Below are 288,358 nucleotides of genomic sequence, written 5' to 3' on the forward strand. Positions count from 1 at the left end.
CTAAAGTAAGTCAAACCACTCCCATGTGTTGACCACAACACCCACCCTAATGTCCAAAAAGGGAAGACTCAATATCGGTGCCACTTCCACCATTTGTATGTCCAGTAGGATGTGCATGTTAATTGTATATGTTACATTGGAATAATTTTCTATAATGCCAGTTAGTAGGGTTTGCGACCCAAGTGTATGCATGCACATAGTTCCTTGGGGACATACCTGACATGGTAACAAGTTAAAAAAAGCTGTGTTCTCAGAAAGCATCTTCAGTACCTTATGTTTATGATTAAAAACCACAGTGCCAGAAAATTAGCTTCTTGAGCAGTGTCTTTTTACAGCGTTTTGATTCTTGGTTTGAAACTTGTTTCATCTGCCTACAAACATCATCTAGAACTATCGATTTGGTGATTAAAAGCAGTTCTGTTTACAGTCCTAGCCTGGCCCTCACTGCTTCTGTCTTTGCCCTTAAGACGTTTACTCTGCCTCACTTGCTTAATTAAAACAATTAATACAATTCTTGCTTTTTGGAGAGATTTAATACATATTTGAACTGAATACAGTACAATGAAAATCATCATTGCCCTTAAGAGAACCAAACCTACACCTCAAGGGCTGATAAAAATCTTATTAGTATAATGACTTGTCTACAGTAGGTAGTCAGCTATTATTTGACCATTTCATGATGTTTTTCTCCTTTAGACTTCGGTATCTCAGGGTGTCTTCTCTTCTCCAGTTACAAAGGGTTAGCAGCAGACAGACTCGCCTGCACCTGCTAAATTCATTGTGTAAGAAGAAACACTTTTCATTTTGTTGGCTTGCCTGCAGTAATGTCTGATAAAAGTCTCTGAGTGTGATGTTTAAGAGAAGGGCTGGGCCATCCGATGTCTGCCTGTTATTGAGTGCCAGTTGCGATTTCCTGCATGGTCTCTGATTCCCAGCCAGAGGGCCAGAGCTGCTCAAAGGAGTTACAATGAGGTAGTACAATAAACTAATGAGACAAGAGCAGCAGGGGCTGGGTGATCGCTAATTAGATGAGGACAGCACGCTATTGTTTGTAAATGGCATGACTTTATTCATACATATGATGCTTGGCATTTAGATTTTTTTGTATTATTTTCTTTCCTATTTCAGGTGCAACAAATGCGGCTGACCTTTGAAGCGATTAATTTTCAGTTACAAACAAGCTAATTCTGAACACAGTGCTTCTCATCAATTTGTGTAAATGAAAATGATGATCGGCACTTACCATAATCCTTTCATTCACAACAATAATGACAAGTCTGGTAGTGATGGGGTGAGGAAAGGAGGCAGCCAGGGCAACTCATCAAATGACAATGCCAAGAAAGGGTACTGTACATGCAGGTGTCCAGTACTCTGTCCCTTCATCTGTTTTGTGGACTCTAGTCCATATCCACATTGAGTGCAAGACAGTAATCAGTCCTGGGTAGGACATCAATCCATTGCAGGGCATGTTCACCACCCTGAACAGTATACATTGCTTAATAACACAGAAAAAGAGGTGACATGAAATAAGTAACTAGCAACAGCTGAAATGCACTAAACTCTCCTGCTTAACTAAACTGAAATGTGGAGTGCATCTCAGTTCATTACTTTACTATTGAAGACTGGTGTGACAAGGTCATCTTAGTGTGTTATCAAGTAAAATAAAATCAAGACCACGGTGGCCTATTACAATTTAGTTTTCAGGAGACTTTAGACTAAAGGAAGAACTGATTTCCTTTCATTAATTTGGCAATTATTAAAAAAAAAAATATATATATATTTCTTTGTAAGCAATCTCTTCAGTTTACATTTATGTGAAGGTAAACATACTACAGTATACCCTACCATTTTCCAAGCCTGAACTGGGTTGCAGGGGGGCTGGAATCTATCCCAGCAATCACAGGGCACAATGAAGGAACAATCTGTGGACAGGGCACTAGTAGGGGATTAGGTAAACATGTCATGTCATTTTCTAACCTGCTTAATCACAGACCAGGGTCATGGGGGCAGCAGGAGCCTATCCCTTCAAAGACTGTGTGCAAGGAAGGAACAAACTATGCACAGGGTGCCGGTTCATCGCAGAGCAAACACACACACACACACACACACAAGGGCTAGCTTAGCATCAGCAATTCAACTAAGCTGCATGATTTAAGAGGAAACCCACCCTGAGAGAACATGCAAATTCCATGCAGGGAGGATGTGGGACACTAACTCTGGGACACTAACTGCTCCACCATGACACCTGGTAGGTAAACACATTGGACTAAATATACCAAAAAAAGCAATATAATAGAAAAGCACAGCAAAATGTAATCCTTTCATCCATCCACCCATTGATTGATTATCTTGACCCACTATGTCCAAATCCGAGTTATGTGGATGCTACTCTATGTTGTGGCCTACTGGAAAGTAACACCAGCTTAGGAGTTTTCAAATTATCTGAATTAACAGATCAGGAAGACATGTCACATTAGATGACTTTTTCTAATGATTTCTCTGTCGCAGCCTTCATTTACATAATCTTAGCAAGTTGGAGGCAATCAATACCACAGTCCTGTGAAACTGGTCATGTTGTGTGACATGCCTGAAGATTACCTCCAACACAATCAAACAAGTTTGGTTTGGTCTTTAGCCAGAGAGGTGTGCATGAGTGGAATAAGGAACACCATTGTTTTTGACCTCACAGAAAAGGAGCTCACCTGTATCATGTTTTATGTACCATGACAGAATGGGAAAAAAGTAAAAATAGGTCCTACTAACCCTTTACACAGAAACGACCCTGTCAGGCAGCACTCCATTGGCTGTCAGAAAAAGGGTTGCGCGTGTCTGCACTAGAGAATCATTGGGCAGTTGGTAAAGTAGAGATGCTTGTCAATTTTCAGTCATTTAAAATGAGATGGTCTGGCGGTGAGATCAGCAACTGCAGTGTGACGTACCCAACAACTACAAGTCATAAACAGTGACAATGGCTTTAAGGACTGCCCCTTTCATTGGAGCAAAAAAGATGATGAAGGCCAAATTAGAGCTCTCCATGACTAATGCAGCCCATCCTTCCACAGCATGTTGACCTAGAGCACCTTTAGCCAGCAGCTGATTCAGCCACTGCATTTTAAGAGACACTACTGGGAGCCCAGCCATCACACTCTATAACACCTCCTGCCGGTCATTATTAAATGTGCTTTATTAACTTTTCTTTTAACAATAATATGACAGCACTAATATTAATAATATAATAGCTGCTTATAGCAGATACCTAAGCTAAAGTGTGACCAATATTTCTTTATTGTACTATATCATTATTATTAGGTTGTGTGCGTAGTTCAGGGTCTTGCACTTAAATAATGGAATAGTTTACATTTTGTTGTTTTTTTACTGTTTTGCAGTATTTGTTATGTGGTGTATGCCGGAGCAAATGAATTTCTTTTTTGGTATCTATCTATCTATCTATCTATCTATCTATCTATCTATCTATCTATCTATCTATCTATCTATCTATCTATCTATCTATGTCAAACCTTTTCTAGTTACAAAATGCAATTTTAGAAAGTGATTTTGCTTCCTCGATGTCAGCCTTTTCAAATGCTACAGATTCATTTTTCCATTTTCCTCCACACACATTGTTATCTTCTTGCGTCTGAAGCACTATTAAATGCGCTCCTGCTGAATTATGAAGTGCATCCTTACAGTAAATTCACTGCTAGTGCAATAGTCCTTCAGTGACTCAGTGGCACACCCTGACAGACTTTGAACGAAGATAGGTGTCTGAAACTACTGCAAATCAGTATGTCCTTGAAAGTTAATTATGGATTCTCAGCTATACCTTAAGAATCAGGACTCAAGGAAATCCTTCACTTTTAAACAACTCATTTTCCTGCTCTTCATGTATGGAGGAAGTTCATTACATTTTTCTCATAAAATTAATTTCCTGATTTATTTTAAATGGTTTCTTATCTTTAGTTATCTTTTAAATATTGCACCATATTTGCATAGCATGGTGGTGCAATGCCTACTTCTGCAGCTGGACTCTAGTCCTGGCCTGGCCAATGTCTGTGTTTGCACATTCTAGCCATGTTTGTGCAGTTATGTGCTCACACATCTGAAAGAATGAATGTTAGGTTAACTGTCAGCACTTACCTGGTCATGTATAAGTGAGTATGTGGGTATTTATGGATGTGCCCTCTGATGGACTGACACTATTCCCAGGGTTTGTTCCTGTTTTCCTCCAATGGGATGAGGATAAGCTCCACCTATCTTTGGATCAGCCTGATCTGAAAAAATGTTTTATATGAGAGTGTAAGGCAAGAATGCTGACCATCCCACTTGAAGTAAGTAATATTGGTGACTCTGCACTAAGAGCACGTGGAGCATGCTCTCTCCACCTCCAGCAGATGGCATTGTTGTACAAAAATTAAATCAGCAGTGAACTCACCTTAATAATTTAATGTATTGTTAATATGGATACTGCAAATTCAACTTAGTCAATTTTTTTCAGTTTTCTATTACATGCTAAATCCATTTTTAATCTAGAAAAATATATCTTTGTGGATTATGTGAAATCTTGTTTGTACCTGGTGCCACTAATCTGCTTCTGGATTACTGGGGCAGGCCCGTAGAGCATACCATGTTTTGGCATACTTTTGCTGTGTAGCCCAAAGGCTAGACCCCTTTAAAATGACCCATGCATTGATTTTTTGTAATTCAATTTAAAGGTGTGTGATCTTGCATGTCTTGCAATTTTGAGGCAGTCACCATGAATCACATCAATAATTATAATATTCAGCTCTTTGTCCATTGAACAAAAACATGAAATTTGTTAATATGTTTTTTGCATTTCTGCTTTAAGTATTGATCATTTGATGTTGAGATATCTTTTAATAATATCTTTTGGTGGTTATAACATATGACAAACAAATGTGTCAAAAGACAAAAAAGACCTATAAAAATGTAAAATAATGGGTTCACCTTAGAATACAATATGATCAAAAATCATTCTCATCAACAACAAAAAGAGAGAACTCACTAAAATATGTAATTACACTTTATAAGATTGGAGAGAAAGTGAAATATCAGCAGTCAGAGATTGGGTTACAATTATATTATATTATATTATATTATATTATATTATATTATATTATATTATATTATATTATAGCTACAAAGCAAAAAAAAAAACTGGAGACAAATGTGTGGAAATTGTGTGACAAATACTGGTTGATAAGCAGAACTCCTGAGGACTTTGTTAGATCTGCAAACACCATTTAAAGGAGGCTGCAGCAGCAAGGCAAGAATTGCATGCACACTGGAAATGATAAAACTGCCTAAAAATAATATAACAAATTAACAAAACATCACAAAAAATATAAAGAAATGCAATTAAGTAGTTCCCAAGTTTTATCCTGCAGGACTCCTGCGACTGTGGGTTTTAATTCCAAACAAATTTCTAATCAGTCAGTCATTCTTGCTTTTAATTAATGTTATTATTTAATAAGCTGTTCTTTTTAAGTTCTGTTATTCCAAAAAATTCTTAAATATTTGTAAACTTTACTTAAATTCCTTTTGCCATTTTCTCTTTTATTTAATCTTTGTTACAGAGTTTGCTCATTTAATTCTATCCAAATGCTGTCAACACTGAATTCTGCAGGGGAGCAATGACTTCAGCGCCATATTCACTTGTCTGCCTGTTTTAATTTGGCATCCCATGCAGGGGAGAGGGTCATGTAGGCTCACCTCATCAGGCTTCAGATGCCTGCCATGCTGAAATAAAAAAGAAAATACATGGATGGAAAAATGTATCAACTCAAAATTTTCTATGATGAAATTCATCTAATTGTATTTGTGTTTCAATTTATTCTCATTTTTTAAACTCATTTTGTAAATTGAAGCCTTTTTTGACTGACTCTCCTAAAATATCAGCAAACATGTATTTTGCAAATTATTGTAGTAAGAAATGGTTAAAAAATATTGAAGGATAATTTCAGGATATATACTTTGGGGATAAAAATCTTAGAAAAGCAACAGAATCGTGAAAGATTAAGCATATCCATCACCCTGAGCTTTTCTAAGGGCATCATTTTCATGTAATTATGTATGTTTCCCAGCAGCCTTTCACACTAAACCATCATTATATTTATCAATGGTTTTACTCCATGAAAATGTGAAATAGAAGAGAAAACATTTTCCTATCATGCATGTCTGACCCTGATGTGGATGCTCACTACCGCAATAATACACCTTCATCTTCATTACACTGAGAAAATTCCAATCCACGTAATGTGCTGTGGAATAAATAAATAAATAAGGTAAAAATATCCAGCAATTACTGTTGTTTCCATTGGCATGAATGGAGTCTTTTCATTCTTCCCAGTGTGTGAGGTGCATTGTTTGATAGCATTACACCTCTACCACCTCCAGTCTTCAGTTTCAAATATATTTCTTACATGCAGTAGTAGCAGAACATAAACACTGAATATTGCAAACATGTTGATTTCCATTGTGCACAGGAGTGTATTTTAAGAAGCCAAGACCACATAATGCTCAACATATTTCACATTCATGGCCAGCAAAAATACTGAAGTCAGATGAATCAGTCCATAGAGTCTTTTACAGGAGATCTGGTTCCTAGTAAAGTGCAAAAGTCTCATTGAATCTTTTTTGGCTTATTCATTATGTTTAGCATGAATCTTTAAGCTCTCCCTCAAGAGACTCAAGAGAACTGAGTCTATGAATCCTCCACACTCTCTTTATCCCTTGCCAGGGTCAGCTGACCAGACATGAAGTCCTCTATTAGAGGGATCTTACTGGGTGGGGTTCTTAGTTGTTTATCTTTATTGACTTTCTTGAAAGTCAATTCTGTTGGCGGTGTTCATGTCTTTCCCTGCAAGAAAACAGAGCCATCTTCTTATGTAGACATCTACATGTTCTCTCTGTGAACTTGCATTGTGTCTGTTGAGCAGTTGGAGCGAACCATGACACATTTAACTTAAGTATTTTTAATATCTGTGAAAGACTACATTGTAAGTATCCTGAATGAGCATCTACTATATAATAAAATGCTTAGGTCTGTGTGTGCATCCGGTCCATTAGAGCAATCTGATTGGTCAGTTTGGCTTTGATGTGATTGGTCAGTTTGGCTTTTATGATGTGATCAAAAGAGGTAGTGTAAGTGAGACAACACATAATGAGGGGTAAAGGCGTAGGAGGCATGGTGAGAGTCACCTTCAAAGATGGGAAATATAAAAACAGTCAGGAGACAAGCAAGGCACCTCAAAATGACAGAATCTGAGAAGCAGGCTTGACAGAGGGAGAGCCACTCAAGAAGTGTTCAGATACAAAAGGAAAGGCGCTGAAGGTACACATAGGGCAAGAGATATAAAATATTTTAAAATGTATTCTCTTAGGGCGGCACGGTGGCGCAGTGGTAGTGCTGCTGCCTCGCAGTTAGGAGACCCGGGTTCGCTTCCCGGGTCCTCCCTGCGTGGAGTTTGCATGTTCTCCCGTGTCTGCATGGGTTTCCTCCGGCGCTCGGTTTCCTCCCACAATCCAAAGACATGCAGGTTAGGTGGATTGGCGATTCTGAATTGGCCCTAGTGTGTGCTTGGTGTGTTTGTGTGTGTCCTGCGGTGGGTTGGCACCCTGCCCAGGATTGGTTCCTGCCTTGTGCCCTGTATTGGCTGGGATTGGCTCCAGCAGACCCCCGTGACCCTGTATTTGGATTCAGCGGGTTAGAAAATGGATGGATGGATGTATTCTCTTACCTCTTCGACAGGTGATGTGGCTAGTATATTATAATACACAGAGCTGTTAAAAATGTTAATTTGAACATGTTTTAAATTATTCATTGTTTTAAGCTTTTTTGAACGTTTGGCCCCGATGAAGAAAGTGGATTTCAAAACACACTGGCCTCTGAAACATCACTAAATATCTTTAAATATTGTAAATTGGTAATGTTTCATAGATTTTACAATTGTTTGATACCAAATATAAAGAGAAGCCAGATAGACTCAGATTAGAAGATAATGTAACTCGTCTCTGCATTGGTCCAAACTATGGAGTAAGTGTACTTAGTTATAAATGGATGTTCTGATAGGATCTGTATGATGGATTCCTGCTGGACATGGATGGTTATTTATTTATTATTTTTTACTTATGAGCCTTCTGTTCAGGATGAAAGAGCTTGCGTGTGACATTTAAAACTTTCAGTCTTATGTATCTACAATACATAAATAAATAACTACATTCAAATTGCTTCGGTAACTCTTTATTTTTGACAGGTAGAGTATACCCTATATTGATATCTGGATTGTCTTTTAATAGATTTTTGGAGTCAGACTTTCTGACATGTTCCGCAAATTAAAATAATGAGATGACCTCCCCAGTAAGCCCTGTTACAACATTTAATTACTTCAGAATGGACAAATGCAGGGATGGCACACAACAAGGGTACATCTCCTGTCAAGAGTTTTAAAATTCTATCAGTCCATCAGTATAATATCATCCTGTCAACGAAGAACCAAAGCAACCCTTTTTCAGCAGCAGATTATTCACTTTTGACAGCTATTGTATTAAACATTTACCCACCTCCCATATAATTCTACTAATCAATGTTCTTACCAAAGGTAAACTGAAGCAAATCCAGTTAAACGTGAATTATTGCCCAATATCTCTTGGCCAGGAATCTGCTTGTAGACGCAGGTTGTTCTTTTAAATCCAGACCATAAACCACAGTTGCAGTGGCTTTGTGCTCTGTTACACTGCTTCCCGGTATCAGGGTTATTGTCTGACAGTATTATTATTTATCCTTTTCATCAAACATCTTTTTATGGAAAGTGGTAACATTTCAGTGATTAATCACAAAAACCCATGAACTCTCAAGGATAAAGAAAAAAAGAAAGAAATACCCTGGCAGAAACAGCAAGTAGATACTTTGCAGTAGCAAAGTAGGCAAGGGAACAGTGGGGTAATAGAAAGGCAAAGATATAATAATTGGGAACATAGCAGGCTGACTTAAATATGAAAAGCCCTATATCCATGGCTCGGCTCAGAGCTCAAAGATGGGGTTTACTTGTGAGTCCCTGGTGGTCAAGTGGCTCATAAAGTACAATCATGCAGAAGTCAAGACCAATATAAGCTTATCGCATGTGAGGTGGAGGGTGTGGGTCAGGTTTAGGGCCTTTTGGGTAACAGACAGACAGACAGGCCTCAAGAACAGAAACTGATTCTTCAGACATGACATGTTACATTACTGGTGGGGAGAGGTCCAGAAGAGTTACAAAGGTGGAAAAGCACCAAACAGATAATCAGACTCCTCTTACTAAGCTTCCAAGAGATGCCATTTGTTTCAGTGAATGTAAGAGTGACCTCCCTATTGTTCTACCTGTTATGCGTAGGGTGAAAATCAGCACACCACAAGCACTGATATAAGGGATCAGGAGATAAGAGGAGTCATAACTGTGAATCAGTCAAAACCAAGCGCCAAAGCCTAAGCAAAAATCCTAATTCAAAGTCAAAGCAAACAGAAACTGGTCAAAGACTAATGTACCCTAAAAAACACACTTGAAAGTTGTATTTGCTGTTGTTAAATCCAAAAACTCAGACAATCCAGAAGATTCAGATTTATAGCTTTAGACCTAAATGTCATACATAAAGTAACGTGACTCCGGGTGTCATCTGAAACAATGCCAAAGTGCAAAAAATGCCAATTGTGATTTTAAAATGTTTTTTTTTTTTAATGTGTGTTTTGGTTTCTTTATGTGTTTATAGGATTCTGTTTCCAAGGTTTCATTTTAGTTTTGATTCCTTTTGACAAGTTTAATTTTTATTTTATTCTATCTTGTTATTTTATCATATTTCTTATTGTTAACACAACATGTTTTGAATGTGTTATATGATTGCAGTTGTCACAATCATTATGTCAAATAAGTGAAGCTATAAATGTGTCAGTAGTTTCAGTTTGTGTTATTCCTTAGTGGATAAACCGCATCTCAAAAACTGTTAGTGAGAAAGGAGAAAAATAATGATCCCATTCACCGTTTCTGGGTTCAGAAAATGGCTGCTTCTGTCTCCAGAAGATGACATCACTTCCGCCCAATGCACTCTGATGATGACACTTTCCGGCTTCCTTTGATGATGTCACTTCCGGTGACTTCACGTTGATGTCACTTCTGTTTCCTCTATGATAACATCACTTCCTGTTCCTCCATGATGATGTCACATCCAGTTCCTCCCTGATGATGTCACTTCCGTCCTACAGTTTTGACGTCATTTCCAGCCATATCACTTCTGGTCGCCATTTTGTATATATATCTCTAATGCACTACTGTTATTTGTCAGATGCTTTGATTTTTGATCCATTTTTCAATCGTTTTTCATCAAGTCCACCAGACATTATATGGGGCGATTCCCCAACTCTTTTTGACTTTTTTTGCGTCAATTCTTTTCATATTTCACTTTATTTTTCAGGAGACCCTAAGCACTAGGTTTGGTTTTAACTTTCCTTTTGTCTTACAACAACAACAACATTTATTTATATAGCACATTTTCATACAAAAAGTAGCTCAAAGTGCTTTACATAATGAAGAATAGAAAAATAAAAGACACAGTAAGAAAATAAAATAAGTCAACATTAATTAACATAGAATAAGAGTAAGGTCCAATGGCCAGGGTGGACAGAAAAAACAAAAAAATACTCCAGATGGCTGGAGAAAAAAATAAAATCTGTAGGGATTCCAGACCATTAGACTACCCAGTCCCCTCTGGGCAAAGTCTTAGCCTCCCAGTTCTCCTTTACCTCATTTGCCTCTGGTTACATGGTGATTTTGATCACCTGGTTTTGACATGAGACATTCCTAAATTCATTCAAACTGTGTTTTTCATCTTCTGTTCGTGTTTTTATCATACAATGGTCATCCGTTCCTCTTGGTCACAGTGACATCTGTAAGAAACAAAAATGGCACTGTGGTATGATGCAAAACATTTTTAGAATCTGAAATAATTGATAATACAATTGAGTTCAGGATCCCACAAAACACCAAAGTAAGTTAACAATCAAGAAATACTCTGGAGAATTACAGTTACAAAAAAGAAAAATAACAAAAGCCAATCACAACACTGCTAGTGTTGGAAAAGAAAATTGTGCATTTTTTAAAATAAAAAAATGAAATATCCCATTGTCGCAGGGATTCAGACCTTCTACTCAGTACTTCAGTGAAGCTCCTTTGGCAGTGATTACAGTCTGAAGTCTTCTTGGGTCTGATGCAACAAACTTCACACACTTGGATTTGGGAATTTTCTGTTACTCTTCTCTGCCGATCCTCTCTCACTTTGTAAGACTGGATGGAGGCCGCTGGTTTACGGTTGTTTCATTGTTTCAAAGGAGATGTTTGAATGAATTCAAGTCTAGGCTTTAGCTGGGCAGCACAAGGACATTCCCAGAGCTGTCTCTAAGCCACTCCTGGGTTGTTTTTGTGTTGTGCTTAGGGTCATTGCCCTATTGGTATGTGAACCTTTGGCCTAATCTGAGGGGCAGGTTTTCATTAAGTATAGCTCAGTACTTTGCTCAATTCAGCTGTCCCACAACCCTGTTTAGTCTCCCAGTCGCTGCCACTGAAAAACAACCCCACAATGCATTACCATTGGAACAGTTGTGGTTGTTCCAAACTTTTTCAATTTGTGCTCTTGGGAACCATCAATGCTCCAAGATTTTTTGTATCCTTTTCCATTTCTATGCCTTGACCTTATCCTGTCACTAAATTCTGCAGGCAATTCCTTTGACCTCATGGCTTGTTTTGTGTGCTGATACACATTGTCAAATGCCATAATCATGTTCAGTTAGTTGAGTTGACCAAAAATGGACACCAAACAAGGTGTAGAAACATCTTGAAACACCTCAATGATGACCAACAGAATGACATATACCTGAGACAAATTATAGAAAAGGGAATTAGTATTTGTGTCAAATGGGACATCTCAGTTTTTTATTTTGAATACATTTGCAAACAAATCCTCTTTTCCATTTGTCATCCTTTGGTGTTAAATGTTGTTTGATGAGGAGAAATAAATTAAAAGATTTTAGCACAGGGTGAGTCATAATTATGTTAAGATTTGAATGGTGGAAACAGTGTTTTCATAAAACATACTCCATATGTGCAAGATGATTTACAGGAATGTCTCAACCTGTTCGCCATCATGTTCAACACACAAAAACCAACGGGCAACAGTACCACTTAAAGCCTGGACACACATTTCACGGGAAATAGATGATACCATAGTCCGTATTCTGTCAGTCAGTTCACTGATATCACGAACTTTCCTGCTATACACATGCTCCTTCACCATATCCCTTAACCAGAAATCACAGGGTGTCAAATCAGGGGATTGTGGAGGCCATGGCAATGGTCCACCATGACCTATCCATCAACCTGGAAAGGTGCGGTCGAGAGAAAAATAATCCAGTAGTGTTAACATAATTTTGACTCACTCTGTTTAAGGTTGCAACATAATAAAATGTGAAAAAGTGAAGGGGTCTGAATACTTTCTGAATGCACTGTAAATCCTTAAAAATAAGCAAAAAATACAGTCAAAATGCATGGCAAGATTCCAATATTTAGTCAGAGGGAATATCTAATACCTAAACACAATACGCAAAAATAAACCTCAAAGTCGTTCCTTGGTCAGACATTCTTAAACAAAATAAATGAGTTGTCATCCACAATCATAGATAGCCGCAAAATTTATGACGGCAACCTATATACTGTCACCAAAATTATGTCACACATCACACACTTCCCTCTGTGACACGAGTGCAGCAACAGTAAGCAGATGGAAATGAAATTAAATTACAAAATTGAAAGTAAACAAATTTATAATAGAAATGGATTTTCTATAGACCAGATGTCCAAAACATGTTGTCATCTCATCATCTCTATTGCAAAAATAACCCTAAAATAAATACAAATATCACACAATTTTTAAAGCTTTTGCCCCTGTAAACTGTTTTAGGTAGATAGTTTCTTAGAGGGCTTGGGTCTTTTTCTCAAAATTGTACCATTCCTAGACACCAACACTCTGTTGGGGAAAGCTGGAGTTATCAGCAGAGACATGATTATGAGAAATGGCCTGTCCATTGTGAAAAATGGTCTTAATCCAAGTGGTGAATTGCTTGTGGATATCTACATCACTGATTGAACGTGGCAAAGTCACTTAAAGGTTTAGTTCAGGTAAAGTGGAGTGCTGAGGTGTCAAATGGTGACGAGTTAGTGACTTGTTGGGTCTGATGAATGGAGTATCACTCAACACAGGCTAAGGGGTTTCAAATGGTGTTAATGTCTAGGAAAAAACAGAAGATACTTCTCTCATCCACTAAAGAGTTGCTCTTCCATCTTAGGAAAGATTAGGGACATGGAGTCTGAATGGGTAATGCTCAAGTTCTCAGAAGTATAGATTTGACTCTGAAGTGGATGAAGCCTGCCATTACATTAAAACAAGGCCCCACTAGTGGACACCAATGATGATGGCAGCAGTTCATTTAAAGAATAATCTTTTTGAGAAATATAGGAAACTTTTCTAGATTTTACTGACGTATGCTAAACTAATCAAAGCCCAAGTGTGAGAGTAGTTTATTGATTCCTCTTACAATAACTTTTTGACAGCTTTCAAAGGGTAATGGGTAAGTAACTTCTACTAACATTGTGCAGGCTTTTCTTAAGCAAGGCTGAGGAAACATTGACCTTGAATGAAGGAGTTCAATGGAAAAGAGCTACTGTAAGTGAAAGGGTTTAAATTCACTGGGGTCATCCACACAAAGAAGAGTAGAAGGAAATGTGATATTAATCAGTGGTTGTTGTAGTAGTGGTTGTTGTGGTGAAATGAGAGATGTCTTTGTACAAAGTTCTCAAAGTAATGAATCAGACTGTGGATAAAGTAGATAAAATGAGGCTTTGTCAAACTGTTGTTCCCCTCTGTCTATATGGCAGCATAAGGATTTTCAAACGCTTAGAGAGGCCTTGAAGTAGAGATAAGAGGGATTGAACAGTATCCTGTAACTGGCCTTCAGAACACCTGGTGACCTTCAAAGAGGAGTTATGTTTTTTCCACTGTTGCTAATTCAGGTAATCAGCATCACACTTGTTACCACTGTGTGCTTTTAAAAATGTGCCAACCTGCAAGCTTTCTATACAAAGACACAGCATCATTGAGCACATTACTGTGTTTTCTTCACAATAAAAAACTACAAAGAACCCCCGCTCCCATTATCTAGCAAACACTCTATTCTGTTTTTTTTTTATGGCTCATGAAGATGAGAGTGAAGATCTGCACAGTCCTTATTTCATATCTGTCTCTGTCTCATCGTTAGGATTGCTGTCACCAAGATTGTTATGATAACTGGCAAAATGGTCACTGTACTATCAGAACAATCACAAAACATGCCTGACAGTGAAATGTCTACAGGACAGGAGTGTAGCAATTTGTTTTTTTTTCAGCAGAGATCTTTATTTAAATACCATGTGACAGGTAGATGCATTAATACATGAAAGGACAGAACCTAAACACCTTTCTTCTTGTGTCAAATGCACAAATTATACTGGAAGTGAAATGTCATTTATCTTGCAGATGTATTTGCACAAAGTTTCTGTTCGAATTGCTTTGCTCTTCACTACCCCTGACATTACAGATATATGGAAGGAACTCCGCACAAGTCAATGGTTATCATACAGATGGATTGAGTTCTTTTTTCATGCGCATGCTACCGTGTGATGAACTTTGTATTGATGCTGGTCTAGACCATTATTAGATTAGCCTTTAAAATAATAATATTCTTTAATAACATTCTCTAATAATAAAAAGAAAACAACAAAAAGTAGCTTTTCAAGAGTAATATAACAGGTGTTTTTCTTTAATTACTGTAAAATTCTTAATGGTATTGACAGTAAGACCAGGCTGATTTTTATTTGCCACCATGCATAAATCTATCAAAATAGCATAGACATTACACAATTTTCCAAATGGAATCACACATAGAGCACAATATGGAATCAGGAGCAGTTTGATGTTGTTCCAAATTATATAAAGAGTGTTGCAAAACTTAAAATGTTAACAAAAGAGCAGATAGGATTTTTCAGGACTACGCAGTATAGGTTGGATGTATGAGAAAAGACGGATGGAGTTATCGCCTTAGGCAAATGGAGATCATGAAGAAACCTGGCAGATGATCAAAGCATTTACAAATTATGAAGAAAATATGAAGGAAATAGAACTGACGCAGGTTGGATAATGGATGGATGTATTTTTCAACAAAACAATGTAAAACTAATTTAAGCTGTATATTAATTCTTTAACATTTTGTTCATACAAAACTGTATCTTAAGATGGAGGCCTTCATATACTGTATCAAGTTGATAGTTTTTGACAAGACAGACAAATAGGAATTAATTCAGTATACTGAGCTGAATATCTTCTTCTTATCCAAATTTTTCTTGCGTTCAGTTCTTAAAAACTTAGTGTTTATAAATAACCCAGCCAAGAAGGATTTATCTGAAAAAATTTCAACAGGTCTCACAGTATGTGCTCATAAAAATGCATTGAATATGAAATCTAAAAACTCTTTTTAAAGCTTGCCCGATATCTCTATTCAGTATACTGATGGGGTATGAAAGGCAAGCAATCTAAGGTAAGTAGGAAAATGATCACTGAGATGCTTTGTTTTAAAACCATCCCATGTCATACACTTCCTTCAAAAGGGTTCTTTGATGCTAATTTGTCACTCTACACTAATTAATATGCGTCGACTCAAAAAATAACACAGACAGTCACCCACATGCATACAAGCACTACATTAAACGCCCAGAAGTTACCGCTCGAGCTTCAATTAGATGAGCCTGTTAATTATCTCTGGCTGGAGGCTCTTAGCTTTATACTTATTTATCTAATGAGCTGTTAGCTGGTAATATAGATTAACATTTGTTATGTTTCCCAAGAGGTCTGCATCCCCAGGTCCTGGAACCAAACAGAGAAACATTAAGCTTCCTTGGCCAGATCCTAAACCTGCCATCCACAGAGACCTCTTGCTGACCACTAGAGTTAAGGAAAAAGGCCATTGGCTTAATTCAGGCTTTAATTTGAAAGTAACATTTAAACTAAATTAAAAACAAATCAACAAAAGCTAGAAAAATAAAGTATAAATTAGGATTTATGCCAGTTGGATGTTATTTATGTAATAGGCCACTTTGGGGTTGTTTGTGTGAATTTAAACATCTGAGTATTAAACATAACTTAAACCTAATTTATAAATCTATATATTGAGTAGGGTTGCCAATTTGGCAAGATAATTGCTAGAGAAAGTGCATCAAGATGACAAAGAATATATTAATCCATTCATCAACTCAATCCAGCTTTCTAATGGCTCCAACATTTTCAAGCAGCACTGAGTGCAAACCTGTGCCTACTATAGGAAACACAAACAAAAATAAAAGTGACCTAAACATTTTGAGCATGAACCAGAAAATATGTTGTTGATTTTGTACGTGGACTATGATTAGTTTCTTTATACTAAAATATGTAAATTGTAAGTTTATAGCATTTGTAGTTATTTTTTCCTGTTTCAGAAATAAGTCAACATAAATGAGGTACAGTATGTTGCTGTCACTGTAGTTTTAATGACTTGGATCGAAACACTTTTGATGATTCATTCTTCTTAGTCTATGTGTACAAGGATTATTCTGCATAAACAGGCAAGGAAATTCTCTCATGGCATAAAGTGTCTCTAAAATGACCAAAGATCAGAAGAAAATCAGTGTCATGATTTGGAGAATCAAAGAGTGATGGCATATAAGACAACAGATACTGTAAGAATTTGTTACCTGATGGTTAAATTCATTCTTCATGAAGAATTAAACATGAACAAGCTGTGTGTATGGTGGGTACCCATGATGTTGATTCCTAAAATGAGGCATCCCCTCATCCAATGTTTCATGGAGAAACTCAAGGCAATGAATTTAGACCTGGAGAAATGTAAGAAGTGTGGCATAACATACTATAAATCCTGAGCGCAACACTATGGCTTAGAGTCCAAACTAGTATTGATTCAAACTACTGGTAATTCTCTAACACCAAAGAAATTTAATGCATTTTTTTACAAAATCTTATGCATAATTATGTATGATATTGAGGCTGTTGTCCATATTGATTCCATGCCTCAAAAGTAGCCAATATCATACTGATTTGCTTTAGCATTTGTTGCAGACAATCAGAGGAAATGTTGTTGAAGAAATCTGTTGATCATCTCTCATCTGCTTCAAGTAAATGTTCTCACTAACAATACTGGAGATCTAAAGGCTGCCTTGCAAAATTGTGAATCTGAAGAGATGCCGGAGCCATCTTATTCTCCAGACCAATGTGACCACCACCTGTTTCTCAATTTGAAACACTGCCTTTGTGGGACATATGATGCTGATGATGAAGAATTCAAATGAGCTGCAGAAGTGTTTGCATTCCTGACACAAGAACTGACTATGGCACAAGCAAGACAAAATGTTTAATTGAAGTGGCACAGGAAAGCCTTGTGACCTTGTCCACGCTGCTTTTGTACTGTTGTATCCTGTGTTACACTCCCGCGCTTAGGAGGCAGTCAACAAGCCTGGATGTGAGTGAAATATCTTGAGACAAGGGGTCAATCCACAATAATAATGCCTCTCTATCTCTCTCTCTTCAGACAAAAAGAAGAAATATAAGATACCTTCAATACTTCTGGGTTCTCAAGATGGTAACCGATTGTCACATCCTTCTCTGATTCCCAAAGACAACGTCATTTCCAGCGCCCTCGTCAAAACGTCAATTCTGGTTCCACCCCGATGACATCACTTCCGACTCCACATCACTTCCAGCTTTCAAAGATGGCATCACTTCGGTCTGACAGCCATGACGTCATCTCCTGCTAACTCACTTCCGCCCGCCATATTTTTTTGTATAAAAACACCATTCTTGCATATGTAAAATTGTCAACTGCTATACAGTATTTTGATCACAAATTCTGGCCTTTTTTCCATTATTGACCTTTGGACATTATATGGGGACGGTCCCCAACTCTTTTTTGTTGTGTTGGAGTCTTCTAATTCATCACAACTGTTATATTTTACTCAACATGCTATAATATTCTAATGATTAATGGCAGAAAATATTGCCACTTTTTGCTTATTGACAAATACAAATAAGATTTGACAATACCAATCAAGACTCAGCATCACATGTTTTCTGTAGCATGGTTTGTGCACACAATAAGCAGACAAAAATTATATTGTAGCACTGCCACATAATGTATTATCTGGCTTGTTTTTTGTCTCTCTGTTTTGGTTTTAATGTAAACCCTGTCTCTACTCAAGCACATATATAAAAAGTGGAAGGAATAAAACAGGCATGTTGATCAGATAGCAATAGGGAAGACCTTTGTGAGGTACAGTGAGTTGCAACGATTTCTGGGAATTCGCCATAGTAATGGATGCTAATCTACAGTTACAGAGGACAATGAAAAGGCAGGAAAGGAAGAACCATACTGAACATAAGCTTTAGGATGGAGGATACAGGTGTGGACTATCCAAGGCCAGACAGGAGATTGCTTCACTTAGATTTTGAAGTCCTTCCCAGTTTTCAAGTCTAACAGCACAGTAGTTGTTGATTCAACTTGCTACAGAAAGGAACAGGTGGGATAGTGAAAAAGATTGAGATTGGGGGAGTAAGTAAGTAAGTAAGTAAGTAAGTAAGTACAACTTATTTATAAAGTATCTCTCACAGAAGTGACATCACACAGCACTATACAACAATAAAACACATAAATGTGCAAACCAAATATAACAAAACAAGAAAAAAATAATGAGAAACAATAAAACAGAATAACAAGAACAAAACTAAGAATAAACTAAAAGTATAAGCAGAGACTACACATCTGCGTTCAAAAGCCTGCCTAAATAAAAATGTCTTAAGTTGCTTACTAAAAGAAACAGCTGACTCAGCCGTGTGTAATGCTAATGGACGATCATTCCAAAGCTTTGGCACAACAGACTGAAACGCACAATTCCCATGTAGCTTGAGCCGGGTATGAGGGATGACTAAGAGGCCCTGTTGCCCAGACCTAAGTACCCGAAAGGCTGTATGGCAGTGCAGGAGGCCTGTGAAATACTCAAGGGCTCAATAAGTAAGCACCAAATTTTTAAAACAAATTTTAAAATAAATCAGAAGCCAGTGCAAAGCATTCAAGATGGGATTGATATGTTCACTCCGACTAGGGCTGCAACAAATGATTATTTTGGTAGTCGACTAATTGTTCAATTTATTTTTCGATTACTCGGTTAGTCGCGATTATTTATTGCATGTCTGTCAACCTGTGAATGTCACCCTGATGTCTCTGCATTAACACAATTAAAATTAATAATAAACAAATTAAAATAACCAGTGAAACATATGAATTTGAAAATAATCAGATGTTTTTATATTAGTGTGACCATCACAATAAAAAAGAAATACATTAAATAATACAAATTAAAGTACATGTAGTCTTTAAACAAAAAAAGTGCATTTTAACTTAACCAAAAAATACATTGTTAAAACTGAAACGTTTTTCATGTTTTAGTAATAAATGACAAAATGTAGACATAAACTATATAATGTGTAAAGCCTGAAGTACAAAGATCAATTAAACACTTTCACAAAAGATTCAAGGATGATACAATAGCTTCCATGGTGCAGAGGTAGGAATTGCTGACTTACCTCGTATATTTACCGTAGTGAGTTTCTCTTATTATTAATATTATACAATAAACACATACATTTGATTTGCGTCTCTAACAGCTACTGTATTAAATGTATAGTAATTGTAAAGGTTACCGTTTTTTTTTTTTTTTCACTTTTATTCTATCAGTCACAATCACAATACATACTAACGCCCCCCCCCAGAGATCGGACGCTGTTACTTTTTATCTGCTACTGGGAATAACTGTAGATGTGAGTGGAGTTTTGAGACAATTGAACTGGAAATTCTCTGATCTGGATGGATAAAAGCTGACACACAAACGCTGGCATATCTGCCTTATTCATATCTCATTGTCACTTGATTTTGTTTTATTCAATTTTATTGAGTGTTCCTGCTTACGCTGAATTAGTATCCGCCTTAAGGCCTGTGATGTAAAAGCCGCACTGACATAGGTATATATGATATTTGGAACTATTCATTTTATGACCTTATAGTACTGATTTCCGGCGCCGCATCCGAGTGGCAGCCTTTCCAGCAGCTCCGTATATGACTTTATCTTTTTACCTTTTTATCTCTATTTTTCTCTATTTCACTGATCGCTTCTATTCTTCTATTCTTATGTGGAATTGCTCCCTGGACACTTTTTACTATTTTACTACTTGACATGGATTTTTACACTCCGAGAATCGCCTATTCAAGTCAGCTTAAAGCACTGAGAAGAAATGCTTATGCCGGCGTGGTTCCTTATTTACCTGATGAGGTAAGAAGACGATATCGGGCCAGCCGCGCCGGCGCAAAGATAAAAGATAAGATTAAACCGAGACAACTTGAGAGAAAATGGCGTTATAAACCGTCGGTGCCTTCTGTGATCCTGGGAAATGTGAACTCACTACCAAATAAGATGTGAATTTCCCCTTGGGATTAATAAAGTATCTATCTATCTATCTATCTATCTATCTATCTATCTATCTATCTATCTATCTATCTATCTATCTATCTATCTATCTATCTATCTATCTATCTATCTACATTTCGGAAAACATTGTGGCAAGGATGCAACATTATTCATATTCATTCGCATACCTTCTTGCGGTTGTGGCCGCGTTTTTTTTTCCCCCAATCTTGCCCAGTCTGCACAGGACTCATGGACATGCAGAGAAAAGAATGTTCCTCTGCAAGGTGTGCCATGAACGCTCTTCTTTTCTCAGTACATGACTTGCACAGTACATGTGCTTTGATCGCCACCAGGTCAACTTGTTATAGCACAAGCAACCGGCCACCTGTGTGCTGCTGCTAGCACTGAATAAGCTCACGCCTTCTTGTGTCAGCGCACAGCACCAGGGGGAAAAAAAGAAAGAGACAAATATATGTGACATTTTGAAGAAATCATTGTATGACTTGAATGGTACCAATCAGAAAACATCATCGCACTAATGCAATATTATTTGAAAACGAACAGATCGGGTGTAAATTTTTTACTTGTAAAAGTTAGCTTTTTTTACTTTCATTTTCTCAGTCTCGTTCATGCTCTCCCTCCCCTCCTGATCTGACCCTAACCAACTAACTAACAGCACTACCATACATTCTCAAGAGATGGCGGCATCACTTCTCCAGAATGCTTTCGTTTCAGATGTTCATGCATCGCGGTGGTGCTGCCATGAAAACAAAGCGCCACTTTACATAATCTGCATTCAACTTTTTTTTTTTCTTTTCCAGTGAAGTGCTCCCACACTATAGAAAGTTTCCGTCTCAATTCTTTTTCATCTCCTTCCCCTTCCTCTATCCGACTCGCCATTGCAACCATGTTTATTTTCCTTTACATTCTTCTACTCCTCGGACGTTCTTCTTCATTTGTAGGACTGTGTGCAGTCTTGACGAACAATAAGAAATGATACTGCCCCCAGATGTTCATGTAGTAAACCAATGTAGAACCAATGTGGTTCTTTGTGACTGGAGCCTCTATTGGAGGTTCTGTTTATGACGCATCGACAATAAAAAAATCCGTGTCGACAATTTTCTGTAGTTGACGTTGTCGATTACGTCGACTAATTGTTGCAGCCCTACTGCCAACTAGATTGAGTTAAAAGCCTACCTGCTGCATTTTGAGCAATCTGTAGCCGAGAAATAGAGGATTTATTCAGACCAGCATAAAGGGCATTGCAGTAATCAAAACGCGAGGAGATAAAAGCATGCCCAATCATCTCCAATTCTGGTCTTGAAACTACAGTCCTCAATTTAGAAAGGTTTCCTAAATGAAAGAAACAAGAGCGGCTAATAGACCTTACATGTGAATCTAGGTTTAATGACTGATCAAAAATAAACCCCCAGATTACGTAAATTTGACTTGACAACTGGAGAGACAGAAGCTATCTTGAGATGAAATCCCAGAGTGAAGGCTAAGGGGAGCAAGAATTAGAACCCCAGTCTTTCCGGAGTTCAACAGCAAGTAGTTATTACAAAGCTAATTATTAACCTGTGATAAGCAGTCAACCAAAATATACAATTTTTTAATATGTTTGGGTTTAAATGAGATGTAAAGCTGTATATCAAAAGCATAAAGGTGATATGAAATGAACTTAAAAGAGTTTAGAATCTGAGACTAATTGAGGATGTATAAGGAAAACAATACCAGTCGACAAGTCAGGGGAGCAGTAACAGATGTAAAATGTGAAACACCAACTGAGAAACTCCTATTAGTTAGATATGAGGAGAACCAGTCAACAAGTGAGCTGTAAAAAATAGGATGTCTCGAATCTCTACAAAAAGAAAGAAAAAAAGACCACAATTTCATTTAAGAAGAGACAGAACTGTGCGGATGTTGTGTGTTGTTTGTTGACAAAGATTTTTGTTATTTGTATACTGTATGTGTTGGGGTAGTTACGGATCAGATTGAAGCCATTTATTTTGTGCGATTTTTATATAATTGATTTCTTAACTTTATTCTCCACTTTGTTATGCTTGGTCATTTTCCTTACCTTAATTTAATCATTTTATTTAATCTGCCATTATTGCAAGAAGGGGTCCAAGGTCAGTTAAGGGTTGACTTGCTATCTGAATTGAATACATCATCAAAAGCACGGTGACTTATAGCAGTATTGCCCAGGATAGGACGAAGTGTTTTAACACAATATGGCTAAGCCACATTGTAACGGAAGAAGTACCACCAACCATTTACTGAGTACCAAGGCACACTAAATGAGAAGTTTATTATTTCTGCTTATGATTTATAAGTTTTGGGCTTATTTCTTGTTAACTCATTTGTAGTGATGAATGAAACAGATACATTTTCATTTCAATACCACTTTATGAAGCTAACAATAAATTTTGTTTAGCAGGCAGTTTTGCAAATGTGAAATGTGGCGATCAAACAAAAAGATTTTTGTTGGGAGTTTAAAAGCTCATTTGTAGTGATAGACATTTTACTTTACTGTTTTGCTTCTTTCAAACTACCCATTTAAGTGAATCAATTCTTTTAAATCATTTGATTTGTTTGATTATTTTACAGTCTGGCGTATATGTGTTTGTGTGTGTACAATATCATTGATTATTAATTTATATATAATTAATTGCATATATATATATATATATCTATACTAATAAAAGGCAAAGCCCTCACTGACTGACTGACTGACTCACTGACTGACTCACTGACCGACTCATCACTAATTCTCCAACTTCCCGTGTAGGTAGAAGGCTGAAATTTGGCAGGCTCATTCCTTATAGCTTACTTGCAAAAGTTAAGCAGGTTTCATTTCGAAATTCTACACGCAACGGTCATAACGGTCGATAACAGTCGACAACGTCCGCCATGTTGAACTTTCTTATTTATGGCCCCATCTTCACGAAATTTGGTAGGCAGCTTCCCTGCGCTAACCGAAACTGATGTACTTACTTATTTCGATGGTATGACGCCACTGTCGGCCGCCATATTGAACTTTCTAATGTCACCAATTTTCCAACTTCCCATGTAGGTAGAAGGCTGACCCCATCTTCACGCAATTTGGTAGGCAGCTTCCCTGCGCTAACCAAAACCGATGTACATACTTATTTCGGTGGTATGAGGCCACTGTCGGCCGCCATATTGAATTTTCCAAACATCACTAATTCTCCATCTTCCCGTGTAGGTAAAAGGCTGAAATTTGGCAAGCCCATTCCTTACATCTTACTTACAAAAGTTAAGCAGGTTTCATTTCAAAATTCTACGCATAATGGTCATAACGGTCAACAACGTCCGCCATATTGAACTTTCTTATTCATGGCCCCATCTTCACGAAATTTGGTAGGTGGCTTCCCTACGCTAACCAAAACCAATGTACACACTTATTTCGGTGGTATGACGCCACTGTCAGCCGCCATATTGAACTTTCCAACGTCACTAATTCTCCAACTTCCCATGTAAGTAGAAGGCTGAAATTTTGGCAGGCTTATTCCTTACAGCTTACTTACAAAAGTTTAGCAGCTTTCATTTCGAAATTCTACGAGTAACGGTTATAACGGTCAACAACGTCTGCCATGTTGAACTTTCTTATTTACGGCCCCATCTTCACGAAATTTGGTAGGTGGCTTTCCTGAGCTAACCGAAACCAATGTATGTACTTATTTCGGTGGTATGACGCCACTGTCAGCCGCCATATTGAACTTTTCAACAGTCTTTGTTACTTATGGGCCCATCTTCAAGAAATTTGGTACGTGGGTTCCCAATGCCTCCCACGTTGTTGGCTGCCTGCCTATATAAGACCGTCCGTCGCTCTGATCTCTACATTCACTTCCTTGCTTCGCCACGGGATTCACGTCTCCCTACTGATAACTACAGCCTTTTTGTTTAATCCATGGCTTCTCCGCTATTTTATTGTTTGTTTATTACAATTATAGTTATTGTATAGGTATTTTAGACTTACTTTAAATTTCTTAGGTACCCATTTCCTTTATCATTCCAACCCCCATTACCATGTCTATCGAGGTGATCACCATCGATCAAAGAACTGTCGAGTGGTTTCCATACCCGGAGATGGCACCTACCTTTTCCATTCTCTTTGTTACATATTGCACGGCCATATCAGGCTCACTCTTAATATCCGGAGGAACATTCTGTCTTATGTATTGAATGACTGGGGCAGGTTCAAGGTGTGGACTGATGACGGCACAGGAGATAATTATACTACACAGGAGCACTAGAAGAGTGAAATGCTTAAGTCCTTCACCTATGGTTCTGCATGTGAGTTGATGGCTGCCGGTGAATTGTTTGGTTGTCGCTTTCAAGTGTACCAAAATGGCCAAATATTTTACACCTTTCGACAACCACCAATGCCTCTTAAACATCTTAGATTCACAGGTGACGATTTCAGTAGTGGACACTTTGATGTTTATGAATGTTTAAACTCTCAAAAGCTGGATGTGATTTTATCGATGAAAATGGTTGTGTGCTTACAACGCTGGACAGATGCCGAATGTCACTTCAACACAACAAATCCTGCAAATACTGTCGTAATTGAAACAAACCATGAAACTGAAACCAATTAAAGAGTAAGCTCAGGGCACAGCTTGGTCATGTTACAACCGGAGGGCCGAACTGACAACATGGTATACAAAGAGATCCTTAACAAATAATTATTGGCATATTTTCCCTCAGTTTGAAAAGATTTAATTTTCTTCGTAATAAAAATTTTAATGCAGTACTTTGCCGCTGTGAAGCGCGGGTATTTTGCTAGTATATATATATATTGTGGCAGGCGGCTGGGGGCCGGAGGGGCGGAGAAGGACTGGGAGAGGGACTATACCTCACCCAGACCACGAGAGGGCAGCCGCCCTGGTTTGTCTGAGGGCTACGGGAATTGAGCATGGAAGCTCAACCCTATAGGGGCCCGTGGCCACCACCAGGAGGGTGCACTGAAGACTTTACAGCCCTGGACATCAGCATTTCCGCCACACCAGGAAGTGTTGCAGGAAACTTGTCAGGAGGCACCTGGAGCACGTCCGGGTGAACATAAAAGGGGCCGCCTCCCTCCATTCGTCAGCTGGATTTGGGTGGAAGAGGACAGAGCTAGGAGAATAGGAGTGGAGGCGGTAAAGGAAGGCTGGACAGAGAAAGAGGCCCAGACTGAGGGTGTGTGGTGCCATGGGCACTGGGTTGTGCGCGGCATTGTAAGTAGTGTATATAATGAATAAACGTGTTGTGGTGATTAAACCATCAATGTCTGACTGTCTGTGTCGAGGCTGGCTTCCACAATATATATATAAACATACTGTATATAACTGATTTAATTTTCAGTGTGCTTTGACTTCTAGTATTGTCCTCTGCATTCAGATTAACACTTAGAGCTGTTAACCACTCATACCACAATATTTCTATGTTACATTTCCATTGTTTTACAATGTAGTGCAACTGCACAGTATGTTTATCAATCCTTTTGTGTTACAGTCTATCACAAAGCCTGGCCTATAATTGTAGTCAATCCCATTTGCTAACGTCTGGCCCTGAGTCTTTAATCTATTTAATCTGTTTAATCTATTGGAAAAGTAAGGCAGTCTGGAGTGGGGTAGTCATGCCAATCCTTTCCCTGAGGCCGTCTAAGATGGAAGAGTCTTTAAGTAGGCTATGAACATACCCGTTGCAGTCCTAGACTGTCATCTTCTCCCTCCTTAGCATGATGTGATTCCTGGCGACGTAAAGTACATTATTCACACAGCATATTTAGTGCCAATCCTCCTGGGTGTCCTTGAGCATGTGAGTATCAGGGGGTACTTTGAAGGGCACTACAAGGTGTGAGAGATTGTTCTTGTGTACACAGTTTCTTAGGTCATGCTCATAGGCATCCAGGTGGGCCTACACAACTGGACATTCTCAGAAAAGGGTCAGCAGTGGTGTTTCCTGCCACAAGATGCAACACGGGCAGTATCTACCTGCACAGTTTCCAAGCGTGCATGAGGGAATGGAGTGGAAATCCTCCCTGGATGGCCATCTTTTCTGGTACTTCTCCTTGAGGAGGCAATGGAAGCAGGGATGGCTCCAAAAGGTTCCATATGACTCATGGTTTTGATGAGCTTGTAGGTTATCATTTGGCTAGATTTACAACCCCCATGTGGTTTTCACTAGCAAGCTGGACAGAACCAGATAAGCACCCTTAAGTGCCCACGCTCCAAGTCACACCGTTCTGGCGAGCTTTATACTCAACTGTCCCAGCTGACTCTGCCCCTTCAGACAGCCAGCGGACACCCAAGTGTCTTGCTCCGGTCTGGCCTGTGGACATTACGATACTATCCAGAGGGTGGACCCAACTGCCCATTTCATACATTTTTGTGTTTTTTTCTTCTTCTAAATAAAAGTCAAAGCCATAAAAATAAAAGGAAAGTAAATGTTAATCATTTGCAAAGCAGCTACCTTTTGCTTTGAAAACATCCCACTTATCTGCTTCCTTCATCTGATGAGGTTAACCATGAGCACCACCAGTTTGTTTATTGGGAGCAGACGAAATGTAATCATTCAGATGCGTCACTCTTTTTTTTCGTTTTGTTTTAATCAAACTACCCAGATGTTCCGTTATTAAACATCTGTAGAGGCATTAAGTGCTAAAGTAGTCTTTGAAAGCCAATTTCATTAAAATGAATTTCACAATCTTTTCAAAGAGCAATAAGGTTATCTAGTATTAAGAATGAAAATGTAAGCCAGCTTATGATTTAACATCAACGTAAGTCCATAATGTGGTGGCGTGCAATAGTTTAAAGGCAAAAATGAAATTGCCTGTTAGTGCTTTCTGCAGCTGCAAGTCTGGACATTTGGGGAGCCCTTTACACATTTACCAGAGACTTGGAGGGTTCCATCCTATACAACGTGAGCCATTTCATGACTGGCACTAACACATAAGGATATTACTTTTTTTAAACGTGCTTATGTGAATTTCAGGATGTCAGGGAGCTATGACATATCCCCGCAATAATAGATGTAAACACTTAGGAGGGATGTAAACCCTGGGCTTGAACCATTATTTGGGTACCATCTAGGTGAGCTGAGAAAACCATGGAATAACTCAAATGTAATATTAAAGCTTAGGAGTCACGTAAATATAACTAGACACCACACAAGAGCAGCATGTAGTGAAAGAATTTTCAGAAGGTGCGTGGATAGCAGCAAAACCATAGAAACAGCAGCTGAGATTGACGGTCATAGAGAAAAAAAGGGACAGAGAGTATGCAATGATAAAAACTTTGAATTATACTTGATGGCCATGTGAGAACAGTACGCCATGTCAAACAGAAAAATCAAAAAGAGTCTGATGCTTCTGCTATTTAGAAAGAAAGACAGGAGGAAGAATGAAGTGAAAAATATTTTAAAACATGAATCTAGCAGGGCAGCACGGTGGTGCAGTGGGTAGTGCTGCAACCTTGCAGTTAGGAGACCTGGGTTCGCTTCCCGGGTCCTCCTGCATGGAGTTTGCATGTTGTCTGCGCGGGTTTCCTCTGGGTGCTCCAAAAGACATGCAGGTTAGGTGCATTGGCAATTCTAAAAAGGTGTGGGTGTGTGTGCCCTGTGGTGGGCTGGTGCCCTGTCTGGGGTTTGTTTCCTGCCTTGCACCCTGTGTTGGCTGGGATTGCTATTATTATTATTATCAACTACTAGTAAACTTTAGCTGTTGTTCAGTGGAGATGAAGAATTGTATGAGATACAGTAAGGTTTGCATCACACCATTGTCAAGTGACCTCACCAAACCATGGGATTTATCAACAACAACATTCTGCTCAGGTGTGTAAAATATATTTTAAAGAAAGATTTCTCACTAATCTAAGGTGTAGGAGGAACTCTCAGAATTGCCTTCAAAAGAAGTATTCTCAAGAATACAAATAATGTTTTCACAAATGGTAATGGGGGTCCATTTACCATTGGTGGTAGTCAAAAAGTGGACAGGAAGTGAGCAAAGCACCTTGAAATGAGAATTTGAGAAGCGGCTTGACTGGAGTGTGACCGAGACAAGAAGTGCCAGGCAAAAGAGGTTAAGACACACAAGGACACATGGGAACTCTCAGAACTGTCTGCAAAGACAGGAAGTATTCACAAGAATATACAGTACAACTGGTGTTTTCACAGTGGAGAATGGGGTCCCATTTACAATTAATGGTAGTCAAAAAGTGGACAGAAGGCAAGCAAGGTGTGTCAAAATGACAGGATCTGAAGATACATGTAAGGCAATAGCTATCAGATATCAAGGATTTTTAAATGTAGTCTATTATCTGTCTTTGATATAATGTAGCTAGTATAAAACAAGTGCAAAGAAAGCCAGTAGAGCATCATTAACTGACATTAGACCCCATGACAATTTTTTAAAAATTTCAGTAAGGGGTGCTGATTCAGTCTGCATATCTGTTAGGCTCAGTCACAATTACAGTTTATATGCCGACACATATGAACAATTCTATAAAGTATCAAACCTCTCTGCTAAAAAATACATTTTCTTTGTTTTTCAATGACATATTCCTGCCGATCCAGTCCTCTTTAACCCCTTTAAACACCTTTAACCTCCCCGACACACAAGGATGGGGGGCAACTGTTGGCCAGCATCTTGGGCAGCAGGAGAACTGAATACAGGCTGTCAGAATGGGTACGCCTGTGAAGAAAAAAACAATTTGTCCTGTTACAGTAGAGACAGCTCTTCAACAATAGCTAGAGACGCAGCATTATAAGATGCTAGCTGTAGAGATAGTGAAGCACCATGCTGTTGATTGTGACTCTGACACCACTTCTGAATGTGCGTGGTGTAACTGCAGATTTGGACAGATTTAATAGCTGCTGTTCACTGATCTCCAAGGCTGAGCCCCTGGAACCCATGCATAAGTCCAGCCAAGGGCTTAAAGCCGAAACCACTGTACCCTTAAACGCAGCTTATTGCTGACAAAAAAATACAAAGAAAAGGCAGGAGTATCCAGGCAAGGATTTGAACCCAGTTCCCTGCTCACATGAAGCAGCAGCACCATCCACTGCATAGTCTTCCTCTACTGTTTATAAGTGTTTCGTACTATCTGTATTTTTTGGGAGGTGATAGTCTCCACTTAACAGGAGTCAGCAATTCTAACAGGTGGTGCAGCATCATAGGCCCCAAGACAACATGTACTGTATAGGCATCACAAAGATCGTGGGGCCCCCACGCCACCCCCGGCCAGTGCTCACTGTGCCCATACCTTAAGCCAGCCCAGCTTAACAGCAATTCGTATCCTAAGTCTATTCAATACGATCTGTTAATCAGAAATGTTTGTGAACTGAGGAAAGGAAAAGGCTGTTCATATGTCAAGCCTGGCACAGCTTCTGAGCGCCGTCTTATTAGGAGAGTCTGTCAGTTTTTCCATTAGCATCGTGACAGCGGCGGCTCTTCCTTCAGAGACCGAGAGGCACGAAAGCAGCGATTAGCGCTCTGCCCACACACACACACACACACGATGGATTTTGACTCAGCGGAGTGAACCACATTAAAGTCTGTGTCACACACTTCTCGCCGAGAACACCGCCAGGACCTGAGCAGCCCACGCTGGCAATTCCCAGCCTCGCTCGGAAACCGTGCCGCACAAACAATGGAATCCCGGAACAAATGACAAAGATCAGCCGGTTGGATTTCTAACAGATGAGGCAGAGCTGCGCAGGCATGACGCGCGTCAAGTAGCTTGCTCACAGTTTGTGATGCCAGTTATTTTTCTTCCTTTTGCAGATGAGACAACATGCACGCTTCATCTTCAAGCCGAAATGCCACCCTTCCCCCGCCAGCACGCGCAAATATCAATTCTTCCTCCACCCCCAGGATATTTCAAAGCGATGACTTTGTTGTAATCGGGCGTGTGTAATCAATAGGTGGTGTTTGGAATTAATGCGCGTCCTTGTTTCAGAAAGCGTGAGCATTCATGTAATATGAACAAATTAGACCAGATATCTGCGTTACACATGCAAAGAGCGCATTTCTGTCGGCTAGCGGTTCAGAGTCCTGGACCAACCCCAATGTCCTGGAAGATGGAGCAGACGCTGGTAATGCTACACTTTCAAGAAGTTTATAAACGGACGATTAGCTCTTTTTTTAAATTGAAATGTAAATTAAGTATTTCAACATTACAATAAACAGTGCCGTAAGCAGCATGAGTCCATCAAAAGACGTTTGCGGATAGTATGCCTTCAGTCGTGTAATTCAATGTATTTTTTAAATTTATTCTCACCGACCTAATTAAAGGTTGTGGTTTTCACTGCTATGCATTACACAGCGGAGACCTGGATTCATACTCTGGTCCAGGGTATGTCTGCCCTCACCACTATATGCTTTTTCTCAGGGTTTTTCTGACATATCCAGAAGATGCGCAAATGAAGTTAGCTGGTGACTCCACTCTGACACCCAAAAGAGTGCATGAGTGTGAAATGCTACCCAAAGCTGTTTCCTGCCTCATGCCCAATGCTACTCGGATAGGCTGCCTCCCCCCACAACCCTCAACTGGGTTAATTCAGTAGGTCTGACAATGGATGGATCACTTTCTTTTAACACTTTTTGTTTGTACACAAGCCCATCAAGTGAAAATAAAACAGCAAGTGTAAAAGTAGGTTAAAAAAGACAAGTCCTTGAAGATCAGCTCTCACTTAATCAAAGTAGCACAGTGGCACAGTGTTTAGCAAGGCTGCCAAACAGCTCAGGTTTTCTGGGCTCAGACCCTGCCATGGTCACTGACTGTCTGTGTGGCCATTTCATGTTATCCCTATGAGTGTACATTTATTTCTAAATTATTATGATCAATACTAGGAAATTGTAAAGCTCAGCAGGAATGATTGTGTTTGAGTGGACCCCTTGTTTGAATGGCTCCCTTCCTAGCACTACTTTTTTGTTTTGTCCAAGATGCTGCTGGAAGAGGCTGTGCAGCCCACCATGTACTTTAAATCAGGGGTGTCAAACTCAGATCCAAGAGAGCCGCAGTGGCTGCAGGTTTTCATCCCTGCAACCTTCTTAGTAGCCAGTTACTGCTACTAAGTTATCATCATTCTTTCGCCTTAATTATGGTTGCTTTGCTTAATTATTTTCTGCTGTAACTGGCAGCCAAGCAGTAAAGAGATATAAAGCAAGCCAAAAGATAAGCAGCTAACTCCGGGGTCTCAAACAGTCCTTGAGGACCACCATTTTCACTCCAATCAATTTCCTATTTAAATGTTAATTGTACTTGTTATTTAATTCTACAGCTTGTTAGTTTTATCAGTCTGCCCTACCAGTAATCTCCAAAACAGATCTTGTTTTTTTGTCTGATATCACCATCCATATGTTTTGTGGACCAGTTTTGGGTATTTTTATTGGCTCGCTTTGTACCTTGTTGTTGTTTGGCAACTTATTAATAAAAATACTGAGACAAATAAAATCACGGAAGCATGGTATGTTCCATCAGTATTAGTAAAAGGTTGAAAATGGAAAAAGTGGCTGCAATGAAAGCCTGTAGTCACTGAGTGAGTTTTGACACCCCAGTCTAAATGATACCATTCATTTTCTAAACTTACCTAATCTAGTGCAATACTATTTGACACTGGAGTTTGCTGGCAGCATAAGAGAAAAAGCAGGAGCCATCGATAAGTGGGGGGCCAGTCAATCTAGGGTCCAATACAAATTGAACACTAAAGAATGAGCTTAGAATTTGAGCCCAGTATGTTGGATAATATAATATAATATAATATAATATAATATAATATAATATAATATAATATAATATAATATAATATAATATCCATCCATCCTCTTCCGCTTATCCGAGGTCGGGTCGGTATAATATAATATAATATAATACGCTACAATGGCTGTTCATTTGTCTGTCCAGGATTTTAAATCACCTGTAGCTCGCAAATCGTTTGACCTATTGACCTAAAATTTGATACACATATACTACGTGATGACTACTGTCCGCTTTCTGGGTGTTGATTTTTATTCCTCTTTTTTTATTTTTATTTTAGTTTATTGTAGAATCAACTCTCAGCAGTGGACAGCAGGGTGGCCATGTGACACATGCATACAGATGCTGTTCTCATCCCTACAATCTTCACTGTCACTTCCCCTACCTCTTCTTATCTTAAATCATTCTTGAGGCAGATTGAAGACTTAAGTGCCAGCTTACGTGAAAAATGAAAGAAAATGTACTAAGTAATTGCAACACAAACACTGACTTAATCAGTTTTAACGCAAAAAGATGCCAACGGAAGAAGAGAAGAAGCGGGCCGCTAGGATGGAGAAAAGAAGAGCTGCTTAGGAAGCAGCAAGTGCATCAACCTCTGTGCAAACGAATGCTAAACGTACAGAGAAAGAGGATGAAAACTATGAATGCTCAAGTCAAGTGTATTCACTGCACATTATCGTGCAGTGTGCCGTTATTGGTATAATATAATATAATATAATCTTCTATGATATGCTACCATGGTTGTTCGTTTGTCTGTCCAGAATTTTAAATCACCTGTAGCTCACAAACCGTTTGAACTATTGACCTAACATTTGGTACACATATACTACGTGATGTCTACTATCTGCTTTCAGGATGATGTTTGACCTCCAAGGTTATTCCTCTTTTTATTTTATTGTAGAATTGAATCTCAGCAGGGCAGCCATGTGTACGGGCACCGTTCTCATCCCTACCAACTTCACTGTCACTTCTTCATATGTTAAATCTTTCTTCAGGCAGATTGAAGACTTCAGTGCCAGCTTAAGTGAAAATTAAGAAAAACCTACTAAGTAACTGCAAAACAAAAACTGACTTAATCAGTTTTAACGCGAAAAGATGCCGACAAAAGAAGAGAAGAAGCGGGCCGCTAGGGTGGAGAAAAGAAGAGCTGTTCTGGAAGCAGCAAGCGCATCAACCTCTGAGCAAACAAATGCTAAACGTACAGGGAAAGAGGATGGAACCTATAAGTCAAGTGTATTCGCTGCACATTATCACCGTTAATGGTATAATATAATATAATATAATATAATATAATATAATATAATATAATATAATATAATATAATATAATATAATATAAACTCTATGAGTTCAATTCAGAACCACAGGTAAACAAGGATATAATCCACCTTAATAAAAGGATGAATGTCTGTGTGTCTTTCCGGTTGCTATGTCTCTGTCATTCCAAAAGATGGCGCTTCACAAAATTTGTAGTGATAATGAGGAGGAGAGGTTGCGAGCATGCACTGATACAGCATGTTGCACCACATGCCCAATCACCTCAGGACTCCAAATTAAGAAACAAGAGCAGTTGTGCAATGGATGACACCTCAGCAGTAGTTCGAATGGAGCGGAACAGTGTAGGGTTTTTTACAGTGGCTGGAGTACCAATCCTGCCACCAACCCCCAAGTTTTTCCTTCAAGTTGGAGGATATAACCCGTTCATGTTAAAGTCATACCCAGGAAGGAGCAATTGCAGGTTAAGGGCCTTGTGCAAGGGTCCAATGGAGTGGAATCACTTCTGATATATTATGGGATTCAAACCGACAACATCCTGATTGCTAGCGCAGATCCCTAGCCTCAGAGCCACTCTGCCTAAATGCATTGCATTTGCCATTCCAACAGATGGGGCATCACAAACATTTAAAGTAAAGTACTTCATCTGTTGGAGTGACAAATGCAATGTATTTTATTGCTACAAGTATTACAAAATACATTACTATAATGGTGCACTGTAAACATTACTGCTGAGATCTGCATTGATTATTTCGATTTAGAGTAGCACAGCTAGTATATTGTAATCTGGATGGTACAGTAGTGCAGGAATTACCAGTGTTGCTTCAACAGTTCAGCCTATTGTTGTTAATACAGGTATATGGTTTTTGCATGTTCTAACTGTGTCTAAATGGGTTTTCCTTCTACATACCCAAAAAACATATTAGGTTAATAGATGATTCCAAATTGGCCCCAATTTGAGTATAAGTGTGTATGACTATGTGATTGTGCACTATAATAGACTGGCATCCTTTCGAGCGCTAGTGTTTTGTGCCCAATGCTTTTGGGATACACCTCAGCTCCTCACAACCCTGAAGTAGATTATGCAGGTTTGTGAAAATGATGAATCAATGTAGTTAAATGCAATATCGTGTGTGTGTGTGTGTGAGAGAGAGAGTGTGTTAGTGGGTCCTGAGATAGACAAGTGTCTTTTTCAGTGTTCTACACATAATGCTGTGGTGACAGGCTCAAGCCTCCTGCAATTATGTAGTGGATTAAGTAGGGTTATGTTATAAGATACAATATCATGGCAGCACAATGCATTAACAGATATAGTATAAATAACAGAAGTGTGATTAGATGGGCTGAATATTACTTGGGTCATTTATAATTCAGTTGTCCAGCACAGACAGTGACTGTCGATCCTTAGCTGCTGAAGGCAAGTGTTTAAGTTGAAGAGCATTTCTAATAACTGGCTCCTCATTGCCTGTACTATCACATTTGAAGATACAGTTTGAATTGGATGCCTTAAGGCCGATTTAATTATTAATAAAATTTGTCTACTGTGTCCCTGCTAAAGTCACCTTAAGAATTACAAGCTTGTGTTATAAACACCAAGAGTGTGGACTAAAATTAACATTCATTTTGATGCACATATCTGTATTGAATAAATAAGAAATTAATTACTGCTCTTATATTCTTAGAAGGACTTTAGTGCAGAGGGTAGTCTAAGATTTTGATTAACTTTATATTATCTTACAGTACCATAATAAAGTCATGACCATAAGCACTTCTGTCTTTAACTAATGTTTTGATATTTTTTAGGTGGCAGGTTTTATTCCTGTCCAAATTACAGATGCAATTGTACCGACTGATCTTATAAGTACAGTACTGTAGTAATCATCATTTTAACTAATACACTCTAGATGGCAGCCTCACATATTAATGTGCAAACAAAACCACCCAAAAAATTAAAGGAAATAGAAGTAAAATAGCACAGGATTTGTTTAGGGATATTTTATTATTATTTAGGGAGGATGCTTGATTTCTGAACTCTTTGACATTTTCAAACACTTGCCATTCCCAGCTATCCTTATGTTCTATCCATTTATGGTGAGCATCTTCATAAGGTATATTACAAAATGACTAATGATTGCTACAAGGCAAAAAAAAAAAAAAAATAGCAGTTATATACAAATGTTGAATTACAAGATGAAATAAATCCAACAATGAAATGTGTCTGGCTAATGTTAGATAGTATATTCAACAATCAATGGGGTAGCATTTTAAAAGAGAAAAGAATAGCTTGCCACATGCAGAGAAAGAATACCAGATCTTGAATGCAACAAAGAATCCTATTTATTATTGGATACTCTAAATATCTGTATCATGAAAAAATGGCTGAAAAAACAGAGAATAGAATAGAAAAAAAATTAGGAACTTGAATTGAAACTTGTTGAATTTCTTCAATCTCAATAATTAATGTCAAATGCTTCAGATCACAAATGAATTTCTCCTGTATTTCAAAGTAAATGGGATAGTCACATCAAACCAGCCTCTCGTGTATATATATATATATATATACCGCACCAGGAAGTGCTGGGGGAAAGAAGAAAAGGGACACCCGAAGAGCTTCCGGGAGAGCAGCCGGCATTTCCGCCACACTGGGGCGTGTCCCGGGAGGAATGCTGGGAAACACCTGGAGCTCGTCCGGGGTAAAATAAAAGGGGCTGTCTTCCTTCATTCGAGGCTGGAGTCGAGTGGAAGCAGGACGAAGCAGAGGAGAGAGTGGAGGCGGCCTGAAGAAAGGCATTGTGTGGCCAGGACTGTGTGTTTGGGGTTCGTGTGTGCACTTTGAATTGTAAATAATAGTTGTATAATAAACGTGTGGTGGTGATGAACAACATGCTCGTCTGTCTGTGTCCGGGCTGTGTCCACAATATATATACGAGGTGTGGCAGAAAAGTAATGAGACTGATTTTTTATTTACCAAAGTTTTTATTTTTTTCAAACATCAATGTTATCCCCTTCAAAGTAGTTCCCTTGGGCAGCTACACACCGATGGAGACGTTGTTCCCACTGTTGGTAGCAGCGCTGGAAGTCTTCAACCGGTATGGTCTTCAGCATGTCCGTTACACTCTTTTGGATGTTTTCTAAAGTCCCAAAATGACGTCCTTTGAGGACATTTTTCAGTTTAGGAAAAAGGAAAAAGTCACACGGTTTTTCAGCACCATTTTGGCACAGACCTTTCACATGTGCAAATGTTCAGTCAAAATTTGATGAACGGTAAATCTGTTCAAATTTAATTGTTCACTCAACATTCTTAATGTTAAACGACGGTCTGATCTCACAAGAGTGTTCACACGTTCGATGTTTTCATTGGTTTTTGAAGTTGAAGGCCTCCCTGAAAAACTTGAGTTCGGGATAAAGAATGTTCCCCACAGGCCTGTTTAACTTTTCAAACGTCACACTTGCTGATTCTCCAAGCTTAACACAAAATTTAATGGCACAACGTTGCTTCAAATTCCGCTGTTCCATTTTGCGTGATGCACAACCAAAAACACAACTTCGCTAATAGCAGTCACAAAAATCACGTAGTTAATGGAAGGAGTTGAAACTCGCACTGAGCTATGGGAGGGTACTGATACACGTGCTCTATCAAGGACAACAGCGCAGCGTTGCCAGATCGCTTGCAGTGTTGCCAGTCTCATTACTTTTCTGCCACACCTCGTATATATATATATATATATATATATATATATAAAGAGAAAGAGAGAGAGAGTATTGCATATACACTTCCTCTATAATAAGCAGCAAATGTTTGAATGTTGCTTCAGGAGTATTTTTAAAACTTAGTGGCGCTGTTACCAACTAACTTTCATTCTGCTTTGTGACAACAATTCTACAAAGCTCTATCTTCTAGTGTTTGGTGATGCAAATCTTTTTTTGGATGCAACATTTGGATTCAAGATGAAGTCTTGCCCTTTCTCAACAGAAATGATCAAAATCAACCCTTGACAATTCAAATTTGCAGTAGTTGTTGCATAATAATAACACTATTTTCAAGATAATCCCTAACACAACAAAGAAATGCATGTTAATTAATTTACATATCTGCACTGCACAAAAATGCTAGGTTTCAAAAACCTGCCCTTAATAAAATAGATACTGGCTCTGTCCTTAAAGGTGTAGAGATTCAGCATGACTCATGTCATGTTATCCACAATAATCAAATTACAGAAATTACAGAAGATACTGTTGTAGGCTACATATCTGGAACCTTGGCTAACCTAAGCCAATTAGGCCTGCCGGCAAATAATGTTTCAGCAACTGCGATATTTCCGTGTTATTCTCACATGTAAGGTAGGCATTAAAAAGCGAAAAACAATCCACCAAAATCTACTGAATTAAACAAAATCTCATCTACACAGGGGACTCGATACAGGACCCACTCATTTGCCACCTGCAACACAGCTATACGTTCAAATTTCTTCCACCCACCTGCTTAGCTGACTTAGTATCTAATCATGTACTGAGTGCCTTCCACAAATAATCTCCATGAGCCCCTTTTAATGCTCCTTGATTTGAACATCTGCTTAGCTGTTTAACAGACTAAAATGTATTTATTGGTAAAATGAAGGTTGCACCTAGACGCAGAGGTACAAATTGATTACAGATCAGATCAAGTAAGGAACAATTCCTAAGCTTGACCAAAAGAATTATTTAGTCCAAAATTTTCTATGCATTTTGGTGGGGTGAAGCTGGGCACTACAGACCTCCTGGGTCAGTAGAAGATCTCAGATGATATTCCTATTGTTGGCAGCATTGACCTTGAAGTTGAGTAACACAAAGATGTGCAGAAGAGTTTAATCATGTGGTGTGAGGAAAAGAACCACCTACAGAACTGTACTAAGACAAAGGAGTTGATGTTGGATTGCAACATGCCTGGGAGCCCCTTAGCCAGACACCTTAACAAAGTAAAGGGTGGAGGTGGCACACTCTTATAAATAACTGGGGGTCCATCTGAACTGCTGACTGGATTTGGTGGACAGCACAAACCAGCTTTGCAAAAAGCTTTTCCTTTTGAGAATCCCCAGTTGCTTCAATGTGTCCACCAAGCTACTAGTAATGTACTACCATTCCAGTGGCCAGTGAAATGTTCTGTGCTATGATCTGATGAGCAACTTACACCAGTTCATGGGATGCCAATTGCTTGGATAAACTTTTTTTGTGCTCACCCATCCGGCTGTATAATCCACTCTGGCTGACTTAAAACTAGCCGTAAGAAAAATAAATCAAATAGTTGGATGCTAGGGCTGGGCACCATTGTGAAACCCTCTGACAGTGCCATCAGCTGACAAAACCGCATGCTGCAAATATAAATGTTAGTTAAACAGAATACCTCACGCCAACACCAAGTTTAGAATGGAACAACTTTGAGGATGAAAAAAGCTAAGCCATGATAACATGGACAGGAAATGTAGAGTATATATGCTACATGGCTTGAGGACCTAGTGCTGTTCATTAGCAGCATTAACCACCTTGTAACGAGGTGTTTGCTGGACAATACTGGGCTAGCAAACAGTTGAAAAAAAATTAAAAAATTAATTTATACCTACTTGCGCTTTCTGTTTAAGTGCTCTGTGCTTCTGCTGGCTTATTTCCCATGATGTTTAGGGAACGTACATAAGTCTTCCATGGTGGCTCTTTCAACTTTAGCTGATCCATGGTCCACCTTTGGTTCTATTCTTTTTGTACCTCCTTGCAGGCTTGTGCTGCACAGCCTTGACCATGAAAAAACTGAACCCATAAAAGCAAATACACCCACCCATCCTAAATGCAAATATATCCATCCATCCATTATCCAACCCGCTATATCCTGTTTATGTGCAAATACACAAGTATCAAAAAAGGTGATACTCATTTTAATACAAAGAATAAGGGCTTCTAGTCTCTAAGCCTTAGCTAAACTGGAAAGCTCAATCTGCACATGTGAAGGCATACCTAAGGGTAAACCTAGACACTGCAAGGCCAATAGAGCTAGCCCATTAAAACACCCTGGCAATACCTGGCACAAAGAGAACTGCATACACTGCAACATTTTTCAAGACAAGATCATCCATTTGATGGAAATTTGAAAAAAAAAATGTCATAAGATAAAGTTGGGGAATGTTTAAACATTTTAATTATCTATACTAATAAAAGGCAAAGCCCTCACTCACTCACTCACTCACTCACTCACTGACTCACTCACTCACTGACTCATCACTAATTCTCCAACTTCCCGTGTTGGTAGAAGGCTGAAATTTGGCAGGCTCATTCCTTACAGCTTACTTACAAAAGTTGGGCAGGTTTCATTTCGAAATTCTACGCCTAATGGTCATAACTGGAAGGTATTTTTCTCCATTAACTGTAATGGAGTTGAGCTGGAAGGGCGGAGTTTCGTGTGACATCATCACGCCTCCCACGTAATCACGTGAACTGATTGTCAACGCAGTGCGTAGAAAACCAGGAAGACCTGCAAAAAGCGCTTAAGAAAACATGCATTATATAATTGAGAAGGCAGCGAAACAATAAGAAGCGAGCGAGTGACATATACTACCATATTCATGAGTGCTGCTACTTCGGAAAGAAAGCAAGGTGTAAACCTAAACTTTAAATTAAGTTCATAGACAGGCTACCGCTGGCGTTTCACATGCCCACAGGTAATGCGGGATACAAGTTTAATGAGAGGACGCAGGATATAAACGAGAGTTTTGATCACTTTGTAACTAAGTTAAAATTGTAGGTGAAGGGGTGTGCTTATGCAAATTCCGAGAGACTGTGTTTGTGGGGGATTGACAGTTAAGGCGGGTGGGGGAGTCACGTCATCATCTCCCCTCCCATTCATCTAATTTCGGTCTGAGCTGAGCTCATGCTAATGCCGTCTTCCAAGCAACTTTGTCAGACTGCCACCAAATACTCACAGAAAAATCCACAAGTTAATACACACGCTGTCTCTATAGAGTTTCTCCACACTGAATCCTCCAGGCACTACTTACAAAAGGTCACATTGACAATCGTGTTACGTTATTTTAAAATCTTTCCTTTTCTTAGCACAAGCACAGCTGAGAAGCTTCGATGCATGTGCTCCATAACGCGTTAAAAAATAATGCATTTAATCACACTTTGCATTACAAGCAAAGGGAGCTTTTGTCAATGCATGATTTCCTGGTACATCGATTACATTGATCAGCGCATCCCGATTCATTTTACCCTCGCACCACCTTAGTTTGAGAAGAAGTATGAAAAAATATGAGGTTAACACAGAAAAACAGATCACCAATTCAAGCTTTATGAATAATCGATTCGCCATCAATAATTGTTTTGGTAAAGCCATCCTCCTTCCATTTTATAATTTTTCCGCCAATAGCCATGATTAAATGAACGGTAAATAAAGTAAGAGCAAAGCGAGGGTGACTTATTTAGGCAGGCATATATATGACAGCAACACTCATGACAATGTCAATCATGTTACGTTATTATTAAAATGTTTCCTTTTCTTTTCATTACTTCTTTAACACACTACTTCTCGCTGCGAGGCGGGATTTTGCTATATATATAATATATGAATGACCTCCAAAGAGCGCTGAGACTTTTGATATCATGAACGTGTCTGCAAAAACTGTGGTCTCCTGCCCAGCAAAAGTCAAGCAGCCAGCTGCGCGCATAGCTGTGCCGGCCTTTGAGACGCTGACTGCGCTTCTGCCTTAAGTCAAAGTGAGCACTTTTAATTTTTTCATCCTCCCCCGGCGCTATAGCCCAGACAAGTGCAAACACGGGACCCCTTTTCTACACCACGGCAAAATAATATTAAGGCGATTCACACTTTCTTTTGCACGTATACGATTATGAGGTCCTCACCTCGGATTATGAAAACACGCACACGAGTGGAGGACTGACAGTGCCATCACAGCCGATTAATGGCGGGACGTCTCACCAGTCTACACAAGGCGATCATAACGCCAGCGAACACATCTCTATACTATATAAAAGAAAAGGCAACTTTCCTTTCTTTACACCTTTTTCCTTTTATCCCAAACCAAAGCCTTTCTCTCTTAACACTGCAGAGGACACAAAACTAATTTTCTTTAAATGCCGGTAAGGCACATTACCACAGGCACAAATTTGAACGCTCACATAGAAAATGTAATTTCTATACCACAGCCGTCGTGTAGCGCCTTTCAAAAGGGATCAACTACCGAGAGATGATCCATATACATTTTAGCTGCTGTTAGTTACTTACCTGTTGTGTTACACAGTCTTTAAAATGTAGTTTACCTGAAACCACTCAGTAGTGCTCAATGTACCTGTACTTCTTAAAACGTTAATGTTTTACTGTTTAATAACTTATAGACTATATTTTATTATTTTTCCCTTGCACTCAGTGACCAAAGCTATACACCTAGATAGGTATGTATATATATATATATATATATATATATATATATGTGTATATGTAGATATGTATATAGATATGTAGATATGAAGATATGTATGTGTATATATATATATATATGTATGTATGTGTGTGTATATATATATATATGACAACAGCAATCCAAGCTGTGAGAAAACACTAAAAAGGAGGCGTGTCAGACGTCGTGGTACATTTTCTGATGCAGCTAGACGAAAAAAACTTTGTGACGCTGCCGCCAAATACACAAAACAATTACTTTGACAATCATGTTACATTATTTTTAAAATGTTTCCTTTTCTTTTCATAACTTCTTTAACACATGACATCGCTGCGAAGCGCGGGTATTTTGCTATATATATATATATCACAGCGACACTCATAACAGTGACAAAACAATTACATTGACAATCATGTTACGTTATTTTCAAAATGTTTCCTTTTCTTTCTCTTTCCTTCTTTAACACACTACTTCTCCGCTGCCGCTGGTATATATGGTATATATATATATATATATATATATATATATATATATATATATATATATATATATATATATATATATATATATATATATATATATATAGATAGATAGATAGATAGATAGATAGATAGATAGAGATATATATATAGATAGATATAAAAAAACATATATATATAGATATATATATATATATATATAGATAGAGATATATATATATATATATAGATAGATAGATATGAGAACAACACTCATATCAATGACAAAACAATTACATTAACAATCAAGTTACGTTGTTTTTCAAATTTTTCCTTTTCTTTTTCGAACCTTCTTTAACACACTACTTCTCCGCTGCGAAGCGAGGGTATTCTGCTAGTAAATGATATTGCTAAGTTAATCTGTTATTTATTTTCACAATGTCTGGTGGGTCTTTACTCCATTGATCCTAAATGCAGAAATGCCATTGAGATGGTAAATTTAAACTAACCATTCCACATTTCTACTTATTTAGTAAGCATGAGGCCCACAATTCATCAACCCTTATATTGACCACCAGCACAAAGCGTTATTAACCCTAATTGTTTACCATTACACTATAGAGTAGCATATTAAAAATAAATGAGCCAGCAATTTACACAAAAGTTAATGAGCAGCAAAAGTTAGAGTTTTCCTTTGCACTGGTGTTTCACAAAAGCAAAATTCATTCCATTGGCACATACTAAACACTCAAAATATGTTTAGTATATGCAGTTTAAAAATCTTGTGGTAGTTTGGACTGCAGTTCCAATGAGACAGTGTGTAGGCCCATGATGGGGCTGATGGGAAGATGCCTTGATCAGCATGCAGTTTAAGCTAGCAAAAGTATGAAGGATCTCACCCAAAAAAAATGGAAGCATTTTGTTTTTCTCAGCCACTGTAGATTACAACTGCATTGCCTCACTGGATTACAATTATTTTGTCTAAGAGTACATTGTTTGCTTCGTTGTGTTTAATTATGTCACATTTCCCAGAGTTACTTTATGTTTATCTAGATTAGGGGGCTTTGCCCCCTGCTCGCTTCGCTTGCCAACCCCTATGGCCAGGGCTATGCGCCATTGTGAAAAGGGCAGCTGAACGCATCCCAAGGAGATGTGGTCGCTCCTCCGAAACCCCTCTTAAATGGTGATACAATGGGAAACAAATAACAGTTGTTTTTTTTACCTCCTTTTTGCTCAATCAGTTGCTGGCTTGTTGCTGCTGCCGTGCCGCGTGATCTGCATCTCGTGCAGCATTTCGAACATTTAAAAGTCTGTACTGCAGCTGTCCTTTTGTCTCACTGCCTTGTCTCTCTTCTCCCCCAGACATCCTCAAACACTATGTAATCTCTTTTCTCTGTTCTGTTATTTTACCAAGTAATATTTTCCATTTGTTTGTGCTAATGTGATCTTTACAATCATTTTTTGGGACTTTCCAATTTTCCTACTTCCATTATCTCTAACCTACTCTGCATGTGTATCAAGCCAACATTTTTGAATTCTTTACGACATTCGACTTTATCTCTTTCCGGCACACCAGCGTTGTTAAATCTCTTGGCACCAAAAATTTTTAAGAGCTGAGAGCACAGGAAGTGTGGTTGCCAAAAGCATTACAACAACTGAGAGGTTAGACGACCATGGTCTTGTTTGAAAATGGTTGTAAGTAGGGCATGACTTGCAGAGGTCAGAGCCTAACCATGCTGAATTAGGCATAAGACAGAAACCAACCCCGGATGGTGCACCAGTCCATCGCATTTCTATATTTGATGTCTATATTAATGGAATTGTTACAACCGTCCTAATCTTGCAGGTATGCAATTAAACCAAATAATCTCAGTGGCTGGATTTTCATCTAAATACTATACATTTTATTAAAGTATTTATTTGGACTTTACTTCCTATTGCATGAGACCTAGAGTACAGATTCAAATTCAAATACAGATGTTAATCTAGCTAATTGTCTTCTGCTGAGATTGAGATAAGCAGTCTTTTCACTATTAGTGGAAGTTCATCTTTTCATGATATAAAAGCTGAAACCAAGGCAAGTCATGTCAGACCACTTTTAATGTTTAATAACATCTTATAACCAAAAAAAATTTAAGAGCAAAACAAATGGATCATGTACTTGAAAAATATTGTTAAGAACCTATCCACGATTATATAAGATAGATAGATAGATAGATAGATAGATAGATAGATAGATAGATAGATAGATAGATAGATAGATAGATAGATAGATAGAACACCTTATGTGAATGTGTCAGGGAACCCACAGTATTAAAAGACTGGTCTCTTTATCACTTATGAACAAGTAGCTCATCAGCGTAAAGCTTACTGTCTGAAATGAAAAATTGATTGATCTCTCTTCAGAGACCTTGTCAGGAGCTTTGAATTACTGCAGGATTGCTGGTGAGGTGGGTGACAGCCTATCTGGGGCTAATGGTAAAATTTAAAGTCAGTTTCTTGAGACCAACTCAATGCAGGGAAAGACAGGGAGAATAAGGAAAGTGGGCTATGTTATTATAACCAAACTTAGTGACTGACTCATAGGAAGATGTTAGGAGAAAAACCATAATCAGACTGCAGGTAGGCCTTAGTAGGAGCCCAAAGAATGCTTATTACCTGGAAATATTTTGAAAAAGTCCAGCTAAGTAAGGCATGCTTTTAGTTTTTATATTATTATATTAACTTTACACACTGAGGCTTTTAGAAAGAGAGAAATTCTGACAAAATCAAGACACTTCCAGACTGAAAATATGCCCTAGGTGGTTATCATTCTTTGACTGCCACCTGAGGGAAACTGTCATTTTTAAGAGAATTCAATTTTCATTATGAGACCTCTAAGAAGATATAGTATATATATATATATATATATATATATATATATATATATATATATATATATATATATATATATATATATACACACACACAGTATATATACAGTGCATCCGGAAAGTATTAACTTTTTGCACATTTTGCTATGTTACAGCCTTATTCCAAAATTAATTAAATTCATTTTTTTCCTCAGAATTCTACACACAACACCCCATAATGACAACGTGAAAAAACTTTACTTGAGGTTTTTGCAAATTTATTAAAAATAAAAAATTGAGAAAGCACATGTACATAAGTATTCACAGCCTTTGCCATGAAGCTCAAAATTGAGCTCAGGTGCATCCTGTTTCCCCTGATCATCCTTGAGATGTTTCTGCAGCTTAATTGGAGTCCACCTGTGGTAAATTCATTTGATTGGACATGATTTGGAAAGGCACACACCTGTTTATATAAGGTCCCACAGTTGACAGTTCATGTCAGAGCACAAACCAAGCATGAAGTCAAAGGAATTGTCTGTAGACCTCCGAGACAGGATTGTCTTGAGGCACAAATCTGGGGAAGGTTACAGAAAAATATCTGCTGCTTTGAAGGGCCCAATGAGCACAGTGGCCTCCATCATCGTAAGTGGAAGAAGTTTGAAACCACCAGGACCCTTCCTAGATCTGGCCAGCCATCTAAACTGAGTGATCGGGGGAGAAGGGCCTTAGTCAGGGAGGTGACCAAGAACCCGATGGTCCTCTGTGGAGAGAGGAGAACCTTCCACAAGGACAACCATCTCTGCAGCAATCCACCAATCAGGCCTGTATGGTAGAGTGGCCAGACAGAAGCCACTCCTTAGTAAAAGGCACATGGCAGCCCACCTGGAGTTTGCCGAAAGGCACCTGAAGGACTCTCAGACCATGAGAAACAAAATTCTCTGGTCTGATGAGACAAAGATTGAATTCTTTGGTGTGAATGCCAGGCATCACATTTGGAGGAAACCAGGCACCGCTCATCACCAGGCCAATAATATCCCTACAGTGAAGCATGGTGTTGGCAGCATCATACTGTGAGGTCGTTTTTTAGCGGCAGGAACTGTGAGACTAGTCAGGATGAAGGGAAAGATGACTGCAGCAATGTACAGAGACATCCTGGATGAAAAACCGGCTCCAGAGCACTCTTGACCTCAGACTGGGGCGATGGTTCATCTTTCAGCAGGACAACGACCCTAAGCATACAGCCAAGATATCAAAGGAGTGGCTTCAGGACAACTCTGTGAATGTCCTTGAGTGACCCAGCCAGAGCCCAGACTTGAATCCGATTGAACACCTCTGGAGAGATCTTAAAATGGCTGTGCACCGATGCTTCCCATCCAACCAGATGGAGCCTGAGAGGTGCTGCAAAGATGAATGGTCGAAACTGGCCAAGGATAGGTGTGCCAAGCTTGTGGCATCATATTCAAAAAGACTTGAGGCTGTAATTACTGCCAAAGGTGCATCGACAAAGTATTGAGCAAAGGCTGTGAATACTTATGTACATGTGATTTCTCAGTTTTTTTATTTTTAATAAATTTGCAAAAACCTCAAGTAAATTTTTTCATGTTGTCATTATGGGGTGTTGTGTGTAGAATTCTGAGGAAAAAATGAATTTAATCCATTTTGGAATAAGGCTGTAACATAACAAAATGTGGAAAAATTGATGCGCTGTGAATACTTTCTGGATAGACTGTATATATATATATATATATATATATATATATATATATATATATATATACGTATTATACTGCATTTATTTCCAGGCAATGCCTATGTAGGCCCTGACCCCTTACTGCTTCCTGGAGTTGTGGGCTGAGCTCCTTCTCGTGGTCTTCTCTGTCCCTACAACCTTGAAGGGTCATGAAGCTGTACTGCTGAGATCTAGATGGGCAATCATAAATTTGGAGTAATCTCCCTAATCAAAAAAAAAAAACAAACAAAAAAAAAAACATGCACACATAAGGAGACTATGCAAACCTATGATATAGATTTAAAGCAAGACCCTGAAATTGTGAGGCAGCAGCACAAGCTCAGAACCACCATGTCATTGTGACTGTTTATATGGAATCCATTTTAGTACTGATTATGCCTGCAGTTATACATTTTAAGATCGAAAACTGCAAATTTCTAACTCACCTATGGCATCAAAATAACTAATATCAGTAATGATAGAAATGGCAAGTCAAGTCAAGTCAAGTGGCTTTATTGTCATGCCATCCATACACTGTATTGCAACATACAGTGGCATGAAATAACGCATACACATGGGACAAGTGCAAGACAGGTAAAGAGCTATATGAAACTAGTGATTTGAAATATATAGTAATAAATAGAGGGCGGCACGGTGGCGCAGTGGTAGCGCTGCTGCCTTGCAGTTAGGAGACCCGGGTTCGCTTCCCGGGTCCTCCCTGCGTGGAGTTTGCATGTTCTCCCCGTGTCTGCGTGGGTTTCCTCCGGGCGCCCCGGTTTCCTCCCACAAAGACATGCAGGTTAGGTGGATTGGCGATTCTAAATTGGCCCTAGTGTGTGCTTGGTGTGTGGGTGTGTTTGTGTGTGTCCTGCGGTGGGTTGGCACCCTGCCCAGGATTGGTTCCTGCCTTGTGCCCTGTGTTGGCTGGGATTGGCTCCAGCAGACCCCCGTGACCCTGTATTCGGATTCAGCGGGTTAGGAAATGGATGGATGCATGGATAGTAATAAATAAATAAGAACAATGACAAATAACAAAAAACAACAGTAGAAGCAAATGTAACAAGTGAGCTGCACATAAATAAGCTACTAAGGGCAGATCTGAGGGCAGGAGGGCAACACAGAGACCATGGTCTAGACAGCCAAGTGATAGAAGCTGTTGTACTACCCAGCAGAAGCGGTTTGGGTGGACATGGGATGAAGAGACAGTGGGAGCAATCTTTTACAATGCTATACAGAAGCAGAAGGAGAATGTACAAACTCTGCTCAGACAGGAATTAGTTAAGGTTTTCTGAGCCATGGATAGCCACAGTAGCCAACGTGCCACATGTCACCATTAATCAGAAAAAGGATATTTTTAAATGTTCTAATCAATTCAGAGTCTGCTACATAAAGCAAAGCTACTGAATTAAGAGATCGGACAGAATGAATTTGATAAAGCACATTCAGCTCAAATAGCAGGTGTTCAAGACTTTTTTTATTACATTTTGCAAATATAAAAACAATAATAACAAAACCAACTATTATTCAACACGTACACTGTTCATCCACCTAATAGTCTTTAGAAAACATTTAGAGTGTCAGGGTAACTGGTCAGCACTGAGGACTGTTAAAACATAAAAATGCAAATAACTAAAGTATAAACAGCGAAAATTACAGAATGAAAGCAAGTCACTAGGCTATAAGGCTTGGAGGGTCCATCATTACCTACCCTTTTCTTGTTTGTACTGCAAATCTTTTCTGATGGCCAGAGCTGTTGATTTAAGCTCATGGTCAGCTTTTTCAATATCCGCACTTCCTGCATGCTGCTTAGTAAAGCATGTATTTTTAAAGATGCTCGGAAGGACAGTGGGACATTTCTTTGAAAGATACTGGCCTCTGTATCCTCTGAAGCTGTACAAGTGTAGGGGAGCTGGGGGGCTGAGGAAAGCCTTACAAATGAAGGTATTTGCAGTTTGATCTTAGAATGGTTGCACTTTCAGTAAATGACCTATCTGTGCAGAAAGAACAGTAAAAGGCAGATATATGAACCTTGCCGATCAACAATTCTTTACTTTTTTATCCACATATTTTTCATAAAAGCAGCTTGGAAATATTGTGTTATTGGGACAACAGACAGCATCTGGTAGCGTTGCTAATTTGTAAAAAGGTACAGGTACAATATTCTATATCGAATATTATGAAATTCTGCATAGGTGGATTTGTATACATTATATTTGTAGTCAGTCACCCAGCCACAGGGGATGCACAAACCAGTGTGTTTCCTTGTGCCAGTCCCAAGCCCGGATAAATGGGGAGGGTTACATCAGGAAGGGCATCCGGTGTAAAATTTTGGCAAATCAATATGCGGACAACAATACAAATTTCCATGGATTGGTCGAGCCCCAGGTTAACATAGACCGCCACCAGTACTGTTAGCCAACAGGGTGCTGGCGAAAATTGGGCTACTGTTGGCCGAAGAAGGAGAAGAAGTGGGGGGAGACGTGTCCGGAGGTAGGAGAAGAGGAGGAAAGTAAAGAGAGTGGAACTGAGGGTAGGAACTTTGAATGCTGGCAGTATGACTTGTAAGGGGAGAGAGTTAGCAGATATGATGGAGAGAAGGAAGGTTGATATATTGTGCATGCAAGAGACTAAATGGAAGGGGAGTAAGGCCAGGTGAATTGGAGATGGATTCAAATTGTTCTATCATGGTGTGGATGAGAAGAGAACAGTATGTCAAGAGTGTTTTGGAGGTGAAAAGAGTGTCAGGCAGAGTAATGATTATGAAGCTGGAAATTGGAGGTGTGATGATGAATGTTGTTAGTGCATATGCCCCGCAAGTTGGGTGTGTAATTTTTGTAGTGATTTTTGTATTGAGTTGGATGAAGTGATGAACAGTGTACCCAAGGGACAGAAAGTGGTGATTGGAGCAGATTTCAATGGACATGTTGGTGAAGGGAACAGTGGAGACAAGGAGGTGATGGTTTAGGTATGATGTCAAGGAGAGGAATGAAGAAGGTCAGAGGATAGTAGATTTTGCCAAAAGGATGGACGTGACTGTGGTGAATACGTATTTTAAGAAGAGGGAGAAACATAGGGCTATGTACAAAAGTGGAGGAAGATGCACACAGGTAGATTACATTCTATGCAGAAGAGTTGATCTGAAGGAAATTGAAGACTGCAAGACGGCAGGAGAAAGTGTAATTAAGCAGCATAGGATGGTGGACTGTAGGATGATGTTGGAGAAGAGGAATAAAGTGAGGGCAGAGCCAAGGATCAAATGGTGGAAGTTGAAAAAGGAAGACTGCAAGGTTCAGTTTAGGGAGGAGGTGAGACAGGCACTGGGTGGCAGTGAAGAGTTACCAAACGGCTGGGAAACCACAGCAGATGTAGTAAGGGTGACAGCAAGAAGGGTGCTTGGCATGACATCTGGAAAGAGGAAGGAGGAAAAGGAAACGAAGAAGTGGGATAGTCAGAGAGATGCAGAAAGTAGACAAGAGTACAAGGAGATAAGGCACAAGGTGAAGAGAGAGGTGGTGAAGGCTAAAGAAAAGGCATATGATGAGTTGCATGAGAGGTTGGACACTAAGAAGGATGAAAAGGACCTGCACTGATTGGCTAGACAGAGGGACCGAGCTGGGAAAGATGTGCAGCAGGTTAGGGTGATAAAGGATAAAGATGAAAACGTACTCACAAGCAAGGAGAGTGTGTTGAGCAGATGGAAACAGTACTTTGAGAGGCTGATGAATGAAGAGAACGAGAGAGAGAGAAGAGGTTGAATGATGTGGAGATAGTTAATCAGGAAGTGTAACGGATTAGCAAGGAGGAAATAAGGACAGCTATGAAGAGAATGAAAAATGGAAATTGGTCCAGATGACATACCTGTGGAAGCATGGAAGTGTTTAGGAGAGATGGCAGTGGAGTTTTTAACCAGATTGTTTAATGGAAACTTGGAAAGTGAGAGGATGCCTGAGGAGAAGAAGTGTACTGGTGCCGATATTTAAGAATTTGGGGGATGTGCAGGACTGCAGTAACTACAGGGGGATAAAATTGATGAGCCACAGCATAAAGTTATGGGAAAGAGTAGTGGAAGCTAGGTTAAGAAGTGAGGTGATGATTAGTGAGCAGCAGTATGGTTTCATGCCAAGAAAGTGCACCAGAGATGCAATGTTTTCTCTGAGGATGTTGATGGAGAGGTTTAGAGGAGGCCAGAAGGAGTTGCATTGCATCTTTGTGGACCTGGAGAAAGCATATGACAGGGTGCCTCGAGAGGAGCTGTAGTATTGTATGAGGAAGTCGGGAGTGGCAGAGAAATACGTAACAGTTGTACAGGATATGTACGAGGGAAGTGTGACAGTGGTGAGGTCTGCGGTAGGAGTGACGGATGCATTCAAGTTGGAGGTGGGATTACAATAGGGATTGGCTCTGAATCCCTACTTATTTGCAATGGTGTTAGACAGGTTGACAGACAAGATTAGACAGGAGTCCCCGTGGACTATGATGTTTACTGATAACATTGTGATCTGTAGCAATAGTAGGGAGCAGGTTGAGAATACCCTGGAGAGGTGGAGATATGCTCTAGAGAGGAGAGGAATGAAGGTCAGTAGGAACGAGACAGAATACATGTGTGTAAATGAGAGGGAGGTCAGTGGAATGGTGAGGATGCAGGGAGTAGAGTTGGCAAAGTTGGATGAGTTTAAATACTTGAGATCAACAGTACAGAGTAATGGGGATTGTGGAACAGAGGTGAAAAAAAGAGTGCAGGCAGGGTGGAATGAGTGGAGAAGAGTGTCAGGAGTAATTTGTGACAGACGGGTATCAGCAAGAGTGAAAGGGAAAGTCTACAGGATGGTAGTGAGACCAGCTATGTTATATGGGTTGGAGACGGTGGCACTGACCAGAAAGCAGGAGAGAGAGCTGGAGGTGGCAGAGTTAAAGATGCTATGATTTGCATGGGGTGTGACGAGGATGGATAGGATTAGAAATGAGTACATTAGAGGGTCAGCTCAAGTTGGATGGTTTGGAGACAGAAGTCAGAAAGGCGAGATTGCGTTGGTTTGGACATGTGGAGAGAAGAGATGCTGGGTATATTGGGAGAAGGATGTTAAGGATAGAGCTGCCAGGGAAGAGGAAAAGAGCAAGGGCTAAGCGAAAGTTTATGGATGTGGTGAGAGAGGATATGCAGGTGATGGGTGTAACAGAACAAGATGCAGATGAAAGAAAGATATGGAAGAAGATGATCCACTGTGGTGACCCCTAACGGGAGCAGCCGAAATTAGGGTTAGGGGTTAGGGGTTAGGGGTATTTGTAATCTAGAAATTTCTTAGCTATTTTCATTACAAGAAAATACTTAAAACGGCCAGAGGCTCATATGATGTTTTTATAAGTGAAAAGTAGTTAAGTATTTCATAACACACAGGATTACATAGAAAACTATGGAAATGATGGTATAGGGATTGATATCTGAAATGTATTTACTTGAAACTGAGTGACTGAATTTGATGGCTCTGGTATTTTTTTTTTAGAATTACCCCAAATCTTTTTTTTTTTTATTAATTTTATTACAATCCATACAACCCATACAAGCAATCAAGTTTTTACAAAAAGAAAAATTAAGTTAAGAACAGATCGATCCACACCCCTGAGAGAAAGAGCAAGCCAAACGGCTTTAAATTTAAGGCTTGTAAACATACCTAAATTAATAAATTCTCTGTGCTTTATGAACTTATTTTAAAATATTACTGATTAGATCTTGCCATATTTTGAAAAAAGTCTGTACGGATCCTCTAACTGAGTATTTGATTTTTCCAATTTCAAATAATATAACACATCGGTTTCCCACTGACTTAAAAGAGGAGAGTTTGGGTTCTTCCAGTTTATCAGAATGAGTCTGCATGCCAAAAGTGTAGTGAATGCAATCACAATTTGTTTGTCTTTCTCCACTTTAAGCCCCTCTGGAAGAACCCCAAACACAGCTGTTAATGGGTTAGGAGGGATTGTGAGTCCAAGGCTGTCTGAAAGGTAATTAAAATTTTTGTCCAGAATAATGTTAATTTGGTGCAGGCCCAGAACATGTGACCTAGTGAGGCTGGGACTTGGTTGCAACGTTCGCAGGTTGGATCATGCCCTGGAAACATTTTGGAGAGTTTTAGTCGAGACAGATGTGCTTGATATATAATTTTGAGTTGTATAATTGTATGCTTTGCGCATATGGAGCTCGAGTGAATTCTCTGCACTCCTTTTCTGATATATTAATTGAGAGATCTTTTTCCCAGTGTCCTCTTGGATCTTTGAAAGGGAGAGATTGTAAAATGATTTTATATATTGTAGAGATGGAGTCTAAATCCTTGAGATTGAGCAATATTTTTCCAGCATGGATGAGGGTGCAAGATGAGGAAAATCTGGAAGGTTCTGTTTAACAAAGTTTCTGATTTGAAGATAGTGAAAGAAATGTGTAGCTGGAATGTTAAATTTGGAATGTAATTGTTCATAGGATGCAAAGACGTTGTCTATATAAAGATCTCTAAGCAAGTTAATTCCAAATTTTTCCAGATATTAAAACTGCATATGTTTGTGAAGGTTGAAAGAGGTGGTTCTCTTGCAGAGGTGCCACAGATAGAAGCTTCTCCGTCTTAAAATGCTTTCTACATTGGTTCCAGATTCTAAGTGAGTGGAGCACAATTGGGTTATTAGTGTATTGCCGATAACGTGTGTTTATTGGAGCGCAGAGCAGGGAATACAAAGAAGTACTGCAGGATTTTACTTCTATTGCGGTCCATGCCTGTATATGTTCTTCTATTTGTGTCCAGGTTCTTATCGCCTGTATATTTGCTGCCCAGTAATAAAACTGGAAGTTAGGTAGAGCCATGCCACCTTCTGCCTTTTGTCTTTGTAAGGTCGCTCTTTTGATGCGTGGATGTTTTGAATTCCAAATAAATGAGGTTATTGTTGAATCTAATTGCCTAAAGAATGATTTATTAATGTATATTGGGATGTTTTGAAATAAAAAAAGGAGTTTAGGAAGAATATTCATCTTAACAGTGTTAATTCTTCCAGCTAGTGTGAGATGAAGGGTTGACCATCTATGCAAGTCTTGTTTAATTTTTTCCATACAGATGGCAAAATTTTGCTGATATAGAGCTTTATGTTTACTTGTGATGTTTACCCCTAGGTATTTAAACTGTTCTGCAATGATAAAAGGTAGGGTATCTAATCTAATATTATATGCTTGAGAGTTCACTGGAAAGAGTACACTTTTATTCAGATTAATTCTGAGACCAGAGATCTTTTGAAATTCTGTGAGTGCTGCTAAGACTGCAGGCACAGAATTTTCTGGGTCTGATATATACAGTACCATATCATCTGCATATAATGAGATTTTCTGTTCCAGTCCTTCTCTGCTAATCCCCTTTATCTGATCAGTATTTCGACAATGTATTGCCAGTGGTTCAATGGCAATCGCAAACAGCAGCGGTGACAAAGGGCATCCTTGTCTTGTGCCACGTTCTAGTTTAAAGTAGTCTGAGCAAATGTTGTTGATGCAAACTGACGCTTCTGGGTTAGTATACAGTAATTTAATCCATGCACAAATGTTTGGGCCAGAATTACCCCAAATCTAACATGAAGTATCCCGGATCAGACAAAAATGCTCCCAGCTTTTTGTATCCCAACAGGGAATGAAAAATAGTGATAAGAAAAACAGGCACTTAGTGAGCAGACAGACAGAGGGTTCTTGATGCCGGTAAAGATGGCATCACATTACACAACTTTTAGTTCGAGGGGACATCAAATTTGACAATTGCAGCTGCTGATCTCATCACCTGAGGATGTCAGATTCCACAACTTACACTTGCAGAAAAAGACAAATCAGATTATTCTGTGATGACTCATTCTGTTATGGTACATAAAACATGAGACATCAGACAGACAAGCTTGTCCATTGATTGATAGGTTCAAAGCACCCACATCCTTTTTTCCTCATCGCAGCATTATATGCACTTTACTGTAAATGGAGTGCTCATTGGCTGTCAGCTGTCATGCACACAGAGCCCACCCCATGATTAAAGAGAAAACTAAATCTGTTTGACCCTTCTGGGATGAGACACAGACTAGTTGGTGGGAGGCTCTGGGGATTTCAAACCTCATTACTGGTGGACGTGGGAGTGCATTATAACTCCTTCCAACTCGCTAAGGTTATTCAAAAGAACTCTGAGACTCAAAAGTCATGTAATGTGACAGGGATTTAAGTCAGTCAGATACTACAATACTGAATACAGAATTATGTGCAGTGCCTTTTAACTTTCACTGATACTAATGAAAAGATATATATGAGATATGAGATGCGAGAATCCAAAGCTTTGACACATAAACCGGAGAAAATGTAATCCCACCGTCAATTAATGTCTCATGTGTATGTCCATTTTCTGAATCTGCTTAGTCCATTGCAGGATTGACGGAAGAGGAGCTGAAATTCAGGATGCGACTTCCACAGGATGGCATGCCAGTTCATCAGAATTCACATTTGCACGAAATCCCCAAATTCATGCTTAACCAGACTATAATACAAGATGACAACTTTAACACACTGATGAAATCAGAGGACATCTCTTGGGTCCTACAATAAGCCTTCAAATTTAAGAGAGAGAGAGAAAGACCTTATCAGTTAGAAAAATCCTGAACATGTCATTGTGGAAATTCAGGGGAGTTTAAGGAGATGCTTTGCTCTGTGTGTGGGCTGTGTCACCCAAAATGGAATTAGACAAGGGCACCATTATAAGAAAAAGAGACAGTTGAGGCCAGGATGGGAGTATATGATGCTACCCCTGACTCTGACTGGCAGGCTACTCATCGCATGTCTGGTTCATATGACCTTATTCTTGAACAGTGAATGAGACAAATGAAGCGGCTGTACATCCTGGCCACTCACCTTTGCTCACTCACATAAATCTCCAGGTCCCGTTCAGCTTTAAAACTTATTCTGATGAAACCCATCTGGCATTAAAATAGCATCAGAAATGGGAGGTTTATGACAGTTCCCTAAATGTCACAGTACCTGAACTCACCGTAACTCACTGTGAGATGTAACAGTTCATGCAACACATATGTAAAAGCAATCAAACATTTCTTATTATATGGGGTCAGGCCAGGCCTGAGTCCTTTCCATCTTACTTTTCTCCTCACTCTACATTTTTGCCTCTTCCATCCCCAGATCAGCTTGTAACTTTTATTCTCTCAATATCGGCCTTCCAATCTTTGGACAAGCAGATCCTCTGACAGGATGTATCAGAGCACCTTAGGTGGCAGTTTAACATGTTTCACTTTATATTCCTCTGAGTCTCTTACACTCTAAGATGTTACAAATGCAAGTAGCCATCACATCCTTTACACTCATCCTGTGACATCTCTCAAGTTCTCAGCCTGTCTGAAAGACAGTTGAGATATGCTGACATTTGGGTTTGCATTGACAGCAGTGTCTCTTCAATTTAATTTAAAAATTCATTCTGCAATTAATAGTAATAAGCCATTGGCCGAATATTAATTCATAAAATTAACAGCAGAAGAGGATGTATGGAGCCATTTTCCACAAAGGACATATAAAGAGCTACTTTGAGAAGGGCAATAGATGGCTGAGAAGGGCACAGTGCAGACACAAGGTGGTACCCCCTACTGCCGAAAGGAATTCTAGGCTTTGGCTGTTTAGGGACATTTGTGACACATGTATTTTGAACCCTTGTTTGGAGTTCATATTTTTGTTACAGGTCTGGTAGTAGTCTCAATTTTGTTAAACTATTTAACAGATGTTGACTGTATCTCACACACAATATGGACAGCAAATATATTTAATATTCTACTATTCACCTTTGCTAGATCACACTTATCAATGAAGTGCTATTCATTTCTTGTGATAAAATGTTACTTTGTATAGAAATCAATAATAATCAAAACACAGGTGGAATATATCATATTAATCTTGAACAAATACAAATGAGAGAAGGTTACCATAGCTATTGGCATTTATTCTTCTGAAATGAACAAACTGAAATGGCAAAGTTTACATATAATATTGTGTTGAAATGATATAATGAACACACATCCATAGCATCTACACACCACATGAACGACACAGTTTACTGCTTGTACATGTAAATGTACTTGATGCATGTAAACTGTATCTTAATGTCTTCTTAGAGCCACACACATTGCAGTGTTTCCTCTTACTACTACTGGCAGCTGCCTAAAACGATGAAAACTCTGGTTAGTTCTAAAAGTCCACTAACATATCTCTAGGTGTCTCTATTCTTCACACAAATACATACATACCTATATATCGTCAAACACAACCAAGGTAAGCAGTACCACTCCAAGGAGAGAGGGGGTGCTGTTGCAGTCTTATTTCTCCACAGCCCAAATAAGACACTCACTGAGGGTGCACACTGTCGACTGTGACATCACTAACAAGTCTTGTCCCTCGTCCAAGTCGTTCCACTATTAAAAGTGACAAGCTAGAAAGGTGGTAGCTTTGAAAAACGAATTTGCTGAATCTTTCTCTTTTTGTAAGAATTGAAAATAGATTTTATAGACACGAGTACCACATAGGGATTAAATGCTCTGAATGACTGTGTCTCACTGCTTTAAAAATATTGCCATTTATATCATCAAAAACTAGATCGATGTAGGGGAGCCGGAGTGCTGCTTTATGGCTGCCTCAAAACTTAGGGGCACCTTAAGTCCAGAGTTGGGGTGAGAGAGGATAAAAACTCAACTGATGGCAAAAAGAGGGAGCAACGTATAAAAACTATGACAGAAAGTATCAGGGCGTGAAGACATCAAGACACGTTTAGCAGTTTAGGCAGGCCTAAAGGAGCAGCAGAGTTTTGTTTCATTTCTGTTCTGTACTTTGTGCTGTCACCATTTCTATCCTGGGTTGAGATTATTTTTGTTAGTAAACAATACACTTTTCCATTTTAGGGTGCAGTGGGATTAAACAATGTCCCTCTTCCTATCACATGCACACCTTTATGACACCTTTTATGTAGAGAAAGTGCAAAAGTGTATAACTGGTGCATCTCAAATATTTACAATATTGTGAAAAAGGTCATTTGTTTTTGTTATTTACTTCAAAAAGGTAAACCTTCGGTATGCTATAACAAAAGAATTGTTTGGAATTAAACCCTCTGAAGCCGTGAGACAACCTAACCCAGGAGACTTGCCATCCTTATACTTTAAAATAATAAAGTACTGAAAAATACTGTTCCTCAATTAACTCATCCATGCCCTGCATGACAGTTGATTTATATAACATTCAAATGTATTTTATTGTACTTGGCACCATAAGCACAATTACAGAGAGCACTTGCGGTTATTTGGCCTTTAATCACATTAGTTCTCCTGTCTACCAGGTATGGAACACACTGACATTACAAAGAGTTTTTTTTTTTGCATTGAGTTTTTGACATGCCAGAATTTGACTCTGAGAACACTGAGAGAATGCTAACACTGTGATTTTGAAGAAGCAAATGGAAAACAAGTAAAAATAAATAAATAAATAAATAAGCTAACTCTCCAGGAGATTCTGCTTCTCCATGACTCTCCATGAACTGAATTAGGCAAAATGTGCATGGCTGGAAGGAGGGAAATAAATGTGTTATTAATATTACTGTATATGCCAACATGAGATGAGTAAACAGAATTAAAGAGAGGTGGGCCAGGGTAAAAGAATTCTTTATCATGCGATAGGGTCCATTTAAATGAAAATCAGCACAAGTTTGACTTTATTAGGATGACTACAAACGGCTGGATTTAATTTTATTTATACATGAAATGTATATGAAGGTTAAGTTCAGTCTGTCAGACTCGTTTAACCTTTAAGTAGCAATGCTGTAAAAGCCCCAAATTATGTCTATATCAATGGGACATACCCACCCCAAAATTAAAAATCATTTAATTTCTAGGTTTACTATACGACTTTTAACCTGATTACATTAAATCATTTTAGCCGTGTTCCCCCCATGCTACCGTAACCAGGTGTTAAATGTGAGATTCTGCCTCAACTCAGCATCTGCTCATCTAAACGTGCCAAGCAATCCCATCGCGACCTGCCCTGCTTCCTCCAGCAAACACACCCCGTGGCTCCAGCTAGTAAACAGCTTTCTATTAGCGACACTCTCGACTCATTTCATTCACACTTCTCATAACATAAACACAACTGGTGTGAACATGAGCAAAACAAATCACATCCTCTTTGCAGATGCATGATTTAATACATTTAACCCCTCAGCTTTCTTTCCAATTGATGTGAAAGCTCTAGATGCTCAGGAGTTAAATCTTTTGTAGACTTTTTGACCTTTCATGATATTATTTTAAGTTTTTAATGTTAAATTCACCTTTATTCAAAGCTCTGCCATCCTGTATTGGAATAAGCAAATAAAAGAGGAATGAATTAAAAAGAGGGACTTTCTTTATCATTATTTTTACCTATTGGCCTATACAGAATTAAAGCTAAACTTACATTTCTACCTATTTTTTTTCTAAATGAAATTGCCTTTGAAATTAGCCCATTTCCTTATCGGAATGTATTATTTTATAAATATATTTAAAATGTGGCATCGGGTTTGGTTTTGATAGCAGTGCAATCTCACACTCAGGCCTGTCTCATCTTGTGGGTGATATAGAAAAGTTGCCTGAGGTGTATGGATGTGGATGCAGCCGATGGTACTGGTGATTAATGTGATCTTCTAAGGGACAGAGGCACATAAATGGAGTGTTGGCCTGTGGCATATTAGGTCATTCAGGTAAGCAGTTATTTAAGGTGAGGAGTGGAGATGAATAGTAGATAGTATTCACCTGGTCTTTCTGTTGTAGGACAGTGTTGAGTTTCATGTGTAGGCCATTATACGTAAGCCAGGATTGTTGCCCTGGCTTAAGCTTATTTTGTTTTTGTTGTTGTTTATTTAGCCTTTCTGTTGCTTTTAAAAACTTTTTCTGAATATTGTTGTAATTGTGGTTTTGTTTAGCTTTGTTTGTGCTGCTTCTTGTAATGTTATTGACAAGGTGTTTAATCTTACTCTTTAGTTTTGTGTTAAGTTATATTTATTGTTTTTTGGATATTTGCCCTGCTTCCTGTATGTTGAGCCTAAGGAGGTCGTTATTTACTTATAGCACATAAGGAAAAGCTAGAGAGTGTTCAATGGCCTCAGCATTGATTTATTGTTGGTAGTTAGTTTGTTCTTTATTCTTGCTTCTGTTGTTCTGATTTGGATTTTCTGGTTTTTACCCCTCTTGGATAAGATACTGTCTTTCGATTTGGGCTGGATTTGTTCACATTATTTAAAGCCTATTTTTGCCCTGTTTTTCGTCTCTTGCCTTTTGAGTTCTCATTTTTGATTAATAGATCCTTTAGGTTTCAGCCAAGAGTTCTCTCTGCTTCCTTTTTTTACCTTTTTTTTATTAATGTTTAAAGTTTTTAATATTATTATGTTTATTAATTGTCTAGTTATGTATTATTGTCAGTTTGATTATCGTTTAGTTCCTATGTTTGAAAATATGTTCTGCCTTATTCCTTGTGCTTTGTGGGTGATTCCTGAAGAGGCGGGGCCACCTGTCTATCACAGCAGACTGATGGACATGTGGCATGTGCTTGTTGGTTGGTGAGTGTTTTTTTTCTGTTTTGTTCTGGCTATTTCTTTGTGTTACTGTTTTTGACACTTTCTGCCACTGTTTAAACTATTCTGAATTGTGGTTAACATATTAGGTTACATTGGATTGCATTTTTGGAACTAACTTTATTAAAAACACTTTAATGTTTTACATTTGAGTTTTCACTATTTTCCTCTTCTCCAATTGTTGTGATTTTCTGGTTATTTTTAAAGTTTTAACAGCTTCAGCACCATTTCTTGCCCTATGCACGCCAATGCCTGCCATTTGAATTGGGGCCTAATCTAGGGAGCCAGACCTAAATTAGCTGCAGGTCTGTCCTGTTGTGGAGGGTTTGGAGGACTACTCCTCATGTTTGTACTTAGTATGGCAGGAGTTCACAATGAAAGCCTATTCAACCATCCAGGCCTTTTTTGAATTTTTTGAGGATGTATGTGGGTCCCAAGATTACAACAAAACACAACATGGTATCATCAGCACAAGGAAAATAACAGAACCTAAACAATACTTAAAATTAATCTTTGAAGAAGCAAAAGAAGGTTGTTAAAGGATGAATATTAAAATTTCAACTGAAATAAAGCATCCCTAAAATCACAAAATGTTGTGCATAGGCATTTAGTTTTGAGCTGGGTAAATGACCATCTAAGCTCAAATCAGCAATTTTCAAAGAAAAACCTTTTGTAAGAAATCCTAAAAAGTGTATTTTCCCTGCAGAATGGCTGTGTCAGACAAGTGAATAACAGGATTTTTAAAGACTGAAATGGATCTTGAAAAGCCCTTTGTTATCTGTTGCCTTGGTCTCTTGTGTCTTTGAAAGAATGCTTTTTGATTCCATTGTGCAATTTAATTCTTGATTCAAACTTCAGATGCAGAAACTAGTAAGAGTCTGCAATGATATGCTTGTTTGTGAATTGCTACATTTCCTGTTTTTTCTTTTCTCAACAACAAGAAATACTGTACTCTACGCAGAATGCTTTTTTTTTTTTCTCAGAACCACATGTTAATGTTTCAAAGAATTTGTTTAATTTTAAAACAGTGGAATTTTTTCCAAAGTGCAGTCCTATAATAAAAAGTGGAGATGATATGTTTTTAGCAACAAACAATAGTGGACAAAATACTACATGAGTGGGAAAAGACAACTGGAGTGAGGCAATCAACACAAAGACACAACATTGGGTTGATGAGCTTGAAAAACCTCCAGGGGAGAATGTGGAAAAAACATAATTAATAGCAGAGCACCCACCAACCGGATTGTTATATGGCACTTAGTATGGAATAGATGAGATTGCTGTTACTAATACCCTCAAAGACAACAAGCATGAGGGAGACTAGCATGTGTGGCAAGACTGGAGAGTATCTTCTTCAAGACTTTTCTGGCATTTGGCAGACCAACATAAAGGTGCGTTACTGCCACCTACTGAGTTGGAGTGCGGGGCAGAGATTCTTGAAGCACACCTTAACTTTCAGGAAGGGTTACCTTAACTTTTAGAAAGACTGGGTCTTTATAAGTAATATGTAAGAATTATGTTTCTGCTGTAAGAATTATGTTTTTGGACTTCTCTAGCACCTTCAACACCATCCAACCTCTGCTCCTTAGAGACAAGCTGACTGAGATGGGAGTAGACTCACACTTGGTCGCTTGGATCCTGGACCATCTTACAGACAGACCTCAGTATGTGCGTCTTGGGAACTACAGGTCTGACATTGTGGTCAGCAACACAGGAGCAGCAATACAGGGGACTGTACTTTCTCTAATCCTGTTCAGCCTATATACAGCACATCAGAAAAGTTCGCTGATGACACTGCTATTGTGGGCTGCATCAGGAGTGGACAGGAGGAGTACAGGAAGCCAATCACTTTGTTAAATGGTGCGACTCAAACCACTTACACCTGAACACCAGCAAGACCAAGGAATTGGTGGTGGATTTTAGGAGGCCCAGGCCCCTCATGGCCCCTCTGATCATCAGAGGTGACTGTGTGCAGAGGGTGCAGACCTTTAAATATCTGGGAGTGCAGCTGGATGACAAATTGGACTGGAGTGCCAATACTGATGCTCTGTGCAAGAGAGTACAGAGCCGACTATACTTTCTGAGAAGGCTGGCGTTCTTCAACATCTGCAATAAGATGCTGCAGATGTTCTACCAGACGGTTGTGGCAAGAGCCCGCAGCATAAAGAAGAAAGACGTCTCACGCCTGGACAAACTTGTTAGGAAGGCAGGCTCTATTGCAGGAATAAAGCTGGACAGTTTAACATCTGTGGCAGAGCGACGGGCGCTGAGCAAACTCCTGTCAATCATGAAGAATCCACTGCATCCACTAAACAGTATCATCTAATAATAATAATCTCTAGGCAGAGGAGTAGCTTCAGTGACAGACTTTTGTCACTGTCCTGCTCCACTGACAGACTGAGGAGATCGTTCCTCCCCCACACTATGCGACTCTTCAATTCCACCCGGGGGAGTAAATGCTAACATTATTCAAAGCTATTGTCTGTTTTTACATGCATTTTTATTACTCTTTAATTTAATATTGTTTCTTTGTATCAGTATACTGCTGCTGGATTATGTGAATTTATCCTTGGGATTAATAAAGTATCTATCTATCTATCTATCTATCTATCTATCTATCTATCTATCTATCTATCTATCTATCTATCTATCTATCTAATACCAAAAATCCAAGGCAGTTTAAAAATTTAAATAAACATTTAGATACATTATACTACCAAAACTGTCCTAATATCAATTCTATGGTAATTACCTACTGTCCCAAAATTTTTACATTTTTCAAAACAAGATTTTCTTTGCACCTTATATGTAGTACATTCATATGTTTTATTGTTATAGTAAAGCAATCATTTTAAGAAAAATTAGGTTCATTTGCATAACTTGCCAATAAAGATATCACTGTGCTCAAGGTCTTAACAGCATCATAGCACTGAACTTTAGTTACTGGCAATTTGTGACCTTTGGTTTGTCTACAAAACAAGTTCCATTATAATTTATTTTGACAGGCGATAAGGAAAGATTAGCGAGTTTTCCTGACTGAAACAATAGGAATATTTTAATGCCATTTCACTGTTTTATTTCAACTCAATTGCATTACCGATATGCTGTCTACAGTCAGATAAGATTTAAAAGTAGTGTATATTTTTCGTTTGCATTTTCTTTTGCTGTTCATTGCAAATCTTAACACAGCATAGTAGTAAGAGGCACATTTTTACCATATCTGTCAGCTGAGGGGAAATTACTTGAGTTGTTGAGTTGAAACTGATCTCATGCGGTGTATTATGAAAGGATAAAGGATGTCATGGTGACCCTTCTTAGCAAAATAAAAGTATGAAGTTCCAATGTATGCCAAAAATGTCTTTACTGTGCAGACATCACAAGGGAGAAAAAAAAGGAGAAGGCAAAGTAAAAAATGAACAAAGAAAAGTCATTAAAAACTATGCTGTCTTACTGAATAGGTATTGAGCTCTGTCTATCCAAAGGGTTTGCTTGCCCACCTGATCCCCTCACCAGTACCACAATAAGCACTCATTTAAGTCTTTTTTTCTCTTCTTCACTCTATCATACCCAAGCTTCGACTGCTGTAGTCTCGTCAGTAACCCTATCTATTATGATCTGTGTTCATTTCAAATGAATTACTCATTTATTGGAATTCTATTTATGACATTATAGAATAAAATGTTGGCACCACATGCTTCCTGGTCATTCGAGTTTGCAGATAATTTGGAGGAGATCTCAGCATGTTGCATTTCAAGTTGTTATTTGGTGTTTCAGACTCTTTTCGTGGATCATCATCTAGGATTGATGAAGAAGAGGAAAGTTTTGTACAAAGTAGTATTGAACTTGTTAGTATTTTTGACGTTCCATCTTCTAATCACCTCCATCAATCTTCCCCTTGTCTCTACTGACATATCACAGTCCTAAATCAACTCCTCGGTCTATGCTCACGTTTATGGCTTGAGTGTTTTTTAAATACCCTGCTTGAGTCCACTTGTATTCATACACTCTTTAGGTCCCAAAGTCACAGTGTCTTATGATGGTTCATGAGTTTTCTGTTGTCCTTTAAATATCAGGTCCTTTAGGCAGCATCTGGACTGTCTTACAAAAGTGTTTTCCAATCATATTCTTTCCACATGGTGACCATGTGCTGCTACCTAAGAGAATGGAAGGTTAGAAACAGTCTGATATCATTTCTCTCAGATTCAAACCTTGAAAAGTCTCTATGGTTGGGCCCATGTACTGCCTTTTGTCAACCGGAACATGTCTTTAATTCTTTCTGTGCCTGATGTTTTTAATCTCCATCTCCATCTCTCTCCGTCTCTCTACATAGTGAGTCAGGCATCACCAGGACTTGCTAAGTTTCCTGCTTACAACCATCTTAGAGAAACAATGACTGTTTCCTCCCTCTTGTGGCACTGGTTTTACTGTATTTTACTATATCTCCATTATCAGAGTGGTATTTCCTCAGTCCCTGTTACATGTCAAACTTTACACCCTCATAACTCCTAGCCTACCAAATAAAAATGTAAAATTTTGAACACATGCTTGTAGCTATTTTATCACTTTCACAGTTTACTGTAATAGGTGTACATTTTATAGTTATCTTTGTAGTCAGGATTAATAAGCAAAAAGTAATCAAAACATTTGCACCTTTAATGCACAGGATTCTTTAACAATAACATGAATCTACTTGAGTGGACATGCGTTCTTGCAAGTACTCTGGATGAGTCTGTGAAGAGTGGCACGGGTCTATTATTTATTTAAGGGTATTTTCAGAAGGTTCAGCAGATTTACAGTAGGTCTGTACACCTAATAAAAAAAGATTGATAACGAAAATTCACATGGTAACACAAAGTTCTAAGTTGATAACAAAGCTAGTCAAAACCAGAATTCAAAGACTACTTTAATTTTGTCCAAGAACCAAGTCTTCCATTTTTTTAAAGAAAGTGTGGACACTGCTTTAACTGCAAGGTTTTCTTATATAATTAGGCCATCATGATGTCAGCGTCCATGTGGCAAGAACATGATATGCCTATTGAAAACATAGTATCATAATGGATAGGTACACAAAACAGTGGGGCATCCATGCAAACTAAATGTTCTCATATCTACCTTTTATTGCATCTCTTCTCAATAAATAGGGAAAGTTAATTTCTCTGGGCACAATTGCCCCCAAGCAGATGTTGTCCCCACACTAGTAGGTCCTTCTTTTTTTTCCCTTTGGAAAACATCTGAATTTGTGAGGCAGTAGCATGGATCTTTGGGTTTTCCAGCCCTATCATTGCTAAATGGCTGGTTATGTTGCAGTTAATCCTGGAAAAAAGAATCCTTGATCCTTGCCACCCCATTCCTTCTTGACATTTTCATGCATGGGACTTGCTGTTTGGGTTCTGTTCAACTTTTCAGTGCCAGCATAAATGTGATGCTGGAGTTGGATCTCCTTATTTTTATTGTTTTTTGTTTTACATTTGTTGACAGTTTGGATTTTATTATTAAATATTCTTTTTGTTTATTCCTACATTTTTGTCTTGCTAAAATTTATAAAAAGTTATCTCAAAAAACAAGTAAATTCACAAAATGGTGGTGCTCATGAACAATGTAAACTGCAAAATGGTTCAGACAATGACATAACCACCGCAAGAATAAAATTATAAACAAAACAGAAAAATAAAACATCATATGCACATCCCTGATGGATACCTTATAAAGACACTTTGATTGACTAACTGAAACTGTATATTTTCAGTTTTCTATCTATCTTTGGTCATTCTCAGCCCCATAATATCCAGCTTGCTAAAAGCCTGATGTATGATGTAACTTCTTCAAGGCTAACAATGATATTCAAAGACATTTTAGAAATAAATCACAAACAGGACAAAATACAGATATCGTGGATTTGCAAGCTGCAGCATTGCTGTTTCTCTTTCAAACTGCTCTTTCTTGTCACAGCAGCCTTCCAGAGTGCCCTGTGGAGTTAGTGGAAGAAGGAGAAGCACAAGGCAACAGGCTTTTAGTCATGCTTCAGCAGCACTGAAAAAGAAAACTCTTTGTTTCACAAGAAAGTTGGAACATTAAGAGCCTGTTGTTCACTTTTCATTTCCCTATCTATAGGCAGGAAGGCAGAAGGGTTTGGTCTGAAAGAAAGTAAATTTATGTTAAAAAGGCTTAAAGTGTGCTGTCTTTCATGGTCATAGAGCACAATATGCTGCATAAGTATGAAAAAGTTTGACTTAAACTTATTAATGTATTTAAAGGTTATTGATGTTATAACTGCGGTGGGTTGGCTCCCTGCCCAGGATTGGTTCCTGCCTTGTGCCCTGTGTTGGCTGGGATTGGCTGGGACCCCCGTGACCCTGTGTTTGGATTCAGCAGGTTGGAAAATGGATGGATGGATGGATGATGTTATAAACTAGAAGATGAGATTTATTGATTCATTTAAGCAGTAGCTGTAGTGATCACATCTCTCTCATTTTAATTGATAAAGAACGATAAAACTCTAAAGAACAAGAGATAAAAATGAATAACATTTTAGAACAATGCAAATAAGACAGAAATGAAATACTAACCTATTCCTGGCCTTGATGTTACTATAAAAACAAATGAAAACAATAACAAATGGGAAAATAATTAACTGAATTATCACAATTAAAGCTGGTATAAAAGGCATGAAGTTCATCACTGTTATGATTACAGCACAAAAATGGTAAAAAGTTAAGACCTTCAAAGAGATCACCAAAAACAAGCTAGAATCCTAATTGGCCTGCCTCAAAATAAGTCTTACTCCAGTGGAGCCTGACCTTAGGAAACTAGGGGGCTCCAGGCCTGTCTAAGCCTCAAAACAGATCAACAGCTTCAGTTCAAAATTCACAATAGAGTCTCAAAATATGTCAAAAGGTAGAACCATGAAACTCTTGGATGCACAAAGTTAGGTCCCAGTAGAATTTTTATAAAAAGACGATTTATTAGCAAAATTAACAAAAAAAATAACAAAATACTCAAAGAATATCAAAAGGAAGCAAAAAAAAATGCTTAAAAGACAATCCATAGAAACAAAGTCAAAATCAAATGACGGTAATACAAAGACAAATATCTGCTCCACCAAGTGAATTCCAATGAACCACAGAGCAACTGCAATTCCCACAAACCTTTGCAGGGCTGGCAGCAGTCCTTCAAAAGAAGTTGACTGGTGGTCCTACCTCAAGGGGAACTACACACAACACACAAGGGACAAATTTAAACATATTGAAACAAAACTGAGATAAAATACATAATTATCCAAATAATAAACAATAATAAACATTGGCTTACAAATAACAATAATTGGTTGAAAAGGTAGATGAGATTAGGTTTTTCTTTGTAGTCTGTAAATATCTCTAGATCCTGACAAAATTTGTATGAATTACCACTGCTATATTTGGTTTATTGTTTACCCCGCTACTGATGTTTAGCCACTATTTTTTTCAAGGAAATATGTGAATTATTTTTTTGTAGGCACACAGTCATCCATATATTTTTAGATAAATCTTTTTGATAGTTATCCAGAAATGATGAGAGATCTTTAAGTATCTTCCAGTTTACATAATCAAAGCAGTCCTGCACTTTTTCCTCTCCTTGTTAAGTCTAGCACTGAACTACTTTCTTTGTTGCCTCCTCACATCTCAGTCTCCATCTGTAGGAGGTCAGCAGGAGTACTGACAAGGTGATCAGACTGTACGAGATGGGGCGGTAAGCAATTTTTATCGAGATGGACCATTCATCCAGAGTATTAGCATCCCTAATGTAGCAGGTGAAATGCTATAGATATTGAAATTATACATTCCTTAAATTTGCTTTTTTGAAATCTCTAGCAGCAATGAACTATCCCCTATCATGTAAACTGTCATATTTTGTAACAATTCTGTGTACAGAATGTTCAGCACATTGCTTCGATTGGCTTACATTAAAAACAGAAAAGCAGTGGAAAACAAATAATACTTGAACAATAAATATTCCTTATCATGTAGGAACAATATTGACTTCCTCATCGCTACTAATGTCTTCAGAATACTCTTTCACACGTCTAAAGTGCTTTAAAATGAAACACCTCAGAAGGCTTACTTGCAACACTTGTCCAGTGTTTGTTTTATATCAACAAAGATCCTTTAAATCTAAGAAAGTCAGTATTTGGAAGTGTTGCCTCTTTTTATGCCTTTCAGAAGTGTCTTTTCAGTATCAACATTTTTATCTCAGACTCACTAGTAAATTTCTCCCTTTATGATAAACGTATCCTTTTTATGTATGGTTTATTTTTAAGTCACATCAAAGCATCAACTTTGCGTCCTTGGTTTTTCCATATCAGGGCCATGGAGAGCAGAATCTTATTTCAGTAGTACCAGGAAACAAGAATGTTACTACAAGGCACATTAATGTCCAAAACTGTAACTCCATCTTGCCGAGCCAATCTATTGTTGGCAATTAGGATAAGATGGCTATCTGAGGGTGCAGAGCACTAAGAAAACCCATGTGAATGGTGGGACAATACGGAAACTCCATGCATAAAAACACAAGGCTAGAAATTGAACTCAGGTGGCTGAAGTTGTGAGTCTGTAACACTAAGAACTGAGCTATAAATTGAGTTTTTTTTGTTTGCGTTATTTATGTTTCAAATCAGTGTTTCTCAGTCCCCTTCTGCATTTGTGCACTTGAAACATTAATTTTCAGTTGTGCCATGCGGCCGGGGGTGGAGCCCAGCCGGGACACCCAGGAGGACCAGAAGAGGGCTTGTGCCTCCTCCAGACCACGAGGGGATGACCGCCCTGGTTGTGTTGGGGGCCATGGGTAGAGGGCATGGAAGTGTGACGATGTGGGTTCTGGTTCCATGCTCCCATCTGATATTTGGAAGCCCTTGAACCCAACACTGTCGGTAATGCCACCGATGAGCTAGTCAGTGAAGGCAACAATTGAGCAAAGGGATGGTAAAAAGTGAAAAAGTGCTTTTATTAAAATGAAATCCAAACAAAACAGGTGTTATAAAGTGCAGTGCTTTCATAAAGTTCAATAAATAATCCATAAAAAGAATGTGGAGGTAAAATCAATAAATATAAAAAACAATCCTTTAAAACGAGGTTAAAACAACGCTGGAAGCAATCCTTTAAAAACACAAAGTCCGGTGTCTTTTTACCTGGCGTCTCCCCTGCTTCTCCCATTGGGCTTTGCAACAGGAGAGTTGCCATACTTGCAGCTGACCTTCTCCTACTCAACTGATCTGGTGGCCTTCCGATTCCTGGCTCCGGTTCAGCTCACCTAGACTGAGACTTGGGCTCCCCAGAAACCAGGACGCTCACACTGGGTCTTCTCTTCCCAATCTCTGACTCCCGCTGCCTGTCTTTGCTGCGGCGAGCCAACCTTCTCTCGGTCACTCCTGCTCCAAACAATCACTCAGCAGGAGCGACCACTACCCTCGGCCCTCAGGTGCCGGCCAAAAACCTCACTTGGGCTCGACTCTTCCAGCTGCTCGTATACAGAGTGAGCCTGCGCTTGCTCGATCTCCTTCTTTCTCTCAACCGGCTTTCTCACTCCTGCTTCCTGCCTTCCTCTCTGCAACCTCCGTCTTTCTTTTTCTTTTTTTTCTCCTCCCCCCCAACCGACTCGCACTTCTTTTATCTAGCGAGGGTCCATAGCAGCTGCAGCACATTAGCCACGGGAACAATCACGGATGTGGGCAGTCCCTCACCTGTGCACACTACAGATCGCCCCGTGGCTTGCTATGGCCCAACGCCCCCTCGCTAAGCCGCCGCGAGAGCGGTAATTATTAATTTAAATGGCCATTGCTAAATGAGCTGTGGACTCACAACACCACAGGAAGCCCAACCCTATAGGGGCCCGTGGCCACCACCAGGCAGTGCCCCGGTGCCTGAAGAACCCTGGACCTCAGCACTTCTGCCACACCAGGAAGTGCTGGGGGGAAGAAGACTGGGGACACCCGGAGGGCTTATGGGTGCGCAGACGGCACTTCTGCCACACGGGGGTGTGTCCGCGGGGGATTGCCGCGAAGCAGCTGAAGCCCAACCGGGTGGGGATAAAAGGGGCCGCCTCCGTTCTTTAGCAAGAGTCGGGTGGAAGAGAACGGAGTTCGGAGAGAGGAGTGAAGGCGGCCAGAAGGAAGGCATTTTGTGACTGTAAGGCCTGGACTTTGGGGTTCGGTGCTGGAGGCACTGGGTGTGAACTAAAATTCCTGTAAATATTAATGTATATAAATGAGTGTGTTGGGTGAACAAACGATGTCCGTCTGTCTGTGTCCAGCTCCAGTTCCAAACAGTATTAAATATGTTTATCACCATGCTTGTTACGTCACTAGGGGTACTTCTTCAATATACCGATGTGCTCAAAACTATGAGGGGATCTCTTGATCGCTCAATTGTGTGCTGCATTGTGAAGAGTACAAAAAAGCTGACAAATACAGAGAGTGCTGTACTTTATCAGTGAACACTAATATTAAGTATTTATGGGAAAGTGTTGCCTGGGTCATTGACAACCAAAAATAGATAAAACTGCACCCAGACACCAGAAAGATTGCGCACCACTATTTTCAAGTACTTTTTGACATAACTGCTTTAAAGAAGTGCCATAGTAAGTAAAGTTAAACCAACATGTATAAAGGAAACTTGAGAATTTGGTAAGGATGAAATGTGTGTTCTTTTTTGAAGTCTATAATATTATTTTTTATCTAGCAAATACCTTTAATTAAGGCTACTTGAAAAAACGATATGCATAAAACACACTGTCGAGTGTGGTAAGAAAGTACAAAATGTTAGTTATAAATGGAGAACACAATTTTATTCTGAGTACTAGAAGTAATAGTAATTATTCATTTTTTGAACATGCTTATTAGACAGTGGAGACAATACAAATTATAAAAATAATGTATTAATTGTTAAACAGACCACTGCAAAAATGATTCATCAATGTTCCTAATGTCTTTATTTCACTTTAAATTTACAGTCAGTTTGAACAATTTAAAGTACGTTTCTGGAAATGCCTGCCCTGTAAATCTGTTTTGAGGGTATCAGGCCATACAAAAAAGTGCAGTGAGCCTTTGTGCCTTTGGTATTTACCAATACAGAATATGTCATCTATTTGTATATTTAAAAACACTGTAAATACAGACTAATGAATTTATTAACTACTTACGAAAGTCTCTCTCAGTACCGTAACATTTCTAATTTTCTATGCACAGTGTACTCTTTTCTGTTCTCCACGTAAACATGTTGTAATAGGAGTATTGCCTGAAATAAAAGGACAAAACAAAGTTATTTATGAAAAATGTATAGGTTTATTATATAAAATAAACATCAGTAATGAGTAAATAATTGAAGAAGATAATGTGACAAAACAATAGGCTAAAAACAGAGCACTGCTGCTTTTGTGGGTCTCACTCTGTACTGTATACCAAGGAGAGTGACTGGTTTACTTGCCCCACCATTGGTAATCTAGTGGCACAGGCATCAAAAGAGTTCTTCCACTCACATGCTAAGCACTTCCACTTTCCCCTTTTCTTATGCATTCAGCTTTGGGCACACTGTCTTCTGCCATACTGCCGACGTTACGTGACTGTAAGCTCAGAAGGGTAATGTGTCTGAGGCAGCCAGGGTTATTTCTAGGAAGCACATGATTTGTCCAAGACAATGAAGTTAAAGGCCTGCCCACCAAACCTGCAGAAGCATCCCACATGTTCTGTATCAGAAATCACTACAACCACAAAAAAACTTTTGATAAAATCTTCCAGTTTCTTGCCCATCACCCTCTGGTTAGTCTAATGCTCGTAAATATAGTCATTTTTGGGAAACCTAAACTTTCTGGGTACTAAGACATCTGTCAACTGCCTGTCAACATAGTGTGGTTCTAGGAGGTGGGCAGTCCTCCAGAACATCCTAACCAAATTACCCCTGCTGTGGGTCCTGCTAATGAAATATGGGCCTTTCCTAGTTTTCTTTTTTGCATCTTGTTGCCCTTCTGATTCCTACCCCCTTATCATCATTTCCCTGCCAAGTCATCCCAAGCCCCAGTCACAATATCTATTGAAGTCCTTGCGAGTGTACCAAGGAGCTGATGACACATCATCACTCAGCAATAAACTCCAGCAGTTATTTTCATAATTCATTAGGTTTATTAACAGAGTTCATTTTAACATCAAATCTGTGAGATAATTAGTCAGCTGCGTCAATGTGCCCTAGATTCATCCTTTTTCTCAGACAGACACCATACTCAGCGTGTCATTTAGACAGTGTCCTGATCATGTCCTGACCTCAGCTGCATGAAATATGCAGAAAATAAAATACTATCCTAAAAAAAATGGATTTCGACCTTTCATTTTTTTCCATTAATTAGAATCTCATTCAGAAATTAAGGCTTTGCAAAACAATTTTTTTCCTATGGTGAGCTCTAACTGACTGGTCATTTTGTGTGCTTCAATTTAACATGACTTCTTCGGCAACATTTTCCATCCTAAGTGTTGTAGAAATTCTGCACTCATTCAGTACACTCAACGCGTTAATTCAAATCAAAACAAATTAAATTTCCTTTTCTTTTTTTAATTTAACATGTTACATACAATGTAAAATTTAACAATACCAATCAAGACTTAAATCTTTTCTATTTTTCTGTTCTTGTCCCTAATCTTTTAATATGTTGTGTTTAATTTATGTCTTAAATCAATTATCCAAAAATCACTTTTTTATAAATAAGCCTGCCTATTATTGTTATTTTTGTTGTTCTTGATTTTTTACTTTGCATGTGCTTTTTGTATTTATGTAAATTATGTTTATATTGCAATGTTTATTTGTTATCTATACTAATAAAAGGCAAAGCCCTCACTCACTCACTCACTCACTCACTCACTGACTCATCACTAATTCTCCAACTTCCCGTGTAGGTAGAAGGCTGAAATTTGGCAGGCTTATTCCTTACAGCTTACTTACAAAAGTTGGGCAGGTTTCATTTCGAAATTCTACGCGTAAGGGTCATAACTGGAACCTATTTTTCTACATATAATGTAATGGAGTTGAGTTGGAGATGGCCGTGGGGGGCGGGGTTTTGTGTGACATCATCACGCCTCCTACGTAAGTACGTAGAGAACAAGGAAGAACTCCAAACAGCGATGAGCACAAAACGCCATTTCACAATTGAGAAGGCAGAAAAACATTATGAAGCAAATGATGCATACAAGCATATTCATAAGTACAGCTACTGCGGAAACAAAGCACGGCGTGAACCGTAAGTTTATATTAAATTAAGTTCATAGACAGGCTGCCACTAGCGTTTGTAATTTAGTGCCTGCCCATATAAGGCCGTCCATCAGCGGCAATCCAATACAAACACTGCCGGTAAATATTCACGTGTGAAGGACTGTGCTTATGCAGAGGAAGATGAGATGGTCAGGGTGGTGTTTGGCACAAACTCATTGAAACTGCGAGAGAAACTTTTAAGTGCGGGTCTTAGCTGACATTACGAGATGGCACCAGCACAGCTGGGAACCTTCGATGCAAGAACACCAAGCGGCTCCGTGAACTGGACGCAGTGCACAGACAAAAAGCAACAGTTCCAAAGAGTGCTGAACAAAAACCGAATTACACAATTGAGAAGGCAGCAAAAAAATATGAAGTATCTGATACATAGAATCATATTCATAAGTGCAGCTACTGCGGAAACAAAGCACACGGTGGAAAAAGTGAATGTCCTGCTAAAGGAAGACAGTGTAAAAAAACCCGTGCATGCAGTTTGTCACATCTCAGATAAAGAGGAAGACGAGCTGTTTATTGATGCAGTAAGAAACTAATCGATGAATGAAACCTCTTATCTTTACAGCGATTGACAAACACGGAATGTAACTTGAACACAACACATCCTACAAATACGACCTGATTGAAAGAAATAATGATAATCAAATCCTTGATGACAGCAACATTCAATAACACTCACAAAACAATTACTGTATATTGACAATCATGTTACGTTATTTTTAAAATGTTCCCTTTTCTTTTTCATAACTTCTACTTCTCCACTGCGATACGCGGGTATATATATATATATAAATGTATATATATACCCCGATCTACAGTACATACTCTCGCATAGACAAGCCACACGCTGTGGCGAATTGTAGAGTCTTAAGCCTCTAATGCCGACATTCGAGGTTCGATTCGAGAGGGATGCACTGAGTATGTACGCGCTACCGATTCATTTTACCTTCATCTCCTTGGTTTGGGACGTATGAAAAATATTAGGTTAACAGAATCATGTTACGTTATTTTTAAAATGTTTCCCTTTATTAGCACAAGCACAGCTGAGAAGCTTCGATGCATGTACTCCATAACGCGTTAAAAAAATAACGCATTTAATCACACTTTCAATTCCAAGCAAACGGGAACTTTTGTCAATGCATGATTTCCTGGTACATCCATTACACTGATGCACACATCACAGCTACAAAAATGTTAGAGTCGGAATAAAGCGCGTTCCTACGACTGATCATTTCGACTACCCGAGAAGCCTTGATAAAAGCATGGTTTTGTGCACACTGAAAAGCAAGCAAAATTAGATGCATTACAGAAAGCGGACTTTGTGGCTCTTACTGGGGATCATTGGACTTCCGTGACCGTTAGTAATTCTAATTACATCTAATTACAAAATGTTCAATGATCACACTGTTTTAGCCTAATGTACAAAATAATTTTGGCTAATGTTACTCAGAGTTTAAAGATTAAGTTGGTCAAATTACCTTTTATGTTTCTGACTTATTTTTTAAGAAGAAAACTGCACTTTATGTTGAAATTTTGGTTATTATTATTTAAAGACAATACTATTCTGAAAATGTACTTAAAGTACTTAAACTACCACTTTATTTTTAAGTCTGCCCAATTTTAACCAGGGATGATATTTTTGTTTCTGTTTTGAATTCAAATGCAGTTTAAAAGCTTTTTTTCAGAAATTAAAACAGCTTCAGTTTACAATATTCATGTCCATGTCTATTATTTGATTCTGTCGCCCACTAAAACCGTTTTAAATTAAAAAAAAACATTTGCGATTTGGGGCAAATTTACGTGTGCGATTACATACGATTAATCAAGATTAATTCTTACACAGCCTCTAATTAATTGGATTAATTTTTTTAATCGAGTCCCACCCCTAATATATATATATATGTGGATATATATATGTAGATTTGTATATATATATATATGTGTATATACAGTATATATGTAGATATGTATATACAGTATGTATATATGTATGTGTGTATATGTATATATATAACTGTGTATATATATGTGTATAGATGTATATATATATATATATTTTTATATGTGTGTGTGTATATATATATATATATATATATATATATATATATATATATATATATATATATATATATATATGCCAGCAACACTCATGACAATGACAAAACAATTACATTGTCAATCATGTTACGTTATTATTAAAATGTTTCCTTTTCTTTTTACTTCTTCGCTGCCAAGCGCAGGTATTTTGCTATATACATATATATAGATATATATAGATATATACATATATACAGATATATATATATATAAATAGATAGATATGACAACAACACTCAATATCAATGACAAAACAATTACATTAACAATCATCTTACGTTATTTTTAAAATGTTTGCTTTTCTTTTTCATAACTTCTTTAACACACTACTTCTCCATGCGAAGCTTGGTATTTTGCTATATATATATATATATATATATAGATATAGATATAGATAGATCGATAGATATGAGAACAACACTCATATCGATGACAAAACAACTACATTAACAACCATATTACGTTATTTTTAAAATTTTTCCTTTTCTTTTTCGTACCTTCTTTAACACACTACTTCTCCGCTTCGAAGCGCGGGTATTCTGCTAGTTTAATATATATGTTTTGTGTATTTAAAATTATTCCTTGTGTTTTGCGGGTGGAACCTTAAGAGGCGGGGCCACTCTGATTTCACTGCTGATGTTGAATTTCCAAAACAGAGATTTCTCCCATTTATTATTATCTTGACACTTTTTAAAAAATGTACAGATCCCAAAGTTGCTTACAATATTGCCAAACCATAATGGAGTAACATTACTTTTTTTCAACAACTCAAAAAAGTTTTCATTACTTCAACATACCCTTTTTAGTGAGTTTAGGGTGTACTCACACTGGCAGTTCGTTCCATGCCCGAGCACGTTTGTCCTCCTGTAACCAAACAAAGTCTGGTTCATTTGACCAGTGTGATCACTCCATGCCAGGTTAACCGTACTGTGCCCAGGCCCACTTGGAAGAGGTTGGCCTGAACATGGTTCAGTTGCATTCGGGAACAGTGCGATGGCTAAATGTGCTTGTCAGTAAGACAGTGCAATTATCTTTTCATTCAATAGCTTTTGATTTAAAAACAGGTTTTTATTCGCACCTTCCAAATGAACGTGAAATGTAGTTGGCAAGAAAAGCGTCAAATTCTTCCGTTAACATTATTTATCATCGAAAAAATCTTCTTGTATGTGCAGCATGATTAACAGTAAAACACTGCACTGCACACTCAGCAAATCTGTAAAAGAGTAGAGCATTAGTCTGCCCTACACAACTCCAAAACAACCACAAAATAAGTAAAATCATTTTGACATGCATGCTGTCACTCAATGTTCGGAACCTGTTTTGGCTTTATACAAAGTCACATGGCTATGACGAAAGCGTATCTAAGCCCAGAATGTTAAGCGCAGTGTGAGTGCAGACTAGTGGAAGAGTAGGGAGGGGGACAATCACGCTTGGGCATGGTATGGAACAAACACGCCCAGTGTGAGTACATCCTTATTGTTGTTAAATCACAGATGAAGAAAAAATTTAGCATCAGTTTTGTAAAATAGTATGTGAAAGAAAACTTGGCTTCATTATTCCAACTTAGTAAGGAGTTAGTCAATTATGGAATCCAATCATACACCAAAAGGACAAACTCTGACTCATGAAAGCAGAGAAACTGATAGCCATCAGAGCAGTAGTGTGGAAGACAGATGGGACAGTAGCATTTCAGCCAACATGGTTAAGTATAGTGTTGGCCTTGGGAGGGATAGTAGATTCCTTTCTGTTATTTGTTGCACAAATCTTCATAATTGCTTAGATTAACCATCCATCTCCACCCTCGATACAATCCCACCACACTTTATTAAAGAAGTTACAGATTACTTAATTCACAACGCAGTAGAAATTGTAAGTCCTTAATAGAATCAGGTATTTTTATAAATGCCTTGAAAACTGCTGTAGTTAAACCCCCACTCCAGAATAAGAATGTTCATTGCTAAGCTTTAGACAATTTTTGTTCTTTTTGAATAATAAAGTAAAATTCTAAAAAGTTTTAGAGCTAACCATAGCACTCAAATGACTACAGTTAAAGTAGTAAATGACTTAAGGCCTAATGCTGAGGAAAATAATTTGTCTGAACTTATTCTTCTAGATATGATTATGGCTTTTCACATCATAGATCACAGCATTTATATTCACCATGTAAGAGTGGGTTGGAATCTCTGCTTTAAAACGAGTTCAGTCATTCTTTAAAAGAAGAGAGTCAATTGTCAATCAGAAATATATGATGAAGAATATTATTTGCCTTAATGAATTAGTCACTGTTTCTTGCTATTCTGGTTGCACATAATCCCTTTGAGTAAAATCATCAAAAATATAAAGAGAATTCACATAGCAATGCAGAGGAGCTATATCAGATGTAAATGTCAGTTGCACCAGATGACCCTGAAGCTCTTAACCTTGTGATTGAATGCCTACTTAGAATAATAGTGAGGATGAGTAGTAATTTACAGGCAAAGCCAGAAATGAAGAATTTAGGAATCATCAATGAATCAGAACTGAACTTTAAATCAGTCACTGCCCAGGTTACAAAGACTGCTTTATTACATTTGTGAAACATAGCATGAGACAAACTTTTTGTGTCACTGCAAGATACTGAAGAGGTAACACATGCTTTTGGTTTTGGTGACCTACTAAAGTTTCCAAAGGATTACAAAACAACATCAGGAGGTCAGGTTTCCAGATACAGAGCCCCAAAGCTGTGGAATAATCTTCCATCTTATATAAGAGATGTCCTTATGGTCTCAGCCTTTAAATCCAGGCTGAAGACACACTGCTTACGTCTAGCAAACCCTGATTAGAGCTGCTGATTAGCTGTGTATATTGCAGTTCTGTTTTCTAGACACTTGTACAAAAATTGAAGCATTACAATAGCTGTGAACCATTACTAATTCTCATCTTTTCTGCTTCTCTACTATCCTGCTCTACTTCAAAGCAATTTTTCCTTCCCTGGGAAAATTGTCTGAGATATTAGGAGCCTTAAAACCAAAGATCCTGTTATCATATTAATGTAGAATGCCCAGGAAGGGGTGGCAGCCAGTTGGCCAAGGTCTCTAGGACTGTGGGTGTATCTTTGTCTTTTGACTTTGTCTATTATAACTGACTGGGGTTTATTTTCTCCAGGGATGCTGCTGGCCCCCACCTCAAGAGACCATGACTATCCTTCCCAGGATAGCTTTCAGCACCTACATGTTTGCTTGGTCTCCCATCTGGTCAGTGAACCAGTTCAACTCCAGGATGGTGGGAAGCACATGCAGTACATTTCCATTCCCTTGAGGCCATTGCTAGAGTGTTATCATTGATTACTAACCTCTTCTCTTTCTCTTTTTCTTTACTGAACTCTTGTTGTTGTATTTTGTACCATTGTTGAAGTTTCTCAGCAAACTTGTGGAACAGGTCATCACTTGAAGATCAACACTGCTACAGTGACTCCAGCATCATTATGGCTCTACATCATTAATGAGAGCGACATGGATAGTGTTAATGTAGAATGTTCATGAGGGATCGGCTCATTATTTGGTCTGTCTTGGTAGACAAAACGTTTTATTAGTTAAACACGGAAGGCAGGCATTTACTTTCTTTATTATTTGCATTTCAGGAGTTAGTTAAGAAAATCACTAATTTGAATGAAAAATTGAGAACTGGTCTGGTCCATGAAATAAAGACAATTGGTGTCTGGCTTACAAACTGTTATGTTCATTACTTAGTTATCAGATAATTTAATAAGTGACAAAAATTGTAGCAATGAATTATCGTAGCACTATGTATTGATAGCGTTTATAGAAAAGCAGGGTGAATTATTAAATATATTAAATATTAAATGAAACACGCCGTGTTAGTGTCTGTTCTCCTGATCCTTTCAATGGTACTTGCTTTAATAAAATAAAAATTGTTGGTCAGTAAGTTGCTATGTATGAATAAATTTACTGTTTACACAGAACACATCTATTAGAACTGAAGTATACATTGAAACTAAAGATGGAACAATATACTCATACTTGATGTAGATCAAATTATGATATTTTAATCACAATTCAATTTTTTAATAAAAATAGCAAAACCTGTAACTGCAGTATGTTTACTCTCTAAACTGTGGCTGATTTAAGCAGCACCGGCGACCACAAACAAATAACTAATGTCCTTTCTCTGCATAACCAGACAAAAAAACACAAAGTTTTTAGTTGTCTATATACTTAAGAAAATGGCCTGAACTTTGAAAAAAAAAAACAAATTATAGTTTCTGAAAAGAAAAACTTTTTTGCAATGGAAATAATACATTTTACAAAGTAGGGCATATGAGGTTCAAAAAATTCTACTTAATTTACACTTCTGAAAAAAAGAACCTTCTATAATTTTCCAATACAAAATACAAGTTTGCAAAATATTGTGGCAAAAGGCATTTATCTTAACCCCACATTACTAAGACTACAATCACATAAAACTGATTAAGTACTTCATTGAGGTGCTCCAAAGTGCTGAGTTTCATTATGGTGACAGCCAGCGAGGTGCCTGTGACTGCACATGATCTGCAAGTGTTTTGTCGCCCAGAGTATAGTTTTTAACAGCAAGTCTATTGGATTTCTCTACCCATCGAAAAATCAGTTTGTGTGCTTTCTGGAGACTGCAGCGTGTTTGTGCACATCTGGTCCGTACCTTTGCTTTTGTTTGTAGCACCTTCTAAGAGTGGAATCTGAGACATTTATGCATACATTTGCATACTAATTCTCTATCATGATATGCTTCATGCATATCACTATTTTTAATGTTTCCAGTTCTTTATTTCCAGAGTTTACAAGTCATTTTGCTTTTGGTAGCAGCATTATTTGTTGTACTTTTACTCTTTTTTAATACTAGACTTTATAGAATTATTGATTTTTATTTTGCACATTTTTTATTTTATTGTGTTATTTGGTGTGAAATACTTCAAGTAGAAAAGACATTTAAATCACAGTCCCCAAACATAATTTTAAAATGTTTTTTATAGTTTTAATTCCAAACATACCCTTCAAGTAAGTTTTTCCTTAGTTTTTGTTTCAACGTCTTATCCCTTCATTCCCAATTAGTACCTGCAAAGGCAACTAAATTTGGTAGGAAGCGCAGTATTTCACATTTTACTCCCCTTGATTTAACGCCTACAGCAGCAAAATGTGACATGATAGAGAAAAAAAATGGAAGAACACAGGAGTCACACTATATGGCTTTTCAAAGGATCTTCAGTCATAGCTTTCTTTACATTCTTCTTTTTTTATAACTCATACTGTGAAATATTTTTTTTGTTTCTTTTTTTATAACTCATACTCTGAAATATTTTTTTTGCCGAGACTAGGAAAAATATCAGTTTAGGTAGAAGCATGTAGCATTACATTTTATTTATAGCAAAAGACCATTGACCCCTAGCAAGAGTACAGTGCATCCTTGAAACAGAGAATTCTATCGGTGTAGTCACAATCTCTTGCTCAGAAAGCCTGTTATTTCCTACATTTTCATATAAACACACAGATATTCATACTGTATATACATCTATATTTGTATAAAGCTATTATATGAAAACATAGTATCTGCACAACGTATTCCTCTCAAACTTTCTTCACCTGAAACCATTCTTTTCAAGTTTGTCTAGAAATTGAAACTTACTTTTCAACATCTTCATTTTTCCATTGTACTTCACTGCATCTCCTCACTTTTTTCTGCTCTTCGGAAGACAGGGTTTATACAGAATAATGGGCATTATGGATCACAAACTTTGAGACATTACTGAACGTAGGTCAGGTACTAAACCTGTTCCGATTGGCTGATTTATAATTCAAGCTTTATTAGTCTTACATGTATCGGTTTTTCTGGAATCTGTGTTTTGGAAATGTTTTTTCTTGCACTAGCATGTACATTTATTTGTATTTATGTTGTCACACATGTGCAATTAGGAGGCAGTCAAAAAGCCTAAAGGTGAGTGAAACAAGATGAAGGGTTGTCACATGGTACTTACCGGAATCTCTTCTCTCCACAAAAAATCTGAGGAAAATTAGTCACCAACATTTCCAGGTTCCAAAATGGCCACCACAACATCACTTCCGGTCACATGAACTGACATCACTTCCAACGCTCCAACAAGACACCACTTCCCGTTTCATCAAACAACGTTGTTTCCGCTTCCTGTTGCCACGTCACCTCCTGCCAGCCATTTCCTGTTCCCATAATTCATCTCTGTATATAAACGCCATTTTGCCTGATAAACTTTGTCAATTTTTCCCTCTTTGGTTTCGTTTTGATAATTTATTTTGCTACTTTGTCTGCAGGACAATATACGGGGACGGTCCCCAACACGTTTTGTGTGAAGCATTTTCTTTATTGGGAAATTCTCCACAATTGGCGTAGTTTGCAGGATTTGCTTTTTAAAAGATGTCTGAAGAGCAGGACTTCAACGCGATCCTCAACACGATCATGGACGATCTCAACACCCTAAAGATCCACATAGGCGAAACATGGACTCAATTAGCTGAGTCCACGGCTTGTGCAAACGCATCTTTACGGACGGAGACCGCTTGGTCATTACTTACTCAGTTAACAAACCTGACGGAGGACGATGATGTCGAAACCTATTTTTTAGTATTTGAGTGGAACGCATGGCCGAGGTCAGAGTGGGTGTACCTACTGGCCCCCTACTTGAATGGACCGGCACAGAGGGCCTATTACAATTTAACTGAGGAGCAGGCTGCTGATTATGATGTTCTCAAAAATGAGGTGTTCAAGCGCTACGACATATCTTCCGAGAAGCAGGCCAGGGAATGGAGGGAGTGGCAGTTCGATGGAACCTTTGTTCATGCCCTACCTGATAATATCACCCAGCAAGTCAGGAAACAACCATATGACAACATGGACACCTTAATCAAAATGGCAGAGTGTTATTGGGCAACTTGCAAATCAGGGCAATCGAAACGGTTCTCTCGCCGTAACCAACAGGTGCATTGGGGCAGCTCCTGAGCCCCCCTGACAAGCTCCCGAGCTTGCCGTCCGTAAGAGAGATAAACCGTTCCACCTTCCTCGCTGTTTCAAGTGTGGGGAGATGGGACATCTGACACCTAATTGCCCCTGTGAACCCATGGACTGCTCACTGGGGAAGGGAGAACGGTATTGTGCCACTGTGATTAAGCCTTTGTATTTTCCATATACAGGTGCAGTTATTATAAATGGCAGAAAGGTAAGGGTAATGTTCGATTCCGGGAGTAACATTTCTATTGTTGCTTCCCGTTTTGTTTTACCGCAACAATGGCTAAAAATAAAAACCAGCCTTAAATGTATACACGGAAATATCCGGTATTATAAAACAGCTAAGTGTGTGGTCGCGGTAGATTACAATATAACTACTGTAGAATGGCCATGGCTGTATTAATGGATCCTCTGTTTCCAGTCATACTAGGAAGAGATTGCAATGATATTGACAGCAGTAAAAACATAACTGCTCCTGAGAAAAGTTTAGGATTAATAATGGAGAATACGGCTCCGACTGCCTCCATGACGTGTATAACTGTTGCTAGGACCCATACAGGTACCCAATATGAGGAAGTCATTGTCCCATCGTCCTCTGCGGGAACTAGTACAGTTAACGTAGAGAACGTGGTGGCAGAAGCCCCTCCCATTGAGGTCAATAGAGACCCTATACAAGAATTGACAGCCCAATTTCTATTCACTCCCTCATCATTTAAAAGAGAACAATGAAACGATGATTCCTTAAAATTTGCAATATTATCCACCAACAGTTATACAACCTTAGATCCCATGCCACCGATGCCTTTCTTTGTAATACAAAATGAATTATTGTATAGAGTGGCAGAACATGGGGGAGAAGTGCGAGCATTATTGCTAATACCATGTACTTTTCAGCGACAAGTATGTGAATTAGCACATGCTCACCTTCTGGAAGCCCATTTAGGCTCAGAAAAAAACATTGGAGAGAATAAAGCTCCGATTCTATTGGCCAGGAAATAATGAGGAGGCCCCACGCTTTTGTGCTTTGTGTCCCAAATGCCAACTACGTCAGATTCCTAGAAGGGACCGAGCTCCTCTTCTTCCGTTACCCCTTATTGATATTCCCTTTGAACGAGTCGGTATTGATCTCGTAGGACTATTAGAGCCCTCGTTAAAAGGCTTTAAATATATTTTAGTCTTAGTAGATTATGCCACTCGATTTCCCGAAGCTGTTCCCTTGCACTCAACTACTTCAAAAAATATCACACCGGAATTAGTAGGGATATTAACTCATGAAGAGATCCCCAAAGAAGTTCTAACAGACCAAGGGACTCCTTTCACTTCGGAGATGTTCAGGGAAGTCACTAAATTACTCAAAATAAAACATCTAAAAACATTGGTCTATCATCCCCAAACGGATGGGTTGGTAGAATGATTCAATCAAAATTTAAAGCAGATGTTGCGCAAGGTAGTTAATGAGGATGGGAGAAACTGGGATCAGTTACTTCCTCTAGTCTTGTTTGCATATTGGGAAGTCCCTCAGGCCTCTACTGCGTTTTCCTTTTTGAACTTTTATATGGAAGACAGCCTCGTGGGTTGTTGGATATGTTAAAAGAAGGTTGGGAAGAAGAGGTCCTTCCTACCTCAAACATACTGGGATATATCGCACAATTACGTGATAGATTAGAAAAAAGTAGACCTGTTTTAAAAGGAAACTTGGAAAAAGTTAAAGCAGCGCAGTCCATATATTACAACAGAAACACCATCATTCAGGAATTTGTCCTGAGTGATCGTGTAATGGTTCTCGTTCCAACATTGCATTCTAAATTATTGGCCCATTGGCAAGGCCCGTATGAAGTTAATGAAAGAAAAGGATTTGTTGACTATTTGATTAAACAACCAAATCATCGACTGAGTGAACGAGTATATCATATAAATTTGCTGAAACCGTGGAAGGATAGGGAAATTGATCCCTCCTCCGGACAGCCTCGTTCCTTTTTCATGTCTCATTCACACCTTAATTTCAGAGATAATTTGACCCCCGAACAATGACAAGACCTAGAAATGCCAATCTTGTCTATACCAGAAGTGGTAAATGAGATACCAGGATGAACTGCCCTGATTGAGCATGATATCATTACGGACCCGGGGGTAATTGTCAGGGAAAGACCCTATAGGCTCCCGGAGGCAAAGAAGGCGGAAGTAGAGTTGGAAGTTAGACGAATACTAGAATTTGGGGTTATTGAAGAAAGTTATAGCCCCTGGTCTAGTCCAATTGTCTTATTTCCTAAACCTGATGGCTCATGGAGGTTTTGTAATGACTTTTGTAAGCTTAATCAAGTCTCTAAGTTTGACGCATACCCCATGCCATGTATAGACGATCTGCTCGACCGGCTTGGGAGCACACAGTTCCTAACTACTTTTGACATGACCAAAGGGTATTGGCAAATTCCCTTAACAGCCTCCCCTAAAGAAAAAAACGGATTTAGTACTCCCACTGGACATTGGCAACACATGGTTCTTCCATTTGGGTTGCACAGGGAACCAGCAACCTTCCAACATCTGGTCGATACACTGCTACGGCCCCACAATTCATATAGTGCATGGTGGATGGCCACGTCCGTTGCAGACACTGCATAGCTGCCTCGTGCTCATGACATAAGCTTTTTTTTTTTTTTGCAGAAATTTGTCGCTGCGTTTTTAGTTGTGTTGTTATTTTATCTTTCATGTTTTATATTCAATATATATTGGTGTAGCCGCCACTGCAGTCCTTGCTTTTCTTTCCCCAAATACCCAATCACCACACAATCAGCTCTGTAATAGAAGTTAAACCATCTGTAAGCTTAGAGCGCCGATTCTTCAAAACGTTTAAGGAACATTGAAATATCTTCGTAGTACATGTTTAATTATTCTATCCTTCACGACACTCCCAGTGAAGAATATAGATTATTTAAATGAAGTTAAAGTTTTATCTGTATAATTTAATAAACATATTTTGCTGCATTTCACCTTAAAAATGATATCGTCATCATATGTAAATATGCGCTTTATAAAGTGGCTCAGGTTGTGCGATATTATAACTGTAGTGCAAGTTTACAGTGAGGTGATTGTACTTATAAGTACAAACCGTTCTACAAGGAGCAATTGCTTGAGTGCATTTAAAGTTCTTGGGATTAAACTGTTTCTGAACCGCGAGGTCTGTACAGGAAAGGCTTTAAAATGTTTTGCAGTGGCTGAGACAGCGTGTCCTTAAAGCTGTATACCAATAATTCTCTTTCCGATCAGCTGCTGCTGTGATTCACACTCAGAAACAGTGATATAAATACTCCGAGTGGTGCAGTGAGAGTAATATGGAAAAACATGATCCGCTGTGGCAACTCCTAACAGGAGGAGCTGAAAGAAGAAGAAGAAGAAGGTGCAGTGAGAGTAGCAACGCTAAAGCAGTTATGGTATTTGGAATACTATGGCTATTCCCTGGACCATTATATTGTTACAAGTTAATTACAATCAGATGCGTTACACTAATAAACAATATACGGTTAGTTTCAGTGTATTTATAAAGCCGCGTCTGGAAAATAAGGAGTAACCACACAGGAACAGTAGCATTGCTTTGACGCTGGGTGCCGCCAGTCTGCAAAACCGAGCAGAGAACTTGCGTACGACAAGGTATGAGGTACCGTGGAAAAGTGCGTGGCTTTACGCCAAGTGTAGGTTTTATACATCGCGATTTGAACGTGGAAAAGTTCTTACGCAACATTTCTGTGCGTACGCACCGTTTATACATGAGGCCCCTGGTCTTTTTGGGTCATTAAGCAGTACACTTATTTTGAGGCCTGCACCCGCTTCACCAAAATTTTTCTGCGTGACAATACTTAAGTGAGGCTTACCTCACTCATGCCATGAAATGGCCCTGGCCTCAAGCGGCTGTTAAAATCAATAGCACACGTGAATGGTAATTGGAGACTCTTTCCCCTATGGGCTCAGTTCCCACTAAGATAACAGTAAAATAACTAACAAGTGAAGAAATGAGAAACAAAAAAGGTGATAAAAAGTATAGCTAAATACAAACTCTAGTTAAACCATGGTTAGAATTGATGAGGACATACTGACTTTGTAATGTAAGCCCCATAATGTTTATACTTGAGCTTTAGGACATTTGTACTGTCTTAGATTTGCATTTTATAGCAGAATTGTGCATTTTAAACACTTGCTTTTTTTAAAGAATATGTGACTATTTTTCCTCTGTTACTAGATGCATGTGATTCTCACTGTCTTGTGATATTTGTCATCTGTTGTGCTGCTGCCTTCCAGCTAGTTCTAGCAATTTGCTTGTATACATTGAAAACATATACATCATCTCATTGCCTACTGCTGGGCCTTGCAGTGCCAAATCAGTAGCAACTCATTCATCCTCAACTTCAAAATAGTTGACCACCTGTAAAATGTTTTTGGGAATTTCTCATGGATCATGTTAAAATATTGAAATATAATTTATTTCAAAATACCCATTCCTAAGTTTATACTTTTGGATCCTGTAGTAAAAACTGCACGCGTCAGTTTCACATCTGCAGGGCTCCCTGCAGTCTTTTACCTGTTGGGAATGGGTATGTCCTTACCCACACCCTTGGGCCTGTTGGCATCTCTGTTCCTGTAGATGCAGGAGTCCCTTAGATGCAAGTGGGCTACACCTATGACCACATATGACATGTCGCATCATGAGAGTTAAAGATAACTATCTATAACCTGTATATTTTTCTGGACAAAGAAAGAGGTATGGCAATGAGAAGAAGATTACAGTAGGTTGGCCTGGAGTGTGCACCTCGGGAGTCAGACAAGCAGCTGCCAGCTTGTGCTGTTTGGGTGCTGCGAATGAATGAAAGTTGCTTGGTTAGGTTGGAAGCCATAAATAAGAATTTGGAGATCCTAGGAAAAATTTAAGCATGCACATGACATTGTGGAAACTCATTGTAATAATTTTTGGAGGAGGAGACGTGGCAAGTAGCAAGCGTCATGTCCAGAACACCATTGCAAGGAAGGGGAGCGGCAATAGAGGAAACAGGCCTCAGTAATCTCCATGGATGTATAAATCAGAGGTGTTAGGTGTTGAGGGGTCTTTCTGTGTAAATCTGTTTGCATGGAACACCTGAAGATAACAAAGAACGTGGGTGAGAAAAGCCCTTAAATAAGAGAGTGGGTTAGCCTGGGCTAAGTAAATAGTATAGTCCTTGTTCTTTCTTCTTGATTTGTGTATCGAATTAAGAGGAAGAAGAGGGTTTGTCTTTTGTAAATATTTTTCCTTTTGATAGTTGGTTGGAATGTGTCATGAGGATGTTGTGTTTTGTTTAATTATTATTTTTGAAGACACAACACTGACTTGCTGTGTTGTCACTTTTATATTTTGACTCATTCCTCTCCACCACTGATCTCAGTAATGAACTACAAGATGCCCAGAGTTTAAGGTCTTGCCAGTGTTTAATAGGCATGAGGTATCACACCACAACAATGGAAACCTCTGTTGAACAAGGAAGGTGACATTGTATTTTGTTATTTGTCTTGTTCATGGACATGATGAAGGAGGAGAACAGAAAAGGTGAAATGTAGTGTTTGTCAACAGGATAAGCTTTTAGCTGGAGGACTCTTGCTGCTGTTGCGGTAGTAGCACTGAAGGTGCTGTTTTATTTTGGTGGATTTAATTATAGTTTATGGACACAAAGCTTAAATGTTTCAGTTTTCTTTATCTCCTGGAAACCTACACTACTTCTCTTCTGTCAAGTTCACCCTTGTACAAATAAAAGAAAAAAAAAACTGTAGAGTGATCTGAGTTTGATGTGATGCAAATTTTTAAAATATATTTTTAAATGGCTTATGTTGTATATGTCATATTGTATCAAATGAAAATCACATTTTCTTGATTTATCTTCATACAAATTTCATTCACATGCCAAGTTATAACAAAATTACACAAGAATGTGTCAAAATTGTCTCGGGGCATCATCACCATCACATACTACAAAGCACTGGTAGTCTCCTGGATAAAAAGGGCAGTGCATTAAGTAGCATGGTGTGAGTGCCAAAGCCAGTTAAAATATTAATTATATGTGTTTGTTATGTTGTTCTGCATTGCATATTTCTGATCATTTAAATCTCATTTTCAGGAGACATGCTTTGGGATTTAAATCACAATTAAGCAAAATGAGCTAGAAAAATTTTCTCCAATCTCATCATCCTCCATTGCATTCAGATTGGGAGGGTATTCACTTTAGATTTCCCATAGGAGCAACCTTATCTTATATATCTCAGGTAGTCACCACCCAGAGCTGCCAAATCATTTTTCTGATGTTTCAAACCTGACTTAAATTAACTCATTTAAGGAAGGTGCCAACAGAAAGGATAGAAAGCTGAAACTGTTCCTGACTGTCAAGAAAAGTAGTCTGCATACTGTTTGGTGTTATCAGCTATATGGCAGCAAAGACAGGCTTAAACGCCCCAGGAATCAGTTCATCTTAGAGAATGGCATCAAAAACTGTATATCAGGTAAGCTAACCGAACATCGTTTTCAGGTAATAATGAAAACAAGAAATACAAGCCAGACTATATATTGTAGTTTGCAACAACAGGCCAACAATAAAAACAAACAAACAAACAAAAAAGTGTCACAATAACAAGTAACAAGTGACTCAGAAAGTGAGTAGGGGTGCTCCATGTGATGGAACTTGTTACATTTGATTTCTTGAAACAAATTAGTGCCCATCTTTACTCCTTTACTACTGGGCCTTTCCTTTTTAATTTTATAGGAAATTTGGATGTATTTTCAGCAGCATTAAAATATTTACAAACCATGGGAAAAAGCTTTTGTCCATTATTAATAATTAGTTTTGATGATCAGAAAAAACACCACTCTCTTCTATTGAACATGAACTTTATTTTCATTCTATAATACATATTAAAAAGATGAAAAAGCAAATACCAGGAATAACACCTAAACAGTATAGCGCCACCCACACTATCCATCCATCCAGTATCCAACCCACTATATACAGTGTATCCGGAAAGTATTCACAGCGCATTACTTTTTGCATATTTTGTTATGTTACAGCCTTATTCCAAAATGGATTAAATTCATTTTTTTCCTTAGAATTCTACGCACAACACCCCATAATGACAACGTGAAAAAAGTTTACTTGAGGTTCTTGCAAATTTATTAAAAATAAAAAAACTGAGAAATCACATGTACATAAGTATTCATAGCCTTTGCTCAATATTTTGTCGCTGCACCTTTGGCAGCAATTACAGTTTCAAGTCTTTTTGAATATGATGCCACAAGCTTGGCACACCTATCCTTGGCCAGTTTCAACCTTTCCTCTTTGCAGCACCTCTCAAGCTCCATCAGGTTGGACACAGCCATTTTAAGATCTCTCCAGAGGTGTTCAATCGGATTCAAGTCTGGGCTCTGGCTGGTCCACTCAAGGACATTCACCGAGTTCTCCTGAAGCCACTCCTTTGATATCTTGGCTGTGTGCTTATGGTCGTTGTCGTGCTGAAAGATTAACCGTCGCCCCAGTCTGAGTCAAGAGCGCTCTAGAGCAGGTTTTCATCCAGGATGTGTCTGTACATTGCTGCAGTCATCTTTCCCTTTATCCTGACTAGTCTCCCAGTTCCTGCCGCTGAAAAACATCCCCAGGCATGATGCTGTCACCACCATGCTTCCTGGTGGTTTCAAACTTCTCTCATTGGGACCTTCAAAGCAGCAGAAATTTTTCTGTAACCTTCCCCAAATTTGTGCCTTGAGACAATCCTGTCTCAGAGGTCTACAGACAATTCCTTTGACTTCATGCTTGGTTTGTACTCTGACATGAACTGTCAACTGTGGGACCTTATATAGACAGGTGTGTGCCTTTCCAAATCATGTCCAATCAACTGAATTTACCACAGGTGGACTCCAATTAAGCTGCAGAAACATCTCAAGGATGATCAGGGGAAACAGGAGGCACCTGAGCTCAATTCTGAGCTTCATGGCAAAGTCCGTGAATACTTATTTACAGTACATGTGCTTTCTTAATTTTTTTTAATTTTAATTAATTTGCAAAAATCTCAAGTAAACTTTTTTCACTTTCTCATTATGGGAAAAATGAATTTAATCCATTTTGGAATAAGGCTGTAACATAACAAAATGTGGAAAAAGGGATGCGCTGTGAATACTTTCCAATTGCACTGTAACTAACTACAGAGTTATGGCCGTCTGCTGGAGCCAATCGCAGCCAACACAGGGAGCAAGGTAGGAAACAAACACCAGGCAGGTCGCCAGCCCACCGCAGGGCACACACACCCACACAAGCACACAATAGGGACAATTTAGGATTGCCAAGGTATCTAACCTGTATGTCTTTGGACTGTGGGAGAAAACTGGAGTACTCAGAGGAAACCCATGTAGACACTGGGAGAACATGCAAGCTCCACGCAGGGAGGACCCAGGAAGCGAACCCGGGTATACTGACTGCGAGGCAGCACCACTACCAACTGCACCACCATGCTGCCCCCACTCCCACTAGTATATTTTAATTTAAAAACACTTTTCATCCATACTACCCTGGCATTTTCAACTGACAAAGAACAAATACTTCTGAAAACGCACTCCAGGGCCATAGACGTTTAAAAATGCTGGTGCCGCATTTCAGTGTGGATGGTTGAATATGACGTTTTCTGAAAACACTCACTCCATTGTAATCTGATTGGTTCTTGCTTATCATATGGCTCTTCCCTGATTGGATCCTATTCATTAGAACATCTCATTCCCTGATTGGTAACCCTTTACAGTAGAAAAACTTATCCAACAGAGCAGGCATTCGTTCTGCTGCTTATTTGTCTGCATCTAAATTGTATTTTGTACAGCTGGAATGCTGCATACATGCACAACAATAATTTACTGTCCACTAGAGTTTTGTAATAAATCCTCTTGCCAGTGGCGTTAACATTGTAATGAAAATTCAGAGCCCTTTCAAATTTAGATTGTAAATAACTTAGTTGACAGCCTCTTATCAATATTTATTACTTAAACCTGATCTTTTCAGTAAAGAGGGACGTTTTCCACAACAAAATTAATAACAAGGCGCTTAATGAAGTAGTCAGATGTAGAATGCAGCCGAGCTCACAAGAATGCAGGTCAGAGATATGAAAGCACAATGCAGTAAAGCAAAAATATAGACACATGTGCACACACATTTATTTATTTATTGTTTCTATTGAGTTAGCTTTACAAATGTTGTTTAGTATGGGATGTGCCTTGATTGGTGTGGACTGATTATAATCCAGCTGCTCGTGAATGAACATGGAGGTGATCTCTTCTTTTTATTGAGTGTCGCTTTATCATGTGTGATGTTTTTATTTAATGACAAGACTACCGTTGACATTTCTGAAGATTTACTTTTAACTGTGATCAAAGCACAAATGGGAAATTTGAGTCAGTTCCTTAAAGAATGTGTTCCTTTCTTTATGCTTTTATGCTGTCAGAGTCCTGCATGTGCTGATACTTTAGAAAGCACATATTGTAAAGCACAAGTGAATCTGATTTTCACCGGGCTCTGAATTTTTCACTACACAGCCCCCTCAAGGAGTTTTATGGTTATGCTGCATGTTCAGTGTAGGCAAAAGTCTGCGTCATTTGCGTTTTCTGCTGTTTTAGTGCAAACAAAGATACTTTTATAAACAACACGAAAGCTCTAGTGTAGATGTAGGTTGTTGCCATTTTTAAATGAAAACGTAGTAGTCTAGATGTAGCCTAAGAGTTCCCATCATAGCATATTAAATCATTTTTTCATTTTCATTTTTTTTTTTACTCTATAAAGTGTCTATTGTGGGTCAGATATCAAGGAAGCCATTAGGATTAATCATTTGGTGTTGTACATCAATGTCATTTTTTGAGATCTTTAGACTTTTCAGCAACAAAACATAAACCTTCTATTTTCCAGAACTCAGAAGTACAATGTAAAATGATTTTGTATGTACGTACCACGCATATTAAGACCTCTTCATAACCAAAAATCAGTCCTGTACAGTTTTGAAGCGATGTAATACCTTTAGCCGCTTCTGTAAATTTATCTTCTTTCATTTTTTCTTTTTTTTCCCAACTGCATTGTCTTAGGCTCCTGGTCAATACAACAGAAGATAAGCACATCCGCTTTGAAATCAAATGGGAAACTGTCTTTTCTATTCAATTAACTACATTTTCTTTGTGAAATCCCACTTTGTAGGTGTAGAGGGTAAAGACATAAAACTGAAGTTGAAATTCGTATCTGACACCTTGACTACCTGAGCTTGAATGATACAGCCAAAGTGGTTTCCCTCAGAGCATGCAGATGCCCATGGTTATATGGTGCTCTGCTTGGTTGCAGTGAGTTTCAGTTGATTGCCAGACGATTCTGTGTGCTGTGACCAACTCTGGCAATAACCCTACAAGCCAGCTACAAAAACTGATGTTTGCAGTATAGTGGGATGAGTGATGAGGCAGGGCAAAGGCCAATTTCTTGGGGTGCCAACCAAGCAAAACCCTGTTTAATTCCAACAAAAGACAGCAAAAATAATGTAAAATGTGCACTTGCAGATGCTTTGTGTGGGGGCCAATTTCCTTTAGTTAGTGTTTGTTTTAATTAGTACTTTCTTAATCTACTCATTATTGTGTTCAGGTCTGTAATGAGACGCCACCTTTATACTGGGTGGACCGGAGGGGGCGGGGCTTCTTTGGCTTTGTTGCTTTCAAGGGGAAGGTTTTTGAGGCTGTGAGGGAAAAAGTAGACAAGACTGTTAATGACACTCTCATCCCAAGGTGGTACCACTTACTTTAGGTGAGCCTCGAAGATGACCCTCTGGTGGGGATGTGTGAATCAGTTTTATAGTCTCTGTCTAAGCTAGAGTAACTATATCACTATATAATTTGGAGCCATATCTGGGCATAGCCACTATTATACTATTACACTATTATAAAAATGGTATCAGTACATACTGATCATCAAGGCCTGCGAGCCTGGCATACTCTGTTCTATCATCTGTCTAGCACATCTCACGGGTTCTGAGCCCAAATATTATTGTAATGTTTATCACAAAAAAAGATCCACAAAAAATCCACAAATTAACATCTCTTAGTGGTTTGAGATTAAGAAACTTTTAAAAAACTTAATGTAAAACTATTTTCTAAAAATTTAAACTCTGCTCTCTGTAATTATAATTCATTTCCTGAAATTCGTCAACTCTCTATTCTCACTTTGTGAGAAGCTAGCCTAATAGACCTCCCTCTCCCAAATGACTGATCTTCATGATACGTAGCAAAGGAAGATCACCAGACTCTTACATCCTTCCTCCAGATCTATAAGGTGCCTTTTGGAATCAATTATTTGACCTATTCTATCAGAAGTTATGGTTTATGAAAATGAAAGGATGAATTAACCTGGCAATGATAAAAAAGGAAATGACCTTGATATGTTAAAACTTCATCCTGAATTTTCTGATAAACTCTGATGCCAAACTGCTTACAAAATATCTTACTTGGTATTTACAAACTGTCATCCACAAATTAATTTACCATACTGAAACTTTGATCCAGCCCTGTCAAGCTACAGATGCCATTTGCCACCTCTTCTATACTACTGGTGCAGCTCCAAATTTGTTGTTTTCAACAGAGCTTTTCTCATGATATGCCAAGAAGGTTTTTGACTCTATGAATTGGGATTTTTCTAAGTTAGTTTCCAGGTTGAGGGATTTTTGTACTGAATCTATTAATATGATCAACTCTTTAGCAACTTTATTTACCGATTTAGATGTCTTTAATCCTTTCTCATTTAACATGGTTGCAGATTAGGTTGTCCTGTTCAGCCCTTAGTGAGTTTCTTCAGCATCTTGCAACTACGTAAGCTGGATATAATCACCCCCATTCATATACATGAAATCCTTCAAAAAATCTCTTTGTTTACTAATGACACCAGCTTCTTCTTCGTCTGAAAGAAAGTTTGGAGTGAATTAATGCTGGAGTAGCACAGACCAGGGGTTTCATGTATAAACGGTACGTATGCACAAAAATGTTGCATACTCTCGTTTACACGCTCAAATCATGATGTATAAAACCTAATCTTGGCGTAAAGTCATGCACATTTCCACGGTAGCTCAAACCCTGGCGTACGCAAGATCCACACTCAGTTTTGCAAACTAGCAGCACCCAACATCAAAGCAGTGTTTTTGTTCCAGTGTAGTGACCCTTTCTTTTTTAAATCCACATCCGTGACGTGGCTTTATCATGTACACTGAAATTAACAACATATTGTTTATTAGTTTAAGGCATCTGATTGTAATTAACCTGTAACAATATAATGATCCGCGGAATGGCTGAACTATTCCAAATACCATAGCTGCTTTAGCGTTGTTGCTCTCACTGCAATATCTTCTTCTTCTTTCAGCTGCTCCCGTTAGGAGTTGCCACAGTGGATCATCTTTTTCCATATTACTCTCACTGTACCACTCTGACTGTTTATATCACTGTATCTGAGTGTGGAATCACAGCTCTACAGCAGCTGATCGGAAAGAGAATTATCGCTATACAGCATCAAACACATGCTGCCTCAGCCATGCTGCCTATTTAAACTGCTCTCATATGACAAACGCTTAAAAGCCTTTCCAGTACAGTTTCATCCCAAGAACTCTAAACGCATTCAATCAGTCCATCAAGTGCTACTTGTAGAACTGTTTGTATTTATAAGTACAATTACCTCACTGTAAACTTGCGATACAGTTATAATATTGCACAACCTAAGCCACTTTATAAAGCGCGTACTTACATATGATGAAGATATCAATTTTTCAGATGAAATGCATCAAAATATGTTTATTACATTATGCAGATAAAATGTTAACATTATTTAAATAATCTATATTGTTAATAATTAAACATGTGAGGACACAGTATCACAGCGCTAGCGATTAGCTGGCACCCATTCAGGGATTGTTCCTGCCTTGTGCTGTATTCTTTCTGGGACAGCTGCGACACTGGATGGATAGATGGATAAAATAATTAAACATGTACTATGAAGATATTTCAATGTTCCTTAAACGTTTTGAAGAATCGGCGTTCTAAGCCTACAGATGGCTTAACATCTATTACAGAGCTGATTGTGTAGCGATTAGTTACTTGGAGAAAGAAAAGCAATGACAGGAATTGGGGGTTAGTACATTTGAAAGAGACAGTACTGCTGGAATAAATTATTTCTTCAAAGGTCGCCCATGGCAGCAGCAAGCATCTTGCGGAAGGCAGGAACAAACTCTGGACTGGGCACCAGCTTGTCACTATCACTGCACCACTGTGTTCCCATGTTTAATAACATGCTTTAATTCCTATCATCATGAAAATTATATCAAGTATACATCACAGTATTTAAATTAATCAGAGAGCTCTAATATCACAAATGTAATGGATTCTGTGTCCTATTGGAGAAAGAGAAAGCTCGTTTAAGAAGCATGTAGTGATTCACACACAAAGAGCACACAGAAGAACACATACAATACAAAGAATTTAATAAGCTACTTTAGTTACAATGGTATTTGAGAAACTAGTAAATTAAATATTTTAAGATGAAGTTAATGATGTTCTACTTTAATGACAAAGTAAACTACGTGAGGGTGGCACGGTGGTACAGTGGGTAGTGCTGCTGCCTCGCAGTTAGGAGACTTGGGTTTGATTCCCGAGTCTTCCCTGCGTGGAGTTTGCCTGTGTCTGCGTGGGTTTCCTCCGGGTGGTCCGGTGTCCAAAGACATGCAGGTGAGGTGTATTGGCGATCCTAAATTGTCCCTGGTGTGTGTGTGTGTGCCCTGCAGTGGGCTGGTGCCTTGCCCAGGGTTTGTGTCCTGCCTTGCGCCCTGTGTTGGCTGGGATTGGCTCCAGCAGACCCCCGTGACCCTGTAGTTAGGATATAGCGGGTTGGATAATAGATGGATGGGACTACGTAATTAAAATGGAAATTTCGAGATTAAAGTTCTGTGCTTTTTTTCCCACTGTGTGCCTATTTTTTTTCTTTGTACCCTAATAAGCTTTCATATGACACTCGGACGCTGGGCTACGGCTCGCCTTTACATGGCAGCTTTGATATCTGACAACTTCTTTTTCATTTAGGGCACTGTGTGACTTTGTGAATTTCAGCTTTCGAGTTTCTCCGACATTCTATGTCACTCGATCAACTTCCTTTTGTTGCTTATATCACTGTTTAAGCCAACAAATAGTATGTTTTTCCTTGCCTCCACTTGGTATTCCCTGAAATTTTTCTATTTTCCCCCCCGTGCTTTTGCCATTGCCTTTTCAAAGAATGCTGAGCTTAAGGGCTATTTATTTTGATTTGCATATTCAAAGAGGCATAATTCTGGAAGGAGTTTGGGAGTGGCAGCAGGCGCGTGCACGTGCGTTACTTTTCACAATGACCGTCATTTATGTAGCGGAAGAACATGGAAGTTGGTGTTCGTGCAGATTTATGCACTGGATTTTTTTGTGTGTACAAACATTTCCTCTTTTGTCTATATGCCATGTTTTAGTTTGAATTCTACGCACAGCGTTATGCATGAGGCCCCAGGGCTGTATGAGAGGTAAACAGTTCTGGAAATCAGAAATCTTGTTTCCTGTGATACTTAGTGTGCAAGTGGGCAAGCTTCTGCCCATAAGAGTAAAGGTTAAACAAGTTGAGAAGGAAAGCCCAGAGGGGCAGCAGGACTTTGTAGTGGTATTGTTTTTTTTTCTATGAATCTTTGTGTATCATAAATCTGTGTGTTATTTTTTCATCTGGATAATTCATTGTCATCTCTTTTACTTTTCTGGGTGCAGAGAGATGATAACTACCCTTTCATAGTATTCTTTATAAAATCAAGAAATGTACTGAAGTTGAAGGATGCCACCTTGTGAAAAGGCTAAGTCAAAAGTGGAAGGTGATTGAGAAGCTGTTTATAGATTTCATGTTGTGTTTGAACAGTTTTTATTAACCTACCTGGTTGGTAGGGGACTGGGCAGTCTAATGGTCTGGAATCCCTACAGATTTAATTTTTTTTCTCCAGCCGTCTGGAGTTTTTTTTTTTTTTTTCTGTTCACCCCGGCCATTGGACCTTACTCTTATTCTATGTTAATTAATGTTGACTTATTTTATTTTCTTACTGTGTCTTTTACTTTTCTATTCTTCATTATGTAAAGCACTTTGAGCTACTTTTTGTATGAAAATGTGCTATATAAATAAATGTTGTTGTTGTTCTTGTTTGAAGCAGTGCAGGATAGGGTTCTTGTAAGAGATGGTTGGGTGTCTACATGGACTTATTCTTTGAGTGGCAGGGGCATTTGCGAAAGTTTGGACAGCCACTAGACTTTGCACTTGCATGAAAGTGGTAGAAGATGTCGCTGCAGGAGATGCTATATACTTATTGGGAGAAAAGAAAAAGAGAGTTGTCAGCTGGAGAGAGAGAGAGAGAGAGAGATTGATCTGCATGAGGGCCCAGAGAACGTGTGCAGGAAAGTGATTACCTGTATGAGGTTCAGGAGGACGGAATGAGTTAATGAGTATGTATCATAGCTGAATCCCCTAAACTAGGAGTGTGTGCCTGTTTGAGACTCCATGAGTTTGGCAATGTGCACTCTAATTGGTGGGGAATAATCAGAAGTCCTCTGGGTTGGTGGCAGAAATTCTGCTCATGTTTTAAATGGAGTAACATACGATTGGTGGGGATCTTTGTGACCATCTTCTGAGGGTGCTTTGCCATCTGTGTTGCAGTTTCCCCTCTGAATAGCTTAATTGAGAGGGATGCTGTAGAGTCATTGAGTAGGTTTTTAGACTACATGAAGCAGCCTTATGACTTACCCTAAATTGAGAAGCTGGTGTAGTGCTGGGAGCCATGAAGTACTCTGAGAAGGGGAGGTGTGATGTAGGACAGACGAAGTGCGTGAGAGAGCTAATGCAGCCTTCGTATTGACCAGACAGGCAGAAGATGGTGCTGTATGGAGAGAGGAGACCTCCAATTTACAATTAGAATAGAGGTGGAGGTTTTGAATCAAGTGTGATGAGCTATAAGCCAGAGGATTTATTTTGAGTTGAGCTGTTGACCAGAAGATGCCATTCCTATGAAGCTTTTAGAAGAAAAAGGTGGGAAAAGGCATAAGAGGTTTTAAGGTTTTTTTGTTTTTGTTTTTTTATTCCTTTTCTGTTTTTTTTAACACTGAACTTGAATTGAATAATGTAATGTGCAAGCATTGACTCAAGATTTATTTTTTAAATAATTCTATTTATATTTTTTTATATCGAGCATCTTTGTTCTTCTCTACCACCCTGGTTTATCAACGGTCTTATGAACTAAAAGAGGCACAAATTAAATCTTTGCTGCAGTTCTATAGAATGGTGTCACACACTCATTTTCTTGCATCCTTACTTTTGTCATTTCTTATGAGGCCGAGTCTGCTTATAAAATTAATTTTTCCAAGTCCAACCTTCTCGCCGTAAATAGCCTTTGCCATGAGCCCTGTCTTCCACCATCCATCACAATGACAAGTTTATTTAAATACCCAGGCACAGGTGTTACAAGCTTAGTGCAGAAGATTCATTCTCCTCTTCTTCTCCTACTATCTTTCTGTTCTCAAATGTAAATTATTTAAATGAAATAAAATTAATTTCTGCTTTAATTGTACCAGTTGCATGGCTTCCTTTTTGCCTCCTATTAAGTTCTGACCAGAGGTTAAATCACTTCTTTCCTTTTTCTCTGAATTCTGGCCCATTTGTTTGACTTTTCCTATATCATATTTGTTTGTGCTCAACATGTTTTTATTTTAATGTTCAATAAGCAGGAAAACATTTTAGACATTACAGAAAAACAAACTGTAACCAAAGAACAAAACAACTACCTCCCTGCCCCCAACTCCCAACCCCTCTCTTCCAAATATTGCCCCATTAGAAAGGGTCCATATAGGATTAAAATTACTGATGTCCACATAGACCTGTTAGGAAGGCCAGACAGGCACAATGAGCACCACAGGAAAAAAAAGGAATAAGAAATGGGGAAAATTAAGAATTAAGATTAGTGGCATGGTGTGGATCCCCCATCAAACAGCCCTGAACCAAGCGGACAGCAGCTTTCCACTTTATGTTGGAACCAGATGATCCTTTGATCCGCGTCATTGAAAGTTCAAGTAAGGTCTGATGAGAGGAAGACAATGACACTGAGTCAGGAGATTTCCATTGAGAGGCTAAGATTAGTTTTGCCGAGATGATACCCAGACAGAATAACAGACATCTGACAGAAATCAGGGTAAAAGAAGATTGGACATATATGAGGCAAAAGTGGATTATTAAAAGAGAAAATATTGGAATAGGAAACATTCCTCTAAAATGGTGAAACTGGGGTGCAGTCTCAAGACATACGAAGAAAAGTGGCAGGGACATTTAAATAGCATAAGTGACAGAAGGGATCTGCAGCCAAATGCATAGCATAAAGTTTAACAGGGGTAAGATAGAGGAAATGTATAAATTTAAATTGCACAAGCTGATAAATGGGGTTTTTAGAGGATGGCAAGACTTTGTTAAGGAGAGCTTTCCACGAGATGGGGGAGAAGAAAGGAGATCATGCTGCTAGACAGAAAATAAAGAGTACAGGTCTAGAAGATGCCTTGTACAGATTAGATATAGGGATGATACCAGCTTAAAGTTGAGATAATAGGATCCTGTTTGCCTTAAGGACTGAATTGATTTGAAGACAGATAAAGAAAAAAGGAGAAACAGAAATCCTAGACCTGAATAATTGGAACATTCCTAGTCCAGACTTATTATGTCTCCTTGTATCCTAATGCCCGGTCCTACTTCATATATTAAAAACTATTCCACTTAAACTTAATAACCTAAGGTTGAACAATTATGTTTCTGGCTCATAATGGCTATAAAACATTTTGCTGGCACAAATGTACCACCAAAATGGCACTGGGCACAAACCTCTGGAAATCAACAGTAGTAATAACCCATCATCGCCTTGCAATGAGACTATCAGAAGATGTAGGGAGAAGGTTTGATCTTATCATTTTTAAGTAGTTCTCTGGAAAGACAGGAGACCAAATCACTCAAGATGGTAGAGGGTAGGCAGCACAGCAAAGATTGGGTGTGCCAGAGCCTCAGCTTTAAGGGAGAGAAACCACAGAGGGCTGGCTAAAGACCCCAAGATTCCCAGGGAGAACAATAATAGCAGCAAGTACCTAACCTGTAAAGCAGCGCCAGATTGCCTATGTAAAGACTGCCAGGAGGCCAGTACTTATGTAGACAGCAGCTAGAGGGATACATGCATTACCTATGGCACAGTTTTCACTGAGATTAGTAGCAGAGCTAATGAAGGTTTAGAAATGCTAGCACATCAGGGAACCCTAGGAGGAGTTTTGGCTGGGTGTCCTTGTAGCCATAGAAAGTCCACAGAAGTGATTGTAGAGCTTAGTCATAAAGGACCACATAATGATGTTTCAGGGCTCTCAGATGTTATTATTATTATGTACAGTATGAAGTCTAGAAGAAAGTTTGGAGATCATGGGTCACTTGAGTAATAGAAATCAGGGCTGTGTAAGAGGCAAAAATGACGAAAAGTAGGAATCCAGGCAGTGCACGAGTGGGCAAACATCCCCTCCTGAGTAAAGGTGAAACAGCCTGTGAAAGAAAGGTCAGAGGAACAGCAGGATAAAGTTATATTGTTTTTTGAATGGGTGGCATGGTGGTGCAGTGGGTAGCGCTGCTGCCTCGCAGTAAGGAGACCTGGGTTCGCTTCCTGGGTCCTCCCTGCGTGGAGTTTACATGTTCTCCCTGTGTCTGCGTGGGTTTCCTCCCACAGTCCAAAGACATGCAGGTTAGGTGCATTGCCGATCCTAAATTGTCCCTAGTGTGTGTGTGTGTGCCCTGCGGTGGGCTGGTGCCCTGCCCAGGGTTTGTTTCCTGCCTTGCACCCTGTGTTGGCTCCAGCAGACTCGCTTGACCCTGTGTTAGGATATAGCAGGTTGAATAATGGATGGGTGTTTTTTGAATTGTATGAATTCATGTGTATCCCAAATCAATGCATTATTTTATTTTGATAATTTAATGTCATTTGTGTTTTTATAGGTTCAGAAAGATGATAGCTACCCTTTCATTTTTGTAAAATCAAAAAAATGTATTAAAATTGGATGAAGCCACCCTTCCAAATTTGCAGATTTCTCAGTATGTCATTTAAGCAAAGGATCATGGATTAAAGCTAGTCTAAAACGTGTTCAATTACAGTACATTTTGTTAAACTTCAATTTGCAAATAAAAGCTCAGTATTCTTGAAGGAAAATGAACACCCACAGAAAAGAATCTTCACATTTCCCCACCTGAAACAAAAATTGGCTTTTCAAACACTACCACTAAAATTGAGAGTTTATTGAGTTTATGGAAAGCATCTCTGACGACACACTGTTTAAGTCAGGGGGCTCTCTTACCTCCTGGGGTTAGTCATTTTCTCCTTTCTCTTACCACTTGACATCATCTGTAATACTTATTCCACTTGTCTCAGTTCCACTATCAGAGTAGGATATCCACACATCTTGATCACCTTGACCAAGGAACACATATTACTATGATCTCTTGAGACTCTCTTTATGGTTATCCTGATCCCTATTGAAAGCCTGACTACCCCATATGCAAAATGCACCCAGAAGTGTCCTGTTTAAACCAAAATTTGTTCAGTTATTTTATACTGATATCTGCAGTAATTAAGTAGGTAAAGTACTCATTATCACTACATTGCTCTCGATCGATTGCCCTGCATCGATTTCATCTTACAATTTTATTCTATTAGGGCAAAAGGGGAAATGTAGCAGCAGTAAAACTGTTCAGGACTCTAAAATGGACTTTTTCTCAATGCTTATGCCTGGTTTTTAGAGGTAGATACTGTAGTCACATCTCACAAGAAGGTCTCCCAGCTTTCTAAAATAAAATCGTTTGCTCCAGTCATCTGAAAATTATTTTTGCAAAAGCTTCACTTGGGCTTAAACTGTTCCTATTTTATAAATTTTAACCATAGTAATCTTTTCAGAACAAAGGAAAATTTGTAAAATAAGTGTCCTAAAGTCTACTGATGACTAAAGTCACCTGGTATGTTTTACATTTGTATACCTCTAACAAATTGAGTAAGAACTGTTAGTCATACTTGTCAAATCATCAGAAAGGTCGTCAATTAGATGGATCAAAGGCTATGCCAGTTTAATGCTGTACTGCTCTCCATACGAAATGTAAAATTTAAATTGATGCAGTTGCTAAACAGTTGGTTAAGCTTGTTTATTCCATATTGCTGAAAGTTCAGGGAATACGGAAAGGGCAATTGGGAAAGAAAACAGCACATGATCACTAGTGAGGGCCAATGTGTATGTTTTCCTTTCAAGCAAGGAAACATTATCTTATTTGAGCAGCGTGCCACTAGGGGGCAATATGAACATTGACAGTTATAATCTTCTATATACAGTATATATAAAAGCCAAATACTGTACCACTGACTCACTCATCACAAAATCTCCCGAACCCCGAGGACTTGGGACTTGAAATTTGGAATGTAGGTTACCCTTGGCCCATAGGTGCTCGCTAAGGAACGGTTTTAAAAATTTTGTAGTCCAAGAGCAAAATTTCTTATAGTTTTTAGACCCTTTTGTATAGGGTGGTCCAGATCTAATTATGCAATTTTCATTACGCTATAACTTATTAAGTTTATTACATAGAAAATCACCTGAAAAATCCCAGACCATTGAGAAGTGTGCGAACTGATGACATGAAGAATCGTCTTTGCGCTGAACTGGAATCGTCCCCACATAAATCAAAGTCATCCAGATGATCTGGATCTGCATAATTAGATCTGGACCACCCTGTATGTCTGTCCGCTTTTCACGAGAGAACTTCTTAACGTATTTAGATCGGGGTTTTTTTTCTCTAATTTGCAGGGTGTCTGCCTCAGGGCGTAACCTTAACTCCGCTTAGATAGCAAATGAGATAACTTCTTCACGGATTTAGATCTTTTTTTTTCCATAATTTGCTTGAACATTCCAGTTGATTTTGCGACTTCTCTCATTGTGCTAAGAATCATAGTTCCCTTGCAGGAACGATATATTTGCGCTAATCCAAGACAGAGGCTGCGGGCCGAGGGGAGGGGGAAGAGTGACGTCAGGAGTAGAGAGCTGGGCGGGACCCTCTTCACTGTCCTCTTTCACTAATAATGAAACCGCGGGGGATGGCTAGTTTCATGTATCTGTATTATCTTGCCTGCATGTGCAAGCTTAATTAGTGTTATTGTCCATTAGTAGTGTCCATTAAAATCAGTTTGAAGAGATGAAGTGGCAGGCCAACATATTATAACAAATTCTAATATTATGGGGATGGGGTTTACCAGTAAACAATTATTTATTCATTTTCTAATCCTACTGTACTTTTTCGAACGTGTGGTTGCAATCTATGAACCAACCCTAGAATAGGTGAACAGACCCCATATTAAAATGGACTGTATTACTGAGACTCGAATCAATGTGAGAAGGCTTATCTTTAGGAAGTGGACGGAAACCACATGCACACAAAGGGAAAACATGGAAACTCCAACAAGCTACCACAGTGAGATTTGAAACCAGGCCTGTGGAGCTTTGAGGTGACAGCTTTACTCAATGTAACACCCTTAAATAATTGTGTGAAATGAAAAATAACTAGCATTTAATCTTAAATAAATATGATGCTGTAAATGTCTAGGAACTGTAAGATATGTGGTATCAGGTAATTCTCTTAGTAACAGATGGAAATATTATAATTCATTAAAACATTAATACAAACATGATAACAGTGCTGTTAAACGTTTATTCAAAGCTGAAGAACAGATTTAGCTGGGTTCTTAAAGTTCACATTTCAGAAGGTTACTTTTTGTTAGGTAATGGAGAACACCTTCTGACTTGAACCCCAACTTAACACACAGCCTCCCCTTTAGTCTCCAGTCTACATAATTAATTTCCGTTATTTTCATGTTTTTTGGACTATAGCAGGACTTTTAGCATATGTATTTTTCCTGTCTTTATGCAAGGAAAGGCTAAGTTAAAAAATAAATCATATATATGAAAATATTACACATCAAAAACAAGTATGGAAAACAGAATATATAAAGTGAATACCTCATTAAACATTGCTCTATCAATGTGGAGTTTTCAACAAAAGCTTTTCATTAAACAGACAGAAAAACTGCCATAGTAGTTGAAAAACACTAAATGATTTGAATTCAGATATCTGCCATCTAACCAATTTTACTTTCATGTGTGAATTTCACACGTTTTCCATGTCCGAATATATGTCATTGATATCAATTACAAAAACAAACGTGGTCCATACACAGATCACTGAAGGCCACCTATATGGTTATTCTTCTCTTATCTTTGTTGATTGGCTGCAGACAAACGGTAAAGTTGACCTCCTGAGGTTTCAATTATTCTAATATCAATAGTTTTAGTTTCAAAATTAACTTTCAATGCAGAACTTTATTAAAGGTGTTTAGAAATTGTAAGTAAATTAAGATGTATGCTATGTGATTGCCTACTAATATATGATGGCTGCCTTCCAATTTCTATTTGCTATTCATTTGAGTTTGCCTGAAGCATATTTGAACTCTCTCAGCAGGAGATGTAATGAGTATATTTATAGTAGATGGCATCTGATGCCTGAGCATATCAAGTATCATATCATTACAGAGTTTACATCATTACTGAGCCTTCCTTGTCATTGATATATAAATATCAAGGGCCCCTGCAGACATCCTGGTTCATGACACCTGTGTGTATATATTTTTTACTTGCAAATATTTTTATGTAATTTGAAAAACAAATTGGAAACCAAAAATGAACCCAACAGCAATAGTACAGTAGAAACTAACTAATGCCTCACTAATGGCGCTGCATCAACACAAACTTATTTAAAACTTAGGATGTTCCAAGAACTGCATCATCAGGGGGCCTTGTCCCCTTTGGTTCAATATACAAAAGGCAAAGAAAGAAGAACCAAAGCATAAGGACTTAAATAAATAACCCAAAGATCATTACGAAAGTTGGTTGACATGGCATTTCATCAATCTAGTTTATGCCTAATAAGGTCTGGATTGACAAATGACCTATTGTAAGAGCCAGTCTTAGAATGTTTAATGCTCATGTTAAAATGAACATGAGTGTTTGCTTAATTTGTTTAGAATGTGAATTTCTCATGACTATATAGATAATGGACAATTCTGTTTAACCCCTAAAGCTAACTTGTAATGGAATTTCTTATTTAATCAGTGTCTAGTTAGCTAGAAACAGAACTGTTTGATTTGCCTTGTTTTCACTGAAGTAGAGATGACATACAATCTTCGGACCATTCATGTTTCACGTCTGCATGTTTGACTTATGAACATAAGATTCTATGTTATATACAAAGCTTATAAAAGAAACTCAAAGAAACATGACAAGACATTTAAGCCTCGAACAGAAACCTGTTATAAGAATTGTTCTTTTGTATTATCAATTTTTCTCTTTATTTTTCTGTAAAAATGTTTTTCTTTGATTTTTCACTAAAACGAATTAAGCTGAAGACCGTTGAACTGTGTAATTATTTGCATGTATAGGTGTCCACGAGTCACACTCAATGCCAGAAACCCAAGAGAAAGCAGAAGCTGCAGAATTTCTGCAAACCAGACAAACACAGCTACACCTATCGTGATGGCCAGACTTTGACAATGGATTTTTCATTACAGTTAAATATTGACAATGGATCTATCTTTTCTGCTTGTCCAAGGCGACAGCAGTTTAGAGGGAAAAAAGAATCTTGAGATAGCACAGATAACTCAGAATGCACACAGGGGCTGTATCCAGGAAGACAACAATTAAACAACAAAACTTAATAAGTATAGCCAGGCTCATAGTCAGAAAACAGAAAAGTAAATAGGCCAAAAGATGACACTATTGTGATGAATACACAGTTAGGAAAATTCAAGTTAAAACTAAATAAGAAAAGTAATAGGAGCTTCTAGTATCACTTTGTGGTTGAGTGCTGCAATTAACTGTGTTGTAACAGATTTTGTATTCTTTAGATAATTAACCATGTTGTAAAGTATTTTGTCTAACTTAGATAAATATCATACACTTGTAATTTACGTCCCCTTGGCAAACACACATGTAGTAAAACAGTATGAACAACAAGAGTCCATTCTCATGTCTCAATACTCAAATCCATTCTGTTTTACGCTGTGAAATCAACGGATGTTGTGTTACCTACTGTTACCTGAAGTCAGATAAGAACACGGGACAGGAGAAGTTAGACAGACGAAACACGACGACAGTGAGGTAACTAATATGGAATGTGTGATAGTGAGATTACCAAAACATATACTTACACATAAGTCAGCCTCAGATACCCATTCAAGAGTATTGCTTTGTCTCCAACATGCTGGTGCTTCCCAGGTGGCCTAATATTAAGACTCACTGTATTAAAATAAGGCCAATCTATCCTTTTGGTACTGAAGTAATCAAACACGTCTTGTTTTGTACACAAGCTGTTTATGGAGTTAGCTTGTAGCTGTAGGTGTGCTCAGATAATTATGGTACTAGTATCTTCCTTAAAAGCTTATTTTTTTGGCTTATCTTTTATATTGTACAGAAAATGCTGTTTTTCTCCTTAAGTATTATTCGATTCAATTCAAAAGACTTGTATGCCAGAACAGATGTGTGTCTGCGTATTTAGCAGCTCTCTCCGGTTTTCTTTTTTGATTTGAATCCTTTTCATTTTCATTATTTTCAAGTCAGAGATAATGACTGGGAAGAAATTTTGGTTAGTGTCCAAGGCACAGTGTGAATAATCTTGCCATAAAGGCAGACACCATGCAGAAAAAAAGGAAAAGCATCACTTCATGAAACAAGCACAGAAGGAAATGATGGTACAGAAATATAACCGACTTTAACAGAAAAACAGAGAATTAATGCATTGTACTGTACTGCTTCATCTACCAGGGCATGTTTGCATTTGATTTCCTTTCCCAAAGTTTATCTTTATTTACATTTACCAAATTATTTTGGCTCTTTTCCTAATGCAATTTTGCATTGCCAACTGCTGAGCAGCGTGGCCAAATGGTTCACATTGAATTAGGAGAAGCCATTGTGTGAGCGTCAGCATGAAATTTCCAAAAGGATCTGAGAGAGCACCACTATCAGAAGGGGTGGAGCCATCCTAAGAAGCCATACATAGGTGTGTGTGTATGTGTGTGTATGTGTGTGCGCGTGACTGTGTGAGTGAGAGGAAGACATTGAAGAGCAGTACTTACAAGAATCTCTCCACAGCTTAAATCCTTTGGCTGCATGGTGAGTCTCAAGAAGAATTCTGGCTTGGAATGGCAGACAGATTTGGGGAAACTGAGTTGCAGAACCCAAGTGAGTGGTGTGAGATGGAAGCAGCAGTGGGACTGTGAAAGGGGGAAACATGGCAGAGAAAAAAGTTTGGAGTGAAGGAAAGGAGCTGTGGAAGATTCAAGTAACAGTAGTGATATTGCTGGATGGAAGGAAGGAAATGGCCTCTAGTGAACCTCACAAGAGGAGCGAGGGAGAGAAAGTGCATTTTACAACAATGTTAGGCTACACTACAAGTGATTATAAAATATCAGCCATAAATTACATAAAAAACACACAATACGAAGTTCTATCATATTGTATTTTATATTATACTACAAACACCAAAAGACAACATTAAAAATAACACTGAGAGCAGAAATGCAAATAAATATTCATAAATTTTCCATTTTTATTCAATAGCTGCAGTGCTAAATTCTACTGTACATAAGTAATTGATATGATTCATGATAATGATGATGACTACTTCAAAATAGTGAGATTAAAACACTCTAGACGAGAACAGGCCATTCAGCCCAACAAAGCTCGCCAGTCCTATCCACTTGTTTCCTCCAAGAAAACATCAAGTCGAGTTTTGAAAGTCCCTAATGTCTTACTGTCTACCACACTACTTGGTAGCTTATTACAAGTGTCTATCGTTCTTTGTGTAAAGAAAAACTTCCTAATGTTTGTGCGAAATTTACCCTTAACAAGTTTCCAACTGTGTCCCCGTGATCTTGATGAGCTCATTTTAAAATACTAGTCTCGATCCACTGTACTAATTCCCTTCATAATTTTAAACACTTCAATCATGTCACCTCTTAATCTTCTTTTGCTTAAACTGTAAAGACTCAGCTCTTTTAATCTTTCCTCATAACTCAACCCCTGTAGCCCTGGAATCAGCCTAGTCGCTCTTCTCTGGACCTTTTCTAGCACTGCTATGTCCTTTTTGTAGCCTGGAGACCAAAACTGCTCACAGTACTCAAGATGAGGCCTCACCAGTGCATTATAAAGGTTGAGCATAACCTCCTCAGACTTGTACTCCACAGATCGTGCTATATAACCAAACATTCTGTTAGCCTTCTAAATGGCTTCTGAACACTGTTGGGAAGTTGATAGCTTAGAGTCCACTATGACTCCTAAATCCTCTCATAAGGTGTACTCTCAATTTTCAGACTGCCCATTGTGTATTCAAACCTAATATTTTTACTTCCTATGTGTAATACTTTACATTTACTGACATTAAATTTCATCTGCCACAAATCTGCCCAAGCCTGTATGCTATCCAAATCCTTCTGTAATGATATAACGGATTCCAAATTATCTGCTAATCCACCTATCTTGGTATCATCTGCAAACTTAACCAGCTTGTTACTTATATTCCTATCTAAATCATTTATATATATTAAAAATAGCAGCGGCCCTAGCACTGACCCCTGTGGAACACCACAACATCAGCCAGTTCTGATGAGGTTCCTCGCAGCATCACCCACTGCTTCCTGTGTTTGAGCCAGTTCTGCATCCATCTAAAAACATCACCCTGAACTCCCACTTCTTTTAACTTGATGCCCAACCTCTCATGTGGCACCTTATCAAATGCTTTCTGAAAGTCCAGATAAATAATATCATAAGCTCCACTTTGATCGTATGCTTTTGTTGCAACCTCATAGAATTCCAACATGTTAGTAAAACACGACCTCCCTCTTCTGAACCCATGCTGACTGTTCAGAATAACTCCTGTCCTTGCCATGTGTTGCTCAATCTTATCCTTAATAATTCCTTTCATTAATCTTCCTGTGATGCATGTTAAGTTTACTGGCCTATAGTTGCTTGGATCTGCACTGTCACCCTTTTTATATAATGGGATAATATTTGCCATTTTCCAGTCCTTCGGAATCTCTCCAGTGCTCAGTGACTTCCTAAAAATATGTGTCAAGGGTTTATATATGTACTCACTAGCCTCCTTAAGAACACGAGGATACATATTATCTGGGCCTGATGATTTGTTTGATTTCATCTTATTTAATCTGAGCAGCACTTCTCCCTCTACAATTTCCTAATCCCTCAGTACCTCCTTAGTAGTTGCATTTACCTCTGGGAGGTTGTCCACTTGCTCACTTGTAAACACCTCAGAAAAATGTAAGTTTAGGGCATCTACTATTTCATCGTCTGTATCTTTTAATTCCCCTTTACTATTTCTGATGAACTTGACCTCCTCCTTAACTGTTCTTTTACTACTAAAATACTGAAAAAATCTCTTGGGGTCTTCTTTCGCCTTATCTGCTGTATTCCTCTCCAACTGTCTTTTAGACTCTCTGATATCCTTCTTAATGGTTGCCCTCATGTTCACATACGCGCTACGATTCACTTTGCAGTCATTAGTCTTATAATGTACAAGTACAAGATGTACAAGTTTATGCACCTAATAAATTGTGTCACAAAAAATTAATGGGTGGCATCATTGTTATTGTTTACATCCCTCCTCCGGCGGACGTGGAGATAGCGTGTGACATCATCCACTCTGATGTTGCTAAACTACAAACACAACACCCCGAGGCGCTTGTGCTAATCTCTGGAGATTTAACCATGTGACGCTGGACAAAACATCACCTGCCTTCTCCCAGTATGTGGATTGTAACACCCGGAGAAATAGGATTATTGACCTACTGTATGCAAACATTAAGGACGCATATAGCACCACCTCGCTGCCTGAGATTGAGAAAGCAGATCATAACCTGATTCTGCTTCCGCCTCACTACAAACCAAGAGTGAAAAAAGAAGCTACCTACAACCACACGCTCATTCAAGAAGTGGTCCCCTGAGGCAGAGCAGGCTCTGAGAGACTGCTTTGGAACAACGGACTGGGATATCCTGCAGGGATCATATAGTGCGAACATTAAGGAGGTTGTTGACTGCACTACTGACTACATCAACTTCTGTATGGACATTGTAGTTCCAGTAAGAACTGTACGCTGCTATGCCAACAACAAGCCATGTATTACAAGTGACATCAAGGGCCTTTTGAACCAGAAGAAAAGGGCTTTTAAAGGCGGTGATCAGCATGAGCTCAAGTGTGTGCAGAAGGAACTCCGAGTCCAGCTCAGGGCGGCGAAAAAGTAGTACAGAAGAATGATGGAGCAGAAGATGCAGAATAACAGCATGAAGGAAGTGTTGGAATGGGATGAAGGTCATCACTGGCTGCAGCTCGAAGTGGGGTGCCACTATCGAGAGAGACATGAAGAGAGCAAACCTGATGAACAACTTTTTTAACAGGTTTGACCACCCTAACCCACTTTCACCTCAAAGTACTGCATCCTCCACCTATCCTTCTGCTGATACCAGCATAGGAGAGATCTTCCCCCCACCCACAATTACAGATGCCCAGGTAAGCAGAGAGCTGAAGAGACTTCATCCCAGCAAAGCAGTAGGTCCAGATGGAGTATCACCACGACTCCTGAAGGCTTGTGCGTTGGAGCTGGGGAGTCCTCTACAGCACATCTTCAACCTGAGCCTGGAACAGGAGAGAGTCCAGAGGCTTTGGAAAACATCTTGCATCACCCCAGTCCCAAAGGTATCACAACCTGATGAGCTGAATGACTTCCAGCCTGTCGCACTGACATCACATGTGATGATGACCATGGAGCAGCTGCCGCTTCACCACCTGAGGCCACAGGTCCACCACGCCCTCGACCCTCTGCAGTTCGCATACCAGGAGAAGGTGAGAGCAGAGGATGCCATCATCTACATGGTACACCGATCCCTCGCCCACTTGGACAGAGGCAGTGGTGTAGTACGAATTATGTTTCTGGACTTCCCTAGCACCTTCAACAACCTCTGCTTCTTAGGGACAAGCTGACAGAGATGGGAGTACATTCATACCTGGTAGCATGGATCGTGGACTTTCTTAAAGACAGACCTCAGTATGTGCGTCTCGGGAACTGCAGGTCTGACATTGTGGTCAGCAGCACAGGAGCACCGCAGGGGACTCTGCTTTCTCTTAGTCTGCTCCACTGACAGACTAAGGTGATCGTTCGTCCCCCACACTATGCGACTCTTCAATTCCACCGGGGGGATAAACGTTAACATTATACAAGATTATAGTCTTTTATACCTGCCTTACACTCTCCACCTTGCATTTTTAACATGCACTGCTTTGTTTTTTATTGGTCTTTATTTAATATTGTTTTTTTATCAGTATGCTGCTGCTGGAGTATGTGAATTTTCCCTATGGGATTAATAAAGCATCTATCTATCTATCTATCTATCTATCTATCTATCTATCTATCTATCTATCTATCTATCTATCTATCTATCTATCTATCTATCTATCTATCTATCTAACAGCTCTATTCTTTAAGCCCTTAGACAGAACTGAAAGATTCAACCTGCATATGGTCATTTGTGAGCAGAGGTCCTTACTGCAGAGTCAAAGGGTCTACTCAAGTAACCCAGAAGCAGGCTTGCGACAGCAGAAAAAAGAAAATTTCATGTATTCCAAAAATAAACATCTTCTAGGTAAAAAAATGCATTGAGCATATCCTAGATAATTGGAAAAACTTGAACATGACAAATAAGGTGAGTTTGCTATAAATGTTTTAACAATATTTTAAATTACTGACATATATTTATTACTTATTCATTTTGCAGAATATTAGTAAATCCATTGTGTTACATACAGGTTAATTCAGGTAAAATTGTCAAGCTAGGTAAATACTGTAAGGGGCAATGCACAATGCAGTTCAATACTTTACTGCTCTTTACTGAACACAGATTTACAAATACAAACTAGGAGCAGAGCTGTAAATAAACATGTAACATTCAAATAAATAAACACATGCCATCACAACCATCATCAGTTTTATTTTGCTATCCTGATGAGGACCATGATATCAACACACCAGACTGGGCTGATCAAGCCATCCTATTTGTATCTCTTCCATCACCTCAGGACACTTCCAGGACATGCTAAAAGATATAATCCCTTCAACATGTCCTGAGTGTGCCCCTTGGTCATGTACCAGTGGCATCTGTTTTTCACACATTCTGTGGGAATCACTAACTACATGCCCAAATCATATGCCCATCTGGAAAACTCTTTTGAGATTCTCCTGTACTGATGAGCTACTCATACTGCAAAAGAGTGTGAGCAGAGCATCTCTGCACAGAAAACTCCCATTATCCAGTTTCACTTGTAATTTTGTGACCACAGACTTTGATCAGAAGGTCGATTGACCAGTCAACTGAACGCTTTATCTGACGATTTAACTTGAACTATACCACAAATGTGTGGAGCAATGTCCAAAAAACTGTTTCTGTAAGATGAATTTGTTGGTCAAGACCCAGGTAACTTGAAATCCTTCGCTAGGGACAACTGCACAGCACTTACCTCAGGGAAACACACCATTCCTTTCTGGGAGAGACCAATGACCTCTGATTTGGAGGTATCAATTCTGACCTGAACTGCATCACATGCAGCTGTCAGCTACTTCATTATGTACTGGAGATCGCAGTCTGATTAGGGCAACAAGACGATATTATATGCAAACAGCAGACATACAGTCATTATGCTCCCAAACTTGATAAACTCCAAATATTATCCATGCTTTGATGTCTTGCCCATAAAAATCATATACTGGATAGGATACAAGATACACCTCTGGTGAAGTCCAACATTCAGTCTTAATTTAATTCCAACTATGCAAACACAATTTGCCCAGCAGTTATGGGGACTAAATGGCACTTAAAGCACCTTCCACAAGACACTATGGAAGAGAAAGCAAAAAACATTGGTTAAAATACAATAAGCAGTCATGCTCCTTGATAGTGGAAAAGAGAGAAGAAAATAAACATTTCAATTAACCACATTTATGGAGAAGGCAAAAAGTGATTTTACTCGCCTGAAAAAATATGAGAAAAAATGTAAAGATGTCTAAAGTATGCATTAATGTATGGTAAGTATCACACAAAATATTTAACTTGAGGCAGCATACTGTAAAAGAAGTGGATGGTGCTGCCACCTCACAGATTCACAGCCATGGATTTCAGTGTTGTCCATTCTTGTTGTATCTGCATGAGTTTTTTTCTGGGTTTTCAGGTTTTCCTGCTTCATCTGCAAAATTGTGAAAACATGGCTGATTCCTTTGTAACTGTGACTGTAAGTAGGCCCTATGATAGATGGGTGGGATGTCCAGAACTGTTTCCCTACCTCATATCTAGTGATCTCAGTGTAGACTCTGGCTCACCTCAAACCTGACTTGTATTAAGTTGGTTGAAGTATTTCACTTAAAACGCCATATTCAAATCTGCTTGTTTTCTATGAATGAGCCTATCTTGGTGACTTGGATGCACACGCACAACAGGCCAATTTATAATCATCACTTCACCTAACATTCTTTGTGATTTGGGCAGAAAAACTCGACAAACAACCACCATGTTTGGGATTTGAACCTTAGATCTATGAGTCAGCAACACTAGCCTCTGCACTACTCTTCAACCCATGATCACTGATTAAGCCATTACATTTAAGTCTTAAATTAGAGTGACAAAAACTACGACATAAGAAAAAGATGACAAAATTAAATGTTATCTTTATGCAGGCCATCAAGTAGATAGATAGATAGATAGATAGATAGATAGATAGATAGATAGATAGATAGATAGATAGATAGATAGATAGATAGATAGATAGGGGCACTGTCGTCCCCTTGAACCCTCAGACCAGATGCCAGACACCAGATAAAAGTCCAATTATTATTTATTTTATAATAATAATGTGCCCCAAGCACCCTCCACTCCACAATACTCATATAAATCCAATAAACACAATAATAACTCAATAATCACAATCTCTCCCAGACACATTGCTACCCTTCCTCCAGACTCAGCTAAACCCTGGGATCTCCCACAGTCCTTTTTATAGTCCTTGATCCGGATGTGTTTTTGATCCCTCAGTCCTTGTGATTCTTAACACTTCCGAGTCAGGTGTAAACTCATTTTCTTCATCCCGGAAGTATGTAACTTCCTCTGTCGCTGTGACTAAGACTCAATAGCTTTGCTTTTATCTGTTTTCTCTCCTCAGTTTTCTGCCATGTCTTAGCGGATATCCATTCTTTGGCTCCTCTCTGTTTATAGTCTATAGTCTAAGACTTTTTCTGCTATTTCAAAGTATATGTTTTTAATGATGTTCCATTTGTGGTTTATAGAGGGCTCTTCTGTTGCAAGAGTAACATATAGTGTGCTAAAACGGTTCCTCAGTTCCAGCACAAATTCCTTATTTTCTTTTGGATAATGGAGCTTTACAATATCTAACACCTTCTGCTGCTGGCCTTGTGGCATCGACCTCTTCAGCTTGAGCTTGATGGTGGCAACGAGCAGGTAGTGATCACTGTAGGCATCTGCACCTCGATATGTCTTGTAATGACCTGCGCCACTTTCCATTGATTATAATGTGGTCAGTCTGGTTAGTAGTTCTTCCATCAGGTGACTTCCATGCTAGCTTGTGGATGTTCTTGTGTGGAAAAATAGTTACACCAATAACAAGGTTGTTGTTCAAACAGAAATCAACAAGGCATTCGCCATTGTTGTTTCTAATGCCATGCCCATGTTTACCCATTGCCCTCTTGTAGTTGGAATTGTCAGTTCCCACTTTGGCATTTATGTCGCCAGTTATTAGGGGCATGTCGTGTTGGGGTACCTTAGAGACTACCATTTGGAGCTGTTCATACCAGTCCTCTTTGGCCTCATCCTCAGCCTCATTTGTTGGTGCATAGCACTGCAAGATGGTGAATTTGCAGAACTTGGAGTTGAGGCGCACTTGGATAATCCTTTCACTTACTGGTTCCCACTCCAGCAAGGTTTTAGCTTTCTCTTTGGAGATTATGATGGCTACTTCATGTGTATGGGCGCTCTCATGGCCTGAGTGGAGGATGATGGATCCATCTTGTAGAACATGTAATCCCCAGGATGTCCAGGTGGTATCTCTTCATTTCACTGAGGACTTGTGCTGTCTTGGAGGTCTCAAACATGGTTCGGACATTCCATGCTCCCAGGCGGATCTTGGTCTTTGGCCTAAGCATTCCCCCCATTGCACCCCAGACTTCCTTTTGGCTTTCATCAGGGGTGGTCATAATGCCATAGGGGCGGAGAACTGTTATGGGCCTGCTGTCAATGGATTTGCTCATTGTAGTTTCTATAACGATAACTAATTTACAGGGTGGCGTTGTTAGTGCCACGCCCAACCCCCAACCTGATGGATCAGTGTGCTGTCCTTCGTCTGGCTACTCGCCTAAGACCAATCTGGTAAGGTTGGACCTACTAGGAGCCAAGGCTCCTCCCAGCACAGCTCTTAGGGTCTTTGAAGCACGCAAGCCTCTCCACCATGACAAGGTTAAAGCACAAGGAGAAGTGTTGCTATAAAGGAGACCCACTATTGTTTCTTGGCACACTTCTGCTGACCGATTCATTGGCTGAAAGTCCTCAGTGTTAGTGAGTCAGAGAGAGGATGTGCAGCATTGTTCATAATGGCACTCAGTTTTGTTAATTCTTTCTTTCGCTACAACCTCCAGGGGGTCTACAGAGTGTCCTTATAATTAGCTTGATGATTCAGTGGGCCTCTCTTGAAGTGATGGTAACAGCACAGCACACCACAGCATAGAAAATTTCACTGACCATCACAGAGGTATAAAAGTTGTGAAGGATGTCACTTCCCACATTAAAGGAACACAGTCTCCTAAGAAAAAAGAGCCTGTCCTGCCCTTTCTTGCATAGTTCCTGTGTGTTCCGAAACCAGTCCAACCTATCATTAATATGGACACCCCCCCACACACATCCCCTTCCTGACTAGTGACCGGACATAAAGGCAGTTTGGTGTGGTGAAAGTCAATAACCAGTTTCTTCGTTTTGCTGATGTTAAGGTGCAGACAATTCTTTCTGCACCAAGAAACAAAGTTTTCCACCTGACTCCAATACTTTGTTTCATCCCCTTTATCAATAAGTGCAGAATAATCTGAGAATTTCTGCAAGTGACATGACCTGGTATAAAATATATAATTGCAGGTGTACAGAGTAAAGGGAAAAGGACAGAAAAGGATACAATTACAAGAAAAAGACTTGTGAATCATTTAAGGTTACCTAAAATTCTGCATTAATTATTCACTAAAATGTAATCAGACCTTCAACTAAATTTCATAAATAGATGATGACACTCGGTTAAACTGATAAAACACAGAAAAGTATACTTGTGCTTGTCAATAATGCACCTATTGTTTAAACTTTCACAGTCAAGGGAGGAAAAAAAGTAATAACTCCTTGTCTGGTCTTAATGGAAAGCTTATGGAATACTGGCTATATATAGTGTGTGTAATAGTCACTCATTTCTGCATAACAAGGCATTAATAAAGGCTTTGTTTATGTTAAATATAGTAGTGATTAATTAATGTCTATTATGAAGTTCTTGAAACCCTTGTTTAAAATGTTAATCAAATTTAAAAGGTGCTATAGAAAAAAAAAAACAATAATTAGTGTCAAAGAAAGGGAATAAGCACAAACAAAGAACTTGAATAAAATATTCAAAGTCACAAAATTAGTGGGAATTAATCAGTATATATATATATATATATATATATATATATATATATATATATATATATACTTTTTACATTTGATGTTCTATAATATATACACATTAAGAAGGAGAATGGCTGTTTTGGATGTGTTCGTGTATAATGGCAAAAACACCTACGGTTGTTGTTATGTCCATCTGCCTACATGGCTGTCTGCATGAAGCAATTTGGCTTATAATTAATCTTCAGGGAAATTTGTCTATAAAGTTACATTTTCATTGAGATATCCTGAATACAGAAACTTACAGAAGTTTTGAAATTTCAAAAACTCCCTTTGAAAAGCATTGGCGGACTTTCGGACATCTGTTTTAAATCAAAGAAAAATTCTATGGCATTTCTTTCATGTATTAGTTTACTATTTCAAGTTTCCCTTGAGAGGCGTTGTTTCAGCTTCAATATTTTGTATCATGTTTCTCTCGTTCAACAGCCTCTCCTGACAGCAAAACAGTGACACTCCGACAGAGTCGCACACACTGCAATGGCTTCCGCTTTATATTTGTCTCCAGGAGCAGCTCACATGTGCTGCTCTGTGAAATCATAGCAGGTTAGTTACATGATGTTCATGACTGCAAAAGTAATAAATGCATGCAATTTATGTAAAAATTAATAAATGAGGAAATACGGTTAATAAATCTTTACTCAGGATTTCTGTTAAATTAAAAATATCCTCATGGTCTGTTCAGTACAACGATTCAATATTTCCATCACTATAATTTCCTGGCAAAGCACCACAATGACCTGCTCACCATCAAGATCAGATGTAGCCAACAATTTTGCCCTGAGACTTCAGCAGACTTTAAATCTCCATTGCATACCTATTTTAAAATTGTAGTACACTCTCCACAACCAACAACTAACATTAGGACATAAAACTGACAAATTTTTTCATCACTTGAATTGAAATTTCTTGTTTATAAAACCTATTTCACACCCAAAAAACCTAAATGAGGTATATTTTCAATTACATGATATTCCATCCATCCATTTTCTAACCCGCTGAATCCAAATACAGGGTCACGGGGGTCTGCTGGAGCCAATCCCAGCCAACACAGGGCACAAGGCAGGAACCAACCCACTGCAGGACACACACAAACACACCCACACCCCAAGCACACACTAGGGCCAACTTAGAATTGCCAATCCACCTAACCTGCATGTCTTTGGATTGTGGGAGGAAACCGGAGCGCCAGAGGAAACCCACGCAGACACGGGGAGAACATGCAAACTCCACGCAGGGAGGACCCGGGAAGCGAACCCAGGTCTCCTAACTGCGAGGCAGCAGCGCTACCACTGCGCCACCGTGCCGCCCTACATGATATTGTAAAGGGCAATTAAAAAACATTTATTTTATGCTCCATACAAATACATTTTATTAGGTCATTAGAAAATTAAAAAATGTTAACCAAGTTTAGTAATTCACTTAAATTTTATCCTATTAATACTTTTTCCTACTTGTTTATAATTGCAAAATCCAAAAAGAACTATATCAAAGTTTTTGTTGAATCATAAGGTTCTTTGTCTCTTAACCTTCATATATGTGAATGAAGACCTCCAAATTTTACTAGAATTAGCACATGGCTAGTCAGAAACCACCTTCTAGACCACCTCTTTTACTTGATGTTTTTTGCCAAGGATACATAACACATCAATCAATCAATCAACATTTATTTATATAGCACATATTCATACAAAAAAAATGTAGCTCAAAGTGCTTTACAAAATGAATAGAAAAATAGAAGACACAATAAAAAATAAACATAAGTCAACATTAATTAACATAGAATAAGTAAGGTCCAATGGCCAGGGTGGACAGAAAAAACAAAAAAAGAAAAAACTCCAAAAGCTGGAGAAAAAAAATAAAAACTGTAGGGATTCCAGACCACGAGACCGTCCAGTCCCCTCTGGGCAATCTACCTAACATACATGAAACAGTCCTCTTTGTATTTAGGGTTCTCATGGAAGGACTTGATGATGATGGTCACGTAGACTTCTGGCTTTCAGTCCATCAATGTTGGAGCATCATGATGCTTTGAGTAGGTGGTGGTGGCGCAGGCTGCCACCACAAAGAAACCGGAAAAAGAAACAGAAGAGAGAGTTGGGGTCAGTACGGATTTTAGAGCCACTATGAATAGTTATTGTGATGAATTGAACATACAGAGTATCAGTATTAGGTTAAAGTGAAGTTATGAGAAGGCCATGTTAAAGTAATGTGTTTTCAGCAGTGTTTTAAAGTGCTCCACTGTATTAGCCTGGCGAATTCCTATTGGCAGGCTATTCCAGATTTTAGGTCATAACAGCAGAAGGCCGCCTCACCACTTCTTTTAAGTTTAGCTTTTGGAATTCTAAGGAGACACTCATTTGAAGATCTAAGGTTACGATTTGGAATATAAGGTGTCAGACATTCCGATATATAAGATGGAGCGAGATTATTTAAGGCTTTATAAACCATAAGCAGAATTTGAAAGTCAATTCTGAATGACACAGGTAACCAGTGTAGTGACATTAAAACTGGAGAAATGTGCTTGGATTTTCTTTTCCCAGTTAGGATTCTAGCAGCTACATTCTGTACTAGTTGCAAACGATTTATATCTTTTTTGGGTAGTCCTGAGAGGAGTGCGTTACAGTAATCTAGTCGACTGAAAACAAAAGCATGAATTAATTTCTCAGCATCTTTCAATGATATAAGAGGTCTAACTATTGCTATGTTTCTTAAGTGAAAAAATGCTGTCCTAGTGGTCTGATGAATATTAAAATTCAGATTACAGTCAACGGTTACCCCTAACTTTTTTACTTCCGTCTTAACTTTTAATCCTAGTGCATCAAGTTTATTTCTGATAACCTCATTGAATCCATTATTGCCATTTACTAAGATTTCAGTTTTCTCTTTATTTAGTTTGAGAAAATTACTATTCATCCATTCAGAAATACCAGTGAGACATTGTGTTAGTGAATCGAGAGAGTCGGTGTCATCGGGTGCTATAGATAAGTACAGCTGTGTGTCATCAGCATAGCTGTGGTAACTCACGTGCATTACTCCCATTAGTTCTCCACCAGTTCATTCTTCAACACATAGGACATATTGCCCATATAACCAAATAATAAAATGTATTTCAGAATATGACTAAAAAGGTGTTATTTAGCATACTAAATATTTAGTTTGGCCAAAAAAAATCCATCACATTCCTACATGGCAGTTGTGGAAATGGCAGAAAATTTTCACTGAGACCCTGGTGGCAGCTGTGCTGTCAAAAATGTCACCGGAGACTAGACACCTAACACAGCTGGACCCGACATTCTCCATAAAGTTAAAATATAGCCTGCAGTGCACAAGAAATTCAACAAATTAACTTATTCTAAAAATATGTAAAATTACAAAACAGTATTGATTGATGAACATTTTAAATTAAAAAAATACTTACATTTTGTTTTAGAAAATCTAAATGAAAATATGATAGAATACACTGCTACTGGAAAAGTGTTTAAAATTTATAAATCAACATTACTTAATTTTTATTTATATTAATATGTCCATTAATGCACTTTCTACATGACATGACAGTTAGTCTGTCTAACTGAATTAGGTAGCTGTCAGTGAATTAATCAGAGTATTATGTAATAATTGTATTATTACGTTGGTAAGTTATAAATTGGTAGTTTGTTCTCTCAGCTCTCTTCCATTATGTAAAGATGAGCTTCACTTAGAAGAACAATAGTTTCAAATATCCATCAAATGCCTTTAATCCAGATTATGATCGTAGGGTCAATTTCAAACAATATTTCACCACATAAATTTCATCCTTATTTTTTTATATTAACAAGTTATTCCACTTCACAAAAATGTAGAAACTTCCAGGTTAGGTATTATGCAGCTTAGGTGATTTAGTAATGGTTGCATAGTGAGTTAAGCAGAGGATGAACTGCCTGTTCCAGGAATAGCTTCTTAGCGAATATATCATTCTGCCTGCCTGTGGCTTTTGGAGGACAGAACTAAAATTAGCCTGTGAATGCCTACACACCAATTCCACAGATTCATTGAAAAATCTGCTGATTTCATTCATCCATCCATCAACAATCCATATTCTGAAACTGCATATTCCAAGTCAGTGTTGCAGGGAGCCAACGTTTGGTTGCAAAACATATACTGTATAAACCAATTGAACTTTACGTTAGTGATCAATCATTACTTTACAGTAAAGTTTATATTAAAAATGGATATATAAGCAACTGTTTTAAATATGATCATGAGTCACGTTGTGTCCTGGCAAGGCAAAAAGGATTTTACCTGTAATTTAGTTCATTCGCAATGAGACTTTTGCCGTAATTATACATTCTATTTCCTTCTCAGCTATTTTTACATTTTAATTACAATTAATTAATTCTATATATTTTTTGTCTCCAAAGAGGACTATTTAACATCATACCCTTGGTTTATTGTATTAGGATTGTATTATCATACGTTATCTGCTTCTCCATGGGTACTATTTATCATCATTCCCTGGGTTTATTCTTTCAGGAATGCTTAAGATTATATTCTAGGTTTATAGTATTTGATCTATATTGCCAATTGATATCTCTACTTAATTTTTCTACACCACTGCTGGGGGGCTTGTTTTGTTTTGGACGTTCTCTGTTTCTAGGTACAGTATGTCTAGGTATGTCAGAGGACTGGGATGTCGTGAAGTGTGGATGGCCCCTGTCACCACTGCTTGAACAATTGGCTGTTCACTTTCGAAATACATCTGAGGTAAAGGGGATTACCAGAGAAAGACTTGAACAGAAAATGTTATTATATGCAGATGATATGATACTATATATATCAAATCCACAAAATACTGTGCATGCAGTCCTAACAGCACTAGCAGAATTTCCAAAGATATCTGGACTCAAAATTAATTTGAATAAAAGTATGCTTTTTCCAGTGAACTCTAACACACAACATTAGATTGGACACCTTCCCTTTTATCATCGTAGATAAGTTTAAATACCTAGGGGTGAACATCACAAGTAAATATCAAGCTCTCTTTCAACAAAATTTTGTTGTCTGCATGGAAAAAACTTACATATATATATATATATATATATATATATATATATATATAGAGTCAAGCACATGAGTTTATGGCATTCATCATGGGTGTTGGGTTGTCTGATATTAATGGAATAGATCTAGATGCAACACTGCCACTAATCCATTTTCCGTTTGCCTTATAGTGTATACATATATCTCTTCTATTATTTTTCACTCTCCAACAACAGACTAAACAGGGTTACCAGATAGAGCCCCAACTCTTCATTTGTTTCTCTCTTATAATTTATATACACTGTGTGTGTGTGCGTATATACACTGTATATATTGTTACAAGTGTAAAGGGCGTAACAGCCACTCAACCGGACACAGATAGCTACCAATTTTTTACATTTTTTCTTCACCCTGTTTCCCACAGGCACAAGACAGTCCCAGTATGCTCAATCACAGCACAGTACTCCTTTTTCTCTTATTCTTTTCTTTTCTTTCTCTTTTCATACTCCTCCTCAGCAAGCTTTGTCTCCCTCCTGCCTACTCTGGATCACCGAGTACTGTCTGCTGGCTCCTCTTATATGTTACCCAGAAGTGCTCCAAGTGCTTGATGACCTACTTCCGGCAGTGCTTCTGGGTGTGGTGAAAGGATTGCCCATATGGGCTCAGGAGCAGCTGCAGCACTCCCTGGTGCCCCAAAATCCCAACAGGGTTATAGACAACTCCAACTCCCATGAAGCCCTGTGGGAGTCCGAGGCACCGTTGCAATCCATGAGGGCTGCCATCTAGCATCCAGGGGGAGGTAATGTTCTGCCCAGGCTTGCTCCCCCGGTCCTCTCAGTGAAGAAGAAATCCCAGCCGGGCAAGGACCCTGGCCGTCTGTGACAATATATATATATATATATTTACATATAGATGTATATAGTAATATGCAATGCAAATTTGACTGACTCCTTCACTCACTCACTCACTCTCTCACTCTCTCACACTCATTATAAAAAAAAAACAACAATATTTACCAATTAGTTAAAAAGCTGTAATTTGGCAGGATATTACATCTAGGACACTGGGTATCCCCTAAGAATGGATATTTTGATATATCAATATTAGGGGTGAGGTAAATTAAATGGAAATAGATAAACTAAATATCCCAAAATCTAAAAAGCTGCCTTAATGGATTTGATTGAAATGTTGTAGTGTTATAGAAGAAAACAAATTAGCTGACATTTGTTTTTATATTTTTTTATTTCTAAATATCTACTAATATTATGCTAACTTACATGCTGTTGGCTGTACCAAGACTATGAATTACATACATGAAAGATGCAGTAGAAGTGGTTGATGAGACATGCAAATAGCACAACTAACAAAGAGGGTGGATAGAAGACTGAAGATGAGGAGGTTTCCTGGACAGGAAAAAAACATGATCACGTTGTGAAATGGAGAAAGACAGTTAGATGAAGCTCAAGGAAGATATAATGGTTAACAAGTGCTGTTTTTTGCTGTTGACTACCACAACTCTTAGATGCATACTGACTCTAATCTTGTTTGAATCACCCATCAGCCATTACGGACATGTTGTATTGCCTAAGCTTCTATTCATTGTGGTTACAGTTTAATTTTCAAATTAAATTTACCTTTTTATTTACCCTCATAGATTTATTTTGATTACAACTATGGAATTCATAACTCAACCATGAGGAAGAGTACCACAAATGTAATGCATTAGATTTAAAAATAAGTAACTTTTTTTGTAAGTAATGAATATGTAACTAAGTTTATTTTTAAAGTAATGTTTTCCAACACTGGTCTATTGTGAATATTTGTTTTCTGTGTCTGGATATGTTGTTAATAAAAAAGAACATCTTTTGAACAACCAGATTCAATAAATTTGTGTAGTTAAGCAACTGTCTGAATAAATATGTATAAAATAAATAATGTGTTATTTTTCATCTTCATATCATTTTAAAGACAGAACCAAGCAAAGTGCTGGACTAAAAACGGCATTGTTTGAATTACCTTTCAAGGCTTAATTAATTTCCATTGCCGCAGAAAAACTGGAACTTGTTAACCCATTACTTTTTTCCTGAAAAATGTGTTTTGAATATTGTTATTTTTCAATTTTTGATAATCTAAAGTTTTTTTTTTAACCACTATTGCATTTTTTTTTTACGTATGTCACATTTTAGTTATATTCTCTAGACTTAAACTTCTTAAATTTCAATAAAAATTGGGAAAATAGGGGTGATCTAAAACATTTGTGTATCCTCTTTAATAAAACCCCTGTGTGCATCCAGGTGTCCGTGTGTGTGTATCTTCTGGTGAAGTGTGCATGCGCGGTGCCACACGGCACATGTTCAGTCTCTTCCTGTGCATTCCCTGTGCAGAGAGAGAGAGAGAGAGACAGACAGACACACACACACACACACACACAAGAGGCACACAGACACAGAGGCGCGCGCTTAAGAGAGACACACACGCGAGAGACAGACACACACACACGCAGGCCCGCGAGAGAGAGAGAGAGACACACACACAGTCGTGCACGTTCATTGTTGCAATGGTACTTTTCTTGGTTATTTATTAAATTACTGATTTTTAAAATGTTCATTTTTTTCCCTGTGCTTAAAACTCATTAAAAAAAAGTGTTTTTAGCGAGCGGGTCGTAAGGCTATAGCGCAAACTCTTGCAGTGTTAGCTTTCTCTGTTGTTCAAAGTTTTCTTAGTGTTATTCAATGTTTTTACATTTAGTTTACTATTACGCTGTGCATTCAATGGTATAATTAACTATATTTGTGCTTAAAAACTTAAAAATATATATATTTACATACAGTTCATACCGTCTGAAACAGAATAATTGTATTTACATACAATCAATCCTATGGGGGAAATTACTTCGGTTCACGACCAAATTGGGTTACAACCAGAGTTTTGGAACGAGGTTCCACTGTATTACTATCAGACAATATTACAGGCATTTTACGGAAATACAAACCAGTATTACTGAGAGAGAAAATCAAAGGCACACAATACAGTGACGCATATTACAGCTACAACATACAAGGTCCCTTGCCATTTAATATAGACTGTTCCTACTAATGTTTATGCACTACTGTTCTAGTGCCCGTTATTGTAACGGGCTTAATGTCTAGTATATTATAGAACAAAGGACCACTGCCAGCCTTGCCTAAAACATGGTGAAGGTCTGACCATGTGATAAGATAGTTTTTTACAGTGTTTAGGATGATATACTGCTCCTTAGCTGTGTTTCTTATCTATTGTGGAGGATCAACCCAGCTACAGGCAGACACCAGGACACACAGAAGTCCAAACACACGCTTTTATTGTCTCACTTTTCCTCAGCACAACACAATGCAATGCACACCAGCACTATTACTCATAGTCTTTTCTTCTCCTCCTCTTTCCTTCTTTTCTGCCGCCTTCACTCCTCCACTCGCAAGCTCTGGCCTCTGACCTTCCTGCAGCACTACCTAAGTTAGCAGAAGTGCTGCAGTCCATGGCTCCAGAACCATCCAGGTGCCTCCAGGCGGTGGCCACGCCCCCCCCACAGGGCTGAGCTTTCAAGCTCCGTAGCCCCCATTCAATCTGAGGGGCTGCCTTCTTGCATCCTGTGGAAGATACTGCCCCTTTCCCAGTCCTTTCCTTCTCCAGGTGTCCCGGTGAGGCAAGGTCCCTGGTCGTCTATCACACTATGTACTGTATATACTGTATAAGCTTAGGAATGTCCTTGTCTAGTAAGAGTGGCCCAGGAAAATGAATGTTTACTTGCTACTCTCCAATAGATCTGGTCTATTGAATTAAAAAAAAATATATATAAGTATATATAGTTAGGAAATTGCCTGACATGGTTGTAAATGTTGTCAAGCCAGCAAAACCCCATTTAATTGGCAATATTTTAAAATAGATATTGAAAAATAAACATAAAATGGCATGCGCCATTGCTCTAGTTGTGTTTTCATTTCAGAGAGCTCCGTCTCTTCAACTGATCTCTTTGTCTTGGCTGTTTGTTTTTGTGGGCCTGGACTCTGGAGGGGTGGTGCTGGAGTCACCATGAGGCAGTAGACAGCTCTGGAAACAGGAGACATTGTAAGCAACTGCGCTGCTTCGTGTCTTGAAGTGATACACTCTCCAGAGCCTTCCAGGTGATCCCCAAGCCCTCATGTGTATAAATACATACAAAACCTTTTGCAAAATGAATTTGGAAAATGTATGTATTTATTTATTTATTTATTATTATTATTATAAGAAGTTTATGACAGTGGAGCAACTTGATTAATTAAAGAGATAATTGCTGCTACATTTTGTGGTAACTAAAATGACCATATTAATCAGCTTTTGTACAGCTGTATGAATTTACTGCATACTTATGGTACACATTTTGACTTATTCAGTTAATGGAAAATAAAAACTTGCTGTTATAATTATTACTTTATTGAAAGCAACTTAGGGAATGTTTACAAGAAAATTAGCTGTTCAATTTAGTGCATAAAAACTTGTAAAGTGTAACACTATGAGGTAAATGAACATAACATTGATACATTCTAAGAAACAACACCTAGGAAAGATTAATCACTTTCCTTTTTAAACATTACATTCCTTTTAAAGTGTACTATCGTGTTTCTTGTGCTTGTGATTTTACAAAACATACTTTTTTTTCTGTATCTTTTAACCCCTTCTGAGTCATTTCACAGCTTCTGTTAAATGTTGCTGGATCATTTTCATTTATTTCCTGAGCCCTCTCTTCCATCACAGTGTTCTGGTGAAATGGAGACAGCAATGGGCTTCATCACATGGTACATTCACTCACACTGCCACAATCACTCACTGGACCAATTTAGAGTCACCAGTCAGTTAACAAACATATTGTTTTGATCGATGAAAGTGAGGTATCTGGGGAAAAAAATGCCTGTCTGTGGCTCAAATATCTGGAAAATGCATGTGATCTGCACACAGATTCTTGGACCTTAACTGAAGTCAGCGTTGCTGTGAGGCACCAGAAACAAACATTGCACTACACTGCTACCCTGCTGCAGTTTATCCTAATGAAATTACATAAGCTTATATAGCTTAAATATACTATCTGCTGACTGACAAAGATATAATCATATTATGAGAAAAACTGTTATGCTCAATTAGTCTCATATGAATGAAATTGAGTGTGACCTTGGATGAACTGGCCTCCCATCCAGGCCCAGTTCTTGACTTGTGCCCTGTGTTGCCAGGATAGGTTCTAGTCGTCCCTCACCTTGTAATAGTGAAATACCATAGCCGCATTGATTTTTTATCTGATTATCCAGCTCATGATAGTGGGGACTATAACAATACAATACAATTTATTTTTGAATAGCCCAAAATCACAAAAGGAGTGCTGCAATGAGCTTTAACATGACCTTCCTTTTGACAGCCCCCCAGCCTTGACTCTCTAAGAAGACACGGAAAAACTCCCAAAAAAAACCCTTGTAGGGAAAAAAATGGAAGTAACCTTGGAAAAGGCAGTTCAAAGATAGACCCCTTTCCAGGTAGGTTGGTGCAGTGGGTGTCAAACAAAGAAGGTAAATACAATACAATACCATACACAGAACAGAACACAAGTAATCCTCAATACAATTACAGTGATCCCTCGCTATATCGCGCTTCGACTTTCGCGGCTTCACTCTATCGCAGATTTGAAATGCAAACATACTGTATCTAAATATATATCACAGATTTTTCACTGGTTCACAGATTTCTGCGGACAATGGGTCTTTTAAATTATAGTACATGCTTCCTCAGTTGCTTTGCCCAGTTGATTTCATACAAGGGACGCTATTGCAAGATGGCTGAGAAGCTACTCAATCAGAGCACGTATTGCATATTAAATAAAACTCCTCACTGATATACGATATGCTTCCCGTGCGGTGCTTCGCATACTTGAAAGCAAAAAACAGCACGTATTGATTTTTGATTGTTTGCTTGTCTCTCTCTCTCTCTCTGACATTCTCTGCTCCTGACAGAGGGGATGTGAGCAGAGGGTCTGTTCACACACTGGCCTAGAGGATATGGACGCTCCTCTAAAAAATGCTGAAAGACTACCATCACATTGCTGCCTTCCTTGTAGCTGCTTTGTCCGACGGTGCCTCGCATACTTAAAAGCCCAAACAGCCCTATTGATTTTTGATTGTTTGCTTTTCTCTCTCTCTCTCTGACATTCTCTGTTCCTGATGCGCACTCCTTTGAAGTGGAAGATATATTTGCATTCTTTTAATTGTGAGACAGAACTGTCATCTCTGTCTTGTCATGGAGCACAGTTTAAACTTTTGACTAAAGGGTGTTATTTCATGTCTAGTGGGCTCTAATAATGTTAGAAAATGTATTTAGAAGGTCGTAAATAGGTTTTCTATTCTCTAACTGCGAAAATATTCAATTTATAAATAAAGAATCCTACTTCACGGAAATTCATTTATCGTGGCAGAGTCTGGAATGAATTAACAGCGAGAAACGAGGGTTGACTGTATAATAGAAATTTTACAAGTACAGAGCAGAAATCAAGAGTAGATGATATTTAAATAATACAATTTGGATTAGGCTGCCTCCCTCTATTGGCCATTCCACAGCTGAGTCAGTGCTGGGCCAGCCAATCCAATGAAAGGACCCCTCTACCTGATGATTCCTATAACATATCCTGGCGCCCTCCACAACACACTCACACCCACAGTTTTTTGCATTTGGGACAACATGGTCACAAACAGGTTAGAATTTGAATCTAGTCACTCGCTACTATAAGGTCATATTATTGGCCTGCCTGGTGCCATTTTCAAACCAAATAGTGTCAATCCACAACATGTGATATTCACCACTTACCAGCAGCCATTGATCATGAGTAGCCCAGGTTTGGATCATCAACGATGATGAGTTCTGCATCTCCTATAAAAGGGAAAAATCACCAAATATACAGTGTATACATGGAAACAATATGAAAACCGGATAGCACTGTCAACAGCATACTACAGGAATGAGGTGTGGAGTGACCTAAAGTGCTTCTTGGTAGGCTGAAACCCATTGTAGGGCTTTCATCTTCTCAGCTTGGAGTCAGCAGGTCATCAGTATATTATGGAAGTGCAGCACTGAGAGGTAGGAGGGAGAGACCTGATAATATACTTGTGAAGATCAGCTCTGACAAATATAAGCAGGCTCAGACTGGTAGGGCTTCATTTTTGTGTTGTGTTCACTCCATGTGTTATTTTGTTAAAGCATTGTCTATTATGTTTTGTTATAAATCTTACTGTTTGTATTTTATTTTGCATGTGTATTTGTTTTACTTTGTAATTTTCACTGTTACTTTCATGATGTCATCATGACACCATTTTGTATTCACATATTTTGGCGAGACATCATTCCAGAGAATGGGATTTGCTGTGGCACTACATGTCATGTCATCTTACCTGCAACTGTGTTAAGGGGCGATGCAGGTTCATCAGTATCCAAGTATGTGGACAATATTCTAAAATGAAAAGATGTGCTTTGTGGTAGTTAATTAGGAGAGGTTCTAAAGGCAGTTAGGTATTTTTAGCTTGTATTCCTCACTCCCCAGAGAACAGCACAGTGCAAAGCACCAATAGTACACGATTCACAGTCATTTTGTTCTCTTCGTCTCTCTCTCTCTCTCTCTCTAGTATCTTTAGACTTTTGTTTCATGCCTTTCAATTGATCCACATTTCATTCTCTAACTGAGCAAGTTTAGCTAGTTCATGACACTTCTATGCATGGCGCTAGTGTATTTTTCAGTACGGGGTTTGCTTTGGACCACCCCCATCTTGTCACAATGGATAGATAGAAAGATGGCAGAGGGAATCAATTAGGTAAATTTCCATTGCCTTTAAGCTATAATCATTTTGGACATCATATCTTTAGCTAGAGGATCTTACAGATTATTAAAAAAATCAATTTGCCAATAGTTAAGATTTTAAACTGACAGTTAGGCCAACTGAACACAAAAACAAAGCACGTTAACATAACTCCCAGTAAACAGCTGCACTATGTGAATATCCCATTTATTGATATTATTAATTTTTGACCCTAATAATTCAGAACAGAATATGTCATTGCAGAGCCTTCACCTAAATGCTTCCAGCTCAGGAGGTGTCACACGTCATTCCCTTGGGCCAGGGTTGACTCTATTTTTGGTCTCCGTTTATCTATGACAGAAATAGTGTCTTCACATATTTCTGCCTGGAGATGTCATGCCTTGCTGGATGCACAGGTTTCAGGTCTCAGAAGGAGTTCTCATTTGCTGATAAATCTTTACAGCGATGCGTGGAAAGTTGTTAGACGTGCATTGTCATATTATTCTTATTATTTGTTTAGGTAGAGTACCTGTTTTGGTTCCTTAATGCCTTCATCCCTGTACTTTCTCGTTCACTGTGCCTCTGCTCTGAACTGATTGCTTGCCATATGCATTTCTCAAATTACACTATCATCTGTTCCGATCACCCAGAGTGATACTCTTGGTTTCTATGCCGTGGGTGGCAGCAGGCTTTGCTTTGTGACTTGTTTATAATAACAAGGCCGTTTCCTCAGTTTTTTTTGTTTTTTAGTTCTGAAAATTTAACTTTTAGAGTCCCAGGCAAGTTTTATAGAGCTAAGCACTAAATGTAAAAACACCGTTGAGATTATGCACTTTTGGTTTTTTGAAAGTAGTCCACACCTTGGCCAGGTTATTAATCAGTGGAATTCAATTTATATGTTAAAACAGTGCAGATATGCACACAAGACATGCATTTTTTATTTTCTTTTATTTACCCTACTGCATTATTAAATGTGCTCTTTTATTTTTTCATTTTTACTAAAGCAGTGCTAAGCACATTAGCATTTTGTATATGTGATAGCACAGTTTACGGTGCTTCCTTACACATATGTGCCACTTTACATGTTATTCTATAGTAGAAGATAATAAAAGACTGGTTTATTGTAATTAATCTCACTTTCACCAAACAGAAATTTTTACTATGGAAGCTATAATGTCTTTAAACTGTCCTCAAAAAAGACTGCTGCAGGTATAAATCCCATCTCGAACGAGTCAGTGAGATGAGCAGTTGTTATTGATTCTCTTGGTCCAGCTTCTAATTTAGTATTTCGAAGGTTATGAAACTGTCACTAGGCTGCCTGAAGGCAGATGATCTGTTGAGCTTCTTCTTGAATAAAGCAGAGTTGTGCGGTATACTTTTTTTTTTGTTCTGTACATAGTGTTGTATGGAAAGACAGAAAGTCTATTTTTCCTGTTGGTTATGGGTCTTTCTGACAGCGAATACTTTTTCAAATTGACTTTCAACTTCTGAATTTCAGTACAATATGTAAACCTACTCTGTTGGGCCCTTGAGAAATTGCTCCAAGGGTTCTGTACAATAGCTGACCATGCTTTGACCACCAAAAGTCTTATGAAAAGAACATTTCTCTTTCAGGATTAATAAAGTATATCTAAAAAAGCTAACTCTTTACAGTTGTAAGACCCCATTGACAGCTAATACCTCTTCCCTAATGCGGCAGGAATGATTGGTAAAGCAGGTGTAAAATTATAAAGATTTTTCTTTGAATACTTTTGATTAGTGGAAAGATATTATAATGGAGTTTAGAAAGTCCAGTGGGTGATCAATATGTATGAACTGTGGTTTTTCTCTGGCATTTCTGCTTTCCTTATATTGGTGACTCTACTTTGGCCTGGGATGATAGAGGGTGTGTTTATGAACATGCCTTTAAAAGACTGGTGCTATATCCAGTGTGATGGGTTGCCATAGCCATTACCCAGCAGGGACGCCAACTGAATGGAAGGACTACCTCCCCTGGGAAGTTAGAGGGCAGCCCTCCTGGGCAGCTGTGGCACCACGCATTCCTGCAGGGCATGCTGGGAGTTGGAGTTTGGAGCAGCCAAACGGGGGCCGTCGGGGGAGCTGCAAAGCCTCACCTTGAACTTCCGTCACCCCTGGGGGTTATTCCAGGCAACATAAAAGGGGCCACCTCACTCCATTCAGGAGCCGGAGTCGGGAGGAAGAAGGATGAAGCTTGCTGGAAGAGGAGTTGAGGCAGAAGGACAGAGACAGAGAAATGAAGAGAAGAAACGGACTGTGAATTGTGTAATATTGGTGCTTTGTACTGTGCTGTGCTCTGGGGAGTGAGGAATGAGCACTTCCTAGCTGTAAATACAGTGTGTTATGTGCTGCACTTGTGTCTCTGCCTGTCTGTGTCGGGTTAGGGTGGCTGTACGCACCCCAGTAGTCCACACCAGGGGTAGTTTGAGCTTTGAATCTGATGCTGCTAGGATGGGCCCCAGCTTTTTTTCCCATGACTCTCTAATTATTGAAGTACAATAGAAAGATAGATGGGACATTGTAAGAAAAGTTGGAGACAATTGTATCACCATCATCAACCAGAAAGGAACTGACCATTGATGGGATTGCACTCAATTGTACTCTCAATTCTTCCCTCCTTCTAGCAGCTAATTAACCAAACACTTGAAAATTTTGAAATGCTGGAAGAAACGTAAGTATATGGAGAATATCGATACTGATATTGAATTATGTACAATTTCTACAATTAGTCAAACCAAAATGATGGGAGCTGTGAAGAAGCAATACTCACATGTTCTTTGGCAGGTATGGTTGTCCTTGAGGCTGACCAGGTGGATTTACCTTTTTCTTCAAGTAATAACAATAGACACAGGGAATAAATTGAAATGTATGGTGAAGAGCAGGACTTTGGGGACCTTCAAATCTCAACTTGATGTTATTTTGGTCAAACTGGGTGAATAGGATGGATGAGCTTGTTGGGTTGTATGGCCTATTCTCTTCAAATTTTCTAATTTTGTAATGTTCTAATATTTAGACCAAGATCTAATGTGCTTCCTCTATGGTGTCCAGTAAAAGGCAGTCTTCCTGTTTAGTCTCTTTTGCACCTTTACATACGCCCAATCACCTTCATCTCCTTTGCATTATGATAGTGGCCATACCCAGTAGATGACAACAGGCAAGAAGGTCATCATGATATGGAATCTCCAGTGGCAGAGAATACATGGATTACTTCAGAGGCTTGCGATGTAAAAATATAAGGTAAAGTCCCCCTCTGTTTTTCACAGAACTACGTAACACAGCAGTGCTGACAGCATACTGCTCTGTTTTTGTGTGGATGATTTATTGTGCTGCTCTCTGTGTATCATCAGAATTTCAAATATTTTTATTGCTTTACTGAGTCAACTTTCAATGCTATGTTCAGCACCACCATCTTTTTGGATTATCCTGTGTCCAATGGCAGGTCCTGATCATTAATTTTTAGTAGTGCTGGCATATAAAGATTTAAGCAATCAGTCCTTCCAATATGTGGCAGTGTGTATTAATAGTAAAGTTAGACCATCAGGAAAATCCAAGTCCTGCAGTGCTGTATGCTGAGCTCACCTGATACCGTACCACTTGCTATATCATTAGCAGCCACATTATCCAGTTGATGACAAAAATGAAAAACACCTCCGTGTCTGACAACAATGTTCACTTTAAAGTGAAGATTGCCATTACTGACCCTGAAAATAAAGTTGTAAAAGCTTTTGATCACTTGCCCCAGGTGTTGTGGGATTCCTTAAACTCTCAGGATGTCCCATGTCTCTCTGAATGGTGTCAAAAAATGGTAGTTTGAACAGTGAACTCTGTAGGCAGAGAAATCGGGGTTGCTGAAAAGAGCTCTAAAGAGATGGCCTCAGCATTTTGTCTTAGGATGTGAGTCCATGGACACGCTAATTCAAAAAAGAACAACTCAATCCAAATAAAACATGGCAAAGTCATTAATAATGTAAAAGTTTAGAAGCCTTTTGATTTTTCAAGAGAATTACTTTAGCAGATTTTGCTTTACCGTGCTATGCCATATGTGGCCATCCCGTCCCTATACTGCCTGACAATGACAAGATGGGTAGAGGACCAGAAAATGGATCAAAAATCAAACAAAATCCAACAAGAGTCAAGAGTCAAAAAACAGGTGTTCTAAAGTTATATGTAACAAAGGAAAAACTCAACCCAAAGATTAAAATTTTGCTGTCCTAAATTTAATAATGCACAATACACGCTTTTGCTATAACTTTTACAGAATCAAAAAACTTGAACAGTTAACTATGCTAATGCATTGTTTTAAATATTGTTGTTATTAATGATGTCATACAGACATAACATGCCGTATCCAACCCTACCAAATGGTCAATGCATCCTGATGACCGAAACCCAACACTTTGCAGAAGAATAGTAAATTATAAAAAATCAAATATTACATACTTATGTCACACACATGCGCATGGGAACCAGCTGAAGGGCCTAAACACTAGTAATTCTACGCCAGGCCAGGGGGTGGCGGAGTGTACTGACTATCGCTCTCAGTCCCTTGCAGACCTTTCCCGGGAAATCCCGCCTGTTGCCGGCCCCAAGGATGACGTCACTTCTGGGCACAAGGACACCACTCCCAGTTCCGGCATAGATGACGTCACTTCCCTTCCAGCCCTTTAAAACTGCCATCTTGCCTCAGTACAGGCAGTTCTGTTCTGGACTCTGAACTAAGCACATCGTGCTATTTACAACTACTTTTGCAGCCGATTCAATTATACAGGTGGCTGCCCCAAATCTTTATGATGTCTCCGACTCATTCTTATCACACTTAATATATTGTAGCGACCCGTGGTCGAGTCTTGAAGATTTTCAAGCCGATTTCGCCGTGCACCTCTTCCAAGCTGTCGGCTAGCGGATTGCCAGCATTAGGCACGCAGCTGTACCCAGCTCTTTAAGTACGGCCGTGTCCCATACACCGCACGACTACGAGCGTCTCGGCAGCACGCAGCTGTACCCAGCTTCTTAAGTAACGAGCACTCGTGTCCCATACACCGCACGACTCCGAGTGTCTCGGCATTAATTGCTTAGATGAAATCTTAGCAATGAATAACAGCTCTGTCCTGTTGTATCTCTTTATTCACAGATAGCCAGAAAGCAAAGCTCAAATTCATCCGCTTAACCACTGTCAAGGTCAACAACAAAACGACATTTCTTAACGGCGGTATCTATTTACATTTTACAACCCGGACGGCGATATCCCAACCCACCCCACCGGGCTGCGCACAAACACATATAACATTTACAACAGGAAAGACAATTACGAACTTAGTTAATCTTTACACACAATAACTTTCACATAAATTTCCCATAAATTCCCCACAACTATTTTACATAATTTACCCACAAGGCGTCACTCCACCAGCGCGGACTGCCGGGTTGCTACACAGCCCCCCCCCCAAGAGGGTTAGTGTCCCCACAACCCTAATTTTCACAAACAAAGTCTGATAAATGTCCTGGCCGGCGGCGGACACGTTTGGGCCTGCCTGACTCTTCATCACCCGTGCCAGGCTCAGTCCTGAGACTGTCAAGTTCTGTCTCGCACCGAGGGTGGATGTTGGAGAGTTGCTTTGGTTCTCAAGTCTTTCTGGTGCTGGGGCCAATGGGTGGTATGGTGCCAAACGGTCTTTATGCAGCACCACCCGCCTGCCCGTCCAGGCATTCGGACTCGGAAAACCACGTCCGAAATTGCATCCAAAATTTCTCCAGGTCCCTGCCAATGGTGCGTCAGTTTTGGGGACAACCCCCGTTTCCTCTGGGGGCAAAACACCCACACTTTGTCCCCTTGCTTCAGGGTTGGACCATGCGCCGAGTGTCATATGCCCGCTTCTGGCGGGCTCCAGCTCCCTCTAGGGCCTCTCTGGCCAGTTGGTGTACAGTGTCCAGTCGCTCTTTCAATCGCCGGAGATAGTCCGCTTCGTGACCGCCAGCAAGCTCAGGCTCAGGGGTGAGCCAAACACCAAGTCCACCGGCGCGCGCATCTCCCTTCCGAACATCAGCCCCGCCGGTGTGCACTGACTCGATTCCTGAACAGCCGCCCTATACGCCCACAAGACCAGAGGCAAATGTTGATCCCAGTCTCTCTGGTGTTGACTAGTGAGGATCGCAAGTTGGGCGGCCAAGGTGCGGTTAAACCGTTCTACCAGTCCATCGCTTTGGGTGAAGGGGGGGTCCGGTCTTCTTCCCCCCCATCCGCTGACACACCTCTTTAAACAACCGGCTCTCAAAGTTCCGCCCTGGTCGCTGTGCAGTTCATTCGGCACCCAATCGAGTGAACATTTCGTCCAGCAGTTTTGAGCGGCTGTGGAGGCACTTTGATCTGGAATGGCGTATGCCTCCGCCATTTGGTAAAATAGTCCATCGCCACTAAAACAAAACGATTTCCGGCCTCTGTGGTAGGGAAAGGACCCAGCACATCTACCCCAATCCTCTCCATGGGAGCCCCGACGAGATACTGTTGTAGTGGCGCGTGAGAGCGTTGACCAGGTCCTTTCTGCGCCGTGCAAACGTCACAGCAGTGGACGTGCATCTCCGCATCTTGTCGACATCCGGCCAATAGAATCGCTGCCGCAGCCGACGCACTGTCTTTGCATTTCCAAAGTGCCCAGATCCAGCTGCTCCATGAACCCAACGGAGGACCGCAGCATAAAGCCATGGGAACCAGAAGTTGCAAATGGTCAGTACCCCCTCTTGGTGCCTGCCATCTTCGGTAGATCACACCATCGTGCAACTCCAGGCTGCCCCACTGCGAATGTAACAACTTGAGTTCCGCCCTTGGGAAGATACGGTTTGCCAATCGGGCATTCCTGGGTCTCAGCCAGCCCCTTACCTCCTTCAGCACTTGGTCGTCTGCTTGTAGTTGCCTTAACTGGTCGATGGTGAATGGTTCCTCTGCTCCATCCGTTTCTTCTAGTCCGCTGCTGATGATGATGGTCCCATACCCCTTTCCTCTTGCTGGCTGCAATATCGACAGTCGTCGAGGACGATGGTGCCTGGAGAGGGCATCAGCATTTGCATGCTGCCGCCCTGGTCGTGTTGCACCTCGAAATCATACTCCTGAAGTATTTCTATCCACCTTGCCACCTGGCCCTCAGGTTGCCGGAAGTTTAACAGCCATGTAAGGCTAGCATGGTCAGTTCGAATCGTGAACTTAGTGCCCAAAAGGTAAGGCTTGAAGTGTCGCACTGCCAAGATCACTGCCAATAGTTCCCGCCGGGTAACACAGTAGTTTTTCTCCGGCCGACTGAGGCTGCAACTATAGTAGGCCACCACTCTTTCTCCGGTCTCCCCCTTTTGGGAGAGTACTGCGCCGACCCCCACATTACTGGCGTCCGTGTCCAATATAAAGGGTTGGTTGGGGTCAGGGTATGCCAGGACAGGTGCACTGGTAAGAGCAGCTTTGAGTTGTTGGAAGGCATCGGCGCAGTCCTCCGCCCACTCGAACTGTTGGCCCTTACTCGTTAGCTGGTGCAAGGGGTTAGCAATAGTTGCAAAGTTTTTCACGAATCTTGGTAGTATGAGGCTAAGCCCAGAAAGCTCCGCAGCTCGGTGACGTTGGCTGGTGGGGGCCAGTTGCTCACGGCAGTCACCTTTGTTGGGTCGGTAGCCACTCCACTTCGCTAACCACATGTCCCAGAAACTGAGTCTGTTGGGAGAGGAGGTTACATTTTGCGGGGTTCAACCGCAACCCGGCGCTACGAATGGCCGTCAAGACTTCCCGTAAGTTGTGGATAGCCTGATCAAAGTCTCTGGCATGGATTAACAAATCGTCCAGATAGACCACACACCGGGTTCGGGGAATGTCTTTCAGCACCCTCTCCATCAGTCTTTCAAAAGTGGCCGGGGCGTTACACAGCCCAAACGGCATCACTTTGAATTGCCACAACCCTTGCCCTATGGTGAATGCGGTTTTGTGTCGGTCCTCTGGTGCTAGTTCCACTTGCCAATACCCACTGCGCAAGTCCAAGGTGCTGAACCAGCAGGATCCAGTCACATAATCCAGTGCATCATCGATGCGTGGCAGTGGGTACGAGTCTTTTCGAGTGACTTCGCTTAACCTTCGAAAGTCCACACAGGCGCCAACCCCCCGCTTTCTTCCATACCATGACCATTGGTGCAGCCCAGGGGCTGTCCGAAGGCTCAATGACGTCGTTGGCTGCCATCTCACAAATCATTTCCTCGGCAGCTTGACGCTTCGCAAGAGGCAATCGGTGGGGGCGCAAACGAATGGGAGCGGCATTGCCAGTGTCTATGTGATGTTTCACTAAATTCGTTCTAGTACAGTCCTCCTCTCGAGCCGCAAAAACGTCCACATAGTCTCTCAAAAGTTGCTGAAGTTGCTCCTGCTGTGTCGCGTTCAGATGTTCCCCACTTCGACGGCCCAATTCCTCTACAGCGGCGACGGTCTCAGCTGATGGGTGGTCGCGTGAGGAAGACCGCTGGGAAGCACTGGTCTGAGCTGCAACATTCTCCTGAGGATCCCCTTGAGCCTCTGCATCTCCTGAGCAACGATCGGGAGCCGGTGAGCCGCAGGATTCAGGCAAATCCAAGCCAGCAGCCCTTCCAGGACGGTTCCGGCCCGTTTGGAGCGGCACAGTCTCATTACTTAAGCAAAGGACGGCCCTAGAGACATCAACACATGCTCCCCAGTGGGCCAACAAGTCCAACCCGATAATGCACGGATCTTTTATATCTGCAAGCCAGAATTCGTGGTTGGTCTGGCTCGTCCCTACCATCACAGATAACAGTTTCTTTCCGGGCATTACTGTCCGCTCACCCGTAACCGCGTAGTTCGCTATTTGTGGGGTCCAGCCCTCGGAAGAAGACCAGCTGTTTCGGCAACACTCCTTTTCTCAGCAAACAAATAGTGGACCCCGTGTCCACTAAGGCACTGCATGGCCATCCATCAATAGTGCAGTCCAGGTATAGTCCAGTGGAAAATCCACAGCGCCCAACTTTGAAGCAGTCTTTGTTGAGGGTGCTGAAAACGGAGCGAGGGCCCCTCACGGCCTCACCCGATGTCGCTTCCCGCGGTGATGCTGTACGAGGTAACGGACTTGGGGCGGGGCAATCCCTGGCAAAGTGTCCTGGCTCTCCACATCGAAAACAGCAGTCCACTCGTTGTCTCTGTCGGGGGGTGGATGTTGATTGGGCGCGGCTGACCTCCATTACCTCAGACAGGTCCCCTTCCACCCTTCGCTCAACGGCTCTGGTTAATCGACTCGGTCGTGGTGTTCGCTTTGCCGGTGACTCCGCCTGTAGTATGTCTTCGACCGCTCAGCCTCTCTCATTGCCTCGCTCAAATCTCGGGGTGATGATAGACAGACATGCTGGCGAAGACGTTCTGGTGTGAGGCCCGCAGGAAAGCATGAAGTCCGAGTTCTTCCCTCACTGTTGTCGAAGGTAGGATAACCTTTTCGTGTCAATACCCTGACGTCAGCGGCAAAGGCTCCTATACTCTCACCCTCATGCCGACGTCGGCTAGTCAGCTTGTCTCTGTTGCATTCTGCTGAAGTTCTTTGTCCAAAGCGACTGGTGAGAGCAGCTGTGAGAGCCTGAAGATCACGACACTCTTCTGATGTCAGATCAATGAGTACCTGTAGTGCGGGACCCTCCAAGGCAAGGGCCAAGTGTGTCGCAGCTTCTTCGCGGTTCCACTCATTGTGTATCGCGGCCAGGTCCACTTGTGCAAGGTAGGGCTCTAAGGGCGTCAATCCGTTGTATCGCGGCAGCTTAGCAGGTGACCGAGAGAAGAGGACCGGCCGACTGGTAACCTGGGGTATCGCGGTGGCTGCCGACGACCCACTCTGGCGCGCTTGGACGATCGCAACACTGTCCGGGGAACACTGGCACCATCAGGTCGGTCTGCCTCTTTTCTCCGCACAGCTCCGCTGATCAGGCGCTTTAACGTAACGCTGTTCTCTAAGATGGCACGCTCTACTTCTTCAAGACTCTGTTCCATGACGGCGTCTTCTAAACAGCCTGGTATCCCACTTCTGACACCAATGTAGCGACCGTGGTCGAGTCTTGAAGATTTTCAAGCCGATTTCGCCGCGCACCTCTTCCAAGCTGACGGCTAGCGGGTTGCCAGCATTAGGCACGCAGCCGTACCCAGCTCTTTAAGTACGAGCGCTCGTGTCCCATACACCGCACGACTACGAGCGTCTCGGCAGCACGCAGCTGTACCCAGCTTCTTAAGTAACGAGCACTCGTGTCCCATACACCGCACGACTCCGAGTGTCTCGGCATTAATTGCTTAGATGAAATCTTAGCAATGAATAACAGCTCTGTCCTGTTGTATCTCTTTATTCACAGATAGCCAGAAAGCAAAGCTCAAATTCATCCGCTTAACCACTGTCAAGGTCAACAACAAAACGACATTTCTTAACGGCGGTATCTATTTACATTTTACAACCCCGACGGCGATATCCCAACCCACCCCACCGGCTGCACAAACACATATAACATTTACAACAGGAAAGACAATTACGAACTTAGTTAATCTTTACACACAATAACTTTCACATAAATTTCCCATAAATTCCCCACAACTATTTTACATAATTTACCCACAAGGCGTCACTCCGCCAGCGCGGACTGCCGGGTTGCTACAATATAAAATATGTGTAAAACAAAACTAAAATAATAGCCTCCTTAGTAAAGATGTCACAAAAATGTAAAATCTGAAAAAATGTATTGAAGGAGGAAAAAAAAAGAAACTAAACTCCTCTAATATTCCATATTGTTGACAGCCCCTAACCATCCCATTCATTCTTAAGCTTTGAGTTTGTCAACTAGCTGAATACTTGACCAGTGACATCACCTGTCCACTCTTCTCAGGTGATTCATGTGAAACAGCTCCACTGTTTCATTCTTCTATTTTTTCCAAGCTGCGTCAAGAAATAGAACATTTTGCTATTAAAAGACAAAAAAAACATAACTGATCCCATTTGATACATCTTGGGTATCCCTGAATATGATTTGATGAATTTCTGAGTAATGTCTCTCTGTGAATGTGTGTCAGGATGTGAGTGTGCCACAACACAAAAATGAATCCCTTTGCCTCTGCTGAGGAATTTCCTTAGAACAAAATCCACCCCTTAATATCTGCTGCTCCTCCTCCTCCCTGAGATGGCAGTAGTTGGACTCAACCTCAGGGCCTTTGAACTGCAGGACAGCCTGCTCTGGCACCACAACAAAGGAGTTCATCTTTAACACAAATAGATAAGCTTCTTCTTACTGTGTTGGCTGGGATTGGCTCCTGCAGACCCGCGTGATCCTATAGTTAGGATATAGAGGATTGGATAATGGATGGATGGATGGATTGCATGAATGAAAGATTTTTGAAGTGGACCAAATTATGAAATAATGAATTTATGTTTAGAGAGCCATCTGCTAGGTATATTACATTTTATTTCGAAAGTACCAAAACCTGAATATGAAAAGCGCTTGAGTAAAAGAGGACAGTATAAATAAATCATTCATTATTTTCATTAATTTAATAAAAATGTAGTGACTTTTTATTAAGTAAAAGTAAATGAATTGCAACATGTTCATCATGTGCCCCTTGGCAAATGTATTGCTTTTTTGGATTTAAAAATTCATGAATACTTAGTTGCGATGTTACACTGCATTATCCTGACTGCTTGCAGTTAGTGATGAACAAAATGGCTGAGTTTTATTTCACATGCAGTGTCTATAAAATTAATTTTGCATGTGATGTCACAATTGTGCAATGCAAAAATCACTATAATATGTTTTTTACCATTATTTGGGGTGGCATACAGACAATATTGCTCCATAATGGGTATTATGTGGTCGAAATCGCTGTCTCCTTTTTGGTTGCCCTCCATTGCTGATTCTGCTTTCCTGATCTTTCAGGACTCTCTCATCGGTCTTGTGCACCGCCTGTTTGCACTTTTGCAGTGCCAGTTCTCCATAATGAGTGGTAAGAGGTAACATCATTTGAACTCACTTTCCCAACTTCATAAGCTGATCCACACCAGAATATTTGACAGCCACCAAGCCAAGTCAACGGATTTTAGCAGAGAAGAAGTGCCTCCACAGCGCTTCCAGGTATTTGTTCCCTATCAGAGTCCCAGTTTCGACACGCTGCACCAGGCTAAATTGGACCCTTCTTTTGCACATGGAGATTCAGATTTTGCAGATGGAAATGCAGATTTTTTGAAAAAATGTGTGGTTTTGTTGTGAATTTCACTGGTTGCAAAATTCACACTATTTGTTTTATCATTTTTTTTTTGGTGAAGCGAAACCCCAAGTTTCTCTGGATATCTAATTTTACACAAATCCCTTCCCTCATCGCTACTTGCATGTTTAATGTTTTTAAGTTTCCAGTGCTGTGGAGAATGATGTATCTCAGTGTATGGCAGATTTCAACTGACAGATTTCAGATAAATGGCTGAGGCCAGAAAGAACTGTTACACTGAACAAGAGTGAAGTGTATTCTGGGAAAATTGAAAGGCAAAGAAGGACCTTAGAAAGTTTTGTATAGTCAGTCTGTTTGCAGCTTTTGATTTCCTTGAGAAAATAACCTTGGCATGAATAATAATGTCTTGGCAACATTCACCTGTTTTAATAATCTGACTGCTCTTCCAGCCAGAAGAAAACAAGGTGGTCCCTTTCAGTGAGAAAAGGAGAGAGAATTGCTGCCTTTTTTCAAAACTGTATTTAATATGAGTCTCAGTTCAGTTAAAGATACATTTTTAGCATAGTTTTAATTTAGTTGGTGTTGTGTTGCCTTTCTGACACTTTGAGATAGGCCATTGACATTTAAATGGAGCCTGCTATCTGCTTAGCTGCTGGACACTTATCAAGGGGCTCTCTCTGTCTGGCAAGAAATTTTTCATTTCACTTTTTGATTAAGGATTAACTAAGGAACTGAAATCTGAGACTAAATGAAGACTACATGAACCCAACAATATTTTATAATTCCTTGCATTGCTTATGTTTGAAGCTATTGATTATTATGCCAATAAGCATAATTTTTGAGTTAAACCTTCAACTCGATATATCTTTTCGATTATTGATTAGTAATGTTGCTGATAGTCTATGAATGTCATTCCTTGACTAACTGTCATGATGTCGGATGCTTTGTTGAATCCTTAATAAGTTGAGGATTGAATTTAAAGACAGTTCCAGTCACTGAGCAGCCTGCTATTAGAAGTTCCTAGGGTTGAATACATGGGGCATAAATATGAACAGTGATACAGGTGAGGCAGGTTTATAGGAAACATTAACATAACAGGTTTTGCAATTTCTTTCTATCCCCAGAAAGTAAAGAACCTAAGAGGTTACATTGCAACGTCTTGTATTCTGATAATATGAGAAAACACTCAGTCTCTTCTTTCTTGGTGCATGATTGATAATAACTTCAAAATCTGTGCATTTTCACAATACTACAACTTAAGCAGTATATTTTTTCAAATATAAAAATGTTCACAGTACATTAACAACCTATCATAGAGGTAAGGTTTTAGAAAGAACACTGTTTTAATTAGGGGTTTAAATATTAAAGCACAATATCTGAACAATATGAATTTTAACTTCTCAAAATGAATGAAAAATGCTAAGAATGATAATTTTCAGCTCAGACTGCCCAAAGTCTCTAGTTAGACAGTTACAAAATGCATGTTGCAGGCTTTTTTTTTTTTTGCAACTCTCAATGGGATGCATAGACTGCCATGTGTACACATTTAAATAGATTATTATCTGCAGTAACAAGCATGGAGCAGCAACCCATTTTTAACAGACTAAATTGACACCTAAAGCTTGGGGAATGGGTAAGGAAACTGAGCCTAAATAGGCAAGACAGAGTATAGTTACTAAGAGTACACAAACAAATATAAAGACTAGTGTAATTCTATAATGATTATCATATGCTCTAATTTGACTTTTTTAGGAGGAACAAGACTTTAACTGTCTTGCCAAATAAAGAAAACCATAATCCTGTTCTTGGGTTGTACAAGCAATGGATGTGAGTTTACAGCTCATGTTGTGCCCTAATTCCTTTTACAAGAGCTGGACAGCTGCTACTCTATCTGACATTTTATATGAGTACCAGAATTGCAAACCTGGTTAAACTGATCCAGTTTCTTCTTCAGTGGAATAATAGTAGTATATAATGTCTATAGTATTTATGGAGATGGTGTTGCATATATTCCCTGAGAAATCTATACTCTGACGTAACTTGAAAAGAATAGCCATGGATGATTTTTAGAGATGCTCAGGAAGCATGAGATTGCAAGGAGTAAGGGTACTTCAAAAATTTCCAGACAAGATGAAGCACCACATTGGCAATATACTGTACATCCATCCATCCATCTTCTAACCCGCTGAATCCAAACACAGGGTCATGGGGGTCTGCTGGAGCCAATCCCAACAAAACACAGGGCACAAGGCAGGAACCAATCCTGGGCAGGGTGCCAACCCACCGCAGGACACACACACAAACACACCTACACACCAAGCACACACTAGGGCCAATTTAGAATCGCCAATCCACCTAACCAACATGTCTTTGGACTGCGGGAGGAAACCGGAGCGCCCGGAGGAAACCCACGCAGACACGGGGAGAACATGAAAACTACACGCAGGGAGGACCCAGGAAGCGCTACCACTGCGCCACTGTGCCGCCCATATACTGTACACCACTGTGGAAATATAGAGAGTATTAATAGATACAGTCAGGTTCACAAGTATTTGCACAGTAACACAGCCATGATGGATTTGACATAAAGTAACTATAATGTAATTTCAGCTTTAATTTAAGGGTTTTACCAAGATTAATGTAAAAGCCGTTTAGGAATAGCACCCATTTTTCTGCAGAGCACCCCAATTTACAGAGGCTCATAGCCACGTGGGAGCAGTTCCTCATTATTTCATTAACATTAGGCAGGTAAAAGACCTGGAATTGTTTCCAAGTGTGAAATTTGCTGCCAATGAGAACTCTCAATATAAGGTCTAAAGAGCTGTCCATACAAGTGAAAACAGTCCTTCATTAGGTTGAGAAATCAATACAAACCCTATCATTAGACCTATCATTGCCAAATCATAAGGTGCAAACCACTGGTAAACCTCAAGCATAAGTAGGACAGGTTAAACTTTGCCATAAAACATTTTTTGAAAGCCTTCAAGTTTGGAACAATTTGCTTTGGAGAAGATCAATGTATACCAGAATGTTGGTAAGAGTATGGAGAAGAGAAGAAAAGGCTCATGATCCGATGAATGCCACATCATCTGTGAAACATGGTGGAGGCAGTTTTCTGACATGATCATGCACGGTTATGAATGGAAGTCAGTAACAAGTGTTAATTGATGAAATGACTGCTGGCAGAAGTAGGAGGATGAATTCTGAAGTGTACAGGGTGTCACAGATGAGTGGGGACACTGCCCGGCCGGGACGTCTGGATAGTCCCCGAGATGGATGATACTTCCCCTTGGCCACGAGAGGGCAGCCACCCGGGTCTATTTGGGGGCCACAGGGACGGAGCTGGGACTCTCATTATGAGAGAACGTGGCCACTCCCAGGGGGCGCCCGGACAATTAGGAAATCCTGGATGGCAGCACTTCCGCCACACCAGGAAGTGCTGCCGGAAACAGTTCCAAGGACACCCGGAGTGCTTCTAGGTGCTTTCCTGACACTTCCACCACACCAGGAAGTGATGTCAAGGGGAGCACCTGGTGCTCATCCGGGTCATGATAAAAGGGGCCGCCTCCCTCCAGTAGACGAGCCAGAGTTAGGAAGAAGGAGACGAAGCTTGTGAGGAGGGGACAGATCAAGAGAGAGAAAGAAGAAGAAGAAGAGAAAGAAGAAGAGAAAGGAATAGAGTTGGTGATTGAAGGCATTGTGGTGCAGATACAGTAGAATAAATAAAGAAGTGTGTTTTGGACATTCTGGTGTCGGTCTGTCTGTGTCTGGGGGTATGCTTTCCACAAGGGTTATACTGTACGCTCAGATTCATCCAAATGCAGCAAAACTGATAGGATGTCACTTCACAGTACAGATGGATAATAAAAAAAAATACTGCAAAAGCAAACTAAGTCAATCAACTAACATTAACCCAATTGGACCTGCATTTCACTTACTAAAAACAAAATTGATGACAGAAAGTCCAGCAAACAAGCAGCAACTGACAACAGCTACAGCAAAGGCCTGGCAAAGCATCACTAGGGTGAAAACCCAGCACTTGGAAATGGCAATGGGTTCCAGACTAGGCATTCAGGGAGTCCAAAGGATTTTCAACCAAATACTGAAAATTATCATTATATTTATGATTATGTTGGTTTGTACAAATACTTTTGAGCCCCTGAAAATGGTGGTGGGGGGGGGGCATTTATAAAAATGTCTATCTTTTCTAAACAGCTCATACAATATTGTTGTTAAACCCCTTGAATTAAAGCTGAAAGTCTATACTTAAATCACATCTTGATTGCTTTGTTTCAAATCCATAGTGGATGCTAAGGATCTAAAATTATGAAAAATAATGTCACTGTCCAAATACTTATGAACCTGACAGTACTAATTAGTTATTTGTTTTGGGGGGCTTAGAAATGTAACAGGCAGCAACATCTCCATATGTCAGAGAAAGGAGTATTCTAGAGAGAAAAATGCACCATTCCCCCAGGACCCTAAAAAGTAGGTGTCTCAGCACTTGCCAGAATTGCTTGACCAATCTCCTACAGAGAGACACCAAGCAGGAAAGTTCAGACGTGGCAACACCTTCTGGCAGCTAGAGGTTACACGGCCATAGGAGGAATGTATAGGGCACTGATGTCCTGAGCTAAGGAAGTGTCAAAGGTGCCAGGACAAAACAACTGCCAGAGTACTAGCCTGGGGTCTCTAGAGCAAATACATTGTAACAACTCTGAAAGTAATCGTAGGGTTCTGTGCAAGTGATTCAAGGATGGATTTAAAGCTTCCTTTCTGCTAATTGTGGTTAATTGAATGCATATTCAGGAGCAGAGTAAGACAGGAAGTCTTGACAGGGAAAAAGGCCAAGCTCTGGGGCCTCATGCATAACGCCATGCGTAGAATTCGTACTATAACATGACGTAAGCACAAAAACCGAAATGTGCTTACGCACAGAAAAATCTAGATGCAGGAATCTGTGCGTACTTCAACTTCCACGTTCTTCTGCTCCATAAATCCCGGTCAGCGTGAAAAGTAACGCTCGTGCACGCGCCTTCTTTCCCGCCCCAACTCCTCCTAAAATTACACCTCTAGGAATATGCAAATCAATATAAACATCCCTTAAGCTCAGCGTTCTGTGAAAAGACAATGGGAGAAGCATGAGGGAAAATATAAGAATTTCAGCGAATACCAATTGGAGGCAAAGGAAAAGCTTACTATTTGTTGATTTAAACAGTGATATAATCAACAAAAGAAAGCTGATCGATTGACGTAGTGTGTCGGAGAAACTCGAAAGCTCAAGTTCACAAAGTTGCACAGTGCCGAAATAAAAAAGAAGTCACATATCAAAGTCGCAATGAAAAGGTGAGTTGTAGCCCACCGTCTGAGCTTATTAGGGTACAGACAAAACAATTGGCACACAGTGGGAAAAAGCACGAAATGTCAACTTTAATCTCGAAATTTCCACTTTAATCACGTAGTTTATTTTGTCATTAAAGTAAAACATCATAAACTTCATCTTAAAATCGTTTAATTTACTAGTTTCTCAAATCCCATTGTAACTAAAGTAGCATGTTAAATACTTTGTTTTTTATTTGAACTTCAATGTGTTCTATGTGTGTGAATCTCTACGTGCTTCCGTTCTTTCTCTTTCTCTGACAGGACACAGAATCTATTACATTTTTGATATTACAGCTCCCTGAATAATTAAAATACTGAGATGTATACGTGGTATCATTTTCATGATGATTGGAATGAAAGCATGTTTTTAAACATGAAAATACGATGGCTTACTGATTGTTCATGTCTCACACAAGATGGTGCTGTGCCATGTGCGACCTTCGATGAAATAATTTATTGTAGCAGTACTGTCTCTTTCAAACGTACTAACCTGCAATTCCTGTCCTTACTTTTCTTTCCCCAAATACCCAATCACCACACAAGCAGCTCTGTAATAGATGTTGTCATCTGTAAGCTTACAACGACGATTCTTCAAAACTTTTAAGGAACATTGAAATATGTTCATAGTACATGTTTAATTGTTCTATTCAACTATCCTTCCAGTGTCGCGCCAACCTCAGCAAATATACAACGCAAGGCAGGAACAATACGTGAACTTGCTTGCGCAGCGGCACTGTGTCCTCACATGTTTAATTATTAACAACTAGCAAAATACCCGCACTTCGCAGCGGAGAAGTAGTGTGTTAAAGAAGTAAAGAAAAAGAAAAGGAAACATTTTGAAAATAACGTAACTTGATTGTCAAAGTAATAGTTTTGTGTATTAAGCAGCAGCGTCACGAAGTTGTTTTCGTCTAGCTGCATCAGAAAATGTACCACGACGTCTGTTTACTGTTTTCTCACAGCTTGGATTGCTGTTGTTATAATCAGTTTGAGTCTACATATATATATATATATATATATATATATATATATATATATATATATATATATATATATATATATATATATATATATATATATAAACTGCTCAAAAAAATTAAAGGAACACTTTGAAAACACATCAGATCTCAATGGGAAAAAGAAATCCTCCAGGATATCTATACTGATATAGACTGGGTAATGTGTTAGGAACGAAATGATGCCACATTGTTTGATGGAAATGAAAATTATCAACCTACAGAGCACTGAATTCAAAGACACCCCAAAAATCAGAGTGAAAAAATTATGTGGCAGGCTAGTCCATTTTGCCAAAATTTAATTGCAGCAACTCAAAATTGTACGCAGCACTTTGTATGGCCCCTGTGTTCTTGTATACATGCCTGACAACATCGGTGCATGCTTCTAATGAGATGACAGATGGTGTTGTGGGGGATCTCCTCCCAGATCTGGACCAGGGCATCACTGAGTTCCTGGACAGTCTGAGGTGCAACCTGGTGGCATTGGATGGACCAAAACATAATGTCCCAGAGGTGTTCTATTGGATTTAGGTCAGGAAAGTGTGGTGGCCAGTCAATGGTATCAATTCCTTCATCCTCCAGGAACTGCCTGCATACTCTCACCACGTGAGGCCAGGAATTGTCGTGCACCAGGAGCCACTGTACCAGCATAGGGTCTGACAATGGGTCCAAGGATTTCATCCTGATACCTAATGGCAGCCAAGGTGCCTTTGTCAAGCCTGTAGCGGTCTGTGTGACCCTCCATGGATATGCCTCCCCAGACAATCATTAACCCACCACCAAACTGCTCATGCTGAATGATGTTACAGGCAGCATAATGTTCTCCATGGCTTCTCCAGACCCTTTCACTTCTGTCACGTGCTCAGGGTGAACCTGCTCTCATCTGTAAAAAGCACAGGGCACCAGTGGTGCATCTGCCAATTCTGGTATTCTATGGCGAATGCCAATCGAGCTGCATGCTGCTGGGCAGTGAGCTCAGGGCCCATTAGAGGACATGGGGCCCTTGGGTCACCCTCATGAAGTCTTTCTGGTTCTTTGGTCAGAGACATTCACACCAGTGGCCTGCTGGAGGTCATTTTGTAGGGCTCTGGCAGTGCTGATCCTGTTCCTCCTCGCCCAAAGGAGCAGATACTGGTCCTGCTGATAGGTTATGGACCTTCTATGGCCCTCTCCAGCTCTCCTAGAGTAACTGCTTGTTTCCTAGAATCTCCTCCATGCCCTTGAGACTGTGCAGGGATACACAGCAAACCTTCTGGCAATGACACGTATTGATGTGCCATCCTGGAGAAGTTGGACTACCTGTGCAACCTCTGTAGGGTCCAGGTATCGCCTCATGCTACCAGTAGTGACACTGACTGTAGCCAAATGCAAAACTAGTGAAGAAACAGTCAGAAAAGATGAGGAGGGAAAATGTCAGTGGCCTCCACCTGTTAAACCATTCCTGTTTTGGGGGTCATCTCATTGTTGGCCCTCTAGTGCATCTGTTGTTAATTTCATTAACACCACAGCAGCTGAAACTGATTAACAACCCCCTCTGCTACTTAACTGACCAGATTAATATCCCATAAGTTTCATTGACTTTAGGCTATACTCTGATTAAAAAGTGTTCCTTTAATTCTTTTGAGCAGTATAAATATATATATATATATATATATATATATATATATATATATATATATATATATATATATATATATATATATATATATATATATATACACACATACATATCTTCATATATATATACATATATACATATCTGCATATACAGATATATATATACATACCTATCTACATCATATATACACACACATACATACATACATACATACACACAGGTATATATATATGTATGTATCTATATGTGTGTGTATAGCTTTGGTCACTGAGTGCAAGGGAAAAATAATAAAATGTAGTCTATAAGTTATTAAACAGTAAAACATTAATGTTTTAAGAAGTACAGGTACATTGAGCACTACTGGAGTGGTTTCGGGTAAACTACATTTTAAAGACGGTATAATACAACAGGTAAGTAGTACTAACAGCAGCTAAAATGTATATGGATCATCTCTCGGTAGTAGATCCCTTTTGAAAGGCGCTACACGACGGCTGTGGTATAGAAATTACATTTTCTATGTGAACGTCCAAATTTCTGCCTCTGGTAATGTGCCTTACCGGCATTACCAGCAATTAAAGAAAATTAGTTTTGTGTCCTCTGCAGTGTTAAGAGAGAAAGGCTTTGGTTGGGGATAAAAGGAAAAAAGGTTTAAAGAAAGGAAACTTGCCTCTTCTTTAATATAGTGTAGAGAGAGGTCTTCGCTGACGATATGAGCGTCGTGGTGGGTCACGTGTAGACTGGAGAGACGGCCCTGCCATTAACTGTCCGGGATGGCACTGTCGGTCCTCCACTCCTATGCGTGTCTTCATAATCCGACCTGACGACCTCATAATTGTATACGTGTAAAAGAAAGTGCGAAGCGCCTTAATATTAGTTTGCCGCGGTCTAGAAATGGGATCCCGTGTTTACAGTTGTCTGGGCTATAGCTCATGGGAAGGGGGAAAAAAATTAAAAGTGTTTACTTTCACTTAAGGCAGAAGCGCAGTCAGTGTCTCAAAGGCTACGCACGCACGCCGGCTGCCCGACATTTGTAGTATTTTTGCAGTGCAGGAAACGGCACTTTTTGCAGACACGTTCACGTGAGCAAAACTCTCCGTGCTCTTTAGAGGTCTTGCTTTCTCTGCGTACTGCGTTCATAGTCAGTTCACATGAGCCGCTCGGAGTACATGCATCGAAGCTTCTGAGCTGTGCCTGTGCTATCTCGTGCGATATTGCGATGTCCACGGCGTTATTTAATGTTAGCTAAGACCCGGCATTTAAAAGTTTCTCGCTACAGCAATTTTAACTCCGTTACAAAGTGATCCAAAGTCTTGTTTATACCTCGTGTCTTCTCATTAAACTTGTATCTCGCGAATAAAGTATTCTGTATTTTTCTTCAGCGCTCTTTGAGGCCTCTTCCTTCTTTTCTACATACTGCGGTCATAGTCAGTTCACATGATTACGTGGGAGGCGTGATGATGTCACATGCAGCTCCGCTACCCACGGCCATCGGGCTAATGTCCATTACAGTATATGGAGAAAAATAGGTTCCAGTTATGACCATTATGCGTAGAATTTTGAAATGAAATCTGTTCAACTTTTGTAAGTAAGCTGTAAGGAATGAGCCTGCCAAATTTCAGCCTTCTACCTACATGGGAAGTTGGAGAATTAGTGATGAGTGAGTCAGTCAGTCAGTCAGTCAGTGAGTGAGTGAGTGAGTGAGTGAGTGAGTGAGTAAGTGAGTGAGGGCTTTGCCTTTTATTAGTATAGATACAGATTATTTAAATGAAGTTAAAGTTTTATCTGTATAACATAATCAACATATTTTGCTGCATTTCATCTTACAAATGATACCATCATCATATGTAAATACGTGCTTTATAAAGTGGCGCAGGTTGTGCAATATTATAACTGTAGTGCAAGTTTACAGTCAGGTAATTCTACTTATAAGTACAAACAGTTCTACAAGGAGCAATTGATTGAGTGCGTTTATAGTTCTTGGAATGAAACTGTTTCTGAACTGCGAGGTCTGTACTGGAAAGGCTTTGAAACGTTTTGCCGTGGCTGAGACAGCGTGTGCTTCATACTGTATACCGATAATTCTCTTTCCAATCAGCTGCTGCTGTGATTCACAGTGATATAAATACTCCGAGTGGTGCAGTGACAGTAATATGGGAAAAGATGATCCGCTGTGACAACCCTTAAAGGGAGCAGCTGAAAGAAGAAAAAGAAGAAGAAGATGGTGCAATGAGAGTAACAACGCTAAAGCAGTTATGGTATGGTACTATGGCTATTCCCTGGACCATTATATTGTTACAAGTTAATTACAATCAGATGCATTACAAATCAACAATATGCGGTTAGTTTCAGTGTATTTATAAAGCCGCGTCAGGAAAATAAAGAGTAACCACACAGGAACAGTAGTACTGCTTTGACGCTGGGTGCTGCCAGTCTGCAAAACCGAGTGGAGAACTTGCGTACGACAAAGTATGAGGTACCGTGGAAAAGTGCGTGGCTTTACGCCAAGTGTAGGTTTTATACATCGCGATTTAAATGTGGAAACGTTCTTACGCAACATTTCTGTGCGTACACACCTTTTATGCATGAGGCCCCTGGAGGGTATAAAGAGATAGATAGATAGATAGATAGATAGATAGATAGATAGATAGATAGATAGATAGATAGATAGATAGATAGATAGATAGATAGATAGATACTTTATTAATCCAAGGGGAAATTCACATAATCCAGCAGCAGCATACTGATACAAAAAAAAACAATATTAAAGTGAGAAAGCCAGTGGTTTTGTGTGTTACTGTAGTGGACAAGTGTGCTAACCACCATACCTGACAGACAGAATTTTAACAATTTGGGCTAACCGAAAGCCTCTTCTATTTGTCTTGTGTGTATCCCTCTTGTACTTATTTTGCTTAATAAAGTGAATATATTTATGTACATTTTGCGTCCTGTGTTTTCCTCTACTGAGGTGGGCTGGCGCCCTGCCCGGGATTGGTTCCTGCCTTACGCCCTGTGTTGGCTGGGATTGGCTCCAGTAGACCCCCGTGACCCTGTGTTCGGATTCAACGGGTTAGACAATGGATGGATGAATGGATGTTTTCCTCTAGGTATGAAGGGCTGCAAATCAAGAATAACGCTGGAAATTAAGAATCATCTGCTTATTATTCATTTCTTTGCAAATGAAGAATTGACATTTCAGATGTTTCTAGAATAAAATACCTGCTTTGTATATGATTTTTCCAAACTATCTGTTTATCTCAGATTCTTACTCATGCCAGTATCACTGAGGAGTAGGGTGCCTGTCCCTCAGTGGGCACACTCTGGCTCAATTTAATGTCTCCAGTTATTTTAACACACTTTTGTTTTGAGGACACTGAGAAAAAACTCTATAGACACTGGAAGACCAAGCTGACACTACACAGTCTGGCTAAAAGTTGAACCAGTACTCCTCAGATGTGAAGCAGCAGTGCTATACATAACAGTTCTAATAATTTTTCTAATTGAAACTATTTACTTTATGTTTTATGGTTTAGATCTATACAATATGTTATAGTTAACCTTACCCTATCTCTAAATACTTATACTAACTTAAAGTTAAAAACTCTTACCCATTGGAGTGCTGGTCTTCACTGTGTGTCAGGTATAAGCTGCCCAAAAGCGGAGATGCCATGAAGCTACCCTGCTGACTGTTACTAAGCCCTCCTTTTGAACACACACTCGGCTTTGTGGCTGCCTGGCTTTGCAATTCTTTACCTTAACGGCTTCAGCATTAAAGTGCAAACTAAAGATGCACTTACTATCCATAGCATGTGTTACTGAACGTATCAGTGACATTTGAAAATTCTGTATTTGTGTTACCCTAATTCATGGTTTCTCTTGCCCATTCAAGTTATTGATCTGCAGGCTGTTCTGTCCCACTGCAAAGGTGCATTTAAACATTATACATTTATACAGTGCTTAAGTTCAGTTACATCTAGTATTGTTGTTAATTTTGTGAGATGTTTGTTGATGCGTGCAGTATGAAAGGTGTTAAAGTATTCAAAGTAAACATTGATTTAATCTGTGGCAAGATGGCCAAATGAATAGTGCAGTTAATTGTAAACTATATGGAGTGTATGGAGTATGCGCTTTCTGCTTTGACTGGGTGAGATTCTTTCCAGCTAGGCCCACAAGAAAAAGACAGGCAGATTAAGTGGATGGACAACCGTAAGTTGGTAGGAGTGAATGTTTGGTGCAAATGTCCTTTAAAAAATATTCACCACCTTGGAACCATTCACATTTCAGCATTATGCAACACTAACTCACAGTGGACACTGATCAACAGAAGAAGACTCTTTAATTTAAGTTAAAGTGAAAACAGATCTCTTCAAATTAGTCTAAATTGAATACAAATATCAAACAAAAAATAGCAGATTGCATAAGTATTCACCCACACCTCAGTATTTACTAGATGCACCTTTGTCAGCCATTCCAGCTTTGAGTCTGCATGCAAAGGTCTTTTTCTTTCAGCTTGCAACATCTGGACACTGCAGTTTCTCTCCATTCTTCTTTGCAAAATTGCTCCAGCTGTCAGGTGGCATGACGATTGTGAATGAACAGCATTTTTCAAGACCAGCCACAAATTCTCAACTAGATTGAGATCTGGACTCTCATTCCAGTACATTCACAGTGTTGTTTATAAGCCATTTCTCGGTAGCTTTGGCTTTATGCTTGGGATTGGTGTCTTGCTGGAATACGTATCTTCTTCCAAGGTGCTTGTTTCTTGCAGATTGCATCAGGTTTTCCTCCAGGATATCAATGCATTTTAATGTGTTCATTTTACCCTCTAAATTCACAAACCTTCCAGGGCCAGCTTCAGAGAAGCATCCTCATAGCATCATGCTGGCACCATCACCACAGGCATCACAATGGAGATTTTTTTGCTAATGTGCAGTGTTCAAACACGGTGTTTAGTGTCAAGGCCAAAAAGCTCAACTGTGGTCTCTTCAGGTAATAGGACTTCCTTCAGCTGACTTCAGATTTTCCCATGGGCCTTTTGGCAAACTCTAGCTGAGATGTCGTGTGTGTTTTTTAACGGTAGCTTTATCTTTGCCCCTCTCCCATAAAGCTTTAACTGATGAAGTACCCGGGCAACAGTTGTTCTATGCACAGTCTCACCAATCTCATACACCATAGCTCTTTAGAGTTATCAGAGGTCTCATGGTGGCCTCCTCACTAGTTGTCTTCTTGCACAATCACTAAGCATTTGTGGATGACCTGCTCTTGGTATATTTATAGCTATTCTATACTCTTTCCATGTATCTATTCTGATTTGTGCTTTTTGGTCACTTTTCACAGAGTTTCTTGGAGTGTTCTTTTCTCTTCATTGTGTGCTTTCAGCCATGATACTGACTCACTACAAGTTGAACCTTCCAGATTAAGGTGCATATACACTACAGCTAATTGAAAGCCCTTTACTATATACAGCTGATTTCCATGTACCCAATTATGTGTCTTTTAAAACCAGTAGGTTGCACCGCTGATGATTTAAGTGTGTCATATTGGCGTGGGCTTGGAATCCTTTGTTACTGCGGCTAACCCCAATTCAGACCCGGGGTAACATTAATGATCTGCTTTACAGTTTAAAGCTTGAACAACTCTTGGAAAAGTATTACATTGCCATCTAGTGGTTAAATAATTATGCTTCAAAAAGTCATGAATATTTAGATGGGTTTGCCGTTCTAAGGTAACTTATCAATATACATGAGTAGGGGGGATCCTTCAACCAAAACACAATAGCGTGTAAACAAAAGCTATAATGATGGTTTTAGAACAAACATAAAGTGAACCATTAGGTCAATCAAGTGATGACAATGTGAATTGGCTATCAGACATTTGCACGGATAGTGAAACTGATGTAGACAGCACTGTACGACCAAACTGCTGGTGAATTCGGTCTTGTGAAGAGTCACCATTGCGCAAGTAGCTTTGTGGCAATTCACAGTACAACAACAGTGAATGTTTGTTTCAAGGGAAATGTGGAAGTCACTAAGCCTTGTGTTGTGGTAGACTACAATAATACAAGGCAAGCATTAATTGTGTAGTTTAGGAAATTACATTCTACCTTTAACTCATGTGCATCTACTTACACCACGACTGAACTGACCCGGCATATCACAGTGGTTCAGCCATACAGTGCTGTATGTATCTGTGTCAACGTCTGATGACCAGTTCACATTGTCTTCAATATGGCCTTGTAGCTTTTTATTTACACGCCATTGTGTGTTTTGCTTGAAGGCTCTGCCCTAATCATGAATACTGATGAATTACTGTAATATAGAAATATTCATGATTTTTTGGCAGCATGGTGTTATTTCATTCACAATACGGCAGCAGAATACGGTTCTGAGTGTTATTTGGGCTAAACACTGTATATCAGATCATAACAGCTTAGCCTGAAAGAGGCTTACTGCCTAAGTGGTTAAAAACATTTTTTCTGTATGGATTTAGCTGTTTTGTTTTCAATCTTTTTACTTCAATTATTGGTTTCTGTTTTGGGCAGCCATTTGAGAACTGTTTGTTTTAAGGTTGCCTTTTTAGGCAGCTCCTTTATTTATCTTTTGAGCCTAGTTTGTTATGTCTTTGTTTAGAAATATTTTTTTATAAATCATTTTTTATAAATACATTTTGTTTATAAATGTTTCATTTCTAAAGACATTTTTGGTGCCTTTTGATCACAACTCTGAGCTCTTCTGATGAGGCGTTTTGAAACATTTAAGGTCATTTTTTTAACTCTATTGCAGTTTTCCTTTTTTGAGCCTAGTCAGGCCGAAGCCTCCTGCTGATAGTATGGAGTAAGCTGGTCTGGATGAGTGAATTCTGGATGAGCCAATAAAGGTTCCGGCCTGCTTTATGGTTTTTTTGTGTAGGCTTCACACACACAAAAGAGCATTCTTTACACCAGGATTGGCTCTAAAATTTGGGCAACATAGGGAGTCGCGTAGATGTCAAAATTTGGGGTAGTTGCATTTTTTAAACAATACAGACCTACGAACACTCAGACTCAATAAGGCTGTCCGATTATATTGTTTTACATTACTTTAATGTCTGATGAACTACATAATCTAACAATAACACAAATAACCGCAACGACGATAATGGTAATTTAATAATCCTCAAACTGTAGCACAGAAGACACAGACATGACAAAATAAAATTCAATGATCAAAATGGCAACAGGAGTGCAGCTCTTGAATGCATTGCTTAAAGCTAATTTCATTCAAACTATAATCATCACCCAAATGGGCTTATAATACAACTTGTGTTCATGCATGACAAATATCATTCTCTGCAGTTCAGCACCATTTTGAGATTCGACCCTGGCAAAGTAAAGTAGATCTCCATAATCCATCTGTCTTTCTGAGGTTTCGAATTGATTGCATAGTTGCATTGCATTATTTGCATGCATGAGGATACAGTAAACAGGAACCATGGGCAAACATGTCTATTTAAGGAAAATCATTATATTCCAATTTCATTGAGTCTTGTGATTACATTAAGCTTGTCAACTTAATTTCTTAATTTAAATGACATGTATATGTTACGGAGCTTCCTTGATAAGATCGTTGTAAAATACATGTATTACCGGAGGTTTAGGGAGATAACTACAGTGGTCGTAATCATAGATTAAGTGGTAATACAATTATGTGGAAATATTTTTTTTTTCTTTAGCAAAATATTAAATGCAATAAATAATAATACAACCCCAATTCCTACTTGTTTTCTGAAATGGAACATTTCAAGACCATATTTTTCTGAGACAATCTTGTAAATAAATGTTACTAAAAGTAATCAACAGCCCCCATTGACATTCTCAAATTGTAAATTCACTGTTCTGTATGTAAACTCTCCAGACTTTGTGTCCCCAGTCCTGTCTCCAGGTTTCTATGTGAAGGTCTGGCAGTGATGATTCCACTATAGATAAAGAGAGGTGGTGGGATGCAAATTACAACATTGATTGCTATGTTACTGTCCATTAGCTCGCACATACTGCCCACAACATTCAGCTTTTTTTCTTAATCATGCATTTTCTTCAAAGGTTTTGGCATTGCCTCTAGACACCCTAGGTTGGTCCATATTGTCTATGGAGTCATTTATTAAAATTTGGAGTTCATTGCATCTTTTTTATTGCATACAAAGAAATGTTCTATCCATCCATCCATTGTCTAACCCGCTGAATCCGAATAGGGTCACGGGGGTCTGCTGGAGCCAATCCCAGCCAACACAGGGCACAAGGCAGGAACCAATTCTGGGCAGGGTGCCAACCCACCGCAGGACACACACAAACACACCAAGCACACACTAGGGCCAATGTAGAATCGCCAATCCATGTCTTTGGATTGTGGGAGGAAACCAGAGCACCCGGAGGAAATCCACGCAGACATGGGGAGAACATGCAAACTCCACGCAGGGAGGACCGGGAAGTGAACCCGGGTCTCCTAACTGCAAGGCAGCAGCGCTACCACTGCACCACCGTCTAATACTGACAATATCTAGGTATTAAATTCAATAGGCTTAATGATGCTAAAATTTAGTAATTTAAAATTACTTTTTGACTTTCCATATTTATAAGGCAAAGTGCCACACTGCTACTGGGCAGTTTCATGGACCTGGGTTTGATCTCAGGTTACTGTCTGTCTGGAGTTTACATGGTCTCTCTGTGCTCTTAGGGGTTTTCACTTTGTATTCTTATTTTGTCCCAATTTACAAACACATGGAAAGGACCTTAAACTGACCTGTTAACATTAATCGTGGGTGTGCTTTGACTGGCCTTATGATATGTTCATTCCAGATTCCTTGCTGCACTTGATGCTGCTGAGAGAAAGATTCAGGTTACCTGCAAACATGTAATTAGAACATTAATGGCTTGATAAAACATATTAACAGGGAAATGCAGTGGCAATCTGACCAGACTGCGTAATAATTTCTAAAGGTAAATTTACAAAGGCTGTAAACAAGACAGGGATTTATTTCTTTCTCTAACTGTACATCAGTCAGATTTACATAAAACATATTTTATTATGCATTCACTCACATGCAGCATATGGCAATGCACAGTGGGACTCTTTTAACTTTTTGAAAACCATGCACCAGGAGTAATGTTATGTTACTGACTGATTTAAGTTACCTTTCTTTTCTGATATATCTGAGAAATGGAGTGTGCCTGCAATTACAATACATGTGTCATTTTACTTCACTTGTCTAGTCTACCAGTGTATGTTCATTCTGTGATAAATTGTGAAAAATGGTTACGCACATTGTAAGTTGATTTGTCAGGTAGTCAGATCTTTTAGAACGTGCTTCTCTGTGTTCTGGTAAACTAAAAAGGGAATATTCAGTATGATTTCAACCCAACAGTCTTGCTGTAAGTGGCAGGCAAGGCTTTGAATGATTGGAAGACAAAGAAATGTAAAATTTCAGTATGAGAGAAGCAGGTTTGGTGGATTGAGGTTTAATCATTTGTTCTATGCAACTGACATTTTGATGGCATTTTAATGTAATTTATTCTGCTTGTAGAAAATAATTACCATAAGTTTTTTCACTCGTTTCATGAATCAACTTAGTCTGATAGAGCAGTACATTTAAAGTTCAGTCCTGGGGGTACTTCCATGGCAGGAAGTTTTATTCCAACCAGTTTCACATTTTCACAGTTATTCTTAATTTTAATTGACCTCATTGATTACTTATCTGACCTACATATATTTCTACATTTATAAATATTTATTTTCTGCTTACATTTGTTATGCTGTTTTCTTTTTAATTTGTTCTTTTCTGTGCAGTCTGCTCCCTTAACTGTGTCAAAATATTGACAATTTGGAATGAGCAGTGTAGACACGGATGTAAACAACATTAAATCCTAAAGGATAGATGTCACTACAGAGCCATTTTTTGGTCTACTCATTTAGAAACATTTCTTACAAATGAGCAACCAAGTGAATATGACACTGAAGTCATTGCTTCTCTTTAGTATTCAGTGTTGATGGCATGTGGATAAGAAGGAGCAAGCAAAATCGATAAAAAAGGATGAACTAAAAATGAAATTTTAAAATAACTTGTCAAAAATGCAAAAAATTGTAGTTTCTGAGAAAAATAGAATAACAAAGGACAGCTCATTAAACAATGGCATCTATCAAAAGCCAGAGTGATGCACTGATTGTAAGACTGGTTACAATAAACCTCACAGCCACAAGAGTCCCCCAAGACTGAATTTAGAAGCCATTGCAATAGAGGGTGTCAGGAATCTGGAACCTTTGCCTTCAGCATTAGATGCAAAACAGAATCCAACCCTAAATAGGTTTGTTGTCGTCATTTATGGTAGATTCTGGCACTGTTCCGACATGCTTCAAATATCCAATCCAATCCAATTTTATTTATAAAGCACTTTAAAACAACCAGCACAGAACCAAAGTGCTGTACAATAAATAGTTGATAGGTAAAACAACACAACATTTTTGCACATAAATAAGAATATGGTAAAATACATAAATAAAACAGCCCTACGATAAAACAATATAAAATGGAATAAAATCAGCAAAAGACAACAAAATTAAAATGAGCTAAAACGAACTTCTCACAAGGTATCAAAGGCCAGGGTAAAGAGATGGGTTTTTAAAAGAGATTTAAAAACAGACAGAGAAGAGGCCTGTCTAATCTCTAGAGGCAAATCATTCCATAGCTTGGGAGCTGCTACAGCAAAAGCACGGTGGTCTCCTCTAAGTTTACACTTAGTCCTTGGTACATTCAGGAGCAGCTGATCAGCTGACCTGAGAGAGCGAGTGGGTGAATAAGGCTGTAGGAGCTCAGAGAGATAGGGTGGGGCAAGGCCATGAAGAGCTTTAAAAGCAAATAAAAGAATTTTAAAATGGATCCTAAAAGAAACGGGCAACCAGTGAAGTGTAACTAAAACAGGGGAAATGTGCTCAAATTTCCGAGTGCCAGTTAAAAGACGAGCAGCAGCATTTTGGACCCTCTGGAGATGAGTAATCAATGAGGCACTGACTCCTACATAAAGTGCATTACAGTAGTCCAGCCGAGTAGTAACAAAGGCATGGATTACTGTTTCAAAATGGTGCCGGGAAAGAATTGGCTTTATTTTAGCCAACTGCCTCAACTGGAAAAAGCTTGATTTAATGACTGACTTAATCTGGCTATCAAACTTAAGATCAGCATCCACCTTGACCCCAAGATTTGTGACAATTGGCTTATTGTACTGGGCCAAGGAACTTAAATACACTTTAGGGGTCTCAGTGGGGCCACCAAAAATGATCATCTCAGTCTTTTTTTCATTGAATTTTAAGAAATTAGAAGCCATCCAGGCTTTAACATCATCAAGGCACTGAAGTAATGGCTGTACAGAAAATGTGCCTTTTCTCTTTAGAGGAACATAGATCTGACAGTCATTCCCCGCGGAGGTCGGGCCGAGGAGGAGGGACAGCGACAATTTTTAAAAGTCACTTTAAAAGTCTTCAAATATGTAGTAAAATAGCCTATGCCTGGAAGGTACAATCTGGATAGTAAGGTTTTTGATAACTGTGATCCTGTTTGTAAATTGCTGTTTCCTTGCAAAATATTAGAGACAGTTGTTCTTGGTCTACTGTTACCATTTCAGGTGCTAATACCTAAACCATTTCAGTTTGGTTTTGAAACTCATTATAGCACTGAAGCAGCTTTTTATAAAAGTGGCAGATGAGTGGTTACTCTCTATAGATTCTGGTGAAATCAATTTTTTCTTACCGGGATCTGGAAAAAGTAATTCATGCATTCATTACTTCATAATTGGACTACTGTAATTCTTTATATCTTGATCTCCCACTCACTTTGTCCAGAATGCTGCTGCACTTAAAAACCGTGAGCACATCCGTTCCTGGCTTCTGTTCATTGGTTCCGTGTTCAATACAGAATTCAGTATTACAGTGCATCCGGAAAGTATTCAGAGCGCATCACTTTTTCCACATTTTGTTATGTTACAGCCTTATTCCAAAATTGATTAAATTCATTTTTTTCCTCAGAATTCTACACACAACACCCCATAATGACAACGTGAAAAACTTTACTTGAGGTTTTTGCAAATTTATTAAAAATAAAAAAATTGAGAAAGCACATGTACATAAGTATTCACAGCCTTTGCCATGAAGCTAAAAATTGAGCTCAGGTGCATCCTGTGTCCCCTGATCATCCTTGAGATGTTTCTGCAGCTTAATTGGAGTCCACCTGTGGTAAATTCATTTGATTGGACATGATTTGGAAAGGCACACACCTGTCTATATAAGGTCCCACAGTTGACAGTTCATGTCAGAGCACAAACCAAGCATGAAGTCAAAGGAATTGTCTGTAGACCTCTGAGACAGGATTGTCTCGAGGCACAAATCTGGGGAAGGTTACAGAATAATTTCTGCTGCTTTGAAGGTCCCAATGAGCACAGTGGCCTCCATCATCTGTAAGTGGAAGAAGTTCGAAACCACCAGGACTCTTCCTAGAGCTGGCCAGCCATCTAAACTGAGTGATCGGGGGAGAAGGGCCTTAGTCAGGGAGGTGACCAAGAACCCGATGGTCACTCTGTCAGAGCTCCAGAGGTCCTCTGTGGAGAGAGGGGAACCTGCCAGAAGGACAACCATCTCTGCAGCAATCCACCATTTAGGCCTGTATGGTAGAGTGGCCAGACGGAAGCCACTCCTTAGTAAAAGGCACATGGCAACCCACCTGGAGTTTGGCAAAAGGCACCTGAAGAACTCTCGGACCATGAGAAACAAAATTCTCTGGTCTGATGAGACAAAGATTGAACTCTTTGGTGTGAATGCCAGGCATCATGTTTGGAGGAAACCAGGCACCGCTCATCACCAGGCCAATACCATCCCTACAGTGAAGCATGGTGGTGGCAGCATCATGCTGTGTGGATGTTTTTCAGCGGCAGGAACTGAGAGACTAATCAGGATAAAGGGAATGAAGACTGCAGCAATGTACAGAGACATCCTGGATGAAAACCTGCTCCAAAGAGCTCTTGACCTCAGACAGGGGCGACAGTTCATCTTTCAGAAGGACAACGACCCTAAGCACACAGCCAAGATATCAAAAGGAGAGGCTTCAGGACAAATCTGTGAAAGTCCTTGAGTGGCCCAGCCACAGCCCAGACTTGAATCTGATTGAACACCTCTGGAGAAATCTTAAAATGGCTGTGCACCGACGCTTCCCATCCAACCTGGTGGAGCTTGAGAGGTGCTGCAAAGAGGAATGTGCGAAACTGGCCAAGGATAGGTGTGCCAAGCTTGTGGCATCATATTCAAAAAGACTTGAGGCTGTAATTGCTGCCAAAGATGCATCGACAAAGTATTGAGCAAAGGCTGTGAATACTTATGTACATGTGATTTCTCAGTTTTTTTTATTTTTAATAAATTTGTAAAAACCTCAAGTAAAGTTTTTTCACATTGTCATTATGGGGTGTTGTGTGTAGAATTCAGAAGAACAAAATGAATTTAATCCAATTTGGAATAAGGCTGTAACATAACAAAAAGTGGAAAAAGTGATGCACTGTGAATACTTTCCAGATGTACTGTAAATGTGATGGCCCCACCCTAAAGTTTCAGACAGTCTCCACCTTTATTTAGCTCCCAGGTCTCTTAGATTCTCAACTAAACAAATTCTGCATGCACCACAGACACATTTAGATAGATAGATAGATAGATAGATAGATAGATAGATAGATAGATAGATAGATAGATAGATAGATAGATAGATAGATAGATAGATAGATAGATATTTACCAAGCCAGGATGCCTGTGAACTGGAAGGACAAGGAAGAGAACATACACAGGATAGTACCTCCCCTGGGCCATTAGATGACAGCACCCATGGATTGCAGCGGTGCCTTGGATTTTCATACGGCAACATGGGACTTGGATTTGGGACATCCCTGTTGGTTTCCATGGGTGCCACCAGAGGGAGCTGCAGAACCATACTTTGTTGGGCTTCCATCACACCTGGGAGTTTTTCTGGACCTTACTAACCAGCCATCTGAAGTATGGCATAAAGGAGCCAGATGCCACTGCTCAGGGAGCCAGAGTTGGGAGAAGGAGGAGGACTGGAGGTGGAAGGAGACAGAAAGAAGAAAATAAAAGAAGAAAAATATGCTTTGTGCTTATACTGTGCATTTGTATTGTGCCCAGCAGGTGGGAAGCAATTGAAATCGCCTCCCACAGCCAAATAAAGACGTGTGTGCTGCAGAGACTTGTGTCTGTGTCTACTTGTGTCAGGTTTTTGGAGCTGGTATAATGTTTGTATTTGTATGTACATTACTTTGGTCAATGTTAGCTGTCCTAAAATGTTTTTTATAAATAAATCTTACTTACTTTTGCTATACATTAAAATTTAATACAAGAAAAATTACTGCATTGTCTTTTATTTACCTTTATCATTCTGCATCACTTGAGTCAGCTGCTCCCCACTAACTTGCAGAAAGCAGACATTATCTCCTAGAAGAGAACCATGACCTGACCGTGGAAGTGCAGATTCTCATCATGACCACTTCACATTCTAGTGAGGTTTGATTTCAAGGTCCACCCCCTGTCAAGAAGAAGAAGCCCACCAACCTTGCACAGAAAGGTCATTTTAGCTACTTCTACTTGTGATCATGCCCCATTTGGTCACTAGCCAGAGTTTTTGCCCATGTATTTCAATTAGGATATTGATTGACCAGTCAACTGAAAGCTTCATTTGACGACTTAACTGTCACTATACCACCACGGATGCCAGAACATCCAAACACTGCTACCACTACGCCAAATTTGTTGGTCAATCTCATGGTCAGTTTATTGGTCATGCTCAAGTAACTTGCAGTCCTCCACTAGAGACAGCTGCTCATCATTTACCTAAAGAAAGTATGACACTGTTTTCTGGGAAAGAAACATGAAGTCAGTTTTGGAACATTGTGTTCATTAGTGTCATACACAAGTTAGTAAACATGTACTATAATGCTCTCTCATGGAGAGAGCAAACCTGATAAACAACTTCTTTAACATGTTTGACCACCCTAACCCACTCTCACCTCAGAGTACTGCATCCTCCACCCATCCTTCTGCTGATACCAGCATAGGAGAGAGTTTCCCCCCACTTACAATTAAAATACCCCAGGTAAGCAGAGAGCTGAGGAGACTTTGTGCCAGCAAAGCAGTAGGTCCAGATGGAGTATTGCCACGACTGTTGAAGGTCTGTTCATTGAAGCAGGGGAGTCCTTTACAGCGCATCTTCAACCTGAGCCTGGAACAGGGGAGAGTCCCGAAGCTTTGGAAAACATCTTGCATCATCCAAGACCCAAAGGTATGAAATGACTTCAGGCCTGTCGCACAGACATCACATGTGATAAAGACCATGGAGCGATTGCTGCTTCACCTCCTGAGGCCACAGGTCCGCCACACCCTTGACCCTCTGCAATTTGCATTTTTTTATTGCTGTTTAATTAATATTGTTATTACCAGTATGCTGCTGCTGGAGTATGTGAATTTCCCTTGGGGATTAATAAAGTGTCTATCTATTGTGAACGGAATCCGGGCACAGACAGGCAGACATGTTGTTTTTCACCCACTAAACGTTTATTTACAAAAATATATACAAGTTAATAAGTGCTCACACAACCCCCAAAGTCTTGGCCACACACAATGCCTTTCTTTGGGCCGCCTCCACACTCTCTTCTCCTGCTTTGTCCTCTCCTCACCCGACTCCAGCCCTGAATAAAGGCCCCCTTTTATCAGCACCCACCAGTGCTCCAGGTGGGTTCCAGCAATCTTCCACAGACACACCCCCGTGTGGTGGAAGAGCCGGATGCATCGCCGGAAGCACTCCGGGTGTCCCTGCTCCTCTTCCCCCCAGCACTTCCTTGTGTGACGGAAGTACTGAGGTCCAGGGTTCCCAAGGCATTGGGGCACCCCCTGGCGGTGACCACGGGCCTCTACAGGGTTGAGCTTCCATGCGCTCAGCCCGTGGCCCCCAAAGCAACCAGGGTGGTGGCCCCCACGTGATCCAAGGTGGGCACACGCCCTCTTCCGGTCCCTCAAGGCGTCCCGGCCGGGTCATCGCCCCTGGCATCCCTGACACTATCTTTTGACCAATGAATCAGAGCAACACTTGGAGTTTACCTAGCTTTGTATTGGAATTTTGTAATTAAGCAGAACTTAACTCATTAGATGATGCTTTCAATAACTGTACCCAAACTGTAACCAAAGCGCTGAGATCATTAGTACAAGCAACTAAATTCAGATACCAGGTTGGTGAGCTCATACTTTTATAATAGGATGAAAAGCCTATCAGTAATGGAGGGCCTCTGAATGGAATAGCTGCCTCTCAATTTAGGATAACCACTTGAGGTAGTAGAGACATCTAGTGAGGATGAGATACTTGTTGAAATTGCTCATGTAAAATATTCTGAGAATGACTATCACCTGCATAACCATCGCACAGTGGAGGGTCTCAGTCTCTCAAATTGCAAGGGAGAGTGTAGAGATTCCTCGAGAATAGCTGAAGACTGGTTTGGGGGTCATACTTGCTTGGTCTATCCAAATTGTCATGTTGCCATATGTAATCATTAAGTGGATAGTGAAAAGAGCAAGGCTCTTTTCAAAAAGAGATCATTGTTACTAGTTCTCCATACTAAGAAATGACACAAAGTAGGAACTCTCCTACTGCCAGTTTAGCTCTCTTGTTTTACTCTCTACAAAATTTTCTCCAGCTATGCTGCCCTTCCCTCTGGCCACTTCTTGCCAGCCAGACACCCCCTTATAATACTTTGACATTTATGCAGGGCATTGGTGGCATTGTTTAGATTGCAGAGGCACTGAAGATGTTGTTGGGCATTACAGTTTTCCAAACCACATTACATGAAACTAAATTATTTTGTAACTGTTTAGCATTTTTCTATATTGTTTACAAGCTTACTTTTAGGGACGTTCTATGCCTGACAGCTTCTGGCCATGATCAGGAGTTACTGTGTGGTATTAACTTGACTTGTAATGGTAAAATAAGCTAACAACAAAGAAATTCTTCTTTGAAGATGAATGCAAGGATGGGTCTTAACCAAGAGAGTATTTCTCAAGGAATATTATTGGTAACTTTCATAACGGACATATTGTTATGCTGAATAAATCATGCTGCAGATGCATTAAAAACATAAAGAAAGTACTAACTGGGTCGTTATCTGGACATTGTCAGTAAAATTACCATGAATGTTTACAGAAAATAATGATCATTTCCCAACTACTTTAATATGAATGGACATGCTAGCAATTAAACTGAATAATATGCAAGAGTCATTTTTGCTTTAATTTCTATTAAACTGAAAGGTAAAGTAATAGACTGATCAGTATTAATGATTTCACACAAAATTTAAAATGTGATAACCTTATATTGTTTACAGAATATGAAATCTGCAGCTATCAGACAAATCATTTATCTATTGTATTTTATACTTTGACACAGAGAAATAAAAGAAATCTGAATTGGATTAAAACAGTATAGCAAGAGGTTGTGCTTTATGCAAGATCTTAAAAATGTCAAGTTTTAAACTTAGGAGGCCCACACACATTTAAATAACGCAAAAGTGACAATGCTATTATTATTAGATGCGGCACCTTGATGACTCATTGAAGTGTATGTAATAGTAATGGTATGCATAATTTAGGCATTATCAGTAGACTCTACATTTTTACACTGCTTATTTAATAAAGTATTTATTTTAGTTTATGTGTGCATCTATGGAATTTGTTAATGTGTGGTATTTATTTACTTTATAGCAGCAGATTACAATCTGAGGACCATGGTCTTTCAATGCATGATTATAAAATTCTAAAAATAATAATAATAATCCTTTACATATATGTAGCACTTTTTTGACTACTCAACACACTTTTCATAGTGAATAGGGAGCCACTTAAACCACCACTAATATGTAGCATCCACCTGAAAGATGCGATGTCAGCTATTCTGGCGCCAGTACGCTCACTACACATTAGCTGTTAGATGGTGAAGAGGTGAGAGAGATACTTTAGTTAGCCAGTTAGAAACAGGGGAGGATTAGGGGGCCAAAATGACTAGGCTGTGTTTCAGGCAGTCTAGTCAGGGAATCGGCATACACCCTCCTCTTTATGAAGCATGCCCGGGGATCTATAATGACCAGAGAATCAGGACCTTGGTTTTGCAACTTATCTGAAGGCCAGCACCATTTGTACAGCATAGTGTCCCCATCACTGCATTGGGCCATTGTGATATACATTCAGACCACAGGGTAAATGCCCCTTACTGGCCTTGCCAACACCTCTTACAGCAGCAACCCCAGCTTTTTCTGGTTGGTCTCCCATCCAGTGAGATCTAAATATGCATTGCTTCACATGGATGACCTGTTCCGAAGTGCATGTGGTATACCTGCTGGCAATGTAAGTAATAATAATGACAAAAATAAACAATAAAAATAGAATATATGTTATGGTGAAAATGTTTTCAGTAATTGTTAAAACATTTTTTAAACAAAATTCAGTGATTGGATTCAGCTTTCTGTGTGATCAATACAACCGCCATTTAGCAAGAAAAGAATATCGCTGATGCACAGTAGCACACCTACCAAAATACCCTTTGTGTTATGGATACGTGGACAGCATTTGATTCTCTTACGAGAAAAGACACAGAAGCAAACCTACAAACAAAGAAGGAGTTTCTTACAATAATACCCAAAAACCCAATCAAAAAAGAGGAAATACTGCAGTGACCACCTGACGTTACATGTGTCAGACCTGAGAATGAGCCACAGCACATTATCTGTTACAAATTGCTATTAAAATCAGTTTTAATGTCCAACAAATGATGTCAACATCTGCAGACAAAGCATAGTGAGCATGTGTCCTAACATACTGAACATTTTGAAAGCAAACATATTGAATGCCAGAGCAAGAGATAAACTCTTGATTGAGCCGTTGTAGGAAACAAAAATGTTAAAGCCATTGAAGCATCCTACTGGGTACCATATAGCGCAGATCAAAGTGAAGGCTGGAAAGTCTCATGAGGTTGATTAAAAGTTGATTTTGCTTGCTGCAAAAGAGATGGTAAGTGTTAAGCGATGAGAGAAGGCCCATAAGCAGCTAAACCTCATATCACTCACAAAACTGCTCAACAAAGTATTAATGAAATGGCACATAACATAACTGTGCAGCTCCCAGGAATATGAGAGGGATCCACTTTTATGCACCGCAACGGAATGAATTAATGGACATAGCAAACTTTTCCAGTTTACTTTGGTATGTTAAATAGGAACATAATAGGGAAGTGCATGAAGACTTTCTGCTCTGTAAGCCTTTACCTACATATTCAACTGCCACATCTGTTTTTGGTGTTTTCAATGCGCTTGTTGTGTCTAATGAGATAGAATGGTCAAATTACATGGGAGTGAGTCCTGATGGAGCCCTAGCAAGACTGAAGCCACACAGTGGACTCATTACTCATGTTAGAGCTTGTTGCCCTGCTTGTGGCATCGGTACACAGCAGTTTACATAGTGTCATGCTCATTCGTATTAGAGGACCACAAAGGGGTTAGGTGATGGTAATAACCTGTCGAACCAGGGGGTGGAGATGAAGTTTAATGCCTTCTCTCTTCATCCCTCTACAGAACAGAAGCCTAACCACCACTCCAGTGCTGACATCACTTCTGTTGATTGCCCTCCTGGACCTTCCCCTTCCTGTCGAAGACCTCCCTGTTCAAGAGGGCCACTACCTTACTTCAGTCCTGTTTGAACTTGAGTTTGTAAAGATGTGTTCCAATTTATTTCCGTGCTAAAAACTATTACACAGGGTTCAACCAGGGTGGTGCTCCCCAACCTTTAACTTTATTGTGTCTCCTCTTTAACAATAGGGAAGGGATAAATTGTCAAAAAAAGGCTCAAATGAGACAGATGAAATAATTAACTTCATAAAGATCCAACCTCCATACTCTGAACACTATTTAAAGAAATGGGTAGCAACAATGTTTATCTTCATTTGCACACCAAGGGTTTAATGGCTTGTTCGGGGCAAAGTGCTTTTTGAGCAAGATCCAACCTGCAAATGCTGCAATCAAGCTCCAGCCTCACTTGTCCACATGTTTTGGGCCTGCACCAAATTAACATCATTCTGGATCAAATGCCTATCAGACAGCCTTGGTGTCACAATCCCTCCTAACCCATTAACAGCTGTGTTTGGTGTACTTAAAGTGGGGAACAAACTGTAACTGCCTTTACTTCACTAATAGCACGCAAACTTATCTTGCTCAACTGGAACAAGCACAGCACACCTCTTTTAAGTCCGTGGGTAACCGATGTTATTTACTATTTGAAACTGGAAAAAATCTAATTCGCACTTAGAGGATCTGTACAAAACCTTTTCAAAACCTAGCAGGATCTAATCAATAACATTTCAGAATAAGCATTTAAATTGGGGAAGCAGGTTCTCTCCCCTCTTTTACTCAATTTATCTTTATTCATTTATTAATTTATCTATTTACTTATTTTTACTAGCATAAAGTATTGCGCTGCTGGCCTAGGATTTGTTTCGAACCTTTTTTTTTGGTAAAACTTGAGTTATGTGAATGGAATGTTATTTGATTAAATAAAATCGATAACATTTTAAAAAGTGCTTTTTGAGTTGCGAGATGGAACAAGAGTTGTTTATCAGACTTAAATTTTAAAATCTCAGATTGTGTCAGTGTTTTCAAGTGTCACACTAAACTGTCTAATCTTTCAGTCATTTTTGCTCACTTAAATGGACTCAACCTTGATCTTCAAGGTAAATCAGTAATAGTAATTAGTCCAAAGTAAAACAGAAGGTACAATAAAGAAACTGGAAATGTGGGCCAGACGGACCAAACAGTAAGTTTAAAAATTTGTGAGACTGTTCTACATAAAAAAGAACAAATCCAGCATCCACTTTCAGTTAATATGGTGATCACACAGCACCTGGAAAACATCAGCACTCAACTGTGTGACTACTTCCTAGCTCCAAATGTTCAGTTCAGCTGGATTGAACATCTGTGACAGTGGTGGCTCTCAATCTCGGTCCTGGGGACACCCAGTTGGCTGCAGGTTTCCAGCTTCTGTTTTTAATTGGACTCCTGGGCTAATGAAGTGATATGTTATTACCCAATTTTTTGTGTTTTGGAGTCAATGTAAAAATTATGAAAATACGTTTGGTTTATTATTAAAATGGATTAAGTAGCTAACATTTGTACTAGCAGTTAACATTTCCATCCTGATTTTCATTGTTCTTTTCCAGGTTTTCTGGTTATTTAATCCATTATTTACTAATGAGTGGGTCTGACACTAAAGTAGTTGCAGCCTTTCATTATTTAGTGTTGTTTTCCCAGGTGTCTGCTCTGCTTTTGTTTAATTGTCATTATTAAGGTACTACAAAAGAAGCAAACTACACCAGAAAAGGTCAAAATAACAGAAAACAAATGAGTTAAGCAGTTGAAGATATTGAAAAAGCAGAAATAGGTCTAAACGCAAGTGGCATTCAGATATAAACAGGAATTTCTGAGCTACACTTTATTTATTGAATACAATAAAACAACTTACACACTGTTTTTCTATGTAGTCTCCTGCCACTGCAATGTACGTTCGAACACTCAAGAAGCTCCGTAATTCCAGAAGAGCAGGTCTTTTGACTGCATGTTGACCAGTTCTTGCGCAGCGTCAATAACCTCCTCATTCAAATTTCTTAAGTAGTCCTAAAAGATGATTGTCCATCTCTGAATGACTTGCCCTCTAGACTGAGAGAGAGAGAGAGACACTCATCCCCAAACTGTCTTGAATAAATCTGAGATGGAATGACTCCTTCATCTGACAAAAATAATAATAATTTGCTGCAGAACACTACTGTGTACCTCCTATTCCAACATGTTGATTACCACTGACAGGAAGGGGGGAAAGAGTAGCTAGCGCTACTAATGACAAGTTCAAACATACATGTGTTTGTCCAATAAGTCATTTCTGCCTCTCACTCTTTATAAGAATAGAGCATGAAAATTCCTGTTTATAATTAAACATCCCTTGTATTTTATAAATATTAAAATCATACTATTGTGCTTTTCTGAATGTAGAATAAGAGAAGAGAAAAAAGACCAGCTAGTTAAATTAGATCAATTATTATCATTGATTGTTAATCTTTTTGGAATAAAAGCCATCAGCCACAGAGGGTCCCCAGGGCTGATGAGTTTGAGAACCCCTGATCTCTGAGAGGAAGCCCAAAGGAGCAAGACAATCTTATGGACATATCCTCTGACAGTGCTTTCAAACATATTTTTTTCATGGGAATTCTTTCCAAATTTTTTTTCTCCTTGTTTCTTTAGAATATCCTGATCTATTGAAAAAAAATTGATTTTGTATGCAATTTCTGACAACATATCTTTGCAAATTGGATTTTCTGCACTGGTGACACTAAAGAGAAGATAGAGGAGTAAACTGAATGTGGAAGCAGACCTCTGCCTGCAACTTTCCTTGTAAAACAGCACCAACCCCTTCACTGAGTGTTCATACTTCCATTTTTCATAGGAACATCTAAGTGTTGAATGTAGTATGTCTGAGATAGTAATTTGCTTATGTTTTATAATGGTCCTGATAATTATTGTGGAACATTTGTTTCTTAACATCTTCATAAGTTTACTGGCAGACAAATAGGCTAGTCCACCATACTTATGAAAAATCTTCTGTTTGCTTTTTGACAAGACTAATGGCTTTTGCATGAGAGAGCATAATAAAGAGTTTTTTTTTTGTTTTGTACCATATTTGTAGCTTGCACATTATATTTTATTAGATTATTGGTGTTGATTATTACAGAGGTCAATCATTAGCCTGTTTCAGGACAATTTGGATTACACTTTATGAGAAGATCCTTAAAGTCATAGCAAACCTGAAACTTTCAACCTCTAGGCAGCATAGAGAAAAAAATTACGATGTTAATAGGATATTGTTTTTTTAGCATGAAGTGTTCATTAGGAACCAATACATATTATTTTTCATGTTATACAAATATACCAGTATTCATCTGGAATACTGTGTACAGTTTTGGACCCTGGAATTCTAAAGGGTAGCTGGTTAAAGGTAAAAGTAACAACAGTGGTTTTCACAAATATGGAAAATATGTCTTCACACAAACATCTATAAATGGAATAAATAAAAATGGATGTTGTACACAAGGAGACTTTCAACTCTTAAGTTAAGTTAATAAGGTTTCTCCAGCTATGTTGAACTGATTGTTAATATATAAGAATTGTTTTGATGATGAGCGAGAAACTGGTTATACACAATTGTATTTGCATCACAGCACAGTGTTTAATTATGTAAAAAAAATATGGAATAAATTGTGTTTTTCTTTCAATGAAATCTGTGCCATTCACACAAGAAGAATGGCATTTGGTTCCTGTCTGGAAGTGCTTTAATGCATTCGTTCAGCATGTGTTTGCCTGTCATTTAGCATTTAAAAAAATCTGTAGTGGAAAAAAGAAAAAGAAATCACCAGAAGTGTGCATATTCTCAGCTAGGTAATGAATGACCTTTGGCAGCAGTAACTTTCCATGTATAGAGTTTTTTGGTGGAGAAATTATAGTAATATGCACAGTGGTGCATTTTAGAGGGATTGTGTGTGAGAAATATGCAGCATATCACATTTTACAAAATGCACAGCACTCCTCCACGAATAGAAGTGATTTTATCTGTTAGTTAAGGATTCCATGCTTTATGCAACTGTAGAAAAGAAACAGAAATAAAACAAAAGTGTGAACAAGGTTTTGGGTTGCAGTATTCCTTGCTTTCCTCCTCAAATAAAAACTCTTAATGACTTTCACAATTTGCAGTTTTGAAGTTACCTGAAGAACACATTTTAATGTCCATTTCGCAAAACTATATGGGAATCAAAACTTGCCTGTTTCACTCATCAGTATTTGAATGAAAATTGAATTTTTGTATGGGCTTACACATGTGAACACTATTTCTGGATCTCATTTAAACAGACATTTAACATGTAAAGTATATTTTCAGGTGAAATAGAACAAATAATCTTGCATCTCTTTGTCTAACTTTAGCTCAAGATCACTGCTGATAAATAAATAAGGCAACTCAGACCATTAAGAGTGCACCCATATAATTTGTTGAAATGAATTACTAAACATAAAAACACAGAACCAACTATGAAGAAACTGAACAGATTTCACATTGGCGTTCTGTGTTAAATGCTAAGGTGTAAAGATTCAAAAGGGATAAACAGAAACAAACCCCAAATTAACATAGGATTGAGCAATGATGCAGTTGATGAGGGTCTTTTATTATACAACTTTGTTTTTGCTTGCTTATACTTATGGAAAAAAAATCATAGCTGTTTCATTCTATTCATAAATACTGGCATATTTTCCTTGTTCTTACCCTAAATTCCTGTGCTGAAATCATGTGACTAACCTAATTTATTTACAGCTAAATGCACTGAGCCAAAACCAAACAGTAAAACTATGATGATCATTGAGCAGATGTGTGCCATCTGCTGTGTCCATCGACACAATGTACTAAAATTACAATACTAGATATTTCCTTGTTCACTGGAGTGAGTAATTCTTCTTCATCACATATTTTTGCACACTTAGTGCACCACATAGGATACCTGTTTATCACTGTGATCAAAATATTGGTGCTGATTTATTTAGGCAAACATAACATTTCAGTCACAGCAGTCTGTGGTATAGCTTTAATGTACTGTCGATTTCTAGTAAATTGATTTTTTCTTTAAAGCAAAAAATTCCAGAACCAACATTATAAATAAATCAAATCCCATGAGTAGTCATTGCCTGTTTGAAGTTTGCACATCCTCCCCAACTCTGATTTTTCTCCCACAGCCCTGCAGATGTGTAGGTTGTTTTAGTTTGCAATTCTGTGTGGATGTGTGCATGAGTTGGCTCTATGATAGACTGGCTACCTATCTGGGATTGTTTCCATAATGAGCTGCCCCCAATCCCCTGAATGGAATTTTGTGGACTTGAGAAGTTATGTGTTATGGTAGGACATCTAGATACCTCACTTATTTAATGAGGTTTATGGATTGAAACATCAATAATCTCTTAGTACCAGGAATTAAGATTCCACTTATTGGACCTAAACGATGGGCTCTTGTCTGCCAATCTGTTTTTCTTTTTTTTTTTGTTAACCTCTATGTCTATTCCCAGCAATTGGTTTCAAGGCAGAATGTCCACCCCATTTCTCTAATAACACCTTAATGAGTCCCGATTACCTTATACTTTCTTCCAAACATGCCTATTACTCTTTCTATTTAAGGCGTTCTTTCCTATTTTTAGAATGGAGAGCTACACCTCAACGGTTTATTCATTCAGGTATTTTTTTTCCTTCATGGCACATTAAATTCTGCCTACTACACTGCCTACTGAAAATAAAACTTTAGATTTAAAACTCAATGTGTGATTTAGAAAATCTAATGATAAACAACTAGGCAGCTGAAATGGTACGCTGATTTCTGAAGTGGGAAAGAAAGGGGAACACTTATTAAAGACTCAAGGCTATTCCTTTACAATTCAAAAGCTTTATAGTTGACTACAACATTTCTTTTGGGGCAAGTGTTATTAAAAATACATTTTGTTCTGCATTATTGGTCTTATTTTTTTGACTGTCACTTTATTTGTGGATTATGAATATAAAGCTTAAACAAACTGTAGCTGTGGGGAATGAATGTATCAGAAAAAAATGAAATTGGACAGCCACTACTTTCCGTCAGAGCAGTGACATATAAAGGAAAGACAAATGATTTGCTGTTTTGATGAATGTCTACTATGGTTCGCAGTTATTAAAATAACTTGCATTTTGCTTTCATTGTCGCTGTGGCATGCTTTGCAACTGTAGGATCATTTGGCAACATTTATTGATGAAAATCCAAAGACTCCTTAAGCTTCCAATTTCTTCTGATACGTTTAATAGAAAGTGATGATTAATTGCTTAAATATAGACAGGATTATTCACTGAGGCAAAAAGTGTTTTGCTTGAAACTGTAATTACATTTCTTTTTTTTTAGTTATTTCTAGAGAATCATTAGGCTTTTGAGCAGATGTTTTGAAGAGCTTTGCCGGCCAAATTAATTGGGTTTTAAACTCTGCACAAGACAGAGTGGACTATAACATCATGAGAAGTCATTGAGCATGTATCACAAATCAAACTCCTGCAAATGCTTCCCGTCCATTTCAATAAAAGATGGCAAATTTAAGTGCCTATCATCTTCTGTGCTAGTCAATAGGATGTTTCTATTATAAATGTGCAAAATAACAGAAATTAGTAGGTGTAAAACCTATGCTTTAAAGCTCGAGGTATGCAAGATAAATCTTTCACATTGTATATAGTATTTCTTCTGTTTATTTATTTATTTTGTGTACGGACAAGAAAGAAAGAAAGAAAGAAAGAAAGAAAAAAAGAAAGAAAGAAATTATAGTTTACAACAGAATTGAGTGTCTCCTATACTGTTTTAAGATAAATTAATTTCGGCAAAACAGCCAAAATTCAATGAAAATTCATAACATTCTTACAATTAATTTTTTTATATGTTATACAGTATTAGGGATCTCAAACTCCAGTCCTGGAGGGCCGCAGTGGCTGCAGGTTTTCATTCTAACCCTTTTCTTAATTAGTGACCTGTTTTTGCTGCTAATTAATTTCTTTTGAATTTATTTTAGTTGACTTGTTTCTTTGAAGATTTGTTCCCCAGAATTTCTTCATCTTTTCTCTGAACTGTGAAGTGAGTGAGCCAACAGAAGACCAACTAAGTCAGGTCCTCAAACTTCAATCAATTTCACTCCAACCTGTTGCTTAATTAGTCACTGAGTCTTGTTGTTAATTAAACCCATTCTTTAATTCAATGGCTTGTTGCTGTCGTCATTGTGCAATAGCAGACATTTTAGTATTTGTTGATTTTCTCCTTTCTAATAGCACTGTTAAAATGTTTGAGAGACCTTTCCTGAGAAATCCACCCTTTTTATTTTCAGATGTTGTATGATGGTCACAGTTTGCTGGTCATGATTAGGTTCATTTTATATCTCATTATTGTTTGGCTGCTAATTAAGGAGTCTTCAAGCGCAAGTCAATTAAAATGATATCAAAAGAAGTTAATTAGCAGCAAAAACAGGTCACTAATTAAGAAAAGCATTAGAATGAAAACCTGCAGCCACTGCAGCCCTCCAGGACCGGAGTTTGAGGTCCCTGTGTTATGTGGTGGCTCTGTTGCTAAGAATCTGTGCTGGTATGTAGAGGGTTGCTGGTTCAAATCCCATTACTGCCAGAAGGGATCTTACTCTGTTTGGCCCTTGAGCAAAGCCCTTTCCTGAAAATTGCTCCAGGGGTGCTTAACAATGGCTGATCCTGCGCTCTGAGCCCCAAAGACCATGTGAAAAGACATTTCCCCCTTGGGGATTAGTACAGTGTACCAAAAACCTCATGCAGTTTGGAGTGATGGCCAAGAAAAAAATTTAATATCATGTTTCATTGCAAACATTCTGTTACTGATAGGGGTCTAAGGTAGCCAATACTAGACAAAAAAAGTCCATGAAAAAATCATATTTCATTCACGTTGCTGTGATGGTCTATACAAAGGCACCTTTGCACAGTTGCTGACTCCGGGCATCTGGAGAAGCTGGCGTATACAGCACGGGTGCAGGAGGGGTGGTTGCTCCTGCCTTTTTTGTTTGTTGAATATAAACACATTCCTCCCTCCCTAGCACTCTGGGACAATTAAAACACTACTGCACCATTACAAGCCACTCAAGATTAGCTCAGTTCCTTCTTTCGCATTGACTTCAATGCATTTCATAGAGCTGAGCGAAGTTCCTGAACAGTTCCGTGATTTCACCAAACTCATAGCAATGCAGACTCCACTGTCTCAATGCATGCATTTTGTTGATATTTTGCAAAGTGCAATTTTAGCCTATTAATAAGCTATTACTCAACTAGACTTCTGACCAATAAATGAGGTAGAGGGTGTTATTGATTTGAGTTACTGATTTTAGAGCCCGTTAAGGTTTCATTATATAATAAAATAATTTTATTTTACCCTGGTACTGTAGGTCCAGGTTAAAATAAAGCTATTTTATTACACAACAATACCTTAACGGGCTCTAAAATCAGTCCAGTACAGTGCAATATATTAACTTATACATAACTCCATAACAAGCATTGTCTTCTTCCTCCTGACTCTGATTTGCAGAGTAAGGTGAGACACCTCCTTCTATGCTGGAGTACTTGCGGTGCCATAGAATTGTACTTCTCAGTCATACAGAAGCTGTGTGCAACAGGTAGGTTTACTCCCAGCAGTACCTTCTGGTGGCACACAAGGAGCATGACAGGGTTGCTCTTTTGAACCACAAATCCCAGGAAATCCTGTGGATGTTCAAGTGGATGGAGTCAAGTCCAAGGAATGTTGCCACATCTTGTTCTGGGGGCTGAACTGTTCTTTATGCAGTGACCCTGCAGTTTATCCATCATTCTTTCACTCTGACTGAAACAATTGAAAACCATCCCAACCAGGTTGTGCTATCATCCATGTTGCCCTTTCATTACACAATGGGGATGCCAGTCCAACCTTTATGGCACTCACATTAGCAATGAAACTCAGAGATGTGCCTAATGTACAGGACAGAGATTTCTTTTGCTGTTACACTGAACAGAAGAGGGTCAAACTTTAAGCTTTCTTGACCATAGGTAACTCACTCAAACTGTTTTAGTGTCATTGTCACACTGGAAACCTGAGAAATTAAAAATAGCAAAATATACAGCGGAATGATACGTTTTTTGAGAATAAAAGGTACATCAGTTTACCACAAAAGCACTATTACTTAGTTTAAATTCCCTAACTTCCATTTTATGAATGTAATAATGAATGATGAGCTCAGCATACCATGTTGAAAATTAAAATTAAAGAAAGGTAACCATTCAAGAGTTGTAACTTTGTCAGGAGTAAATAACTTTTCACATTATTTTTTTTGTATATCCTACTAGGGGGCTTTGCTCTCCACCCCAACTTCCCCTGGCCTGCGCTACACTCCATCCACATCTCTGCTGCTCGCGTATGTGGATTTCAATTTCACCAAACAACAGATCTTTTAATTCTCACGGATATGAATCTTCATTGGGAAGAAATACTACTTTTCCCTGATGGCAACCCGAATTAGACGATCTACAAGTCTCTGACTTGTTTAAATCCAAACAATATATTCAATCTCTTTTCACTGTTTCGTTATTTCACCGAGTAATAATTTCCATTTGTTTGTGCTAATGCGATCTTTATATCATTTTTTTGAGACTTTCATTATCTCTAACCTGCTTTACATGTTTGTTGCGCCAACGATTTTGAACCTCTTTACGATGTTCTACTTTGTCATCTACTCTTTCTCTTTTATTTCCCGCCCCGGGCTTGGTTAAACCTCTTGGCACAAAGTCTCATCTCGCAGGACGTGAAAGTATGTCTCTGAAAAAGTCACGTTTCACTCTCAGGCTAAAAAGACTCATCTTGTCCCAGGATTTTTTTATTATAATAGAGAGATTTATTTATCAATTAATTGATTGATTGATTGACTGTATTATTTGTCCTATGAGTGTATATCCTTTTTTTTATATTTCTGCTGCTGTATGCATGTGAATTTCCCTGTGGGATTAATAAAGTTTATCTAATCTAATTTAATCTAAAATCCATAATAATTACACATTTTTGTGTTGATTTCTGCTTTAGTAGCCTCAAAAAGTGTGTTACATTTTGTAAGCATTAGATGATGCTGTTTGAATGCCGCTGTTAGCATAATGTACATATTTCAAGCTTTGATTGTTTAATTAGTTTAATATGTAGAGATGTTCAACATCTTCTTAGATCATCCCTTGCTGTTTTAGGTAGAAACTTATAAAAGTAAAAAGTAATCTTTCAAATGTTGTGGGCACCTTTAAAGTTAATAGTACATTCACTAAAATGTAGAATAAGGTACAGCTGAAGTTTAATTGTATTTCTGAAAAGGATATATATGTAATAATTTTGAATCACCCTGAAATGTCAGATTTTCTAGATTCTGTTGTGTGTTTGTGTGTTGGGTAGGTAATGGCCTACTAGTCAACATTATGGTTTATAGCTAATTAGAAAAAGATTAAAATCAGATTTTAGTCAGCTCTACAACCTTTTTTCAATCTTAATATTACTCCCATTCAGATTATGACATTAATATATTGGCTGTGATAGCAACGTGATATAATTAACTTAAACTATCACATTATAAATTTCCAGGTTTAGATCATTACCTGTATCTCAAAGACTTACACAAAGTAGATGAGGATAAAGTAGACCTAAGAAATTAATTGTCAAAGACCAAGAATGATAATAGATGAATTAAAATGTCTTATTAATGCAATAGACAGGAGCTGCATTTTCATTCTCTAAGTGAATATGGAGCTTAATAGAGCCTCGCTAACAAAGGAAGAGTATTCTGGTAAGACTTGGCCACAAAATTAAATGATCATTTACACAGAGTGACACATTAATGCGTAATTAAAAAGCTCTCCTTAAACGAATGTTGGGGTAAATGACAATTAGACAATTTTGTTGATCAGTAGCAGAATCTCCTTAATGATTCTAGAAAGATAACTTCTACATGTGCAGTAGACTTCATATTATGTTTTGTAGTAAAATTAAATATAGCTCTTGACTTTCTTAGTATTTTCTTTTTGGCAACTGTCTAACCAGAATCACATTTTACTTCCATACCGTTATACAAATTTGTAAGCAAGGTTAAGGAAGAGTTGAGCTAAATTCTCAAAGCTAGCAGCAGACATCATGGTGGAGAAATATCCATCCATCCATCCATTTTCTAACCCACTGAATCCGAATACAGGGTCACAGGGGTCTGCTGGAGCCAATCCTGAGCAGGGTGCCAACCCACAGCAGGACACACAAACACACCCACACACCAAGCACACACTAGGGCCAATTTAGAATCGCCAATCCACCTAACCTTCATGTCTTTGGATTGTGGGAGGAAACCCACGCAGACACGGGGAGAACATGCAAACTCCACACAGGGAGGAACCGGGAAGCGAACCCAGGTCTCCTAACTGCGAGGCAGCAGCGCTACCAGTGCGCCACCGTGCCGCCCTGGTGGAGAAATATGCAACCAAAAAATACTTCTTTCATAAATGGCTGGGTGACCTCTGTAATGACATTTATTCTCACCAAGGTGTATCCAGCAGAGAGCGCTCTTTCTCCCTGGAATGTGTTTTCTTGATGCAGAATGGACTTTTTGTACCCAGGAGGAAAATATTTACAAGAGAGAGAAATATGGTACAAAAAGAGATATATGTATTAAACTTGCTATGTTGCTTGTTAGTATAATGCATAACTCTATATACAAACACATTTAGACCAGAGAGAAGCATTGAGACATCTCAGCCAAGTGGGGGAATGCTGACAAAATCCCATCCAGCAGCTAGGAATGTCAGTGGTATAGTGACACCTCTGATGTCATGCTGGGTCCTTGTCATTACAAACAGTTGCATAATTACATACAGAACTGGCTGGTTATTAATACCTTCATAAACACTGGGTTCTGTAACCATATGGGATAAGCAAACATCAGCACTACCCAAAACAACCTGCTTTTGTCCTTCACATATTTTCTGCCTCTGTCCCAAACCTCACTTTCAGCAGTCATTTGTCAAACTTCTTGGCTGTCTTTCTTTCTCTCAGCTGAATTGCATAGATTTGTGAAATAAATTTCACAAATTATATTGGCACAAATAATCTTCTTACTACACAAGGCTCCCTGGCCAAGGTCAGCCATAGTAAAAATGATAATGAAGGATTAAAAGAACTGAAAATCGTCGTTGAGGATTTCTACAGAGTCAATAATCATTTAACAAGTCATGTAGCAGAAGTCTCAGAAATAATAAGATGTACAGTTAAAGACTCAGTAACAACAAGTCCTACAACAGAAGATCAACAACTACAGTTGTGATTGAAAGTTTGTGAACCTTTTACAATTTTCTATATTTCTGCATAAATATGACCTAAAACATCATCAGATTTTCACTCAAGTCCTAAAGGTAGATAAAGAGAAACCATTTAAACAAATCGAGACAAAAATATTATACTTGGTCATTTATTTATTTAGGAAAATTATCAAATATTACATATTTGTGAGTGGCAAAAGTATGTGAACCTTTGCTTTCAGTATCTGGTGTGACCCCCCTTTGCAGCAATAACTGCAACTAAACGTTTCCAGTAACTTTTGATCATTCCTGCACACCGGCTTGGAGGAATTTTAGCCCATTCCTGCATACAGAACAGCTTCAACTCTGGGATGTTTGGTGGGTTTCCTCACATTAACTGCTCTCTTCAGGTCCTCCAACAACATTTCGATTGGATTAAGGTTAGGACTTTGACTTGGCCATTCCAAAAAAAATACTTTATTCTTCTTTAGCCATTATTTGGTAGAATGACTTGTTTGCTTAGGGTTGTTGTCTTGCTGCATGTCCCACCTTCTCTTGAGATTCAGTTCATAGACAGATGTCCTGACATTTTCCTTTAGACTTCTCTGATATAATTCAGAATTCATTGTTCCATCAATGAAGGCAAGCCGTCCTGGCCCAGATGCAGCAAAACAGGCCCAAACCATGATACTACCACCACCATGTTTCACAGATGGGATAAGGTTCTAATGCTGGAGTGCAGTGTTTTCCTTTCTCCAAACATAACGTTTTTCATTTAAACCAAAAAGTTCTATTTTGGTCTCATCCGTCTACAAAACATTCTTCCAATAGCCTTCTGGTTTGTCCACGTGATCTTTAGCAAACTGCAGACGAGCAGCAATGTTTTTTTTGGAGAGCAGTGGCTTTCTCCTTGCAACCCTGCCATGCACACCATAGTTGTTCAGTGTTATCCTGATGGTGGACTCATGAACATGAACATTAGCCAAGGTGAGAGAGGCCTTCAGTTGCTTAGAAGTTACCCTGGGGTCCTTTGTGACCACGCCGACTATTACACGCCTTGCACTTGGAGTGATCTTTGTTGGATGACCACTCTTGGGGAGGGTAACAATGGTCTTGAATTTCCTCCATTTGTGCACAATCTGTCTGACTGTGGATTAGTGGAGTCCAAACTCTTTAGAGATGGTTTTGTAACCTTTTCCAGCCTGATGAGCATCAACAACTCTTTTTCTGTGGTCCTCAGAAATCTCCTTTGTTTGTGCCATGATACACTTCCACAAACGTGTTGTGAAAAGCAGACTTTGATAGATCCCTGTTCTTTAAATAACACAGGGTGCCCACTCACACCTGATTGTTATCCCATTGATTGAAAACACCTGACTTGGATTTCACCTTCAAACTAACTGCTAATTCTAGAGGTTCACATACTTTTGCCACTCACAAATATGTAAAATTCAATCATTTTCCTCAATAAATAAATGACCAAGTATAATATTTTTGTCTCATTTGTTTAACTGGTTTCTCTTTATCTACTTTTAGGACTTGAGTGAAAATCTGATGATGTTTTAGGTCATATTTATGCAGAAATATCAACAATTCTAAAGGGTTCATAAACTTTCAAGCACAACTGTAGTTGCAGGGAACTCCTACACAAACCCCAGTGAGGCAAGATGTCATTCAAAGCAAGCAGAAGATGTTCCAAAACAAAACATAAAAATCCATATCCTTCAAATATAGAAAGCACTGACAGAAGATGCAATATGCAATAGAAGTGCACCACTTAAGATCAACAACAGAAAACAAAAGGAAAAGGTAATTCAGACAGATAATTCTGCAATTTGGGAAATGAAATGCCTGTCCACAAAAATCAAAGGATTGCTGAAATAAACTAACTTACTTAGAGTGCTGGAATGGCTGTCTCGCACAAGGCTAAGACATCTATATAGAAACTACTTTTTCATACGTCTTCCCAGGATTTTGTTTCATTGGCATGAATACAAAAAGTTCAAATGTAAAGATTCTCATTTTCCTTCTGAAAATATGAGGCTGTAGTCTTCAACCCCATCACTAAAATGGATAGTTCATGCTGCACATGAGCACACACAGACATGGGTAAACCAAGAAGGCGGCATTACCAGGAGAGGTAGCCTCTTCAGCCAGTAACAGGCTTGAAGCTCCCAGAATAAAGACAAGTTCACATACCACAAAACAGAATGTTTTTCTTGATAAGAAAATACATAATGTGTAAAGGAAAATTGAAAAAGCATTGCTTAAGAAGACAAAATAGTAGTTGGATGTTAAGCACATTTAGGCAAGCTTATAAGTCATTTGCATCACTTCTGTCTAATGGGTCTATGCCTCAGTGGCCCTTAATTCAGAAACACCACTGTTAGTTCCGTTGGACGAAGAGAGCTTTTTCAGCTTAATCCAATAATTCAGACTACTATAGGGCTGGAGGCTAGTCTGGAAGAAAATAGAGACTCACTGCTGAGATCAGTTAATGAGAATGATAAAGCATTAAATAGTGTACTCAAATACCAACAGGAGCTGAGCAGAGACAATGCAAAATCAATCACTTTTGTAGATGGACCTGAAAAAAATTAATAAAGAAATGTTTGGAATCACTCGACTAAGGAAAAGCATAGTCCACTAACCGGGTCACCCCTTTTAATATATAATATGTCTTTAAAGATAAACAAAACAAACTTAGGACTGTTTAATGCTCTGTCGAACAATCAGTATTTGGATGAGAGCTTTATTCAGCACTTACAGGAACTCTCCCTTGGATGAGATGCACCACACCGAGAGTGTTTTAGTGGAGTGAGTTTCCATCCATGAGTGATTTCTCTGGACTGTGGTAGGAAAAAGAGATGATATCATTGGTGACAGCTCCTTCTCATGTAACAAAGTCGTATTGCTTACCTTAGATGAGCCTAGAAGGCGAACCTCAGGCATGCATGTGTGACAACTTGTTGAGGCCCAAAGCTAAATAAACCTTGAAGTCCTCTTGATAAAATTTAAACTACAATGAAGAGGTACCCCCTTGGAGTAATCAGTATAATCAAGAGAACCGGTGTTCTCCCTTTGGAGTGAATGTTGAATGTGATCAAATAGTGCATTTGTCATTTGTCCCCCAATTGAGTAATCAGCGCAAACTAAAGAGCGTGGGGTTCTTCCCTTTGGAGTGTTGAACATGACTGAAGAATGGAGAAGTGAATGTCTAATACTCATCATTTCTTAGCTTTTCGTTCCCAATCTTTTCCATTTTTCCGTGACAGGCTGAGCAGATGGAGGCCCCCTTGTGGCCGCTAGACCTTATGCCCCCGATTAGTTCACTTATGCCTTGGGCCATCTCTGCCTGGAATATATGAAAAAGAATTGGCTAAAAACATCTTTGCATGGAAAATATAATATCCAACACAAATACGTGATCCCGATGGACTGCAGATGCCTATAAAACCAGCATGTGGTTCTAAACTGCTGACTTAAAACCCAGTTTGAATTTTAGGGTGAATCCAAACCTCCCAACTTAGTGGTCTTATAATCATATATTCAAAGACAGAACTAAGCCAAAGTACCAAATATACGAGGTCATTAAAAGGGAACACTGTAATATCTGGTCACCTGTTGACCAGAGGGCAGCATGGCGGCACAGTGGTAGCGCTGCTGCCTCGCAGTTAGGAGACCCAGGTTCACTTCCCGGGTCCTCCCTGCGTGGAGTTTGCATGTTCTCCCCATGTCTGTGTGGGTTTCCTTCAGGTGCTCAATTTTCCTCCCACAGTTTAAAGACATGCAGGTTAGGTGCATTGGTGATCCTAAATTGTCCCTAGTGTATGCTTGGTGTGTATGTCCTGAGGTGGGATTTGTTCCTGCCTTGCGCCCTGTGTTGGCTGAATTGGCTCCAGCAGACCCCTGTGACCCTGTATTAGGATATAGCGGGTTGGAAAATGACTGACTGACTGACTGTTGACCAGAACTGGCCCAAGTCAAGTACATTCTGAAGACAGCCATAGAAAACTGGAAAAAGTGTTAGCACTGCCATCTTCCAAATCAGAGAAATGGTTTGACAACTATTATAGTCACTGAGAAAAAAAGAGTTACCATATTATGGAAAATGGCAATAACCACAGATAAGGAAATTTCAGCCAATGTGCCTAATATTGTCATCATGGAAAAGAAGTAGAAATTATGTATTCCAATAGATAATAGACAAAACCACCAGAGAGGAGTACATCAGTAAAACTAACCAAAAAAAAACTCTCTAAAAACAAACACCTGGAAATAGAAATGATCAAGGTGTAGACTACTGTTGTGGTAATACCATTAGATGTAGAGTTTAGACAATACCAGTAGTTATTGGAGCTCTTGGCATCATAAAGAAAGAACTAGTCACATATACTGTGATGCTGCCATGCACAGAAAGTATTTTTGTGCTACATAAAATAGCAGTACTAGGGACAACACACATTATCAGAAGGGTTCTAGGGATCAACCTATAGCCCCTTGGGACCGTGATTTGAACCTGGTCCTAGAGGCAGAACAAACAGTAGTACAACAATGGATATTTTTAAATTGATTTTAATTAGAAGAAGATAACAAAGCAAAATTCAACCCCCATCCAAAAGAAAGAGAGGAGAACCATCTACCTAAGCTAATCTTTAAAAGTAGCAAGGAAGGAAAAGTATCCTTTTCCCTGATATAGAAGCTTTTTCATCAATGTTATTGATTAGATTCTACCATATTAAAAAAAAAGCTTTGAACAGATCCTGTAAATGAGATCTAGATTTTCTTCCAATTTTAAATAGCATAGAACATCAGTTACTCACTGACTTGAAAGTGGTGGGGTGGGATTCTTCCAGTTAAGCAAGATAAGTCTACGTGCCAATAGTGAAGTAAAGGCAATTACAGTTTGTTTGTCCTTCTCCACTTTAAGCCCATCTCGGAGTCCACCAAATTGTAAAGATGCTCTCTGCGTCTTTGTGACTGATCAATGTTTCTTCTGGAATAGAAACAGGTGGGAGGTAAGGAAAATTGGGAAGATTCATTCTAGCTTGAAAATATTGGGAGAATTTTTCTGTTGATGAGAGTTGAATTTGAAGCCTAACACCTGTTTGCATGATGCAAAGTCATTATCTATGTACACCTTTCTAAGTGTTTTAATCTCAGATATTTCCCAGACATTGAATAGTGTATATGTTTGAGAGCGTGGACAAAGGTGGCTGTCATGTAGAGGTGCAACTGATAAAATTCCATACAATAAAGTCGGAGTTAACAAAGCAAAATTCAACGCCCACCCAAGAGAAAGAGAGGAGAACCATCTACCTAAGCTAATCTTTAAAAGTAGCAAGGAAGGAAAAGTATCCTTTTCCCTGATATAGAAGCTTTTTCATCAATGTTATTGATTAGATTCTACCATATTAAAAAAAAAAGCTTTGAACAGATCCTGTAAATGAGATCTAGATTTTCTTCCAATTTTAAATAGCATAGAACATCAGTTACTCACTGACTTGAAAGTGGTGGGGTGGGATTCTTCCAGTTAAGCAAGATAAGTCTACGTGCCAATAGTGAAGTAAAGGCAATTACAGTTTGTTTGTCCTTCTCCACCTTAAGCCCATCTCGGAGTCCACCAAACACAGTTGTTTACGGATTAGGAGAGATTGTGACACCAAGGCTGTTTGAAATACATTTAGGGGCACAGCCAGAGAGAGGCGGGAGCTACATTGTAACATTCACAGGTTAGATCTCGCGTTAGAAATATTTTTGACAATTTTAACTGAGATAAATATGCTAGATTTTAAGTTGATTGATCGAGTGCTTTGGACATATGTAGCTCGAGTTTATTCTGTGCATGGCTGCCTTCCACTCCTTTCCCTAATGTTCCCTTGGATCTCTGAAAGGAAGGGACTTCAAAATATTTTAAAAAATTGTAAAGATGCTCTCTGAGTCTTTGTGACTGATCAATGTTTCTTCTGGAATAGAAACAGGTGGGAGGTGAGGAAAATTGGGAAGATTCATTCTATCTTGAAAATATTGGGAGAATTTTTCTATTGATGAGAGTTGAATTTGAAGCTTAACACCTGTTTACATGATGCAAAGTCATCATCTATGTACAACTTTCTAAGTGTTTTAATCTCAGATATTTCCCAGACATTGAATAGTGTATATGTTTGAGAGCGTGGACAAAGGTGGCTGTCATGTAGAGGTGCAACAGATAAAAGCTTCTCTCTCTTAAAGTGCTTCCTACATTGGTTCCATATTCTGAGAGAATGAAGGGCAATTGGATTATTAATACATTGATGATAATTTGTATTTTCTGGGACACAGAGCAGGGAATATAAAGAAATACTGCAAGATTTTGTTTCTATTACAGACCTATCTTGTTGATATTCATCAATTTGTGTCGATGTCCAGGTCTTTATAACTTGTATATCTGCTGCCCAGTAATAGAGTTGAAAGTTAGGTAGTGCCATGCCACCTTCTGCTTTAGGTTGTTGTAGGGTTGCTCTTTTGCGTGGATGTTTCAAATTCGAAATAAATAAGGTTATGATTGACTCTAATGTCTTAAAAATTATTTGTTAATGTATATGGGGATGCTTTGAAATAGGAAGAGAAGCTTGGAAGGATGGTCATCTTAAGAATGTTGATTCTCTGCTAATGTAAGATGGAGGGTAGACCATCTATTCACGACTTGTTAATTTATTTCCATGCAAGCAACAAAATTTTGTTGAAAAGGAGCTTTTTATTTACTTGTGATATTTACCCCTAGATATTTAAACTGATCTACTAAGATAAATTGGAAGGTGTCCAGTTCAATATTGTGCGCTAGAGAATTCACTGGAAAAAAACAAAGAATATTTGAATAAAAACAATAAAAACATTACAAGTAACATAGTGTACATAACATATCATTCTAAAACCTTTTTATTCCAATTCAGAGTCATGGGAACATGGAAAATATTCTGGCAAGCTTGTGCAGGAACTAAACCTGGAGATGACATCTAGCCATTATAAGGGCTACTCACACATATACTCACAACCACACTGGGCCACTTTAGAATCACTAATTACCCAAACACACACACACACATCTTTAATAATACCTTGACTGGATTATCAATTTAATTCAAATGGGGAATGTCTTTTCCAAAATTATTTGAGTGCTTGCAAACAAATAAAAAGCAACTTTAAGTATACCTTTAGAAGTGGTTACTACTTAAAAAAGAACATACATATTTTCAGTATGAGAAGTAAGATGGTATGTTATTTTTTGTAATGTAATTTTAAACACGGCCACACAAGTAGCTGTACAATGACAGCTGGTTTAAACAAAAATACAAAGCAGAGTAATTAAGAATTGTCACACACGTGTGTATGGGAGGCAGCTAAAGGGCCTGTATGAGAGTAATTCCATGCCAGACCACGGAGTGGTGGACTGTACTAACTGTTTCTCTCACTTCTCTGCAGACCAGTTATGGGAAATTCTGCCTGGCCCTGATGACATCACTTCCGGTTTTCTGGCCTTAATGACACCACTTCCAGGCCCACTGATGATGTCACTTCCGGTTCCAGCCCTTCGGATGATGTCACTTCCGGTTCCAGCCCTACGGATGATGTCACTTCCTCCTCTCTCCCTTAAAAGCCGGCATCTTTGTACCAGCAAATCAGTTCTGTTTTGGACTTGAACCTGTAAACACATATATACTCTGTTCACAACTCAAGGAGAAAGTATATGGGTGGCTGCCACAAACCTTTTTGCATCTCAATTGTCTCATCTTTGACAGAATTTAACTTAGCTTTATTTTTAGGAAACAGTTACCACAGGAAAGAGTCAGATCCCTCAATGACAATTGTTAAGCTGCACATATAAAAAAACACGAGAAAGATGCATTGTGCTTTCATACCTTTTTTGATATAAATTGGTCATATAATATGTACCTATTATTTTCTGGGGAAATCTGCCTTAAGTCTCGTTTTGAAAGCAATATCTTACTGTGGCATTTACTTTTTCTGTTTTCCCATTCAACCTTTTTATTATGCAATTAATTTTTTTTTTGTCCAAATGTTAGTGTGGCCCATTTTAGTACATCTGCTTTACAAAATACAAATGCATAAGTCAGGTCATTTTCTCCATTCATTCTAAAGCAGTAACAATAATTAATTATATAATACATTCAAAATAATAATCAGTGTTTGAGTTATTGCTCAAAGATTCTAAGGTACAAATGTTATGTATTAATAATAAATAAAACATTTATTATTAGAAGAAGGTATGTAATACATAATTACTAATTTCTTAGGCATGTGGATGAATAGGCTATAAATTACAATGAAAACAATTAATGACCTTAATTTAACTTTAGTTTTAAAGAACAACATTCTGCTTCCTTTAAACCCTCTTAAATTAGCTACTTCACAGCTTATTTAACAGTGTTATATACGGGTATAAAACTTCATAGACAATTTGATACAAACCCTCAACAAAAGTTTCTTTCAGACTGTCCATTTGACTTTCAAGCGCATCGTCAGTTTAAAAACAGGAAAGCTTTTGCCCTTCTAATCCATCCATTTTCCAAACTTGCTTATCCAGGGCAGGGTTACAGGGAGCTTTTTTCTTAATCTTTATTTGTATTAGTCATTTATATTGGCAGAACACACGATACAAAACAAACCTAATACTCCAAGAGTAACAGGCAACATACAAGGCAATAGGAACAAACTTACAAGGATATTCAGTCATGTAAAAAAGCAAGTACACTACATGAAATGTTTGTTTTTTCTCTTTTTAACATATGTGAACATATTACGATTGTATCTTCATTTAAAATGTGTCATTATATAAAGGTAATGTAACAAAAAATGAAAATTTGACTTTGCAATAATTTATTTAATGAAAAAATGAACAGAGTTACTATTTTCATCTGTGGAAAAAGTAAGCATACCCTTTGTTTTGAAAGTTGTTATTGCCCCCTTTGGCAGAAATAACCTCAAGTAAGCGTTTCCTATAACTGTATAGCAATCTTTGACATCAACTGGGAGAAAGTTTTCCCCACCCCTCCATGCAGAATTCTTTCATCTGTGAAATATTTGAGGGGTGTCTTGCATACACTGAACATTAAAAATTTCATTTCATCCTTTTCAGACTTACTAGTATGTTTAAGGCCATTGCCGTGTTGCATGGTCCATATTTGCATGAGCTTAATACCCTTCTGACAGATGGTCTCACATTATCCTCAAGCATTCTCTGGTACAATGAGGAATTCGTAGTGGATTCTTTGAGGGTGAGCTGCCCAGGCCTAAATGTAGCAAAAAAAGCCCCAAACTGTAACTTTTCCATCACCTTGCTCTACCACTTGTATCAGATTCTTCTATGTAATTACTGTCTGGCTTTCAAAATAACATGTCTTATGGTATTGGGTCCAGATAAGACTATCTTTGTCTCATCTGTCCAGGGCACATTGTTCCAGCAGTCCTGCTCATTGCTTAGGTATTTTGGAGGCTAGGGAGCACCAGTGAGCCCCAAACCCCAAAACATGAACATACAACACAGTCCTGGGTTAAATAAAGGGTGTTTATTACAGACCCTGTAAACACAAGCAGAAAAACAAGTTGTCTCTTCTCCTTTTTCATCTCCTCTCCTCTCTCTACCACACTGCTGTGTTGGAAACACTTCCAGGTCATACAAAAGTCCCAAAAAATAGACAATGAATCTCCCTGCAGCTCAGTCTTGTGACACTCCCGGGGCTGTGCTACTGGACTACAATTCCCAGCATTCCCTGCCAGTATCCGAATGGGCACCAATATCCAGGAAGGATGCCATCTAGTATCCTTAGGGAACGAACATCTCTTAAAGCAAGCTTTTCCTTGTCCATCCCATCCACCCTGGTCAGAGAAATTACTACAAGTATTTTTGGTTTGGATTCCTATCCTCTTTTTTAGGTGGAATGTCTGTCCATCCACTAGAAGAATCTTGTTCAGGTAAAGCACCTTTCTCTGTTTCGGCTCAGGTGCCTGCCTGTTCACTTGGGGCCTCCTGTCTGGGTAAGGAATCATCCCCTCTCTTAGTCCCATCCATTCTGTGTGGCACTTACAGTGTTCAGCCAAACTTTAGTCTTTCCCTGATTATATTTTTGGACAGAAACTGGCACACCTCCTTTGTAGATTTAATTTGGGCAGCCTCTTTATAATGCTAAACTCATGTACTTTGTCATCAACAGTGGCAAAAGATACCTGTAGGTCCCATGATGAAATCCTAGGGTTCTTAGCGACTTTCAGAGCCTTGCGTTCTGCTGTTGGTGTTAAATTGATGGGGCAGCCTTCACTGCACACTTCTACAGTACATGAGCAAACTGACAGTGAAATGGTTGATTTCCAATTGCTTGGAAATATTTTTAAATCCCGTCCACTACTGATAAGCATATATGCCCTTCTTTCTGAAGGCGTCAAAGACCTCTTTCAGTCTAGGCATGGTGATAATACACACTTTAACAACAAAGAGCAAACTGAGCTAAACCAAGCTTGATGTGTCCACATATGTTAAAAATAAAATCATGGGGTGTACCTACATTTTCACATTACTGTATATGAGTAAAGATTAATTCATGGTAAAATTTTTGGGAGAAGAGTTACAGCTTGAGATGACAATACAGTAGAATCAGAGCAGTATATCTAATGCAAAAGAACCAAATTACTGGAAGGGCTGATGAAAACGTAAGAGAAAAAGGAGTTTATACATGTGGTATGGAGAACAATCAATACGATACAATACAATTTATTTTTGTATAGCCCAAAATCACACAAGAAGTGCCGCAATGGGCTTTAACAGGCCTTGCCTAGCCTTGACTCTCTAAGGACACAAGAAAAAAACCCCAAAAAATCCCTTGCAGGGAAAAAAATGGAAGAAAACTTGGGAAAGGCAGTTCAAAATGAGACCCCTTACCAGGTAGGTTGGGCGTGCAGTGGGTGTCAAAAAGAAGGGGGTCAATACAATATAATACACAGAACACACAAATCCTCAATACAGTATAAAAATAAAAATATTACAAGTACAAAGCAGACAAATAAGCCGGACCTTGGCCATTTAATGCTTTATATGTTAAAAGGAGGATTTTGAAATCTTCCCTAAACTTAACCAGGAGCCAGTGTAAGGATTTAAGAACTGGTGTTATGTGTTCATATTTTCTTCAATCAAGAGACAGCCTTAGCAGTTTGGAGTGCTTGGTAGTCCCCGTTTAATACACAACTGAATTTGGCCCTAATCAGGCACTAAACAGAACAAAAATATGTTACATGTTATGCAATAGAGCTATTTTCACAATTGCCCTTCTTCTTGCAGGTAGCATTCTCTTTGGGAGACTTGTTGTGCCAGTCGTGTGCCAGTCATGTCAACTCTTAAATTTGAATCCTGGCCAGAAGGGGTGTGGTCAGGATCACACGACAGGTAGTGTTGTCATTGTTTGTCAATGTACTGGTCATTCTAGGCTGAGGGAAGCAAAAGGGAACCAGTTATAAACAGTGCCACCCCATCTTCCTTCCCTGTACCTGTCCTTCTGGAATCCGGCAGCTGCTCCCTCAACTTGCATGTGTGACAGTGGTTACTGACAGCAGCTTCAAGAGCACACTTAGCTAGGCAAGTGCAGAGAGTGGGAGATACAAAGCTAGATTAACATTTACTGAGATCTGTATGATTCAGAAGATTTCAAGTGCCTGGCAGGTTTGTAAGATCAGAATAGGGAATGGGCTCTGCTACAATGCTTCCTTACATACACATGGTCCATAAATATTTGGACAGAGACAACTTTTTTCTAATTTTGGTTCTGTACATTACCACAATGAATTTTAAATGAAACAACTCAGATGCTGTTGAAGTGCAGACTTTCAGCTTTAATTCAGTGGGTTGAACAAAAAGATTGCATAAAAATGTGAGTTAACTAAAGTATTTTTTTAACACAATCAATTTATTTCAGGGGCTCAAAAGCCAAGCAAAATAACTCCTTTTATTGGTTAACTAAAAACGATTACAATATGCAAGCTTTCGAGGCAACTCAGGCCCCTTCTTCAGGCAACATGTAATACAGAATCTGAAGTTTCCTGTGTTTATATCCACACACTAGGACAAGAAACAACAATGGTAAATCTTTAAATGAAAAATGTTAAATGTAAAAAATTAATAGGTTCATTCAGGCTAAGATTAATTAAACAGGAGAGAGAGGAACAATGTATGGTCAAGATTATCTTGCCTGAAGAAAGGGCCTGAGTTTCCTCGAAAGCTTGCATATTGTAATCTTTTTTAGCTAGCCAATAAAAGGTGTCATTTTGCTTGGCTTTTCTCTATATTCATAATGGCTAACATTACGGTACAACACCCTAGTACTACAGACATCCATCCATCCATTTGCTAACCCGCTGAATCCGAATACAGGGTCACGGGGGTCTGCCGGAGCCAATCCCAGCCAACACAGGGCACAAGGCAGGAACCAATCCTGGGCAGGGTGCCAACCCACCGCAGGACACACACAAACACACCCACACACTACGGCCAATTTTGAATTGCCAATCCACCTAACCTGCATGTCTTTGGAATGTGGGAGGAAACTGGAGCGCCCGGGGGAAACCCACGCAGACACGGGGAGAACATGCAAACTCCACGCAGGGAGGACCCGGGAAGCAAACCCGGGTCCCCTAACTGCGAGGCAGCAGTGCCACCACTGCGCCACCGTGCCGCCCACTACAGACATAAGTGGCTCAAAAGTAATTGGACAAATTAAATAACTGGAAATAAAATGTTCATTTCTAATACTTGGTTGAAAACCCTTTGCTGGCAATGACAGCCTGAAGTTTTGAACTCATGGACATCAGCAGATGTTGGGTTTCCTCCTTTTTTAAATGCTCTGCCAGGCCTTTACTGCAGTGGCTTTTAGTTTCCGTTTGTTTGTGAGCCTTTCTGTTCGAAGTTTAGTCTTCAACAAGTGAAATGCATGCTCAATTGGGTTAAAATCAGGTCTGACTTGGCTATTTAAGAATTTTCCACTTGTTTGCTTTAATAAACTCCTGGGTTACTTTAGTTGTATGTTTTGGGTCATTGTCCATCTGTATCATCCGCCCAATCAATTTGACTGCATTTAGCTGGATTTGAGCAGATAGTATATCTCTGAACACCTCAGAATTCATTTGGCTGCTTCTGTCCTGTGTCACATCATCAATAAACACTCGTGTCCCAGTGCCACTGGCAGCCATGCATGCCCATGCCATCACAACGTGTTTTACAGATGATGTGGTTATGCTTTGGATAACGAGCTGTTCCACGCTTTCTCCATACTTTTTCTTGCCATCATTCTGGTAGAGGTTGATCTTGGTTTCATCTGTCCAAAGAATGTTTTTCCACAACTGTGCTGGCTTTTTAGATGTTCTTTAGCAAAGTCAAATCTAGCCTTTCTATTCTTGAGGCTTATGAGTGACTTGCACCTTGCAGTGCACCCTCTGTATTTACTTTCATGTAGTCTTCTCTTTATGGTAGACTTGGATACCGATGCGCCTACCCCCTGGAGAGTGTTGTTCACTTAGTTGGCTGTTGTGAAGAGGTTTCTCTTCACCATGGAAATGATTCTGTGATCACATCTGCCCATAAAATAGCCTTTGAGTCAATTGTCCAATTACTTTTGAGCCCCTGAAATGAAGGGATTGTGTTACAAAAATGCTTTAGTTGCCTCACATTTTTATACAATCTTTTTGTTCAACCCACTGAATTAAAGCTGAAAGTCTGCACTTCAACTGCATCTGAGTTGTTTCATTTAAAATTCGTTTTGGTAATGTACAGAACCAAAATTAGAAAAAAATTGTCTCTGTCCAGATATTTATGGACCTAACTGTATGTGTTTCTGTTGCTCACCTATGAAAATTGAATTACAGTCATGTGACAAGAAAAACAAAAGAGAACCTGAAATGCATCACAGGGAATATTGTCAGTGGGTCAGGCTGAGAGTGTTACCATTTTTGCATAAGAATTAAGTAAATAATACTCCATATTTATTTATTTATTATTTAACTTTTATATCAGACAGACCGAGGTTGCTAAAAAACTCCTTGGTGGTAGGGCACCGAGCTTGGATGAGATATGCCCGGAATTCCTCAAGGCTCTGGATGTTGTAGGACTGTTTTGGTTGACACGTCTCTGCAACATCGCATGGACATCGGGGACAGTGCCTCTGGATTGACAGAATGGGGTGGTGGTCCCCCTCTTTAAAAAGGGTCAGTTGGATAGTCGAACCTCAGATTCAGGAGGAACGGTGTGGTTTTCGTCCTGTTCGCCGGAACAGTGGACCAGCTCTACACTCAGCAGAATCCTGGAGGGTGCATGGGAGTTTGCCTAACCAGTCTACATCTGTTTTCTGGACTTGGAACAGGCACTCGACCGTGTCCCTCGGGGAATCCTGTGGGGGGTGCTCTGGGAGTATGGGGTACCGGACCCCCTGATAAGAGCTGTTCCGTCCCTGTACAACCTGTGTCAGAGCTTGGTCCGAAGTCGAGCCCGTTTCCAGTGAGAGTTGGACTCCGCCAGGGCTGCCCTTTGTCACCAATTCTGTTCATAACTTTTATGGACAGAATTTCTATGCGCAGCCAGGGTGTTGAAGGGGTCCAGTTTGGTGGACTCAGGATTGGGTCACTGCTTTTTGCAGATGATGTTGTCCTGTTTGCTTCATCAGGTCGTGATCTTCAGCTCTCTCTGAATCAGTTCGCAGCTAAATGTGAAGCGGTTGGGATGGTAATCAGCACCTCCAAATCCGAGACCATGGTCCTCAGCTGGAAAAGGGTGGAGTGCCCTTTCAGGGTTGGGAGAAGTTCAAGTATCTCGGGGTCTTGTTCACGAGTGAGGGAAGAATGGAGCGTGAGATCGACAGGCGGATTGGTGTGGCGTCGGCAGTGATGCGGGCTCTGCAGTGGTTTGTCGTGGTGAAAAAGGAGCTGTGCCGTAAGGCAAAGCTTTCAATTTACCAGTCGATCTGCGTTCCTACCCTCACCTATGGTCATGAGCTATGGGTAGTGACGGAAAGAATGAGACCGCAAATACAAGTGGCTGAAATGAGTTTCCTCCGCAGGGTGTCTGGGCTTTCCCTTAAGGATAGGGTGAGGAGCTCAGTCATCCGGGAGGGGCTCAGAGTAGAGCCGCTGCTCCTCCGCATCGAGAGGAGTCAGATGAGGTGGCTCGGGCATCTGATCAGGATGCCTCCTGTACACCTCCCTGGTGAGGTGTTTCAGGCACGTCTAGCTGGGAGGAGGCCCCAGGGAAGACCCAGGACACACGGGAGGGACTATGTCTCCCGGCTGGCCTGGGAACTCCTTTAGATTCTTCTGGAACAGCTAGAACAATTGGCCGGGGAGAGGGAAGTCTGGGCCTCTCTGCTCAAGCTGCTGCCCCCATGACACGACCTGGGATAAACGGAAGAGGATGGATGGATGGATCAGACATGTCACTTCTTGTATTTTTCGTTCAAGGGCATTTGCTTCCTCATGAACATCGCCATTTGCTGTGTCAGTTTTTCTTGGATGCCAATATTGTCTTGATTTTCTTGGACACTGTGTTGCAATGCACATTATACATTATCTGCCTAAAACATGACATCATAATGAAGTCTGCACAGTATGAAACCTGTCTGAACTTTGCAGAAAAATAAAGGAGTAACCTAGCAGAAAGTTTAGATCTCCTAGTTTAGAAATACATAGTATAAGCTCTAGATTGTTATTGTACACAACTGCCCTAAACTCCCTTAAATGTGATTTTGGATCTTTGAACTTGAAACATTTTGAACCCCTCAGTGTTCGACTTTCCTTCTGCAACACATCCTACATTTCTGCCACAAGATATAACTAATATGGTCTGCCCATTCTTTTAAAGAAAGATCAGAATTTTCATGACAACAAAGTAAGCACTGTTGACATGTAATGGTGGTGTTGAAGTGAATATCTCTGTAAACTAGTAACAAAACTTCAACTCTAATACTGTGTTGTTCAATAGGCGAAATGGTTCCACCAAGTTCTCAGGGAAGTTAAAACTCAGGTAACGCAAGCGCAAACTGTTTTGCCAGGATAAAGGTAGAGAGAATGTTTGTGCTTTTGCTGGACAGAGCAAGAGGTGAATGAGAGAATTGTCTTAAAAAGAAAACTAGAAAAGTAAAAGAGCCCAATGTGCTAAAAGTAGAGTAAGAAAAGCATATATCAAATGCCAAACCTGTACACAAAGTGCTCCAAATAGCAACAAAACTGTTTGTATTGTTATCCAGAAACTCGGATAAAAAGACCAACCACATAATTTACTTCAATAGTGTGAACCCGATGACATCCTCTGGAGTGACTTACAGGAATCGTTACCAACAACATACAAGCACAAAATAATGCATTTATGGGAAAATAAAGGGGTGTGGTGTAATATATACAAAGTAACGATAATAAGCAAGAAACAAAGTACAAAAGCAAATGCAGACTTAACATAAAACAAATTCACAACACAATGAAGCTACAAGGTGACTTTTCAGTCTCCCTGTGCTTATCCTTCCTTTTTTTATTTGAAAATTTTGTGTTTTTTCTGCACATTTGACCTGCTTGGTGTAATTTTGGTTGTACTATCACCGTGTAGTACAGTATGCTGTTGCTTGCTTTAACTAAACTTTCTGCTGAGTCTTATTTTACTGCTAAGTCAACTCAAGTCTGCTCTACTTATGATTAGTGATGAGCGAACACTGTGGCGTTTGCTTCGCTTGGAGTTTGGACATATCACGGAAGTGTTTGCAAATATCACAGAACCTGATGTACTAAATTTAAGTCAATACGGATGAAACATTGAACTAAATGTGACTGGATTATAATGGTGCAATCATCTGTAAAGTGTCCCCGAGGGCTATGGAAACATCTACCAACTGTAATGGACCGATTATTGTAACCAAAAAGGTGACTTGAGCTGTGTGGCAGCAGTGCCAACCACTGCACCACCAGAGGCGCACAATTATATTTTTCGTTACAACAAAGCAGAAATGCTGAAATTGTAGTCAAAAGTCAGAAAAAATAAATACGTCTTTTAAAGGCAGAAAATTCAAAGTGGCGTGTCATGATTGGAGCCGCTGGCTTGTTTTGATTTTTGAAGTTGCGCTGAAGTCTCTCCAAACTGTCTTTGCTGATGCTTTACAATTTTTCTTGTATCAAAAAGATACAGTAGAAACATCTTGTAAATAGTAATACATTTTTCATTATTATTTTTATTATTTAATTATAATAATAATTTACCCCCTGTGTTATCTGGGATTGGCTCCAGCAGACCCCTGTGACTCTATGTTAGGATATAGTGGGTTGGAAAATGACTGACTGACTGACTATAAAAATAATACAGTTATTCCTCTGGGGGATAGCATGCTGGCTGCACAAAGCATTATGGGACATTGAGGAAAAAAGTTCTCTTAAACCAGCTGAATTATCAGTAAATAATTTGATGAACAAAGGGTGAACGCAAACCCTGCCAATTTGCTGCGAGAAACATTTTGCAGAAATTCGCTGATCAACACAACTCATGATAGTTTAATCAACTATTACAATGTAAGCAAATGTGTATGTGATATAAATAGTCAATAGAGGGATTGCTAATCCATACACTCTCCATTTAGTTACATTTATAAATTTTTGCAGTTTTCTCATCATGTCTAAACTTGAATATTTTCACTTATTATGGGTTTTTGTGATATGAACTTGGAGTTCAAAGAACTAAAGAGTCCAAAAGCACTTCAAAAATGTTTACTGGAGGGAATTTACTCTCAACCCCTAACTTGATATAAGTGCAAACGTCAGATCTTTACACCCCTAACTTGATATAAGTGCAGACGTCAGATCTTTACAAGATAAAAGATTTATTTCACAAATAGGCTTTTTTACACTGTAAAGCCAAGGCAAGGTAAAATAAAAAACAGAGCACAGGTTAAAAAATCCAGGCAAGCACAAAAGCAGAAGAAAATCACAAAAAGTAGAAGAGCTCACCAATCCTCAGTACATTCAAAAATGAATGCCAAGAACTGTGGGAAACCCTTGGCTTTATATGGCTGACGGCAGTCCTTAAGGACGGTGGACAGGTGGTCCCATCTCTTGTGAACCACCCACAAAACACAATGCAAACCACCCACAAAACACAAAGGCATTGATACACAGACAAAATCAAATACAATCAAAAAATGCAAATAAACATAAATAAAATTAATACAAACAAGAATATTAAAAGAAAAAAGAAGGCATAAAACAAAGATTTGAATCTCAGCCAGGGGAGGGACCCTGGCTAAAACATAATATTTTGAGCATGCCTATCCAAATTTGGTATCAGGTCTTGCATTTGAAAAGTATTTAAAGTAGTTAAAACTATTTTGTACCATTTTGTTTAATTTATGAATGCCACCATTCTGTGAATACTGTAGTTGGGGTGCAGCACCCAATTGTTAAGGGGTGTGGTCACGGATGTCATGGAGTTGGGGCGCAGCTGCCCATTGTTAAGGGGTGTGGTCACGGAGGTCATAGCTTGCAATGTTGATAGTGCGACAGTTTATAAGGAGAGCTTATATCCAAAACAAAACAAGCTCTTTCTCAACTAACTCTCTTCTTTGCTTTTCTTGTTACAAATATTTAGATACATTCCTTTAACTTAGATTTTTGTTTTGTGTATTGGAGTTTTACCATTTCCTTATGAGGACTTTCAGTTTCAAACTTAACTTTTTATTCAACTCCGTCTCTTCTTTTGATCCTTTTACACTGCCATTTTCCACCTCTTAGCTTCCTCAAAAATGCTCAAAGGCCTTCTCTGTGACTGTGTGGCCTGTTAGTTTATTGTTTTATTTACCTTTTTGAACAATTTTAGTTATTAATCTTGCCAGCATTTATTATTATTGGCATGATGCCATCATGATGAAATTTTGTTTTGAATTTTTCCTTTTGGACCCACCATCTCATGCATTGTTTTTCATGGGTGCTGCCATATTGTTTATAGCAAAAAGGCTTGCTGCTAATCAGGTGAGCCGATGTTGATATTGTGTGTGACATCATCACACCACTATTTTGATCTATGGATTGATATAAAGGAGCAGCACTGAGATAGTTCAGTACTAAAAACACTTCACAAATCTAGCCATAATCAGAAGTTAGTTTGCTTTTGAATTTAGTTTTGGTTGACATTTTCAATTTATGTAGTGTTCCATGTATCGACTATTGTCTAACCTTGCACAATTCTTCTGCTATTCCCCAGAAAGATACAATGTCACTTCTGCAGAATATTAATTGTTTAACTATTTTAGGGCTGATGTCGACTTTTGTCAAAAGGAGGAGTTGACGATGGTAAATGACTGTAAACTGTGACAAAACCAACTGTTATGTTTTAGCTGGACTCTTGTTGCTAGAAGGAAAGTTAGCTTCATTGGTTTGACCGAGTTTTCCTGTGCTTGTGTGAGTAGCAAGGCACAAACAACAGCAAAAATGGGACTGACATCTAGCGAGAGATCAAAGTGAAAGTCCATTTTGACTCATCATTTATTCCAAATGCACACAACACATGTTTTGAATTCATATTATATTTTATATTTTTCTCTGTTTTCATTTTTCATGTATATAGTTTTCATAGTTGGTAGCAAGCTCCTAATTAAACTTACCAATCATTTTTTATTCAGTGGTAGGATGCTTCCAAACAGCCACACAATGAGCTTGCCATTATCAGATACATTACCAATAGTCATCTTTATACAGAGCCGGGCATTGTCTACTGAAGTGTGGAACAAGAAGTCAGTGTGGCCATTTAACTATATAAGAAGCAACATGCATAGATGGGACTAGACAGAATTGTTTGAAAATGTATTTCTTGATACATGGATTTTACACTAAGTGATTTTGCATCTAACTACAGGGCACCTTAGGTCAACGTGCTTTTAGACAAACAATTGCTGGAGCACCCATCTGGTGGAGACATGAGTTATGGATCTACTTAGTAAATATTTGACTTTCTCTGTTGGCAGGTCAGGAGAGGTGAAGAGCTAATATATATTTCTGCCTTACAGGCTGGCAGCCGCGAAGCTCGAGTCATGAAATCTCAGCTGTAGCATTTGTCAGTGCATATGTGCCGAGATTTCACCAACTGTGTCTCTCACTTGGATAAAGTTTGATGTTAATTATAAAGTATCACTCTTAGAGCTAATAAAATCAAATCACTGGGCTGGTAGAGACTAAGTGAAAATTACTTTTACAGTTTTGGACTTATTATTATTTTTATGTTTTTAATAAAAACGTTTATATATAGCTAGAAAATCAATCAGCTCTCACCAAAATATTTCCCCAAGATTTCTCACCATAAATCCAATGTTGAATGTCCCCACGTTAGTTTATTGGCCTGCAATCCTTTGTTTCTGTTTTTAAGAATTAAGCATCACCTGTTCAAGAAGAATTGAAATCTGTAGTCTGTAATTTAGCAATGATCTTAATTTTACCTCCTTCTACAGCAGTAACTAAAAATCCTACATTTCTCATTTTGTGATGCTACAGGTAACTTAAAGTAACAAGGATCAAAGCTACTTAGCAACAAGTATGCATTTATAATAACATATGGCATTCTGGGTGCTTTTTACGGTCTTTAATTGCCAACCGGTTAATTAAACTAAGTGGTTATAGTGCTCTGCGTCCATGGTAAAAGCAATACCCAAGTAGCAGAAGCAGTTAAAAGCATTCAAGACTTCCAAGCGTAAAGTAAATTTTACTAATTCATCCATTTAAACAGGGTATGCCTTGAGGAAAAAGTGTGACTGAGCGGTGAAGATTATTATTGAGAAGCAAAGTGGAAAGTACAGATAGAATTTTATTATTATTATTATTATTACTTCTTTCTGCCATTAATCTTGATTTGACTGCCAGGGTACCCACTGGTGAATTCATTTGTAAGCTCACACAAATGTGGGCTCAGTTCAAAGACTTGGTGACATGTCAAGAAAGACTAGTCAATATACTTCAGCTACAAGTGAGGGCATCAGGAAGGACTGGCTGCATGTAGGATAAAAAGTCATTGCACAGCCAGATTCATTTCATTAAATCAAATTAAATGATAAAAATAAATAACAGAAAACAAAACAAATAGTGAATCTGAGTTGCCTATCATGTGTGTCTATGTGGACTGCAGGGCAGTGGCAATCCATTTAGGGTAGGTTCCTGTCTCTCAAGCTCAGGATAAATGTCAGCCTCTCATAACTTGAACTGGATTAAGTGAGCTATATAAATGCTGAATATTTAGGAAATTATTTTTTGTTAATTATTTATTTATTAAACCAATAAGATTTCTGCAGAATATATGATTAATCTTATTTCAAGGGTACTTTGCTTGGGTCAGATATCATCCTGCTGATTGCAATAACTTTTTTTATTATTTTCTTTTCTTTTTGTTTTGTAAAATGTTTTCAGATAGTCTTCAGTGCAAAAATGCAATTAAAAATGTCCTGATCACATGAGCAAGCTGGTGGGAATAAAAAAGAATCATATCTTGTTTGGGATGCCACTTTGTTGTTGATACACAAGACTTACGCTCACTCACAGCAATCCACGGCTAGCAGAAAGTGCAGATTGACGTCTCTTTCCGTCAGCTTACTGGAGGTCAGTATTTTTAAACGCAACACATTTGAAATGTGTTTTGCATTAGCAGTGTCAACACGAGTGCTGAAATTCTGAATCATGTTTGCATCTGATGACACCTTTTGGGCAGCATAACACCTTACACCTCAGCAATATCGTTACAAAAGCAGTTATGCGATTAATCTTTTTCAGTATTAACAAATACATTTAAAATTCATGAACATATAAAAGTCTAGTGCACTTTGAGACAGAAATGCTCTTCACTTCTCAACAACATTTGCAAATTTGACAGCAAAAAGTGAATATTAGTACAATTGAAAACTAGACATCTATTGCAAGGCCATGAGAAAGGGCATTGGTATAATACAGAATATAGTCCAAACAGGAACATGTGTTGGATTGCCATTATTGTGCCTGTATTTTATTCATTTTTAATTGTTGCATTGGTCAGGCTGTGTCCAGTTGTGTGACTAGTGGGCTAAGAAGCTGGGCTTACACCCACAAAATGAGAGATTCAAGAACTGACATTTGCTCTCCCAGCACATATTATGCAACAATTCTGTTCATCCAATGTGAAAATAAAAGTCTTTAGTTCAACTATATTGTTCATGCTTATTGTACTGTATGCCCCACAACAATGCCTAATAAAGATTAACTCACTGATTCTGTGCTATCACTGTTGTGACCTTGGCAAAGTGCAGTTCATCAAAAATAGTGTGATCACACTGTAAGATCAAACTCTGAAATAGCTCCTGACCTTGCATACATTCAACTTTTAATGAAGAAAAAATGGGAACTGAATCTCAATGTATGTCCTTCATCATTCAAGAAGCTACGTGAAGAAGTTAAGAAACCAGCAGCACCACAATAATGCTGTAGGCTGGAAGAGCTGAAACCACTAAGAATTTGGTTTTGAGCCCAAAACATTATTAAATTAATCAAATCAGATTAGATTAGATTAGATTAAATTGGATTGGATTAGATTAGAGCTCAAAACATCAATTATATTATATTACATTAGAGTCCAAAACATCATTAGATCAGGTTAGATTAGTTTAGATTAGAGCCCAAAATTATATTATATTATATTATAAACGTCTACGCATGGAAGTGTGTGTGTCTGTCTGTCTGGTCCGGAAGTGCGAGGTGACCAGGAAGTGCGAGGCTACAGAATGAAGCTCAAAGACCGGGCAACGCGGCCCCAAGTTAACAAGTCGGAAGAAGAAAGAAGTACGAGGCTACAGCATGAAGCTGAAAGAAGGCAACTTTGTCGGCAAAGTAAAACCAGCAAGGAAAGACAAACGAGAGAGAAACTCGCTTAGCTGCTGATAGACAAACAACGAACACGTTGAAACAAAACGTCAACTCTGCATTTCAATTTTTTTTCAGACAATTTCAATAGTTTTTAGGAGCCCGGGTTTTTTACAGCACGGGCTTACACAGCTAGTTATATTATATTATATTATACTATATTATATTATATTATATTATATTATATTATATTATATTATATTTATAATCCCGAAAGAGAAATTCGAATGGATACCACAGCAAAACAAAAAACATAAAGGCATAAAATACACCAGTAAATTCACTACAGATAAAAAGAAATGCAATTGATAAATTAAAGGAACACTTTTTAATCAGAGTATAGCATAAAGTCAATGAAACTTATGGGATATTAATCTGGTCAGTTAAGTAGCAGAGGGGGTTGTTAATCAGTTTCAGCTCCTCTGGTGGTATTGAAATTAACAACAGATGCACTAGAGGGGCAACAATCAGATGACCCCCAAAACCGGAATGGTTTAACAGGTGGAGGCCACTGACATTTTTCCCTCCTCATCTTTTCTGACTGTTTCTTCACTAGTTTTGCATTTGGCTACAGTCAGTGTCACTACTGGTAGCACGAGGCGATACCTGGACCCTACAGAGGTTGCACAGGTAGTCCAACTTCTCCAGGATGGCACATCAATACGTGTCATTGCCAGAAGGTTTGCTGTGTCTCCCTGCACAGTCTCAAGGGCATGGAGGAGATTCTAGGAGACAAGCAGTTACTCTAGGAGAGCTGGAGAGGGCCATAGAAGGTCCATAACCCATCAGCAGGACCAGTATCTGCTCCTTTGGGCAAGGAGGAACAGGATGAGCACTGCCAGAGCCCTACAAAATGACCTCCAGCAGGCCACTGGTGTGAATGTCTCTGACCAAACAACCAGAAAGACTTCATGAGGGTGACCTAAGGGCCCCATGTTCTCTAATGGGCCCTGAGCTCACTGCCCAGCAGCTTGCAGCTCGATTGGCATTCACCATAGAATACCAGAATTGGCAGATGCACCACTGGTGCCCTGTGCTTTTTACAGATGAGAGCAGGTTCACCCTGAGCACGTGACAGAAGTGAAAGGGTCTGGAGAAGCCATGGAGAACATTATGCTGCCTGTAACATCATTCAGCATGAGCACTTTGGTGGTGGGTTAATGATTGTCTGGGGAGGCATATCCATGGAGGGTCACACAGACCGCTACAGGCTTGACAAAGGCACCTTGGCTGCCATTAGGTATCAGGATGAAATCCTTGGACCCATTGTCAGACCCTATGCTGGTACAGTGGCTCCTGGTGCACGACAATTCCTGGCCTCATGTGGTGAGAGTATGCAGGCAGTTCCTGGAGGATGAAGGAATTGATACCATTGACTGGCCACCACACTTTCCTGACCTAAATCCAATAGAACACCTCTGGGACATTATGTTTTGGTCCATCCAATGCCACCAGGTTGCACCTCAGACTGTTCAGGAGCTCAGTGATGCCCTGGTCCAGATCTGGGAGGAGATCCCCCACAACACCATCTGTCATCTCATTAGAAGCATGCACCGATGTTGTCAGGCATGTATACAAGAACACAGGGGCCATACAAAGTGCTGCGTACAATTTTGAGTTGCTGCAATTAAATTTTGGCAAAATGGACTAGCCTGCCACATAATTTTTTCACTCAGATTTTTGGGGCGTCTTTGAATTCAGGGCTCTGTAGGTTGATCATTTTCATTTCCATCAAACGATGTGGCATCATTTCGTTCCTAACACATTACCCAGTCTATATCAGTATAAATATCCAGGAGGATTTCTTTTTCCCATTGAGATCTGATGTGTTTTCAAAGTGTTCCTTTAATTTTTTTGAGCAGTTTATATATATATATATATAGTGATAGACATCTGGGGACCCCACCGGGCTGCCGAGAGGAGGGAGAGGGGCAGTGTCCCCCCACCCCCCCGGAACGCCAGAGGGCAGCCTGCCTGGATTGTATGGGGGCCACGGAGCTTGGAAGCTCAACCCTTTGGTGATCACTGCCAAGGGGCACCGGGACAGCTCCGGAGTCTGGGCATGAAGCACTTCCGCCACACCCGGAAGTACTGCCGTAGTTTAATTTGGGAGTAGCTGCAGCACTTCCAGGTGCTGTATAAAGGAGGCTGCCTCACTCCCCTTGGGGAACCGGAATTGGTTGGCAGTGGACAGAGTTTGTAGGAGAGGAGTGGAGGCGGCAAAAGGAAAGAAGGACTGAGTATTGTGCTGATTTGTGCACTGTGTTTGTTCTGTGTGGAAAAGGGAGAAATAAACGTTTGTGGTTGTGTCTGTCGGGGCTGATCTTTCACTATATATATATATATATATATATATATATATATATATATATATATATATATATATATATATATATATATATATATATGCACATAAACATTTATTAATATCTTTTAATTTTTACAATATCCATGTTTTTATCGCCAACAAATATGTGTATAGATCTGCAAGGTCTACAGCCTGTCTGTGATGCTAGAAGCACAAGTGAAGTCCCAGCAAGATGGAAGATGGAAGTCTGTCACTGAGGATATTTACAGGTACACCTAATCTAATTCCTTTGGATCCAGCCTAGAGTAGGAAATGAACATGAGGGGGATAGTTGAAGTAATTTGGCAGAAAGTCACAATAAAAAACCATGGAAAGATCTTGTCATTTCCATACAATTTTTTGGTCTAACCATGGATCTCTGAAGCATTAGCATTAATCACTGCATCACCGTGCTACCGACTGATAAAATCATTCATGCATCCACTCTGACACCTATGTAATCCAGTTCAGGGTCAAGGGGGCACCAGAGCCAAATCTTACAGTTTTTGTTAAAGAACAGGAGCTAAGCGTGGATAAGGAACAAGTACATCACAGGACACCTTTTTTGCACCTTCACTTATTTTCGTCCAGTGAAACAAACACATTTATCTTTGGGATATTTGAGGAAAATTAGAGCAAATGGAGGAAAAACCCACAGAGACAGTGGGGATTTACAAGCTCCAGATGGTTCCCTGACTAGAATTCAATATTAGTATCCTATGTGAGATATTAGTCCTATTGATTGTGTCACATTGTTAAAGTATTTTTTCTAAAATATAATACATAGGAATTTCTTTAAGGACATCTTTGAAATGAAATGAAATCACTCAATATGGTGTGCTGTTTAATTCTATATAATGCAACACTTCACATTCATACCATTTACTGTACATTCTACTGTAGCTTTCATCTTATTTAATAAAGATTTATGTCTGAAAGAACTTTTTTTTAGTTTCCTTTTTTTAGGTGAGAGTGTTGCTTCATGTGTCATTGAAATAGATAGCAAATTTATGAATATAAGAAATTTGACAAATGGCAGAAAATTATTCAGTCTCTTTTGATTACATCCACAGGGGAACTGTGCCATTTCTACCCATAAATTGACCAGGTTACTATTTGAACCCAAGGCTCCAGAGCTGTGAAGCAGCAGTCCTAACTATCAAGGCACCCTCCCACCCTTTAGAGAACAGTTTTGTGTGTTTGATGCCTGGGTATGGGCCATCCATCCTGCTATTGTGCCATTCAGCAATGCCCATTATGCTGTAAATTAATGGCCTTGCCTATGACAGCTTGTTAGATAAAGGTTGCTTTATTTTGACTATTCTCAGTTACACTTTCTTATCTTAATTCATCTTAAGTCCCATTGTTAAAATGAAGTCATATTAGTTCAAGGCCTGCTGTGTAATTCTTTTGGCCCACTGAATCATTATTCCATTTTGGTTTTATAGTAAATATTGCAAAGGAGAGTAATGCGTTTTGTATGAAAAGATAAAAAGGTAAAGAGCATGGCAAACATGCTTTAATGAGAGCCCGCTGAACCAGAAGGCAAGACGAGTGAGTTCAAGTTATGCTAGAGTACAGTTAAAGCAAGCAATCAAGCAGTCAGCACAACCTGGCCAGGCCCCCCACCAGCCCCAACCTCTAAAGAGCACCAGCACCCTGGACTTCATATCATACTTGGAGTGAAGTTCAACATCACTCTCTGTGTTGACAGTGCAGCACAAACAGCTTTCCGCTGTGTGTTTAGATGGTAATTACCTTCATAAAAGAAGCAGCTTTAATGAATTAAGTAACCGTGATGTTTACTTAACACTGCATTCAACAGCCATTAAGCATTGCTGCTGTGGTTTAAAGAAATTCTGCCTTGGCTTTATAGGATTCCCAGTGGGTCCAGTAAATCCTTCTTTGTACTGCTGGTTAAGGCAGCTGAATATTAACTTCCTTTTACTGTCTCTGATTCAAACTGGAAAGGCAAAAAGCCTTTTAATGATAATGCCATGTATAAGCATAGTGCCCATCTCTCAATCCCTATCTCATTCTACATGCTTGGCACTTCATTCATTATTTAAAGCATAACTTTAAGGATCATGGCTATTTTTTTAAGCAAATTTACTGTGCTTCCTGTTTCTAAGTGCTAACATTCTGAAGTTAAGTAATAAAGCTCAGAGTGGGGAGACATGGCATTTTATAAATCTTATAAAGATCCACAATTCAGAAAAGGTAACAGCTAATCAGTTTTACTTTGTATAGTGCCTTTGCAGAACACACTCCTCTAAGCCCAATAAAACACAGATACATATTATTACATATTGGTTGGTTCAGGTTGACGATAGCCGTACAGATGGGTACCATGGCTATATAGAATGTCAGGCCTCAACTGAATTGATTCTCTTTTACTAGCACCAGTTACCACCACTAAAACAGAATGAGGCTGACATCTTGGTTTCCTATTCTAATTCCACTGCAAGTACAAACTCAAAAAGTGGTGTTACTTATTCAGTACTGTAGATTATAGCAAACATACAGTAGAGTATGTGTTGGAAATTTTCATACTTATAAACACAGTGGTTAAGCTGTAAATAACTGATAATTCTTTGTAGATGCGTACATTTTTGGGACAGTTCTGCACATGTACAGAATCCAACTCTCTGTCAGCTTTTTTTACTTTTGCCTGCATACTGTGCAATAGACTTGACTTTTGTTATGATTTGAACTTACCAAATGGAGCTGAATACTTTTAACAAGTGCTTACTCTTCCTCAGTTCAGGGGCCTCATGCATAATGCCGTGTGTAGAATTCACACTAAAACATAACATACAGACTAAAGCGGAAATGTGCGTATGCACAAAAATATCCAGATGCATAAATCTGCGCATACGCCAATTTTCACGTTCTTCTGCTCCATAAATCCCGGTCAGTGTGAAAAGTAATGCACGTTCACCCACCTACCGCCACTCCCCAACTCTTCCCAGAATTAAGCCCATTTAAATATGGAAATCAATATAATGGCAAAAGCATGGGGGAAATTAGAAGAATTTAAGCAAATACCAAGTGGAAGCAAGGAAAAACGTACTATTTGTTGGTTTAAACAGTGATATAAACAACAAAAGGAAGTTGATCGAGTGACATAGAGTGTTGGAGAAACTCGAAAGCTGAAGTTCACAAAGTCGCACAGTGCCCCAAATAAACAAGAAGTTGTCAGATACCAAAACTGTCGCCATGAAAAGGCGAGTCATAGCCCACCGTCTGAGAGTCATATGGAAGTTTATTAGGGTACACAGAAAAGAAAAAAAAAACTTTAATTTTGTAATTCCCACTTTAATCTTGTAGTTTATTTTGTCATTGAAGTAGAACATCATAAAGTTCTACAAGTACATGGGTGTTGTCCTGAACAATAAGCTGGGGTGGGAGCAGAATGTGGACATTTTCTAAATGAAGGGCCAGAGATAACTCTATTTTATGAGGAGGATGAGGTTATTTGGTGTGAGAGGCTTACTACAGAGGACTTTCTGTGAGTCTCTGGTGTTGAGTGCCATTTTTATACTGTTGTGTCTTGGAGCAGCAGTATCACAGCCAAGGATACTAACAGTCTAAACAAGACCATCAAAAAAGCCAGTTCAGTCCTCGTGGTGAAACTGAACACTATGGAGGTGATAGAAGAGAGGTGAATGCTGGCAAATGTGTCAATAATTAGGAAGATTCCCTACCATCGGCTTCAGGTTTGGTGCAGGGCCAAAGGATGCAAGGAGCAGCAGACTGTTCCTCCCATGATGTCAGAGGGAACACTTTTGCAGGCCTTTTCTTCCTGTTGCTATCGGACTATACAGCAATTCATGTATCTTTTACTGGGTTTTTTCACAAATTGTATGTTTTGGATACCAGACTCTGTAATCAATGGTACTTTATCCTTCACAAGACACTTTATCCGTTTTACTGGTCATCCTATATGTCACATTTATTGCATATATTATAATACTGTGATACTGCACTATATTTATTACTGTGGATTGGTAATACACCACTATCGTTGGTATTTTATGTTTTTTATTTATGTTATCTGTTTCCTCTTATATATTTTATTAGGTGTTTTAGCTATTTAATCTATATGTACTGTACTTGTTTTAATTTTGGTGTGAGCTGCTGGAACACTAAAATTTCCCTCCAGGGATAAAAGGAAGTGGTGTCTTATATTATCTTATGTTGTTTTTCTAGAAAAGCATGCTCCATCACAGGGTGAACCCTGGGCACACTAGGAACTATTATAGAAAAGAGGATGGCAGCAAAATTGGATTCCATCATGAAAAACCCAATCCATCCCCTCCAGGAAGCACTCTCGTGGAGCACTTTTGGATACAGGCTCATTTCACCAGGGTGTTCAAAGAGGCGCCTTTGAGGGTCTTTTCTGCCAGTTGCTATCAGGCAATTCAGTACTTCTTCCCAAGGCCCCAAACTAAATGCTGATATTCTTTAAGTTCATTTTGCAATTTCTGCACATTAATGCATTTATTATTGATTGAGTATTTGTCCTATGAGTCTGTATCATTGCTTTTACATTACTGATGCCGTATACATCTAAATTTCCCCTTGGCATTAAAAATGTTTACCTAATATAATCTAATACACTGCAGGAACCAACAGTGCCTTGAAATTCACACTTCCAGGATCATTAGGAAATAATACACTGGAAAGAAAACAGTTTAAAGATACAAATAAGTATGGGCTGGGACACATTATCAGTGATGCTTCCTGAGGTCCTCGGGTGTTTTGGGTTTCATAACATCAGACACACTTGCTCAGGTGACCCAGCCAGGGTTGATCAAGCCTGGGTTGTGCAATAGCAACAATAGCCCATGATCCAAAGCCACCCGGTGGTCCACTCTGCACCCTCTATAGTGGACTTTATTGCTCTCCTTTTCACAGCTCCTGTGATGCCAAGCAGGGCATAGACCTTACATAATGAGTGACCAGCAAAGCCTCTACACCCCATCTCAATAGACTCATAACGAGCATTCCATCTGCTTCTCTGGCATTGCTCCACCAGCTCATGATGCTTGGACAATTTTCATTCGTTAGCCTCTTCAATGCAGTCCTCCCAAGGAACTGTCACCCCCACTATGAGGTCCTGCTTTGAAGAGGCAGATGTTAATACCATGTCTGGCCTCAAAGATGTTGGTGTAACATGGTCCAGAAAATTAAGCTGCCAGCCCAAGTCTACTCACAACTTACAGTCCAATGCCGAGGTTAGCAGGCCAGCTGCTACAGTAGGCTGTGGCTGAGGTTGCTCTCCCATCCTGACAAAGGTGATGTTACTCTGGCTGCAGCTGACCCTGTTTATAACCACGGTTTTAGAGATGACCTCTGCCACTGACTTGAGCACTGAGGGCTATTGTGCCTTTTCATAATGAGGTTGTGGGGTCACTCCCAAACTTGCTCACCCTCTTGCCAAAATGCCCACCAGAGTCTTGTGTTTCAACCGGGACTCCACTAGCTTCAGACCTTCCTGGGCTCTCCACTTACCTGTCTGAACCATGATGCCTGCTGATACCACTCTAGAGAAGCTTACCACCAACTGGCTAGTGGAAAATGACCAAACTACACCAAAACCAGTTTTGTATAATATTTCCAGCAGCCACACTTGAGTAAAAGTAGAAACCCTTTCTGAAATGTGACTGAAGTAAATGTAAAATTTGCCCAGGAGCAACATAGTCAAGCAGAATTTTAATGTATTGAAGATTAAGTGTGCTTAAGTATCAAAAGTAAAAATAAATGTAGGATCTCTCCATGTTTTATATATAGTCAAAAAAGTTCTTAAAAAACTTAAAATAATTCACACAACATTCTTTTTATATGTTAGCCGTATCATGGTCACCAAAGTATGAGCCAAGTAACTGCAGAATTAGTTTAATAACTAGCAGGAGTACTCGGTGTTGCCTGGCAATCTGTAACTGGTGAATTTCCCAAATGAAAGAAACAGAACATAGAAATAGAACAGTGGTAAAAGTGCCATTTTGACTAATACACATAGGCGTGGAAACTTGGTTTAGAGGACACTGGAAAAAAATCTCTCAATTAATATATCAGAAAAGGACTGGAAAGTAACAATGCAGAGAATTCACTTGAGCTCCATATGTGCAAAGCATACAATTATTCAGCTCAAATATATTGAGCACATCTGTCTCGTCTAAAACTCTCCAAAATGTTTTCAGGGCAAGATCCAACCTGCGAATGTTGCAACCAAGTCCCAGCCTCACTGGGTCACATGTTCTGGGCCTGCACCAAATTAACATCATTCTGGACAAAAATTTTTAATTACCATTTCAGACAGCCTTTGTCTCACAATCCCTCCTAACCCATTAACAGCTGTGTTTGGGGTTCTTCCAGATGGGCTTAAAGTGGAGAAGGACAAACAAATTGTGATTGCATTCACTACACTTTTGGCACGCAGACTTATTCTGCTAAACTGGAAGAATCCAAACTCTCCTCTTTAAGTCAGTGGGAAACTGATGTGTTATACTATTTGAAATTGGAAAAAATCAAATACTCAGTTAGAGGATCTGTACAGACTTTTTTCAAAACATGGCAGGATCTAATTAGTAATATTTTAAAATAAGCTCTTAAAGCACATAGGAAGCAATTATTTCTGTATTTCTTTGTCTTCTGCATTCATCTCTATTGGCTTATCAAACTTATTAATTTAGGTATGTTTACAAGCCTTAAATTTTACGCCGTTTGCCTTGCTCTCTCCCTCAGGGGTGGGGGTCGATTTGTCCTTAATTTTACTTCTTGTAAAAACTGATTGATTTGCATGGAATGATTGCAATAAAATTAATAAAATTAAAAAAAAAAAAAAAATAACGTTTAAAACAGTATCGTTTACATACAACGGATTTTGGCGAATCGTTTAAATGTAATTATTTATATCAATTTATACACTAATAAAGGCAATTATTAAATAATACTACTAATAATCATAATTATTATTACAATAGAGTCTCGCTATTAAACGTCAAACTATGTTATAATTTTACACATTACCTCGGAACCTCGGTTTATAAACGTATCTGAACACATGCAAATCGGGTTATGATCAAAAGTTCCCCAAACTTTTGCATCTGTTCACGACCACGCACTAGGTATACGAACGAGCCAGTTTCCATTTTGGTTTGTGCACGCCGATGATTTCCGCACGTGTTCAGTCTCTCCCTGTGCATTTCCTGTGCAGCAAGAGAGAAAGAGCGCGAGAGAGAGACACAGACAGACAGGCACACACACACCTCACTTTTTTTGTGGTGGGATGTGGGATAATACAGAATGTTGGATAAGCAAGACTCTACTGTATTGAATAATTCCTCCCATATAAGTAACATTTCTCGGACTGCCTTCTTCCATCTCCGAAACATTTCTGGACTACGTCCTGTTCTTACACAACACAGTACTGTACTGAAGTATTGATTAATGCCCAAGTCACCTCACTTATAGATCACTGTAAAGCTATTCTATCTGGTATCCTACAAAAACGTATTCATCGCTTACAACTTCTTCAAAATTCTGCTGCTAGGATAAAAACCTGCTGTTCTAAATCCACTGAACATATTACACCGATTCTCTCTCACCTTCTGTGGCTCCATGTTAACTACAGAATACAATACAAAATACTGCTCTTAACATTTAAAGCTCTCCACAACCTCACTGATCTCCAACAGCAGGGGTGCCCAATGCGTCGATCACGATCAACCAGTAGATCGCAAAGGTAGTGCAAGTAGATTGCGTTGCATTTAAAAATATTTTTTTTAAAACGTTAGTCTATCATATATCCTCCCTATGGCATTTTCCACTTGATTGCCATACAGGGCGGCCAGTCTGAGATCTCTTTTCTTCTAACACATTGGTCATCCCGCACGCAAGATCAAACGCGCGAGCTACTGCAAAACTCCGGCTGTGATCTAGTTAGCCTTCTAATTTATATCGACTAAAGAAGGGATTAAAAAAAATGTTTGGGGAGGGTATGGGCTGGATGTGGAATTGGAAGAGGATTTTTTTCTCACAATGTCACAATCGAAGTGCGTTCTGATCTGTCAATCTATCATTGCTTTTCCAAAGAAGGAAAATGTGGAAAGGCACTTTCGAACGTTCATAAAAAATACGAAAATGACGTCCTTCCAAAAAGCAATCTGAGAAATAGAAAGGAGAGGGAACTAAAATCTCAGTTAATTGGACAGCCATCATTTTTCACTCCACTGAATTCAAAAGCTCCTTGACTGCATTATTCGGCTCTACTTATTTATGCGAGTCAGCCTTTTCCCACATGACGATTATTAAATCCAAATACTGTAGTGACCATAAATGTATTGAATTGTTATTGTGCCATAAAGGTTATTCAGTTATGCAAGGTACGACAACATAAATTTTATGTATAAAGTATATATATATATATATATACTAATAAAAGGCAAAGCCCTCACTGACTGATTGACTCACTGACTCATCACTAATTCTCCAACTTCCCATGTAGGTAGAAGGCTGAAATTTGGCAGGCTCATTCCTTACAGCTTACTTACAAAAGTTAAGCAGGTTTCATTTAGAAATTCTACACGTAACGGTCATAACTGGAACCTACTTACGTATATATATATATGGCCATAGACTGCAGCTCGGTCGCCATGTGAGGCGGAGTTGCGTCCCTCATTGTCACGCCTCCCATGCAATTGAGTGCCTGCCCATATAAGGACGTCCGTCAGCAGCAATCTAATAGACACGTTGCAGCTAAATATTCGCGGGTGTAGGACTGTGCTTATGCAGACGAAGATGAGATGGTCAGGGATAGACTAGTGTTTGGCACAAACTCAGCGAAAGTGCGAGAGAAACTTTTAAGTGCCGGGTCTTAGCTAACATTAAATAAAGCCGTGGACATCGCAAGATCGCACGAGATAGCACAAGCACAGCTGAGAACCTTCGATGCATGTACTTTGAGCAGCTCACGTGAACTGACTTTGCAGGACTGGGAAAGGTAAACCCGTGCATGCAGTGTGTCTCAGATAATGAGAAAGACGAGCTGTTTATTGATGCAGTAAGAAAGGAACAACCCTCTGAATTTGAACAAGCCTTTGTAGACATATCAATAGGAAAGCAAGGTGTAAAGCTTAAGTTTAAACTAAGTTCATAGACATGCTGCCATTAAATATTTGCAGGCAAATCCACAACTTAATACCGGGATTGCCTGTTAAACATCTTAGATTCACGAGTACTGATTTGGGTGATGAACACTTCGATGAATGAAACCTGTTATCTTTACAATGGTTGACAAACACGGAATATAACTTGAACACAACACATCCTCCAAATACGAACCTGATTGAAAAAAATAATGATAATCAAATCCTTGATGACAGCAACACTCATAACAGTGACAAAATAATTACATGTTACGTTATTTTTAAAATGTTTCCTTTTCTTTTTCATAACTTCTTTAACACACTACTTCTCCGCTACGAAGCGCGGGTATTCTGTATACTAGCAGAATACCCGCCGCGTAGGAGAAGTAGTGTGTTAAAGAAGTTATGAAAAAGAAAAGGAAAAATTTTAAAAATTACGTAACTTGATTGTTAATGTAATTGTTTTGTCATTGATATGAGTGTTGTTGTCATATCTATCTATATATATATATATCAAAATACCTGCGTTTGGCAGCGGAGAAGTAAAAAGAAAAGGAAACATTTTAATAATAACGTAACATGATTGACAATGTAATTGTTTTGTCATTGTCATGAGTGTTGCTGGCATATATATATATATATATTGTGGACTGTACCCGGCAGTTTATCCCGGCCAAGTCCCCCAAGCCGCCAGTTGGAGCCCTCCCTGCAGTATGGAGGTGCCCCTAAGACCAGCAGGGAGTCATGGACTATGTAGTTTTTATCCTCAGCCCTGCTGGATACCACAGGGGCCACAAGAGGGAGCTGCAGGGAGGACCAAAGACTTATTTGTGCACTATGACCCGGAAGTTCGTCATAGGAAGAGCGACGGGCTTCCGGGATGAAGAAAAGTAGTTTTTACCTGACCCGGAAGTGATACAAGATCACATGGACTGGGGATTGGGAACACTTCCGGATCAGGGAATATAAAAGGACTGAGGGAGCTCCCAGACGGCGAGCTGAGCTGGGTGGTAGGAGGGCAACGCGTCTGGGAGTGGAGGATTGTGATTATTGATTGCTTATTGTGTATTGATTTATGAATAGTGTGGAGTGGAGGGTGCTTAGTGCACGTAATTATTATAATAAAAGAATTATTGTGGCACTTATACCAGGTGTTTGGCGTGGTACCTGAGGGTTCAAGGGAGCACTACTGCCCCCTACTGCGACAATATATATATATATATATATATATATATACATATACATACATATATACATATACACATATACAAATATAGACATATATACAGTATATACATATATACACATATATATATATACACACATATATATATATATACTAGCAAAATACCCAAGCTTCGAAGCGGAGAAGTAGTGTGTTAAAGAAGCAATGAAAAAGAAAAGGAAACATTTTGAAAATAACGTAACATGATTATCAATGTAATTGTTTTGTGACTGTTATGAGTGATGAGTGTTGCTGTCATATATATTTATATATACATATACATATCCATACATATATACATATACACATATATATAAACACAAATACATATATATATACATACACACACATATATATAAACATATACATACATACTGTACATATCTACATATATACATACACACACACACACACAACTATTGTATATATTGAAGTTCTATTTAAATTTTAAATAGAAGGAATTTTTATTTAGTCGACAGAATATTATTCCGGAATAAATCAACTCAAACCTTAAATAACTTATAATATTTTGCTCTCCATAAAAATATATCCTGTCTAAATTATACAAGTTAGAAATAAAGTAATTGTTAAAAGAACAAACATTCAAATTTCTTTACTCTTATGTAATTTTATATAAAAAATAAACTTAAATTTTAAATATTCCAAAAGATTTTGCTCTCCATAAAAATATATCCTGTCAAAATTATACAAATTCAAATATGAACATGCTGCATAACAAAACCTGGAGTTATAAATAAAATTTGTTCTTTTCAGCAATAACAAATCAAATCATTCAGTTGTCTTTGCTCATATGTCATTTTAGAGCTGGACGCCTGGCATCTTTTTTTGGCAACAAGTTCGTTTCTGTTTGGTGTGAAGTTCTGTGTTGTGGAGATTCTCAGGATGGACTGCAGATGCTTATCAGTGAGGCGACTCCTGTGTGCTGTTTTGTTAGTCTTTATCACTGAGAAGAGCTTCTCACACCAAACATACACAAGGTTCGAGCCGCATGTAGACGGAGCTGGAGCATTTTTCCGGGAATGAAGTTAATAAACTGTGCGGGCCCTGCAGTATCGTACTTTGCCTTCAGTGCGCCATTACACTGCAGCTCAATCACCTCCATCTGAATCTGCACAGGTGCAGTTTCCACATCAACGGCAAATGGGTTGCGAAACAACTCAAAATTCTTTTTTTGTTCTTCAAAGTCACCAAAGCGCTGTGCGAACTCAGTGCGTATTGCGCTCAGTTTATGAACAAAGTGCGTATTTGGGAACACCATAGTGTCGACTTAGTTCAACATTACTTGGCAACAGGGAAAGTGGGGCAAGTTGCACTGGTGCATTTGTGTCTCCCATAAAAGCAGCTTCACTTGAAATCACTTTGTGATTTTGCACGAGTAAAAACGTCTGCTGAAGTGTCAGATTCTTCTTTAACTCTTCTGCTTTCTGTATCTTGTGCATTGCATTCAGGTCTTTCAGGTTATCTTGATGTTTTGTCTCATAGTGTCGTCTTAGATTAAATTCTGTAATTACAGCCACATTAGCTCCACAAATGAGACACACGGGTTTACCGGCAATGTCAGTAAACATATACTCAGCCTCCCATCGGTTTTTAAAGGCTCAATGTTCAGAATCACCTTTTCTCTTCGGCATCGTGTGGGCTAACTTCGCAATAACTTGCAGCATCATAAGCTAGATTTGATTAACGCGGTAAGTGTTCGGCAAGGCAGCTGAAGCGCTGCATCATGGGATCTGTAGTTAATTGTGTTACCAGCGCTTCATATCCCCGGGCCATTAATAACAATAATACAGTATATAAAATGATCTCGCGGGCCGGATATAATTACACTCCGGGCCGGATATAATTACACGTTGGGCCGGATGTGGCCTGTGGGCCTTGACTTTGACACATATGGACTAAATAGAACTTGAAAAGATATATTTTTTCAAATGTGATCGCGCAATTCTGATAGAGTTGACGCGCACTACAGTACATCGAGCCCGCGTGCTATTGTGGTTTTGCCTGCGTGCCTCAATAAGTCATCCTCCCCTCGCTCTTACTTTTTTACCGTTCATCTAATGAATACACTGAGTATGGCTTTACCAAAACAATCATTGATCGCGAATAAAGTATCCATTATTCATAAAGCTTCAATTGGTGATCTGTCTTTCTGCGTTAACCGCATATTTTTTCATACGTCTCAAACCAAGGGGATGCAAGGCTAAAATGTATCGGGAAGCACGTGTACATACTTAGTGCATCCCCTCTCGGGAATCAAACCCCGGAAGCCGGCACTAGAGGCGAAGGCTCTACTAATGCGCCACAGCATGTGGTTTGTCTATTTGAGCGTAGCAGTGTAATTCGGTTTTTGTTCAGCACTCTTTGGAACTGTTGCTTTTGTCTACGCACTGCGTCAGCTCACGTGAGCCGCTGAATATGGTTTTATATGTCACTCGCTCGCTTCTAATTGTTTCGCTGCCTTCTTAATTATATAATGTATGTTTTCTTCAGTGGTTTTTGGAGCTCTTCTTGGTTTTCTACGTACTGCGTGATTACGTGGGAGGCGTGATGATGTCACACGAAACTCCGCCCCCCACGACTTTCACGCTCAACTCCATTACAGTAAATGGAGAAAAATAGCTTCTAGTTATGACCATTACGCGTAGAATTTCGAAATGAAACCTGCCCAACTTTTGTAAGGAAGCTGTAAGGAATGAGCCTGCCAAATTTCAGCCTTCTACCTACACGGGAAGTTGGAGAATTAGTGATGAGTCAGTGAGTGAGTGAGTGAGTCAGTGAGGGCTTTGCCTTTTATTAGGATAGATTTTTAATGTAGGTAGATCATTTCCACCTGGTCATTTTTAAAGTAGCTCACAAGCCGAAAACGTGTGGGCACCCCTGTCCTGCAGACTGACACCCCTCTTGCTTTCTTAGATCCTCATCTGCAGCTGTACTTTTTGTACCACATGTCAGACTTTGTTCTATGGGAGCTCGAGCGTCTCTCATAGTGCTTCTGAACTCGGGAATTCTCTTCCGGCTCATGTACGTCAATTCTATTCAATAACACATTTTAAAACACCGAACTTACTGTTATCTGCTCGAACCAACACTGACTTACTATACTCGGCCGTCCAGCGGCATCACTGTAGCATTCAAACATTCTTAGCCAATACTGCATCCGCGTTTGCCACATTATGTTCTAACTACAGAGGCAGTGTCCCATTGCATGGTTCTAACTTGTATTGAGTTGAGGTATTGACACGAACACCATACATACGGGGTATTGACGCGAACACCATACATCGTCATACATACGGGGTATTGACGCGAACACCATACATACTATCAAATTATATATAAGGCTAGCAATAGTCATCAAAACAAACTCTAATAATTAATCTACTATATAATAAAACATTAAGGTCTCTATCTGTGCCTGGTTCCACCCAGTAATCTGATTGGTCAGTTTGGCTTTGATGCGATCAAAAGAGGAAGAGTGATTGTGAGACACATGAGGAGGAGTAAAAGCAGAAAGAGTCACACTAAAGACGGGAAGTAAAAAAGTGAACAGGACACAAGTAAGGTGTCTCCAGATGCCAGTGTCTGAGAAGCAGGCTTCACAGCAGCACACCTTAGAGAAGAAGCAGCTGTCAAAAGGAGGTTCAAACACATGTGGATACCAAGGAAAGTTGCTGAAGGTACACATAGGGCAAGAGATATCAAATATTTTTAAATGTATTCTGTTACCTTCCTTTGACAGGAAACGTGGCAAGGTTGTTTAATAAAGCGCTTTACCTAGACTTTATCACTTCTAGTTTCACATTGAAATGAATAACAGTTCAGTTTTTCTTTGATTTTTCCAAATTGTTCACAATTTATTTTGGAGCTGTGAAGCTCAGGATAATGTGAAAAGGCATGTGAGCAACACAGGTGACAAAGTCTTACATGAATGTGCAAGTACACCTGCAGGTCAGCTCTGCCCTGTTGGGCATTCTGACAGGAGAGCAATGTCTGAACACAGTAGTGTCAGCTGTGGAAAATACTAAAACTGGGATTGGATGTCGCCAAAATCCAGCTCCGCCCCATTCTATAGACTGTGGCAAAGTGTACTTGAAATGACTATGTAGATCAGTGTTTCCCAAACTTGGACCTGCAGACCCCCAGTGGCTGCAGGTTTTTGTTCCAATCAGCTTCTGTTTTTAATTGGACTCCTGGGCTAATAAAGTGAGCTGTTATTTCCCAAGTTCTGTGTTTCAGGAACAATATAGAGAAAAGCCAAGCAAAATGACACCTTTTATTGGCTAACTAAAAAGATTACAATATGCAAGCTTTCGAGGCAACTCAGACCCCTTCTTGAGACAATATTGAAATTAGAAAACTAAGTTTGTTAAAAAAAAAATGTACCAAGCAGTTATATGGGAATGATGTGTGTTTTTTTTTAAATAATATTTTCATCTTGATTTTCATTCTACATTTCCAGGTGTTCTAATTGTTTAATTAATCCATTATTTACTAATTATTGGATCTGAAGCTACAGCCTTTGATTATCCATTGTTGTTTTCTGAGTGTCTGCTCTGCTCATTTTTAATTGTCATTAATAAGATACAACAAAGGGGGAAAACTGCACAGAGAAAGGGCAAAATATAATGAAACCAACAAAAGAGAGTTACGCATTTAAATCTACAGCAGAAATATTTCTAAATGTCTTATAAATGTAAAGATCATGCTTCTGTGCTTTTCTGAATGTAGAAAAAGAGAAATAAAATACCAGCTAATTAAATGAGATCAGAGTTATCAGTTGTTGTCACTGATTATGGATGGAACAAAAAGCTGCAGCCACAGTGGGCTCCCAGGACCGAGTTTGGGAAGCACTGATGTAGATGATCAGGTGTTCAGACCAACAATGCCTATTTGGAAATCAGCCCACATTTGTTGAATACTCAAAATTTTTCTAAAGTGGGGGAATCCTATATATTAGATACAGTAATTAATAACTTTGCTTAAAAACTGTTTTCTTGGGAAAAGCTAGAGAGTGTTAAAAATAAGCTAGTACATGCCGATTTCAACAAGCCAGGCTGCTTTTGTTTATGAGCTTGTAAATGGTGGGCACAGTTGGATAGTAAAATAATCTATTATAAAAATATATTAAAACAATACATTGGCAGAGTTTTAAAAGATATTATTTTTTCTCCCTCGGCTGCTGTCTAGCTTCAATTCATGAGGGCAGAGATTTTAAATTTATCTTTTTTAATTAATCTTTTTGAGATGAATAACCCGCAGGATGAGTAAATGTGTCCCTTGCTAAACACACAGCAGTACGAAACGTGAACAAAAATCTGAATCTTTTTATTAGAGATATTTTGCTGGTGTTTGTAAAACTGCTTTAATTCACAGTCGACTAAAAGTAAGATATAAAAATGTTTCCAAGACTTTTGCATATCTACACACCTTGCTATTCAGTGAAACGTTTCAAACCTGCTTCCCAGTTCACTTTTTTAATACTAAGTGTTTAGCCTGATTGAGACCTCATAATGGCACATGGAATCTATTAGGACCAAATTTAAATTGCCTTTTCATTGTGCTCAGATTACTCTAGCAGATTAAATTTGAAAAATGTTCTGTATCAAGCAGAAAGTACATTCAAGTCTCATAAGGAGATAGTCTAATTTTGGTAGTGCTTGCTGAGCATTCAATAACACACTGCATAAGAGATATTACTGTTCAAACTACCCATTTGAAAAACTGCAATATATGAAAAAAATCTAATTTATAAATATTGGTCATCTGAGCCTACATTCATTGGTGTTCCAGTTTCTGCCTCTTGCATATGCAACCAGATCTTGTAAGAAAAAAATGTTCATGTGGTGCCTACTGTATTGTGTAAAACTTGATCTTCCACTAAGCTTCCACCTCCTAGAGACGTATATGTCAGGTAAATTTCTTAATTTTCCCGTGTGGACAAATAACGTATTGTCTAGATATTTATCTATGTAATTAGTAGCATTAAATCGTCCCCATATTAGTGCTGCTGTGGTGAACTTTATCTTCCCGCACTACTGATGTTGGATTAAATGAGTACAGTAAGTGCATGGATGCACCTGTAGCACTAGGCTGACACACTGCAAAGATCTCCCACTGATGTAGAGTAACATGTTGTGCAGTCTAAGCAGTGTAATGTAGTGATTAAAGCTTTGGACTTTAAACCCTCAGGTTGTGGGTTCAAATCCTGCTACTGACACTGTGTGTCCATGAGGGAGTCACTTGACCTGCCTTTGTTCCAATTAGAAAGCCAAAAGAAATGTAACCAATCATGTCATAAATGTTGTAAGTTGCTTTTGATAAAGGCATCAGCCAAATACAGTAAGTAAATGTCTAACTAAGTTGGTTCAATGATAATGTTAAAGGACAGATATTTTATCACTTTGGGACTGTTTTGTCTTACTGTTTAAACTAATCTGTATTTTCATGTATGTGCATTATGTAATTAATTATTTGAAAAGTTTGCAAGTGCATTTTACCTGTGAATTTGTTACAGCACTCAGTAAAGAGACCTACTGTATATGAGAATAAACAATCTGAAAATTACCTTTAATCACGAAATGAGCACAAACTTTAAAATGATCTTTAACTCTTACTCTACACAGAAAGCTTTTACTACAAGACTTAAAAATCTTCATTAGAAAACTCCCTGTTTGTAAACAAGAAACATGCAAGTCTCTTAAGAAAAACTGGAAGGATTTATCAAATGTTGGTGTTTGCAAATTCTTCTTGTCTCTGAAAAATTCTAAAGATGTGTACTGTATGTGTGTGTTGGGTTAATTGGAAACCTAAAATTGGCTCAGTTTGAGTGTGACCGTCCCATCCAGGACTGATCCGTGCCTTACATCCAGCGCTACTAGGATAGACACGATCTCCCTCGGATTATGACCTGGATAAGCTGATCAGTAAATGGATGGATTGCTTGTTAAATATTAATATAGTAATCCTTGTTAATATTACATGTGTGTTTCATTTTGGTTACTTGAATTAGTGCATTTCTTCTTCAACATATGACCTAGTTTTCTTTTTGCCATCCTGAATAGGGTTTGTTAGAATAAAGAAGTGTTTTTCCTGTTCGATGCCTGATTGTATTCTTAAGCTTTATTGCTTGGGTCTTGAATCTGCCCTTGTAACACCCTTCTACCTGCTTCCAGTGCATCTGCTGGCATTTCACTAGAAAAACTCAACGACAGCTCATCATTTTTAATATGTTTTCAACAAGGATGGGTGCAAGACTTTTACATATACAAAATGTGCACATCTGCAGTTCTTCTTAGGGATGCCCATATTTGTTATATTTGCCATCACGATGAAAGATTGGCTGAATTCAGGGGAGCAGCACAACAGATTAAGCTACTCTTGTTGATATTGTCATTCTGACCTCACAACTGGTTCAGAATGGTTCAGTTTCATTCCATTCCATTCAATATTGTTCCAATGGCATTTTCCTTGGTATGGTGTTTCCAGAAATGTGAATGCTTCTAAATAAACAGTCAAAGGTTCTACTTGTGTAGGGAGGGGGCAGCAATTCTCTATTATTAACTAATCGAGTGCACTTCACTGACAGCACCTTGTTTTAATTACCTTAAATACTATTATGCAAGCAGTAGGAGTGTACTAATTTTTATGCATGTGGACATTTTTCCTTAATAAAGTATACATACAACAACAACAACATTTATTTATATAGCACATTATCATACAAAAAAAATGTAGCTCCAAGTGCTTTACAAAATGAAGAATAGAAAAATAAAAGACACAGTAAGAAAATAAAATAAGTCAACATTAATTAACATAGAATAAGAGTAAGGTCCGATGGCCAGGGTGGACAGAAAAAAAATAAAATCTGTAGGGATTCCAGACCATGAGATCACCCAGTCCCCTCTGGGCATTCTACCTAACATAAATCAAACAGTCCTCTTTGTATTTAGGGTTCTCACGGAAGGACTTGATGATGATGGTCACGTAGACTTCTGGCTTTCAGTCCATCAATGTTGGAGCATCATGATGCTTTGAGTAGGTGGTGGTGGCGCAGGCTGCCACCACAAAGAAACCGGAAAAAGAAACAGAAGAGAGAGTAGGGGTCAGTACGGATTTTAGAGCCACCATGAATAGTTATTATGAAGAATTGAACATACAGAGTATCAGGATTAAGTTAAAGTGAAGTTATGAGAAGGCCATGTTAAAGTAATGTGTTTTCAGCAGTGTTTTAAAGTGCTCCACCGTATTAGCCTGGTGAATTCATATTGGCAGGCTATTCCAGATTTTAGGTGCATAACAGCAGAAGGCCGCCTCACCACTTCTTTTAAGTTTAGCTTTTGGAATTCTAAGGAGACACTCATTTGAGGATCTAAGGTTACAATTTGGAATATAACGTGTCAGATATTCCGATATATAAGATGGGGTGAGATTATTTAAGGCTTTATAAACCATAAGCAGAATTTTAAAGTCAATTCTGAAAGACACAGGTAACCAGTGTAGTGACATCAAAACTGGAGAAATGTGCTCGGATTTTCTTTTCCTAGTTAGGATTCTAACAGCTGCATTCTGCACTCGTTGCAAACGATTTATGTCTTTTTTGGGTAGTCCTCAGAGGAGTGCGTTACAGTAATCTAGTCGACTGAAAACAAAAACGTGAATTAATTTCTCAGCATCTTTCAGTGATATAAGAGGTCTAACTTTTGCTATGTTTCTTAAGTGAAAAAATGCTGTCCTAGTGGTCTGATGAAAAATTCAGGTTACTGTCAACGGTTACCCCTAAGTTTTTTACTTCCGTCTTAACTTTTAATCCTAATGCATCAAGTTTATTTCTGATAACCTTATTGAATCCATTATTGCCAATTACTAAAATTTCAGTTTTCTCTTTATTTATCCATCCATTTTCTAACCCGCTGAATCCGAATACAGGGTCATGGGGGTCTGCTGGAGCCAATCCCAGCCAACACAGGGCACAAGGCAGGAACCAATCCTGGGCAGGGTGCCAACCCACCGCAGGACACACACAAACACACCAAGCACACACTAGGGTCAATTTAGAATCGCCAATCCACCTAACCTGCATGTCTTCGGATTGTGGGAGGAAACCGGAGCGCCCGGAGGAAACCCACACAGACAACATGCAAACTCCACGCAGGGAGGACCCGGGAAGCGAACCCAGGTCTCCTAACTGCGAGGCAGCAGCGCTACCACTGCGCCACCGTGCCGCCCTCTTTTTACTTAGTTTGAGAAAATTACTATTCATCCATTCAGAAATACCAGTAAGACATTGTGTTAGTGAATCGAGAGAGTCGGTGTCATCAGGTGCTATTGATAAGTACAGCTGTGTGTCATCAGCAAAGCTGTGGTAACTCACGTTGTGCCCTAAGATAATCTGACCTAACGGAAGCATGTAGATTGAAAAGAGCAGCGGACCAAGGATAGAGCCTTATGGAACACCATATAGAATATCATGTGTCTTTGAGTTGTGATTACCACAACTCACAAAGAATTTTCTCCCTGCCAGGTAGGATTCAAACCAATTTAAGACACTGCCAGAGAAGCCCACCCATTGACTAAGGCGATTTCTAAGAATATTGTGATCAATGGTGTCAAATGCGGCACTCAGATCTAGGAGGATGAGAACAGAACAATGGCCTCTGTCTGCATTTACCCGCAAGTCATTTACTACTTTAACGAGTGCAGTTTGTGTGCTGTGATTTGTGCTGTGATTTGTGAAACCTGACTGAAATTTATCAAGAATAGCATGTTTATTGAGGTGGTCATTTAATTGCAAAATGACTGCCTTCTCTAGAATTTTACTTAAGAAGGGCAGGTTAGAGATGGGTCTAAAATTTTCAAAAGCAGAGGGGTCAAGATTATTTTTCTTGAGCAGGGGTTTAACTACAGCAGTCTTAAGACAGTCTGGGAAGACCCCGTATTTAATGACGAATTTAATACAAAAGTACATACAGTCTCAGATTGGCTTCTCTCTTCCGGAGAACTGAAACCTTTCATGGCAACACCAATCACAATGTGGAAAACAACCCTAAACCAGGATGCTCGTTTACAACAGGAAAAACATCAACACACTCTTACAGCAGGCTAATTTACAATCACCAACTAACCGAATATCAATGTTTTTCAGGATGCACCAGGAAGAGTGGAGTACTGGGAAAAAAATCCTGTAGGTACAGGAGGAACACGCAAAATCGTCAGATAATGACCGACAACCACTGTTTCATTTTGGGGTAAAAGCTGTTACATGTTGTTTGCCTTTTGAGGATCTTAAATAGATAGATAGATAGATAGATAGATAGATAGATAGATAGATAGATAGATAGATAGATAGATAGATAGATAGATAGATAGATAGATAGATATTTTTCCCCAGGGGGAAATTTGACCTTTTGCAGAAGTTCTTTAAATAAACGCATACAAATAAATAGATTAAATAAATATATACACACACATTACAGGTGTGGTCTGAACATACACCAGAATGACTAAAAAGAAAGAAAATGTCCACCATGGCTGTCACAATCCCAGTGAGGAATTTTTCAGGCATATTGGTGTTAGTATAAAGATGCCCCTGTAGTGTTTCTTGACACACTTCTGCTGAATAATTTGTTGGCTGAAATTCCTCAGTGCTAGTGTGTCAGAAAGACGATGCACAGCATTGTTCATAATAGCATTCAGTTTCATTTTCCCTGCTTCGACCTCAGTCGGTCAACAGTGAGTCATATAACTGAGCCTGTTCTATTAATTGGCTTGTTGATTTGGTGGGCCTCTCTTGTGATGTTACCAGCCTAGCACTCCACAATGTGGAAAATCACGCTGGCCATCACAGTTACAGAAGATATGAAGGATTTCAATTCTCAAATTAAAGGGACACATTCTCCTAGGAAAAGTGAGCCTGCTACTATGCCCTTTCTTATATAGTTCTTGTATATATTTAGGTGATTATTAAGTGTGCTATTATATAATATCAAAGAACTTCAAGATTCTATTTATGTGTGGATAATCTGTGTTATTTTTGTTCTCCTTCTGGTGTGTATTTCTTGCTTTTATATTGTACTTGTAATAGTGTATAGTAAGCTGAGTTTATAAATGGAATTGAATATATTTGTACCTTCTAATCCCTATATACTGTATATGAGTGAAATAGAAAAAAAATACTTTTTGATATAGGAAGAATACATTTGGTTATTATGCTGATTGTAACATTTCTTCTTTGATACTGTAAATTATATGCTTGCACTATGGGAGATGGCAAAATCAGGCCTATTTTGGCATCTATGGAGTTTAGAAAAGTTCTTTGGAATTCATTAAAACAATCAGGAGTCATGGAGATTATGGTTGGGTCAGCTAAACATGTTTCCACCAATTGTTTTGCCTACATTTGAGAAACATTTCATCAGTTTGTGCTGTGCTCTTGCAGTACAGAGCTTGTCAATTCTATTCCCCTGTCTTATTAAATCAGAAATAAACAGAAATGTCACTGAGGTTACAACTTTATATCAGAACAAAACATTTTCCTGAATAAAATAATGATCTCTTATTACGTTCTAAGAAGAACCGTAATCTGAAACTGACTTCTGACACTTTAATACACATGCTAACTTATATCAATGTTTCTACATATTTTTTATTATATTTAGATAAGTATGATAGGCTGTATTCTCTTCAGAAATTAGTGTAGGCTTTAGTTAATCAAACACAGATGGTAGTTGGAGATTCATTTTTTTTTAATCTTTTATCGAATTTATTAAAAACATAAAACATTACATACAATCAGAAACTTAAAAGAAACTAATCAACCCCCACCTATAGGAGATTCATTTTTGATATAACAAAAGTTTTACTGGGCTTTGCAGAGCTCATCGTAACAGCAATCCGCTTCATAACTCCTTAATTTTGTGTCCAGCATTCAACATACTGTAGACGCTGATAGGGCACTCATCAAATAGGCTACATGCCTGAGGGGCAGGTATGCATTTGACAGGGAAGGGGAGTGTTTTCATTCCACCAGCCTCAAGAAGAATCAGGACTGCAGGCAGAGTCTTTCAGAATTCAGGACTCAATGCATACGTTCGCATCTTAGTCTTGGTGTATGGTGGGAAGAGACAGAGAGAGAGAGAGATTACGATATCAGAAGTGTCATGTCTAACTATGTCTTGCATCCAGTGTGTGATTCTTGTTTTATGAGGCATTGCCAGTGGCCCACAACAGTCAGAAAGTGTGACTGAGGTGTTGGCTTTTGAAGTAGGGATTTATAGTTTAGCATTACTCAACGAATAAAACTATTGATGGGCTCAAACGTTTTTTCTGTGTGTGTCTCTGTTCTTTTATCTTGGTTCTTGATAGAATATTTGATCAGTAATTATTTTTCAAAAATAGAACATTTTCTTGTAGAAGTACCGTATAAGACAATTCTTTTTCGTATATTGCTCTTTGCTAAATCCTGTCTGAGTGCTGTTCGAAGTTTACAAAAATGACATTATTTACAAACAAAAATTCAAATTAGGTCAAGCAGAGCAAATTCAAATGTGAATACCAGAAGAATCAGGAAAGTGCCAGTTTATTAATATTATAAATGTACAATGGATAGTTGTCAGTGGAGGACAAGAAAACAAAAACTTCTCCCGACAACACACCTGAAGAAAGTAAACCTCTGGGGAGTCCACAGTTGGTTTTAATAAGCAAGAAATTAGTAACAGGACTTCATGCTTTCACAAAGACACTTAGGACACATTTTGTCAGCAAATTAAATCATTTTTTTTAATGGATGTGAAACAACACATTTAAGATGCAAGGAACAAATGAAACAAACGTTATGCACTATCTTTAAAAATTGTCATGAATTACAAAGAACTTGCTTTTCATGTAGAGAATATTCTGAATAAGCGTAGAAATGCTCAGTACAAATGACTGATCTTAAATAGTGTAGCGCATAATGCAACTTTTAGGGAATATCCTTAATAAAATCAGTCATTTGTTGAAGAACTATTTCCCTGAATCAAATTTAATTGGACAAAGGTCATTGGGGAATCCTATGTTAAGCCCCTGGAGAAGGCGAACAGCAGTGATGGTGAGAATTCAGGCTGGGCGTACAGCAATTAAATTGTAAGAAAAAATTCTCAAAGTAAAAGTATTATTTTTTGACTTAAAACATACGGATCTTTTTTCTTATAAGATAAATAGTTCCAATCTGCCTCCATATAAAACAGTTGTTTTTTTTTCAGATTCTCAAGGCTTTTGTAGTCTATATCATGATTGACTTATTGGTTTCTAAGCAATACGCATTTAACCAAATGTTCTGACTCCATGCCCTATGCTTAAGTGTGTTCAAGTATAGATTATTTCCCAGAGTTCAGGCACTCTCTAATGCGGAAAGCAAGGCTGACTCCTTGAATACTGAGCCCGAGATAACAACACAAGGGCAAATCCACATTTTAATGCACCAACCCCTACCATTGAATTTGATCCAGACACTTTGAAGTGATACTTTGATACTGTAAGTGCTGTTTCAGACACACAGGATTTTAGAAACCATTTGAAAAGAATCCCCTTTAGGTTAACGTATTTAAACATTAATTCAGTTGAAGGAAAAACAGAAGAGGCAGCAGATGGTGCAGTGTTCTGTTGCCACAAAGGTTAATATTACTGAGTTGCAAGCTTTGTATGTGAGTTAATACGTGGGCTTTCAGTTGCTTTCCGCATGATGTCTGAATGTTTTATCTACTGTCTGCAGCACGCAACAGGCAAACATCTCATGTACAAGGAAATTGTGCCTTTTAACCACGGCTGAGATTGATTCCGGTGCACCAAAGGCCAGTTAAGCAGCAGCTTTCCTCCAATCAATCTTTTTTTTGTGTGTTGTACTTTTCAAATCTGATTGTATCCAAGTTCAGATAAAAATACAATACAGTTCAAGGGATTAGAAGGCACTTGGTAGCAGCAATAATAATTAAATAAACAAAGTAGAAAATCACATAACCATTAACACCAGAAAATGTTGCTTTTTCATTATAGTACAGCAAACAAGATTATAAGAATTTTAAAAACATTGTATGAGAAATGTAAACTGGTCTAATAAATTAAATCATGATTTGACTTATTATGTAGATCAGTATTCTACTACAGATGTGAAATGTGGTCTTATTTTCAGAACAGTTCCACTATTTTGCCCTTTTAATGATTATTTGCTGTAGGTCATTTGGGATATGAACAGAACATAGTGTAGTGGTTAGAGAGAATTCATATTTTCATAGATACAGCAAATCTGACTAAGACACAGAAAGCAGAGGGTTATGATGTGAGGGACCTTATCAGAACTGGCTGATGTTAAGAGTGGTATCCCACAGGGGTCACTGCTATTTTTCTTATATATAAATGATTTGGGGTGGCACAGTGGCGCAGTGGTAGCACTGCTGCCTCTCAGTAAGGAGATCTGGGTTTGCTTCCCGGGTCCTCCCTGCGTGGAGTTTGCATGTTCTCTCTTTGTCTGCGTGGGTTTCTTCTGGGTGCTCTGGTTTCCTGCCACGATCCAAAGACAGGCAGGTTAGGTGCATTGGAGATCCTAAATTGTCCTTGGTGTGTGGGTGTGTGCCCTGCAGTGGGCTGGTGCCATGCCCGGGGATTTGTTCTTGCCTTGCGCCCTGTGCTGGATGGGATTAGCTCCAGCAGACCCCCGTGACCCTGTGTTAGGATATAGTGGGTTGGATAAATGATTTGGATAGGAATATAAGTAGCAAATTGGTTAAGTCTGCAGATGATACCAAGCTGGATGTTTTGGCAGTCTAGAATCCTTTGAATCATTAAAGAGGGACTTAGAAGGCATACAGACTTGGGCAATTTGTGGCAGATGAAATTTAATGTAAGTAAAAATAAAGTATTACACATAGGAAATAAAAATGTTAGGTTTTAATACACAATGGGAGGTCTGAAAATGAAAATTACATCTCATGAGAAGGATTTAGGTGTTGTAATGAATTTGACAGAATGTCAGGTTATATATCACGATGTGAATGGAGGTTATGCTCAAACTTTATAATGCACTGGGGAGGCCTCATATGGAGTATTGTGTGCAGTTTTGGTCTCCAGGCTACAAAAAAGACAGCAGCTCTAGAAAAAGTCCACAGAAGAGCAACTAGACTGATTCAAGGACTGCGTGGGATGGGTTATGAGGAAAGATTAAAAGAGCTGAGCATTAAAAGCTCTTAGATATAAACAGTGAGTTTATTGTCAATGAGTGAGTAATGACAAATGAAAAGCTGATGTTAGGCTGTTTGTTAAAGATTTTAAAATTATGAAGGGAATTAGTACAGTGGATCGAGACCTTTATTTTAAAATGAGTTCATCAAGAACACGTGGACAAAGTTGGAAACTTGTTAAGGGTAAATTTCACACAAACACGATAGAGAAGCATAGACACGTGGAATAAGTTACCAAATAGTGTGATAGACATTAGGACTTCAATTTTCAAAATTTGACTTTATCTTATTTCAGAAGAATTAAGTGGCTAGGACAGGTGAGCTTTGTTGAGCTAAATGGCTGGTTCTCATCTAGATTGTTTTAATGTTCTAAATTTTCTAAACTGTCTTCCTGTTTACTTTTTGAGATAATGTGTTACTTTTAAATACTTCACTTAAGTGAAGACAATTTTGAATATGAAAAAAAACATGATGAGACAGTTTTACATTACAAAATAGGGTATAGAGCAGGTTTTTCCATTAGAAATTGATTGAAACAGAATCCTTCTGTAACAGTCATCTTCAATATCAAAATGTGTCTTCTTACGAAGCATTAAGGATCCAGAGTAGCAGTTGATTTGCCTTGAAGTGCCGTGTAAACACTCAACTGGATCACTTACAGACAACCCCTGAAAGCCACCCAAGCAGGCCAACAGTTCATTCCAGGACAAACTTATGTCCACATCCATAGTCATTAAGATCTAGCAATTTGAGAGATACTAATGAATTTACTCTTCACATCTCCGGGATAATAGAGAAAACCTGACCAACTGGATAACAATCTTTATGTAGCGGGGGAGATATATGCATTTAGGTGAGAATTCAAAATTTACAATACAGTAATCCCTCGTTTATCGCCGGAGATAGGTTCCAAGGCCGGCCGCAATAACTGAATTTCAGCGAAGTAGGGACACCATATTTATTTAATAATTTAACATGTATTTGGACGTTTTTAAATCCTCCCTGTACTTTTTACAATCCACCCTTTACTCTATTAATAACAAGGACAACTGTTAAGCAATATGAAATCGGTAGATAAGTTTACAGTTACTGTATAGCGAAGTACACGTGCCTATATATGACGTGATGATGGTGATGAATATGCTGTGCAGTAAAAATGATGACGAGGAAGGTGATGATGACTTTTACTGCGCAGCCGATGACTGTATTTTATGTCTCTTCAGACAGAGGTGCCATTTGCTGGGGCACCTCTTCCACGGTTTCTGAAGGTGTATCCGTAGTAGTAGTAGGAACTGGCTCTTTTTTGCGAGGCTGCAAAAACATTGTGATCGGCAGCTGCTGCCGCTGCTTCTTTTTCCGGTTGAAGAGCAGCTTGTAGGCAGTCATGACGTTGTCGACCTTGTTGCAAAATTGGACCGTTCGAACCATATCGTCATCCCATTCCTGTGACCGCTCTTGCAGATCCTTAGCCAGTCTGCAGCCAATGTTCTCCCTTCCTTCAACATATCCAGAAGTTTCACTTTCTCAGCGATAGTCATCATTCTTCGTTGGCATTTAGGCTCAGCACCATCCTTGGAAGAAGGAGCACTTTTGGGAGCCATTGCAGGGGGTGAAAATTGAAGTTCAACACAAAGAAACCACAAAAAAATCACACACAGTACAATGTAAAGTAAACCGCTCGGCGAGAAAGCTTGAAGCGAAATGGCCGCAACAGAGACAAGGGGAGGTGCTGTGGGATCTGGGCATCAGTCAAAGCACCAATCACGGGCCCGATTAGAAAGCGGGAAGCTGTGATTTGTCATCTCCCTTCCATGTACCAATCACAGCCCGTGTTACAACGCACTTAGTCACCGAACTTGTTTAGTAGTTCTTAGACTAGGAAATACTACTACTATATTGAAAAACCCGCGAAGTCGTGAATCTGCGAAAAGTGAACTGCGAAGTAGCGAGGGATTACTGTATGAAAAAAAAAAAAGAATTGCTTTCTAAAATAGAATGCATCATTTATTGTCAGGATGGCAAGTGCTGGGTAACAATTCAAAACCAAAATATGTAAGTGCTGTGACATCCAAAAAATGACTTCATTGTCAAACACTTGGCCTTAAAACTTATAAACCCAAAGTAGGCCTGTGACCTGCATATTCAAACAGGCCAAGCCTCTAAACAAGAGAGGGAAATTGTAAAATCCATTACCAAAGGAAAAAGCAAAAACTATTAACCTCATAGTAATATTTATTGAACAAAAGATTCAAGTAGGCAAGATACAAAAGGCTACCTCAAAGAGACAAGTTCAAAATGAATCAAACCCAAATCTATAATTCAAAGGACAAAACTTTAAATTAGAGGGAAAAGTAAAAAAAAAAAAAAAACGTGGAATAGCCAAAAATCAAAACGTAAAAGATTTTCAAGAGACATTGAAATGAACTGAACAACACAATTGAGAGCAAATGCCTCTAAGGTACCTCTGAATCTGGAGCTTCATAGAAATTGGAGTTGGACTCCGAGTCTCAACGTCCTCCTGGTTGTATAGGAAGAGGGCAAATAGCAGTCTGTGGTGTAACATTAATATATTTGTTCTGCCAAGTGGTAGGAAATAGTAGGCCACAAGCGCCTAATATTATGGTCAGAAGATTTCATGTTAAAGTATTTCCCTTGTCAATACCAGAAAATAGTCCTATTTTATTCAAAGTTTAGAAGGTTAACCAAAACCTGATGTCAAAACAAAGTCGCTAGTTTTTGTAAGCCGTAAGACAACCATATCACTAAGAATACTAAATTCAGTCCCAATACTAGTATGAAAACAATGCCATGTGCCACGTAAAAAAAATAATAAAAAAATAGTAATTAAAGTTGTTTAAGCACAAAATGTCTTAAGCTAATAAAAAGTTACAACAATCTTTAGTCTTGAAATCAATCACCATGATGTTTGTGACACACCAATACTAGTAACAAATAACAGTCTGCTTCTTCTTCTTCTTGAGTTGATACACATCCTTCTGCCATCTAGGAGCACATGCCAATGCTACCTGGTTAGTAGAGACCATATCTTCCTCACTGCACTAACGATGGGCATTGGAGTAGATACTCCATAGTTTAACAAAGTCCACATTCTCATTTTTCTGACTCAGAGGCCTCATTTTGCATGTTGATATGTAACCTGCCAACCCCACTTCATTAACTATTCCAGGTCTTCCATGTCATCCAGTCAAGGTTGGAACCAGCGAGCAGTCTTTCAGAAGTTGTTCTCCATTTGGTGGTGTCCATTGCTATTGGCAGCCTAGCATTGCACATGCCAAGATAATAAGGAAGTTAGCACAGGGTATAAACTAGCCAACTGTCTTTTAGTAATGCTAATAATGCATTAATTGGCAAAGTACTTCCAAAAGGTCTTGATGTAGTTAAGGCTGATGGGAGGCAGAAGAAGATGAAAAAGAAAATAAATGTGAAAATGACAGAATAGTCACATACACTGTATGCATGCCTCCTTAATAATTACAGTATGAACTACTTGTACAATTTAACAAGTACAGAATATATGAGTCAGAAGATCCAATCCACAGTGTGAACACTTCTAAATTGTAGAATATCTTTCTGCATTGCAAAAGGATCAAATACATGAAAAATAGAGAAAAATGAAAGGCCAACATATAAACATTATGATCAGCAGTGATTATAGATGTTACAGTTAGAGCAATGTCTTGAACTTTGGTAACACTTTAGACTGGGGGCTACCTAAGGGGCACCTATTAGTAGGTCACTGTTGTGATGCAAGGCTTTAACATCTTATCTAGTTGTATTTGGATTTTCAAAGAGCCAGTGACCACCCATTAGAGTAGGAGCTACCATTCCTACGGTAAAATACATCTTTTAGCTACTTATTGTTATAAAAAATAGGACCTTAACAAAGGCTATGTTTGTGTTACATCACAATACACAACTAAAAATGAGCTACAGGCAGCTCTTAACCTTCTTTCTAAAGTGTTACCAGAGCTTTTTGCTTTGTATATTTCTATGAGCAGCCTAATGGCAGCTTTTCATTGTCATTACTCAGTCACTGACAGTAAGCTCACTGTTTATATCTAAGAGCTTTTACCAAGTTTATCTTTTACACAAACGTTGTATAAGGCCTCGTGTTCATCCTACAATGTAGAGCTTTATTACACTACTTCTCATATTCATTTGAATATAGATTATAATCAGAGGTTTGGTATGATTATATTTACTTGATCTAGAGATTGCCTTTATTGACTGAATACAAGCACTTTACAATGACCAAGCATGAAAATCTCTGCTGAGATCACCTTGGAATAGAGCTTGATTGTTCTTCCTAATCAAATTAAATAATGAACCTCTACATTTATAGCTAATGAACTAAAACAAGGCTCTACTCCCATATTCTAAAAAAGTCATTTGTTTTTGGAAAAGCTATTTGGCACCATTTGAAAATACATCTTGTCTTCTAAAATGTCCTCATTTAAAGCTAAATTTTTGGAAGCGGTCTGCTTTATTCCATTAAGAGCAACTTTGCACATTAGAGGCTGCTTAGTGAATCACTTCAGCATATTAACTAAAGTGATTTATATATTGAAAATAATTGTTTGGAATATCTACATTTAAATGATAATGGCTTGGAAGCTTTCTTTTATTGAGTATTAAACATTGCCTATAGAAGATTCACTGTACATAGATGTTCAAAGTTTTGTTACATACAGTAATTCTAAAGTATGTAGTTTTTTTAACCAAAATGTTGTTTTTTCATTGGGTTTGCTTCTCATCCATTACTGAACCTGTTTAATCGAATGGCCACAACAGAGAAGCAATTCCTGCAGGAGACATCAGTTCCTCACAGAAGACACTCTTGCACACTCATACACAACCAGGCCTAGCCGTTTCTTTAATTTACGTTTGTCTACATAACAGTCTCTCCTCTGTCACACATGTGTGAATGGGAGATGGTTTATGGGCTCAAGTATAAGTATTTCTCAGCCATGCCAGGAGTTGACCTCTGATGCTTTCTCCTTTTTTCCCTCTGCAGACCATCAGAAGAACTCTCCTCCCAATTACATCATTTCCACCTCTCATGATGCCACTTCTGGTTCCTACAAGATCTCTCCTCTTCCTGTTTCTGACTTATAAATCTATAAATATCTTATTCAGTTCCATTTTGAACTCAGCTGTGTTTCTCCAACCAGCTTCAAATATACTGAAATGATTCACCAAAGGTTTATACTTGTTTTTGAGCCTTTTTAGGCACAACGATCCATCCAGTTAGTGCTTTGTATGCAATATGTTTTACACATCTATTCCCATCATTCTTTGGACAGGCAGCAATTCCTTTGCTGGATGCTGCTGAAATTGGCCTTGGTTCCCTGTGATCCAGATTTAGAGTAAGCTGATTGGTGAGGCCATTGTTACAGTAGGAACTGAGCTATAATTAATGACCATAAAAATAATGGTTTTTTACAATTACAGTTACCTGAACACCCTTAAACACTTGAGTCCCCTGACCTTGAATTTGTTTGGTCAAACAGTCAACCACATTGTAACAAAGGCGCTATATTGCACCTGACCCGACACAAATTGGACACGGGAGGCAAAAAAACAAAAATAAACTGTTTATTTTCTTCAGCTGGAGGGCACGTCTTCCCCATGTCCCCCAGCCACAACCCAGTCCCAAAACAGAAACTACAACACCAAAACACTCTTCTCTCTTTCTCTTCCACCACCACTCCTCCACAAGCTTTGTCCTCCTTCCACCTGTTTCCGGTTGCACTCCCGGGTGGGGCTGAAGATTCATACAGCTGGGCTCAGGGACCCATGCCGCGCCCCCTGGCGGCCACCCCAGATCCCAACAGGGCTGTGGAGAACTCCATCTCCCATGAAGCCCCGCAAGAGACCGAGGCACCGCTCCAACCCAGGGGCAGCATCCAGCGTCCAGGGGGAGGTACTCCACCATCCAGGGCTGCTCCCTCTGAATACACATCAAAGGGGCGTCCCGGCTGGGTCCGCCACAGCATACATTAATGTTTTAGGTTTTTGAATTAGGTTAACGGGACTTGTAGTGAAGTGTTAACTTCAACAACATTTTCTGTATTAATTGTTGGGAGAATTTAGTTATTAGCTAGGCAAGTCAAGCTAGGTGACATAGTCTCCTATCATTTGTCAAAGTTCTTATGTTCAGGTGATTGTCAAGTTCACAAACTGTAAGGACTGCCTCAATTTCCAAACTCAAAATATTATAAAGGACTGTTTCTCTTACCTTTCACATACATTGTCTGTTCATCCCAAACTCTAGCCTCCCTTTCTAATCACAAATATGCTCTAGTCCCACTCACTTTCCAACTCCAGACTATTTAGTTCATGGTCTGGGTCAGGTTTATTGTCATGAGCACAGAGCCACAATGGAAGTGTTACTTGTATGTATTCCACAAGGTAGCACTAGTAGTATAATATGATAACTAGTCCTTTATGGACATTGACTAAATTCTCAAAAGAAACAGAGAAAATTGACTCCTGTGGTACTGCTAGAACTCTCATGGGAGGAACTTTAATGCCACATTCAAAGAAAATATGTACTAACAGAGTTTTAACTCTCTGTAGTTTCTTTGAGATAAATAGTATAAATGCTTTGGGAGCAGGTTGACAGACGTTCAGGGTTTCCTCTCTCTAGACCTTCCCTTAAACAATCAGGCCCCCATAGCATTTGTGGAGCATCATGCTCTCATTTAACTTCATCAGGCCCCCATCTATACAATATATTACTAGTCTTCGTTCGTGTACTAAACTGGGGAGGATATGACACGCTGTTAAGTCTCCATGATTTCAATAAATCAATAATACCTTTCACATGGTTCCATTCTGAACAATGCAATGTGCAATGGAGTTTACCATCCTCTAGTGGTCTTGTTTGTCCACACTCACATATGCAGTACAGTTTTCTCCAACATATTCATATCATCATTTCCTCTTTGCTCCTGGCAGCTCTTTGCAAATTGGGCAATCTGTTACTACAGGTTTGAAAATGTTATAATGCATATAGTGGGGGATGAAATGGAATGAGTGCTATTACCATGGATAGATCACCTAATATGCTGAGCATAGTGTGACTCATAGTTTAACTGCACTGACGTTAGAAATGTACAAATAGCAAATAAAAGCAAATATTTTGTTTTTGTGTCCATTTTTCCATTTGCCATAATGGCTCCGCTCTGAGCTAGAGGGTGCTGGAAATAATTATTTTAAAATGCTATGTGAAACAAAACCTCTCTGTCCTATCAACTAATGAATAAATATGTTAGGTATATTTTAAAAAATTCAGCTTCAGCGTTAGTTACAATCTATTTTTGACGAGAATAGAACACAGTTGATGTTAATAGAGAAAACATGCTATAACGATTTCTGTGAGAAAAAGTGAATAAATATAAAATTGCCATGTGGTACTGCTATCATGTCATTTATTACCATACTATTAGTTTTCTAGGATAACTGTTAAAAAAAGGTAAAATTTTCAAAAACACTTCAAGAAAAACATTTTGCATTGTACCTATATTTCAAAATATGATAATTGCTTTCTTGCTTTTGATCCAAGAGAGCAATTACATTTTTAATAAAAAAGAACACTAATTAACAAATACACATTTCTATAAATTAATACATACATGAAATAATGAATCACTGTTTAGAGCTTCTGCTTTACTGCTGTATGGACCGGGGTTCAATTCCAGGACTAGCCAAGGCGCCTGTGCAGGTTGTGTGTTCTCCATTTCAAGATTCAAGATTCAAGAGTATTTATTGTCATTTCATCCATATACATTAGTGCAGCATACAGTGAAACGAAACAACGTTCCTCCAGGACCATGGTGCTACATAGAACACAGGACAATGAAGATTCCACGACACATAACATAAAGACACGTAATATATAATATGGTGCATATATAAGAAGGTGCATTTGAGACAAATGTGCAACCATGTGCAACATTGCAGAGCAGAACACATACTGTATATCAGATATCAGATCGGTCCATGAGTGTTCAGGAATCTGACTGCTTGTGAGAAAAAAAACAGTTACACATTCTGGTAGTAAGGGCCCGAATGCTTCGGTACCTTTTTCCCCAATGGTAGAAGTGTAAACAGAGAGTGTGCAGGGTGTGTTGGGTCATTCACAATGCTGGTGGCTTTGCGGATGCAGCGTTTGGTGTAAATGTCCATGATGGAAGGAAGAGAAACACAGATGATCTTCTCAGCTGTCTTCACTATCTGTTGTAGGGCTTTACGATCCCTGACCTTGAAATTTCCAAACCAGACAGTGATGCAGTTGCTTAGGTTGCTCTCTATGGTTCCTCTGTAGAATGTTGTTAGACTAGCTGGTGGAAGATGGGCTTTTCTCAGCCTATGCAGGAAGTAGAGCCGCTGCTCGGCTTTTTTGGCTAAAGAGCTGGTGTTGTAGGACCAGCTGAGGTTCTCTGCCAGGTGGACACCCAGGAATTTGGTGCTATTGATGACCTCCACAGTTGAGCCGTCAATGTTCAGTGGCAGATGGTCACTCTTAGTTTTCCTAAAGTCAACAGTCATCTTCTTTGTTTTGTCTACATTCAGAGACATGTTATTGGCTTTACACCAGTCCATTAACCGCTGCACCATTTGTACGTAGACTATGGACTTCGTCCATCCTACAGGCATGCATGCAAATTATGAGGGTATAGGTAGTGTAAAATTAATATAGATCAAAATATTTACATTTAGCATAAAACCCAACATATAAATAGGTTGAAAATGATTAGAAAACATTTTTAAAAATACTAATATTTAACATGTCCTGGTGATACTGAGTACTGGGTTTATATTCTGTCTTTAACCACCCTTTATATACAGAGTTTATACAGTTTTCAGAGTTTCTTGTTTGGTTTCTTCTCCAGAACTCCAGCTTCCTCCACACACCAAAGATATTCAGTCAAGTGAAACCAAGACTTTAAAGACCTGGTCAGTGTGCAAGAGTATGTTGTGTAATGGATTAGAACCTTGAAGGTTTAGTTCCTGCCTTGTGTCCAGTGCTGCTAATTTTTATTTTCCCCTATAATAAAATGTAGTGGCTTGGATAAATCTGTGGGTAATTTTTTAATCCTTATTGCTACATGTTTGGTTTTAAAAATAATAAAAAACGAACAACTTTTAATTCATGGTAATCTAAGAAAGTTTGCCATTGCCTTTAGGTATAACAGGACTATAAGCATTCCCCAAATTATGAACAGCCAGTTTACATAAATTCAGTTATATCAGGGGTGGGCAAAGTTGTTCCTGGAGGGCTGCAGTGGCTGCAGGTATTTGTTCCAGCCCAATGGTCTAATAAGAAGCACTTATTGTTCAAGTAACACTGCTGCTTCATTTTAGTTGTCTCAGTTGTTAAGATTTTGAGCCCTTATTGCTTATTTTAGACTTAAAAAGCTGTATTCTCAGTTTTTAATTGCTCCTTATTAGCAATAAGATGCAAATGACAAAGGAAACCAGCATTTCTCCATTTAGCTTGTTTCCATTTACACCTGTGTGGATTTATCATGCACTATTTGGTTTAATTAAATATATGTAAGGAAAGTGAAGAGAAAAAAGTGAAGGACTGAGAATTATTTATCCGGTTTTAGACTTCAGATCATTTTTATGATATCCTCAGAAAAGTAAAAAAGGATCTAGGATATGAGAATGACATGACACGGCAGAGTTAAAACACTAACAAGCCATGAAATTGAACTATTAGCAAGGATTCTTTTGTAATTAAGCAACTGGGTTAGATCAAAAACCTGCAGCCACCGCAGCCCTCCAGGACTGACTTTGCCCATACCTGAGTTATATGAACAAAAGTAATTTAATAGGCTTTTCTTCTTATAAACCACAATAAAAGTGAACGTTCACAGTTACAAAGATGAGGTCTAGGACAACTGTCAGACACCCTTGCTAATAACGGATCATCTTCACAGTTATTCCAAGTACATCTAGCTGCAGCCGGCTGTGCTGAGCTAGTCCAGATGTTGGGGAATAGCATGTTTGTGCCAACTGTGTTCCTATTTTTTATTATAATCTAACTGGCCGGTTTGTGCAGCATTGTTCCACATGACACATGACTGGATGTTGAATATGAAAACTGGTAACAGAAAAAAAATATTGCAGGGTGGTCCAATGGTTTGGTTCCTACTTTACAGCCAATACTGATGGGTGTCATGATCTCCATTTGGTCTGGATGAGTTTGATGTGTTTGAAAACGTTTCTACTTGATTGTTCTTTTAAAAATTATCTTTATTTGTGAATCTGATTTTATTTTTAAGATATTATAAAGTGTAGGCAAATGAGTCTTCACAATACCTTGCCTTTAAATAAATAAGCATTTATTAAGCAACTATGCATTTATTAAGGAACTGATTATTTTCAGAGCTTCCCAAAACATCACTACAGGGTACAGTCCATGATGGCTAGCTTATCAGACTGCTTGATCCTCAAAAAACAGGGAAAAATAAAAGTAAAATTCCAAAGACTAAATGAGCAGAATAAATTCCTACCTCCTAAGAGGTTTCAAATAAACTGTTCAAAAAAAAAAGGGAACAATTAAATCACACATCAGATCTCGATGAACAACGGCCAATGGAAACCAAAATCACCAATCCATTGAGGGCTGGATTCAACATCACACCGAAAATAAAAAAATTTAATCTCAGGCTGATCCAACTTGCATGAATTTCATCACAGCAAATCATAATTTCACTCGGCAGTGTGGATGGCTTCCAAGTGCCTGTATGCACTACTGACAATGCTTGGGTATATTCCTGATGAGAATGTGGATGGTGTCCTGGCGGATCTCCTCCCAAACCTGGATCACGGTATCAGTGAGCTCCTGGACAATCTGTGTCGCTAATTGTTGGAATCGGATGCGCCAATACATAACGTCCCAGAGGTTCTCAGTTGGATTCAGTTGTGGAGAACATGCGGGCCAGTCAATGGCATCAATGCCTTCATCATTCAGGAACTGCCTATACACTTTGGCCACACAAGGCCAGGCATTGTCCTGCAACAGAAAGAACCCAGGGTCCACTGCACCAGTGAAAGGTGTGACAATGCTCTGAGGATTTCATGCTGGTACCAAACAGTAGTCAGGGTACTGTAGCCTAGCACATGGAGTTTTTTTTGCAACCCTCCAAAGATATACCTCCCCAGACCTTCACTGACCCCAGCCAGTCATACTGGATGACCTTGCAAGCTGCATAACATTCGCCATGGCATCTCCAGACTCTTTAATGTCTGCTCAGTTTGAACCTGCTCTCATCTGTGAAGAGAACCAGGTGCCAATGGCAGAGCTGCAAATTGTGCACACTTTGGTGAATTCCAGTTGAGCTGCACAGGAATAGGCTGTGAGCACAGGTCCCACTAGAGGATGTCGGGCCCTCATGCCACCCTCATGGAGTCTGTTTCTATCAGTTTGGTCAGAAATGTGCACACCAGTAGCCAGCTGAAGGCCATTTTGTAGGACTCTGGCAGTGCTCATCCTGTTCCTCCTCACACAACAGAGCAGATATTGGTCCTGCTGCTCAGTTGATGCCCTTCTGCGGCGATGTCTAACTCTCCTTGTGAAATGGCCCATCTCCTGGTATCTCATTCATGCTCTTAAGCCTGTGTTGGGAGAAACAGAATACTTTCTTGTGATGACATGCATGGATGTGCCATTCTGCAAGAGCTCGGCTACCTGTGCAACCTGAATCTGCTGCAGGTAACACCTCATGCTAGCACTAGTGACAATGACACTAGCATAACATACAACTAGAGAATAATCAGTCAGGAAGGATAAGGAAAGAGCAATTGTCTGTGGCCACCATCCTGCAAAGCCATTCCCTTTTTGGGGATGTCTTGCTATTGCCTCTCCAGTGCACCTGTTGTTACTTTCAATGGCACCAAAGCAGGAAACGTTGACCCACAATTGCTTATGTTTTATAACTGGACAGATTGATGTCCCTGAAGCTTTATTGACTTGGTATTAGACTGTGATGATTAAGTTTTCCCTTAATTTTTTTTAGGCTGTATTACAAGGATGGTTAAAAAAATTAAAAAGGGGTCTAACTTGCAATGCATTTGTATAAATAAAAGGCTCCCCCAAGCAGTAGCATCCCAAAACAGTTCTCCTCAAATTCAGAGTGGAAGGAGTGGTCAAAAAGAAGACAGTCCTCCATGAATCTTCTTAAATAATGCTGATCTATTTAATATAATGAATTTCTCTCTAACCTCATCCACCCTGCTTCAACTCCATTGCAGAAAGTTTTTCCTTAAGGAAGTGTGATGGTCCAGGTCAGTTCCACAACACCTGTTCTATCTGGGAGACACAGGCTATCTGGCTACTCAGCAGGAGCAACCTTCATCCCTGTCTTGAGCACACACCTCACCCCTGGGGCTCCACTCCCATCCGCCTGCTTCCTTCTGTCTTTCACCGGCTCTCTCTCACTCCCGCCCTTCTTTCTATCTTTTCATTTCACATCAGTTCTTGTCTTTTTTTTCTTTCCTCAATCTCAAACCTGTTTTTTGTCTCCCATTATCTGTCCCGTGCAGGCTCCCTTATCCTGCCTGTTTAATTGAGTTGAGGTGTGACACGCCACTCCACCCAAGGCATAATTGCTGTGCCCTACCAATCCATCCACCTCCGCACATGTAAGCAGCACGATCAGCCAAGTACCCCAATTAAACACTAAATGAAATGCACTCATGCACCCTGCACCCATTTCCAAGCCTGTATGCTACTCAGGACACAATTATTAATTTAAAAACACACCAGATACCATGGACCACTCATCACATGAAGAGGAGAGCAAGAATTCAGGATACAGTGGTTGTTCAAAGGTTGTCCCCACATTTTGCATTTCTCCAGAGGGAAAGTTTCCACATAATGTCATATTTAACTTTATATTAACCAAATCAAATTTGCAAGTCAAACCAAATTTCCATAAATAAGTCATAGCCTCAGTAAGACTGTAGATGAACTATGCATTTTAGGAAATAAAATGTCACCCACTGCTGATACTGACAGCTACAGAAACTAATTTGTCCATCTTCTGAAGTTCTTCAATGTCACACACCACTGCTCTGCTTAACCTTAAAACACAAGCCGTCCAGTTCACCCCAGCCCTGTCAAAGCCTGCTTTAATGAGCATGTCACTAGCTTTCAAAATGAAGATTAGTTCTTTAACATTCTTCCAGAACTCAAGGCATTTTTATTACATTTTTGTTAAAAACCCACTTTATTAAAAAAACACTAACCCTCTATTTTGAAGAACAGACTAGAATGTTTATATAAAAAGTAAATCACCAAACAACAAATTTATTTACTGATAAAAAAGATTTCATCTTCAATTGTAATTTTAGGGGCTTGCTCTGAAATTTTAAAGCATAATAAGAAATATGAGGAATTTTTGGTGCTGATGTCTTAATCGTTACTATTTAAATTGAGCGTTAGACAATGACAAAGTATTTTATTCAAGCAGAGATGTTCTTGCAGGGCAGCACAGTGGTGCAGAGGTAGTGCTGCTGCCTCACAATTATGAGACCTGGGTTCGCTTCCCGGGTTCTTCCTGCGTGGAGTTTGCATGATCTCCCTGTGTCCGCGTGGGTTTCCTCCCTCAGTCCAAAGACATGCAGGTCAGGTGCATTGGCAATCCTAAATTGTCCCTAGTGTGTGCCCTGCGGTGGGCTGGTGTCCTGCCTGGGGATTTGTTCCTGCCTTGTGCCCTGTGCAGGCTGGGATTGGCTCCAGCAGACCCCCATGACCCTGTGTTAGGATATAGTGGGTTGGAAGATGGATGGATGTTCTTGCTAAGACAAAATCCAGACCAGTCAGGATCTTAAACCCTGAAATTAAACAAGGCAATGCTAGGTAATCATTTTCTTTAAAATGTCTAAGGCTGGACATCTAAACATTAGAACATTAGAACACTCTTGACGAGAACAGGCCATCCACCCCAGCAAAGCTCACCAGTCCTATCCACTTAATTCTTCCAAAAAAACATCAAGTTGAGTTTTGAAAGTCCCTAACATCTTACTGTCTACCACACTACTTGGTAGCTTATTCCATGTGTCTATGGTTCTCTGTGTAAAGAAAAACTTCCTAATGTTAGTGTGAAATTTACCCTTAACAAATTTTCAACTGTGTCCTTGTGTCCTTGATGAACTCATTTTAAAATAACAGTTTCGATCCACTGGACTAATTCCCTTCAGAATTTTAAACACTTCAATCATGTCACCTCTTAATCTTCTTTTGCTTAAACTGCATAGGCTCAGCTCTTTTAATCTTTCCTCAAAATTCAACCCCTGTAACCTCTGGAACCTTTCTAGTGCTGCTATGTCTTTTTTTGTAGCCTGGAGACCGAAACTTCACACAGTTCTCCAGATGATGCCTCACCAGTGCGTTATAAAGGTTGAGCAGAACCTAATTGGACTTGTAAAGGTAACAACATACTTGTATATAATGCTATTGGGTGAGTGCATAGAGCAGAAGCAACATTGAGCTGTCACTGCTTATGTTAAACTTTCATGAAGAAGGGTGATATCAGGCTTTAACAAAGTAAGTTTACTTTTGTTCCATAATTTCAAAAATCTGTACGGTTTCCAGCAGATTTGGACTTCCTGCTTTCTTGTTGAGGCAGAGATTGACAGCATGAAATAAGACAAAGACCCCTTCAGGTTGCACCAGTTTATATCTGCATACATAAAGTCATATACAGTATAATTAAATATTCCTATGAATTTTTTTTTTTTATATATTAATGTAAAGATATTTGTTGGCACTGTCTTTCAGTTGTACTAAATCTAACCCTAACCCTATAGTAACCCATATATCCTCATTAATCTGTTACTTATGCTACCATTTGAAGAAAAATGTTGTAAAATCTATAAAATTTCTCTTGGGTAGTATAGATGCTAACTTCTCACCTGCTCTCTTCTTGTTAATGTTTATTTATTTAAACAATATGAATAAACATTACTAAGAACAAAAAAGTAGTCATTTTTATTAATTTAACCCACATCCCCTCAAACAACAACAACATTTATTTATATAGCACATTTTCATACAAACAGTAGCTCAAAGTGCTTTACATAATAAAGAATAGAAAAAAAAAAGACACAATAAGAAAACAAAATAAGTCAACATTAATTAACATAGAACAAGAGTAAGGTCCAATGGCCAGGGGGGACAGAAAAAACAAAAAAAAAACTCCAGACGGCTGGAGAAAAAAATAAAATCTGTAGGGATTCCAGACCATGAGACTGCCCAGTCCCCTCTAGGCATTCTACCTAACATAAATGAAACAGTCCTCTTTGGATTTAGGGTTCTCACGGAAGGACTTGATGATGATGGTCACGTAGACTTCTGCCTTTTAATCCATCCATCATTGTTGGAGCATCATTAAGCTTTGAGTAGGTGGAGGTGGCGCAGGCCACCACCACAAAGAAACCAGAAAAAGAAACAGAAAAGAGAGTTGGGGTCAGTATGGATTTTAGAGCCACCATGAATAGTTATTATGAAGAATTGAACATACAGAGTATCAGGATTAAGTTAAATTAAGTTAAATTGAAGTTATAAAAAGGCCATGTTAAAGTAATATGTTTTCAGCAGTGTTTTAAAGTGCTCTACTGTATTAGCCTGGCGAATTCCTATTGGCAGGATATTCCAGATTTTAGGTGCATAGCAGCAGAAGGCCGCCTCACCACTTCTTTTAAGCTTTGTTCTTGGAATTCTAAGGAGACACTCATTTGAGGATCTAAGGTTACAATTTTACATAAGATGGAGCGAGATTATTTAAGGCTTTATAGATCATAAGCAGAATTTTAAAGTCAATCCTGAATGAAACAGGTAACCAGTGTAGTGACATTAAAACTGGAGAAATGTGTTCGGATTTTCTTTTTCTAGTTAGGATTCTAGCAGCTGCATTCTGCACTCGTTGCAAATGATTTATGTCTTTTTTGGGTAGTTTCTAATAACCTCATTGTATCCATTATTGCCAATCACTAAGATTTCAGTTTTCTCTTTATTTAACTTGAGAAAGTTACTATTCATCCATTCTGAGATACAAGTCAGACATTGTGTTAGTGAATCAAGAGAATCGGGGTCATCGGGTGCTATTGATAAGCCTGACTAACACCTCCATGTAGTGAGAGGTGGAAACTGCTTAGTAGGGGACTGCATGGTGGGGCTTTGCCATCAGTGGTGAAGGTCCTCGGACCGAAGAACCACTTGAGGTGCTACGCGAGGTGGACAAGCTCAACAGGAAACCCTGAATACAGTCGGCAAATGTGAGTGGCTCGTGAGATGGACCTCAATAGCCTTTCAAGCAAATCCATGCAGACCCACTGCAAACAACTGTGGTGATGTCAGGAAGGGCATCTGGTCAGAAAAACATGCTACAATCTCAGAGTATAGGTTTTCAGGACAAGCATAGGACACACAGAGCTAGGGTTTTCCCAATAAACAACGCGCACTGTCAACTGGGTGGTGCAAGAAGAGAGGAAGGGCATTATCTGGCTACGATGTTCTCTGTAAGCAACAATCAAACAAATGCCAATATAAGGATTGCCACATGGAATGTTGGCAGCTTAATTGGGAGATTTAGAGAAATAGTAGAAGTTATGGTGAGGAGAATAATCAATGAGTTGTATATATAGGAAATGAAGTGGACAGGGCAAAGTGCAAGGGAGCTGGGCGACAGACATAAGGTTATTTATAGTGGTGGTGATAGCAAGCAGAATGGTGTTTTGGTGTGATACGGAACCCAGAGTGAAAGAGTGCAGTGGTTGATGTGGTCAGACACAGTGACCGACTGATTCTGGTGAAGATTGTAATACATGGAGAAGTGTAAAACATTGACTCAGCTTATACCTAAAAGACAGGGCTGGCACAAGAAAAGAAAGATAAATTTATTGAGGAAATTGAGGTTTTGATTAGTACTGTACCAGCTACAAAGAAATTATAATTGGGGCAGATATGAATGGTCATGTTGGAACTAAGGCTGATGGGCATGGTGGTGTGCACGGTGGGTATGGTTAGGATGATAGAAATGAGGTAGGAAGTACTTTCTTAGAAAAAAACTCAAGGCCTGGACATGGCTATCTCCAATACTAGGTTCAAAAAGAGTGCAGAGGATTACATTCCACAGTGGCCCAAACGCAAGTCAGATTGACTACCTCCTAGTAAGGCAAGCTGACCAGAAGCACAGGACTGTAAATCCATTGTGTTCTCATACCTACGATGTAAAAAGGAGGAAAAGAGAACAAAACAGAAGTCATGCATCAAAACCTGGAAAGTGAAAAGAGACAAACTGATAGAATTTGAACAGGAAGTACAGCAGAAAATGGGAACATAATAAGATTGGAACATTGGAAAGCACAAGGTCATGTGTTGTTGATACAGGTAAAAAAATCTGTGAAGTTACAAGGAGCCAGATGAGCAAGGAAAGGAAAAACATGGTGCTGGTCAGAAGAGGTCCAGGCATCAATTAAGTGCATGTAAGAGATGGCAAAGAGCATGATGCAATGATGCTATTAAAATAGTATACATGCAGGCATGCACGGAGGCAATGATGGCAGTAGCAAAATCCAAAAATGAATCTGTGAAACACAGATGCATCCGGAAAGTATTCACAGCGCATCACTTTTTCCAAATTTTATGTTACAGCCTTATTCCAAAATTGATTAAATTCATTTTTTTCCTCAGAATTCTACACACAACACCCCATAATGACAACGTGAAAAACATGTTTCCCCTGATCATCCTTGAGATGTTTCTGCAGCTTAATTGGAGTCCACCTGTGGTAAATTCAGTTGATTGGACATGATGTGGAAAAGCACACACCTGCTTGTATAAGGTCCCACAGTTGACAGTTCATGTCAGAGCACAAACCAAGCATGAAGTCAAAGGAATTGTCTGTAGACCTCTGAGACAGGATTGTCTCGAGGCACAAATCTGGAGAAGGTTACAGAAAAATTTCCACTGCTTTTAAGGTCCCAATGAGCACAGTGGCCTCCAACATCCGTAAGTGGAAGAAGTTCGAAACCACCAGGACTCTTCCTAGAGCTGGCCGGCCATCTAAACTGAGCGATCATGGGAGAAGGGCCTTAGTCAGTGAGGTAACCAAGAACCCGATGGTCACTCTGTCAGAGCTCCAGAGGTCCTTTGTGGAGAGAGGAGAACCTTCCAGAAGGACAACCATCTCTGCAGCAATCCAACAATCAGGCCTGTATGGTAGAGTGGCCAGACAGAAGCCACTCCTTAGTAAAAGGCACATGGCAGCCCGCCTGGAGTTTGCCAAAAGGCACCTGAAGAACTCTCAGACCATGAGAAACAAAATTCTCTGGTCTGATGGGACAAAGATTGAACTCTTTGGTGTGAATGCCAGGCGTCAGGTTTGGAGGAAACCAGGCACCGCTCATCACCAGGCCAATACCATCCCTACAGTGAAGCATGGTGGTGGCAGCATCATGCTGTGGGGATGTTTTTCAGTGGCAGGAACTGGGAGACTAGTCAGAATAAAGGGAAAGATGACTGCAGCAATGTACTGAGACATCCTGGATGAAAACCTGCTCCAGAGCGCTCTTCACCTCAGACTGGGGCGACGGTTCATCTTTCAGCAGGACAACAACCCTAAGCACAAAGCCAAGATATCAAAGGAGTGGCTTCAGGACAACTCTGTGAATGTCCTTGAGTGGCCCAGCCAGAGCCCAGACTTGAATCCGATTGAACATTTATTTTTAATAAATTTGCAAAAACCTCAAGTAAACTTTTTTCCCGTTGTCATAATGGGGTCTTGTGTGTAGAATTCTGATGAAAAAAATGAATTTAATCCATTTTGGAATAAGGCTGTAACATCACAAAATGTGGAAAAAGTGATGCGCTGTGAATACTTTCCGGATGCACTGTACATTTGCATTAAACAATTTTACAATGTAACCTTAAACTTTATTTGTCTTATAAACTGCTAATATGTACTGCATGGAAGAGGAGAATGTTGTATCAGTATAGGGAGATTCATAAGGCAGCATTGCCCATCTTGTACTTATTATCGTTTTTCTTTTTACATGATTAGACTACTTTTCCAATTTCTTTTCTTTAAACTATGTTTTCAGATTCATTTTGCCAGTTCTGGAGATTATCCAGTTCTTTCTGAAGTTGCTCTGCTACCCCTAAAAGTGCTCACTCTGTTATATACACTAATATAGAGTGTCACGCATGCACAAACGAGAAGGCCGTCAACTTAACTTAATTAAATGTTGAGATAGGGGCTGATTGGTTGAACTAAAACTCTTTCTCCTTCCCCAACAGATCCCTAGATGAGAAGCTGCTATAATTTCCCCTCCAGTTCCTCTACAGACTCCACTTCTGGCCACAACCTCAGCCCTGCTCTGACGTCACTTCCCGCAGAAGACACACCTCTTCCTCTCTCCTACCTATAAAAACCCGCCAACTTCTTTCCCCTAGCAGTCCCGTATTGGGCATAGTCCTTGTTGACTTCTTTTTTTGTTAAAAGCTTATTCCTTTTGCAGTTCTGTTTTCAAGTATATGGGATGGATCCCCCAATCCTTCTCATGCCTCTCTTGTTCTTTAGTTGCAACAGTAAATCAGAAATAATAGCAGATATAGCATAGAAAAGATTGTTTTCCTTTTACTGTTTATGCAGTTTAATTATATTTTCCTTGGTATTAAATATTTAAACACCAGTGAATACACTTGACTTGAGCATTCATAGTTTTCATACTCTTTCTTTCTCTGTCTCTGTTTAGCATTCGTTTGCTCAGAGGATGATGGGCTTGCTGCTTCCTGAGCAGCTCTTCTTTTCTCCACCCTAGCGGCCCGCTTCTTCTCTTCTTTTGTCGGCATCTTTTCACATTAAAACTGATTAAGTCAGTGTTTGTGTTGCAATTACTTAGTACATTTTCTTTAATTTTTCACTTAAGCTGGCACTTAAGTCTTCAATCTGCCTCAAGAAGGATTTAAGATTTGAAGAGGAAGGAGAAGTGACAGCGAAGGTGGTAGGAATGAGAATGCTGCCGAGGCTTGAATCTACAATAAAACAAAATAAAAATAAAAAGACGAATAACCTTGTAGGTCAATCATCACCCTGAAAGCGAAAGTGAATAGTAGACGTCACGTAGTATATGTGTACCAAATTTCAGGTCAATAGGTCCAACGGTTTGCGAGCTGTAAGTGATTTAAAATCCTGGAAAGACAAATGGAAAGCCACGGTAGCATATTATATCAGAAGATATTTCTGCTATTTTGTTTTCTGGATTTCAAGTTCTTCCACATACTCACTAATATTACAATGCAGTGATACTTTTATGAGCTTTAATATCAGATCTGTTATTGCCTCCCTGCAGTTCCGATTCATTTTATTTTAATTTCTGGCACCAATGAAACTTTAAAAGTGTAAGAAAAGAAGCACCATGTCATTGGGATAATGGAGATGTCTTTTAGAATTAATAAGGACAGCTCTGTCATGACCATTTGCCAATTATTCAGATGGGCACTTCCTGTGTGTACCAGCAGCTTAGATGAGGACTGGCGCACAGCATAAACAGAATGCCTGAAAAAACACCTACTGTGTTCCCAGAAAGCTCTCATGTAGAGATCATGATACTGTTGTGTCGTGTTACAGGTTACTGAAAGAACTACATTTTTAGGTTCCATATTATTACTAATCAGGCATTGTTTTAATTGAGCTTAAGACTTTATAGTAAGCACAATGGATGCTGTCTTAAAGAAATAAGAATTCATATTTGAGAAAGAAGGCTTCCTTCCTTCCAAGAGAACACACTGGCTGATTTTTGAAATAATAGAAATGTTGTTGGTTACACGAGTCAAATCAAAAGGCTCAAGGGCAAAGGTACAGTGCTGCATACCCCAGCAGAAGTAAGAGCAACAATACCAACAAGTCCGTATCTTTAAAGCTAAAAAAACAAGATTACATTCAAATAAACACATTTCTAATAAAAGGATCACTGATTCAGAGTATGAGGAAGACATGCAGTATTCATTGTTACACTGCCAAAATATGTAATGTAGATATAAATGTGTTAAAGTGATATAAAAAGTCTGAAAGTCTTAAAAATTTTGAGAACTCCAGTGAATACTATATACAACATGTATCTGTATTTAGATGTTCAAGAGCAGATCCTACATAAAATGTAATTTTTTGTCTGCCTTAAAGAGGAGATGTTTCAAAACAATCTACAATCAGATGAGTCAGCAGAGGAATCGATGTGAAGCTGGACTTTTATTGGAAAGTAGTGTTAATAAAACATTCTCCAACCCACCTAATCTAGGAAAACATAAATATTTAAATTAAACATCATAATTAGCCTTAATGCCATTATGAGTTGTTTTTCAAACATTAACAGGCAAGTTTCAATAAAACATATACACATATTGTCATGTATGTACATCTGGGAACCATCTTCGGTTCTGACGAGGTAAGCAATTCCATTCCAGAAAGAGACGGGAGCGCAGACACTAACCCTATCTTCTCCTTCCTCCTCTGAAGCCAAGAAACAACGCCCAAGAGGGATGACTGGCAGAGAAACTCTGCTCTTTCTAGTCCCCAGATTACAAAGGTATCTCGTTTCTAGAAGGCGGTGTCAGATGTAAAACTGACTATCCCAGAAGACAGCGCTCCTACTGCGAATTGCTGCCAGAGAAACTGACAACATAATGCTTTTTGGTTTCAGTTGTTTGCCGTTTTCTTTTGAGCTATTACTAAATGGGACTACCTGGGTGGTACCCCAACCCTTTTTGGTTTCTCAGTGTCACCTTCCTGCCCAGTCACTTGTTATATAGTGATGGACAACATGCATGGGTGGGTGACCTGACAAGGATAGAGTGTGGTTCCCTAATTGGATGGGAGGCCAGCCTTATGCAACCACAAGGAATAGGGCAAAGATGCCAATGTCAAAGTGGGTACACTGGCATCCTGGCCTAGTTGGACCCTGGGATAATGCCCAGCTAGGACAAAAACACAATAGAAGGGCGGGGGACAAAACTTGGCAGGACTTTAGGCTTCCCCGACAAAATAGGAGACAACTACCTAGGGCAAAGTTCCCTCTGCATATACCCACAAGGCATGCTGGATATTGGCTGTTCTTTGTCAGGTTCTGTGTAGGCCTCCAGAGGGTGCTATGGGAATTCTTAATCCCTGTTTTGTGGGAATTCTGTGTGACCAGGAAGTGCTTTCATCAGGCTATGCCCTACCACTGGAAGTACTCCCAGGTCCAAGAGAAAAGAAGCCACTTGATCTCATCCAGGCCAATCAGATTCGGGTAGAAGTGGACAAAGCTTACCTGGGAGGTCTAGAGGAGGAGAAAAGAAAAATGAATTGTGTTTATTGCACTATTGGAACCTTGTAGAAGGTATTTGTATAAATAAACCAGTTTCATCTAAACAGGACTTATGTCTGTGAGGTTGTGTCTAGAATTGGGTGATCTCTGGCACACTCTACTGTCCATTATGTATATGTATATTAGTGCAGCGGTTCTCAACCTTTAAGTATTTGCGACCCGAGTTTTCATAACAGTTTTAATTGCGCCCCCTGTAACATTTGTTTGAAATATAGATGCATATTTTATTATACCTACTTAACTTTTATCGACATTTATCTAACTCTATGTTTATTGTTCTAGTATCAGAATGTAGTTTAAGTTAATTTGTTTTGGTTTCAACAGATTTTTTTTCATATTTTTGATTCTTGTTTTCTTTTTTTCACATTTTCACGCCCCACTTTTTCGTACTTCGTGCCCCCCTAGGGAGACCCGCCCCACAGGTTGAGAACCACTGTTATAGTGTATTACAGTTATCTACACTTTGGCATCTAGTCACTGAGTATCGGGTCTACAAAAGTTCTTTTGGATTTGAACTTCAAATATTCCTGTTGTTATTTCTGTTCTGGAAAGACCTTGTATTTTGTTAAATATCTATCTATTATAATGAAAAAATCTTGGGACAAGACATTTTGAGACTTTCTGGAAGGAAGTCCTGTGAGAGAGAGACTTTTAACATGAGATTCTTTCAAGTCCCTCCCTACTTACAACCATTTTCAAACAAGACCACAGTCATCGAACCTCTCAGTCGTGTGAATGCTTTTGGCAGACACAATTCCTGCGCTCTCAGCTCTTATAAATTTTATCAGGACAATAATTTTATACGTTCTAGACACGTCAATGAAAACAGCAGGGACAATCATGTGATAAAGTCAGGTAATTTATTAGAGATAAAGAAACTAAATTCACTCACAGGCAGTTATATGTTGCATTGTCACAATGTAAGTCCAAACACGGAATCAAAATTCAATGCGATCTTGTAGAAAAGTTAATTCCAAATATTGTTTTGAACGAAGCTTTAAAGTAAAAGTGAAAATAATGCATATGTAACAATTCCCATGAAAATAACAATGTCTTTAAATTGTATATCCAGTTAACCAAACCTGGGGGTGGGCGAGCGAAGTGAGCAGGGGGCAGAGCCCCCTAGTAAGCCTCTAAGAATTAACCCAGTTTTTAATAAAAGACAACAAGACACTAATATGAGACCTCGGCACAAAAAATGCTATTAAATGTTTACAGCTTCACAAAGTTGTGAAGTGCCATAATTGGTGAGATGAGTGCACGATGGGACTAAATTTACCTCCTTATTCAATTCAGTTCAGTTCTTTTTTGTATTTACTCTTCACTGAGTTCTTCTTAAGATGTGTGGCAGTTGTTTAATAAGATAAAATGCATATAACAGTTTGTTTTAGCTTTCAATTCATCAGAAAGCTAATCATGAATATTTTTATATGTAGAGCTCCAATGATCTAAATAAAAATGCTTACAAGCATACATTTTTATTTGTAATATTACAGTGAAAAAATATGTTTCCCATAGAGGACATAGCATCATTAATCTTGATAGCCATTCTTTGAGCAAGAAGGGTTTGACTTCAGTTCCCTGACTATCATAAGTTATTAAAACAAATCATTATAACATTTCATTTATAGAAATTTGGATAAAAATGACATTCACTGCTAAGGTCAATGTGTCTATTGTACTAATATGTGACCAGAAGGGTGGCATTAATGGGATGATTTTAAATTCATAATTATGCCAGTGAAGCCATAAATTAACAAAAAGGGCAATTTATTAAAGAACTTAACACAATGGATGGGGAATAAATAAGAATGGAACAATGTATTAAAATAACAGACAAATGAACACAAAATAAACAATAATTAGTGCCCTGAAAACACAGTGCTTATTGTTCTAAATTTTTAACATTTTCCTCAACTCTTTATTCCTTCTCCAACTACCTCTCACCAATCAAGTTGTTGCCAAACACTTCATCTAAATTCCATACCCAGTAACCCTACCATTCCATACCTCAGTAATCTTCTTTTCATGTTACTATATTGCATAACACTTGTGAAATAAACAGACTCGGCACACTCAAAAAGGTTTGGGGCAGCCACCTTTATAATACCCCTGGCTGCAAAAAAGGTATGAAAATGGCACTGATGTGCATAGGTTGGAGTCTAAAACTGAACTGATGTCTTAATGAAAACATGGTGTCTTTAAAGGCCAGGATCGAAAGTGACATGGAGGAACTGGAAGTGATGTTCTTCTGGGTGCCACAACTGGAAGTGACGTTCTTCTGAGCACCAGAACCAGAAATGACATTCTTCTGGGCGTTGGAACTGGAAGTGACGTCATCGAGGTTGAATCAGTTAGGTTTTTTCTGTGTTTGAACTGCAGAGACAACAGAAGAAGGTTTCGTACATCCTGCCACCCCCTGGCCTGGCATAGAATTACCTACGCTTGGTCCATACATCTCCTTCCTACTCACACATGTATGACACACTATGATTTTAATTTATTATAGTAATAATAAATAATTATATTATTGCTTTTTTATTATTTCCTGTTTTCCCCACAATGCAATTTTGCTTTTTGTTTCTTGGACACAATCATGTGGTTTCTAGGAATGCATCACTGCATTGTGTGTGACACCATTTTTTAAATTTCATTTTTAACGTTTTATGTTTTGACTTACGTTGATTTGGACAATAGGCTTCCTGGCTACAACCTACTGAACTGGGAAGCTTCTAAATAATTATCTACAGACTGCTTATGCATTACGTATCTATCCACAAATGGTGCTGGTTTAACTACACTGAGACATCCAGGAAAATGTATGCAGTTAATGTAGCCCTCATAATCTGGTTCATATGTCAAATCAAGAGTGAATAACTGTAGTTCCGGCTCTGACTGGCCTTATGTCCACACCCCAGAATTCCACTTTCTGGTTATATACAGCCGATGCCTTTAAACAGGTTAGAAGCAGATTAAGTTATATCCAAAGTCGTTTCTTTATGCTGGAAAACGGCTCTATGGGGAACGGAGAAAAGGCCTTCAAATCTTTCAACTGATAGCTCATCATTAAAGAGACTGACATCAGACATAAGCATTACTGTATAAAGAAAGTAAAAGAAAACTTCATGCCAAAATGTTGAATTTAATATGAATTTCTTCTTTAACCTTCAACCAGTAGAGACTAATTGATATCTATCAAATCGGATTTGTTTACCCAACTGCACAAGTGATGCCCTTGAATCATCTAGTCATCAATGTGAGCATAGGAGCAAAAACAAAGTGCACATGTGGGGCACCAATATCAGACTCTAACATTAATTTAAAAATAGAAACTAAGCCAAGGTTTCTGTTTAACCTCCTTGGCGTTAAACCTCAAGTGTGACTTAAGTTCAGAAGTCTATGCAATTACGGTTAAACTCAAGTCAGGCTTGGGGTGACGTGTAAATAATACATTTTATAGTGCTAAGCCTGAATAACTCTCAGGACAGTATTCTGCTGCCATCTAGTTGATGAAATAATGGTGCAAAACAAAATTGAGTGATAGTGATGATGAAGTGAATATGTTACCAGTCATATTGACATGGAAAGTGACACTGATTCATTATAGAGCACTCTACACCCAAACCACCATAATATGCCCTGCAAATTTAGTCACATGAAGCTTCACCATGGTGTGACAGTAGCTGTGTGAGGACAAGCAAGACGTTAGCCCTTAAGCAGTGTTCGCAATGTGGCAACTGTCAATGTCACTAAGCCTTGTGTTGTAGTTGTCTGTAATAACACAATGGGTGAGTCAATCATGTGTTTTAGGCATTGACATTCTATCCTCTCATGTGAAAGCAGCAGAAAAAATATAAGAAAAGTGCACAAAGAAACACGCTTCTACTGTCCTGACTGCAACATCAGGCTGTATGTTGTTGACTGTTTCAAAACATATTATACAATGAACATGTACTGAATCTGCATGAGTGCAGCAGTGGACACTAGACATACCATCTTTACTGTATTTTTGTTGCCATTTTGGTATTTATATGCTTCTGTTACACATATGAACATTTTTGTTTGTTGAAAATACTTCAACTTTATAGCTCGTTTTTCTTGGGGTAAACATAATGCTAAGGAGGCAGAGTGCCACAAAGTCATACCTGGCCTTACATGGGCTGTATGAGTACCTGTGCACTGAATCTGCTCTTAGTGAGACCCAATGAAATCCATGACGCCTAAACAATAGGAGTCAAAAGTGGACACACAATCATAACATCAAAAGCAGACACACAAATGAAAATGTGCTGAAAAAATAAATACAAAACAACCAAAATGAAGCATATTACTAAGAGATACCAAGGTAAATGTCAGGAGAATTGGGAGTTGGCTCCCTAATGAAGATCAAGCAAACTAACAGCTTAGCTGACTGTCTGTTCCTCTATTATTTGAAGAGGACAGCATGATAGTATGCACATGTGAGTTCTGCACAGCTTGGGATCTGCAGGTACATGAACATGGCCAACTGTACATGCGTAATCATCACAAGTAGTGCACTGTGGTGTGGCTAGCTATTTTGTTAACTTGGAAGATAGAAATAATATGGGCTGAAGCAAGTACATGAAATTAAAAGATTGAGAATGGCAGGGTGTGGCAATAAGTAAAGTAATTTTGGGGTCTCATTATCTACTTCATGATAATTTGAAATGTGTGATACTTTCTAATTACCTATCGTCTGTAATCCCTTGCATTTAACTGCTTCTTTGTCCATGCTACTCTCTTGCTATACAAAATCAAATGTTCTGCTATCACTTGAGTTCAATTTTTACCCTGCTTATTAAAGTATTCAAGAAAGCTCCTCAAACGCATAATCAATTAGACATGATCTAATTCCTATAATAATGTATTTGTCTTTTGCTTTGACTTTGTTTTCTAAAATTAGCTACTGTACATCCTTGCCTGTCCAGTTATTAATCCCTGCTGGAAATGCCAACCTTTCATTAGTTTGACTATACTGTAGCTGTAGCTCTGCATCTTCCAGTCTCCCTCTCACATTAACAGGATTGTCTTTAAACAATGGCAATAGCAACAACCTATGCCCAGCTATACCCAGAGCCCAAGTTAATCTGCACATCACAAGACACATCAGCTTACAGCAACAGTACACAGTCACACTACTCACACTAAGTGACTACTGAGAGAGGGCATTCATTTTTTCCACTAATAGTAATGTCCAATAGGATTCCAGGGTCAGAAGATAATTGACATGTTTTCAAAGGTACAGGAAACTGACAAAAGCTATGAAATGCCATGTATTGTGTGTAGAAAATAACATCCTCCAAAATGAAAATTGAAATGAATAAAATCCCAATGTTCATTTGCCAGATGTGCAATTTATCCTGAGTTTAATGAGTAGTCTGTTGGTAATGAGGGGTCATATTAACATTTTGTTTATGCATTTCTGAAATGCATTTTTCAGAGTGGGTGTCATATAGATGAGAGGTTTGTGTTTGATTAACAATATTATTCATTTCCAAGGGCAAGACTACCTAACATAAATAAATTAATTCTCATACCATTTTCCACACCTTTGGGGCCAGAATGTAACCTGCATATACAGTATGTATAGCACCTGGCCTTTACTACTTGGAAAAGCCTGAAGGGTAAAGCCATGGTTAATTAAGGAGATAATCTTCAGCGCCTTTTAATACAGAACATACTTATTTACATATATCAGTGAAGTTATGTGAAAATAAGATAATGATATGTGCAAATTATCATGAAACGCTACATCATAACATGAGCACTCTACATTAGAAACAAAAATAAGAGGAACCTCACTGACAGCTTAGCAAACATGTATATATTTGCAGTATTTATGCTACTTACATGTATATTTATATATTTTATCTATTGTATAAAAACAATTTTGGGTCGAGACGTTATCATCTCGGAGAGACACTTTGAAGTCCCACGAGACTTCTTGCATGTCACTCCCTACTTACAAACAATTTCTCGGAGACACTTTAACATCCCACGAGACAAGAAAGTGAGACAAAAGGACATCTGCTGTACAGGCTTTTAAATGATCGACGTTCAGCGCGACATGCAGATCATGCAGCATGGCAGCAGTAGCTGCTGTATAGGCTTTTAAATGATCGCCGTGCAACTCGACATGCAGATCACGCAGCTCGGTAACAGCTAGCAGCAAGCCAGCAGCTGATCCAACTTTAGCATGTGTTTTTATATAATAAAAAAGAGACAAACAGAGATAAAGAGTTGGGGCCCTTTATAATTGATGGTTTTGTAAAGCAAATAAAACATGCAGTAATTGTGGAGAGATCTTGTCAGACATGAGTTCAAGACAGAACTGGAAACAAAATGGCTAGTTCCTGGATTATATGGTCATGTGGTAGGATGGGGCGGGTCCAGGCAGATGGACAACAGAAGTGACGTCAAATCACTTTGACGTGACGTTAATCTTCACATCAGCAAACACCAGAATGGGGAAAAATGTGATTTCAGTGATTTCCCCTGTGTTGCGATTGTTGATACCAGATGGGATTGCTGGAGTATTTTTGTAACTGCTGGGATTGGTCTCGTCCATTGTGAGAGATGGACGTCTGAAGTGGAGCTCCGCTAGCAGCGGTGTTATTTTTCATATTATCTGCTTATTATCTTGAGATATCCTGTATTTATCCACTGCTACAGTATATGTAAGCATATATAAACATGGCCAACAAGAAATGGGGTCCGAAAGAACCGAAAACTAAAGCTGCACCCAAGTTAAGATCAGCAAGCCCTAGTTTAAGATACGGCCTTTCAGAGACTGACCTGGATCAGGTGGGCGAAAGCCCAGACTCCTCGGGGACACGGTCCTCTACATTGTCGCCGGCTGAGAGCGAAATGGGGAGCGAATGTACGAGCGTGAGTGAAGCAGGTCTCGATAGCTCGCTGATTGGAGAAAATCACCTGAAACTGGAAAAGGCCTTGCAATCCGTGGTTTCAATTACTCCACGCGAGCCGGGAACATCGGGGACACCGGTTACAATAGAGCCTGCCGCTTCACCTATGGTGCAAGGAAGCAGAATTGATCTGTCTGAACTGAAGGTGATGAAGGTGAGCTCATGCAAGAGATAAAGAAAAGCGAGAAGGCAAATGAGAAGGCAAGGGAAAAGGCAAATGAGAAGCTTCCACAGGAGCTCCAACAGGCAAATGAGAAACTGCAACAGGAGCTGCGACAGATGCGGCAACAGAATAATAAAGTCTTTAAAGACATGCTGGGTAAAATTGAAGAGCACATTCAGGAAACCACGGTTAAACTGAGCACGCTTGCTGATCAACTGGAGGATGTCAAGGAGACATTCACAAGCTTATTTTGCTTTGGACATGCTCTTTCTCTGGGTATGTCAGAGGACCGGGACTGTGTGAAGTGGGTTCTAACCTCATGTGGGGAGGCAATAAGGGAGGGTGGGAGGTTAAGGGGGGCAGAGAAAGAGAGCAGGCTAGATCTATACCTAATCTATCCTTTTAATCTTTATAATTATAACTACCACTACGTAATAATAGGCTGCATGGCAATAACTCTTTGGGAAATAGGAAATTATAATAATAATAATAATAATAATACATTTTATTTATATTGCACTTCATATTTTAGAAATCTCAAAGTGCTATAGAGTAAAAACAAAAATAATAAAACAAGAAAATCTATGTATGCTTTAACGAAATACCTTTCTAAAAAGATGAGTTTTAGATTCCGTTTAAAACATTAGTGACTGTGGGGCTCTCAGGTAGTCAGGAGGCGTTCCACAGTCTCGGCGCCACAGATGAAAAAGCCCTATCACCCATACTGCGAAGCTTGGTTCTAGGGACTTGGAGAGTGTTAGTGTGTACAGAGCGGAGAGTGCGTGAGGAGGTATGAGGGGTAAGGAGTTCCTGTAAGTAAAGGGGGGCATGTCCATAGATGCACTGATGGGTGGGGAGAACAACCTTGAACTCAATTCTGAGTGGAACAGGGAGCCAGAGAAGGGTTTTCAGGATTGGGGTGATATGGTCATGCTTTCACACCCTCATCAGGATCCTGGCAGCGCAATTCTGAATATACTGGAGTCTCTGAATACTCTTGCCAGGAATCCCGATGAGGAGCGCATTACAGTAATCCAACCTGGAGGAGACAAAGGCATGGACGAGCTTCTCTGCATCTTCCAGGGTGAGAGTTGGTCGGAGTTTAGCAATATTCTTGAGGTTAAGTTAAGTTAAGGTTAAATTAAGGCCGAAGCTGTCTCACTCTCAGTTAAGACTGTAAAATGACATCAAAAACTCAGAATCAATGTCTCCATGATGGGACAGTTAACTTTGTGAGCTGGAATGTTAAAGGCCTGAATCACGAATTAAAGAGAAAGAAAGTACTCTTTCACCTAACAGGTCTAAACGCTAAAATAGTATTTTTACAGGAGACCCACTTACTAAGCAAGGATCAGTTCCGGCTGCAAAAAGACTGGACTGGCCAAATGTTCCATTCTAGTTTTACAAAGAAAACTAGAGGGGTGGGAATTCTCATACATAGAACTGTTCCATTTGTAGCATCAGATGTAGTATTGGATCCTGAAGGGAGATATGTGATGGTCATGGATAACTTATCTAACTGTAAAATGATTTTGATAAATGTTTATGCACCTAATGTTGATGATAAGGAATTTATACAAAATTTATTTGCATCCATTCCCAATCTGAACACTCATAAAATTACTATAATGGCTGGGGACTTTAATTGTGTTTAAATCCACTTTAGATAGGACTTCTCCACAGGGGAACGGCATCTAACACGCAAAGATAATTACAAAGTTTATAACTGATCACAACTTATCAGAACCCTGGAGGTTTTTAAACCCAAACTCAAGAACATATTCTTTCTACTCACCAGTACATCATTGCTACTCAAGGATTGATTATTTCTTTATAGATAATAACTTTTGCCTATGATTAAATCTTGCAAGTACGATGCTATTGTTATTTCTGACCATGCACCTCTGATCTTGGAGCTAAAATTACTATGCCCCACACACTCACCTCGCAGATGGCGTCTCAACCCACTTCTATTAGCAGACGAGAATTGTACAGAATTTATATCCAAACAAATCAGTTTCTTCCTAGTGACAAATACATCCTCAGAGATTCTGCAGGAATACTCTGGGAAACTCTTAAGGCCTTCTTAAGAGGACAGATTATCTCATATCTTTCCCACAGAAATAAATTAGAAACCAAGAAAGTAGCAGAGATAAAAAGCGAAATTACTAGAATAGATGAAGAACATGCCAGACTACCAAGCGAGACTCTACATAGGAAAAGGCAGGCTCTGCATTCAGAATTAAACCTCTTGACAACTAAAGAAACTGAACAACTAATTTATAAATCCAGACATCATTACTATGAACATGGAGAGAAAGCTAATAAGCTTTTAGCTCAACAAATTCACAAGCAAGAAGTGTGCAACGCAATCTCAGTAATCAAGAACAAGAATGAAGATAAAATCATCGTCCACAAAAATATAATGCACACTTTCAGAGACTACTATAAATCCTATATACTACTGAGTTTAAAGAAGACAATACACAATCTAATGCATTTCTGGATACATTACAGATACCACAAATAGACACTTTTAGTGTGGAGGAACTTGATAAACCTCTGGTGTTATCAGAATTACTAGATGCTATAAAGTCACTTCAAGGCGGGAAAGCAGCAGGCCCTGATGGCTACCCTGCAGAATTTTATAAGAAATTCTCCTCAGCTAGCTCCCTCCTATTAGCAACATTTACAGAAGCCAGAGATAACCAAACTCTTCCTCAAAACTTTTCGCCAAGCACTAATCACCATTTTTCCAAAACAAAATAAGGACTTATTACAATGTGCATCATACAGACCAATTTCACTTCTGAATAATGACGTTAAAATACTCTCTAAAATCATAGCTAGAAGGATGGAGAAAGTGCTCCCCTCGGTAATATCACAAGACCAAACTGGATTTATTAGGGGCCGACACTTATCTTCAAATCTTCGACACCTGTTTAATGTAATATACTCACCAACTAAATCAAACACCCCAGAAATATTATTATCATTGGATGCAGAAAAAGCATTTGACATGATTGAATGGAAATACCTTTTTACTACATTGGAGAAGTTTGGGTTTGGCCCGAACATTTGTGCATGGATTAAATTACTGTATACCAACCCAGAAGCTTCAGTTTGCATCAACAACATTTGCTCAGACTACTTTAAACTAGAACGTGTACTAGACAAGGATGCCCTTGTCACCACTACTGTTTGCAATTGCCATTGAACCACTGGCAATACATTGTCGAAATACTGATCAGATAAAGGGGATTATCAGAGAAGGACTGGAACAGAAAATTTCATTATATGCAGATGATATGGTACTGTATATATCAGACCCAGAAAATTCTGTGCCTGCAGTCTTAACAGCACTCACAGAATTTCAAAAGATCTCTGGTCTCAGAATTAATCTGAATAAAAGTGTACTCTTTCCAGTGAATTCTCAAGCATATAATATTAGATTAGATACCCTACCTTTTATCATTGTAGATCAGTTTAAATACCTATGGGTAAACATCACAAATAAACATAAAGCTCTTTATCAACAAAATGTCATCGTCTGCATGGACAGAAATTAAGCAAAACTTGCATAGATGGTCAACCCTTTATCTCACTCTAGCTGGAAGAATTAACACTGTTAAGATGAATATTCTTCCTAAGCTCCTTTTTATTTCAAAACATTCCAATATACATCAATAAATCATTTTTTAAGCATTTAGATTCAACAATAACCTAATTAATTTGGAACTCAAAACATCCATGCATCCAAATAGTGACCCTACAAAGACAAAAGGCAGAAGGCGGCATGGCTCTACCTAACTTCCTAACTCATTCTATTCCCTGCTCTGTGCCCCAATAAACACATATTATTGTCAATATACTAATAACCCAATTGTGCTTCACTCACTTAGAATATGGAACCAATGTAGAAAGCATTTTAAGATGGAGAAGCTTTTATCTGTGGCACCTCTGCAAGAGAACCACCTGTTTCGACCCTCGCAAACATATGCAGTTTTTAATATCTGGAAAAAATTTGGTATTAACTTGCTTAGAGATTTTTATATAGACAACGTCTTTGCATCCTATGAACAATTACATTCCAAATTGAACATTCCAGCTACACATTTCTTTCTGTATCTTCAGATTAGGAACTTTGTTAAACAGAACCTTCCCGATTTTCCTCATCTTGCACCCTCATCCATGCTGGAAAAAATATTGCTCAATCTCAAGGACTCAGACACCATCTCTGCAATATATAAAATCATTTTGCATCCCTCCCTTTCAAAGATCCAAGAGGACACTGGGAAAAAGATCTCTCAATTAATATATCAGAAAAGGAGTGGAAAGTAGCAATGCAGAGAATTCACTTAAAGCTCCATATGCACAAAGCACACAATTATACAACTCAAAATTATATATCGAGCACATCTGTCTTGTCTAAAACTCTCCAAAATGTTTCCAGGGCATGATCTAACCTGCGAACGTTGCAACCAAGCCCCAGCCTCACTGGGTCACATGTTCTGGGCCTGCACCAAATTAACATTATTCTGGACAAAAATTTTTAATTACCTTTCAGACAGCCTTGGACTCACAATCCCTCCTAACCCATTAACAGCTGTGTTTTGGGTTCTTCCAGAGGGGCTTAAAGTGGAGAAAGACAAACAAATTGTGATTACATTCACTACACTTTTGGCACGCAGACTTATTCTGTTAAACTGGAAGAACCCAAACTCTCCTCTTTTAAGTCAGTGGGAAACCGATGTGTTATATTATTTGAAATTGGAAAAAATCAAATACAGTAATCCCTCCTCGATCGCGGGGGTTGCGTTCCAGAACCCCCTGCGACAGATGAAAATACGCGAAGTAGAAACCATATGTTTGTATGGTTAGTTTTATATATTTTAAACCCTTATAAACTCTCCCACACTGTTAACATTATTAGAGCCCTCTAGACATGAAGTAACACCCTTTAGTCAAAAGTTTAAACTGTGCTCCATGACAAGACAGAGATGACAGTTCTTTCTCACAATTAAAAGAATACAAACATATCCTTCTTTTCAAAGAATGCGTGTCAGAAGCAGAGAATGTCAGAGAGAGAGCGCGCGCACGAGAGAAAAGCAAACAATCAAAAAATCAATACGTGCTTTTAAGTATGCTGAAGCACCGCAATATAGCGGCATTTTTTGAGGAGCGTCCGTATCCTCTAAGCAAACAGCCTCTGTGCAAACAGCCCCCCTGATCACACCCCCTCCGTCAGGCACAGAGAGAGTGAGAGAGGCAGATAAAAGCAAACAATCAAGCACAGCACGGGAAGCGCATCGTATATCATTGAGGAGTTTCATTTAATATGCAATACATGCTCTGATTGGGTAGCTTCTCAGCCATCTGCCAATAGCGTTCCTTGTATGAAATTAACTGGGCAAACCAACTGAGGAAGCATGTAGCATAAATTAAAAGACCCATTGTCCGCAGAAATCCGCGAACCAGCGAAAAATCCGTGATATATATTTAGATGTGCTTACATTTAAAATCCGCGATGGAGTGAAGCCGCGAAAGTCGAAGCGCGATATAGCAAGGGATCACTGTACTCAGTTAGAGGATCTGTACAGACTTTTTTCAAAACATGGCAGGATCTAATCAGTAATATTTTAAAATAAGTTCTTAAACCACAGAGGAAGCAATTATTTCCGTATTACTTTGTCTTCTGCATTCATCGTTATTGGCTTGTCAAACTTATTAATTTAGGTATGTTTACAAGCCTTAAATTTTATGATGTTTGCCTTACTCTCTCTCTCAGGAGTGGGGGTCAACTTGGTCTTAACTCAATTTTACTTTTTGTAAAAATTGATTGATTTGTATGGAATGATTGCAATAGAATTAATAAAAAAAAAACAAAAAAAAAAAAACAAAAGTTTGGGTCGAGATGTTATCATCTCGGAGAGACACTTTGAAGTCCCGCGAGTCACCCCCTACTTACAAACAATTTCTCGGAGACACTTTAATATCCCACGAGACAAGGAAGTGAGACAAAAGGACATCTGCTGCACAGGCTTTTAAATGATCGGCGCGCAGCGAGACATGCAGATCACGCAGCTCAGTAGCAGCTAATAGCAAGCCAGCAGCTGATCCAACTTTAGCATGTGTTCAGTACCCCCCCCCCTTACAACACAAGTGGTAGAGATGCAAAGTGGCTAGTGTGAAGTGCACCCCCAGAGAGAGGGGTTGGGGGATGGGCAAGCAAAGCGAGTAGGGGGCACAGCCCCCTAGTAAATATATCTATACTAATAAAAGGCAAAGCCCTCACTCACTCACTCACTCACTCACTCACTCACTCACTCACTGACTCATCACTAATTCTCCAACTTCCCGTGTAGGTAGAAGGCTGAAATTTGGCAGGCTTATTCCTTACAGCTTACTTACAAAAGTTGGGCAGGTTTCATTTCGAAATTCTACGCATAAGGGTCATAACTGGAAGCTATTTTTCCCCATATAATGTAATGGAGTCTTGAGTTGGAGATGGCCGTGGGGTGCGGAGTTTCCTGTGACATCATCACGCCTCCTACGTAAGTACGTAGAGAACAAGTAAGAACTCCAAACAGCGAAGAGCACAAAACGCCATTTCACAATTGAGAAGGCAGAAAAACATTATGAAGCAAATGATGCATACAAGCATATTCATAAGTACAGCTACTGCGGAAACAAAGCATGGCGTGAACCGTAAGTTTATATTAAATTAAGTTCATAGACAGGCTGCCACTAGCGTTTGTAATTTAGTGCCTGCCCATATAAGGCCGTCCATCAGCGGCAATCCAATACAAACACTGCCGGTAAATGTTCACGGGTGAAGGACTGTGCTTATGCAGAGGAAGATGAGATGGTCAGGGTGGTGTTTGGCACAAACTCATTGAAACTGCGAGAGAAACTTTTAAGTGCCGGGTCTTAGCTGACATTACGAGATGGCACCAGTACAGCTGGGAACCTTCGATGCAAGAACACCAAGCGGCTCACGTGAACTGACGCAATGCGCAGACAAAAAGCAACAGTTCCAAAGAGTGCTGAACAAAAACCGAATTACACAATTGAGAAGGCAGCAAAAAAATATGAAGCGTCTTATACATAGAATCATATTCATAAGTGCAGCTACTGCGGAAACAAAGCACACGGTGGAAAAAGTGAATGTCCTGCTAAAGGAAGACAGTGTAAAAAAACCCGTGCATGCAGTTTGTCACATCACAGATAAAAGGAAGACGAGCTGTTTATTGATGCAGTAAGGAACTAATCGATGAATGAAACCTCTTATCTTTACAACGATTGACAAACACGGAATGTAACTTGAACACATCCTACAAATACGAGCCTGATTGAAAGAAATAATGATAATCAAATCCTTGATGACAGCAACATTCAATAACACTCACAAAACAATTACTGTATATTGACAATCATGTTACGTTATTTTTAAAATGTTCCCTTTTCTTTTCATAACTTCTACTTCTCCACTGCGTACACGGGTATATATATAAATGTATATATATACCCGATCTACAATACATACTTTAGCATAGACAAGCCACACGCTGTGGCAATTGTAGAGTCTTAAGCCTCTAACGCCGACATTCGAGGTTCGATTCCCGAGAGGGTGTACTGACTATGTACGCTACCCATTCATTTTACCTTAGCATCTCCTTGGTTTGGGACGTATGAAAAATATTAGGTTAACGCAGAATCATGTTACGTTATTTTTAAAATTTTCCCTTTCTTAGCACAAGCACAGCTGAGAAGCTTCATGCATGTACTCCATAAACGTTAAAAAATAACACATTTAATCACACTTTCAATTCCAAGCAAACGGGAACTTTTGTCAATGCATGATTTCCTGGTACATCCATTACACTGATGCACACATCACAGCTACAAAAATGTTAGAGTCGGAATAAAGCGCGTTCCTACGACTGATCATTTCGACTACCCGAGCGAAGCCTTGATAAAAGCATGGTTTTGTGCACACTGAAAAGCAAGCAAAATTAGATGCATTACAGAAAGCGGACTTTGTGGCTCTTACTGGGGATCATTGGACTTCCGTGACCGTTAGTAATTCTAAATACATCTAATTACAAAATGTTCAATGATCACACTGTTTTAGCCTAATGTACAAAATAATTTTGGCTAATGTTACTCAGAGTTTAAAGAGTAAGCTGGTCAAATTACCTTTTATGTTTCTGACTTATTTTTTTAAGAAGAAAACTGCACTTTATGTTGAAATTTTGGTTATTATTATTTAAAGACAATACTATTCTGAAAATGTACTTAAAGTACTTAAACTACCACTTTATTTTTAAGTCTGCCCAATTTTAACCAGGGATGATATTTTTGTTTCTGTTTTGAATTCAAATGCAGTTTAAAAGCTTTTTTTCAGAAATTAAAACAGCTTCAGTTTACAATATTCATGTCCATGTCTATTATTTGATTCTGTCGCCCACTAAAACCGTTTTAAATTAAAAAAAAAAACATTTGCGATTTGGGGCAAATTTACGTGTGCGATTACATACGATTAATCAAGATTAATTCTTACACAGCCTCTAATTAATTGGATTAATTTTTTAATCGAGTCCCACACCTAATATATATATATATGTAGATATATATATGTAGATTTGTATATATATGTGTATATACAGTATATATGTAGATATGTATATGTTGTAAATACAGTATGTATATATGTGTGTGTATATATATATTTATATATATGTTTATATGTATATATATGTTTATATATGTGTCTGTGTGTATATATATATATATATATATATATGCCAGCAACACTCATGACAATGACAAAACAATTACATTGTCAATCATGTTACGTTATTATTAAAATGTTTCCTTTTCTTTTTACTTCTCCGCTGCCAATCGCAGGTATTTTGCTATATATATATAATATAAATAGATAGATATGACAACAACACTCATATCAATGACAAAACAATTACATTAACAATCATCTTACGTTATTTTTAAAATGTTTGCTTTTCTTTTTCATAACTTCTTTAACACACTACTTCTCCGCTGCGAAGCGCGGGTATTCTGCTAGTATATAATAAAAAGGAGTCAAACAAAGATAAAAGGTTGGGGCCATGTATAACTGATGGTTTTGTAAAACAAATAAAACATGCAGTAATTGTGGAGAGATCTTGTCAGACATGAGTTCAAGACAGAACTGGAAACAAAATGGCTAGTTCCTGGTTTATATGGTCTTGTGGTAGGATGGGGCGGGTCCAGGCAGATGGACAACAGAAGTGACGTCAAATCACTTTGACGTGACGTTAATCTTCACATCAGCAAACACCAGAATGGGGAAAAATGTGATTTCAGTGATTTCCCCTGTGTTGCGATTGTTGATACCAGATGGGATCGCTGGTGTATTTTTGTAACTGCTGACTACCTGTGATTTTCACACACAACAGTCTGTAGAGCTTACTCAGAGAGGCGCAGAAAATTAAAAAACATCCAGTGAGTGGCAGTTTTCCTAACAGAAATACATTGTTGTTAATAGAGGTCAGAGGCAAATGACCAGAAAGGCTACGGTAACTCAAATTACCACTCAGCAGAACAGCATCTCAGCATTCTTAACACAGCAAACTTTGAGGTGGAATGGCTACAAAAGCTGAAGACCGTGGTGGGTTCAACTCCTGTCAATCAAGAGTCTGTAATGGGTGCATGTTCACCAAAACTGGACTGTTGAATATTGGAAAAAACACAGCCTGGTCAGATAAATCTCAGTTTCTGCTGAGGCACATAAATGCTGGGGTCAGAATTTGGCACCGACAGTATGAATCTATGCATTCAATCTGCCTTGTTTCGGCAGTCCAAGCAGGTGGTGATGAGGAAATGATGTAGGTAATCTTTTCTTGACATATTTTGGTCTCATTAATACCAATCAAACATCACTTGAATGCCAAGGCCTATCTAAGTATTGTTGCTGACTATTTACATCTCTTCAAGGTTACAATTTACTCATCTTCTAATGGCTGCTTCTAGCATGATAATGCATCATTTCACAAAGCAAAAGTCATCTTAAACTGGTTTCATGAACATGACAATATGTTCAGAGTTTTTAAGCTTCCTGCAAATCTGTAACCAACAGAACATCTTTGGGACTGGGTCAAATAGGAGATTTGTACCATGAACACACAACAGACAAATCTACACAAATTGTGTGATGCAATCAGGTAAGGAATGTTTCCAATATCTTGTGGAATCCATGCAGTGAAGAACTGGGGCTGTTTTGACAGTAAAATGAGGCCCTGCACAGTGTTGGTTTAGCTTTCCTAAGAATTTCTTCAGTGATTGTATATGCTTACACATATATAGTATACTGTATGAATTTTCAAACTGAGCTTGGTCAATAGTAAAATCAATATACTAGCTGCCATAAGAATGCTAAAATAAAGCAAAAAATCAATGTGCTATTTACACTTATTACCACCCTTGGAGATATATGCACAAATCGGTTTCTCTGTAAACTGTTGGAATATAAAGTTTCTGCACAACAAACTCATAAAGCTCTCAAATTCTTTCAAATGAGCTGTTTCTGTAAAGCTTCCTCTGAAAATCTTTCAGACTCTTACTTTGCAACCCCGTCCCCAAGTGACACGTTCCTTTCCCTCAGCCCATGATTCACCAGTAGCAAAGGCTCAGCTGAGCCATGTGACCCAAAGAGCTCAAATATTATTGGCTGTCCTAATTCTGCTACTAATTCTGCTTTGTAAATTTTTTAGTCAGTGGGTCACAGTACCAAGACATGAAATTCACTGTTGATATACTTTATTATAGACATTTTCTCTACTGTATACTGACATACAATGATTTGAAAGCTCCAATTGTCTTTTCAGTGGTTTTAATCTGAAAAGTACTGCAGGTTTTAAATGGCTGCTACCAGTGTTAAGTCTTCAAGACATGGACTTGATTGACTTCATCAGCTTCCTGTTTGATATGGAATCAACATCAAATCTAGTTTAAATTCTATAACTTCAAACTTCTGGTCATCACTTCTTATCTCATAAAATAATTAGCTGTGATCATTTGATGTTGTAAATGATGAGAGAGACAAAGATAAAAAGTTGGGGTACCACCCTGGTGACCCTGTTTAATTGAAGGTTTGAAAAATTACAACGGTAGAGATGTCTTCGGAGATGCAAGTTGCAAATTGAACTGAACTAAAATGGTGGATTTTCCAGTTATCTGTACGACGTGGGTCCAGGTGGGTGGTCACCGGAGATGACATCAGTGGTGGTATAGCCGTCAATCTTACAGTCTGCAGAAAAAGGAAGAGAAAAGGCATTAGGGCTCAGCACCAACCCCTGGAGCATTGGGAATTTCCATCACCAGAGCTGACCCCTGTGTACATACGCGTGACAATATGAACCTACATGCTATCTGACATCTCTTGAGGTCAAACTCTCTGTTGCTCTTTATAACTCTATCCTTCTCTTTTTGCATTCATTTACCCCTCTCCATTGATCCTAATGTTAAGGTTAGAAAGCTAACGTTTTTCTTTTCAACATTTTATATCTATTGTTTCTCAATTTTTTAAATATACTGTAATTACTATAACTGGTAGGACAGAAGCAAGGTGGTTACTGCTGCTGCCTCACAGCTAGAAAGGCCAAAATTTAAATCCTTTAACAGTCATTGTTTGTGTGAAAACTGCACATGCTCCCTGTATCCCATTGGGTTTTTCTGCATTTTCTGGTTGCCTGCCGCAATATGAAGTTAATCAATACCTAATAATTTTCCCTCAATGAATGAGTGTGGCTGTGTGTGAACATCTCATGTCCGTGAAGGGCTGGCTGCTGCTGCCTTGCTCCCCTTCTTCCTAGATAGCCTCAGATTCTCCAAAAAAAGCAGTTTGAGAAATGAATGAATGGATTGCCTACCACATTAATTAAAAGTCTATTTTGCTATTTATCAAATGCTCACTGCCTTTAAATTCTGTTAATTGATTTTATTCTGACATAATGCCAAGGCATTTGCATTTCCAGTGTCTAAATTTTCCCCAGTGAATTATTTTGCATTCAAATTTTCTTTTTGGTTGATTTGAAATGCACATTGTGCTAGTGCTTGCTGCAAAAGCTTTGTACATAATAGCACATGATTTATTTATTGGATTACGCTGGCAACATGGTGGTACCCAGTGCTTAACATTTCTGTGTCATAACTCTAGAGACTTGTTTTCAATTTCCATTCTAGTTACTGTATATTGTGTGTGAAGTTCTTCTCATGTTTGCTTTCTGTTCACCTCCCAACTATTCATAATAGGCCTGGTATTAATGAGATGGTGGGGGACCCAGGGATTTTTTTGTCTTGTGCCCAATACTGTAATGACCTGATAAACATATATCACCAGGATAGGCTCTGGCTCTGGCTCTCTGCTATCCTGAAATGGAGAAAGTGGGCTCAAAAAATGCATAATTGGATAGGTGACAGAACAAACACACTCTTTAGCAAAATTAATTGTAAAGGCAAGTGAGAAGAGGTCAGTGACAAAAGCAGTCAATGGCAGTCATCCAATGCACGTGGTAATGCTGCTTGTTTTTACCATTTTGCAAGATGATTTCAGGTTCTTTGTTTCATGTTTAAACAAATTAATTTTTATTCACGGAATCTATCTATCTATCTATCTATCTATCTATCTATCTATCTATCTATCTATCTATCTATCTATCTATCTATCTATCATCCTCACCAATGGCAACATGCAGTTAATCACAAACAGTACCACATCTCTGCAGATGACAGGTGCTATAATAGAATGTTGTGCGGTCTGCTAATCTTAATAAGGTGGTTTACAAGAATCTTTGTAATATGTAATGCCTATAAAAATATACCTTCCTGGAAGCTGTCATATTTATTATAATACAACATTGAATCACAGTGGATTTAATTTGACTTTTTTGTCATTTAACATCAGTCTGTAAAGATATCTTGACAAAGTGGTCAAAATTAATTACAAATGTAACACACAAAATAATATTCACTAATATTAATATTTAGTAAATACAACCTTTGGCAACCATGACAGCCTTGCTTTTGTGTACACAGGTCTTTCTTTAACAGCTTCACACATCTGGACACTGCACTGTTCTCCCTCTTCTTCTTAAAAATCTGTTCAAGCTCTGTCAGGTTGCATGGGGATTATGAATGATCAGCCTTTTTCAAGTCCAGTCACAAATTCTCAATTGGGTTGACATCTGGATTCTGATACTGCCGCTGTAGGACATTAACATTGTTTTAAGCAATTTCTCTGTAACCTTGACTTTATGTTTGCGGTTGTTGTCTCTCAAGTACAAACTAACTGAGATATCTTGTCCATTGAGTTGTGACTGGTGAAGCGCCTGGGCAATAGTTATTATATGCACAGTTTTTATCAAACTGAGGCACTATAGCTTGTATCTCCTTTAGGATTATCATAGGTCTCTTGGTGTCCTACCTCACGGGTCTTCTCCTTGCACAGTCTTGCAGGTTTACAGTTGTCCCATGCTCTTTCCATTTCTTAATGACAGATTTAATTGCACTTGAAGGGATATTCAGTGACTTGTCCTTCATCCCCTTACTTGTGCTTTTCAATCACATTTTCAGTGTGTTGCTTGGAGTGTTCTTTTTGTCTTCAATGTGAAGATTAGGCCACCATACTGATTCACCACAAGTTGGACCCTCCAGATAAAGTGCATTTATACTGCAGTCAATTGAAACCCAAGATAGGTAATCTCCATTGAACTAATTATGTGACTACTAAAACTAATTGGCTGCATAAGTCATGATTTAGGTGTTTCATCTATACTAATAAAATGCAAAGCCCTCACTGACTGACTGACTCACTCCCTCATTCACTCCCTCACTCACTCACTCACTGACTCATCACTAATTCTCCAACTTCCCGTGTAGGTAGAAGGCTGAAATTTGGCAGGCTCATTCCTAACAGCTTACTTACAAAAGTTGGGCAGGTTTCATTTCGAAATTCTATGCGTAATGGTCATAACTGGAAGCTATTTTTCTACATATACTGTAATGGAGTTGAGCTCGAAAGCTGTGTGGGGCGGAGTTTCGTGTGACATCATCATGCCTCCCACGTAATCACATGAACTGACCGTCAACGCAGTATGTAGAAAACCAGGAAGACCTCCAAAAAGTGCTGAAAACATGCATTATATAATTCAGAATTCAGCGAAACAATATGAAGCGAGCGAGTGACATATACAACCATATTCATGAGTGCTGCTACTTCGGAAACAAAGCACGGTGTAAACCTAAAGTTTAAATTAAGTTCATAGACAGGCTGCCGCTGGCGTTTGTCATGCCTACGGGTAATGCGGGATACAAGTTTAATGAGAGGACGCAGTATATAAACAAGAGTTTTGATCACTTTGTAACTAAGTTAAGATTGCAGGTGAGGGGCTGTGCTTATGCAAATTCCGAGAGACTGTGTTTGAGGGGGATTGACAGTTAAGGCGGGTGGGGGAGTCACGTCATCATCTTTCCTCCCATTCACCTCATTTTGCTCTGAGGTGCGCTCCGCAGCTAACACAGTGTTACAACTTTGTGACGTTGCCACCAAATACAGAAAAATCCACAAGTTAATACACACGCTGTGTCTAGAGTTTCTTCACACTGAATCCTCCAGGCACTACTTACAAAAGGTTACATTGACAATCGTGTTACGTTATTTTTAAAATGTTTCCTTTTCTTAGCACAAGCACAGCTGAGAAGCTTTGATGCTTGTGCTCCATAACGCGTTAAAAATCATGCATTTAAACACAAGCAAAGGGGAACTTCTCTCAATGCATGATTTCCTGGTACACCGATTACATTGATCATCGCTTGCCGATTCATTTTACCCTCGCACCCCCTTGGTTTGAGAAGAAGTATGAAAAAATATGAGGTTAACACAGAAAAACAGATCACCAATTGAAGCTTTATGAATAATCGATTCGCCATCAATAATTGTTTTGGTAAAGCCATACTCCATGTAATCCTCCTTCCATTTTATGATTTTTCCGCCACTAGCCATGATTAAATGAACGGTAAAAAAGTAAGAGCGAAGCGAGGGTGACTTATTCAGGCAGGCAGGCGACAGCTCAATAGCTCGAATTTGGATATAAGTAGGTTCTATTTAGTCGCCAGAAATATCTTTGTTAGGAATGGAAGTTGAATTTACTCTTTAAATTTCTATGGTAAAGAAAAAGTTATGCAATGATGACTAAATTTAATTATATAAAGTCATTCCCGAATATATAAAGTCAAAACTTGATTATATAAAGTCAGCGATGGAATATATAAAGTCAAAACTTGAATATATAAAGTCAGCATCAGGATATATAAAGTTAGCACTGGACTCTATAAAGTCAAATCTTAAATATATAAAGTCCGCGTCGGAATATACAAAGTCAGCGCTGGAATATCCATCCATTTCCCAACACGTTAAATCTGACCACAGGGTCACGGAGGTCTGCTGAAGCCAATCCCGGCCAACACTGGGCACAAGGCAGGAACCAATCCTGGGCAGGGCACATGCATCATTTTCAAAACATTAACCGAACAGTGTTTTTTTAATTTATTTTTCTGAATACGTTTTTGTTAACTTAGTTCAGTTCAGAGTCGTTTCAATCAATAGATTTTGACTTTCACTTTATATATTCAGGAATGAGTTTATATACTCCGATGTTGACTTTATAAAATCAGGAATGACTTTATAAATTCCGACGCTGACTTTATATATTCAGGTTTTGACTTTATATATTCCAGCGCTGACTTTATATATTCTGATGCTGACTTTATATATTCAAGTTTTGACTTTATATATTCTGACGCTGACTTTATATATTCACAAAATCAATATATTTGCCCGTTTAGCACCCCATAGTATATGTGTGTGTGTATATATGTACACATGTATGTATGTGTATATATATATATATATATATATATATATATATATATATATATATATGCCAGCAACACTCATGACAATGAAAAAACAATTACATTGTCAATCATGTTACGTTATTATTAAAAGTTTCCTTTTCTTTTTACTTCTCTGCTGCCAAGCGTGGGTATTTTGATATATATATATATATACATATATATATATATATATATATATATATATATATATATATATATATATATAGATATATAGATATGACAACATCTCATATCAAAGACAAAACAATTACATTAACAATCATGTTATGTTATTTTTAAGCGCAGGTATTCTGCTAGTATTAAATACTTAAACTAAAATAAACTATGTAGCAGTTGTGAGGATACTAAGATTCATATTGTCCGAAGATGGTGATTTGTTTATTTTACCGGACACACACACACACTCGCACATAGAGACACTGATAAGTGTCTAAATGAATCGATAAATAAAGAATATATTAATTAAATAATGAAGAAGAAAAAAAAAATATTATACAAAAACGCATACGCAAAAGCCCTCCCAGTGTCTCCAGTGATGGTAATTATTTAGATGTACGACATACATGAAACCAAATGTAACAACAGACACTACTCTGTGAACACTTAACATTAACAATAAAGTCCAACACAGTCCATTACAGCAGAAGCAGATGATGATGAAGTGTGAGATAAAAAACCCTGTGAAGAACCCTCTGAAAGAAATGAAAAGTTTTGTCCTACCAGTGTGAAGAGTGATTGGGAGTGCTAACCAGACAAAGACGCATCCAACCAAGAAAAAAACAAACAGACAAGTAGACAAAGGACAGCACATACACCCAGACAGAAACTGCAACCACGGAAGTTGATGTGTGTGATGCATAAAGACAAATACAGAGTGTTGATCGTGATCGCCTTTGGGTTTGGCTCCTTTTTAAAGAGCCCATTTATTTATCCTGCTTCACAGCAACTCCTGTGCACTCTGAAACTGCCCAATATTGCAGTACTGCCAGGGACCTTGAAAGTAGTATGCAATTTTAAGTATTGCTGCTACTAATATACAGTATATATATATATATATATATATATATATATATATCCCCATCCATTATCCAACCCGCTAAATCCTAACTACAGGGTCACGAGGGTCTGCCAGAGCCAATCCCAGCCAACACAGGAAACAAGGCAGGAAACAAACCCCGGGCAGGGCGCCAGCCCACCGCAGGATGCACACACACACACACACAACAAGCACACTCTAAGGACAATTTAGAATCGCCAGTGCACCTAACCTGCATGTCTTTGGACTGTGGGAGGAAACCAGAGTACCCGTAACAATAAAATGTGAACACTTCCAAGAGGGTGTATACTTTTTATATTCACTGTATATGAAAGTTTAATTGAAACCATCTTCATTGCATTTTGCCCATCGTCACATCCATATGGCCAGCATCAGCTTATAGTTTGATCCCATAAGTGTAATGAATATGCTAACCAAATTATTTGTGTATCTGGCAAGCTTGATGTTCTATGGAAACTGGACCAATGCCTGGAAGTTCAGTCATTTACTTTTGTCAAAGAATGTTAATAATACTGCTTATTTCAATATTGACCATAATTTATGCATTCATATATTTACCCATAATCAGTGTTATTAAAAAAAACAGTGGCTGCTGAATTGCACTTATGATGTAGCTTTCATGTACTTTTCACTGACATTTTGCAGTCAAAAGATTTCCTTTATACAATTTACATTAGCTTAGTGCAAATTTTCCACCACAGAAAATGTCATGAGAAAATGAAACATTTAATAAAGTAGTCCTAGATATTGTCTATTAGTTCTGAGCTGAAAATGATAAAATAAAATGCAATAGGATAGGAAAGACAATAACACTAGATAGTTTGAATGGGGCCTGTTGTAGGTCATTCCAATTAGTGACTTCATCCCACACTTCCTTTAACTGCACTGGACTTGGACTCTTCCACTACCTCCTCATTTTCCTTCAGTCTTCCCAGGCTTCTTTGCATCTCTTGCCGGACAATGATAATTTTGCTACAGCCATGTTTTAGGAGAAGTAGAGGAATTAAAAGAGAGATTCAGAGTAGAGCAATTTGTTATAACATTGAGTGCTGTTGTCCCGACATGACGAATGGCTCGGGGTGAGTCCAAGTGTGATCTTGACATCTTTATCTGGGAAGTGACTATTATTTATCTTTGTTATTTGTAGTAATGATATAAAGATGCTATTTTACCTAATATTTAATTGTATTAATGTATCTTCTCCCTGTATTCTATAGTAATTAATTGCTACTATGTTATCTCTTGTGAAGCAGCTTATGTCAAACTGTTCCAATTCACATGTAAATCCTCAACATAATGAACAAACAAAATTTGTAAGCTTGGCTTTCAGGCATTTATTTACATTAAACATTCAATCGGCTCTTTAGCTCTCAGCTTATGTTTGTAAGATCTTCTACACATTTAGAAAATACTGCATGTGATTTATGGTTTACAAATAATAATGAGAGACATTAATTTCAATCTGGTTATGCATTAAAACTGACTTGAAATACACTAATCTAGTTTAATTTAATGATGCGCTGGAGCAAAGCATCTGAGGAAGTCTATGTTTATGTGTGTATTCACTAAATATCGACAAAATTCTGAGAAAATCCATCAGAACTCATAGTTTATAGATTTATTTTAAAAAAATTGTTTTTTCTATTTTATTATGCATCACTGCAATTATGTGTTAAAAACAAATGCAAACTTTTGTACTTTTTTAGATGTGAATGTCATGAATAGTCTCTCTATTATAATAAAAAAATCCTGGGACAAGATGAGACTTTTTAGTCTGGGACGAGACGTGACTTTTTCAGAGAGATACTTTCATGTCCAGCGAGACAAGACTTTGTACTTAGAGATTTAACCACTCCAGGAGCCAGAAATATAAGACAAAGAGTTGATGACAAAGTAGAACATCATAAAGAATTCAAATTCGTTGGTGCGATACACATGCAGAGCAGGTTAGAGATAATGAAAGTACTAAAATTCGAAAGTCTCAAAAAAATGGTAGTAAAGATCTCATTACCGCAAACAAATGGAAATTATTACTCAGTGAAATAACGGAACAGCGAAAAGAGATTGAATATATTGTTTGGATTTAAACTTTAAGTCGGAGACTTGTAGATCGTCTAATTCGTGTTGCCATCAGGCAAAAGTAGTGTTTCCTTCCAAAGAAGAGGCGTATCCACGAGAATTAAAATATTTGTTGTTTGGTGAAAGTGAAATCCACATACGCGAGCGGCACAGACGCGAAGTGGCGAAAAGGAGAAAAGGACAGCCATAAAGTCCACCAAAGAGGGTGCAGAATGGACCTCAAGGTGGCTTTGGATTAGAAGAGATCATGGCTAACTGCTGCTGGGGCTCAGCCGAGGGCCAGGTAAATCCTTGTTGGGTCACCATATTGAAGGTGTCTGACGTTGTGAAGCGCAAAACACCCAGTGACTTCAGGAAGTATTACTGATGATGTTTACCATAAACTAACTGCGTCTTTTGCATACCTGCATAGCCACTCACAGGATCCTTATTGGACCAGACCAAGGGACATCCACGTAACACATGGATGCGGCAGATAGAAGATCATCTATCTGGACTGGGTATCGATCTGCCTGAGGGGTTGCCAACCAGGATCCTGAGCTGTTTCGTTGTGTGATGGGTGCAGCAATATGCTGTACCAGTGCCTGCTCCCACACCTGATTTGACCTGACCTGGGGCCAAAATTTCTGTTATATGGAATAAGTAAACTTTGAGCTGCCATTTATGTCCACTCCTTTAGGTGCTTAAGACAGAGCAGGAGTGCTGCGACCCCAGGGACCATTAGAGATAGCTTTACAGTTGTTGTTGCAATTATGCAGTTGATTTGATCCTGGAAGTGCCACCTGGCTGACTCAAAACAATTCCTTCAGAGGGCTTTATAAAGCTGGTAGGAGAGTAGGAACAACAACTTGACTGGCTGGAGAAAGAAAGGCCAAAGAAAAATGAGAGAAAATAAAGAGGTGAGAAGGGGAGTATTATGGGTTATAGTACTTTACTGAGCAAGTGGATACTCCACCCACCCCATTGGTAGTTAGGGGTTCACGGTTTATATTTCATGTGCCAAGATGTGGTCCTTAAACATGAATGCTGTGTGATTGCCAAATAAAACAACATGGGAAGAATACAATTAAATGGGCAGAATCAGAGGCTATTTCACACATTAATCTTTATCAAGGATCCTCCTAGCCAGCTGTTCAAAAAGCAAGTGTAATCGTGAGTTTCCAAGAAATACAAGAAAGTGTGTGTTTCTTGCACCTTATGTCATAGTGCTACTATACATTGTTATTTAAAGAAATCTTTTGTACTGAAACAGACTTTGTCAGACATATTTTTCTGACCCTTTATTGCAAAAAATAAAAAATAATAATAATAAAATACCAGACAGCTCAGACTGTTTTGACATTTATCATTTATACAATTTAGTTTCATGTACATGTTTATTCATCTTTGATTTTCTCATAATAGTTTCATTAACATTCATTCAGATTGACTTAAATTGTTAAAACATGAAGCTTCAGTTATCCTAAGGATATTCAGCTACATTTTTCAGGACATTTAATGACTTTTGTGATAGTAACCACTGTGACCATAGCCCTCATGCCACTTCTCATTACCCAAAATAATGCCTAGGAGGCCAAATGTATGAAAAATGTTGATCTAATTATAATTAAGGCACATAAGGAAAAGTCACAGAAAAGGGACAATGAAAAGCAATGATCATCAGACGCAAAATAAAAGCTCCTCCTGCCATCCTGAGCAGCTGTGGTGGTTCCTCTACTTGTCCACTTTATATACAACCAAATACAACCAAACACTCTGTTTCTTACCTCTAGTCTCTTTCTGTCACTTTAACAACATCTTGGTCTCATCATCACATGTCTGAGCTTTCATCCCAAACTCTTTTTCCAACATTTCATCTAATGCTAACTTTGCCTTCAACAAGCTTCAAATCCCCTACTTGGAAGAACTCCCATGTTGGGGTTGGCCCTACATTTGTTTCAGAGCCAGCAAGCTAGAGTGCTCCAAAATGGGCAATGGTGCCTTGGGACTCTAGGGCTCTTAACTTCTCGCTTCTCTTCCGCAACCATAAATACCATGGAGGGTGCACCCTGTGATGGCTTAGAGGGCTTTGGTTCTCATTCTAGATGATCATTAGATTCTTTTCCTTTACTATGGTGACAGTTTGGCCTTTTTATTTGCTTGCTGCCACCCAGTAATCACGGGTTCCTGTACTGCTTCCATGCCCTTTGTAACGTCAATCTCTTTTTTGATAGAAGGTCAGGTGTCTCTGATTGCCTTCCCTCTAGTGTCCTTGGCGCCATTGTCTACTTTTGCTTAGGCCATACTTCCCTGTTCTATATGGGTGCCTCTTCCTGTTGCCCTTCAGCGACGTTACAGCCTTCTGGCACCCTTTGCCTTCCTACACTGAAATACAGAGGATTTATCCTACTTGTAGCACCGACTTTGACATTTTCTTTACAGCTGGGTACTCTTTTACACCAGAATTTGACAGATGAATTACTCTCAGCATAAAGCAGTCTTAATTCAACGTATTTTTATTTCAATTATTATTGTTTATTGGTGTAACAGTAACACAAAACATAGTCCATACAGTTTATCTAAGTAAAACGAAAACTGGCACATTTACTATTTACTCTAATAAATTACTTTCAGTTTTATTATACTTATCCTTGGATTCATGTCAATAGTTTAAGTCAGATATGTAAGAGACTGAGACGGTGAAGGAAAAAAAATGTGAAAGACACCAGCCAATAAAGACAAAGATAAACAGATGATGTATACTGTTTGGTGCTGGTGTACAAGGCCTAATTAGACAGCTTGCTGAAATCGTTAAGGGGGCAATTTAAAAAATAGGAATTGAAGGCAAAGTCTAAGTAGCTTGTTCTCTCCTGATAAAAACACAGTTTTATTTATCTATTTTGCCTGCTTCCTCTGTGTCTTTTTTTCTCTCTCTGTCTCTCTCTCTCTTTGTCACTCAAGGCTTGCTGATAATAACATCAGAGAATTCAGATTGACTGAGCCATTAATAAAACCAATGTAAATTCCTCTGGTGTCCTCATTTTTGCTATTGTCTGACACGAGTGCTTGCGTCACCAATGGTCTTTCAAGATTCTCCCCAGGGACATGAGGGGGAAAAAAACGCATTTACTTAGGCTGTTCATGGCACAGCCTTCTCAATTTTTTTGGCAGTCTCTTGTAATTCTGTTGCTATAGCAACTTTGTATGGACAGTAGCTATCAATGGTCCGTTAAAGAAATCAGATGAGATGGCTACAACACAGCATATGCATTTTTGAAATAGAACCTTGTAAATTGTAACAGGTATAGAATTCATGTCAAAGGTGGTAAGTAATAATAGTGTGTGCATAAGTCTAAGATATACAGTTCCTCAAGGATATTCCCCTTTCTCACACGGAGAGCATGCTTCTAACCTTTAAGCTTTGTGCTTTACTCACCAGAGTGGTATATCAGCCCTTTAGGGTTTTTAACTTGTCATAATAAAAAGCAGCATACTTTAGAACAGGAAATTGCTCGAACCAAACTTTTCATTAATATTCTGAAGACAAAACACATTATATGGAGTAGGTTTTCAAACTGATTTTTACATGCAAGAGCACAGATATATAAATTAGTTAGTATATAAATATACAGTAGATAGATAGATAGATAGATAGATAGATAGATAGATAGATAGATAGATAGATAGATAGATAGCTCCCAAGCTCTGTCAGGTTAGATGGAGACCATCAGTGGACAGCTATTTTCAGGTCACTCCAGCAATGTTTGATTGGGTTCAAGTCTGCGCTCTGGTTATTACACATAAGAACATTCACAGAGCCACTCCTACATTGTCTTTGCTTTGTGTTTAGGGTCTTTGTACTGTTGGAAGGTGAGCCCATTCTGAGATCCAGAGCACTCTGCAGCAGGCTTTCATTAAGGATATCTCTGTACTTTTCTTTGTGCAGCTTTCTTTCAACCATAACTCGTCTCCGATTCCCTGAGAAAACAACCCTGCACCATGATCATGCATTACTGTTAGAATGGTGTTACACAGGTAATGAGCAGTGCCTGGTTTCCTCCAGATTTGATGCTTAGAACTGAGGCAAAACAGTTCAATCTTGGTTTCATTCAACCAGAGAAATTTGTTTCTCATAGTCTGATAGTTCTTTAGGTGAGTGGTTCTCAAGTTCAGTCCTGGGCACCCCTGTGGCTGAAGGTTTTTTGTTCAAACCAGTTTTTCAACTAGTCAGTCACTCTTAACATTTAAATGACCTCATTGCTTAAATAGCTTGCCCATTTCTTCCCTTTAATGTTACATTGTACATTTACACTTATAGGAGATTAAGACATACTAGCATTTCTTCTGCATTTTTTAACACTTGATTTTTTTACATCTTGTGGTGTAAAAAGATGGGGGGATGGCAAATTAAAAGTTGGGGCTTCAGCATTGCAAAACATATATTTGGCAAAATTATGGAGGTGCTTCAGCACAACACAGACTTTGCTGCCAAGTGCTGATCTTCCTCAGAATACTGAGTTCCTCTAAGCTCTGTCACATGCAAAGTCTCAGGTCTAAATAATTACCTTCTTCTAGTCATTGATCCCAATAAATGCCTCCATACTTCAGGTGTCCTCTGCTGTGCCAGTGACCAACGCAAGACCTGTCACTTCCTTCTGCAAATCATACAGTAGCTGTTGTTGAAAAGTGAGAACTTGATAGTTTCATTGCCCTCTCTCATCACTTACTTTGACAGAGCCCTTCAGGTGTTCCCTATGTGTGCACATGTGACATACTTGATACCACTGAGGAAGGTGCCCCTGAATTCTTTTAATAAAATAAATGAAAAAATGTATCACTTTTTGTTGTATGCTTAATAAAGGCCCAATATTGTTCTTTTTCTTCATCTTCAAAAATAAAATGCATTTAAAAAGACTTTTGTAGCTTTTTCTTGTGAATCTATCTATCTATCTATCTATCTATCTATCTATCTATCTATCCATATAGATATTGTGGTGCATGGCCAGCCGTTCATCCCGGCCAATACCCCCAGGCCGCCAGATGGAGCCCTCCTTGCAGCATGGAAATGCCCTGAATGCCAGCATGGAAATATGGACAGTGGACTTTTAATGCACAGCCCTGCTGGATACCATGGGGGCCGCCAGGAGTCGCTGCAGGGAGGCCCAGGGACTATTTTCCCTACACCCCGGGAGTATGTCCCAGTCACATGGACAGAAGAAATAACGTGCTTCCAGGATGAAGAAAAGGAGTTTTTACCTGGCCCGGAAGTGATAGAAAGTCACATGAACTGAGGGACAAACATTTCCGGGTCAAGGACTATAAAGGGCTCTGGGAAATGCCAGACGGATGAGCTGAGTTGGGAGGCAGGGTGGCTAAGCGGAGTGGAGGATTGTGATTTAGATTGGTTTATTGAGAATTGTGGAGAGGAGCGTGCTTTGTGCACTTTATTATTAAAATAAATAATAATTATTGGACTTTTATCTGGTGTCTGACAAGTGGTCTGAGGGTACAAGGGAGCGAGAAAGCCTTTAATCTGTCACAATTGGCGTAGTCTTGGCAGAATTCTCTG

Source organism: Polypterus senegalus, chromosome 10 (assembly GCF_016835505.1).
Source record: "Polypterus senegalus isolate Bchr_013 chromosome 10, ASM1683550v1, whole genome shotgun sequence".
NCBI lineage: Eukaryota > Metazoa > Chordata > Cladistia > Polypteriformes > Polypteridae > Polypterus > Polypterus senegalus.